This window comes from Papilio machaon, chromosome 13 (assembly GCF_912999745.1).
Source record: "Papilio machaon chromosome 13, ilPapMach1.1, whole genome shotgun sequence".
NCBI lineage: Eukaryota > Metazoa > Arthropoda > Insecta > Lepidoptera > Papilionidae > Papilio > Papilio machaon.
The window spans coordinates 6328804-6572867 of NC_059998.1; the positions used below are offsets into that span (position 1 = coordinate 6328804).

At 33.7% G+C, this 244064-nt stretch overlaps 7 protein-coding genes across 14 annotated transcripts; 6 read left to right on the forward strand and 1 right to left on the reverse strand.

The window, feature by feature from the left end:
* The first annotated feature begins 8159 nt into the window (after nt 1-8159).
* LOC106720967 (POU domain, class 6, transcription factor 2) lies at nt 8160-131965 on the forward strand. 8 transcript variants are annotated; one of them, XM_045680458.1, is made up of 14 exons: nt 8160-8475; nt 15292-15384; nt 21833-21919; nt 36947-37044; nt 97400-97526; nt 98065-98256; nt 100083-100226; nt 100528-101017; nt 112476-112645; nt 123367-123547; nt 125594-125647; nt 126533-126616; nt 130361-130497; nt 130671-131965. In XM_045680458.1, the coding sequence occupies exons 3-14, from the start codon at nt 21856-21858 to the stop codon at nt 130793-130795; spliced, it is 1866 nt and encodes a 621-aa protein (XP_045536414.1). In that variant the 5' UTR covers nt 8160-8475; nt 15292-15384; nt 21833-21855; the 3' UTR covers nt 130796-131965. The 8 variants fall into 8 exon arrangements, with proteins under 8 accessions (XP_045536414.1, XP_045536415.1, XP_045536416.1 ...); XM_045680459.1 differs by having other exon boundaries at nt 100086-100226; XM_045680460.1 differs by having other exon boundaries at nt 97403-97526.
* Nucleotides 131966-134735: 2770 nt separating this feature from the next.
* LOC106720956 (tyrosine-protein phosphatase non-receptor type 4) lies at nt 134736-149086 on the forward strand. The gene is made up of 15 exons (XM_045680792.1): nt 134736-135530; nt 136029-136157; nt 138504-138717; nt 139323-139531; nt 139989-140141; nt 140783-141015; nt 141679-141819; nt 142502-142760; nt 143077-143182; nt 143505-143747; nt 144505-144621; nt 145259-145482; nt 146366-146498; nt 147416-147630; nt 148800-149086. Exons 1-15 carry the CDS (start codon nt 135381-135383, stop codon nt 148878-148880), a joined length of 2607 nt encoding a protein of 868 aa, XP_045536748.1. The 5' UTR covers nt 134736-135380; the 3' UTR covers nt 148881-149086.
* A 10811-nt stretch (nt 149087-159897) lies between these two features.
* LOC106710488 (fibroblast growth factor receptor 3-like) lies at nt 159898-220093 on the forward strand. The gene is made up of 14 exons (XM_045680793.1): nt 159898-160151; nt 162953-163088; nt 166151-166245; nt 168176-168320; nt 169072-169249; nt 170741-171003; nt 171288-171325; nt 171421-171596; nt 215813-215879; nt 216275-216428; nt 216870-217118; nt 217411-217606; nt 219236-219447; nt 219528-220093. Exons 1-14 carry the CDS (start codon nt 159957-159959, stop codon nt 219776-219778), a joined length of 2355 nt encoding a protein of 784 aa, XP_045536749.1. The 5' UTR covers nt 159898-159956; the 3' UTR covers nt 219779-220093.
* Nucleotides 195303-196761, forward strand: LOC106710489 (glycine-rich cell wall structural protein). Its single transcript, XM_014502558.2, has 2 exons — nt 195303-195404; nt 195713-196761. Exons 1-2 carry the CDS (start codon nt 195390-195392, stop codon nt 196652-196654), a joined length of 957 nt encoding a protein of 318 aa, XP_014358044.1. The 5' UTR covers nt 195303-195389; the 3' UTR covers nt 196655-196761.
* A 533-nt stretch (nt 220094-220626) lies between the features above and the next one.
* LOC106710482 (putative uncharacterized protein DDB_G0290521) lies at nt 220627-221551 on the forward strand. The gene is made up of 2 exons (XM_014502547.2): nt 220627-220801; nt 220868-221551. Exons 1-2 carry the CDS (start codon nt 220789-220791, stop codon nt 221530-221532), a joined length of 678 nt encoding a protein of 225 aa, XP_014358033.2. The 5' UTR covers nt 220627-220788; the 3' UTR covers nt 221533-221551.
* Nucleotides 221552-222342: 791 nt separating this feature from the next.
* On the forward strand, nt 222343-223335 carry LOC106710461 (salivary glue protein Sgs-3). Its single transcript, XM_014502522.2, has 2 exons — nt 222343-222421; nt 222522-223335. Coding segments are annotated over exons 1-2 (780 nt in total). The 5' UTR covers nt 222343-222420; the 3' UTR covers nt 223301-223335.
* A 243-nt stretch (nt 223336-223578) lies between these two features.
* Nucleotides 223579-228966, reverse strand: LOC106710469. Its single transcript, XM_045680537.1, has 5 exons — nt 228787-228966; nt 227916-228119; nt 227114-227242; nt 224435-225067; nt 223579-223878 (listed from the first exon to the last, which is right to left on the reverse strand). Exons 1-4 carry the CDS (start codon nt 228821-228823, stop codon nt 224451-224453), a joined length of 987 nt encoding a protein of 328 aa, XP_045536493.1. The 5' UTR covers nt 228824-228966; the 3' UTR covers nt 223579-223878; nt 224435-224450.
* Between the last annotated feature and the right edge of the window lie 15098 nt (nt 228967-244064).

The window sequence follows — 244064 nt, forward strand, 5'->3', positions numbered from 1 at the left end:
ATTATTGTTCGGAAGGCAGTTTTGCTTCTATAATGAATTGTTCTCTTCCATCATTAATTAGTTTATTATAATAAGAAGCGGAACTGCCTGCGGAGATTAATCAAGTTTTATCTGATTGTCGTTGCTTTCGAATAATATATTCGGAACGCGAAAGTCACCTTCAAAATTCGTATTCAACACTTAATTATTATTTTTTTGTTTTAATAATAAAAATGCAAAGTAGGTCAGCACAAGTGTCAAAACAGTTGCTTTTTAATTAATAATTAATTAATTTATGAAATAATCGTAATTTCTTAAGAATCGTATCTTCGTAATAATCGTATATTCTTCACAAGAGAGTAATGTTTTTCGAAGTTGTGTTATGTTTATATCATTGTGACCCCATGTATACCAAACTGTTCTTACTTATTCTAAAGAACGTGGTGTCATTTGATTTGCATTACAGTGTCATAAACACAAGTCCAGTTTTTTTAAATATGTGCGAACGTAGCTAGTTACAAATTTTACCCAAATAAAATGAACTAAAGATTCTCAGAGTCATCTCTAGATACTATAACTGATAGATTATGTTTTTTAATAATTATCTCATTTAAAGAATCAAAATATGTAGTAATCAAGAAATGAAAGAAAAAAAAAACATTTTCGGAATATTCTTTGGACGTACTTATGTAACGACGTCAACAAATTGGGTGGTCATTTCTTTTTAATTTATCGATAAATGTTTGATGCATTCGCAAAAGTATGTAATTATATTCGACTTGTATCGTTTTGTATGTCGTATTGCTTTCTTATGAATACTTAAACAGTAATGTGTCGTGCCATAATCATTTAATTACAGAACAATGTTCTTATTAAGTGCTTTCGTGTGGTCTTTTTTAAGAAAATTTATGTTGATAATTGAGATATTTTTAAGATCTTGACATCGTGCAATGGGACTGATATTTCAATATAGTCAACTTTTTCGGTGACAGAGGCGCTGCTGTCGCAGTTAGTTCTGTCAGAAAACATGTAAAACCTACATAGGATACGAAAAATGGAGTAAAATAAAATAAAAAAAAACATTACATGACAGCTGCAATACGAAAAGGAGAGGAAGGATCTCTTGACACTTTTTTGACATTGACAGGGATGCAAGTGACTTGTAATAATTTAGTTTGACGTATTACCGGGTCAGATATACTTGTCTAAAATGAAACTGTCAATGTCAAATGTCAAGACTGAAGTGGTCTTATATTCTAGACATTTTTTTTTGTGGAAGTAAGTGAAATACTAGAAAGAGATCCAACCATTGTTATTGACCTCTACCTACTTATGAACATCTGCTAACAATCGAATTAATAGGAGAAGGGTTACCTGATTTTACTACGGACATAGGAAAAGAAATTGAGAAACGAAATTATGTCTAAACTTGAAATACATCTACTATACATATCATCATCAGACCACTATACATCACCACTGAGGGTCTCAGAGCCTACCCTAAGTTAGAAGTAACTAGGCCACAGTCAACCACATATATTCTCAGATATGTGCAGGTTGCACCACGATGTTTACACGATGTTGCACCTTTGCCGTATGCAAATCAACTTTGATGTAAATCGAAACTCGAAAAACACATTGGTACATGGCGGGATTCGAACCTAGGACCTGCAGATTGCAAGTCAAGTGATTAACCTAACGCTCAACGCTACGCTAACCAACGCTCTATACCGTATACTACACAAATACATGTTGTTAATTTGCGTCACTTCAAGTTCAAAGCATTGTTCAGAGCTTCGCTGTTAAATAATAATGATTCATCATCGAAAAATATGTTTAGCACAGAATCAACCAGTATGAAGTTAGAAAAAAAAAATCGTATTAAAAAACAGACTTGTTTGTCTCTGCTATAATAACTGCCAAGCAATAATTAAAATGAATATTTCAGAAAAAACTAACGATTTCTTCTAGCGGTGGGTAATGTTTCACACATTTTTAGTAATATTTAACAGTATACCATAGCTAATGGAATGCTGAGAACGGACGGGTATTATGCTTGATTATCGTGCATCGGTAACGTTAACCAATTTAAAGGTTATTAACTGATTCTATAAAAAAATGTACAATTATAAAATTGCCGCAAACTATCATTCTATCGATTATTTTTCATATTATTATTAGGCGTTTGTAATGTATAATTACATGCTTTTTTATATTATTAAACGAAGAGGTCGTTAACCTGTAACGATTTTATATATGAATTTTAAATCTGAAATGTTTCAAAGTTATTTCGATTAGTCAGTTGGTGAGCGTTAGTGTATTTTTATCAGACTAAACTTATACTAAGGGACGCTACTTAAAGACTATGAGTGAGGCACTAGGTTTTAATATACACCATGAGTTTTTACTGGATAAAAAATTTAAAAAAACAGGCTGTAGTCCAACTTTATTTTTGTGAAAAACAGATATGTTTTTTTTAACTAGATCAAAATTAAAACAAAATGATTTCTAATTCTATTTCAATTTGCATAAAGCTAATATGAGGGTTTATGTTAGTTTATAAATAAAACCTATTCTATTTCACTTGGCCTAGATAAATTTTTCGAAACGACCCAGACGCCTGATACAGACGATGTTCTAATACGATGCCCTATTACGTGTTGGGATAACAAGTAAATGCTTTAAAAATAGCATGTAGTTCCTTTGGTATATATTTTTATTGCACTTTTACTAATCCTGGAAAACAATTTTATATTGTTTTTATAAATCATAGTTCATTCACATTTGTGGAGAAAAGTTACTTCACTTATTTTATTCAATAACTTTATTTTATTTTTTAATAATAACTATTTTAAAGTAACAAATAAATAAATTAATACCACAAATGTTCTTGCTATTTCGAATAATCAAAAATAATAAACTTGATTTATAAGTGAAATCTAATACGATTGCAAATAGAAATAATAGAATAGGAATTTATATTCTTATTACGTATTGAGTCGATCATCAAATATTAACTGATTCAGAAACTTTCAGCCTCCGACTACAACTGAGCAGAATTAAAGTTGTGACGTCATTTAACTATTTAGATTAGGCACCGACATAGTTGTTACAAAACGCTACGGGTCGATAGCACTCACTGAATTCGTTTAATTGTATTGAACTGCTTGTACAACATAACAATTATCCTAAATAGGGTGAATGTTTTAGATCAATTTATTATCTAATATATAAAATTCTCGTCTTATATATAAAATTTCCACGTAACAATGTTAGTTACCGTACTCCTCCGAAACGGCTTGACTTGATTGTTACGAAATTTTATATTCATATTCAGTAGGTCTGAGAATCGGCTATTTTTCATACCGCTATTAATATTTTTTAAGTGCGTGCGGACGGAGTCGCGGGCGACAGCTAGTTTTATCTAAATAAGATATTAGCAGAAGTATTAGAATCTTTGTAGCGATCGATAGGTGGCCCTGAAGTTATCCCGAAGGGCGACTGGGTAGAAGAAGACCAAAGGTCCGGTGGATAGAGGGCGTAAATCGAGACGTGCAGAATGTTGGCATAATAAATTAGAAGGTCTTGGTCAGAGATAAACTGAATTGGAACAAGTTTAACAGTGGGACATGCCAGCAACAACATCTGTTGCACGAATGGGTCGGCTCGCTTGGTGAAATACCACGACCACACTGAAGACAGGCGTAAAGTGGTAGCAATTCCGCGTTTCGTCTGATGAGTGTGCGTTCCGGAGGCCTAATTTTAGTCCTCATTCCCTTCCCACTCTTTTTTTAAAAAGAAAGGATTGGAAGAGGAAGTGAATTTGATGGAGAAGGAGAATGCATTCCATCAGTGACTGGTAAATATTCTCTATCAGTGAGTCTCCTCCTCCATCGATTAAAGGTAGGTAAAGCATTCAGTTATGAATATCTATGGGCAGCGGTCACTTCGCCATTTCGGCCAATTTAGCAGACTGCTTGCTCGATTTTCACCTTATAATAGATAAAAAAGTTGCTGCACCAACCCAATGCCCACAAGGTTGTGGAACTAGAAGAACATAGATGAACTGTTTTCCTCACTCAATACAAATAAAACTTGGATAAGATAGTAGGTTCGTCTTTATGAGACCACCAAATCAGTTCATACTGTTCTGATTGAATTTAAAAAATATAGTAATAGTTCTAAATATGCTGAGCAAGAAAATATACCAGTGTTTTTACTAAAAATAAAAATATACTACTAATAAAAACTAAATTTGAATTTTAAGCTTATCTAACCGTAAGTTTCTACTAATGTAAAACTTGTTTAAAATAATGTTGTTATCTTAGTATTTTTAAAGGAAAATGTGATGGATAACGAATATATCGATGGGTCCTATATATAAGGGCCAAAGTAACAAATTGATGACTTTTACTTTTTTGTGTTAAAAGCTACCTCTTAGTTTAGTTAACAGCATGCACTAAACACAAATACACATTTACAGGTTTAAACGTGTTCCTGAAGTAAAAGGGGCCAATGCGGTACCTTTTCTTACATGGTTGAAACTTTGAGAGCCTCTTATGTAAAGTTGTCAATTTGCTCATTAGCCTTTATTCGTAGGAGCCATCGATATTGTTGTACGAATGTTTCTGTGGACCTTTTCGCAAGTAGCATTGGTAAGAAGCATGCGTCCGGTCGTAAAAAATGAAGCCAAATCTTTCTAAAGCCTTGTGCGTGCGTGGGGTCGCCACGTGAATGGGATAAGGCCAGGGTGATGAATGTTTCTGTAATGAAAACGCAAGGTTAGTATTTCTGGAACTGAGCAAATTAAAATATCCTTCGATTCTTGTAACACTCTTCAATGGTCATAGTTAATTGCAAATTGTCGATAAACCACGTGCCCGGTGAAGAAAATGTTGTTAGGAAACCTGCCTTATCCTTACATGTGTATATAAAAAGTTGAACAATTCAGAACATGTAGCAGCATTTAATTAAAGATATATTTTTTAATAAAGACATACATATGTGCTACGGAGAATTCTTTATCGATAACTAGCATTTGCACTCGATTTCAATCGCGCGCAATTAAAAAATTCCAGTGGGTAATAAATTTAGCTTATGTCACCTATTTACATTCTGCAGCTACTTTAGTTGACTTAGATCACAAAGTAACGAAAAAACTCAAATGTCAAGACAATGTCTGCTGTTAACTGTGAAATTCTACTGCCTTTGACGCGACAAACTATTGTTTCGTTCAAAGTTGTACGAGTAGAAAAATGAAAGGAATGATACTACGGGTGCAAGTGATTCAAGTTATTTTAGACAGTCGAAATTCCTAGTAATAACCTTTTTATATCAGAAGTTAGCAAACAAGCATGAGACCATCTGGTTCGCCTAAAAAGCGAAGAAATCCGCAATTGCATCTGCAATTGCGGATTTCTTCTGTGTTTCCTACTTTTAGGGACAGAAGAGAATATTTCCCCATCCTATGTATCCTCTCCTCAGCCAAATCCACTTCTCCTTCCCATTATTTCCTTATAATAAAAGGGTAGGAAGGGAAAATGGACTAATATAAGCATTACATTATTTATACAGAGACTGAGAATTGGCATCTTCGTTCTACTTGGAGTAATCTTGCATCTTACTAATATTATAAATGCGAATTTTTAGATGGATGTATGGATGTTTGTTTGAAGTTATCTCCGGAACGGCTCAACGGATGTTGATGAAATTTGGCACAGATGTAGAACATAGTCTGGAAGAACACATAGACTACTTATTACGTTTTTTTTAACTACTTATTACCGCGCAGGCGGAGTCGCGAGCGACAACTAGTTTCTTTATATATCCAAACCTCATAGACTTTTACGTATTGTTATTATACAAATAAACCATCAAAAAGATCTTTGTATATTTTAATTCTAGAAAGAATCCCGGAGCAAATCTATACAATATTTACTCGAAGCCCGCATTTTATGTAGAATTTTAGCTACAATTTTTCGCAGCTCTGTTCCTAACTCTAAACTCTGGTTTTTCTTTTCAATTTTTTTACTTTCCAACAAAAACAAAATCCATCGAAATCGGGCTCCGTAGTTTTCGTGCCAACTGGAATACACAGACAGAGGTAACTGTGTCGGAAAAATACAAAAGTTATTGAACAATTATTATAGAATTCATGAAAAAGTACCTACGTTTTTATATAATAAAGTAATAGTATATAATTTAAAAGTGCTAATCACCGATTAATAGAAATTTTTGTCAGTTTTATAATAGGACTACTTAACTACATAATGAAATTTACAATTGAACGAGACGAAAAATTTTTACTTGTTATTTCACGATAACTTAGGTACAATGGAAGTCAAATTCGTCAATTACTTAGAGGGTTTCTGAGATCTCTATATAAAATATATTGTCATGTGTTTTATCCTTAAAACTTTGGCCTCAGAAACTCATGGTTAGTCGAAAAACTTTGTTTATATCTTAGTTGTTAAATACTCCGATATTGTTGTTACTGGTTGTACTCTCATATAGGTTCTCGCGACTTTGTGACAGTAAAAAGTACAAGACTTGAACACAAGACTAATTATGTTGTCATTTTAATTGAAGATCTGCGTCAAGTGTGATCAAGCAAACAAACGTCGTACTAAAATAAGAAGTACCTACTTGTACCTAATTTTATTATAAAGCCCCTTCATTAAATGTGACCTTCAAAAAATATGTCCCTCAAATTATCCTGTAGCCTTAGTAAATCAATGAAGACTGAAATTTGATTCCTGCAACAACATGTACCTACGAGTGAAATTGTCTACCTCAAATATGTTACTAGTTCCATCATCTTAGAAGCGATCATTACTCAAATAAATAAAGGTAAGGAAATTATTTAAGGATTAAATGATTTGATTGTATCCATTCTTTTAATTTATTGGAGATTTTTGTGAATTTTTTTTTGTTACGTTTAAGAACATTTTGGAAAAGTTAATACGTTGGATCTTTTTTTGTTACTGTATGGCTAAGATATTGTGTGATCAACTTCGATGCCTGCTGTTATTTTCATAGATCGATGCCACAAAAAATAATACAACATTTTCGTCTTCTAAAGTTACCGAAGTCTTCAGAGGAGTCGTTTCAAGCTTCAGCTTTGTTATACCAAATGTTGAAGTTATGTCATCTATTTTATGTTTTCTTTATCGCGGTAGACTCGACATATTTCACGTGAATTTTGCTAGTTAGTTATACCAATGAAATAAAAATTTTGCTAAACTAAAGTTTCTACTTTACAGAAACTTTTTAGAATGGATTAAGTGTATTCAAAGGAGCAAACTTAATTATTAGTTTAGTACTTCTTTTAGTACAGCATAATGACTTTCAAAGTTTTTTAATTAAACAACTTTAAGCATTCGATCAATGTTTAACACACTTATAAGTTTTTCATTTGCTCTTAGTTAAATTCTTAAATCAATATAATTGGTCAAGGTGCGAGAATATAATCCAAATGCAGCATGAGGTGTGCGGGCCGCGGAGTGATGCGTCCGGATCGGCAATGCGGCCCGATAATGCATTGTCCAGTCCCGCACTCCCCAAAATACAGCACGCGAAAAAAGCCGGGCTCACTATCTCCCACCGGCGTTAATGTCCCTCCTCCCCCCGCTCGCACTAACAATCTTTTTTTTAATACATAACTTTTTTTCAAGATGCATTTTTACATGTTTCGGCCTAAAACTTTATACAGCCAACAGCGCGGGCCGAGCGCGGGCCCGCCTCTCGCGAGCGGGCGTCTCGCTCGGCCGCCGCGCCGCTGGCCGCGCGTGCGACACGACCCACCCGGCCCGAACACTCTGCGTCTTAAACTAAGATTAAGGCTCCATTTCGATTTTCCGAACTCGATCTCTTGACCGGATGCATCGCACCTTTGACTCGAGCGCGTTCACATCTTCGTCGAACATCGACTCATTTTAATAAATAATTAAAAAATATGAGGAAAAATTCTATTCGCCTGAAAGTCGTCTATGTGTCTCACTCTAGCGTCCAGTGCGAAGGCATTCGCGCCACGACAATTGAGTTGAGTTGAATTGAATCGAGTCGGTTAAACCGTAAAAATGGTACGGGCGGACTAGCCGCGCGAGAGCGAGACGGACGGAAGGCGGGTTGGCCGAGACCGCTGCCTTCTTCTCCTCGACTTGGCCGAGCGGCGGCGGCTAGTGAACGTCGGCGTTCTGGCGCGGTCGGCCGTGTTTGTGTTCGCTCGTGTCACGGCCACAGACTAAAAAAAAAACATTTCGCGCGTCTTTTGACAGCTAATTCGAAAGTTTCCGGTGCGTTCGGAAATCATAGCCGAGTCACAAGTGTCGTTCTTAGAACCGAATCGAAGGATATTGGAGAGGTAATTTGCAGTGTTAATTATCGGCTCGCGGTGGCCGTTTGAGACGCTATAGAGTGATGAATCAGCGAACGCCGGCTAATTAACAGCGCAGTTACGAAAACAAATCTTGACGCCTTCAACTGCCACTGTGTGTTGTAAGTAACTAGCTATCATAATTGTAACACGTTACATTACAAACTATTGTAGCAACTACATACATATGGGTGATATATTTTCTAATATAGTATGCAATCAAAGAAAAAATTATAAATAATTATACATTCACTTTTTGATAATAAATAATGTCGACAACAACTTTAATTTTAGATAACCACTAAAATTTGCTAAATTTATTTAATTCGCTTACGTCAATATAAACGTCATTCGATTTTCAAAAATCTATTAAGAACAAAACTTTTCTAACTTTGCGTACACAGTTGACAGTTGCCAACATTTTGACAAAACTTATGGCTGTTTCGCTGTAAATAAAAAAAGTTAGTTGAATTGAAAAAAAGTTTTGTTGTTTTTTTGTCGCGATAAAGTGTAAAAGGTGTCTACGGGGCGGGGCGTGCGCGGCACAAACAGCTGATTGGTTCGAACTCGTCATGTGTTCGGTTTTTCGTAGGTATAACACACGTATTTGTTTAAATATTACACGATCGAACATCCATAGTGTGTCTCGGAAACCACGTGCACTGAAATATCCTATCAAAAATCGTTTCATAAACATTATTTTTCATCCACGTTCTTTCACTTATCTCTTCAGATCAGGTAAGGAACAATGACATCACTATCTTATTAATTTTCTAATGTGGGTATAAAAGAAAATGGTATTATAAAAAATCAATGTGTGTCAATGGACACCCGGATGGAACGAAGTTCTTTTCGATTAATTAGTGAAGGAACCAATGTTTATTCTATGAATAAAAAAACTTAAGTCTTCACAAGAAGTACATTTTATTTCTATGAATTTTCGTTATATATTGTCACGTCGTTGCCATGGTGAAGTAGCTCATTCGTCGTTAACATACTTACTATAGCAAAAAGTGTCGTGACAACTTTTCGTAAGAATTTTTTCCGTCTAGCCCGCTTTCACAACGCGCGATAAGGAACTTCGTTCCAAAAGGAATAGTCGTTTATGGTACCATTATCTACGCCAAAATTGTTATTGAAACTTTTCAGTATAGTTAAGTGAGATCATCTTAAGAAGGTAAATTACTTTTACGTCACAACTTACTTTAACAATTTCAAAGTTGTAAGATCATGCAAACTTACCTATGGCATGCTTTGTTTGCTTGCTAATGGTTTTTAAGTGTTACTTAATAAGAAACACTCAATGTACTACTCCAAAAAAATACATTTAGACACAGTTTAGTTAAACACGTGTATTAACCCTTTGACCGCCGTTGATTAATAGTACCTACTAATGTCAATGTGCCCATAAAGAGTATTTTACCCTTTAATTAGTATCACCAAAACTGCTTCTTCTAAGTATACTTTGTTATTTATTAATCAAGATCGTATTTCGGAAGCTTACGCATAATTACATCGATGGCTCCTACGAATCCTAGACAACTTTAAAAAAGAGGCTCTCAATGTTTCAACCATATATGAAAATAGGTCGCATAGGTCCTTTTACTTTAACAAAAAAACATGTTTACACCTGTTAACTAAACTAAGAGGTAGCTTTTAACATAAAAGTAAAAATCGTCAATTTGTTACTTAGGCCCTTATACGTAGGATCCATCGATATTTCAATAATCATGATTTCTGATAATTTCTAATATCAGCGTGCGTTAAAAGGTTTGACATACCTACATAGATTTAAGCTAAAAAGAAATTGACACTATCTAAGTTTTTTTTGCTATAAATAATTATTATTCAAGAAATTAGATATTTATGTAGCTTGTTTTACAATTGGTGTCTGGCATTTATTAATAACATAGAAATTAAAAAAAAAATAACAAGAAACTAATGTAAGTTTAAATCAAGTATAAGAATTTATGTAAGTTTAAAAAAATAAGTAAAATTAATTAATTAAAATAATTAATTACGAATTTAAAAAGTCTAAATTGATAATAAAATAAAATTATTAAAACGAAGGAAAAATTATCTCACACAAAATTAAATCCGTGTGTGTAAATACACAAATTTTTAATTTAAATTATCTATCCTACATAAAATAGAAATATTCCTTAGACTGTCAAAGTGAAATAATAGTAAACATTGCGAAATCTGAGTTTTCACTGTCGAAGCACAAAACATATTGTCATCTCTATTTTTGTCAAGTATATGACAGGAACAAAAATATAGTTAAATCAACACTTCAAACTAATGGTAACATAGTTAAAAGTCATTGAAACAAATGAATTCTGGAAGAATCTAGTTTTACAATTCACTAACATTTATATCAGAAATAGACATTTTTAAACTACAAATTTTTATCCCACAGTCAAAATCATTTCATATCTTGTCACTAGCGACCCGCCCCGGCTTCGCACGGGTGCAATGCAAAATATACCTACTACAGAATAAATGCACAATTTATTTAAGGTACTTAAATGGATAAGGATTAATGCTGTATTGTTTAAAATCACTTCGTAAAAGAATAAAAATGGTTATGCTGGGTTATCCCTAAGAGATAGACATATACCATCGCGGACTTTTTTGTTGAACTTTTTAAGGTGAACAATACTGTAGTACATTATTTTGGTCTATCTCGTAGGGTTCAGCCAGCGTTTGCAATATAAGCGCAAAAAAACGTGCTTATTTACGACATCACATTAGAAAACTTTAAATTTATCAGTGTTTCTCTACTATATTATGCATTTATTATACATACAAACCTTCCTTAAGAATCACTCTATCTATTAAAAAAAACTGCGTCAAAATCCGTTGCGTAGTTTTAAAGATCTAAGCATACATACGGACATACAGCGAAAGCGACTTTGTTTTATACTATGTATTGATGATGATCTTTCTGTTTCCTTACGGAGAGTCAGCATAGTACCTACGTACTACTCTTCAATACATTTTAATTGACTCCCTTCTTACACATAGGTATCCTCATAGAATCGATTTATAGTTTCTTCTGTCTTCCTTTATTGTCATCTATATGCAATCTTAACCTTACAACTCTTATGTCATATCTTCCAGCCCCGCGAAAAATATATGGCATTAATACTAATCTAATATGGTTCCAAAAACAAAAAAAAATCATGTTACAAATCAAATAGTTCGTATATTTAATAATCAGTGAAAAATCTTACATACAATCTTACTAATATTATAAATGCGAATGTTTAGATAGATGAATGGATCTTTGTTAGAAGGTCTCTAAAGAACGGCTGCATTAATCTCGATGAAATTTAACATAGAGGTAGAGTAGAGCATAGTCTGGAACATATAAGGTATTCAGTTTTTTTTAAATTCCGACAGATAGTAATTTATATTTTCTTCAAATTTGTTGTAACTTTGTGAACATTGTGAGATGTTGTGGAATGTCTAATGAATTTGTTGATTATTGTTGACAATATTTAGGCTTTGGCTTAGTATAAGTCATAGAAATATTCTTATAAGAGTTTAATCGTTGTTAGAGCTTAAAAATAATTGATATCAAATTTCATACTAAGTGTTATTCTGTAAAATAGAATTAACAATAATGTTTTGTACCTAGGTACTAGTATTTCTGTCATGGAAATCCACTGTTCTATGCAATCTTGCTAATATTATAAATGCGAATGCTTATTTGGATGGATGTTTGTTTCAAAGTATCTCCGGAACGGCTCAACGGATCTAGATGAAATTTGACAAAGATGTAGCACATAGTCTGAAAGAAAACATAGGCTAATAATAAAGTGTTTTTTTTAATTCCGTGCGGACGGAGTCGCGGCCTACAGCTAGTATTCAAAAATGTCATAAAATATTAGAATTTTGTTAATAAATATCTGAATGGCACCTTTGACCGCAATATAAAAGATGTTAAATTAATTTTGTAGTTAAAATTAACGATCAATTAATATTTATCAATAATTGAATTACATTAATAATACATCATTTCTTATTATTTAACCAACAAAAACCGTTTTATTTTATGTAATAAGAATATTTATATATGATTGCACTCCATTCTTACACTAGTTGTCGGACTCCGTCTTCGCGAAATTAAAAACAACTTTAAGTGGCCTTTGTGTTCTTCCAGATTATGTTCTACATCTGTTGAGCCCTTCCGGAGATACCTTCAAACAAACATCCAACCATCCGTCCATCCAACCATCCGTCCATCCATCCATCTGACTATAAAATATAGTTATTTTTAATTTATTAACAGAAATGACAAATCTTTAGTATAAAAAAGACTATTAGGCACAAGCATTTGTTTAGTTGGGGATACCAATTTACATACATATTAAACACTGGAGTATACTGGGTTACTTATAGTCGTCAAATGTACTTTAATAAATTATATATGAAAAACAAATCCAAAGAACTTAATTTATAAATATTTTCCTTTGCCTTTATCTTATGTCATATCTTTAAAAAGTTCGCGCGTCATTGCCCGCAAACTTTATTAATCTGAATCATACACATGAATAAAATTTAGAAATCATATCGCGACCTAATTAGGCTCATAATTTGTCTTCGTTCTAAAGCACTGAATCCTCAATTGTTGTAAGAAGTATGCTGTCCATTCGTTTTTTAACATTAAGACGTTTCGAGTGGAAACATCGCGCCATTTTACGACACGGAATACCGTCTGACATCAACTTTTATAACCGTTTGAACAATTACGTCTAATCAGAGCCTCTTCCATCCCGCTCTTGACCCACACGATCGCCGCGTGTATGAGTGGGACGACCCGAGCCACTCAGCTACGCCCATCAATGTCTAATTGCTTTTATTATTTTAAGGCATCGTAATCATTATGGCCGCAATAAAAATTGTAATTACTTCTCATTAGTTCAATTAAGAATTTTCTAGACACGGTATAGTTGATATGATTGCGAAACGGTTCGATCTAGTGATGCATTGTTGAGAAAGCGGCATTTTATTACTCTTGCGCCGGTAACAAGGGAATTGTCTGTGGTCTCCGGGTGAAATTCGATGTCGATAATCGATATAAACTTTACGAGCGTCAGACACGTCTTATATCAATCAACATTAATGATCATTCGAAATATGGAACTAATCGAAGCATTTTAATTTTTAATATCCAAAAGTTAAAAAATGTTTTAGAACATTTTATAATTTCCGAACGCCGACACTATGGCAAAGTGATTCCTAGGTAATAAATTTAATTTGAGAATTATTAGGTTACATATTAAATCAATTACTAAAAGAAAAGGTATGCATTTTTTAAATGTCATGGGAATGTAAAATTATTAAGTAACGTCAAAACTTTGAATATTTAATTCAATTGCACTGTTTTTTTAACATGAAATTATCATTAAAACGGTACTAGCAATTCGCTATAACAATCAATAATTTAATTTTAATAGCATTTTAGTAACAAAAAGTGAATATTAAAAATCGATAACAATGCTATTCTAGCGGTCAATCCAAATTCATTTGCAAAAAAATAATGGTAATTTTTGAAGTCAAATATTTCAATTAACCTCCTTAATTCAAATATCCAAAAATAGAAACAACATTTAGCAACTGGCAACTCAATACCCAATGACAGATAATAAAAAAGTATAAAAAGTTTCCGAACGACGGCGGAGCGAGGGAAACTTGATGTAAAAAGTTTGAAGCACGTGACTAACACGTGGTCTTGAGTGAAAAATCCGCGCAGCCCCGCGTGTTCCTTGCGCCGCCCCCCTCCATCCCGCCCGCCCCGCTCGCAAGGACTTGAGGTTAGAACTCTGTGATGAGCGTTAGCGATTCGATAAAGCGGGAATTGTATATTTGAAATATTCTTTTACAATATTAGAAACATATTTATTCGTATAGATGTATATTTATTTTCCTACGGTACAGTCATAAGAAATTTAAAATATTCAGGTTTAAATTATTTGGAAAATGTGAGAAATCTTACTATCTTACCTACGAATATTATAAACTAGCTTTTACCCGCGACTCCGTCCGCGCGGAATAAAAAATAGAAAACGGGGTAAAAATTATCCTATGTCCTTTTCCTGGTTCTAAGCTACCTGCCCACCAATTTTCAGTCAAATCGATTCAGCCGTTCATGAGTTATAAATGGTGTAACTAACACAACTTTCTTTTATATATATAGATGGGAAAGTTTAGATGTTTAGATGGATATTTGTTATCTCCAGAACAGCTCGGCGGGTAATGCTGAAATTTAGCATAGATGTAGAACATAGTTTGAAAGACCACAAGCTACTTTATCATTTTTAATGCCGCGCAGATAGAGTCGCGGGCTGGATTAAAATAAACCCTAATCTATCCTAAATTTAATTATTTTTTTACATGAACTTTCTTTGCAATTGTACAGTAAATTAATTAGTTATAAGTACTTTACCTTTTCGCAATTTTCAATTAAGAATTACTTAAACTTTATCCGCCGAAGTTACTAAGTACCAGCGCTTAGATTTAAATCTGTCGCAATGTAAGCTGTAGGTTTTCCACGGAAGTACTTTCACTTGTTTTGTCGCAATTTTTTTTTAACTTTCATGTTATGAGAAAAACGAGTTTGCTCGACTTAAGTCAACGGAAAATTTTAGATGTTTTGCCGAAAAGTTACATTTAACTTTTTCATCAACTTATTTTACATCTTAATCTCATAGTTAATATGTTAAAAGTTTGTTATTTTTAGTAAGCAGTTAAACCTCATTATTTTATTTTTATATCTTAATAAGGATCAAGATATATCAGTCCTACTTGTTATACTTTATTAAACAAAGATGAGAGAACCCGACTAAGTATAAATTGAATTAGTGTGAAAGTATTTTAAATCAAAACAGAAATTTCAGAGTTCGAACTAAACATGTACATTTATTTGACAGTATCGTGAAAGGCAGCGGCCGGCAGCAAGCTGTTTTACCCTTACCTGAAGACGTCCTCCCTGCACAGGGACTTCCTGTTTGCCAGTGGCTCCGGTAAGTCATTCGTATTACATTCTAACAAGTGTCAGCAAGAGACTGCAGTCAGAGGGTTAAGGGAGGGAGTACCGCGGGCCGCCTAATATTGAGTGACGAACAGTTTTTTTTTTTATTGAGGGTTAATTTGTAACGACTCTTTTCGCTGAGGGTTATATTATACCTACACATTTTAAGCCAAATAAATTGCTATTTTGTTACAATTAATAACCAAGAGCTTGACCACGATCACACCTATTGTTAAATGGTGATGTGGTCGAATATAAAAGGCCATAAAATGCCAAAAAAATCTCTCGCTCATTTTTTTTCGCATTTTATGTTATAAAAGATCACATCTAAGGAAGCACTCAGAGCAAGCAAAGCAAGATTATGATTGATAAAAAAAGCTTCAAAAAAATCTTCGACAGCTATTTTATAGCTTATTTTAGAAACTGAAGTATGTAGTATGTCCAAGTAGCGCTATGACTGTTGCGATATGATGTAAATATTTAGGAGCTGATATGTTTTATCTAAAAGGCACGAGATAAAAATGCGATCAATGTCATTTTTGCTGGACGCAACCCCGAGGCCGCAACACGTTAAGACTCCAATATTAGACCAAGAAATAATATTGTTCATATTTTAGGATAGTGCCAACCCTAAACATGGGGTTGATTAAAAAAACAAATAAATAACACATAACAGTTACCGTTTAACACATCTGTAGAATATTTTATAATCCTACGCTCGATACCTTCGTAACGCTTATAAAACCGTCCATAAAAACTATTAACTATGAAATATGTGTGTTTGTTTACTCGTTTTAACGAGTGATTCTTATCTATATAAGATTATAATGCAGTATAAAGTAAGAATTACTGTTATAGAATAACTAAAATACGATTTTAAGGATCATGTAATGTTGTTTGTGGTAAAGATTATTTTTTTAAATGTGCGTAATAGATTTTAAAGCTGGTTGTAATCTGAATGAGTTTTTATCCAATGAATTAATAAAATTAAAGCGTCTGTGTTGAATTCAGAATTGAACATACTCCCAAAGAGGTGGCATACTGGCCATCGAAACCTTTGCCTTTTTGTTTTGGAAAAAGATAGGTGCAAAGACAGTAAGAGAATGGCGCGGGAAGTTAACAGCGAAATTGTAGTGAATAAAGTTTGATTGATATAATTATTGTAAATATGTTTGTAGTGTATAAAGAAGAATTTAACAACGGAATAAAAGCATTTTTGGCTGTCGTGCTGGTGTTTTCAATTTATACAGTCTGTACGTATACCTATATAAGAAAAATTGCATTTACGTACTTGATAACGAAATAGCAATGTTTAAAATTCTTGTCTGTCTGTCAGCAAGTTCGTATTTGTATCGGGTAATTTTTCAAACGATTGGACCAATTTGGACGGGACTTTTACTGAGTAACTTATGCTTTTTTTTTAACTCTGCGCTGACAATGTCGCGGGTAACCGCTAGTGTAAAATATAAGTAATATAGCACGATGTTATATTCTATTTAATATTTTGTTTCAGTGACAATTAAACTAAATTCCAGGTTTTGGTTTAATTTTCATAATATTCGAATTAGTGAAAATGTTCCTTAAAACTCTTGATTAAAGTTAATCCAAGACAAAGCATGTCAAATTCTCTAGTTAATACTTTCAATTCTAATGATTCCAGAGTTCACGTTTATAAGTGAAAATCGCATTTAATGTGTTAAATATTTTTAATGTCCGCAAACTTGTGTCGTTAGTCATGCAATAAAAGCTGGGATTTAAAGTGATAATTACCGACAGCATTGTTAAGATCACACCAAGCGATATAGACACGCCAGACAATATTATGTCTTGACTGCCAAAATTATAACGCCTCTGGTAACAACAATGTTGTTGGCTTATTCTTTAATGAAGAGATGACCAAATCATCAGTCGTAAAGTGATTGGGTCTTTAAATGTGGATCGTTAGTCATCATCATCACAATGTAGGGTCAATGTACTAGTTTTCGTCCTCCAAACAGACTTGTCTTCCGTCATCTTTTTCGTCACTCCATGCTTGACCAGTGTCACCTTTTATGCAATCTATCCATCACTTTCTACGCCTACCCCTACCGGTGATTGTGGGTTTTTTCTATAGAGTGGAAAATAATTATATTTTAGTTTTGTTACTTAATAGATCGTTCTTTGTTTTCATAATTTTATTTTAATTTAAACAAACAATACAGTAATAAAAATGTAAAAAGGAAGGAAGTTTCTATAAAAAGCTTATTTTAATATTTATATGTATTCGTAAATTATAATATTTTGTACAGATTTTCACTTCAGTTCATGTGAAATTTTCAAAACAAAGCCGTTGCAATACAAACACTGAATGATGAACATTGGTGAGCGTCTTTAAAGTTTAATTTTAGCCGGCGCTTCGACGCGGCGAGGTTCAGTCGGCGGTGCGATTAGATCGCCTCCGAGAACCGGTCATAAATTCAACCCTAAAACAACCGCTCTGTTTAGTTTGGAAGCACCATCCCAGTAATTATACAATAATTCATACTTTAATAAATACTAATAAATCGTTCCCTCAGCGCCGTCGCCGCATCGCATTATCGGCCATTATTACACGATGTAATTACACACGATAAATTACCAAATAATACATCAATCAGACGTGTTATAATTTCGTTATTATTTTTTTTCTACGCTTCGGTATTATTTTATCGAGCGGCGGGCAATTTTATTAAAATTATAATGCGGCCCGCGCGGCATAAATTGGGGTAGCTCCGGGCTAACCTGGTCTTTAATTATATATGTAATATTTAATGATATATTCTTATAATAAGCTACCTGATATTCATGGTGGGCATAAATCAAATATTTCATTAAATTTCTCGAATCGGCCGCAACCCTTCATTCGGATGCTGTTATTAGCCGGGTAGAGGATTGCTCGCGGAATCATCTTGGCTCAAAGCCGGTCTACTTTTTAGGGGGTAAAGCATTTCTGGTGACGTTGATGAATGGGACCAATTTGAAGCGTGCATAATTGTAGTTTTGCCAATTTTATATTGTTCACCTGAAGCCGGTTATTTACGTTATTAATACGTTTCGAACGATAGGGTAGACAATTTGATAATCGTTGATTAATTTTGGTGGCTTACTACAAGATAAAATTTAGACAAACATGATTCCAAAGAGTTTTTCTGAACCGTCATGAGTCTTTGTCGTGTTTTTCATATTATTTGATAAGGCAATGACTAAAAAAAATTGTAGTTTACTGAGACTTTATTTAGCCAACAAAAGTTAATGAATTCTGTCTGGAAAATTCTGTCCTAAGCAATGACGTATACTCATCGTAACTTTAACAATCATTAAATAGTTTTAAAACAACAGAAACATTTCGCAAATGATGTACGTTTTCATAAATTAATTGAAAGTTAAAGTTGGTTCGTTTGTTGTAATTTCGGAAACTGCAGAACTAATGGAAAACATTCTCGGTATCGGACTACCCTTTTTAACAAAGTCTAATTTTTTTGAAACTAAAAAACAAATGAAACTTTTCTATACAATAGGAAAAATCGCACACAAACCTATAGAAATATAAATATTATACATTGTCCGTCACAAATAAGTATGTGAACATAAATGATCTTTGAATCTATCTAAAATCTCTATAACAGGTACAGATTTTAACAAAAAAACATCTGCGTTAAAATTATTTTACCATCACGGGGAGAGCCTCGGAAAGTTCGGATCAATTTCTGCCGCTGAGTTCTGTCATCAGACGTCAAGACAGACTGCCAAGTACAAACCATACCAACTCGATGGATAGCAATCCTCAACCGTGCAGTTTACGCGCAACATACTGCCTAGTACTGCCGGGTCATGAAATGGTCTGTCCTCGACCGTATTTCCAAACCACTGCGACTTGGGGTACGTCAAGTAGCGATCGTCCCTGTCTCTTAAAGGCTGGCAACGCATCTGCTGTTCCTCTAGTGTTGTGAATGTCTGTAGGCGTCGGTGATTTTTTTTTTAGTAAGGGCCTCACTGCTCGGTTATACACTTCTCTTTTAAAAACAAGAACTGGAAGATTCATATCTTACTAATATTCTAAATACGAAAGTTTAGATGGACTGGTGTTTATTAGAAGATATCTCCGGAATGGCTCGACGAATCATGATGTAATTTGGCACAGATGTAGAACATAGTTTGTAATAGCACATAGGCATCTTATTAAGTTTTTTTTTTAATTCGTACAGTAATAGTTAATCATAAATGTTATTTCAAAATAGTCGTTCTACTGCACCTATCTATTTCTTTATAATTGAGCGTCGTCATTACTTTACAATATAGGATAGGGTTCTGTATGTATTTTTGGCATCCAATTTGTTGTATCAGGCAATGCTCATAGATGTACACGTAATTATATTAAATCATAGCAAGTACGATAGCAGAGTACCAATTAGTTAAATAAGTCGGAAGCAGATACTTGTTTGGTGCTGTCATTGTATTGTCAATTTAGGGAGCAAATTTTAACAATCGCTTTAAGCACTTATATCCTCCTATTGAAATAGTAAATAGAACGTAAGGGGAGCTTGATTAGACAAGGTTTTTAAATAGTAAAACATGATCAATATTATATAAGGCGTCTGTCTTCGCTTGTGCAGTTGCAGTTGTAGAAAGATTGCACCTTACTTCACAAAGAAGTTAAAATTCGACCCTTATCATACTCGTGCAATACCACGACCACACAGAAGACAGGCGTAAAGCGCAAGTTCTTCCACTGTTGGTCTGATAAGTGTGTGTGCTTGTGGCTAATTATAGTCCACTCCCCCTTCCAATATTTTTCTTAATCCTTAACAGTCTTTACCGGTAGCTAAAAGGAAACTATCCTTTTTCTGTAAATCCTTTCGCCTATCAATTGGGGAACGCATCTAAAACCTTTTAATTTCTTGCCGATGTCTATATTTACTTACAACTCACGCCTGTAACCTAAAGAGGTAAGCAGAGATCACGGAGCTCCATTTGGCGTGGTCACGTCCCCACCTTTTCCTCCCGGGAATTCACACATATCTTTGAAATTTCTTTTAGTGATGTGCAGGTTGCATCACGATGTTTCCTTCGCCGTATGAACGTCGGATAAATGTACATATGTAAATCGAAAATGGAAAAACACATTGGTACATAGCGGGATTCGAACCAAGGACCTGCAGATTATAAGTCAAGTGCTTAACCCCTAAGCCACCGACGCTCTATATTTACTTGTGTTGCTATAATATTATATATCCTGTTGCTAAGTTTTGTTATGTAAAACTATTGATGCAAAATTGTACGCGGATACGATTTACGCTCTAATAATTTTTTTAATATATTTATTTCACGATTTGTCTCATGAATAACCACAAGGTCAAAATACGAAACGTGATTTACCAAATTTAATATAATTAAGGAAATATGCGTCATTTAATGATATTAAAATTCAATAAATGTTATGTCAAATAGATGGATGTTTTAGCAGCGAACATAATCATTATTAAAATAAAATAAAAAAACCTTTCTGGCCAGTTTCCATTTTTAATACTTGAATATTTATTTGAATTAGGTATAAAGAGGATTATATATTTCATATTTTTCGACACTGAATTTAATTTAAATATAATATATAAAAACTAAAATATGTCATTAAAAGGTGTCCCTTTAGGCAAGGTTCCGAAGATACTGGCAGCGTTCCTCCTTTGGATGGCCAGACTAATTCTAAAGTATAAAGTACATTTGCCAAAGTTATAAATGATTGTTGGCATGTGAATTTTGTTGTATTTATTTGCCTCCTTAAAGTATGTATATCCATATTAATTAGTAATGACTACACATCCTTGCATAAAACTGAAAAATGTCGTAATTTGTTCGCAATAATCGATCGTTTCTAACTTGTTACTTTTAAATAACAAGTCGTGCCATTTGGTTCCCGTATATTGATAAAGATCGTCGGTGGCACAAGGGTTAAGCACTTAACTTGCAATCTGCAGGTCCTGGGTTCGAATCCCGCCATGTACCAATATGTTTTTCAATTTACATATATACATTTATCCGTCGTTCTTGCGATGAAGGAAAATATCGTGACGCAACCTGCACATATCTGAAAATAAATTCAACGATATGTGTGAAGTCAACCAACCCGCACTTGGCTAGCGTGGTTGACTATGGCCTAGTCAAACCTAACTTGGGGTAGACCGAGTCCTTCGGTGGGGACGTATAGTGAGCTGATGATGATGATGATGATACAAATGTCTATTGGAAGATTGTATATGTTTCACTTACATTTGAAATTATGTTCATGCCATGAAATGAAATAATCTGACTAAATGCGGGCGGGAATTTACTAGAAGTTATATAAAAAAATCACAAATTTCCTTTTTCTTACTAAAGAAGAATACGTTCAAAAACTCTTCCTACATCTTTTCTTTTTCTTCTTTCAGAGGCCATTGCAATCACAGCCTTTATGAAAAATGAAAATCCCTATGCGTGGGTATCGAACGGAGGGGACATTGAAACTAGGAGCTATCGTAAGAAAAACATTTTAATTTATTAAATCGATGTCATCGCTTTTAATACGCACAAATTAAGTTATACGTAAAAAGACTAAAAGAATAAATCGTACGGGTGCTGACAGTAACTTTAGGATTATACGAGCATTTATTAATAAATTGTATCGCTAGTGTTCTTGATCTGAACAAAACAGTTTATTTTTCTTTTGAGTTTATACGGTACTAGTAATCGCCTCCATAATTATTAAACAATTCGTTTCCCACTCAGAAACATAACTCAAAGAACGCAAGAAAGATATGCAGAAATAAATGGAAACTTCAGAAACTAAGCATTAGTTATTTTACCAATAATATGGTCATCATTCATGTATTCATATCAATTAACGCTACAGTAAACGATCCTTTCTTTTATGTAACCTATCCATCGTTGCTTCAGCTGACTATTCATTAATTTTTTTCCTAACCATATCTGTAATGTATCACTGAATATTTATAAATTCTCGTAATTCGATTACAATGGAATGTCACAAGTATACAGGTTCTTAAAACGTAATGACATGTTAACTTAGTTGTTTTTTCTCTTCGTTGTAGTTAATTAGTTTTGCATACGAAGATAACACAAGTTTAATTAACTTCGAATTAATAGCTCATTTGTGACGATGTTGACATTAAAATTATTAAATAATTAAAGAGACCGACGTTTCGTGTAACAGTTTCTTGCGGTAAATTACATTTTGATAATTAATTATTGATTATATAAATCGTATAAAGAAACGGTACAACGATTTCGTCAATAAATATAACAAGTTTTAACCCGCGACTCAGTCTGGGAGAGAATTAAAAAAAAAAAAATTAGTAGCTTATGTGTTCTTCCAGATTATGTTCTACATCTATGCAAGATTTCACTGTGATCCATTTAGTCGTTCTGGAGATACTTCCGAACAAACATACAACCATCAAACCATATTAAGTTTTGCATTTATAATATTAGTAAGATTAATAATGGTTAATCATGTTCGTAATGTTCATTTGAATGAATATTTAGAGTTATAATGACGACTTCAACAACAAATAACTAAATAGGAACGGATTAACCTCAAATGTATACACCTAAACTATAAACATGTTAACAATGTGTACCTATAGTATTACTTCGTGGTAATTCAAATCTCAAATTATTCAATTGACAACCTTAAAGTCCGCACACTGGACTAGGTGTTGACAGGAGATGGCATATTATAGATATCCTGGACAATTGGAGAATAACACGTACGTGTAATATGCTTGTGACATAGGGGAATAGATACAGATTATGTTCATGTTATATCAAAAGATGGCAAACGAACAAACGGCCACCTAAATTCACCGAAATAGCGAGGTGATCGTGGCACATAGACATCCAAATGCAGATGCTTTGCCTACCTTTAATTAACGGAGAAGGGGACACATAGAAAGAGGATATTTCATCTTCCTATGCGTCACCTCCACTCCCCTTTCCATCCTTTCCTTATAAGAAAAGGATGAAGTGGTCCCACAGTGATATTTCTATACCTCTTTTGCCCCAGCTAAAACAACTGCAATAGTATATTTTGAGATAGCGTAAGGTCCTTTGCACACAAGGCAACGCAAAACTTTGAAACTAATATCGTATCCTTACCTCGTAAAGATCGCGTAGCGCGCGTGTTGTACACGCAACGATGAATCGTCAAAGCGAGTTGTCAATTCGTTCAGTACAGGTATTGCAACTACGCGATAGACGCGTATTTACGATGTATTGGAAATGATAACGACTCGTACATATGTACGAACCTCTCACATTGTATTGCGTAAGTTGCTTAGCAACTAAAATGGACAAATTTCGAAAATTTATATGTTTACGAAGGACCTTTGTGTGGGATGAAATAATCCGATCCATCTTATGATCTAAAGGCAAAGGTCATTTTCTAAATCAAGTTCTTGATAGATATATTTTATTCACCACAGATCTTGCATTTAATATAGATCTCTATCGGATTAGTAGTGAGTGGAAACTAACGATTAAAAGAACAGTAAACTATGTTGATGTAAAGGTACCTATTAAAATGTTTTCTTGATATCGGTGTAGGAGCGCATCTCGTTATAAAAAAGGCCTCGTACAAAGCGCAAGAGAACGCCAACTTCTAATTAAAATGATTAACTTAATGGTCTTTGTCATTAGCGATTTTAATTTCAAATAGACTATATATATTTTTTTGTCCATCGCAAATTACAAGTCGACGCAGCGGCTTTACGATTGCGATCGCGATTTTTAACTTTTACGACCAATACAGAAATGCGTTGTGTTGTTTTAGGGATCACTGTTAAATGGAAATATAAACAATGTATGTTTTTTTTAATAGAAGTTGGTAAAAGAGCAAATGGAAAGTTTGTACTGGTAAAATTGCGTAGTTGAAGTTACATATAGACATTTGCGATAAGCTAAAGTGTTCAAAAGAAATTGCATACGTTTCAATATTCCCTTCCCATCCTAACCTTATTACAAAGGATTTGGCAGATAAGAAGTAAAACTTCCACCTTACGTACCTTACACCGTCTTCTCTGTTGTCGAGGTATTGCATCGGTACTAGAACCTGATCTAACTTCTAGAGATATGTGGTAGAAATATAAATTGTGGTTAACTTTTATTTAACTAATTTAATTAAGACCAAGTTTTCAAAGTTAATTCTTTATTGTAAGGCACCTTGTACACAAGGCAACGTAAATCTTAGATATTAATACTGTATCGCGTTGCACGCGCTCCATACACACAACGCCGAGTTGTATATTCGGTCAGTACACGTTAACACGTATTTATAAAATATCAACTGAACTTTGTTCCGCCATCTTGAAAACCACGGCGTCTTCTCACGACGATATTGACAAACAGGTGACATTGGCGTTGACAAATAGAAAAATGTCAACGACGCGTGCTTGTGACGAACCTCGATCAGCGACAAAAATCGCCAAGTTTTAAAATGTATATCGCATTGTGTACGAAGGTACTTATTAAAATGAACATTACTCTTCTTATATAAATCTTATCTTACTAATATTAAATGTTATAAATGCGAATGTTTAGATGGATGGATGGAAGGATATTTGTTGGAAGATATCTTCCGAACGGATCTTGATTAAATTTGGCACAGATGTAAAACATAATCTGGTAGAACACATATGCTACTTTTTTATTTTAATACCGCGCGGACGGAGTCGCGGGCGATAACTAGCATTTGTATAAAAACAAAATTTCAAAATTATTGTTGAGGCGATGAATAATTGACTTAATCAACAATTAAATTTTAAGTTGAATTCGCAAATAAAAAGGGATAGATAGCTACGAAATAACTGAATTAAATCCTTCATTTGGAGATCAGTCTAAGTCCGCGCAGAAGAGTGCCCGAAGAGCTTACTAAGTTATAGAGCGACCACAAAAATAATAAAAAAATTAGAATTTTTTAAGAAATCTTTTTTTTTGCAATTTTTTTTGTTTTCTATTTCATTGATTTATTTGAAAATGATCTGGTTTTTAAACTCATTAAAGACATTGATTTTTAATACTTAATAAATGTATTGTTATTTAGTAAAATTTGTACCATAATTTAAAAATTTTGTATTTCAAAAATCTTAAAAATTTATTTCCTGAGAAAAATACATATCACTAAATCATTAAATACTTTCTTTTAGGATATATAGAGAGAAAAATATAGAGATATAAAGAGACAAAATACTGAATTTGTATGTTCGTGGTCTAATTTTGACTTTTCATAACTCTATGCCTCAAAGAACCCAGACGGACGTCTGAATGGCGTCTCATTATCTTTAATTATATACTGATTTCTTCGAGAAACTCTCGCTTTTCTCATTGTAAAAGGTTAAATAAACCTTTACAAGTATTTAGTTATAATAAATTGTTGAATTCGTTAAAGTAAATTAATAAATACTAGATAATTCGTTTGTGTTCGCTTACGAAAATATTTAAAAACAAAAGACAATCAAAAAGTTTTTAAGTTAAATTACTTTAAAATAGTCTGTGATGATACCTGATTAACTGTACATGAATTTAGCCATTTTATAATTCTTACTAATAATATAAATACGAATGTTTAGATGGATGTATGGATAGATGTTTGTTAGAAGGTATCTCCGGAACGGCTAAACGGATTTCGGTAAAATTTGGCATAGATGTAGAACATAGTCTGCAAGAACACACAAGCTACTAAGTTTTTTTTAACGTACGGAGTCGCGGGCAACAGTTAGTAGTTTACAATCAATAATCAAAAGGTAATAAAGTTATTATTTAGACAAATCAAAATTCATCATTTTCTTTATTTAGATTATTCTCCCTTTCCAGAAAAATCTTTGTGTATCCTATTATTATAAAAAGGAAAGATTTGAATGTGCATTTGTTTGCATTAAATAGGCTCCGAAACTATCGCACCGATTTGAAAAATTCTTTCACTGTTGAGAAGCTACAATATCCCCGGGTAACACCTATCTATATATATTAAAGAAAGTCGTGTTAGTTACACTATTTATAACTCAAGATCGGTAGAACTAATTTAGCTGAAAATTGATGGAGAGGTAGCTCAGTACTAGGAGACGGACATAGGAACTTTTTTATCTTGTGTGCATTTTTTTATTCCGCGCGTATGAAGTCGCGGGTAAAAGCTAGTAGGATATATATGTTACTACATTTTTGTAAATTCTGCGCAGATGAAGTCGCGGAAAACTGCTATTCGTAATAAAACCATACATAAATATCAATCGTGGGCATTTTAATAATATTTAATGAGTATGTCTTTTAATAAAGATCACTTTTATAACAAGCCTTTATGTGTAATTATTATCAGATACTTACACTGTACAAAACACTAAAAAATACAATGCCACAATGACTCGAAATTGGGTATTTTAGGCCTTTACAAATAGACTTTCAGATGTTAAAAGGGGAAACGGGGGTAAAAAGTGTAATTATGTTGATTATTTAGGTCGTAATGCGCCGACTATCCCCCTCCCCCCTTTCGTCATTAATCGCCTCCGCCGACCTCCCCCCCGCGACCCTCATCGCTCCCTTTATTATTTCGTTTCAATTATTTTTGTGATTATCTTTTTATAGCGGGCGCGCATTAAAACTCAAAAAATAACAGGGACATTAAACATAATTAGAATCGAAATAACGAGACGTCTCAGCGAAGGCGGTTGTTTGCGCCTTTTTATGTTACCAACTTAATCACATTACTTGACAGTCCTTTACCACTGTTTGTCTACACTTTATTAACGATTTCTTAAGTCACTTTTAAATAATGAGAAAATTCGAAAAAAGTTAAAGAAAATGTTTTTTTTTTTAAATCATATGTGATTAATTTACTATGGCCATTCTAATCGTTTATATACTTCTTAATTATGTTTTTTGTTGTCAGGTTATCACCACACGGAACCAAGTGAGAATGTTTTTAATTTTCACCCATCTTACTGATATTATAAATGCGAATTTTTAGATGAATGGACGGATATTTCTTGTTAGGTATCTCCAGAACATCTAAAAGGATCTCGCTGAAATGTGGCATCGATGTAGGACATAGTGTGGAAGAACACATAGGCTATTAATTACCTTTTCTATCCTCGCGGACGGAGTCGCAGGCGACAGCTAGTACGACAATAAACACCTTTTTAGTCTCCTGTAATTTAGTGGAAATGAAATTTTAACGTTTTATGGATGGATTGTGTGAAAGAGGATATGCGTAAGAAGGGGGTAAATTCAGATATGACGGCTGATAGAGATGTATGGAGGAGTAGTAAATACTGTGCCGACCCTCCATAGGGATAAGGGCAGGTTGATGATGATGATGATGATGATGAAATTTTAACGTTTAATTAGTGATTTGATAGTATCATCTCTACATAAAAGTCATAATTTCATATCCAAAAGTATGATGGATCAAAAAAATTATGTCTCATTGTACATTGAATTTTAGTTGCCTTTTCTTTTCATTAAAACTTGATTTGAAAGCCAGTTGTGTTAAAGCTTGTAAAATTTATCATTCATTAGAATAATCTCAGGTAGTTTTAAGAATGTGGGGTACATTCGTCCATTCATCACGGAACGTTTTTATTCCTGTGCTAACAGAAATATAATACGTAATTATATTAAATACTAAGTCGACGCGTGACTATTAACAATAGAAGTTGGATTTGCCAACCCTTTCATTCAAATTACTAATGAATCGGCCATATTTCAAAGGAATTATAACTTTATAGCTTTGATAATAAAGTTGACATTCCTTTATAAGTTAGTCTGTTAATGCATATTATTATTATGGACGTTTATGGATGAGCAATTTTTATGATTGTACACGTATTGTGTTTAGTACAGATGTTAAGTTATCGTGAAATAAATCGTTAAAAATCTTTTTGATTGTACGCGGGAGCACGGACTGGAGTCATACCGGTACGTGCAGGGATATTAAATTTTTAATTATGCTATTGTTCTTACAAATATATTAAAGCTACTATTATGCGTGCAGTTTAGCTTACGTTTATAACTCGGCTAATTATTTACCTGTACATTTTAGTCACTTAATGGTCATATTTCATGTTGAATACACAACTAGAATAAGCTTGAAAGTTGTGATATACGAGTACAAACATCTATTTAATTCTAAAAAACTTTAAATCAAAGTGATAAACAAAGGAGGATCAGTTTGAAGAAAACATTCGTAGTTAGTAGAAAAGTTAAATCGTCTGTGGGTTCAAAAAAAAATCTCTAACGGTCCTAAGATTTTTCAGTTTAAAAAGCAGAAAAATTTAATCTATATGTATTTACGTAGGTACTAATAGAGAGTAGGTAGGTACGTAGGTACTAGTAGAGGTAGAGAATGATTCTGTTACATTATTAATTTGTGTTTGATACCAGAAGGTAACAACTGTGACATTGATCATCATATTATTTATATTAAAGTCGAAAAAACTTAACACATTTTAACCGTAATTAAAAAAAATGTTTAACAGATAAGTAAACACTTAAAGCGGTGTTGAATGTTGGTAGTTTTAATTTTTTGCGGCCACTAATTTTCATAAAATTTAAATAATGCAATCCGCGAGCACACGATTTAATTTCGGGCGAGTCGCTAGCGGGCCGGTGAATGATTAAAGCGCCTACGTAAGCAGCCCTGCAACAAATGTGCGGTGTACGCGGGGTCGTGGCCGCGCGCACAATCCGCGGCCCGCGTATCGCATCGATATCAACACTCAAACCACTACTATTTGATCTATTTTCACTGATAATCTTTCGATCGATCTGATAATTACTCACTCAGAGTAGTTAATTGGTAACTAAGGGTTATCCTTAGTGTAGTTTTCTCAAAATGTACAAAGAGCCACTTGTCGAATAGAGTGCGAAGTTTACTCTTATCTTAAAACGTACGGTACTTTTCAAGTGCACATTTTTTGATTTTAGTTAGGCAAGTAACGCAAAATAACATTTGATTGCAGAGTTCTTCTCTTTTCCATCTTTATTTGCATTTAAGTTTTTGATTCCATGATAAATTTAAGATTTGAGTAAGTAATGTTTATAACTAATTACCATTTTACGAAACAAACAGCAAGGAGCATAAGAAATGACATAATTTGAATGTTGGAACTCACTCGGTTCTCACTGCTGACTGTGGTTAGTTGCGGTGGTAGTGGCTCGTACGGAGCGCGCGCACGGAAAATTGAAAGTGACCGTAGGAAAACACGGTGGACAAGCATTGATGTATCTGTCCGTCTATTATTATATTTAGCCCGTGGGCCGGCCTCGGTGAAAGCGAAACCGATTTCAATTGTTATCCCACTCGGCCGTTAATTGACCGATATTTGTAAACGGGCGCTGGTTCATTTCGTTTTAATCATGTACTAGTTTACGCTTTTCGCGCCATTTCAACATCATTTTCGCACCGATTTTGTATTGCCTTAATGCGTTAATTCAGTTTGTTCTTGTTGGATATAAGCAAGGAGTAGTTTATCTGTTACGTGACGTGTGTTTTACTCAGTCCTTATAAGCCTACATATAATCAAGTGTTGTTTTTCTTATCCGTAAACAAATTACTCAGTGACTAAGTATAATGAAAATTTTGTTCCGTTTTTCCATCGGTTACCGAAAAGGGTTGTGGAAACAATCTTATCTTTTATGTCCGACTTACAGCTTCTTAAAACTTTTATGTTGATCTTACAGTTATACCTACTTTGGAACCTTATTGCCTCACTCACAATAGTTTTATAATTATTTAAGACTGCGAAGGGACTGCCCTTAGCGTACTCTCACGAAATCAACACTGATGTGCTTCGTTTTAACATTTAAACTATAAGTTTGGCTACATACGTACGATTTAAGCTCCTTCATAGACAGGGTTTAAAGTAAAAAAGTGAAGTGTTTTTTTTGTCACAAAATGTCCAAATTCGTGATACAGAGATTCGAATTATCGTTTGAAAAAGTTCTATCTATACTACAGGGTGTCATAAAAGTGCGACCAAGGACAATTCTTACATACGCTTTCACAACATTGCCACTTGTTTTTTTCTTTCATTTTATACAACAACTAAAGCATACTGTTCTTAATTTAAGTCGTTTATTGTACTTAAGTTTATTATGCACACAACGCATTGAGCGTTGACAGGTCTTTGAACTACTACAGTATTCACGTTGGGTAGTTTGAAGAAAATTTTATAGCTTTAACATCACACGGCAAGTCGTAATCGCGGAAATGCTTTTGCAAGTGTGAAATTCCTTCTAATGTGTGATTTAATGACGTCCAAGATGTAATATATATAACTATATTATGTGCTTCTTATGTAGATTTATGTTGTTTGTGAAATTAGTTTTCTATTTAAAAAAGCATATAATTCCTATTTGAAACTATAAAGGTTAATACTGCTATTTAAAAATATGATGTCTTATCTTACCACTATTATAAATGTGAATGTTTTGGATGGATGGATGTTTGTTTAAAAGTATCTCCAGAACACCATGGATCGCTGAAGTTTGGCATGGATAGAACATATCCTGGAAGAACAAATACTCGTAGGCTACATTTTTTTAATTCCACGCCAACGGAGTTTTGGGCTAAAGCTACTCATAAATAAACATTGCCACTTCTGCTACATGAATTTTGTCAATTGTTCTAATTCACAACACTGGACGAACTGTACATGCATTGCCTTTTAAGAAAGGAATACGCTTTCTCCTTTATTCGTAGTTTTATATATTACTAATGCAATGTACCATAATTAGATCACTTTCATGTTTAAGATGACACTGATCGAATAGTATCGATGTTCTATCGAGTTAATAATTCGATTGTTATTTTTTTTTTCTCTAAAAATATAAAAAACTCCGCGGAGACGGGTGCGGGCGCGTGCGTGAGTGCCCTCAGGGCGCACTCGTCGTACAAAAGCTCTCGTCGTTGCCCTTCCACGTACCGCGATCACTTATTATATCCGAACGCTATTGTTCTAAAATTACGTTCACGCGGGAAAGTCAATTGTGCGAACCCGCTTTATATTTTTAAAATACCGTCTCACTGTTCGTGAAATTTCTAATTTTTTTAATGTTAATTTTTTTATTGTGTAACTTGAAACCGAATTCTAAGTCTATTTAAGGTTGTTTAGTTTGATAATTCATTTGAAAATTCTCTAGAGATGTTGAGTAAAATCGGTTATGATTTTTTTCGATTTGCCTTATAATAAGTTTTTCCGTCAATTTTTCTTGAAAAAAAAACTATTCAAAACTAATTCTTACAATGAATTGTATAAAGAGCCCAATAATTTTTACCTTTAACACCGAGTCAAAATAAATAAAAGATTTATCAAAAAGATATGCGAATAAAAATTATATTCTCCGGCCGTCAGCATATAATCGACCCTAGAAAATTAGAAATCAGCTCGCCGCCATCGAAAAAAAAAATATAATTATAAAGCGCGCGTAATTCTAATTTCGAATTCAAATTAAAGCCGCCTAATGCGCGGGAGCGAGCCTGTGAAAAAAAAGAGTTGACGAGTCGCTCACGGAGGGTGGTAATTTTTCATTAATTTAAGTTCACCCTGTTTTGTTTGCTTTTAATCGCATTTCTAATTAATCCCGTCGAGAATAACGTGACAACTGTCGACTATGGCGGCGGCCATTTTATTTTTTTCGCGAGCATAGTATATATAGCGGCAGATGTCGGCCGATTTCCATTTGTTTCTGAGATTAATGATTCGTTGCGATTGTGAATTTTTCCGGCCTCGGCTTTTGTTGTTTTAGAAGCAATTTGTCCGCTTACTTTTGTCGAGAGGCATTCGTTAAAGCCTACACCGATCATGTTGGTGTTGGCCGAATAGAAATACAAAAGAGGAACGATCTCCGATCCCAAGCTAAAATAATCTCTTTTAAGTGCCCGTTTAGTATTCGTTTACTCAGTTCATTTCACTTTTAAACTTCTTCTGGGTTTAATGATCGACGTGTAAAACTACTCGCTAGCAGCATATCGTTTTATATAGGAAGAAAAAAATGCTATTGTATGCATGCACATGCACGGGTGTTTACGCCAATAAGTCTCCGAAAGGTCTGTGATTTAGTAATTTTGCAACAGGATGGATGGTTCTTCGTTCTTTGGTTGAAATCTTAAAGAAATGACTGTAGCAAATTATAATTTATATTTATTTTAATATAAATCAGTTAAATGTAGAAGAAGCGAGAAAGGTGTGTTAGGATCGCGGCAAAAGGAGGTCCGTGCTCTCTGCCTACTTCTCTGGGTTACGCGCATGATTATATTGTTGTAAAATCAGTTATAACTGTGATCAGTTTACATTCCAGTCTGGTAGAGAATAGGTTCTTGGAGACTAACGCAATCAACGCAACGCCGGGGATGAGATCCGAATGCATTCGTCTGCCGCATGGCGAGAGGTGTACGGGGTGCGGGGCGCGGAACGAACGTCTGACCCACGGCAACGTGCAAGTCAATGGACCCAATATTATGACACTATTTAGGCATAATTTAATTTTAAGCTACATGGGATGATAGAAAATTCGTCGATTATTCTTCTACGAAATGTGATATTTAATATGTGTGGCTGAAGAACCTACAACATGACGCATTAAGGTTTTAAGTTTTACAAATGTTTTAACATACCTAATAATGTAAATCAAAATCATGCGTCTCGTTGCATTATTTAAAAACAAGTTCAACTGTAAGGTACTCTATGGGTAGACTTCTATGTAACAGTAGTAAAAAAATTAGCTCAAAATTTACTATACACAAGATTAAGATAAGACGATACAGGCATTACAAAACATACTATATAACTAAACCAGTTTGTATATTGCCACATAAAAACATAGATTTATACACTATAGGCGAGGAAATTATTTAGTGCAAGGTATAAACACATGCCAAAACTATGTCGTCGGGCCGAGCCTTAAGGCTGCCTTACATATTACGTGTCCATAAAGCCAGTGCCTTTATCGTTTGCAGTACACTATAAGTGTCTGCCGCCTGTAAATTTTCGCAACGGCGATCTGCGGCCGGTCTTTGTACTATTAATTTGTAATGTCCACCTCTCCCCTCTCGCCCCCAGCCTCGCCTAGATGCATCGCCCGGCTATAGGAGGTGTAGTTACTAAGGATAAGTCTGACGCCGAACTGTGCGGTATACGATAAATGTAGTCCATTATTTGATAAAACATGTTGTATCTTACAAAGTAAATAATGAAGAAACTTACACGATAACTTATTAATAAATAATATAAAAAAAGAATAGATAAAAGTATTTAAAGATAGATAAATCATATAATATATTATGTTAAACATTTCCTGTTTTTATTTTTATCTACTCTTTCCCTGCGTTTGCTGCTCAGCTGATTTCTTATCTTACTTGTTTACATTCTACCATCTAATATATAAAATTCTCGTGTCACAGTTTTCGTCACCGTACTCCTCCGAAACGGCTTGACCGATTCTCATGAAATTTTGTGAGCATATTCAGTAGGTTTGAGAATCGGCCAACATCTATTTTTCATTTTTTTTTTTAACTGCGCGTGGACGGAGTCGCGGGCGACAGCTAGTTTTTAAATAAAATTAGGTCACTGTCAAGTACGATGCATTTGTAAAATAATCCTTTCCGTTATCTCGAGACATGTCTCACACATTAACGTCGCGTGGATCATTGCCGATCTTCAATGGGGGCCCGCGTTTCCGATAGGATTAAGCCAGACTTACTGCTCGGTCAGAACACGGCGCGACGCAGTAACGTCCCCCCTCAGCCCAGCCCCCTCTCAAACCTAACCTCCCCCCTCAACGCCGGCCGCATTAGGAGCAATCATATTCGACGGCTGCTACGTTTTGGCATCAGTTCGTGTTGCTTAGGCCGAGGCTATTTGCAGAACAATGATTGGTGGTGTCTTACTTTGTAAAGGTCGATAAGGTTCACTATCGCTTGCTTCGTATGCCGAGTTGATTGGAGTGGTAACGTCGAACGTATTTGTTTATGTTGAGATCTTCTTGCTATCTAAGTGTCGTTTCTAGGACACTCAAATTAAAATTCTCAGTTATGTTCGTCTTTTAATGAGTTGACTACCTTTAAAATGACCACTGACATGTGGACTTCCACCTCCCAAATAGGTAATTAAACTCATTGTAAACACTGCTTTTTTTCAAAGCGAATGAAAGGGGTGCCTATTAGTTTTTGGTACTGGAATCATTTTTATTTCACATTGTCGTTATCTTCTTGTATTTTAGATTAAACAATTCGAAACTATACTATAATAAGATACATTAAATCGGAAACATAATACAAAATGTTATCGAAGCACTTAAATACATCGTTATTAACCCGACGTATTGTTACGTCTCTGATACGATAGTGTGTAACCACCTTTATTTGTATTAAATAAATTCTTAGACAGCAATACAAAAGTATAACTGAACAGGAGTTTCCAATAAACCTAATGCCAGTTACACACCCTCAGATTAAAGTGTACTTAACTGAACAGTTGGACTGTTTTATATCTATAGGGAAAAAAGGAAAAATTGTAACTGTCGTTTAAACTGGTCAGAGGGGACTGGTATTCGTAATAACGAATATTTGTTATATGCATTTTAGTAAATATGTCTTTATTTGTATTAAATTTGACGTCATACTTTACGTGTTTAATCTAAACTTTGGCGATAATTATACGAAATATTTTCTCGCAAATTTTCATGCTAGGCCATCTATTTTCAGCTTACATACGTATATTTAACTGAAGGTGTGTAGCAAGCTTTATTAAACAGAGGCTTCCAATAAACCTAAGTATATCAGGCGAATGTTTGTTTACGTATAGATATTGAAACATTTAAGCGCAATTTCCACGAAACTATCAAGATGAGGTGAATATAATATTTGTAACGATTTCCATTGAAATTATCTCAGGAATATGTAGTGTTAGATTTGAAGATGTAGGATTAAATCCTCCGATTGAATCTTCTGTGAATAATCTATTTAGAATTGATTTAAACACTATTATTACAGATTATATTCTCATCTTTGCATCGTTCTTCAATGGCTCTGACTTCTGATAATAATTAAATACGCAGATACAGTCAATAATTCAATAACAAGATAATTTTAATGATAAAATGTCAAATTAAAATTTAGATGTACTTAATGAATACATTATAAAAGAATGTTAAATTTTGATTTTTAAGATAATATTAGCAAAAATAAAATTTTGTTGAATAATTGTAGTAAACTGGAAAATGTTTAGTTGAATTTAATTTTTATTGTACAAGACTCTGGTACCTACATATATATTGCTATGTCCTTACAGTGTGTTACATGTAAGTTCTTAAAATTACAATTGTAAACATCAATATAAGTACTGTATCACGCAATAAAGGAATGAATGACATATATCATATGCCTAAATATGACAAAGACCTTTTCTAATAATAGACAGGTTTTAAAAAGTCTTACCTAGATTTTTTCAACTTTATATTTTAAGCAATTCCTTTGCTTAATTATATATAAATTAAAATATATCCTTCATAATTCAATCCCCGCTTAAAAAAAGTACAAATGCTGTTACAAAATTCTCTTTAAAAGGCGGTTTCTTTAAAATTACTTAAAGTCTCTTAATGGCTAAAGCTGGCTAACTGTAGATTTTTCATCCATAATCTACATTAAGCAGTGCCCTTAGTGACCATTATAGCTTTGTGTGAGGCATAGTCGAGACGCTCTAGCGACACGCACCCTCTCGATACGGTGGCGGCGCAGGTAAATAACGCGCGGGGCTTTCCTTCTAAATTCCAGTAGACGCGATTCTTGACCTATTTGCGGCATCACGTTGAGGCAGGTCAGGTACGGCGGCCATTTCTTTCTCAGAGGTCGCTCTTCACACGTCATATGATTTACTTTCACACGTTTGAGAAAAATGTCTTGTACTTAATTAATATAAGTTATAAAATAGTTTGAATATTATAAAACTGACAAAATATTATAAAAAATAAGTATAAATTACGCACAAATTACGCTTTATTGTTACAAGTATAATTTAATGTATTGTTACAGCGGAAAAACACAAAAGAAATAATTAGAAAATGAACAAATTTCCTTTAGTTAAGTTATTCAAAACGCATTTTAAAAGGTTCATGTTTTAACAAACTGTAAAACTTTTCTTAAAAAAGACAATTACTTTGTATAAGACATTAATCAAAACAATGCATTTGCAATGTTGAAAAATCTCTAAAAATCTTATAAATGTGTACATAATTATAAATGTGTTAAACACTAAATAAATAAAACTCCCCATTAGGTTCTTATTTCGCAATGAAAAAGGACTTATGTTTATCATATTGTTCAAAAGAAACGTGATTCTTGCATATTAATGTTTGAGCTTCCGAGATTTCGGCACATTCCATGCCCCATGGTCATGGGCTGATTAGTGTTGTGCGGTGTTCTAAATTACGTTTCTCACAAATATTATGTTAGTAAAAACCACGACAGTCAAATTTTATATATGACTTGTTGTCTGCAGACGAATCGGGATGCGAGGCTGACATGCTGGAGGGCGCGGAGCTGGGCCGGCACTCGCCGCCCCGGCCGCAGCAGGAGCCCATCAATCTCAAGAATGAGGTAAGTTCATCACTATTTATAATCAATTTTCTAGTTCACCTCAACTTAGTTTTCCAAAAGTTTTTGCCTTTATCCTCAATGATTGAATTACTATTTAAAATATTACTATTCCTTGAAATTAAAGAAATTTCAATTTTTTTCTTTTCTTATTGTACTTTTTTTGTGATTTGAACTATTTGATACGAAAAAGGATACTGGTCGGTTGTAACAGTAGCTGGCCAGCAAGAATTATTATCTGGTGTCATTGTATTTTATTGATTTCTTACTTTTCCGCTCAGACGTCAAAGAGGCAAGATAATATTTAAATTATTTGTATTATTAAATGTCCATTTCGTGCAATTTTTTTTTAAACAATTACTGTGACAGGATACGAACCTGCAGTCTTCGGTTATATCTTCTTCGGATAGGATCGGATCTTCGGATAGATCTTTGCATATAAGAAGACCTTAATATTTTAATGTGAATTTAAGTATAATATTATTAAAAAGTTATTTAAGTTAGTCAAGTTTATTTAGAGCGTTTATAACACCGTCTAACTAGAGCGCTTCTTCTCGACACGAGAGGTCGCTGCTGTGCTGGGGGCTACTCGAGCGTCATCCGACTAATAATAACAAGTGACCCTTTACTTTATGTTACTTAAACTTAAAAGAATATCTAATAAGTTTAGACTACTTCATAACTTTTAAGTTAATTGTAAAGAGATAAATTTTCAGTGGAATTAAGTTATTGTAAAGTACAGTTTTAAAGTTTTCATTACTTTTTGAACCAAGGCTAAGACAATGTTTTTCTCTTACACGAGTACAGCAGAATTGTCTTTGAAATCGCTTCCAAATAATTATTATATTTAATACAAATTGTAACGCTTGTTAAATGAAAAAAAATCAATAAGATATTGATAATCAATAGATAAATTAATTATAGATAAATTTTGTTTTCAAATATCAATTGCTTACGATTTAAAACCTGATTAGATTATTACTTTTCAGGTTCTAAAAAATCACAATATACTTCTATCCTTAGACGTCGTAATTTATCCAAGTAAAATAGTTACATGCAGTCCTAAGAATTTACACTGAATTGCTCATTACCGTAGCGAAATAAAAACACGTGGTAGGTGTAAGCAAAGCAATAGAGTGTAGTCATTGTACGGCGATGCGGAGCACACGTCCACAGAAAATTAAAACATCGCAACAAGGACAAAGTGGGGTGCGAATAAGCACGCTTAATTCTCAAGTGTTGACCGTTGAGTTAGCTCAGGCAGGCACCGAGCGGCACGATTCGGCACGGAACCTGGGACTCAAAAGGTCCGCGATTGCGCCGAAAGACCGAACATCCACCGCTTCGTTAGAGGCCTCCGAAAAAAAAAGTCCGAAGCGATCCGCCGCCGACCAATCGGCGTAGTACCCGCGCAGCCTACTTGCCTCAGAATCTATAGTATCGATTAGTGAGCGCTTTTTTACCCGCACGCACTCACACACCGCCGCGGTGGGGGCATGCCTTTTTAACAATCTTTTTTTCGACCACCCCTCGGCCCCGAAACCGCCATGTCCATTGCGCGCATGCAAAGACCACCCCGCACCCCACCCCTCATATAGCAGCATTGAAAATGGAATTTCCATGAGTGATGGAGTGTCAAACGGGAAGCAAAAAGGAGTAAAAGAACATTATGTTAATTATTGAACGCATGCCCCCGCCGCGCCGCGTCGTCCGAGTTTAAATTGAATGTCATGTCATATTGTGTCGAGGTCCTCGGCTTGTGTCTCTTCTATTCCGCTCTTTGCTTCCAGTTCGTTAACATTTTTTTCGTACGTGCTTTTTTACTGATTAAACAAGTCCACTCTTGTAACTATGCCCTGCCTAAAAGCTGAGGGTATGGAAATGACATTAGGTACAATAAAAAAGGAACCCTTTTGTGATAAATTTAGAATTATTTTTGCCGTGTTATCTTATTATTGAATTATCGACTTGTGTACAAAACACTTTGACAGTAAAAATAAATAAGATGCATTGCATATTCCTTAAAAATCATCCAATACATGACATCTTAATAACTTTCACATTTTAAAGAAACGAGGAGTTTTTCGAATCCAAGTTTCAGTAAAACATTAAATATAAAATAATCATATTAAAGAAAGTAAAAACTTTAAGCGAAATCATTACTAAAATTTTCATCTCATACAAATTATTAATCGTATTCATTGCATTAGGTAAACGCTCCAAGCGTCGGCACTGAAAAGCAATCGCAACAAAAAAAGACCTCTTCCGCGCTCTCGAACGCCGTCCTTACTTCCTTTTTAACCCATTCCGCCATTTACCTTTCTTTCTTTTGCTTGTGAGATTTATAAGAGCCACGTGTTTTCATTGACAAGCTCGAAACTTTTTTTTTATAAAGTGCGAACACGTGTTTTTTATCAACTTTATCTATTCCCGTTTCTTTCGAAAATAAATACGTAATACGTAAATGTAACTGGCAGGCATTACACAGTCAACTACTTTTTAGAAGTCGAGCATTTCGAACGCTACATTGTCTTCTTTTTTTGAAAATTCGGGCGTGTAATAAGAACTCGTGTTCTTTTTTTAAAGAGTTCGAGGGGCGTGTGTGGCAGGCGCACGCTTCGACAACGCAGCCAACTATTCAGATAGACGCACTGCTAATGGAAACCCCCGAAAAATATCGTGGTGGAAAAAAGTTCCCAAAAAAAATCGCCAAGCACATTTGAATGAAAATTGAGTGGGGGTGCGCCGCTCGGACCGACGGCCGATCGGCTATTATTATTATTATTACCGGCATTATATCTGCAATTTTTTTCCCGCGCACACAGCCTCGCGTACGCCATTTTTATTTTTCTTAGTTTTTTTTCCCGCGCCCGCCCGCAGCCCGGCCCGCCCCGCAGCCGCGCACACGTACAGAGGCGGATGCGAGCGAACTATGCGATGTCTACAAGTGGACGAACATTTAAATTGGCTCTCATCAAATATTGACTACGTGTAGTTTTTTCATTAACCGGTCGGCTTTTTGTAACCCTGATACCGTTGCGGTTCGATTTCTATTGCTCTTCGCTTTTGATACCGAATGTAATACGGCGTACTAATTACTTCAAATTCAGACAGATCAGGAGTAGCCATTTCCTAACGAAATCTTTACAAACGAAGACTACACATATCAAATTACATGAAACTTTGATACACTTTCTTGTTCACATTTAAACCTTATGGTCAAGGTCTAAGTCTACGGATCTCGAACTAAAATAAATTATCTGTAATTAATTATACGTGTATCAATTTAAAATAACATAGACTTGTATAAATAAATTAAATTCGATAACATTTAGTAGATTCTTGCAAAATACGCGCTTGTCGTGGAGTTGCGGAAAACTGAGCCCCTACTACTAACTAACTAGTAGATTCTTTTTGATAGAATAAGTAATCATTTGAGAGGTTTCTTATGATAAAATTATTAAAGTCCAAAAAAAATTTTTTTTTTTCAACAATTACGAAAAACAAAATTAACGCGGCAATTGTTACATAAATGACAAATATTATGTTAACTTTCACTCTGAATAAACTTCCGCAGTGGAAATAGAGTTTAAGGGTTTAACTTCTATTTGTCACACATTTATTGGTAGGTATATATAATAGCATAGATAATTCTCATATTCACCGAAAACCTAAACATCATTAAAAAAATGCAAAAAATCATAATTAAAGGGTTGGCGGTGTTGGATGCTTCCCATTTTTTATTTTAATTGGCTTGTAAATTACCAAAGTTGTAGTGAAATTGTTCCTGAGGTGGTTTGCATTTTATTTTTGTTCGTTCATAACACAGCGATTTATATTTTAACACCTAACGTTAAAGAGTAATCTTGTTCTTTTACATGTGTGAGTATTTTTGGGTTTTAAAATCACCGTTTCTATCATTGAATCACATTTTTATTCACTTTGAAACTGACTAACCTGTATAAACGAGAGTCCAAGAGACCTTTATATTTTTTAGCTCATTTCTTAACCGAGTTTGTCGCTTACGGAGCTTTTTTTCAGTACCGGACAATGACTCTCGCTTAAAGAAGTTCCTAGCTTATCCAGGCTAGACTATATGGAGAAAACATTTTTTTACAGCTTTTTAGGCAATAGGAAGTCACGGTAAAATTGCATATTTTGTTATATTTCTGATATGTTTTTAATATTAATCTATATACCTATATATAAAAGAAAGTCGTGTTAGTTACACTATTTATAACTCAAGAACGGCTGAATCGATTTGACTGAAAATTGGTGGGCAGGTAGTTTAGAACCAGGAAACGGACATAGGATAATTTTTACCCCGTTTTCTATTTTTTATTCCGCGCGGACGGAGTTGCGGGTAAAAGCTAGTTTATTATAAAGAAGCATTTCACAATAGCATAATTAAGTGCAAATAACATCCTAAACGACTAAAGTTATTTTAAATTTACAAACGCTTGAAGCGTTTCACAGTGATCAATTGTATAAAGATTTTTATTAAAACAGAATCAGATTTATCGAATTTTTATTAACAGGAATTTTAATTCATTTCACTCATTTATCCCACAATTTCCTTTCAAATGGTAACATTGAATCGAACTGGCAATCGTCTTTTTTTCCATTACTCAGGTTTCCCATGTCTCTGTGCATTTACTATGAGATTCGTCTCTGTTGATATAACCATGGCCCTACCGCTTTCGAAAATGTTGCCAGTATCAGTTTGATTGGTGCTCGAAATGGTGTGTTGATAGAAACAACTTCGTAAATATACGACTAGATAAATCAATTAGGGACTGAATGTAACTGAAGATATTGATAGAACTTTTATACTGTACAATAAGTTTCATGAATCAACGAATTAATGGATTACGAACCTAAGTGATTATTAAAATGTTTATGATGTCTCTAAATATAATAGTTTATGTCACGCTTAGATATTGGTGACAATATTGAAGTTAAATAGTTGTCTATTGAATGATTTTAAAGGTTAAAAACTGAAAAAATAGACTTCATTTTAAAATATAAAAATAAATACAAAACTCAAATGCTCAAAATAGACGGAATAATATTACAAGAATACCAAATATAATATTCATAAGACAAACACGTTCGAATCAGTTGACGCCTGCAGATGTAGGCCCAACTCACACCCGAATTTCGATACACTATGTAGGGGTATCAAGGAGAAAAAGTGATTAAGTCGAAGGTCATAAAGACGAATATCGCTTGTAAGTAGTCGACAACGTCTCTTGAGGCAGGGTTGGCGCAAATAAATCTCGTGGCCGGCCGCGGCGGCGCTGGCCGCGGAGGACGGACGTGATTGATCAAAGTCGTTTGTCAGGCTCGCGTGGCGGCGGCAGCCCTGCGCAATTAGCACATGATTCTGGCCGCTCTAATGTGCGCATTTAGTTTTCATTAGAACTGTGAGAGAACGAACTAGAGGTAACGCTACTTACCTTTTGAGGTAACGCACAAAGCTTGAGGTAACGCAGTTTTAATGTAAATAAAAGATTTTACTAAGAGACTTGAGCTTTTTTCCTTTAAAAAAAATCTCTACGAACTTATTTAAAGCGAATTTAGACCATTTATGTTTACAAGTTTAAAATTATACATTTGCTTTCAAGAAATAATGTAACGTAAAGTGACAAAAGCGAGTTCGTCTCGCAGCGCCGCCTAACGGATCTCGAATGAATCACTAAGCATCCGATGTCAGGGTGACGTTTTTGATCAATGGATGTGCAATTGTTCCGCCTGCTGCCTCACTGAAGATGATAGCTTCGAAATAATCAAATACTTGCGTCTATTTCTACATTTGATATTCAGTTCTATATAATTTTGAATATGTAATCTCCAACTTATTTTTTTTTAAACGACAACTAATATAAAGGAAACTGCCAAAGTCATGTTTTGTTAAGTTTTATTAAAAAAAAAAATAATGAAATTGGAATTTCTGTATTTAATATTGAAAAAAAATCATATTTCGTACACACGATGCGTTGAACGAAAAACCAATTTTTATAATTTTTGTCTGTCTGTATGTCGGTCCTCAAGACCGAGTTTGTTCTGGGTAATTATAAAAGTTATGGTTTAGAAAGGTAAAAAGATCATTTAAAGTTTTTAGCACGGCTCATACATATAAATCCTGGAATAATTAAGCATACCATGGGAGTGTTGGTGCGTAATATAGTACAAAAACTTCAAAACAACGCAATGAAGCGCTCGTGCGTTTACGAGCGTAAGAAAATAACTGAGAACCAATTACTAACCGATGAATATTCAGATCCGTTTACGACATAAAAGGGGGCACCGTAGCAAGCGATTAAACGATCTCTTGAATGATAGAGAGGACAGGAAGATCTCTGTATAACACGTAGACTTAAATTACAAGATTTCACAGATTAGAAGTTGTTTAAATTTTTTTTTTTAATATCATCTATCGGAGGTTGGCCATCTTTTCGATGTTAAAAAAATACTGGCTGTTAAAACAATATTGTAATGTTCGTATGAAAAAATAATTGATAGTACTACAAATTTTACGTGTCTTAAAGCTTGCTTCGCTGTTCAACTGAACTTATGCAAGCGCGCGTTTGTGATCACCTAATGATGTGACTCGAGAGAGAGAGAAAAAAAGCGAAACGCAATAAACATTTAAAAAGGGAGATGTCCACATTACGAATGAATTAAAATGCGCCATCACGAACATTAGACCCCAATTCCACTAAGAGACTAGCCGCGCAACTCGGCTTGCGAATGCTATTTGTATAAGAATCATAACAGCTACAGTAGAAATCATAGATATTTAAAGAAATACCAGTTGCGTTCTAGTCTTTCTGCTAGTCGCGCTAGTGGAAATGGGGCTTACCGCTGGTTCGTCATTCAGTTCTCTCTGACATAGTTCAATATACTTTGGGCCTGCGACGGCTTCGAGTACTGTTTCATTTTTAAATTAATTTCAATAGTCTTTGATTACTATTCTGTTAGCAAATGACTTGTTTTAAAAAAATAACTTTGCATTAAATCTGCTGTTGTTGAAAATTCAATTATTACAAAAGATGTAATCTGTAACTAACTAGGCAACTTTTTAATATTGATTTGTTTTATACTTTGTCTTAGAAATTCCCTTGCTTTAGGTTAATACTCGCGTATTTATTTTTTATATAGCTTAATATTTCCAAAAAATAAAAATTTGACGATCGCGGACGCAAAATAGAGTCGTGCAATTTCAATATTTTTTTCCGAAAAATAGCACTTATTTTATCTTTTATTTAACAGCATTATTCATTTGTTTATTTTAGAATTATCGAATATATCTGTAATCTAATTTTATAAACAAAAACGTACGTAAGAACAATTTCAAATGAACACAAATTAAAGACAAAATATTTATCTATACGTAACTAAAAGTATTATAAATATTTTAAATTTAGTTCTAATATTACAAGTGCTAAAACTCGACGCGGATTTTAATCGACGATTCCTAATATTGGATATTGAAGTTGAAATTTAAATACTCGTTTTCGATCATTCGCTCGAAATGAACGCCGCGTTAACTCGACGGACGTTATTACGTATTGAAAAAAATAAACAATGTTCAATTCCTATCAGGATTTAAAACAAAGAGGCGATGTTGAGTGAAGGTTGAGTCCCCGGATGAATGTAATATTGTTGCACCTATCGTAGCACCTAACAAAGGAGCTATTATCACGAGTAATGTCTAACTTAGATTGATATAACAACCCCTTTGGGGCTGCGTTGTCGCGTACAGCAATGTTGTCTTTGTTTTCCTTTTGATCTGTTATTGCCTTCGATTCGTGTTTAATCAGTCTTGTTTTATCGCTTGTTTTCGAACAATTAAATATGCTGAGTGTACTTTGCAATAATATAATAGTAGGGTTTTACTGAACAAGTCAGAGAACTCATATGTCTCTGTTATAAACAAATAATATAATTTTGTTTATGGGATTGCGAGGGTTTTATGTCATCATCATCAACCTGCCCTCATCCCTATGGAGGGTCGGCACAGTATGTACTACTCCTCCATGCATCTCTATCAGCCGTCATATCTGAATTTACCCCCTTCTTACGCATATCCTCTTTCGCACAATCCATCCATACTTTCTTTGGTCTTCCTTATGGTTTTATGTGATATATAAATATATTGTGGTTAGCTGAATAATGGCAACGTGGAATTGAAATATATTTGTTCTACGTCGTATTAAAGATTTGTTGAAACAAACACCGGTTAACGTAGACTTGACAAGTGCTATTTCTTAACAAGAATTTTAAAAAGTTTTCTACATGTGGCGTAAGTTGCAACACACAGCCTGACCAATTTAGCGAATGCGTTCTTCTTCTGTCGCTCCTTATCGAGATAATACATGGAAAAATCAAAAAGAAGTAAGTATTAACTTGCACTTCAATGTATTTTTGCCAAATTTAAAGCGTTATAAAAACGCGTCGTGCCAACCGCTCGTGTGTCGCCCGTATATGTCGCACTCTGCCCATCCTCTGAAAATGGAACGACCGATAAAAAAAGGTAACGAATTATAAAAAAAGAGCGCTCGCACACAATCGCGAGCGCGGACGTGTGGGCGGCGGGCGAAATGAAATGAAATAATGAAAAAAATGGGCAAAAAGCAGCACAAACATGCATTGTCCTCGCCCGCCACCCTTAATGAGTGGGGGTGGCCGCGCGCCCCAAGTGCCTGATTACCACCTGATACCATCAGCGCATGCGGTGCCCGTGAGCTGTAATCTGACAACGCGAAGCTTCTTTACACCGTGTACGACGAATTAGTCGATTAGAGCGACAATCGATGTGTGAACATATCTCATAATATTAGCCTATTTACGTAGAAGTAGGTATATTAAGCAATGTCTGGTTTAGATAAAATTATTGATAGTAAACTCAAAATTCTAAGATGCATTTAAAATATTAATATCCACACATCGTTGTATCTATAATCCTATTTTTTAAGTTACATTTTTTAAATATCGAATAAAACTTCGCGGCGACGAGTTCGTTAATCGATTCATAATCGAAATGGGTCCGATATTAGCCATCAAGAGCAGCGGCCGAAATTAATTTGTTTATACGAAACAAAGGTGGGCACTGGCTGCATGCATCCATGCCTCGCCTACCTCCCGAAAAAAAGCGAAAAAAAAAACCGCCGAAAAAAGTGAGGGGGCAGGGGTTCCCACACCCCTCCCGCGCGATCGGCATCGGACTTCTTTTTTTAATCGCGTCGCATTCAGCATGCTCGTTTTTGGTAAGCACACACTGCGCGTTGCCTATTTTCCAATTTAGATTGCTTTGTATTACCGTCTGAGCGATGCGCAATAGTTTTTGAGGCTCGTGACGTGTCACAGGCGGAAATTAAATTCTCTGTAAAAATTAAAAAAAAAACGTAGCTTCGCCTATATTATAAAAAGGTTTTACGCAAATTGGACTATTTTTGTCGTAATATTTTAATCCGATTTGATTTAAATCTTCTTATCTTTTATTTTATTAAGTGTAATTCACCTTTAGAGTAAGTTTCCTTTATTCTCGTTTATAATAAAATAGAGTTTTCTCTGTTTTATTCCAAGAAACTGAGAGGGATACTAACATTTTTGTACATGTGTTTCGGCATTAGATATATGCAATATGAGATTAAATAAAGTTTCTTTAAACGTATAATTTCCCAAACAAATAACTCAGTTATTAAGATTCTCCAATAATTAGCAAGTAGATGCTATAAATTTCACGGAGGTGATTATTATGCGGCGACCGCTAATCACAAGCACGTCTAGTTCGACTACAAACACTAGAGACTTAGAAAAATTTACAGCTCCTACTTATATAATCGTATACAACAATATAGGCATGTTTATTTAATTATAAAATTTAAATTATATATTTTTCTCATTGTCTGTTATATGTTATTTTTTATTAATATTATAAATGCGAAAGTTTAGATGGATGCTTGTTAGAAGGTATCTCCAGAACAGCTCGACGGATCTTGATGAAATTTGGCACAGATGTGACATACTCTGGAAGAACACAGGTTTATAGGGAACGGAATCGCGGGCGACAGCTAGTATTTAATATATTAATAAATTTAAATGCCTATAACCTTATAATCATATTAAGTAAAAAAAAGAAAAACAGAATTAAAAATAAAATAATGTGCCTATTTCCAAACGACAGTATTTCTAGTATGAATAATATATTCAATAAATGAATCGTATAAAAAAGGCATTTGTCTACTAAGAGTTACAAACGGCATAGAAGTGCCGCGAGCTATGTCGGCATTTCTGCACCCTTCTATGTAATTAAAATGCACACTTACCGAGCGTAATTAAAGAGGCGCGCACAAAAGAAATCATTCCGAAAGGAAACAGATTACATCACTTAGTGATCGCCACAAACGAAGTATAAGTGTTGAATTACATAATTACTGCTACCGTACAGTTATCATGTGAAAATTTAGATATTAACCTAAGTTATAGTTAGAGCATCGGTGGCTCAGTAATCTGCACGTCCTGGGTTCGAATCCCGCTATGTAACAATATGTTTTTCGATTAACATATGTACATTTATCTGACGTTCTTACGGTGAAGGAAAATATAGTGCAACCTGTACGTGTCGAAACTAACTATACAAAGATTTAAATTCATCAGCCAAATAAATCCAACTTATCTTATCATATCATTTTAAACTATAGTTATAAATACTTAAGGTTTAAATTCGTATTCCGTTTTAAAATCATTGGAAGCTGCTGAACGGGCAGTCGTATCAAATGGCCTTGAGACCGCCTCCCCGGACAGAGAGTGTACACTTACCATGATATAAATGTGCCTCATTAATCAAAGTAATTAGATCATTACCCGGATAGAGTTACGCGCCACCCGGCCGTCCACTATCGCTTGAGAATTGTTTTTTTTTTTATCTTTTTTTAAGCACAAGATACTTCCGTAAGTGGCCAGTTACGAACATCTGTAACGTTTTAGACAACCATTAATGGCAATGGACTCTATAATAACAATGTTTTTTACAAGAATATTTTATTTTTAATATTGCGGTATTTCCAAACCAAGCAGAAAGTGAGCCCGTCGAGATGCAAGCGTATCTCATTCTTAAAGGCCGGCAATGCATCCACAAACCCTTTGGCATTGCGGATGTCCATGGACGTTGATAGTCGCTTATTTGCCCAGTCTCTCATAAAAAGGAGAATGAATGGATTGCATCACATAATTACAATAATATTGGAAGACGAAATCCAGAGTAGAATAACTTCAGGGAGACAATGAACAATTAAAAAAATCGTTAAGTGAAATTACTCGTACGTGGTTAGAAATAAAAGCCTACTTTATCTTAAACAAGCTGTCGTCCGCGACTTAGTCCGTCCGGAATTGAAAAAAAAAACCTTTATAAGTAGAATATGTGGTCTTCCAGACTATGTTCTATCATCCAACACAAACATCCATCCATCATCCATCATTGTTATCTCTGTTTTGTCAGAGATCATAGGGATGAAGATATTTTTTATACAGATAGTATGATCTCAAAAATCAACGGTAAATAGCGTAGAATCAAATAGTCTATCACGACTAATTAAATTAAATAAAAACAAACTAGTTGTTAAGTAAAAGGGCACTTTTGTTGCGTTTTAACTTTAATAGTTGTGATTGTAAAGCGTCGTGACTGGAGGAAAGTGCCGGATGTAAATTTGTACGCTAAATAGAAATCGTGGCGGTTTCACTCTCGATCTGAGCTGTTTCATTTTATACTTACACAATTTATCTAAGACACGAATCGAACTTGTACTTATTAATTTAACATTCGTGTTCTAAAGAATTTTTTTTTAATATACAGGATGTCCAGAAGAGATACAAAAATGGAATTTACAATTATACAATTCGCAAATTCTCAAGCCTTCATTTAAAATAATTCAAAAAGGTTTAATTTGTTTGAGATTGTATACTGAGAAGTTATGTTTGGCGTTTAAAAATCTGTAAAGAAATAAATTAAGGATATGCGTCTTATCTTGGGTTTCTGAAACCAAAATCCGTGTATAGAATAAATCATCATCCCTATCTTTAACAAAACAGGGATAAAAAAATATTTTAACGATCATCTTTTTTTTTCTCTTTTTTTATAGGTACTTTGGTTCTTATGAACATGTCAGTCCCATAAAACGGTAATCTTAGTCTCAGAAACTCACGATTAATATTTTTATATTAAAAATTACCCAACCTTTTAATGTTGAATGCATTAAGGATAAAAGCAAGGTTTTTACTTAAAATCATTAATGGATTTTAAATATAGTTTTCAATCGACATTACAAAGTTTCTCGTCGTACGTCTGTTGGACATCAAATTAATTGGTCCCGCTATGATTTATTAACGGTTAATTTTATGATAATTAGACTATGAATAAATTGCGTACGCATAGTTATGATACTTTGTTTTAATAGCTGTATAATCGAAGTAGAAAAACAGGATTAAAATATCAAGTATCAAGAAGATAGCAACGTTACAACTTTGGTCATTGTTAATATTTAATCGTTACGAAGACTAAAGTTTGAATAAATCACTGCTTTTCTTGTTTGTATTATACGAAAATAAAAAAGAGATACAATAGCAAGAACATTTATAGTATGTTCCGTACGTCTTAAGTCTTTTTTAATTTATGTAACGCAATTAAAGTAAAATCGTCGGCAGTGACTAGTGACGCACGCATTCTTGTTGCTCTTAATAAAATCACCACTCGCTTCGTTCGATACGCTTTTACGTTGCTTTCTATTACTTTATAAAAAATCCTTTTGTGATAAATAAAAAGTTCGTGCACTTTTCTATATTGCTAACAAAATGTCATGTTGATAATGATAAACGGTAATGGAATTAAGAGCGTATGTTTGGTGTACTGATAAAGATGTATAAAAACATTATAAGATTATAGTCATTCCCTTTAGAAAAACAGACGTAACAATAAGCTTCTGTACAAGTGTACGCAGTAGAAAACATAAATGTCCTCACCTATTAAATTTAGAACATAATTTTGAAGTCTTCGATTTAATCTTTATTCTTATAAACTAGCGGTCGCCTGCGACTTCGTTAGCATCGAAAAAGTATCCTATAATATGCCCGCGTGCATCAGCTACCTTCCCGTCAGAGTCCCGTCGAAATCGGACCAGCCGTTCTGGAGATTACCCAGTACAAACACGGCCTTCTGGATAGACGTACTGAGAGATTTTAAAAATTGTTTTTTCGTTACAATAATTACGCTACGCTAATATAATTATGTGTACGAAACATGATATTTTTCGACATTACATAAAAACACTCCAATTTTATTAATATGGATAGATTATCTTATATTAAATTAATCATAGTTCAAGACAATAAAACGCCATCTTATTTTCATAAACTTTGCATAGATCAAAGTAAGTTAATAGACATTCCGTCGAAAACAACCGTATCTAATCATGTAGTAAATTCCTAATTATTCTTTAACTGAAAATTAAATCTATTTGGATAAAAAAACTCACTAGATTTAACCCTATATTAAAACATTACGTCAAATTAAGAAACTCCAGTAAAACATGCAATATTCATTCCTAATTAAAATAGATCCGGTCTATAATTGCATACACGATTTTGAGACTCGATGTAATTGGACAGTTTTATTTACAATTTTAAATCATATCACACATAGATATAGTGTTGAGTTTTGAATGATAGTAGTTAAATTAAGTTCACATCTTTCTCGTATCAAATAAGTATAAATTATTGCAAAAATAGTCCGTGCTGTTATAAAATATTCACGTAAGTGTCTTGGGACAATAATACGATTGCAGCTTCAATAAACAATCGTGGGTTAATTTTCAAGTAATACTTATTTAATTAACCATTTAAACATACGGTTGTTTTTAAGTAACGGTGCAATACTTAAATACGAACGTGCGATCTTTGTTTTTTCCTAAGAAAATGATAAGGATCTCTATATTGTTGTTAAGACAGTGTAAACTCATTTATACAAATGGAGAAGCAGTTAATTACATTTTAAATGTCTCCTAACAACATTTCTAAAGTTTAACAATTTTTCAAACTAATGTGATATACCGACGCATCTGAAGAAAAAAGTTATATCTCTTAAAACAACCTAATAATAGATTTAATTATTTTCGACGGACGAGTACATCAAAAAGAAAGCGTATAACGTAATCGTAATACCTCATTCTTTTCCCAGTTTCTTGTTCCTAAGTTTTGTATCGTACGTACAAAGTAGAAAAAACCAAACAAGCAATTCCGCGTTTCGTGGGATCAGTGTGCGTGGCGGAGGCCTAATTTCAGTCCCCCTTCCACTTCCCCCTCTTTTCTTATAAGGAAAGTATGTGCAGGGAAGGTGGATTTGACGGAGGGAAGAAAATTTCCTTTTTAATGCGTATCTACTCCAACGATTGAAGGTAGATAACGCATTTATTTATTTATGTCTAATCTTACTAATATTATAAATGCCAAAGTTTAGATGAATGAATGGATGGTTGTTTGTTTAAAGGTATCTCCGAAACGGCTAAGCGGATCTTCATGAAATTAGCCTTAAATGTAGAACATAGTCAACTAGAACACATAGGCTACTTATTAAGTTTTGTTTTTAATTCCGCGCGGACGCAGTTGCGAGCGATAGCTAGTTGGTTACTCGTACAACTAGGACAAATCAATTATACAAATCAGTACATTAGATCACGTCATTATACATGTTAATGATTTCTAATAAGAACTGAGGAAAAACGTGCATTAGTTAAGGCATGATACGTCAGCCAAGTAATTATAAAGCGATTAACTTGTTATGCAAATATTAATGCGGCAACAAGGGAATGTTAAAAGCTAATTTTATGTATTTCGTCTGAACTTATCAAGCTAAGCTCCTACTAATAAGTAGCCTAGTTAGAACCGTACAAGCGAATACCATCATTAAACTAATAGTCATAGAGTTCTAATTAACTTGGAACCGGTTATGATATCCTCAGTCCTATACTATAATCGTCGTCCTACAACACGAGGTTTCCTGTCACTAAATGAGATTAAACGTATCCACAGCGAATGTTTCGCAATAACATAAGAACGCTTAATGAAGTCTGTGGCCCACTTTCCTTTATTATAATTTGCAATAAACCATTAACCATATTAACGAACGTTTATAATTATTTAATACTCGACGTCGCGTCGGTCCAATCATTAACTAACTTTATTGTCGCGATTGTACCGAGAAATATGCAATATTAATGCACTTGTTTCCATTAGAATATTGTGTTAGAAAATATTTGAATGTGCATTTTATTTACACTTCTATTCAAGTCGTCTTATTAGAGACTTTACACGTGGACACATTAGAAAGATGCGATTTAAACTTAAGTAACTGATAGTCGAACTAGAGCGTCTGTGACTCAGAGGTTAAGCACTTGACTTGCAATCTGCAGGTTCTGTGTTCGAATCCCGCCATATACCAATGTGTTTTTTGTTTTCGATTTACATATGTACAAAAATTCGAAGTTCTTACGGTGAAGGAAAATCGTGAAGCACCTGCACATATCTGAGAAGAAATTCAATATGTGTGAAGTCAACCAACACGCACTGGGCCAATGTGGTTGACTATGGTCTAGTCACTCCTTACTTGGGGTAGGCTGCGAGCCCCTTGGTGGGGACGTATAGTGAGTTAATGAAGATGGACTGATAGTCATTTTAGTAATGAATATACTCAAAGTATCAGAGGTGACATGCTATTATATTGTTTGTATTTATCTATTTGCGGACATTTGAAATGTTGTATAACCATTGCGCAAATGTATCCGGATCGCCGATTCTAATCAATATGCAAAGTGTTTCGATCTCGAATCGCGTGAGTCCGCGAAATGCCCGCATTTTATTTAATTAACTCCACGTCGACGACTTTCATTATATTTATTGGTCGACTTCTCGAGACTGAAACAGTGAAATTATCTGCAGATAATGAGATTTATTGCGCCACTAAGTTAAACCGTAATTGCCGCATACGGTATTAGTTTCTCGGATACCGATGATATTCGAATAATTAATTAAAGTTTACATACACACATGTCGATAAATGTGTTTAAATGCCTTATCACAAAAAAAATTGACAGTATTTCAAATAGATTTTAGCTTAAACATACATTAACCCTTTTATACCGTGACTCTAGCGCCCGGCGGCGATTTTTCGAGTTGATTCGAGTTGATTCGATTCAAGTCATTTTTATTGAAACATTATTATGCGTAGGCTTGTGAAATGCGTTCTTTAACAATAAATAATGAAGTACTTATACCGAAAGTATTGTTGTGATACATATTTATGGTGAAACATATAACCACGTTAAGGTCATTGATATCAATCAGCGCCAGTCAAAGAGTTAAAACACGTGTTTAACTAAACAGTGATTTTGGACAAATACAGGAAATGTTTAATAACAATTATGTAATAAACACACTTTGGAATATTTTCCAATATACAATGGAAAATTTATACTTTTAATACTTATTAAACTACGCAACTACAATAGAAATCGCTTAAATATCTTACTAATATATTATAAATGCGAATGTTTAGATGGATGTTTGTTTGAAGATATGTCCAGAACGGGTCAACGGATCTTAATGAAATTTGTCACAGATGTAGTACATAGTCTGGAAGGACATATAGGCTACTTATTACGTTTTTTTTAATTCCGCGCGGGCGAAGTCGCGGGCGACAGCTATAATACTTAAAATTGTATGTTTCATATTTAATATCCAACCGGTAGTTGAAAAAAACGATTAAAATACAGTAATGACTTAATGGTCTTTCTCTGTATGTTTTTAATTAAGAAATCCTTTTTAGGAATGATAAGGAACACGGTTTTTCTCTTTTAATTTCATTTCTTTTATAATAATTTCATTTCATCAAGTTATTAAAAAAAAGTCAGGATTTTTTTAAACGATAACAGAATTGTTTTTGGTGACTTCAAGCTAGGTTTTGTGGTGAAACAAAGACAGCAATGAAAGACATTTGTCGATGTATTATTACTTAAAAAATACGCTTCAAATTACAAGTTTTAAAATTCAATTAATATGTTATAGAACCTCTATATTATCAACTATAAATCAAATAAAATTGGAGGGTCTGTATTTGATATCGAAAATAATGTCATATTTCGTACACATCTTGTAAATGTGTTTTCTGTCTGTCTGCCTGTATGTCTGTCCGGAAGTCCGCGTTTGTTACGAACGTACGATTAAGTTGAAATGGTTAGACTGATTTTGACGGGATTTTGACTGGAAGGTAGCTGATGCACGTAGGCATATTATAGCATACTTTTTTAATCTTGCACTGACAAAGTTGCGGTCACCTATCGATAGTAGTAATAAGACGCTTTCAATATTTTATGAGTTCACCAATTATGATTAGAAATCTTAAATATACAAAGTAAACAGAAAGCACAGATAACACATCCCTCTCAATTACAGATGCACAAAAGATTAATGATTAACAAGAAAAACCAAACACGAACTGCCAATAAAAGGAATAAACCCAATCAAGCTACCAAAGAGTTCCATTCTTTTTGCCGCCTCCGTTCCTTATCAACTCTGTACTTATTAATGCAATTTAGTTAATTAATTTGGCAACGCACTTATCTTCGTATGATGCGAGGAAGCAAGACGTTAGGCAAGTGGAGAGAGATTCGCGATAATCGTAAAACGTTTCGAGGAATTTAACTGTTTACCTTTTAATGTATTTATTATGAATTAATTTATTTATCTTGAAGCATTCAGATGTTGCTTGTTTTTTCTTCATATGTCAAATTAAAAACACATGATGCTTTTTACTTCTTTCGTTCTTATCTATATCAGATATATGATATTATTTTAATTGAAATACATAACCTCTAATAAATAAATATGTTTGTTATCGCAAATTACGGCTAAAATCCGTGAAAACATTTTGAATTTATGAGAGCCAAAACGTAAGGTTGATTGTTGAACACTCGTTTATTGCTGAAAATTAGGTTCAAGATTTAGGATATCACAGTTCTAATTATAGAAATAGTTATTGTGAAATGATTGTATTATAAATGTGACACTACAAGCTTTGACCTTTCATCGCACAACTTTGCGAAGGTTCGCTCGACCTTTGTTTACGATTGTTGTGCGCAAGTCGTCTTCCCAATTAAAACTTACATGATTAATACTCTTAAAGTTGCTTAAAATACTTTTTAAATGAATGTAAAATCACGTAACGTCCTAAAAGGGGTTGAGAAAAAAGTAGTAGGTGTATTTAGAAATATAAAAAAATAATTAACAAACGCTTCAAAATTATTTAATGATACGAAATAGAAACTTTAAATCATTTCAGTTTGCCTTAGTGTAAACGATAGCCAACTCGAATGACTTTAGAAGTTCTTACGATTTCTAAACCTATACATATAATAAAATTGGATTGTCTGTGTGTAATATCGAAAAAAGAAAGTCTTAGCGAAAATTCTCGAACATGTTGTATTTGCATTTCTCAAAAGAATCCAATTGTTATTTTTATGTCTATCCGCAAGTCCGCGTTTGTTCCGGGTAATCTCCGAAACGGTTGGACCGATTTTGACGGGACTTGGACTGGAACTTAGGTGATGTACGAAGCAGTAACTTAAGCTACTTTTTAATTCTACACTGATAAAGTCGCGGGCGACCACTGGTTAAAAATATTACGTACTCAAAATTATTAAAAAAATACTGACAGTTATAAAATAAAACTAATTAAAAATAAAATCCAACCGACAAGAATTCCAGCGGTTCGAAATTCGAATATAAAATGTAAGGAGCGTTCCGAAATTAGCGTAGCGTCTTACCGCAATTAACACGTACCTCCTCAACGTTGCTCAGTATTAACACAACTTATTAATTTGTGACCGGGGGCGCCGGTAGCGGTTGTATATCTCCGATACTTTAGAGGTCCGGTCCGCCCAGCGCGCGTACCATTCAGACCTTAATGTCGGCCCCGCAACAAATGGTCAGCTTGATTGAACTCATGTACTAATCTCTACTCGCTATATCGATTTCTTATTGTAATCCTGTTGATTTAGAGATGCAATGATCCGATAGTAGAATTGCAAATTACGCTGACACGTCTCGTTTGTGAATATGGATTGTACTAGTTTAATAGAATACAGTATACTTCGGACGTATTTACGACTTCACTTTGAAAATCTTATCTTTTAAAATGATTTTATTTCTCGTTTCTTCCGCGTTGTTCGATTTTAATGAAATATTGTATGTTATTTATAATCATCTTATGATAATTATGACGATTTCATTTTTTTTAACTGGCTTGCGTTAGTAAAAAGTATTATAGTAACGAAGGAGTATTAACTTTAAATTAATTTTAAGAAAGAATAAGTATATTTTAATACATTCGTCAAATGTTAAAGTTCACTGTTATTTTTTGTGCGTATCAAATAATGTATGTCTTTTATTTGCAGGTAAACATTCCCGACTTTCTGTAAACGTAAGTTGAATCTAAACAGAAATACGAATGCGTAGTTATGTGAACTCAAACTATTATAACGAATAACACGTTCGCACACAAACACGCCTTCAATCAGGGTAAGTCGAATTTCCAAAGCGAATTATCAGTGGTGGGGTGCAAAGGGTGTGGGGGGGGGATAATTAAAATCCGTTGATTAATATGTAAATGTAATAAGATTACTCTCTCCTGAATAATTTAGCTGAGGGGCCGGGATGAGTTATGTTCGCTGGCCTCTCATTATTACTTGTATCGACCACTGTAATGTATCGTGCGGTGTCCACGTGCTGGCTCTAAGAATGGACATTCCACGCACAATTTTCATAGACCTAAGATTTAGCTATAGTTTCATATTAATCCTCTTAAATTGTTAATTTAATAAGACCAATTATATTAAATTCGAATGGCTCCTACGAACATGATCGTCAGTTTATATTCGACATTTTAAAGTCCTTCTATCTTTTGAGATATAAAATGAAATCTAAAATTCAATTTCATTATTTTTTACTTTTCATATTTTTTAACTATGTAATGGTTTTAAACTGTATTGTGTACCTATTAAAATAAATAAATAAATAAATATTAACAAAGATATTTAAATAGTTTTTATCAAGTTAATTTGAAAAACCAACTAACATTGTGAAAATAACGGGATATAATTAGTTACGTAGGATCCATCCAAAAAACAAAACACCAAATTATAAGTTACTTTTCAAAAACAATAATAACATAACTTACGCCCGCAACCTGAAGGTGTAGAGATCAGTTTTCAAAAACGTCTCCTAAACATGTTATCGTTGAAATAATTGTTCTCGATCGACTATTATAGTTAACCGTTATCTACTGATTAAATAATAAACGAACAATCATCGTGATGTTTTTCCCGCTCAAAAACCGCGCGTAATGTCCGTCGGTCATTTAAAACAATATGGCGACCCTGTCAAAGTGTGCGGCGACGTGTGAATTGATCTATGCCGCGTCGGCAACTTGCCCCGCAGTACGCCTCCGTGCTGCATTGTACCAACATATTTAATAATACCCTCTAAAGTAGGTAACATTGATATGTCTCCTTCAGACGATTACTACAATTATTCTCTTTTACTTTTATAGTCTTCAGTTAGGAACATGTTTCTAATCGCAGAAAGTAATGTAACATTAAAATAAAGTTCTCAAGTCCAAATGCAAATTTTAACGAAAAGAAATGTTATTTTTTTTACATTTAAGATTGTTACAAACTCGTCATAGGTACTAGAGTAATCTATGTAAAAAATAATAACGATGAACAAATCTATGTTTTTCATTCAAAAAAAAAAAACTTTAATTGATAATTAAATCAGGGATTATTAAGTTAAGATCGGTAACTACTAAATCGTCAAACAGTCATACCTAAGACAAGTCAGTTTGGTGAAATACGCAATCTGAAATCTTTGTTCATTTCGCCTAAAGATTCTCTCGTCAAAGACGGGTAATTCACATAGAGCTTACGGCGGACCGGCTGACTTGATCAAAATTGATGTTACATTCGGCCTCTACTACATTTTCCTTGCAAATTTCTACCGCCAAAACGGCCATGTTGTTTCCGCCATCTTTATTAAGAACGCATGGCCTCCCGCCTCCTGGCGTTGGTCAACAGCCAGCAAGGCGTTAAAGGCATCAGCTACAGTCTCCACCGCTTCGGATAGACCTGCTCCCCCTCCACCTCGCGGGGAAATTTGCAAGTAACGCGGGGCTGGTTTTAGAAGATCCACGGCTCAAGTTATGCTGGGCGGAGGTGTTTGGCTCACTTGTCTAATGGCTTTGATTAAACTGCCAGTTTATTTGACGGTACGATGCGTGCGTGCGGCCATGAATGAATTTATGCTTAGGCGACGGCAACGGCTAGTGCGGAATTATGATCGAAGGTATCACATCGCATTGTTTTGAATAAATTTTTGCCATATTACATTATAATAGCATTAAAATTATCACTATTTAACATTTGTAAATACTACATCTTTAATTTAATTAAAAATTCATTAAATTATTAAGGCTTTAGTACATGAGAAACAATGTACGCAGCGTCAAGAGCCATATGATTTAGAGCGCTGTGAAATTAGATGTTATGAGTTCTAATCAGCCCAAATACTATCCTGAGCATATCAGGAGAAGCTTATTAAGTAATTATTGTAACCAATAGTAATTCTGCTTTTGGTGGAAAAGACTAATTTCTTTTCTTTCAATGAAATTAAAACAGACTTCATAAAATATTAAGAACTGGCGGTCGTCCAAGTCTTTGTCATGTATATGAAAAACGTAGCCTATAATATGGCCTTCAAAATCGGTCCATTCGTTCCGGAGATTACTCGGAACATACGCGGCCTTGCGAACAGACATCCAGACAGATAAACAAAATTTTAAAAACTGGTTTTCATCAACCCAAATACATCATGTGTACGACTTTTTTTTACAGTAAATACAAACACTATAATTCTATTAATATTTATAGATTAATATTTAAAAGATTAGTAATCAATAGTTCTGAACGAACGGCAAGACTATGAGATGTGTATAGTACAACTCTATGAATATCTGCTGCGATATGTTATTAATAAATTCTACCGAAATAGTAGTAGGTAATACGTGTATGGAATCAAACTGGGAATCAGAATAATCTAGAGTAGAGCACAATAATATTCCCTTTCGTAAACAATAGATTTCCGAGACTTGGTGCTGGCCTCTCAATAATTAGGATAGTGCATCTCCGAGCCGAATAAAGCCTAGCCTTTGTACAAATGATGGAAGACTGTGTGAGCTACCCTTTATATACGAATCAAGATTCTCTGTATATTTTGTATGTGTTCTATTTGCCTAGGGTTGTCACTATCAAGTTTTACGATCTGGAAACATATTCCAAAGTTAAAATTATCTCTGATAACCCTACGTCTTATAAAAAATATAGCTATGGATATATATTGTTAATTTTGTTTCAAACATAAAATATAAGTTATAATATACCTAAGTTAATTTTTTCATTGAAAATTCTTAGAAAAATTCAATTTAGAAATGATCGAAAATTTCCATTCGTTATAAAACTTTGATACGCATTTATAAAAACTTACGTAAACCTTTCCGTTCCAACTTGAACACGCAGCGTGTTTCAGCTTCGGGTCATTGTGCTAAGTAAACTCGAAAGACGTCAATGTTAGCTTATTTCAAATCAATTCGATGAAAATTTATGTAATTTTCTCATTAAAGTACATTATTAATAACTTTTCCTGTCTTTGCATTTGTTTAATAGCTATTTTAAATTAATTCTTTTTTTCAATTCGTGTAATAAAAGAGTTAAATTTTTGTAAATGAGATTTAAGATTGAATTTTTGAAAAAATCGAAAAGTTGTTATTGTAAATAATTGAAAGTTTAAAAATAAAATATGAACAAAAGACAATCGATTTAAATAATTTGACTACTGGTTCGTTCATTCCAATTTTCATCTAAAATCGTGTATCAAAACCTCTCTATTGTTACGGAAGATATCAAAAGAACCTGTATGAATACAGATTGCTTAAATTTCGATAAATATCGTGCAGGTTTCGACCGCATGCCGTAAACTAATAATCGCTCGGACACTACTTCGAGTTATTGGACAATGTAAATGAACGGTATCTCCTATAATGCCTGCCTTATTTCCCCTCCCCTCCCCCAGGCTAGGCCAGTGCCCGCAGCGCCGTGGGATGGGGACGCCCCCACAGCCGACCGATGTCTCATCAGTAAGGATTGAACCCTTTAATGTATTCACCGTAACTTCGGGATGAGACTTGTATTAGTGTTATAATGAGACGTGGCCCTTAGGAATTATGGCTCCCCGTATCTCTCCGGTTCGGATTATCTCTAACCTAGTTTCGATTTCTTCGTATCGGACGTTGCCGGGACAACGGCCTTCGATTTATCCTAATTTAATATTATTACAATACTTTAAAATACCATTTTAGTTATAAAAAATAAGGTTTCGAAAACGAGTTAGGTAGTTCTATTGAAATGCAAATAAATGTTTTTTTTTTTTAAGAAATAAAGAAGAAAAAATATATCCCTAGCTCTATTCCATTCTATGTTAGTTACCTTGCGTCTTTAAAGAAAGAATTTCATTGTGTTAATGACAAACTAACGTAACTTAACAATCACAATAAAAATAATTTAACATACAGAAAAGATTTGGGTGTCAATCTTTAGGTCAAAGATACTTGCTTTATTCTTTTTAAATTTTGTATTAAAGTTGCGGATGTAATTAAAGGACGATTGTTTAAGTGAAAACTACGGCTTTGTAATAAAAATGTTATTTACCCCGTACAATTCTCGCCTTGAGTCGCCAACGGATCAATAATGCTACCAATTAGTCGGTACCAATTTTCCAATAAAACTTCAAACTGTTTTCCATTCCATTATCTCTCACCACCCTTTATTGCTGGCAAAGTTAAGCCACGACTCCTCTCCACTCCGCTCCTAAATTATTACAATAATAATATTATGATATTAATAATTGTATTGATAAGGAGACTCTCGTAATAAGGGTAAACCGTCCCCTTTCTGCCAGCCATCTTCAATACGAGAATTTATGTAACTAATGAAATAAGCGAAGTGCCGCCCCCCGCGCCCCCTCGCGCCCCCTGACCGGCGCCACCCCCGCCTTCATTATCGGAAAGTTTGAAATATAATTTGAAATTATGCTCAATGTTATATTGAAGATAAGAGAAACACAAATTCCTTTAATTGGACTTGTTAAAGTGACTCAAATTAACTTAACACGAAGTTGATGGTATTACTTTTGAAGTCGGGGAGTTATGACGGACTGTGGGCCGGACTCGCTGAGCAACTGTTATCGCCGGCCCTGGGCCCTGTGCGCTGAGCCCAGAGCCGCCAATCTTATTTAATGGCCCGACGTTTATGGGAACCTATGGTATTGTTTTATGAACTTCTAACGAAGTAGAATTAGCCGCCTTATCGACTACCTATTCCGTTTATAATTATTGCTCATTTTTGATGTCTATGTTTTCCACACTAAGCAGCTTGTTTATGGCGCGAGGAATATGAACTTGCATTACTTGAGAATTTACGATTGTAAGCATTATATGATACATCCGATGTTCTTCTACGTATTTTAAAAAGATAATATCTTTTTTATTACTTGTAAAATACCAATGGATGAAGAAATTAATTTATTAATTACATATGTAGATTTTCCTTACTTTGAATGTATGTAGATATTTAACTACATGTGTAACCATAGGTTTCTTTGTCGTTTTTTGGTTTATTTAATCGAGCAAAGTTGGGGCGGGTTTCTAGTATGTTATAAACAGATCCGTATGTGAAAATTCTCAAGTCTCCGTACGTCAGGTCATCTATCGATTTATCCAGGGCAGCCGCAAGCCCGGCCCGCATCCAGGGGCCCGTAACCTGCGGCCCGCAACCTGAGACTATCACAATTAGGCCTCCGCCTACACATAATTATATTTCTGATTGGAGCGTCCACCTCACAAGGCCTGCAAAGTTTTGGCTTTGCGGTTAAATTTCTAATGTCAAAAGCACTAGCCAAATATTTGTTTAATTATATTTGAAATTTTGTTATTTCTTAGTCATAGTACTCAACAGTCAACTTGTAGTTAACTGATTGTATATTGTTAGGTTTAGTTTCTGAACTCACTTTGAAAAAAAATTTTATATCAACTTTGATTAAATTTCTTTTATCAATGAAAATGCATTATTCAAGTTCTATTTGTCATTATTTTAATGAGAATTTAATGAAAAATAGTAGAGAACATTTTGAGAGAATTCTAACAAAGCAATTAAATTACAATTTGATTTAAAATCATTTGATTATTTTTATAAACCAACTCTTATTACTTACTTGTAATATGACAACAATATTTCAAGCTTATAAAAGAAAGTTTTATAAAGACGACAGCTTCAAGAAATCATCAAATTCAATTGAAGATCGTCTAGAAATAAAGTGCGGCAGTAGCAATTAGATTTAGTTCGAGATCTAATTATACGGCTAGGAGTCCATGGCCGGCGCAGTATTCTGATCGTCGACAAGCGATTTCGGAAATTACTAAGGCGTTGAGTCTCCCGACCCCACTTCTCCTCGCCTTTCTGTTAGGCGGTCAATCACTGAGCGCTCACCCTAAACATTTTAATACGGACACAAATCACTTTAACATGTTTTACTTATTAAATTGCTGTATATTGTTTGTTGTTACATTTTGTTTACATAAATTTGTGACTTCTAGGGTAAAAAATTACAAAACACAATCAATAACGCATACGTTTAAACTGAAAAATTTATTGGTATGTAACTTATGATCCAAATAGCATTAGAATTCATCTAGCTGGCAGTTTCGCAAGGCAAAAATCCCCAGAGCTCATTAACATAACAATTAAATTAATCAAACCACCACAGAGGATATAATAACTCGGTTTACTATTGTTCTCTGTTTACTTAACAACTTGCGTTTCGCTTTGAATGACGTCACATCTTGGCAATCCAACCTTGGCAAGCTAGTTATGTTATTCAAATATAAAAATTAGGTACTTTTTAATTTGACCAGAATTGTACACTTCAAGGAAACATTAAAAACCCGTATCAGATGCGTATATCACAAAACTGAAGGGTGCCGTGCAAAATATGTAATAGATATTGTTATTTCTTTTTTTCATAGGGAGTAAGAGGGATAACAATATGTTTTTGTACATGTGTTTGGCATGAAAACCCACGGTAAAGAATGCAAAGTATGCACGACATAATTAACTTTTACAAAGCCGAGAACAGCTGAATAGCGATAAAAAAGTGAATTAAAAGACACCATGCATGTTGATCGCATAATCGCAGCATGTTAACCGCGCCGTTTCCTAGCGTCTCGCACTCTCCCTAAAGACCGTCCCCCCTCGCTCCACAACACTACACCCCCCACCCCTAACTGTACATCACCTCATTTGAATTTCTAACTAGGAAACCTCCATGCAATTATTGGATTAATGTAAATTACGCAGTCTACAGCTCCACGGTGCACTATCAGAGACAGGGTTTAATTAGAATCCGGTTAAGTCCAATAATAGTGAGGTACTGACGTGCAAACAAGTGTGAAAAAATGTGGCTTAAGAGGTACTATCGTGCTCGACAGGATATGCGAAATTCGTATGGTTATATTCAATTTCCAATTTCTTTATTTTCGAACAACACAAATCCATATTTGATTAGTAATTTGCAAACCCAGAAACTTAAAAAAACTCTAGCTTCCTTCTTAGATGCCTTGCCTAGAAATGCCTTCTTTTATGTAGTAACCACTATTTTAGAACATTTCTGAACGAACTTCAGATGTGATGTGCAAAGGAAAATTTATTCTTCAAATACTTTTTAAGGACTTCTTTTGATAACTTCGTAAACGTAAAGCTATTAGCTTTCAATTTAATACAAGAACATTACGACTGTAATGTTCTTGTATTAAATTACATAACCTGATATTTTTTTCTAGAGCCAAAACTGTAACTTGACTTTTTTATATCATCCACTAACCACTTCATTACTGCAATTGTTGTTATCTTTTTTCTTGCAATGCATAAATAATTGACATTTCTATTCATTTTTTATGCAAATTTTTGATTTCGTTTAATTAAAAAGGTATTTTTGCAAAAAGGTCGATAGCACGTATGCATAAACTGATCAATTCGTTCACATATTTAAAAGCATTGCGAATTTTCATAATTAAAAGTTTCAAATGACTAATCGTTGGTTTCTGAGACCAAACTCCCTACATAAAATATATCGTTATTTCTGTTTTGTCAAAGATAATGACAGGGATGACGATTCGGGATGGTGATTTCTTAGTTTGGGATTATATCTACAGCATAAAAGATCGAATGCTATCTCTTCCAATTTTCACATAAAAGATCGACTATCTTACAATCTTACAGTTATCAGTTTTATTTCTTAATACTATCTAAGAATTTCTAAAAAATAAATCTAATATGCATGAGCAATCGTGCCATTGTACAAAATTAAGATGCATCCCTTACATGGATGATGTCGACGAACTCCAAATAAGTAACCCGCAAGAGGTCGCTTCGAGCCCTAAACAAAGTTGTGGCGGGCGAGGAGCAACAAAACCTCGGAATAGCCCGCCGTGACCTCGAAAACGCACGTAGGTGAAAGCCCTCGGCTTCAGCGTAGGGGAACAAAAAATCCGTTGTGCCCCCCCAAGGAGACGGGGGCGCGCCCGAGCCATGAATGAGCGAAGGAGGCGAGCGTCCTTGGAGCAAAAAAGTCACGTGACCCCGCAACAGGTGGCGCCGTCGTCCTTACGCTGGCGTAGAAAAAAACAACATGCGTTCCACATTTGAATTCTTCGCTTTTACGTTCGTCGAGTTCGTATGTTTTTCTACTTCTCTCTTTTCTGTCTACGTGTGAAGATGAAACTGATGTACTTTAATTTATAATTTCAATAACCTCTATGTGTGTAAGCAGTGTAATAAATAAAACAAATCTAACAATTATTTTATTTATTTATTTATTTATTCTTTAGCACTTTTATAAGTACAAGGAGGACTTAATGCCTAAAGACATTCTCTACTAGTCATCCGGTATATGAGAGGAAAGTATAATTATGTGCAGGGCAGATATGAATCGAAGATACAATTATCTCGCAGATTTCGTTTCATCAGAAATTTTGTCGTCGTTTCGATGGCCAAAAACCATGATAAAAACTGTATTTTTTGATCTGCAAGACAAATCAACTTACATTACAACTTACATACAAATCCGTTACATTACAAATTTGTCAATAAATAGAATATCATTACAATACAAAAAAGCACCAATAATAGATCTCAAGAATCACAGCAAACAGTCCAACAACGCACAAAGCGAACTGGCTAACAATAAAGCGTTCATTCGTCCTGACAACGTGGAAACTTAGTAAAGTACCGACAATAAGGCGACCGCTACGAAAAGCTCGCGCATCCGACAGTCGAGCAAGCTTCCAGCCGCCTCCGCCGCGCCACGTCGCCCGCGCCGTGGCCTTTATGAATGGCGCGATCCCACAGCCCCGCTTAACACAAATGTCACGACGCCCCGACACCCCGACGAGCCGGAAAACTCTCTTTTCTTCCTGAATTCCAACTCCAATGTAAAACATACCTTATCTGTAATAAAATAAAGCTCAATTCGTTTAATTCTTTTAGTGGAAATTCAAGGAATTTTCTACACAAACTCTACATTCCATTTTCAAGCTTGTGTAAATGTTTTAAAGTTGTTTGTCAATTGAATCAACTTACAATCCGTGACACGAAATCTTCCAGTCTCCTGCGGCAAATTGTTTCCTCGCGCGGCGTGTTTGTATTTTATTATACATTTTTATTTCTCGATAACATTAGCTTAACCGACTTTTCATTGCCTGTGCTAGGGCTGCCGCGTGTTTAGCTGCATTTAATTCGAATAAACTCGATTTTATGTGCGTTTTATTTACCGCATTCGTAGCAGCGGGCGTTGGCACACCGAGTGCCATTGTTATTGTTTTATTGCCTTATTTGAGTCGACATTTTGTTTATAGAGTTTAACTTTATTATAGTTACTTTTTATCAAATTCAGTTCGATTTTGTTCAGGATAGTCAAAACCAAGTATGATGACATCGAAGGGAACGGCATTATTCAGTTGATATCTTACTAATATTATAAATTCGAAAGTTTAGATGGATGTTTTTAGAAGGTATTTCTTGAACGGCTCAAAATAAAAAATTGGCACAATAAACATGAAATAATTATCTTTTATTTCATATTAATAAATATTAAAATAAAAAAAACAATAAAATAAAAATAAAATATCAAAATCTTCTAGTACTCCGAGCATAAGCTCTTACTTATAGAGTTATTATCTATAAAGACAAGCAATTAAATAGCGACAGCCCTAAGAAAAGGTTCGACGACAAAAACGTCGGGTGCGAACAAATATGTGCTCTGCGGGCCGGGCCCACCGCCATCTAATCGAGACTGATTAAACTCCGGTTACCAAGTTTACAACTTGTTTTCTTTCTACATTGTTGTGTTCAACTATCAACCTATATTCGTTTATTGCTACTTTAATTTGCAACTTGCGAGATTAAACTGATTGTGTATATCATCTAACAATATGACTATTTAAGAATTTTGAATTAATTTAAACGAATGCTTAACTTTAAAATGTAGATTTTAAGCTATCGCTGATGACACTTTTTTGTTTTGTATACAAGATACAAGAAATTCAAGTGATAACATTTCAAAAATAACTCTTTAACTATCAAATTTAGGATGTCATATTGCAAAAATGCGTACAGCAGACAAGGCAAAAGCATTAAGACTATGCAGCCAATAAACGTTTCAGTTAACATCCTTAAAGGTCAAAAGATGGATTGAACACAGGTTTACGCGTTGCTGTGGTTATTAGTCTTGCTGACAAAATTTGTACAACTTTTCTATTAAGTACAGCAAACATTTTTTTTTTAGAAACTTCGGTAAAAATCTATAATGTCGTAAGGCCATAAATGCTTTTTTTTATAAGCATGTGGCAACAATCGTTTTAATGTTATTTTTTTATTTAAATTAGTTTTTTTAATTTGTATAAAGTTTTTAATCAGAGATGGCTTGATATCCCTGTTTCGCTCTCCGAACCCTTCCTTTTGCATTCCCACTCCACACTTTCCAAGCGAGATTCTTTTTTATTTTTAATTTACTTTCGGCGCGAATGTTAGACGCCTGTGGCGCCACTTGAGCGCAATTTTCTTTATTTTGGCGCGAATTCTCATGCTTGGTGTTTTCCTGTTTTCGCATTCCCACCCTTTAGGGGTTGCACAAAGGAGTATGGTTTTAGAATTGAGTTTATATTCTACTTGATTTACTTTTAATAAAAGTGATATTATAGAAGTTTTAAATGTGCTTGCATTATAAAAGAACTTTTATTTAGTACAATTGAAATATCTTTTTTGTTTCTAAGTAGTTGAGTTGTAAATCAAAGACTAAGACGAGTAATGTTTAACGCAAAAGGTTATCTGGAATTGATATTAAGCCTTGCATGTCTCTAGTCCAGTTCCTCATCCAAAATCGATAGCGAGCCCCCGGGGGGGCCCCCTGTTGTTATAGAGGAGGTCGGCCGCTCCTAATTCGTGCCCCCACGTATGCCGATCTTTGTCGTCTGCAACTACCAGACTGGCAGGTGTTGAACAAGGAAAACGAGGATAAGGCATTTTAAATGCAATGTACGATTGACAATGCATTTGTTATTTTTGCTTTTTTCACTGAAATAATTACTGGCCAGTTGGGTAATTCTTACTTTTTAATTAACGAATACTTACTGTTTTTAAACGTATAAGTGGCCAGTTACAACCACTTTTTTCTTAAATATTATTGCTGGGAGTGTAACCGGCCAGTTGTAAACATTTTATCTTTTGTTTGTATTTCACTATCGTATTTTATTATATTAAAAGGGAATGTTATTCCACAATAGTCCTCTTCAAATAAAAGAAGGTAATCTGTCTACCACCTTTTCATTTAAAAGCTATAAAATTACGTTCATTTGAATTACGATAGAGTTTATTTCAATACGTCGCCTATATCACGTTACACTCGACACTCATAGAAATACCTAGTTTAATACGTTATGCAATTTCCTATGATATAATGGATTATTTGTTTGTAGAGATTATATTAGAGGCGGCTTAATAACCGGACGGGGACGGGGGCCGATGCATCGTTCTGAGTATCCATTCTAAGCGATGGAAATGCTTTTTCGTTTTTTAGTTACATTTCGTGTAAAGACAAGATAAAGACAATTAGATAAACTTGACAAGGGATGCCAAAATCAAAAGCAAAACTAAAACCAGAAACGAAAGGTTTCGTTAAACAAAGTCATCTTTGACGTCATAAGAATACCGTATCAAAATTTCATAGTAAACTGTCCAGTTGTTTAGGAACGCAGAGACACAGACATTATTTTTTTATAAAACAAATGTCAGTTAAAATGCAAACATTTAAAGGGTTGAAGTGCAAAAAACTTTATGTTCGTATCCATTCATTTATCGTCGTAAATCGTCAAACGCTTCGGCTTGAACGGAGCGGGTTAACACGAATGTTTGTAATTACACAAACATTATAGCCGTGTTGGTAATTGCTTAGAGATAGCTCAGTGGTTGGTCATTTAAAATAAATTGGTCTCGAATTCGATTCATTAAGTTGTTTAGTGAAAATTTAATGAAATTTAATGTCGGCCCAAATTATAATCCTGTAATTTTTAGGTTTGTGTTTTAAATTAATTGTTTTACGCACTTAGGTATTTTCTTAAGACAAACTATTATCCACCAAGTATAATTTACCAGCCTTATACAGTATTGCTTTTTTATCACAACCAATAAAACAAGACACGTATATGTCTAAGACATATTTTTTATATTCACATCTACTTTTCTTTACAGATTGCATTTGAACATATAAATTTTAAATACAAAGAAGTATTGTACGAAATAAACTGTAAAATGAAGATAAATTCGCTTCAAAGCGTACATAATACCATTTCGTACTCGTACATCTGCAATATAATAACATCGCCTTCACAATATTAACGGGCGGCTTGCCCGGGTCGGCCAGTCGAAACTACGACCTCAAAAACTTATTACAATCCACCCTACCCATCTCATTATCTCTAACTATAGTTGGGAATCGATACTAACACGCACACAGGGGCATTAGCACTACAGCAAACGCACACTAGCGCACCGCAAAAGTCTACGCTTACTCCTAACCGGCGCGTCAACTTAAAACTTAATTATAATTAATTAATTCCAATTGGTCGCCATTCCTTTCACACTAATCGTTTCTTGTATATAACCGTCTCCGTCTAACACGGAGGGTAGGAACGCGGTATTGTGTTTTCGAAGACCTTTTATCGCGAGGCATTTCACGAAGTGGAACGTTCGCCGGTTCGATTCCTTTCCAATTTTATTAGCACTTGGATTTTAATTGGAGCTCTATTGAGTGAGGTTTTTCTCTATTTATTGTACACATTTATATCGAGCACGTGTTTGGCTTCAAAAATTTTGACAGAACGCAAATTATTGTATTGCAAATGTTTGATTAGTAAAACCGTTATGTCCATAGACCTTACAAGCAATCAGAGTGGTCTTAGCTCAATATGTGTTCAGGAATAGAACAAAATAAAGAGTTGTTATAATACTTAACTTACAGAATTACAGACTACTACTACTACTTATTATAGAGTGAGCTTATGTATTATGTAAAAAACTTAATGATTTTCATATTCCTGAAGCTCCTGAACTTAAATCAAAACAAAATGGCTTTCGAAGCGTTTGATAATTTAATTGTGAACATCACTAGATCGAACGGTGACAAGTATCAATGAGGATGCGACTGAGGCACTTCTCCCCCTGCCGACACCTCCTCCGCAAATTCCACCCCCTCAAGAAGGGGTTACAACCACCCCTCATTACCATATTTCATTTACTCAACGAAATTATGCTAATTAGTTATATTGCTTTGTGTAAAAAGGAAATTTATAAGGATTAAACTTACACTCCCCAGCCGACGCGGCCGGTTCGAGCCGGACTAAACTAGTTCGAGTCAGTTCGCAGAATGAATTATTTAGGAGATGAGCGTCGTAAGAATCGAGCGAGAGCTCCCGACATCCGCGGACCTCTCGATTATAATCGCACGCAATTAAAATTCAAATTGGGGAATTTTTAATTTCGTTATTGATGACCCTATGCCGCGGTCCGATTGAATCGGTACTTGTTAAAAAGTTCTTGGCGTCTCGGCCCCGCCGATTGCCGAACGTAAATCGCTTATTTATAATTACCGAGTTCTTAACTGAAATCGTTCGATTACACTGGTCTGCAACGAAATCCTCCTTTGAATAAAAGTATGATCCGTTTAAAGAGTTTACCATCCTCAATCTATATCTGCTTTTCGTTTTATGCTATCACGTCTAATTTTTTTTTAATGTTGATTTTAGATTTTTAGAAATTATGGGATTTTTTGCTATACTAATATTACTATACTATGTTATTCTCCCGTTAAAGCAACTTTAATTGGTTGAGATTGTATTTGCACACAAATAAACGGTGTGCAGTGATAGAAAGAGAGAAAAAAATATTATATGTGACGCTTTTTTAAGCGAATATGAAAGAAAATTATATGGGAATATGATGTTATTACTGCAAGAAATCAAAAATTCACAATACGCATAGAACATTTGTGTTGATCTAAAAGTTTTAGCAATTTTAACTGGACTGCAATGAGGACATCCTCATTGCAGGCCAGTTAAAATCACCAAATGGTAAATACCAAATTTTGTGTTTTTTTATGTGAGTGGGACAGTCGCGCATAAGACAAACACTACCAGGAAATCAAACAAGAACTTCTCATTTCCTACAAGGCTCAAAAAAGTAACATGTTTCTTAAAATTCATTTTTTGCACTCTCACTTAAAATTTTTCGCACCAAATCTCAGAACAGTATCTGATGAAGACTGTGAGAGGTTTCATTACGATATTGTGCACATAGAGAGGACACAACGGGAAATGGTCCGAAGCAATACTTGCAGATTTTTGCTGGTCGATTTATCAGGAAACTCCATTATGAAATGTGAAAAAGAAAAAAAATGACTAAGTAAAATGGGATTGACAACTAGTAATGATATTGTCATATGCGTTTTAAAGGTTGTGTAATAGTGTACATCCAACATTATTTAAGTAATTATATGAATAATAAAAATTTCATATTAAAAAATTGTTTTTCTTAAAAATTCCATCCCAAAGAATATAGACGTGCTAGAAAACTTTGAATTATATATTTATGTTCAGTATTGTTGTATTAGACAAGATAACTGCATAACATTTGAAGGAGAGAAAAAAAAATTTTTTTTGCAGACCAGTGTTATTTCTCAAGATATCTCTTAACGATGTTTAATTTTCGACAACTTTTATTTTGATATTCGCTACCATCGAAAAGATAACGTGATTAATAAATACAAAACAGACGAGATTGCTTTAGCGTTATTGAATCCTTTAAATATGCGAATTAAATCTTTTCCACGAATCTATACAAGAAAAAAATTGTATTATTACAAGTTATTGTATAAAATGTTTGTAATTATCGGATATAAAGTCATAGGTCACCTATCGAAATTAGTAAGAGGAACCACTCTTTTTACCTAGATTCAGTCCACTACCACCCTCCTAGACTTTACTGTATTACTCCAAAACATACTGTTAGACATTGTTTAACACGTGTTTAAACCCTTTGACCGCCGCTGATTGACATTATTGACGTAAACGTGGTTACATGTTCCACCATAAATATGTATCACCACAATGCTTTCGGTATAAGAACTTCATTATTTACTAGTTAAGATCGCATCTTGCAAGTCTACGCATAATAATGATGACCATGCTTTGTCAATAATCCGCGCCGGGCGCTAGAGCCACGGTATAAAAGGGTTGATGTATGTTTAAGCTAACATGTAACAATATAATGGTAAGGTCCCTACAATTCTAATCCGGTTTAGTAAAGAACGTAATATAACTTTACCAACCTTGATAAAACATTACAAATTAAAGAACAATAGACGATCGACAAAGCAAGAAAAATTCTCGCAAAATTAATTATGATGTGTCAGCATATTATTATTATCTTACCGGGGAAAATATAGCGTTGGAATTGAATTATAGTAATGAAATACCGCGTTGCTTTGGGCGAAGAGAGTGCCCCCGGCCGCTAGTTTCACAACTTATCCCGGCTAAGGCGAGTCCTTATTTAAATGTAAATTAGGTTCATTTCACGAAATTAATGTCGTCGAGTCCCTCCCTCTTGTAAGGTGACCATCATTCGAGTCCGGCCCGTTTTGTTGTATAAACTGCGTACATGTCAATGTAGTTGTTTATAGCCTTTTAACGTGTTTAGTGTTTTTTATTTTTATTTTGTAGAATAACACCTAATAATCTTTCCGAGTGGTAATTTAATTATTTTGTGTGTATCTTTGAAATAATTCTAAATATCTTACTGGATCTTAATGGATGGATGGATGCATGGATGTTTGTTTGAAGGTATATCTTGTAAACTATAGTCTGGAAGAACATGGGCTACTTATTATGATTTTTTAAATTCCACACGGACGTAGTCGTTGGCTAAATCTAGTAAATATATATGTATATATAAAAGTACACAAGATGCAACATAACATGTATTTATCTTAAACTCTTTTTAATATCTAATTCAAATCTTTAATCGTTTATATTATCTACAAATACAAATATCATTAAAGAACTGTTCCTAATACAAGTTGTCTAACAACCTACTTTATGATAACCAGTTTTCATTACATTGTAAAACATTGCTCAACTCTATTTGCTATTAATTACTCATGTGTTTAAACATTGTATTAATTAAATTGTTTTGTTTTTAAATAAAAAATAATACTGTAAATTAACTTTATACTTTGTTGAGTGATGACATAAGGGACAAGAGACTATTTTTTTTAAATTTTCGTGTGACTTACAGAAGTCTGTTATTCCGTTCGATTACGACTGTAACACTGAACGACTTATCTATTTACGAAGTGTATGATTTATATTATTCCAAGAAGTCTTAACATAATCCGTTTGTATTTTTTATATTTCGAATTAACCCTTTGCCTACTGTCCCACTCTAAAATGTGTCACCCTAACAGACAAAGTAATGGCTGCTCTATGATTATATGGACAGACGAGTCATTACTCCTGTGTAAGTGTTGTTGCGAATTGCTAATGTCGCTCCGAGAGTTTTACATTGCGGAATTAATTGTTAGTTGTTACCTTGTGAGGGATAAATTCAGAATACTTGCGTCCAAAAGGGAAAGTTTGTTGATGTTTTGTCAGGACTGTAAAAAGGAATATTAAAAATATGTATATGTTGTATACGACAGTAACATATCAGTCCAGAGTCACTCGGCTAAATAAACAAATGAAAGCTAAAATATTATTAAAGCTTCTTTTTTAGTTCAACAACACTAGTTGTGTACATTGACAGTATTAAATCATATACATAGTAGTCAGGAAAAAAGGTACGGTAGTTTACTGAATTCTTGTTTAATTTTAGTTAATTCTTAAGCTTTTATTTTAAGACAATAATTTGGCCGTGAATTCGTCTGCGAGGAATAAAAAAATCTAGTAATATAGTCCTATGTCACCCGAGGATACTGTAGCATCCCAACAGTGAAAGAATTTTTCAAATCGGTTTAGTACTTTCGGAGTCTATTCAATGCCAACAAATAAACAATAAAATCTATGCTCTTTATAATATTAGTAGAGATAACCCGTTGTTATGTTGGTATACATTGTGATGATATTTGTCAGTGTTAACATTTGTCAGGTCGTGTTTTGTTCGACAGCAACTTGTTGCCGCTGCACTACCGCGGATGAAATCGGTGAAATTTTGCGTAAGCGTGCACGGGTGATCGCGGGGCTGTGCGGGACAGGGTGCGGTAATGCGGTGCCCGTGTTTGTGTAATTTCAATGAGTTTGCCTTTTCCCGATCACCGACGATCACAATAACTCGATACCGCTTTGTATGAAGCGTTGTTACTCTGTGTGCGGATATGGGATTTATTTTTGCTTACAAGTAAGTAATAGTTTATGTATTCGGTATTAAATTAAGCAGTTTGTCGTACATACTAGACAAGATTAGTTTACGTAAGAACTGCTATTGACTGCTACATTCAGTCATTAAGTATGACTAACCGTGGGTTTCTGGGACCAAAATGTCTTAACCCTGTTATTATCTTTGACAGAAAAGAGGTAACAATATGGTTTAACGGGGATTTTGGTCTTTGAATTTAATAAAAATATAATTGCTGTATTGATCTTGTGCATAAAAATGTTCTCCACTAAATTCCTCTCTCTCTCTCTCCCTAGCTCGTATCCCACATGGTGGTGGGTTCGACTATCCTAATCAGTTTCCTCCACTTCGCTCTGTCTTTGAATTCTTTATCTGAGACACGGTACTCACTCATGTCTTATAGCACTATATCTTTCTATCTAGTTTTGGGTTTGCCTCTGGATCTGCCACCGGGAAGGGAAAAATGTAGTGCTAAATTACCGACGTAGTCCGGCGGCCTCCTCCTTATATGACCATAACATCGTAGCCTACTCTCCTGCTCTCCACTAAATCTATGTATTAAAATATTATCGAAACTCTTATACATTTGTCGTAAAAAAATATAATAAAACAATCGTTCCGGTAAATCCCGAGAACGGAAAATATAATCATTAATCGAAAAATTACGAACGCGATCGTTCGCAGGTCGCGCGATACCAACAAAGCAAAGGGTTAGCCCCCTACCCTGTCTACGCACACATACATATATTAACACAGAGATACAAGGCGACTACTTAGCATTTTCAAATTAAATACACTAATCACTCGTATAAACGCAACGTGTACGAATAGAGCGCTGGGATCGATATTATCTATGTGTGGGTGGTGATTATAATGAAGGGTAGAAGGGTGAAATTAAGTGGCTCTATTCGTGCACCCCTCCGATACTTGCTGTGTTGCCTTTCACTTCATAGGTTAGAACCAATAATTTCGCTGCCTATTCACATCGCGGGTGACGACCGTAAGAAAAGCGAGAAAAATATTCACACAACACTAAGTGCACTCCATAGGGTTAGGTTAAGTTATTTTTCACTGCCTTACATTTGTGGGCCTAGAACTAATATTTGTGACAATCGCCAACGTAGCGTCATCGACAATATTTATATTAAAATTTGTTTTAAAGTACACCAAAAATCTTATACTAATTTTGGCATAATTGACGATTATACTGAGAAACAAATGAATGACGATTCTATTTTATAGTTCAAAAAAGTATCCTAAGCCATACACTCACATTTTTCACGACTTTAAGCTACATGGATGGATATTTCTTTGAATGTATCTCTGAAAGGATATTGACGAAATTTGGCACAGATTTAGAACATAGTATGGAAGAACATATAGACTACTTATAATGTTTTATTTAAATTCCGCGCGAACGGAATCGTTGGCGATAGCTAGTCATTAAATAAGTAAAGCATACTTCTAAAGTACCCATTACGTTTTAATTACATGAAGTAATAACGATTTAGTGATCATGTAAAGGTCAAGCCATCTTTCATTTAATTCTAAGTAAAAGGTGATAAACAGCATGTGTGAACAAAATACAAAAAAATGCATACATTAACTGTATTGATAATTTCATTCAATATTTCCCAGTAGCATTAGGTTTTTTATTGACAGCTGAATTTATACGATATAATACAAAGTAATCTATCATTCCTTAAGTTAGTCACAATAAGTAATTATTGTGTATACTGTTAATATTAAGGCGATGTATTCTTATGGAATTATTTCATTTCCATTTATTCAGTGACATTAATACTGTTTTAATTAAATGTAACAGTTATGGTAAATGTAAATCGTCCATGTTTTACATTACATATTACAATCGATTGTCACATGTAATTTTGTTTTGTAACATGATGACAATTGAATTTGTTTACTGCATATGAATGTTTTTCTTTTACTTGTGGATAATAAAAATTTGTTCTCTTTAAATGACATTGACTATTAATAATGTGAACAGATGTATAAACGTGTATTTTTTTTGTTGACCGTATGTAGAAGTGACTTGTATACTTCGCACCAAAAAAAGTGGAGTATCAAATTAACATTTTTTTAATCCTATTATCACCTTCATCTATTTGACTTAATGAATGCATTAAAGAAACATTTTATTCATTGAAATGTGTTAAAATCGTATAAAGTCTTTGCCAGCATATAAAGGTATTTTCTGTTATTACACTACTTGGGAAAATTTCATGGAATCTAATTACCAATCTAATTTTGTTAGTACTTAAACTACAATATACAAGTTGATTCATATTTTATAAATAAAATGACAGATATTATTAGTGAGGAAGTTACGAAAATCATGAAAAAAAAAAAAATATGGGGTAAAATATAAGGCACCAGTTCATTTGCCTATTATTTTTACAGTTAATATATTTATCACTTCAATAATAATTTTAATAATTCGTAAAATTTAAAAACATGAAATATGTCGTTAAACAACTTTAATTACGATTGACATTTAAATATTAAAAATAAACATTAAGAATCCATAAAAGTAAACACAGTGTTACACTATTTATGTATAACTTTATTTATTCTTCACCTAATTGCATGCTTGCGTTTTTATTAAACATACTGGTGTACGGCAATGTACACAACAGTACGGCAATATGCACTACTTTACGGCAATGTACATGGCTGTACGGCAATGTACGTATAAAAAGTATTGACGCTGGTTCGCGCCAATCGATTAATTAGTGTTATTACATACTGTACTGCGATCCATCTGTCGTAATTAGCCCGCGATCCCTTCCCGGCAAAAAATAATGACGCACCCTAAAACACTTTCAACTTTTTTTTTTCACTTTTAATCCAATTTGCTGAGGATTATGTTGGTAATTATATTTTTCCAATTGCCGCTCGTGGCTGTGGAAATTCGTTCGCTTGATTGCGAACCGAAAAATCCGTATACCGTTGATTAGGCTTTTTAAATATGATTGTGTGAGTGTTGTTAATGCGGCGTACGACGTGCGAGTTGTGTATGTGTGGGTGGATTCGGTATTCAAATGCTCATACTCGTACATAATGCTGGTGCGAAGGAGCATTTTAAAATTGCGCGTTTTTTTAAATATGGAATTCTGGCGTGAATTTAGTGAAATGTGTTTGTTATACCTAATATTATCAGTGAATACCAAAAAGAATGTGTTTAGAAATACAAGAATACTTTTTATTTATTTATCGCGCTATAGTTTGGTGTCAAATTATATAATAAACTAATTTCCGATAAACTGTAAGATACTCTGAAACTGATTTTGAATTTCATGAGCCTAAAGTATTATTAAAAAAACATGCTTAATGCCCAATGAAATCATCTAGATATGAAGTTCTCATTAGTTCTTACTTTAATAATAATAAATTTTATTAATCGACTAAGCAAACACTATAAAAATCTACTAATTAAATAGGACAACTTCGTAAAAGAGATTTTAATTCAAGGCAATTAGTGCGATAGAGTATGTGGATGTGTTAATACTTCATACATTCCAGGTATAACTCGTCGTTTCGTAAAAGCCGGTTACTATGAAGGAGCTTGGAGGCAGATGGTGTGTAATCTCGCGCGGTCGGTTAGTCTTTGATAATAGCGAGTTATTGTCATTAATGCCGCTAGCGGGCGACGGCCACCTCCGAATTAAAGCGTGTGCCCAATGTCACACGGCAAACAAGTTACGTCATTCACATTGACAACACTTAACTTCTATTCTAAACACTATTTCCCTATTATGCTTGCATAAGTAGTGAATTAGAAAAAAAAAATACTAAATAAATATGTACAGTTAGTAAATCAAAAATAAAACTCCATATTTTAGTCTTAAGTTTTCTCGATTACGTGGTATTTTCTTATGAAAACATAAAATTATTTAGAACACATTAAATATTTATTAGTTAACAAAATCAAAAATAGTTTTTGTTTAAAAAATGTATGCAAAAATTAACGTACCGCATGTGACAATGGAGATGGGCAATAGCACGCGGCAAACTGGCCGCATGCTTAGCACCATTAAGCATTCGCCTAATGAGGCTCTGTGACGTCACAGGTGCTCATGATACTATCGGACATACTACATATAAAATGTCGATACAAAAATGACCTTCAGTATATTACTTTGAATTCGAAACTTTCTTCATCCGATCCTTTATTGGACATTAATGGCAAATAATAGCAATAGATTTCATTCATCATCAGCTCACTATACGTACCCTTTGAGGGGCTCGGAGCATACCCTTGGGGGTGACTAGGCCACAGTCAACTACGCTGGCCAAGTGCGGGTTGACTTCACAACATATCTTTGAATTTCTTCTCGATATGTGCAGGTTGCATCATATTGTAATGACATCGGAAAGATGTAAATCGAAAAACACATTGGTACAAGGCGGGATTTGAACCCATGATTACAGGTCAAGTGCTTAACCCCTTAGCCACCTACGCTTGTTAGTAATATTTTTAAGTTCTAGAACTTAACAAAAAATTTAATCCGAGTAAAGGTTTGCTTATTCAACAACACATAAATTTAAGCTAAAAGTGTAGTATACTTAGAAATTAGACTCTTTAAAGTTATATACAAGAATAATGATTATGTCTTTGTAACCAACTTTAAATGATTTTGGTAGGATTTCAATTTTATACTGTACGTATATTATGTCAAACGCAACATAATGACTACTTAAATAATTCAACAAGCAATATAAACCAAAGGTTTCCGGTCAGCAAATGATTGTTTACCATTTCCATAAAAAAAAATATACAATAATTTTCTGACCGAATACGAACGGCATTCATTAAATTGTTATCATTATGGTCGTACCGATCGAACTACACCCATTGCAGACATTGAAAAATAACCTTTATGAGTTTATTTTTCCGTTTTCCCCGTTCCAAAAGCAAATAACTTACAGTCACACACACTACGGCGCTAATGCATCTTTGTGGCACACACGTGCGGGTCCAACACTGCGTAACGTTAGTGTGGGTGCGCCCTAATTGCTTTTGTCATTAATAGACGCGAATACTTCTTAGTCGGTGTATTGTACAATTAGTAATAATGATGTATAATTAGAGTCGTGCGGTAATGTTTGTAATGTATCGCTGTAGTTTGTCAATGTGTGCGCAACTATATACAGCATGTTTCAAAATTTTATTGTACTTCGCATTTAAAAATTTATTTATCGAAGTGGTCATTTTTTAACTATTAAATGAAATGCTATTCTTTACAAATTATTTTAACTTATCTTTCCATATACGTGTATTATAACAAGAAGTTAAATTATTTTTATCTTGAAACAGCGAATGAACCTTGGTTAAAACAAATTTTAATTAAAAAAACGGTTATTTCTTGCCATTTTCGTAAACCCAGTAAAAATTATCGATTCCATGGTAACATAAATCTATAAGCACAATATACGATTCAAAAGGGAGCAAGGGGTCGACATAAAGGCGGTCGCACACCGCACGGAACAATACGGCCGCGCTATGAAATATGCAGCGACGCGCCGCGATCATAATCGAGACGTAATTAGCTGGTAATGCATGCGGCGCGACGCTCAAGTCGATATAGCGACCTCATTGCTTATAGCTAAAACTGTGTGCTTATGTTTATTCCAATACGATTACAATAATATTGCATTTGATTTTTATTTATTAAATATGACAGTGTTTATTAAAAAACATTGGTGAATGTAATCTGAATGCTTAGTCAGATATTATAAATTGCATGGCTTAAACATAACTTCTATAAAACTACGCACAAACAATTGAATATCGACGCCTATTCCATAATTGAAAGGATAATCTGTTTTAAATATGACGTAAACTAGGCAGATTACAAATGGGCAACATACATGCCACGGGAAGAAGAAGGAAAAAAAGGGCGACATTCAGTATCGGCTGGTGACATTTTAAACCGATATAGCGTGTTCTGGTTATGATTACCCATTGTTTAATTTGGTAATAGTGAATAATGATATGTATTTTTATATTTAAGACGTTAACAAATATCAAATAACAATGTATAGCTAAGCCGAGCTGGCAAATGAATTATTAGCGCGGCCGAAGGTCGTCAATAAATTATACGCGGATTTCTAATTTACAGGTCGATTAGAAAATTATTTATAGCATACTCATTATAATTTTATTATATTTAATTATGTTTTTTAAGAATTCATTACAAAACTTTAATATGAACGGACATTTACAGTTGTTTAAATACTACATATCAAGGTTATGTTTAGGAAACAAACAAGAAATAATCAATATTACAAAAATAAAGCACAGAACATAAAGAAAATGAGATTAGGTTTCAAATATATCGGATGTATGTATGGATAACCGAATACAGTATGTGTAAAAATGCTATCTTGTGTATCATTTCAATATATCGCAACACGCTGTATAATAGACTAGTATTCGACCTACAGATGTTTCATTTTTCATCTCTTATTTATTTATTTGTTTTCATAAAACATATGAAATCTGATTCCAGTTTATTTATTAATCTCAAGTTGACCTGCATTCACTATTTTAAATAAGATTAATAGATTCAAAGTCGTGAAACAAGATACAATTAATAAATATATTACATTTATTAAAGATAATAATTTATTACATTGTAAATGAAATTTACATTTATATTTAATTCATTTATTATTAAGGAATAACTTAAAACTTAGAAGATAATTAAGTATACAAACTGCATTCAGGGTCGTTTTAATGTCACCGAAAGGTTCTCTAACTGTGGATTTCTGAGATCGAAATCTCTGTATAAAACATTTCTTCATATATGTCATTATCATTAACAAAACAGAGATAACAATATGTTTTAAACAAAGATTTTTGGTCTCAGAAACAGGTAAAACTCATTCCGAAACAATTCTGGTAAAGAAATATTTAACACTATAACATTAGAACCCTAATTTTACACATTACATCATTTTAAGACACAATTTTCAACAAAAAAAAGTCAAACATCTTAATGGAATATCATCTTAATATGGAATTTTACGTGTATCTGTTTACTTAATTTAGGCTCTTAATCGAAATGAATTATAGGTTATTGCTTAAGTAACTATTCATTTACTCTTAGTGTAACAGTTAATGTCTCATTAGTGTTCAAAAAATTTACTTTTAATGTTAAGACGTAATCAACTATGATGTAATCAATTTGCACAATTGATAAGTTAATAGAAATGAATACAGGAGATTTCAAGAACATTTCGTTTGTAACATACTACGTATGTTTAACACGCATTTTAATTATACTTATTAACAATTAAAGGCAACACGCGAATGTGGGTCAAGTGGTTGAAAGGAATAAATCAAGAGTGCCAGCTATGATCTCATACGCGCCAGTTTAATGGATCCTTGCCAAAACTTTTAACCTATAGTATTATAGTCAATAATCGCTTGACAGCCGTATCAAGGTACAATGGTTGTTTGCAAAGGCCATCGGAGTCATTACATTAGTTTAAGATCATTAAATTGCGACTGTAAGTATGAGTGATTGATAATATTGCATGTAGAAAACCGGTATTATCGTACCCGGGGTTCGAACACGCTTATGTATTACATTCTTAATTTAACCTTTCTGAAGTAACTACAATAAGTGCCTTTTTTAATAAGACAATAAGATTACATAGATAACATAGGATTTTCCCGCCAAACCATTCCACGTGAAACCTTTTTACAACATCTGTTTCACTGTGTCTTAGCATGGTAAAGTTGTGGAAGAAATTTAATAACTGGTATCGAAATTAATTAATTAAGAAACGGCTTAACTCACGTTTGATCGTCCGGTGACGGCACCGACTAGTTTCGAACCCATCGGGGGTCCATCTTCGCAGTGCGAGACGCGACGCGACCGCGAAGTCTTCGGATTAAACACTCGCCCTGAAGATGGACCCCCGATGGGTTCGAAACTAGTCGGTGCCGTCACCGGACGATCAAACGTGAGTTAAGCCGTTTCTTAATTAATTAATTATGATGTCTCACGAAAGTTTAAAAAATTTAACTGGTATCGAGTGAAATTCAAGGTCACGACACGTTAGCGCATATCGTTACATGAATGAGAAAGAAAATATTATCTAACGTAGTGTAAGAGAGGGAGAGAGTTATAGTAATTTGAAGGAAGAACTATCCAGTATAACTAACTATCCATTATACAAATAAAGGTATTCTATGTTACCAACATTATTTGAAGTACGAAAATCCTCGAATTCAACTCTTATTGCATTAAATAAGACTGTGTCCATATGATGGACAAAACACATGTTACGTCCTCGCCCACCCCGCCTCACACACCCCGCACTGACCCGTACTAAATTTGCTTCCGATTCAATCAAAGGCTCTAAGGTAAATTCCAAAATGCACAAGCCCGTGAGATCGTATCCGTAAGGCAAATTCTGAAAATTCAGGTTCTCAGTTGCGTTGTTGAGACGCTAGGCTTCAAAATTACGACGTGACACACACGCCTTGTCTGACATATTGTCGGTAGGCCCGCATAATATTTGAAGGCCTTAATCAATTTTCGTGCACTTTGTAATCAAAAACAACCCATTTTAACGCACTATGCTACGTATAAACTACAGTATTAAGGAAGGAAATTTTGTATTTTTTATTTTTGTAGTGAATAAAATCAAAAACTAATGGATTCTTTTCGAACATTTTTTTGTCGTTAAAATGCTAAATTATACCTGAGTAAAATAGGTTATATTTCGGTTTGGTTTGTTCAATAAAATAAAGTACTAACTTTTCTTTTGAGCAGATATATATTGTTACTTTAATATATGTGTGGGAAATATGAAGAAAAGGCAACGAATTAAAATATACCTCATATTGCCGTGTTTAATTTGTAGTTAGATAATTCAAATTAAAATTAATTTGAAACTATTAAACTTTGGATATTAATTAATGAACAAAGGAAATTATTAAAGCGAAAACTTTCTTTTCCTTTGTACGAACGTTGATTATAATACGGAAAGACATTAAAAGTGTTTAACTCAAGTCGAAACAAATTTATAATTGGTGAAATCAAGTGAACAACATGTTAACAATCAATTACAACAAGCTATTAAGTAGAAAACGAATCGGTCGGCAATAAAGAGCCCGATAATATTACAAAAGAAATCTATAAAATAATTAAAATTTCTAATCGGACCAATTAGTGAGTGGATTTATGGTTTCGCTTATTAAAGTGTTATGCCGGTCGAGTACAAGATGTGCGTCACGAATTATACCAATTCAAAAACACACCGAGCTATAAATAGCCTAAAGAAAAACGAAACATACTGTACTTGGGTAATGTTTCTGTAAGCAATATCTACGAGTAAGTATCTACATACAAAAAAAAATTGTTTGTTCCGAGTAGAGTCAAAAACTGTAAACAATATCATTTGCAAATAACTTAGACTCTATTTAACACGAGCAAACCAAGAATAAGGTGCTAGTATGGAATGTATTATGAAGAAAAATGCAAACCGAAATATGTCCATTTCAGATATTACAGATATGTTAACTACTGCAAATAAAGCAATTCGTAACGAAGAACACTACATTACGCTTCTTCTTAAACTGAATCACTTTTTTATATCATAAAGTGGCAGTGTTGGTCATCGAAATCCGCAATTGCAGATGCGTTACCTATCTTTCATTGACGGAGGAGGGGACGCACAGAATAAAGATGTATTAATCTCCACTTAAACTAATTCATCTTCTCCACTTAAATTAAATATCATACATCCTTTCCTTATAAGGAAAGGGTGAGAAGGGATGGGACACTAAAATTACATCTTCGGCAGACACACTCATCAGACGAAACACGGAATAACTTCCGTGATCGTGGTATTGCACCAGCAATTTAGCAAATTAGAGCAACAGATATTTGCTGGCGTATACCACTGCATCTTTTCTTTATAAATCATCTTTTTTATACGCTATCTGTTATAAATACTTCGCGATACGTTCACAATATCATTTTTACAAACTACATTGTATACTTTGTTACAAAACTATAGATGGTATAACATTGTCGTAGAACAATTAACAAAATGAAATAAAAAAGTATGAATTTATGCAAAGTTAACGCATCGCGACCTTTCGTTTAGTTAGTTATCAGAAGCCATTAGTTCGTTAACAATGAAGTGACAATTATGTTAATACGATTATGTTGACATTGGGTGGTAACAATTATGGCACGAACGATCACCTGTCTACGTAGTTGCAACTTTTGTCTGACCATGTAGCAACGAATTTAATTACTACTAGTAATTAATTTATGTAACAGGCTGACTGTATCTCAACATACTAGATATTAACTAAAAATAAAGCAAACTAGAATAACTATACCTATATCGAATACGTCCCCTAATTCACAATGGAATCCAACATGTATGGACAGCGAAAAACATTACTAACAGATCGAAAACTGTTAATATAAAAATAAAAATAACTTTATTTTAATTGTAAAAATCGCAATATAATTAAGATACAATTAAAAATTGTAAAATAAAAGTACAATACGAACCATTCGTTATTATAATAAGAGATTGAAAAAGGCGTTCGTAGCAATAGCAACAATAATTAACACGGCTGTAATGAAGCACATCATAAAAACTAATTGGACCCGCTGCTTTCGCCCCCGCCCCGCAACTTGCCCCCGCCCTCGTCCTCGCGGGTTAAGGGTTCTTTCGTTATCGGATTAAATGACGATAACTGATTAATATTATCTAATTTTTTAATTACCACGAAGTATCTATAGCAGTCTTGTCTTGTGTAGAATTTTTTCTACTCTCTTGCATTTCTACAAATCCTGGCAGTCGTAGAATGCCGATTGCAAAAGTCACAGATATAATTTAGAAAACTATAAGAATGAAATTTTATACAAAACTGAGATTACTGATACCCCAAATGAGACTGTACCCCAGTTCTTATCGACTATACATAAATTTGACGGCTAATTTTAATATAACAAATCCTGTTTACTATTAACTCTTATACAACGGGGAAAAACAATAATTTTATAATCAAACGATGAATACATAAAGTTAAATTAAACTAGTAAATGACCGAAACTTCGTAGGTACACGCGGAATTAAAAAAGAATCTAGTTGTATAATCTTAGTGGGTAGCATAGGTTCCTAAAAGTAAAAGAATTTTTCAATTCGGATCAATAGTTTCGGTGCCTTATAAAAAATGCAAAATAATAAAAAAAACAGTAAAGTCTTTCTTCTTTATAATATAAAATCTTATGTTAATCAACAAATAGTTTTAGTCTATACTCTTATCTTACAGAAATAGGGCAGGGGTGGAAGTTGTTCAACGAACACTAATATAGTAAACAGCCGACTGGCATTTTAAAACGAAAAGCCGGCGCGATGCCGTCTATCAGTTAGTTGGAACGGGAAATCAGTCAATAATGCACTAATTTCCCCTTCTTAATGGCCCACCGGCCCTCTACTCAGACACTATTACGCCACTGCAACTTGTCAATATAATCACCTAACAACGTGAATACAACGACGGTTATGTCAACTTGGATTTTTTAAAATAAACTTGGTACGGGGAGTTTAATTTTGTTACTATTTGAAGGGGGAAGCATAATAGAACTATTTTCTCTTCAAGTTATCGCAATCATTGGAGTATTTTTATTTGAATTTTTTAGGTTTTTTTAGAAACAATTCAAAAGTTTTTATGATGTGTTATTATTAAGTTTTTTAAAAAATAACTAACTATAAAGTATTTCTATGGTTACAGGTGCTGATGTAACAAAACTTAAGCTTTATTGGAAAGTTGTCACGACACTTTGCTATAGTAACCATGGCAACGACGTGACAATATATAACGAAAATTCATAGGAACTTCGTTCCATCCGGGCGTCCTTTGACACCTCTCAAGTATTTTAATATTATAAATGCGAATGTTTAGATGGATGGACGTTTGAATGTATCTCCGAAACAGCTCAACTGATCTTGATTAAATTTGGAACAGATGTGGAACATTGTCTGGAATAACACATAGGCTACTTATCACGTTTTCTTTTTTAATTTCGCGCGGACCGATTCGTGAGCGACAGCTAGTAACATTATAAAGAGGAATGAATTCAAACACATAAACTCCAAAACTACTAGACCTATTTTCACTAAGAAATATGAGATATATATTTTTTACTAACATTATAAATGTGAAAGTAACTCTGTCTGTATTTTTTTTTTATTCCGCACAGAGAAGTCGCCGATAAAAGCAAGTATTTATTAAGGTTAGTTTATTCAAAACCATTAGAAGCATTGTAAACCAAGTATTACCGCTGTTTACTTTCACGATATTTTTAATGTAACTTGGGGCCAATTATTATGCGATTAGAACTATATAATACCTTTACTATTTGGATTATTAAAACAAATTATTCCTATTTCGTTGCCCGCTGGTGGAATAATTAACATGCCTATACAATTACGAATAGTTTATCGTGGAAATGGAATTTTTCCAACAGCTTTAACGTTAGACGTTCTTAAGAACTTTTAAACAGTTGTAGAGGCTAGCAACAACATCAGTTGTATGAATTGGTCGGCGACACAAAACACGCGTCAATTGGAAGCAATCCCGTGTTTCGACTGATGAGTGTGGTGCCATAGGCCTAATTATAATCCTCTTTCCTTTTCCATTCATTCCCGGGAAGGAAGGGAAAATATTGTCTTTCTGTACGTCGCCTCCTCCGTCGATTAAAGGTAGGTAACGCATCTGCAATCGCAGATATCTAAGGGCAGCGGTTGCTTCGCGAATTCGACAAAACTTAAAGATGTTCACAAAAAAAATTACCAACTGAATTACTCGCATTCGAATCAAATACGTAAATATTACGGAATAAAACAGCAAACAAATCCAATGACAAAAGGAACCCTAGTGGGGCGCTATTCTGAAACAGTCAGAATACATAATGAGCTTTCATTAACATCAAGCTAAACCCAAACGCTATTACCTTTCATTATGGTGCATTAACTTTTTTTTTGATTAGCCATAATTAGGCCGCGACTGTTGGCTACCAAAACATAGAATTTATTCCCGCCTAATTGTCTCATAGGTGTGACGGCCATTATTTTAATTGCAAAACGTTGCCTTTAATTGTGGCTTATGTTTCTTTCTATATGGCTGTAATGACCCACTATGATGTATTATATAATAGCCTCCCTTATTTGCTACAACTTGCTACTAGAGACTATTTATTTGTCGCGTATTTACTATTCAATAAATGCTAGTCCCAAGAATTTACCTTACACCGTATTAAGTGTCTACAATTTACGTAGGCGGTTTTTTTATAACGATCGTATGGGAAATTTGTGTCTGTTTAGATATTTTTGCTTAATTATACGTTGCATATTGATATATCTTACTATTATCATAAATGCGAATGTTTGGATGGATGGATGGATGTTTGTTTATAGGTATCTCCGGAACAACTCAACGGATCTCGATTAAATTTGACATAGATGTAGAACATAGTCTAAAAGAATACATAGTCTAGCTACTACGAGTACTACACTAGTTAACGCCCGCGACTCCGTCCGCGCGAAATAATGTAATAAGTAGCCTATGGGTTCTTCCAGACATCTACATCTATGCCAAATTTCGAGATCCGTTGATCTGTTTTAGATATACCTTCAAACAAACATCCATCAATCCAAACAATCGCATTAATAATATTAGTAAGATAGGATATTCGGGATTTCCCCTTATTTTAATTTCTTTTTTTACTAAAAGACGTAACAAACACACAAATCTTTGAAGTTAATTACTGTATTAGAGTACCTAGACAAAAAGTTATTTAAAATCATCTGAGTAAAGATAACTTACTTGATAATTAATTCAGTAATTAATAAAAATCTTATAACAAACTCTAATATTTATTTGAAACATTATTTTATTAAATTCAGCAAAGGTTCTTATACTCAAAGAAACTAATACTCTCAAAATTACCACTCATTAGATACTTTGAAATTGATAGCCCAATTGATGACGTCATAGTGACGTAACAAATTAGCCGGCAGCGGTCCACACATCCACTTAATACCTACGGGCCTATTTTTCATTGCTTCCTCGTTTCTTTTTTTTCACCGGCCATTTTCCATGGTCCCGGCGGACGACCGGTCGGCTTTCTTTTTTTTTAAATCAGTAAATTGCATATTTGAAAAACTACTGCAGGCTTCGAGGTATGTCGATTGGGCAGTGGGGTGAGGCGGGGGTTGGTCGAGCACTTTACCCCTACCGATATTTACATTAAAGCTCCAAATATTTTATTCTGCCTTCATAGTTTCACTTAGAATGTTGTTTATAAGAAAATACTTGTCGTACTAAAATCATTTTTTAATGTTTCAAAACATTTTTATTCTTTCTAGAAGCTTCCTATTCCTTCCCCTTTTCTATTAGTTGGAGTCGGATTTTTCCATATTCTATATCAAGACAGTCAGTCCGAAGTCGTATTTTCAGGCAAATATATTCTTTTTCTTTTCCTCTAAAATATTTTTAGTGCAATTTATGAATCTTTAATTACTAAAATCATAAAAAAAATCCATTATCGAATCTCGCATTCCTTATTAGGTAGAAGTGAACTAAGATGATCGATAACTCTAACATATATTAGTTCTACGTAAGTATAAAAAAATACTAATAGCGTTAGTTGTGTTCTAAGAAACTGAACCTCTACGTCGTCAATAACAACCTCTACGTTGAATAAAGGTCTATGTTATAATGCGCCATAATTTCACAACACTTTCCCGCCAAGTCATGAATATCAAATAACTATTCTACTTTACATACAAACGACCTAAAGAATTATTATTTTTAAAATTAATTATGACGTAAAAATATAAAACAAACAAGTTTTATTAACAAAGAAACCACATTATAACTTGCGGTTAAATAAACTTATTTTTAATGTTTAATAAAGTGCATATCAAAATTATAATTAAAAATTAATCATTAATTTATAATTTAATTTTAATTTATAATATCTTGAATTGATAAGAATATGTGATTTAAAAACAATTAGGGCCTTACCATAAAAAAACGTAGACAGTCTTTCAAATAAATTTTAACTTAAACATACGAGTACGTCAACCCTTTTATACCGTGTCTAGCACCTGGCGCGATTTTTGACAGATCATGGCTATTGAAACATTAATATGCGTAGGCCTACGAAATGCAATCTTTACCAATAAATAATGAAGTACTTATACCGAAAGCATTGTGGTCATACATATTTACGGTGAAATATATAACCACGTTAACGTCAATAATGTCAATCAGCGGCAGTCAAAGGGTTAAACAGTGTCTTACAGTATTTTTTTGGAGTAATACAGTGCATATTTTAATGTCGGAACAATGGTATCGATTTCCAATGAACTTACAAAATGCGAAAGTTTGGATGCAAGTATAGTCGAATTCAATTGAAATAAGACATTATAACAAACATATGTAAACAATTTTACCTTTACAAGGCTGAATCACTGTAAGTTTCCAAAATTAATCCATAGACAAAAAAATCATTTAATTAGTCTACAATCGAACCTCTATTAGCGAGACTAAATGTGCCCGACAAGACGACCCCCATAAGCGAGAAAGTCGGGTTAGAGAGACTCCTCTATAAGTAAGAAAATTATCTCAACTCCACGATCATACGAATTATCAACGTGTAAAATTCTAGAAAGCGCTATAGGTCGATTTTTTATAGTTAAAGATCTATTATTTATCATTCTCTTCACTCAACAGACTAAAAAAATTGAATTGAATGGTTATAAAGTGGCCACGCACTGAGAACCCTCGAAATATTAAATGGTAAAAGAACTTGTTCTAGAGTATGTTCAGTAAAAATTACTTATTTAATTTAATTATAATGCGATTTCTATGCTCGCGCTTAGAATTTTCGCTCATTTTTTTTAATAGAATAAACAGGTCTTAAATTGAATCCTACCTCGTAAGAGTAAGGATTGAAGATACAAACATTAACATGAGTTTTCACTGCCTATAAACTTGTCAAAACATATTGTCATCCTCACCATTCTGTTTAGATAACAATGTTTTATAAAGAAAGTTGTTTTGGAGTGTAAAACCTTACAACCCGATCCTTGAACTGTTTACATCATAACAGCTATCAATCGAGTTAGTTGCAATATTCTAAAACAATATTTTAAAACAACAAGTATATAGGATGTTGCAATTTCAATTAACAAACATTGGGGGTCTATCCTATTGATAGACAAAAAACACTATAACGCACTCATCACAAACGTAATCTCGCTACAGACCGATAAATGAAAGGTAATTGGAAGGAAATTACGCAATAAATGGGAGGTTATTATTGAATTTAATGTTAAATTAATCGCGGGCCCCCTCCTAACCATCTGTCGTGTGTCGATCGAGGCCGGGATAGCCCCCCGCGGACGTTTATTGAGATGTGCTCTTGAGGTAACAATGAATTTCATTATTATTTCGTTATTACGTTATTTGTTGTACAAGGCAAGTGCTTTTGTTAACGACTTTCAAATCGAATTTTATTTCGTTTGATCGTTGTTGCTTTGTTTCGAATGAACCGCTCTAACAATCTAGATAATTTGAGTACACTTTATTTTAGGTGAATGTAGAATGATGCAGATTTTCTTGTTGGTTGATCGCTCACGTTCACGTTATTTTTGTTTTGATGTATAAATTGTTAGGAAAGTAAAGGATTTCTAAATATAATTCTTTTCTATTCGTGATTGGTGAAAATCATAAGAAAAAGATTGTTTTCATTTGAAAGATAAAAGAACCCTTCGAATATCCTTGGCACAACATGACAAGTATATTTAAAAAGTTTTCTTTACTTCTTAGTTTATTACTATAACTATACTAATTCACATTTCCACATTCAACTTTATTAATTTAGAATATAACAAGCAAAAATATACATATGTATAAGGAAAACCATTCGGAAACTGTTTAGCCAAAAAAAATGATTATCCGTATATCTCGTAAATACGAGTGGTACGTCTGTTCAATTAATATTTTGTCGGACGCTTTGCGCCGCAGCACGGGTCCGGAGCCGCGGCGAGTCGCGCGACACCCGCGCGGCGCGTCTGCATAATACATCGCTGTACACCGGTACTGTACGTCGGACTTTAATTATATATCTGCTACAATTTCGCCTTTTTTCGAGTATTTTTCACAATTCCGCCCCCACAGCCACCCCACCCGGCTGCCTCCACACGGCCACAGCAAAAAAAACTCCGTGCGTGTGTGTATCGAACGGCCGAGTGGCCCCGATGATCGTGGCGGAGGAGACAAAGCGCCGCGTCTTTGCAACGGTCTTACTTGACGACAGACGGGCCGGCATCGCGGAGCGCCGTACCGATCGCCCTACAAATGTATACTTAGACATTTTAATGCAATTAACCCCGGCCGGAATAGAACGGAGGGGGTCCCCGATAAGCCCCGCTCAACTTTTCCTGTAACAGGCTGTTATTTCACGATTTAAAATCGGTTCTCAACCCGTTAATGACGCGAGTACAAGTGCAGATCGGCGGCTCCGTTCGGCCGCGGACCAATCTATTTAATAACCCCCGCCGGTGACACCCCGCCCCCGCCCGGCGGCCATCGCCAATTCAACCCCCCTCCGCGCCCCACGGGCCCGGCACCCGCCCTGAAAAAAATCCGGAGCGTTTTAAAATTAATGAGTAAAAATCTACACACACATCTGCGCTGACAACGCGACGCGTGTGTGGACTGCGCCCGATAATGCCCACTTACGGCGCGGGTAATGAGGTGCCCCGCGACCGTGGCCGGCCGGCGGGCGCGGCGGTACGACTTAGGCCGACGCTCTAGTCCGATCTATCTCCTAGCCTTTTCTATCAGGAACTATTCGAGGAAAAAATGGAGTACAAATTGAAATTGGAGGATCGGAGCGCGCTAATTCTGAGCAGGGCAGCGGCGCGATCCGAACGCAGTTAGATAACATTTGTAGAGCCGAGTCGGGGGTCCGGGGGGTGTCGCCCCTACGCAACGCAGTTTTTATTTTGGCCGGCCTTTGCCCCCATACCCCGTCGTTCGTCCAACTTCATCTGAATAATTACTGATTTTTTCGTGTACCGCTGATTATTTCGAATGTTATTTGCCGGTGATAATTTTTCTACTCGTTCGTTATTCATTGTTGCCCCTTCTCGCCTTTCCCATTTCGCTCGAGTACTTTTTATTGAAACCAAATTCTAACTCATGAAATTAAATACTCTTACACCAAAATGTTTACCCAATATGTAATAAAAATAATATTATGTGAGAAAGATAAATATTGTTTTAAAAGCATGTTTTTTTATCGAATACACACATAATAACTTGATCCTTTGACCTGAGCGGATAGTTGACAACATTTAAGTTACATGTTACTGCTTAAACTTACCTAGATCTTGGTTCGCAAATACAAAGATTTACATTAAATTATGATACATTTTGACACAACATTTTGATACATATTTCTTTAAACATATTCTATATACAATATTCTAAAATTTTCAACAACTGATTTTTATGAACCTTCAAATTGAAACAAATGGTATCTAAGAAAAAAATAACAAACGAAGTGTTGAAAGAGAGACCTCTGGTATTGCGTTCCGTGGGCGTCGGATCAATTATTAGGCGGTACGCAGCTCGGTTGCCCTCTTATCCTTTATAACAAAAAGAAACAAAACAAAATCAGTATGATCAACAAATTGTCAATAGATTACGTAAAGTGCTGGTTACGATTCAAAAACCACAAAAAACCATTGCATCGAAAATTGACTTCAAATTGTTAGTTCGCTTTTGTCGTTCGTATTTCATTATCGAATTTAAATGGAATTATAAGTGTAAAATTTAGTTTACATTTACATATTTAAAAAGTTTCCACTGAGGAAACACCAACTAAAACATGTTATAAAATTCACACATGTGTTGTACAAAATTAAAAATAAAATAAATAATTTTAATTTCGAAGGTTTCATTTTGAAAAAAATACGTAAAGTTGTCTTGATCTTAAAAGTCATGGCCAAAAACATTTGCGATGCCGGATATTAAAAAGGAAAATGAAAGTTTTTACTTGTTTATTTCAATAAAATAGTAATAATTAAATAGGCAATCAAATAATGTAGTTTAATTGTTGGTTTCTCTCTGTTGTGTTGAACATAATGATAAGATATTTATTCAAGGATTTTGGTCTCAGAAACGTACGATAAGTCCCTCTTAGGACGGTTAAGTGCCCACTCAGGGAGACACTTAGTGTAGATTTAATTTGAGAAATCTACACTGATCGCCTGTAAGTGCGGAAGTTAAACTCCAACTGAAATACTCTATACTCTAAAGGTTGTAGTATATATTTCAGTTGTGCGACTTTCCATTTTGGTAAGTAAAAAATCATAAAACGAGAGTAAATATGACGATTTATAATTAAAACGCTAATCTACAAATCTAATTATTATACTCATTCGACAAGTGACAAGTGGCGGCGATCGCTTTGGCAAGGATTTCGGTGGGTGGTCCCCTGCACCCCCACCCCGCAGGGGCCGCGTTTTTTTCCGGACCCACCACCGAAGGGGTTGATTTTTTAAACTGATGACGCGCTTTCATTCCGCGCCGTGCAACTTGGCGCGCGGCTGTATGTGTGCCGCTTGTTGATAAATAAATGAAAAAAAACGAAATTAAAAAAAAAATCGCGAACGCTTTGTCGATAGTGCTCGTTTCCCTTTTGCGTATCTCCAGTGCGGTTCCGTTTTGTAGCGAACAACTTTTGACGAACACTAGAACTTTTGACGCGTGTGGAAGAAACACTTTGGAAAAAAAAAAGATTCGTGATATCTGTGTTTAATAACTATCGATTAGATAATTTTAATTACTTACGATTAAAATATAATTAACTCTTTTTGTAAAAAAAAGTAACTTTTCTTATCTTGTGAATTACGGTAAAATTTCGGACGGTTTGCTCGTCAGTTAGATTTGAGGAAAGTTCAGCGTAGTTTAAAAAGTTCCGACGTCCCGACGTGTTCGCGAAAGAATTCTTCAAGTTATGACAACAGGACTGTAAGATACGATATTTTATCGACTAAAGTGAATATTTCAAAAGCCGTGAAGAGAATGACATTGTCCTTTGTAAGTATTAAAGTGTGTCCTTCATTAATTTAAACAGTATAGATGTTTTATTAAAAAATAAGTTTTTTTTTATTAATAGTACGTAGTACTGTTTTTTATTTATTAATTTTAAATATAACGATATAAACATTATTTTTTTTTTGTCACCTAAAATTTAACAAAATATAACCCAACGCGTTTATGTCTATTCCTTTACAATATTTTGCAACGAATCGATTTTTTTTCACAGAATAATCTTACATCATTTATATAATTAAAATTTAATGAATATTATCAAATAAATTTAAATAAAAGAATTATAGCCTTTTGTTATATACATATTAGCATACATAATTGTATAATACGTAATTAATAATCATAAATCAAAAGGAAAATTTTATAGAAAAATAAAACCTTATTTAATTACAATAAATTAGATAATTTGCAATTATTAATCGTAAATTTTTAAATTATTCTATTATTAATCAAAGATTTATCTTTAATAAAAGAATGGAATTATAAATTTATATTAACTTTTAATATAACGTAATTTGCTTCATCTCATCGGTTGGCGATTAAGAAATAATTACGTATTTAATTCATCAATGTTCACTCAAGGCCGACTCATAAACGTTTAAAATAATTTAAATACATTAATTTTACATAGTATACGTATATAATAGATGTAATTTTATTAATTAACATATTATAACAACATTTCCTTAAAGTTGTTTTATAAACTTTATTTAATAGCTGTAATAATTAAATGTGAACCGGAATGACCTTCATTATATACATGTTTCAATATATATTGTACTTATATAAATGTTATATAATTGAATTACGTAATAATATATTTAAAAATTATTTAAACCGGAACATTTTTACGCTAACAAGATATATAACAATAGGAGATACTGTTTTCCTCAAAGTTCTCGTCTTATCTATTAAACCTCTTTGCTTATTATAAAGTAATTAGTTATGATTGTTTCATTTTCATAAATAGATTATTTTTTAGTATTGTAATAGGCATCTTTAAGAGGACATATAATTTTCTTTAAAAACAATATTTTAAGCATTGTTTCAACAAAAACGTTATACCTTTTACATTTTCTATGTGAACATTATTTTTCCGTCGGCAAATGTAGAATATATTTGACAAGTTTAAAAATATAAACAAATGACAAATGATTATAAATCTCATTGACTTTATGATATTCATAATTTCGTTAACTAATTGAGGTGTGCAATTGTTGAACTGAATAGTTCAAAATTCGAATTGTTTTCAACTTCAATTTACTGTGGGTTTCTGAGATAAAACCTCCGTTTAAAACTTATTATTATGTGTTTTGTCAAAGACAATGACAGGGATGACGACATATTTAATTCAGAGATTTTGGTGTCAGAAACAAACCGTTTAACCAGATTACAAACTAAGACACCTAAATTGAAGATAAATTAGATAAAATCTTTAACAATAGCGTAAATAGAAACCCGCATGTTGTATGTTTACTTAGTATTTTGACTTGTATCTAAACTAGAGGCCAAATTTAAAATATTCCCATTTAAAAAAACTAGCTTTTGCTTGTGTCTTCGTCCGCCCGAAATGAAAATTAAAATCTTAGAAGTAGTCTATATGTTCTTCCAAACTATGTTCTACATCTGTGCCTAATTTAATAGAGATTTGTTGAGCATTTTTGGAGATACCTTCTAACAAAAATCCATTCATCCATCTAAATTTTCATATTTATTATATTAGTAAGATTAAAACAAATCAAAGTGTAAATAATAAAAATCAATAACACATAGATCTTTTATGTTGAGTGTCAAGAGTAAATGTAAAATAAAAAGGGGTTGTTCACATCCACCCTAACGCTTGCAAAGCATGGCTTTGATGCAAATTTTCCCGCTAAACCCCGACACTTGCTCTCGGTGTAAAATACACACTTCTAAGTCACATACGGTGCATGTTTAACTCATGTTGTTACAATAATATTTATTTTATCTGTTATTAAGATTTAAAATTGTAAATATAGAGTATTTTTTATTTTATTTAAACTACTGGCCAGTTAGATTTGTTGCCGAAAGCTAAATTTTCCACATGCATAAATTAATAAAATATTGAACTATATTTTCTACGTGACATTGTGAGCTTCACTTGTTAACTTGCTCACTTTTTTTATAAGAGAAGTGGGCAAACGAGCAGAATTATCTAATAAATAAAACGTGATTAAATTTATTGAAACTATATATGTCTTTAAACACTGGACTTAGAGGATAACCATGGGTATCGATGATTACCTCTTTGTTCCTGTTGCTCGTTTGCCCTCTTATATTAAAAAAATCATTATTAGATAATTATTTATTGGTCATTATGAAATAGTAATTGGCTATCTGAGATGTTATTGTCATTTTATTTGAACGTCTTATTTCATGCATGGTATAAATTCTTTTGTCGGTGCACTTGGTTAAGGCGCCATTCTGAGTTGTTACAAATTTTTTTTATTCATGATCAGCATAAATATTATGAAATTGTGTAACAATAAGGTCATTGATGTATAAGTTACAAGAATACAGGGTATATGTACTATTTAGTATTCTCAGTTTTACACAGGTTTCCAACTGAAACAATAAATATCTCAAAGCATCCTATCAAACAACTCATTCTCTTTGCAAAAACGGAGATAAACATATCATTTTAAAGGGTTTTCCTTTGCTTCTTATATATTATACATACATTCAGAAGTACGAATAGTCTTCTAGCAGCACTTATTTTAACGCAACTGTAACAAATATTTTTAATGATATAACAGACTCGAAGGACCAAGCAAGTTGTGTCGTTAACCTTCCTTACTTATTAGCTGTCTACAACGAACAAATATATGCTATATACTAGGTATTCTTATGGCGAGTCGGTTCACTTTTGCTCGTCTGTTGATGAGGAGTCTTCTAACTATTAAGAAATAAAAGTATTGTTGTTTGTCAGCAGGCGGAGTCGGACCGTGAGAGCGGCGCGAGCTCGCCGGAGGGCGGCGGCCGATTGCAGGCTGAGGCGCGCTCGCCGTCGCCGCGCGCGCGCTCACCCCACCACAACACACACTTGAATGGCTCCAGTGAGTTCGTACAACAACTTATTCATTACTCGATGTTGTGTCTTCTTAGCAAGACGTCTTGACAGATGTTTGTGCGGGTAGAAATAACTGTTCTTTATGACTGTACTACTTTCGATTAATGCAAACCGACGTATGCATTATATAAACAATTACTAAAAGTTACAAAACTAAATTATTGTCAAAATGTATTTTAAATGTAAACTTCAGCACAAAAGTTTGCCAAGACTCTAGACTTAATCAATATTCCGCTTTACTTAGCCTTTTTTAATATATGAGTTCTTCATGTAAAATAAAATAAAATCACATCATACTATAGGCATAAGCATATTAGCCTTAACATATTCCTGATGACCAAATCTTCAAGAACCTTAAAAACTTAGTCAGTGCCAAGCGATGATTTACATTCAACATTCGACGATTACTTGAAGTATACATTCAAAGAAGTCAACTGAAGTAGTACTAAAGTTATCAATATAATTATCCAGTAAACTTAAGATTACATTAAGCGTGTACACTGACCATTACGATTGTCCCACAGTGGCGTCGATGTTCCAAAACCTCCAGAACTTGGCGAGCATGCAGCAGAACATGGCGCCGATGTCGCAACAGCAGATGTCCCAACAGATGTCCCAGCAGATGTCCCAGCTAGCCGCCAACCTGCAGGGCCTCACCTCCATGCCTTCCAACCCTGTCATCAACTCGCCCTTGAATCTCAGCGTTAGCGCCCCAGGTAGGAAGTACTGGTTAAAATAGAAACATCTGTAATTAATAAACTAAATTGTGTTTTCTCATATCAGATTCATTATCATTCTAAGCCCTTTTTACTATTCATCCACATTTTCTTCGGTCGTCTTCTACCTTAGTAACCTTCCACATTTAATCTTGTTACATTTGCGAGCTCACTTATGCAACTGTTTGACATCTTTATTATAATTAGAAACCCCGACCGAGATCGTAAAGTACAATCATAGAGATGAAATTGTAATCTACATGTCCTTAAAGAATTGCGTATCTTACCGATCAATAATTCAGCATGCAACTCATTTAATTGTATTTAGGTTGTATGATGTATAATGATGTATTAATGCAAAGAAATGTAACATTATCGAGTGACAATTGACTTGAAATCAAAGTTTAAGTAGAAATTTACGTTGATCAATTGCTGTCTAATTACTCATATAGTATACATATATTCTATTTGGCATTAAGTGGCATTTATTAATCAATCATTAACAAAAAAATGCCGTAACTTTTACTCTCTAAGTGCTAAGTAAAGACTATCGATATTTCTGTTTTTTTAACTCCATTAGTTTAGTCAGCTAATGAAAACCTCCCCAAGTCGATGTCCACTTCGTTTTCCAGTTTTTCGCCACATTACCATTTCAAGCGGGATTCGAGTCTGCGGAGGGTAGGCCACTAATTAGATCGAATTAAACAGATTGGGATAATCAGCGAGACACGATTTGTGCATTAAAACTCTTGGCTAAGGGCATCACGTGACTCGTAATTAGACGATTACCGAAACCAATCGATTTAATGAAAGTGAGATAGCGGCCCGCTAGTCCGCCCATTAAACCTATGCCCTGATGAATAAAAAAAACCTATTTAAATAATGAGTATAATTATATATTTTTTTTTCACGATGCCACGGATGTTACGTGTGTTGCGGTATCATTAAGAATTTTATTGTCTTAATAAAGCTAATTATATATTTTTTTCGGCACTTAATTGATACGGCGCAGGAAAGAGCATTTATTACGAAATTTGAAATGTCATGGTTTATATTAATACGTTATGTTAATGCCGACTTTAACGGGCGTGTAAGACGCATTGATAATGTTTTAGATTTTTGTGGGGCCGTTTTGTTCGCGGGAAATTAGTCTTGCTCGGTTGCCGATGGATTTTTGTCTAATTCACTATCATTGTTTTATTACGTTCGGCGTCTTTTGTAATTAACTATATTATTTTATTGTTACTATTAATAATTTTCGTTGTAGAAAGTCATGTTTCGGATATACAGAGAATGTTTCGCCGTGACCGATCCGTTTATATAATAAATTTTAATTTGTGAGTTAAATACGTATACATTGTCCGATTAGGGACGCGGTCATTATTGATGTTTCGTTATACGAACAGACAACAGAACATCGATTTTATAGCTACGATTAACGGTTGTGGTCGTGTACAATTATTTTTCAAAATTACTTGTATAAGACAAATGCAACATTGAGCAATTTAAGAGGTATTTAAAAAAAATTAATAGCGATGGTTAGCACATTTAGTAAATCTATTGACATAAGCTTAATGTCTGTTTCGATACGACCGAAGCCACAATGGCTTGAACTGCTTGATTATTTTAAAGTACGTCTATTACCGACTACACATTACATAATGTTTTTTCTCTCTGTGTCTCTGGTTTTGTATCTGTGTCCGTTTTAATATGACCACCTGTAGTTTGAACTGCTTGATGATTTTCAAATGACGATCGTACTCTTGTCAAACGAATTCTCCGTCAGTCGAATTCTTTTGTTTTCTTACCAGTATTTTGCTTGTTAGCAGGCATGGGGTCACCGACGCCTGTTGGCAATAGCAGCATGTTACCGCCTGCGTTGCCCTCGCCCATGCCGCAGCTGATCCTCGCCTCCGGTCAACTGGTGCAGGGAATACAGGGCGCGCAACTCCTTATACCCACCTCGCAGGGTAGGTTATTACTAATCTTCAAAAAAGGGTCAACACTATAGTATTGCAATCGTTAATGGTTTCATTGTTAAATCTATTAATCGATTATTGTGTGATAAAAATTTATTGATCCACCAGACATTGTTAAAATATTCAATATAGCAAATATGTTTTACGATTTAATAAAAGTTAAAGCTTTTTACCGCGTATTTATCGATGTACAATCAAACTATTGCAATGAAAAAGTAAATTAACGATCTCGTAACGTTTGGCAACATATTTCATCAAATTAACTAAGAATAATTCAGTTATTCTTCAACAGGAATAGCGACACAAACCATCCTCACGATACCCGTCAATCACGTGAACTCAAACGATCAAATGGTCAACTTGGCGCTGAACAACGGCCAAGTGGTATCAACATCGTTGGCCAACCTCCAAGCGATGGCCCAACCTCACCAGCTACTCAACTCCAACCCACAGCAGCCGGCCAACATCCGACCTAACATGCTAAACCCGACGCTATCGAACGCACTACTGAACCCGGGTCTGCCAAACTTCTTGACCAACGGAGCGACTAATGCTCAAGAGCTATTACAAGCACTTCAGCAACAGCCGCAAGGGAATCACAACCTTCTGCAGACGGTGCAACAGAACAATTTGCCGCAACAGATGCAGGGCAGGCGGTCGTCTTCGCCACGATCCGACAGGCATTACAAAGAGAGGGAGAACTTCGATAGATTTGGTGGAGGTCCCAGAGAGAGGAACGAAAGGGACAATGTTGGAGCAGCTGCTTTAAACAGTATTAACAGGTGAGTGATGAAAATTCCCTTGATTTAGATTTTTCAAATGTTTGTCGACAACTACACGAAACACACCAAAATGTTGAATATATTTCACAATGAGGTAAAGTAAATCTTACAGTGCGGCATCTTTTTATGACATCCGATGCAATCTAATGTTATCACAACAAATACTTAATCCCGCCATCGAGAATTATCGCCGACAATTATCAAGGAACGTTTAAAAGTCGTCAATTTGTCAGAATAGCGACCTTACGACTTTGAGAATTGGGCCGTAATGGTGTACAGATAAGGCTGGGTCGGAGCGTGGGTGCGATGACAAATGTTGCTTGTAATTAAGTGACAATGAGTGTAATTACACTCGGCCGACGCCGCTACACAAGCACGTGTGCGCATTGTGTTTGCATGTGTGCGCGCGTGTGCATATGTGTGTTACTAATCAACGGCTGTTGTGAGACAAGTAGGGTAAGCATACCTAACTGATTTCATAGTGACAATTTATACATGTTAATAAGAGAAATTAAGACTTTAGAGAAATTAAGGATTAGATACATCACTTAATGTGAATTAACTAGGAGATAAAAAGATATTGACGTTTGTTTTTACTCTTTGACTCTTTGACTGGACCTTTTGGCATAACTAACCATAGATTTCTGAGACTTTCTGAGATTATAATCTTCGTTTAAAACATATTGTTATCTCTGTTTTGACAAGGATAATGACGATATGTTTTATACAAAGATTTTGATCTCAGAAACCAATAGTAACAGTGTAGTTAGTGGCTTTTCTATATTTGACCCTTATATGTGTTTTTTTTTTCGATATCCAAAAGCTATACATTTTCGTCTCACTCCTCCGTAATTTATCAAGCGTTTCATTAAATTTATAGCTGTTTCCATCACCAAAGAAACCATTCTTAAAATTATGTATATTGTATATTAAATTATTATCTAAACAAAAGTAAAAACTAAATAAACTAAAAAAGTAAAATACCTTTGTAGGTAATTATTGTAAAAAAAATTATAAAGTAGAATACAAAAGGACTAATTAAAAATGAATGACTAATGCGGCGCATGCAAAAACATTATTACCATTTCAATTCATTTCGAATAGAAAGAGTCGATCGTATCGCGCGGGGTAATGTCCCTTTGCTCATTAACTCTAATTATTTGGTTCTCGTAATTCTTTATTACTAAAAAAAAAAAGTAATTTATCAAACCTACTGTTTTATCTTTAATGACTGTTTTGAATTAGGAATGTGTTTTGTTTTGGAATAGCAGCAAATTCTTTTTCTTTGACTTTGACATTTAATTATAAATGTTGAACATTTTTATAGTTAACGCCTGCTTTTTATTATTTTCTTTTTAAGAAAACTTGTTTATGACATAAAACTAGTAGTTTAAGACGAATTTATATTTTCTGATATCTTGTAATAAACTGGTATCTTCATTTAAACGCACTCCCAAACGTGTAATACAATTTAAACTTGATTTTTCAACCAAGGGGATCATCAGATTGTTTAAGATCAAGAAAAGTGCCATCTAGTTACAAATTAATAGAACAAAATAATGAACTAGGGTTTGTATATTTTTCCAATTTACAATATTGACATGTTTTATATTAAATTTTCTTTTTTTTTTAAATAATAACAACTTATAAAATATAAATCGATACAAGAATATCATTTTTTTTAAATAATCTTATTTGCCATATTAATATTATAAATGCGAAAGCTTAGATGGATGGATGGACGGATGGATGGTTTGTTTGAAGGTATCTCTGGAACTATGTAACTACCTAATAATATCTAACTAAGTTTTATTTTTGTTAATTCAGCGCGTACGGAGTCGCGAGCGACAGCCAGTTATATATAAATCACATTGTAAATATGTGATTAGTTATTTATCATAGCGCCATGTGCTAGTGAGGTGCGAAAAAAACATTCAATGTCGCTGAGAAACGAGCTTGAAGCGAAAAAATGAAGCGTTGTAAAAACAAATTCTAAAGGCAAAAACTTTTCGAAATCGGTCCAGTAGTTTTTGATTTTATAAATTACATACTAAAAAAAAACTTTCCTCTTTGTAATAGTAATAAATATAGAAATAGTTTGAAAGTGGTAGATCCTCCAACAACAATTTTTGTTGGGTTCATGAATGGGCCAGGTCTACTAGTGAAATACTACGAATACACAGAAGACAAGCGTGAATTGGAACTCTACGTTTCGTCTGATGAAAGCGTGTGCCGCAGGCTTTATTTTATATCATGTTCCCTTCCTACCTTTTCTTACAAGGAAATGATGGGGAGTGGATTTGACGGAGGAGTGGACAAAAATACCAATTGTCATATTTAGAATGTTGATTCAGTAAACACTTAAATGTTTTGATGCTAAAATGTATCAGTTAATGTACGATGTAAGAAAGTCAAGCCACGCAAACGATAAGGTCAACATAATTATTTTTCTTTTTATTTTGACATCGCGATCAAATGTACTTGTTTACATGTTAATGCCCATATTAGTGTTTTACTATATTAAGAAATAGGACAATTTGTATGTTAACTATAGTAATTGTAACATATTTAGAAGAATTGCAAACGTTGTCAGTAATATGTACTTTATATGTTTTTATTTGATAAATACATGAATATTTATGTGATTAGTACGATAGGTTTTATTTTTATGCAAACGATATCGATTCTTGTACTAAGAATCGATAATCGTAAATTGTACGTCACAATAATAATGCGATCGTTTTTTGTTAACTATTACAATTGCAATAACTGCTGCCATCTGTTGCAAATTAAACGTAACTTAAAGTGTTTATTAGTATACAGTTTTGTTTAGGTATACATCCTGTCTGTTAACAATCTTACTAATATTATAAATGAGGTATCTCCATACAGCTCAACGGATCTCGATGAAATTTGGCATTGTTGTGTGCAGACGGAGTCGCGGGTGACAAATAAGTTATCCGCTAATAGAAAAGTTGTTACGATTTTATTTTCAAACGAGCAAACGAGCAAACGGCCAACGTCCCCTCTTCCGCCAAATCCACTTCCCCTTCCCATCCTTTCCTATTAAGAAAAGGATGGGAAGGGAAAAAGGACTAAAATTAAGCCTCCGATCTGGTTTTAATTTCGCGCAAATGAATTTACGGCTGCTATCTGTCTATAATATTATAACAATAGTTTCTGTTAGTACATTTATAGCCGACCTATATTCATAGTGTAGTTACAACACAATCTGCATATCGCTACACAAACATAATAAGGAAAAACAAGGCGCCCATTCTACTATTATCTACTTTAATGAGGTATTTTATGTTAATTACAGACAGGATGTAATGTAACTTGGTGCCGTTGATATAATTACATAAATAATGCTGCATTCACGCATTATAAACAATTTTCTGGTGTTGGCCGTGCGGAAAACGTACGTAAAGACGACAATAACTGTCTCATGTACCCTACTACGCGAATTGTACTGCAACCGATAACATATTGTTAACTCTTTCATTCTGTTAAAAAAGAACAGAGAAAACAATATGTTCTTGTATTTATATTGGAGCAGTGGCTCACCTTTATATCTAACTGTAAATTTTATAACGCATCGTTATAAAGAAAATTACATAATTTAAGTGTTTTACGACACTTAATTTAATAGGATTTTTTTATTTTACATTTAATTTTATATTAAGTAGGTTATACTAAATAATATTAATCGTTTATATAAGTTTTATTTATACTAAAACGTATGAAAATAGACAAAGAATTATGCAGAACAGAACATGATTTTCTGATTAATATTGAGAGAAGCTTTGAAATCTTACTTCTGTCTAATATTATAAATGCAAATGTTTAGATGGATGTTTGTTTGAAGTTATTTCCAGAACGGCTTAACGGATCTCGAAGAAATTTGACATCAATATAGAACATAGTCTGGATGAAGACATGGGCTACTTATTGACTTTTTTTTTAAATTCCGCAACATGAACTCGTAGACAAAAACTATTATAGTATAATGTAATTTCACTTAAATATCTTGATTGAGCTCTCTAGTTCCAAAACCTTTATAAATTAACTTTCAGAGTTTTTTTAAATGTATTTTTTAAATGATTCTCAATCACCTAATTGCAGTACCGACTGAATATTTATTGATTTCATTATTTAATAGTACAAACGTATAAACCACGGATTTAATTTAATGTCACGCGATAATAAAATAAAATAAGTGGTTATAAAAACCGCTTATTATTCACTAATAACATATCGACGTTGTAATGAATGTTGAATAAAAAAACAATCGTATAATAGAATTAATATGACGACGTTAATGTTAATGAATGTTGCAACAAAATTGATTATGTGGTGAAATCTTTGATAGCTTTTATTTACAACTAACTATCGCCCGTGTATCCATCTGCGCGTTTTAAAAAACGTCATAATCCTAGGTGTTTTTCCAGACTATGTTCTACATCTTTGTCAAATTTCATCAAGATCCTTTGAGTCGTTCCGGAGATACCTTCAAACAAAAATCCATTTATCCATCTATCTAAAATTCGCATTTATAATATCTACTAATTTTTAATATAAATTATAAATTTTGTATAAAAAACGAACAAGGAAAAACCTTCAAAACGAATACATATCAAATATATCTTAATTTTTAAAAATGTTTCGTAAAAGTCCAAAAAGGCGCGACGCAACCCTGAGTCCGAAACACACGCATTTTCGCCGGTGATTTAAATTTATGCTAGAGCTTTGTATTAGATATTAAAATTATTTACCCCTTAATACCTAAAATTAGTCAGAAATGAGTGTAGTTCCGACTAGTTGCGTCAAGAGACTATTCTTTAAAACTTTCACACTTATATATATTACTAAGTATTAACATAGAATCTGTTGTTCGTCTGTAAATAGAGCAGTTAAATAAATTATACGCATAAGTACAATAAGTGCAAATATCTATAAGCGATAATATATTCAAACACAATACTCAGCATGGGATATATTTATCACCGTTACTTGTAGGATTAACCGTCACGGTAGCTAAGGTAATTATCCGAACACTTAATGCCACGACTGTACCTAATTATAAGTAACCGATCAACGTATACGTGAAAGCGATAAACTTTAAAAAAGTGACCTTTGATAATGTAAGTCTTTTTGCAACAAAATAAAGTGCGATAATTCAATGTTTAAACAACTAGCTAAATGCTGAATCACACGTACACAAAATTATTCTAAATGTCATTATCTTTGAAAAATCTGAGATAATTTTTTTTTTTACAAGAATATCGCTAGTGAAAACCTAATATATAATTAAATACATATTAATAAAATTAAAGTGTATGTAATATCGAAAAATAATATTTAGTACATATACACGTATTTAGTATATATTTGCGTTGCTGATGATGCAAAACCAATTTATAACATTTTTGTCTATCTGCCTGTGTTTCTATTAGTCCACGTTTGTACCGGGTGATCTCCGAAATGGCTGGGCCGATTTTGACGAGATTTAACATAAAGATAGCTGATGAAAGTGGACGTATTGTAGACTTTTTTCTTTATTTACCTTTTTAATTCTGCGCTGACGAAGTCGCGGACGACCGCTAGTTAACTATAACAGTGAACGTATTATTAAATGGAAAACAATGTCAATAACTGATCTAAATTATTCTTTAAATTAATGAAGGTATTTTTATTGGTCCTTGTGTGTTTTCACGTACACGTTTAAATGAACACTTAACATACTAAGTGATGACATTACAAGTGTAAACTAGTTTAGTAACAATACGAGTATTGCAATGAGACATTTGTTAAAGTATTATAAAAATTAAACAAGTTCGTGCACATAATTTAATAGAATACACTAACAAAGACATATTAATAATGTAAGAATTGCTGGTGATACATTCTTATCTAGTCCAAGGATATCTCAAATCTAATTACTGCAGACGAAAACCTTGTCTAGACCGGCCTATTGAATCGAATGCTTATTTTATCACACGCACGCCTGTTATGTTATGGTACAGCGAACCAATTATTAAATGTACCAAACGGAGAAAGATTACATTCGCGCTAAAAACAACTATATAACGGTTGCGATTAAAGGGCATTTTAGCGCCCTCGATGTAACAGGTACAAGCGAATGAATAATGTTTTAGTTACATAAATTATTTTATGTCAATTAATTTTTAAAAACAAATAATCAACTCTTGTAACATTAATCATCACAATTTACATAATTATTTGGAGAATCTAAGTTTAAATAAAAGATTTCACATTAACATTTTTACTGTGATATATAAGATATAAGGACTTTCAATAAATGAGTGTACTCTCACCGTTATAACACCGGAATTACGATGTCTATGGCGCTCGGATCAACTAAGGCTATCCGCTCATTTGCCCCATATTTCTATTACTAAAAATACAAATGTCACATAACAATTTTCGATGACGATTGTACCCGGCATCCATTATACTGAATTTATATGTGTGCGCGTAAGTACTTCAAAGACATTAAGTTAATGTGACCTCATAATTACTGGTTGGAAGCATTAATTCTCGCATCCATAATTAAGTTTAATACCTCATTTCTGCTGGCCTACAATCTAGATAAATATTGTATGTCATTTGACGTCTATTAAAGTTGCATTAAAATGTTTAAATCATTGTGAAACGTACCGTTAGCAAAAAGTTTCGAAGAAACCGCTTTTTGAGTTCATTGTATGTGCACAAGGACAGCCATTAATATTGACATATTCATTTAGAAATAATATTGTCTTAATGTTAAATATGTCTTTATATTCAAATTATTAGATTTTTAATATGACAAAAACTTCAGCGAACTTTTTTATTGTTATGTTGATTACATGGCTAATAAAATGTTATGTCTCTTCTATGTTATTTATCTTCCAGCAGCTGATAGTTTTATAATAACATAAATAAGACTTTATGCTAATAACATAAGGATATATTTTCAACTTAATTGCATAAATTAATTGTGTTTCAATTCACTTGGAAACATTTGGATAGATGGCGCTATTTTACATTTTAAAATAATTCAACCAGTCTCAGTCATACTATATGCCACACACAGTTTATGAAGATCTCTCGAAAGTACAGTATAGGAATTAAATTCACTTCCCACTTATGGTATAGAAACTGTGACAGTAAGAGATACAATTTAGCATTTATGTGTATGTTACCATACCAAGTTTTCGACCTATAGCCCGACAAGGCTATCTGAATAACGCCGCCCTGTCAATGTCAAAAATATCATAAAATCCTCTTTATACTGTAGGTATCATGTCATTATACTTAAATTATACTTCATATACGTCATATACTTTAAATTTGATTTTCTATGTCTAAGTAGGTTTTATATTTAATCTCACCTCCAACCGCGATAGCAGCGCCTTTCTCACCAGTTCAGATATCCTTGTTTGACCATTATATTGCATTATATTGCATTATACCATTAAATAATATTTCAACGAAATGGGTAGGAAATAAACGTCCTCGACTGTATACCCTTGTAACATAACTCAAGATTCTAGAAGTAGTTTAAGGGCGCAGAAGTTGAAGTATCTTCTGGTTAAGCTAATACTAATGACGTCGCGTTCTATTATTCCCTAATTACGCACAATTACACTTCCCTCGCAAACCCATTGTCGTTAATTAGACTCGTTGAAACTTACCGTAATCAGTTAATTACGTGCATCGTACACGGTGCTACACGGTGTTTTACAAGTTTTTCATTTGAAGACACGATTCACGTATTTCACTATAATATACTTCTATTGTAGAAATAGGCATTTAAATCTTACTAATATTGTAAATATAAAAGATAAAGAGCATCGGTGGCTCAGGGGTTAAACTCTTGATTTGTAATCTGCACTTCCTGGGTCCGAATCCTGCCATGTACCAATGTGTTTTTCGATTTACATGTGTACATTTATCCGACTTTCTTACGATGATGGAAAACATCGTGATGCTGCACATATCTGAGAAGAAATTCAATGATATGTGTTAAGTCAACCAACCCGCACTGGGCCATCCCTAATTTGGGGTAGGCTCCGAGCCCCTCAGTGGGGACGTATATAGAGCTGATGATGATGATGATGATGATGATGAAAAGATATATAGATGGATGTATGTCAGCAAGTAAATTTTAAAAAATAAACTAAACTTTGTCTAAATAGCACATAGACTACTTTTTTTTTCAATTCGACGCGGTCGCAGTCGCTGGCAGAATCGCTTTTACGAAGTTACAATTTTTTTAACTAGTACATTCCACGCTTCCTAATAAAATCAATATTTGGGCTTTCGTTATTTTATTACCCCATTTAAATAAAATCAAACTTCATTTTTCGATTCAAGCATAATTTCTCAATTTATTTTTAATTTTATTTGGCGCATAATTTTTTTCCATAATCAACTTTATAAGTTTTCTAAAATGTGAAATATACACGGAAAAATAATTTAAAAAGCAATTAAAACCCACATTTTTCAAATATTCAATAACTATACTGCAAAAATAATGACAGAGCCATCTAACAGTAGGATTTTACTGCCAAAATAAATACGAGAACATAGAATTATCTTAATTTTTTTTTCGAATAATAGGCAAAAAACAAATTTGCACATAGATTTATAACCTACTAGCTGTCGCACGTGACCCCATCCGCGCGGAATAAAAAAATAAAATAAGTAGCCTTTGTGTTCTTCCAGACTATGTTCTACATTTATGCCAAATTTCATCAAGATCTTTTCAGCCGTTCCGGAGATACTTTCAAACAAACATCCATACATTCATCTGAACTTTCGCATTTATATTAGTATGATGATGATACAAAAGTGAAGCAAAAATATGACCTTTTGTTCGGGAACTAAATACCTTCAGTGTAGTTACTTACAATACAAATGACATTTCGAAAATCGGCCCTCGATTTGTTTTCCAGCTTGTATGAAACATTCCATCTATGTTTTTGCATCATAAATGTAATCTCACATAAAAATTGTATACAACATCCCTATGTTATATCTACAGTTATAGCCTTTTAATAATAAATAAATAAATAATTAAGGCAATAATTACAAATATACGAAAGTTTTGTCGCTAAATATCCAATTACAGATGACGGCTGCGCAATTAGTACTGCGTCGTTTGTAATGCGATCTTATCGGCTGAGATTTGAAACCGGACTGTTTAAATAAATTTTTGAACTCTTGTATACTATATAAAATACTGAGTCAGTGAAGAATGCTATAAATAAAAAGGAATATTTAATCATCACCAATTGATGTAGTATATAATTATATGCAATTAAGTGAATTTTCTCGAAACAGTCTGACAAGATGATTTCTCCATGTTCTTTTATGAGTTTGCTTTAAGTTTATTAAATGGCAATTATTGACTTTAATAAAAGAAGGTATTTTAAACGTTGCTTCGAGGTACGTAAGTTTCAAAAGTTATTTACAACGATGAGTTCGCATTGCCGAAATACTTGTAAAGAAACATGTCGGCAGTTCTAATCAATAATCACACATTTGTTTTTATAAAAAGCTAGCTGTCGCCCGCGACTCCGTCCGCGCGCAGTTAAAAAAAAAATGGGGGGGGTTATGAAAAATAGATGTTGGCCGAATCTCAGACCTACTGAATATGCTCACAAAATTTCATGAATCGGTCAAGCCGTTTCGGAGGAGTACGGTGACGAAAACTGTGACACGAGAATTTTATATATGTATTAGATTAACATAAACAATAGTATTAACTTTTAATTACGTTAAAAAGCTCGAAAGTTACGTTTAGAAACGACATTGTTACCTTACTAATTTACGTTAGATTCTTGACCAATGTTAGCTGGTATAGGCAAAAAAAGATACGAAAACATCTTTTGTAAACATATGCGTGCTTCGGTAGCTCTTACATAAATACAAAGGTCACACGATGTATGACAAGAAAATAAGTTCGTAATTAAATTCGCCACCGAACCGTTATTATTTTCAAAATAATTATCTCGAAAAGGCGTAGTTCCGACGTCGAGTGCCCTACGTGTTGATAAATTGAAGGAACAATTAATGTTATCTGCACTAGTGTGCGTGCATTCGCTCGTACGTACGAACTTCGCCCGTAAGCGTGTGTGTTTTTATTCTATGCGAGTGTGTGTGAGTGGTTGCGTTCGCTAAATAAGCCTGCAACGCATTTTACGTTTAACAATTTAATTAAATAGATACATGTAATGCGAAATAATCTGATGGTTTAACTACCGATCGTTCGCGACTTCGTTACTAAAGTACTCCCGAAATTATAAACTACCTTCCAGTAAAAGTCCCGTCAAAATAAGTCCAGCCGTTACGGAGATTAAACAGAACAAACGCTGATGATACAGACAATTTTTTTTAAATCATGTGAAATAAAACAGAATTAACTTTACTTTTCTGCAAAAGTTGTTTACGGAGTTTACTAGAAACTTCACACACGAGTAAATTAACTTGTTTCATTTCGTAAAGGTATCCCCTAGTAATAAAAAAAACACATTTGCAACATTGGCTAGCGTGTGAAGTTTAAGGAACCGTTGTGTGCGGCTATATGCGCAACGGATGAGGCCCTAATTAGCCCGCAATTACCTCTAATGCAACGCGCACTTAATGATGCGCACCTCATTTGTACGACGCGCACTCGCCGACGCGACTGTACCATTGTTGCCCAGAGATACGCTGAGATCCGCTCTTCCTGAATTCCCCCGCTGTTCCAGGGTCCGCTCGCAGTTCCCGAGTTCCCGTGACAACGCATCTCTGTGTTGTCAACTTGTGTCACAAGAGGCTCACTCGTGTTAAATGCAGCACTGCCTAATTAGGTTACAATTATCCTAGTCGGTGTGCATTTTCATATTATTTTCATGAGATAGAATTGTTTTACGTGTTTGCACGTGCGCCAGGTTATAAACGAGTTGTAAATATTTTGGTATTGTTGTTGGTGACTGTACATTTAGTGCCAACTGAAAGTACAGGTGTGTGCTAAATTGTTATGTGATTATCTGATGTTCTATAGTTATCATCTTAAACTTCGTTTATTTCAACAATCAATATGCTATTGCTATACTCTAACTAAATTTTAACTATAATGTACATTCTCATTTCAATTAAAAAGTGTCAATTTGGCATACTCTGGAACGGGATACCAATTCGGTTTATCTTTAAAGGCCATTTCCAAGGATATTAAAACATTAACAAAACCAAATAAATTTATTTTTGAGAACGCCTTAAAAGGCATACAAGCTGATAATAATGTAATAAATACAAAAGTTTTAACTTATTTTATACTAATTTATACAGGTTATTCAAAAGAACTTTCTCTCATAATAACAGCCAATACCAACAACTTTTCAAAATAATTCACACACATACGCACCCACACACAGGCGCAGAAATAATTGCTATGTATGTTACGGTGCAGGCTCGCTGCGTCGAACGGGGAGATCACGATCACGACATCGCACGCGAGCGGCGCTCCTTGCAGCTCGACGAGCTGCTCGAATTCATCGCCGCACGCGCCTGTCAAGCTCTCGCCGGGATCCATCAAGTCGCCGCCCCAGGAAGATGCGGACTTGCTAGCAGATTCGCCAAGTGAGTGTTGTTTCTAGCCCCCCCCCCTCCCCCCTTGAAATGGCATACTCGTCTGCCTTGCAAAAAGGCGCATAACGCAAGCCATTTTATAAGTGTGTTTTTTTTTCTTTTCCTTTATAAAATACTGCCTTACCTTGTCACCCCGCGTAAAAATGAAAATATTAATACATATGAAAATATTAATACATATGAAAATATTAATACATATGCATATTTGTGATAAAGTTATTCGAGCTAGAAGAAAACCTCAATATTATAATATACATTACTTTAAATATAACTAGTATGACATGTTTTAATATTTCATAATTTAATATTATTCAATTTGTTGGGATTCCTAAAAAATTTAATTTTAAAAGCCATAATAAAGAGCCGTTGCAATGCTATTTCTAACTCTTAACACAATTGTACTTATCTATAAAAGTTGTACAGTCTAAGCACAGGAGCGATCCATTAACTCTTGCGAAGTCCAACAATGTCGTACAGTTATTTAGCGTAATACTATAAAGAGCTGGAGACTCGGACGGTGTTCTAAAGTTGCGAGTGCATTCGGTAACTGTCCGCAAAGTTGATTAGCGCAAAGTAGGCTTTCATTCGACGTAGGTGAGTGGGACCTGCGCTGATCTTTTCAAACTTAATTGCGAACTTTGTTTAATTCGCGGCCATAATAAGCCCGGCCTGTCCACCTTTAACTGCTGCATTTATTTCAATGAAACTTTAGATACTTTTGCTTTTAATTACATTAAACAAGTTTTTTTGTAAACCACTTTGAGACGGATTTCAGTTGAATTATTAATTATGAATAATTTGAGCGTAACCAACTTCATGACTGTTTTCTCCCAGACTACTGGATTCACTAAACTGTACAAAAATTATCGTAACTCTTATTATCTATATATATAAAAGAAAGTCGTGTTAGTTACACTATTTATAACTCAAGAACGACTCAATCGATTTGACTGAAAATTGGTGGGCAGGTAGCTTAGAACCAGGAAAAGGACATAGGATAATTTTTACCCCGTTTTCTATTTTTTATTCCGCGCGGACGGAGTCGCGGGTAAAAGCTAGTATTTGATAACACCGGACATATGTTTGCTTGTGAAAAATTACGGTCATACCTATTTCATACTGTGTTGATGATGGAGACATAAAATTATATTTCTAGTTAAAGTTCACTTATCGGCAATATAAATAAACAAACAGTTTCTAATTAAGAAATGAACCAGGGTAGAGAAGTTAGTCTAAATGCAACTAAATGCATTAAAACTTATTTATCCTTCCTTCTTCATTATTGTAAATACACGGAATGAACTGACACTAATCGTATTAACCAATCCACGCTTGCAGCAACCGGACCAATATAAATACATCTGAATTAAATATTAACTTACTCTAAGGCGACATTATACTAATATATTCGGAAACGGATTCCAGATAATTTGTCTATTTTAAAGTACAAAATACATTAAAAATTAAAGATTTTGACAGTAATAGATCTCGCACCAACAATGTTGAATGTACGATTTAGACGTGTCTACCATTAAAATACCACGTCCATACAGAAGACAAGCGTGAAGTGAAAAATTCCGTGTTCCTTCCGATTAGTGTGCGTGGCGGAGGCCTAATTTTAGTCCATGTGTCCTTCCCACCCATTATAAGAAAATGGAAGGAAGGGAAGTGGATTTTGTGGAGTAGGGAAAATATCCGCACAGAAAGGTGCGTCCTCTTCTACGTTGAGGCAACGGATTTGCAATTTCAGATGTCCATTGGCAGTGGTCGCCTTGCTATTTCGATGAATTCACGTTCACCACCATAGTATATAAATAAATATTAAAAAGTGACTTTCAAGTCAAGATATTGTAGAAACCAAAACTGCACGATATCTCTTTGAAACATGTTTTATATTTTATTTATTATTTTTATACAGTTTCGTAGTTATTTATATATTTACTACTTGAATATAGAGAAAGGAAAATTACCTGACGTTACAAAATTATTGTCATTTATAATTAGATCGTATTTATTGCTAACTTATAAATAAAAAAATTCCATGAACATATAATATAATAACTTATTAGTTATTAACTATAATTTAATATTAAAACTAATAAGAATTAGTCAGTAAATATAATGATTGTTTCATTTATAAAAAGCCTACATCGATCATTTCGTTTTTTTTATCTTATTAACTGACAAATGAGCAAGCGGCCACCTGAATTCTCCGAAATGGCGAAGAGACCGCTGCCCATAGACATCTGCGATTGCAGATGCATTGCTTACCTTTAATCGATCACATAGAAGTCCAACGTGAAGTGCAAGTCATTTCGTCTGTTTAGTGTGGTGCCGGAGGCCTAATTTTAGTCTTCTTTCCTTTCCCACCCTTAGGATGGGAAGGAGAAGTGGATTTGAAATATTGTCTTTCTGTGCGTCTCCTCAACCGTCGATTAAAGGCTCTGTCTTTGATATTCATCAATTGTTATGTAAAATATTTTTTTCTTTTCTTAACAATAGAAAGCACTGTTATTGTAACGTTACTTTGCATACGGCGTGCATTTGCTTATAGACGCGAACACCGCGACCTACTCAACTAATTGTCTGTAATGAGCACATCGATTTCGTACTATTTCCGGCGTTCAACAGCCTAGCTTAGCCAGTCCAAGTTGATCACTCCTTACAAACAACTGTTATACGATATTTAGTAGATGCCTATAAATTCTAGTAGAGTTGTCAAATTAAGCACTACAAGAAAATACAGTTAGACACTGAATTTTTTTTTTAATATCTATAAAACTTGCTTCACAATCGCGGATTAGAAAAATATATTCTTCCAGACTGTGTTCTACATTTATGGCTATTTTCAGCGACATACATTCAGCAATCTGGAGATACCATCTAACAAACATCCATCCATACAAACATTCGCATTTATAATATTAGTTAGAGTTTTACCATAATTATGTATTAATCATAATATAAAATATACTCTGATAAATAAAAATACTTGTTCAAATATTAACTACAAGCAAAAAATACATAAAATGTATTATTTATATTAGTACTGATTGCAAAACACGCTTTCTAATCGTATCTAATTTAATACTTATAACTGTTTAAAGGAAAGACTGGTTTTCTAATTTAGAGACGTAGTAGCGATGGTGGTTTATTCTGTAATAGTGTTACTTGCTTTTAAATATCGTACTCGTTAATCTAATTTCGCTGCTGACTGTACCATTTAAAACAATAGCATCTGGAATCCGTTACATTCTATTTATACTCCACGATAAACTATTCGCTTTAGGTAATACTATATTTAATTTACTTATTTATAATTGTATTGCGGTAATTAAAAAATAGGTTTAAACATAACTATTCATTGCTCGAATATAAATTAGAAATAATTTATCTCAAACCTAAATCGTAGTTATGTTACTGGGAATAATAAGACATACACAAAAGCACGTTAAGATAAAATTTCGGCTATAGAAACTTAAATAGAACAAAACATCATTATTATTTTAGTGTGATGAATTAAGCAAAAGGTTTATCTTAGTATGTTAGTTCAAACTGTTAACATGTTTGTTTATTGTCAATCAATCGTGTCGTACCCGTATCGTTGCGTGTTAAGGGCGCCGTCCATGCCTGGGGCCCGGTTCTATTGATTACTATTTAATTCATTGTTAGTGGATACAATTACTAAATTACTCAGTTCCTCTCTTTACTGTCTGCGATAATTCGTCCGAATTAAATCGATAGGAAACATTTGGATAGAGGCCGCGCCTGGGGTATATCCCTTCTGATCTCTTGTATAATAGAAAGGCGTTCTTATACGAATTATTTTTTCAAATACTTTTTAAAGATGTACTTTTATCCGATAGTAATTGTGACATGTGTAACATGGCCTCCTGCAAATGTTCATTGATTAGAATGTTGTTAGGTTACTTGGTAAATAATATGTTATTTTGTGCAATTATAGTATACTAGCTGTCGACCGCGACTCCGTCCGCGCGCAGTTAAAAAAAAACTTAATAGCGATATGAAAAATAGATAGTAGCCGATTCTCAGACCTACTGAATCCTTACTAATATTATAAATGCGAAAGTAACTCTGTCTGTCTGTCTGTCTGTCTGTCTGTCTGTCTGTCTGTCTCGCTTTCACGCCAAAACTACTGAACCGATTTAAATGAAATTTGGTACACAGATAGTCTAGAGCCTGAGAAAGGACATAGGCTATATTTTAACGCGAAAAAGGGGTTGTAAGGGGTTGAAAGGGGGGGTGAAAGTTTGTATGGAATTATCGTCATTTTTGCAGTTAGAAGCTTGAAACTTATTCTTAAGGCAGCTAATTTGATATGAATAAATATGAAATAATTTTTTTGTAAAAATTTTACCCCCAAGGGTGCTAAATAACAATAGGGGGTGAAATTTTTTATGGCAATATGTGAGGTTTTGGTGATTGTTTTGTTTAATATGTTTTGCTACCACTCTTACCAATTTTTAGTCTAGAGCCTGAGGAAGGACATAGGGCACATTTTAACGCGAAAAAGGGTTTGTAAGGGGTTGAATGTGGGGGTGAAAGTTTATATGGAATTATCGTCATTTTTACAGTTACAAGCTTGAAACTTATTTTAAGGCTGCTAATTTGATATAAATGAATATGAAATTATATTTTTGTAAAAATTGTACCCCCAAGGGTGCTAAATAACAATAGGGGATGAAATTTTGTTTAGTGATATATGAGGTTTTGGTGAATGTTTTGTTTAATATGTTTTGCTGTTGCCCTTACCAATATTTAGTCTAGAGCCTGAGGGAGGACATAGGGCACATTTTAACGCGAAAAAGGGTTTGTAAGGGGTTGAAAGTGGGGGTGGAAATTTTTATGGAAGTATCGTCATTTTTACAGTTACAAGTTTAAAATTTATTTTTGAGGCTGCTAATTTGATATAAATAAATATGAAATTCAATGTTTGAAAACATTTTACCCTCATGGGTGCTAAATAACAATAGGGGATGAAATTTTGTTTGGGAATGTTTTAGATTTTGGTGAATGTTTTGTTTAATATGTTTTGCTGTTACTCTTACTTATATTTAGTCTTGAGCCTCAGAAAGAACATAGTTTATTTTTTAGCGCGAAAAATGAGTTGCAAGGGGTTGAAAGTGGGGGTGGTAATTTGTTTGTAAGTATCGTTATTTTTACATTTAGAAGCTTGAAACTTCTTTCTAAGGCTGCGTATTTGATATAAAAAAATTTGAAATTCATTTTTTATAGAAATGTAACCATTAAGGGTGCAAAATAACAATAAGGGATGAAATTTTGTTTGGGAATATGTGAGGTTTTGGTGAATGTTTTGTTTAATGTATTTTGCTGTTACCCTTACTTACATTTAGTTTACACCCCGAGAAAGGACAAAGACTACTTTTCCACGCGAAAATGGGTTTGTAAGGGGTTAAAAGTGGGGGTGGAAATTTGTATAGAATTATCGTCATTTTTACAGTTAGCAGCTTGAAACTTATTTTTAAGGCTGCTAATTTGAAATAAATAAATATGACATTTAAAGTTTGCAAAAATTTTACCTCAACGGTGCAATATTACAAAAGGGAATAAGGAATGAAAGTTTATATATGAGAATATATTATATTTATGTGAATGTTTTGTAAGTTTAATATGTTGCTGTAATTTTTATAAGTTTAAGTCAAAAACTACCACAACAACAAAAATCACGCCTGTAACCCAGAGGGGTAGGCAGAGACTAATGAACACCTGACACACCTCTCTCTATGATTTTCTTCATCCATACATCAATGAATAGTACGTCGGTTAGGTAAAATAATAAGCCAAAAAAAAAATACTGCTCGAAAACAGTATTTCACGCGGACGAAGTCGCGGGCACAGCTAGTATGAATATAAAATTTCGGAGGAGTACGGTAACTAATATTGTGACATAGAAATTTTATATATAAGATTATGTCGAATGCAAGTTTTCACAGCTTGTTTATTTATGTATATGTTTACTTCATTTCGATTTTATCAGCGTATTTATATGTATCCGTTAACCTTTTGCAAGTATTTATAATATACGTTCAAGAATATATCACTAACGAAGAATTAAAAAGAAATAAATAAAATATTAATCATTAAAATTCAATATCTAATCATTTGATAATCTTATACAAAACCTAATTACGGTGCTAACAAATTTCATGATATATAAAAACGTAGAAATCGATCGCTTTGCCATCAAAGACGCCGACCAAGGGGCGTAGGCAGCGGCCGTCGGACTAAATCAATGAATTAACTAATTAAAACCCATTACAAATAATTAACGCTGCCGATAAAATTGAGAGCAATCGATAAGAGAAACAAAGAGTTGGACCGACTAGTCGCCAAGCAACTGCCATTTGAATTTGAGCTGTACAAAAGAACACGAGTTATTTGTCCTTTTTTTTAATTTAATTTTGATTTGGGATTTGGCGAGGTGAACAACTTTACGTGGCTTTATGAAACAAGTGAATGTTTTAATTAATCAGAACTCATTGCCGAGTTTACACTGCGGAAACACCTATACAAAAAGAGAGGGGTAACAATGTTTTTGTAAATATGTCGCAACAGTAGAATCTCACAGTGATAATGTATTTATACATATCTTACTTATATTGTAAATGCGAATGTTTCGATGTATAGATGGATGTTTGTCACAAGGTAACTCCAGAACGGTTGCATGGACCTAAATGAAATTTGGTATAGATGTAGAACACAGTCTGGAACACACATAATCTCAGAAAAGTGTACGGTTCCGGTAGGATCACTTGATTCACATATTTACTCGATAACTCCGCAACTCAACATATTGAAATTAGTCACAGAGATAGAACATACTTCTGAAGCCAGCTAACTGTAATAAAGGTTGTTAATTTTGACCAAAAGCCTTATAACCTAATTCCATGACTAAACAAAAGACTTCCAGTGACTTGTTTCACACCAGCCACTCTAACCAGAAGATACGTTACGCTCTTATCTCAAATATGCACCAAGCAAATTCAAACACGTTTCAAGCAAATTCAAGCAGCCCTAATTGTAATTATATTCATAATAAAAAAACCTTGGTTTAAAAAGCGGCATTTCCTCGAGTGTTTTATGAGTCAATATACAGGTGGTGCAAAACTGGCTCATATTTTTTTTTAGTACAACTTGATAAATAAGTAAAATTTGTGATTCATTATGCTGTTTGCTTTTTTTTTATTATTTATCATCAATCGATTAGTCGATATAAATATTTATTTGATATATTTATATATGTAAAATACTTATTAACATGTCTCGTATTAATTGGAAAAAAATAACCGTTAATTTCTAAAATTACAAAGTTTTTAGTTCGTTCCCAATATCAGTATTCCAGAAAAATGGCTTTTTAATTATCGAGTGAAAAGTTCTTGTCGTTTGTTACCGAAGAAGTTTTACCTAACGTTTAAATTCTTCAAGAAAACTTATTCCGAAAGTACTTACAATGGTTACTTTAATGACAGTTAATTATAATCGATATTAAAACGGATAGGAATCGATTTACGCAATCGAGAATCGAGACGATTCGGTGCGTATTGTAGATATTGGAACAAATGTATAATTATTTATAAAAAAAAAATTCCTTACTAATAATAAAATTTTGGTATATTGAAAATTAAGTTTCTTGACCTGTTCTTTTTTTATGTTGTTTTAAAATGATTCAAACTAATAATTTAGATATGTTTAATTAACTATAATTAAAGCTTTGATTGTAATGGCGGTCCGATTTCGTTTATAATAAACTTTGTTGTTATTCACCGTGAAATTTCACTGTCGTGACACATGTTTTAAAAACATACTGTTTGTTGTCTTTATTGTTATACTAGCTGTCGCCCGCGACTCCGTCTGCGCGCAATTAAAAAAAATTTAATAGGGGTATGAAAAATAGATGTTGGCCGATTCTCAGACCTACTCTATATGCTCACAAAATTTCATGAGAATCGGTCAAGCCGTTTCGGAGGAGTACGGGAACGAACATTGTGACACGAGAATTTTATATATGTTTTTTATACAAATTGAAACTCAAACTTATGGCATTTGATTGCGGTATTACAATTCGACAAACGCAAAACTGATATTAAGCTGATTCAGAATAGGAAACAATTTCGAACGTTAGTGATTAGAGTAAATATAAGGAAAGGGTTTACAAATGAGCTCTGGGTAATGTCTTCCGTTGAAATAAACAATGAAATGAAATACCTTTCAAGTTCTTAATGTAATCAATACCGTTTCATAAGAATTACTTTCCCGAGGGTTACTGATTTATCAAGTAGGTAAATACTTTGTATTACATTAAATAGATTTTTGGCTAAAATTCATGTGACAGAGATTATTTTTTATTGCTAGTTGAGTCCTATTTGTATGTTCAATAAGTTGTCGCCCGCGACTCCGTTCGTGAAAATTGGATTAGTAACCTGTGTTCTTCCAGACTATGTTCTACATATATACTAAATTTAATCGAGATCCGTTTAGCCGTTTTGGAAGTACCTTCAAACAAACATCCGTCCATCTAAAAAGATTCGCATTTATAATATTAGTATGATATATGAAGATGTCAATCAATTGAATCAACTTATTAAAACTTTCGTGAAACATCATATAAGAGTCGTGTTGAACCGGGCACTTAGATTTTATCCCGTTTATCTACTCAACCTGAAGAAGAAAGGACATCCGACAGGTCTGAAATTAGTGAAGCCGGGATTTTTATTTAGTTTATCTAATTTAAAGCAATGTAAGAAAAAGCTAAAAAATAAAATACATAGTGTTCAATAAAAAAAATACCAAAAAAACTCTAAGGTAGTAATTGCTAAAAGGACACCACTTAAAAACAATCGAACAACGAAGTAACGTAACAGCCGAAAATACTCAATTGGCATTACATATTTAAAATGGCTCGCTTACACGTAACACGGGTCAATAAACGAAGTACAGTCGCGCACGCAAGTTCTAATTGTGTCTAATTAATTTATAACATGTATTAAACAATTAAGAATACGGTATCTCGATGCATTAGTTATTGTTGAATTCGGTACGCCGTACACTCGAGCAATTGACTTATCTTCGTAATTTAATTAATGGGTGCGCCTCATCACGCGATGGTCCGTAATTGGACAAGATAAACTCTTACCTAACACTTTTCATTTTTCGCCTTTTAATATACGTAATTGTTTTATGTTCATGTGGACTATAAATTTTCATGTCAATTCTAACCATCTGTCAGGCAACAAATGACTATTAGTGGATAATAAACGTATATATTAGAAATAGATTCGGGGGCTAAACCTAAAGTTCTTTGTTATCTACCACTCGTACTAGTTTAATACCTTCAATTGAAACTATGCTATACTCACTATACTAGACTTTAATTTATATTAATGAAGATATTTTGTCACAAAACTTATCAAGATTTGCTTTTATAGACTAAGTCAATAAGGCAACCGTATCCATTTTTAATCCGGGAAACCCATACATTTCATATACATCGGAAAATGAGGTAGCAACATTATAATTTTTAGATTTAATTTCAAAGAATTCTTTATACCAACGTCATTTATTTTGGAAGCATTTCGAAAACAAATAAAGTTCATTTCTTTTCTTAGTAAAGATATATTTGATTCGAATCATAAAATATTCAAAGAAAAATAACAAATTGTTCAATTCAACGTGTTTGATATAAAATGCCATAACACAAGCGGTGTGCGTGTTCTTTTTCAGATATTGCTTTCTGGAGCACTTTTGATACTATCTCGACGAACGATGAGTGAGATGAGGCCGCCCTATTTATACTTTGTAATTCTTTCAAATCAGTAACACGTGAACATATTTTAACTTGTTGCTTGCGTGAATTAGTTCACGTGATCTTTTTGCTGTTGTAGTTGTACTACTGTCTGTAAAGTGAAAATTGAAGAAAGTATTTTACAAAATTTTACATAATTTGTAAAGATACGTAAAAGTTCGAAAAAAATCTGTAAAGGATATGAAAGTTTGAGTTCCTATTGAAAGTCATTCGTGGCATAATCAAGTTATACTCTAATCAAAGACCCTAAACAGTTAAAGTTATTACATGAGATGAAGATGGAAACGAATGAACACAATAACAATTCATCGGTACATAACAAATGATATTAGCAATCGTCTGAGTTTGGAACACCGGTAAATGGGGGTGCGATTGCCAATTTACCAACCCCACCTTGTCTTAATTGGTGCCGACTACTGGTTAAACTAGCGCGGGTAGGTAGCAAAAGTAATTTGTCATCGGTTAGCTAAGCAGGGAGTGGGACAGTCGCGGGCCGACCGCCGCCGCGGCAGCACGTCTCCACGCTAATGACATCCCGCATAATTAGGAAATGCCACCATCAACTGATTACATTAATTGCCTAATAAACCTGGCTATAATTACACCGCCGCTACGATTGGGATGCCCTAATCGTTTCGTTAAGTAAACGTCGTTTGATTTAGAACACTCTGGCATAGTATAAAATTGAACGATACTAAAGAAAGAAGTTATGCTTGATTTTACTTAATAACATACAGACACAGACTTAAAAATACCGTCCTACAAATATGTGTTTACTAATTCCTTAAGACACATACCTTCTAGCTTTCATCAGAATCAAATGTTTGGTTTTGACAAATCACATGTAACTTGATCAACTTTTTAACAGACCAGCCCACAATCAGCCAGTCTTCTGGTAACGTAGTGGACGGCATCAACCTCGAGGACATCAAAGAGTTTGCGAAGGCGTTCAAGCTACGACGGCTCGGGCTGGGGCTGACACAGACGCAAGTGGGGCAGGCGCTATCCGTCACCGAAGGACCAGCGTATAGCCAAAGCGCAATTTGCAGGTGAGAACAATACTAAAAACTTTATTATTTATAATTTTTTTAATTTAAAACAGTTGTTATAATTGATGCTTATTTGTTAATAAGAGTTAAAGTCGCACGCTTGTCTAGACGAGTATACACTTTGCTTCAAAAGAGTACCAAAATACCCTCTTCTTTAAGTCTGCGATAAAAATTTACAATCTGTATTTTTATTATCTTTAAACATTGTAATGTCAACACGTTAACAATTTAATCAACACATCATAGTAATAAAGCGTGGGCAAATAGAGCTCGCCTGTCAAAGTAATTCGCGTCAGTCCCCCGGGGCAGGCGAAAACCTTTTTTTTTTTCTGTATTAAGCAACGTCGTCACGCAGCCAAGAACAGTTATCACACCAACTTTTTAATATTGTTAATTGAAGTGATTTGTAAAACAGCATGACTCCTTTCATTGCTTACAATTCTTTTAATTAATTACGATTCGGACGGCTTCCGTTTCGGTCGGCTGTCTCGGGGCTTAAACCATTTTTTATTAGAGGCGAGCGCGTGCGTACTTATTATGTACTGTTTATTACATACATATATTTATTATGTATATTTTTTACTCATCGTACTCAATTCTATCGCTGAATAAATTTACATATATTTGGTTATTAATCAACTCTATTAATGCGAGTTTATTATCAATTGTTATTAAAATGCGTCATCTCTTTTAATTTCACAAATAATTATAAGCTTTAACAATATTACGAACATGATATTTTTTGGATACATTTTAAACTCATTCACATAGTAAGTTACTTAATTTTAAGTAATGTAAAACTTAATTTTTTTTTCTTAATAATACAAAAAAATCAATTAACTCCATGACATAAAAAAGAATTTTTAAAGTATTCAAGAAGAATCAATGGTAACGATAAAGCTTTATTTTGATTTGAAGCCTCGACAATGTACAATTTGGCCGTAAAAGAGTTTAATTAAATGTAATGAAAATGATTCGGTACGGCTTTTTTTTCACCATCAAATTGTAAATAGTACCTACGCTGGTCGAACCGGTCGAAGAAAATTTCAATCGGCCAACCCCGCCGACCTCCTTTCGTATAATAAAATCATTAATCGTTACTTCTGTTCCAGTTAATTAATTATCTTGCCTTAATTACTTTTTTCGTGTAATTAAAAGAGTAGAATTCCCCTGTCTTTGTCCGTGTCGTGATTTCATTTTCCATTAATTTTTCTTTTGACTCCCTCCAATTTTATATCGTTAGGTTGATTCCTTGCTAGGTATACAACGTCTACCCCTTTTATTATGTCCAAATCAACTTGAATTACTATTAAATGGATTACTTATTAATAACAGTTTCTTGATTGCCTATTATTTCTTTATTTCTAGAAATTACATTTCAATTTTTTAATAAGAGGCTTGTTAAATATTTGTCGTATCGTCACAGTATAAGCCATAATATTTTTGTATCAGTTGAATTTAGATCACGTTGGCTTACGATTTACAAATGTAATATGATCGATGCTCTCATGGTCATTGCCACTAACGAGAACGTCGACAAATATTGAATTAGGCATGTCCATCCCGCAACGAGATTACAATTTTATGAGACTCACCTCTTGTCCAATATAACTTTTAAATGAATCATGCACATAATTGCAACAAACCTTTGAATATATAAAATATAATAGACTTTGAACTCAATACAAGTATAGATTTGATCCAAAAAAAATTATCAATTTTATCTGATGGAAGTTACAAAACTACGGTGTGGTAAAAGATCCTTTCATAGTATCTAATATCTAAACAATTTAGTGTCTCATGATTAGAATTATAAAATACAATAATAGATACGTATTAGGATTAACTGTGAACAAATAAACCTTTTCTCTGTCTTAACTTTATGTTGTTTCAATGAAAAATAATATTTAAATAAATAGGATATATAATGGAGTTAAGTGTGCGGCTTTTTCTCTTCTAATAATACAGCTATACCGCCCTCCAGATCGGGGGTTGGCCATTGTACACTGGATCATTGAATTTAATATAATCTGTTACCGTTCCCAGTGCCCTGGCTTCGCAGATGCTAGCAGCTCAGCTGTCATCACAGCAACAAAACATGTATGTGTTTTGTTTTTATATTCCCTAACACGCAGTGTCTACCAAATTATCTTAATTAAAGCCAACTTTATCATTTATATTCAATTGACATTTTGTAAATAAGCTAAGTTATGCTAAAAGTGTTGATAAGTTGGAAGACACGCGACTGCAACTTGCATTAAGCACACGCTTTAAGTTACACCGTGCGCAGGCGCAGCCTGTCTTTAAATCAAAATGTTTCAACGCTATTAATAATCTTATCTCTATCATACAGTGGGGATGTATGTATACAATTATAAATAATTACCATCTTTCTGGTGTTCTTTATTTCGCTTTCACACGTATACGATATTTACATACGGGTAATTACAGTAAGAACGTCGTGGATCAGTACCGATGTTACATTTTGATGTTAAGACAAAGGTGTTACATTGACGCATCATGAATTAACGCCGTGAGACTTTTATCTGATTTGTTATTGTGTCTATACATTTCTAACTTTCCATCTAATCTGGCATGATGTATTATTTCATTACTCTTCTTTATTATTTTTTTCTTTCATTTAGTATTATTCGTTTTGCGCAATTTAAAGCCAGGGCATTGGCATACGTTACCTTTCGCCTCTAATTGAATTCATTTTATTGTTACCGCGTTCAGTATTAATCAAACTGATTACTCCGCCGGCCTAAATTGCCTATTGTTTTTTTTTTATTCTCCGTCGCTATTATCGTTAACGCCATGTCAATGTCCTGTGTTTCGGCTACGTTAATTTGTATCAGGGATGAGAGATCGTCCGTTCCGTCCCTCTCAAATTTTTCGATCGCTTATTTAGTTACCGTGCGTTCGGCGTTCTTGCAAAGAAATTTTTACGTTTACTTCTAACGATACAATTTGTGTTCGATACAGATTTGAGAAATTGGATATAACACCAAAAAGTGCGCAGAAAATCAAACCGGTGCTCGAACGTTGGATGAAGGAAGCCGAAGAGAGGTAACTATCATTGTTTGAGTGAACTTGTGCGTGGTACTGTACCGTGTCGTGACACATTTGGCCCTTGATGCTTAGCAACGATGTAAACATTTCTCAAATCTGGACTAACAGAGCTTCTGTCGGCTAGGTTTTCCTTCTTACGTCCATTAATGCTTCTCCCCATTACTAACATGTTGTCGTGTTTGGTTTTTCTTTGTGTTTCTATCATTTGACTATATCGTATGCCACGGCGTTGCTTACAGCAACTTTTCTGTTCATTACATATTTTTTATTATTGACGTGTGTTTGAGCATGGCTTGTATTGTTACTCTTATTAACTGCATGATTGTATAGTTTAATGTTCTAGTTTTAGTAGAGACTGTAGTCAAATTAAATGGAAATGAGAAATAATGTCATTTATCGTTTATTGTTTTGTTTTAAAAAGTTTCCATATTTCAATTGATGATACAAACATGTCTGTTTTAAATAAACTTGTGAGTATAGCCTTGTAAAAATAAAATTGTTTAGATAGGTTTGTTACAATTTCTCATTTCCATTTAATTTGACTACAGTTACTAACGAAATATCGGTAAATTTTTGTCCTAACAAGTAATATTAGTTACATAATCAATTGCCGCTGAATTTTTCATTAACTTCATGTAAAAATACTACAAAAAGCATAATAATTACGATATTAAAAATGAATTCTAAAAATAGAACGTATGATGTACCGTTAGGTTTGCGACGCATGAAATCACCATTCGGAATGGGCCAGGTGTCGTTTAAATCTCCGACGGCACCTTAATATTGTGTGAGGAACGGACCAATGCGATGATCTATCGATTTAACATTTTGCATCATTAAAATGCATTATCTGGATGCAACGGTAAGACTTTAACATTGCAAATGGTGCGTTGAATTCGCAATGCCCTGTCCTCCGTGGTAATTTTTAACGAGCACCTCTGCTACGATAGCCCTTGAATTAATACCGATAGCTCGTGCCTACTCTCTTTATAAACGGAATAACTAGCAAATCAGCTTTTTTAATTCCATTTAACCGTTTTTAATTTGTCGAGTTGACAAAAACTCTCGAGCTAACGTTTTTATATTTTTGGCTTCAACATTTTTTTTTTTCTCAATAAATTTTCGTAAATTCCGTGCTCATAATGCAATGCTAATAAAATTTCAAGCGCCTGTCGACTATTTCAATAACTTTTGAAGCTGAATAAAAATTTCGATACAAAATTTGTTAAGTTTAGCCCGAAATTCGAGGTAGGAAAAAACAAATTATGCGAAAAAAAACCGTAATGGTCGTGATCTCTTAAGATTTCCGCTAAGGGCAATATCTATAATATTTTTTTTAATCTACTTTTTTTGATAAATAATTTCGTTTAAACTATGTATATGCAAAATTACAAAACAGAAAATGTAATAAAGAACAATATTCATATAAATGAATGGTATTAAATATTACTTCATTAATTTTAATGGAATTTTAAGATTAATTGATTTATTAATACTAAGAACGACAGGATATTAATAAGTCGAATATCTCATTAAATATCTAAGCTAGGCAATTAACATTTAAACAGTCGCGCCAAGTTTTACAACTTGAATGACCTTCCAGGTTAAGTAGGATTTTATTACCTCCTACGCAGACAACACGTAACTTAACGGACCTTTCCTTTTCACTTATTTGGGTTTGTTATCAGCTTGACGAAATCCGCGTTCGTGTTTGAATCATTGGCAATACTGCTTTTTCTGATTTGACATATATGTATTATAAAAATTATTTTTTTATTTATATGTTTTCTTAAACCGCAGCTATTTCGACAAACATTCGCCAAATACTGAGTACAACTCCTAAAGTGGTACCTCCACCTCTTTACCGCTCTTCTGATGCTTTAACTTGTCTTGAGCCGATCGTTCGATTGGGTTTTATACTCGACCAATTTGTGCTGATACTAACCAAAAAATACATTTATTTGTTTTTGAATATCATAGAATACGGCTAAATGAACCCATTGTATGAACATAATAATTGGAAAAAGGCTTAAAAGCCCACCCCTCATAGAAGCCATCGTTGTGTAGTTTTGTTCGTTACGTAATTTTTCTTCTGATGCTGAATTAAAAAATACAAATAATCTTGTTAATTTTGTTTGTAAATTTTAATACTTAACTTTTAATGTTGTTAAATAAAAAAATAAAAAATCCTGCGTACGTTGCGCTATGTGTTTTATAGGCGTGTTAAGATTATTGATTTATTTCTTGATATGTATCTTTTATAAGATGAATGGTAAAAATACATAATACGATCAGTTACATATATTAACTATGGGACTAAGTAAAAACTGGACTATCGCTAAGAATCCGTTCACACGGACCGGGGTGGAGAGCAAATAATATTGAGGTTTAAACGATTGTAACAAGGTTTAATATTTCTATTCACGTCTTGTTTACGCTTGCTCTTTAAGCAATATAAAATTAAATCTTGTTGCGATGCAAAATCTGCTCTGTTATTCGCCTCGTTCTGTGTGAATGGACCCTAACTGTCACGACTCAGGGCAATATCCCTGACATAGGCAATACATAAGTAAACGCGAACAGACTGAACATGGTCACATCAAATGAAAATTCATTTATGTAAGAGTATTCAAATAAATATTGTATTATGAAAACAGAGCGAGGTTCATTGTTTCCATGTGACGTTCGTATTGTAATCGATTCGGTTTGTATAAACTTGACATGTTTTTGTCATAAACTTATATCGCTAGACGGAGCGTCCGAAGCACAAAAGTGAGGCGTTTTAGAAGACCTTCCAAGGCCTTTTTTGTGGTAAATTTCCACACTGTTATCATTCTTCTTATAGTGCTATCTTCTCGCGTAGATCGGTGATCAACAAGTCATCAGCATTCTGGAAACCGCGGCTCTATATAACGAACGGGTGCTTTTTCCGAACCATTGGTGTAGGTTTTTTAGCCAAGACATTCTTCTTCGTCCAACACTTCGTCTTCCCTGAATCTTCCCTTGAAAGATGAGCTGCAGCAGTTCATATTTTCTGTTTCTCATTATGTGACCAAAATATTCCAGCTTTATTTTCTTTACTATATATATTCTATAGTCTTTTCTTCATACGCTGTAGTACGGTCACAGTACTTTTTCTCTCCAGGATATCCTTAGCATTCCTGTAGGTACACCCACATTTCGATAGCGTCATTAAAATTACAATATTTACAAGGCTATATTTCTGCAACTTAATGAATAGCGCGGATTTGTGTGACAAAGTTGTATTGTTATATAAATAATATAAGTTTAAATGTCGGGGAATACTGAACGGTAATACACATTGGATATACTTGTTAGTAAGTAGCGCAGTGTGGTTAGATTTTCAAGATGGACCCGCAACCTTGCCTGGATTACATATCCAGGCAAGGTTGCGGGTGACCAAAGGGCTAAAGGAAATCTATTATTGTAACTCTCTTTATCCCTAAAGTCTTTACTTTTTGTATTATTCCAAACTTCATGATTGAGATGATCGAATTAAGTTTTTAATTATTAACTTGAATTTCATTGCATTTATATTTACATTTTATACACTACATAGAGTCGAGAAAATTTGTCTGCGTACTTAAGCTTACAGGCATGTGCTTTATGTAGTTTTGGTGCATGGCAACAAGAGTAACTAACAAGATTTTTGTTCTACATTTAAGAAACTATTGTCTAAGAATAAACTATCAATTTAATGTTTTTCTTTGTTTTTTCCAGGTACGCTTCCGGACAGAACCATTTGACGGACTTCATTGGTATGGAGCCGAGTAAAAAGCGCAAACGACGGACATCTTTCACGCCTCAAGCCCTCGAACTTCTCAACGCACATTTTGAAAGGAACACCCATCCTTCAGGTAGAAAATTATTAGTTTTATATTCTCTTTGTATATTCTGTACATATCTTGTTCGTTTCTATAGGATCACTCTATAACAATACCATCAAATCTAGCCAAAAATTAAACACGAGTACAAAACTATATTTTAACTTGGTTATTATTTTTTCTTATATTATATCGTAATTTTCCAGGCACAGAGATCACCGGGCTCGCGCACCAGCTAGGATACGAGCGGGAAGTCATCAGAATATGGTTCTGCAACAAGCGCCAAGCGCTCAAGAACACAGTTCGCATGATGTCCAAGGGAATAGTCTAAAACGTACAACAAAATCTAGCAAATTAATTCCGTTACACGACTACAAGAATGAATCCGGCAAATAGTGATGGGCAGTTTGATATATCGATAGTTTCGCTTCAGAAAGCACGTAGAAGTTTTCAACGTGACACATTTTGTTTTGCTAAATTCTAAATAATCGATATTCCCTTCTGATGTATTGTTTTAATCAACATTTGGCCTTAACACGAATCTGAAACGATTCCAGCCAACATTATAAAGTAAGTTATGTTTTTTTTAATAAAATGTAATTGTTAAAATACAATTTTCGACTGATATATTCGTCTCGTAGATACTTTTACAATGATATGAGTGGTATTCGTAGTTTATAAAGATAGGTGTTTAGTACAAAAGACAAAGTACGACTGTCGCATTGTAATGCACTTATGTAACCAAAATTAATTTCAAACTGTTTCAATTTTACGACTATAACGATTAAATTATTCATACTTTCATGAAAAATTATTATTAAGTAATATATAAACGGCTAAAGTACTCACGTATATTTGTCCGATGTCGGCACCGACAAGTTTAATAATGAGCGACGTGCCGCATCCACGAAATAATGTCAGTCTCACTCACTCTAATGAAGGGCTTACGATGGGCACGTAACCAGTCGGTGCCGACACCGATAGCGATACGTGAATGTTTTAGCCTTTTATATATTAGTTAACTATGACGATGTTTAGGAGTGGAATCTTATTTACGGCATTTAGCCTCGAATTCTTATTATATAAAGCATAAGGTCTAAATTCCTCAAAATTGTGCACACACTTATATTTTATTTTATAATATTATTTGTAATATAATTGCATTTTGTAAATAAGTACAATAAACCGAAGTCTCGGCGTCAAAGCGAAGTAGATAATAGATATTAACTTATTTGGAATACTCTTGATTTGATTTCGTTGTTCTTAGTGAATGTCGCACTATAGTTATATGTACTATGGATATTATGAAGTAGTCAATATGTCTTGTCTTAGTGGCCTACTGAGAGTTCTTTCAAATGTTAGTTTCTGTTAATAGATAGGCGTGAAGCGATACTAAGTGTAGATTTAATTACTTGTATGGTGTCGTAAATTGTAAATATTGTTCACGTATTTTTAGTTTATTGAAACGTATTATTAATTTTACGTACCTATAATAGGTAAGTCCTAGCTTTTTAAGATATTTAGTAAATATTCAAGTTGGGTTTCTGTTGCTAATAATAATAATTTTTAAGCGATTAAAAGTTTGCCTTAATTTAAAAAAATGCAAATTGTTTGTTTGTATTATAAGACATTTTCTAATACGAAATACATATAACAGGAGGTCTTTACACGTTATAATATAAAACATTGAGTGTGCAAATTTTTTGAGAAGATACAAATAAAAAAAACTATTAAAATTACCTCGCATTTGGAAAGTAGATTTTGAAATATTATATACAAATAGAGTTTTGGAAAAAAATTAAATTATATATTTACGTTTTAAATCCTCAAAAAATGTGCACACTGTACTTATGAAGTTCTGGAAACTTTTTTATTTTTCCAAAAAAAAATTAACATTTAACGCAATAGCAATACAAATAATTAAAATAACGAACGACATTAGATGTGACAGGATCATTTTTGTGTTAACTTATTAAGTTTTTCTTTACAATATGTAAGCCATCATTCGTACGGGCGCTTTTTAATGCCGCGTCTGCGGTTACAGTGTTTTAAAATCACTCTTGTTCCGTTCGACCAGCGCTCAATGCAACACTGCGCAATAAAAAAGCGTTGCCTTACGAACAGATAAAAGGAAATACATTTGTTCAATTTGAACGCTTTTTTAACGCGCGGTAAATAAGCGTCCGTTTGAATGAGGGCTAATTTGTATAAATATTTAAGTTGTAAAGCTAGTGTAGGACCTGCTGTTAAGTGCATTGCGATAGTGATAAGGCTGTAAATTAATGTATTTTAATGACCAATGAAAACCAACTTGTGATCATTAATATTTGTACTGTTACCTACTACTGTAACAAGAGTCGTTAAAAAATAATATTATAAAAAAAATTGAACATATTTTTCGGCTGTTGAAAAATTGTAAATACAATATTAAGGATAATGAAAAAACTATTTGGATTAATATTTAGGAAACAAAGGTGAATAAAAAAATATTAACGAAATTTATATTTTCAAAAATTATTACAAATGCAAAAAAATGTGTATTTAATGATGATAAAGAAAAAAAATCGAGGAATGTTCGGCCATAATCTAAATTAATGTAATAAGAAAACGGGATTTTTTATCGACTACAACACACATCACTACAACCACAAGAAGCAGTAAGGTAAACAGACAATCGACAAGTGTGACGCGATATTGCTTTAATATAAATATGTACTTATATTTATGGAATCAGGTTTTTTTTAAATAATTTTCTGGCGTCTAAAATTTTCACCAAAACCTATTCTATATGAATGCAGAAGTAAAAGGTGCCGAATGGAAATCCATTATCTTTGCTTACCCCGCTGGATTACGGGTGTGTATGTTATGTTTAACTATCTTATGACTGCAGTTGATAGTAAAAAATATGCAAAAAAAACTAAAAAAACCGCAGCCGTTTGTAAACTTTTCATATAATATAATCGCGGTGTCCGTAACTTATGCCCCAAATACTAGATTTTACTTGTCATAATTAGTATTTCATGTATTATACGCAATCAGTAGTGGATAATGCTTAAAGCGTTTGTTCCTCCAATTTCATTAAAAGATGAGTAATTATATAGTTTTTGTCATACAATATGTTAGGACGTTACTCTTGTTAGTACCGGTAAATAAAAAAAGAAACCTGATTCCCCACAAACATTAGCGTAATAGAACGAAGCATAGAATGCTAAGTACAAATAATAATTTTAACGATAAAACTGCTAGTCCCGTTGTAATAAAGCTATTTTTAAATAAATAAAACGGCAAAATCGCGTCACATCACTGGTTTTCATTATCCGCATGTATACTCTATAATAAAATAGTTTAAATACAATTATAAAGGTCTACTACACATAACTTCATCTGTAACACATATTCAAACCAAACTGTAACGTTATGTAATAGTGTATTCATTTTTCTTCCTGTAACGGTACCGAATGAAAGACTATGGCTGCTGGTTTATGAAGAGGGGCGGATTAAAGGCAGATAACTGTTTGACTGATTGTTTTATTACTTAAACCTAAATAACAAAATTAAAACCTCTCCATCATCAAATTAAACAAAAAGGTTTTTGTAACCTTATAATTTATAACGAATCCTAAAGGGATTTTTTGTGAGAACCTGAATGTTAAGTGGAGATCAAAAGCACACGCAACATTGAACATGCATTATAATCGAACGAATTTTAGAAGTTCAAATTGTGGATCGAGTAATTGACAAGAATGCAATTACCAAAAAATTATGCATGAAAAGTTGGTACTAATAATCATGAACAACATAAACAATAGAAAAGTACCTATCTTAAAAATTTCATTAAACATTTCCTACCAATGGTTATAATTAGGTGCTCAGGTGAAGCACATATTTGTATTTTGTAACGTAATTACATATTGAATTTTTCGGAACACAACAGTTACAGGGGTGAGTTGCTGGAAAATACGCATAATGAAGCAATTATCGTTACTCGCTCCTTGATATTATACTTGTTGCTCAGAAATATTTGGTGATACCCTTGTCTCAAACCTGATCAAATACATACGCCTCACATCTACTACTCTAGAGGGTACAGAGATTACAAGGTTTTTAATATAATAACGAAAAGAAGGTTAAAACCTAACTTTTATTTAACTTTCCCGCCATCATGACATTTGACAATATGACACAGATGACAGTTGTGTCATATGTCAAATGAATGAACATGAACGTTTCGTTTTTCACTTTTTGATCTTTATATTGTTGTAGCAGTTTAAGTAAATTTGTATTTTATTTCAATGCCAGCAAAATCTTTTTCTCTAATGATTAACCATTTAAGCGAAAATGTTTAGAACTAAATCTTTAATGGAAGCAACTATATCGAAGTAGACTTAAACCGAAACATTAAATGGCAGGAAGGATGAGTATGAAATTAAATGAATCAAACAAATCCAATATGGCGTTGATTCATAACAGCGAGTGTATTGGAGTGTATAGTGTAATATTTAATTAAAATATTTACCAACAAGCATGTGACAGTGAATTAAAAATAAAGGAAAATTGAAAAAATTATTTCGTCATTCAATATTGTTGGTAAATACACTTGTCTCACGCTATTTATCATAAGTATATTAAAAACAACAGATTCATATCATCTGACAATAATAAAGAGCGACAAAATGCAAGAGGAGAAAAGTAATTACTGTATGGGACAGAGCATTACGTCATTAGCAGCCAGGAAAACTTCACTGTGATGCTACGAGGACAATTGTTTTATGGCCAGGTCATATGAATCACAAGGTTAGAGGTTCATTAGCTAAGAGAATGCGTTCTGAGTAGTGTCGGCGAGTGCGCGCCGTTTCGATAACGGAGGAGTTTTGTTGACTTGTCTGATAGGAATCCGGTAGTGAGTAATCGATGAAATGATTGAGAGTGTATCGCGTCGCGCGTTCAGTAGTTCAAGTGGTACATACAACGTGCGCGCATCAGAACTGGCGCGAGAGCGTAAGCTGAACATATTTAATGTCACCGTACAATTTTTGGACGAAACCCAGCAGTCGTTTCAAATCGAGGTGAGTTCACATATCTTTACATCCACTGAAGTTTAACCTGAGGACTTAGGAAATTATGAATGTTTACCAGTTAGAAAACTGCAGTCTGTACCTTATTAATAATGGCAGAAGGATAAAATTACTGCAATTTAATTATAATTTGTTTCCATCTTATCCAGTTTCCAGTGAACTTTGTCAACACATTACATATATACAAGAAATCTATAAAATAATATAGAATTACAGAATTAGGCTCTGAAATTGTTCTAAGTATTCAATATTATTTCCAAATGAAGTTATAGAAGATGGTCCTATGTTATCCCTTGTTCAAATCATAGGCTAAATTTTGAAAACAATATTTTCATCACAAATATGCCATTACTTGTATGTCTGAAAATATTTCTAGAAAATAATTTTTTATCCTGTTTCAATACATTAGCCATCCATATTATACAATATTAACAGAATAAACACATATTCAAAGGTTTTTTTTTTTAATCGGGAATATCTTTCTTCCAGAAAAAAGCAAAAGGCAGTGTCCTACTAGAATTAGTTTTTCAACATTTAGAATTAGTTGAAAAAGATTACTTTGGTCTGCAGTTTACGGAAAATGGATCACCACCAAGTGCCACAAATAGTGAAATAACGGTAACTTATTTAATACTTATCTCAAAGCTAGTGCTTCACTGATTTTTCACCTTTCATCATTAGTTTTGAATCATAACATTATCAAAAAACATATAATTTAATTTCAATCTTCCAAAACTAAGTAGCAAATCAACTCACCAACAAAACGAGTTTCATCTCCGAGTGGGTTTTAGATGGGATGGATTCTCAGTGAGTAATACTATAATATAATAGCACATTAGCAGCACCCTGTCAATGTCAAACAATGTCACAATATTTATGTCTCACTGTTGAGATTGACAAGGATATCTGAGCCTGTGAGAGAGGCGCTGTTATGGTGGTTAGTTTTGTCAGAAAACATCTAAATCAAAAATGGTGTAAGAGCAAAAACATGACATGACAGTAATAGACCAAAGAAGATTTTGTGACACTAATATGTCAAACTAAATTATGACATTTTACTAGCACCACCCCAATAAATGTCATAAAGTTTCAGAAGATTTTTGTTGTACTATAGTTATGTTATATTTTGCTTTTATAGCATTATCTATACCTAAGTAGGTTTTATATGTTCTGTGACAGGACTAGAGACCAGATAACTAAGTTTGTCTATAGCAGTCTTGTTATGTTTTTGGAATGAAGTTCCTTATCGCGCATTGTGAAAGGGGGCTAGACGGAAAAAATTCTTACGAAAAGTTGTCACGACACTTTTTGCTATAGTAAGTATGTTAACGACGAATGAGCGCTACTTCACCATGGCAACGACGTGACAATATATAACGAAAATTCATAGAAATAAAATGTACTTCTTGTGAAGACTTAAGTTTTTTATTGATAAAATAAACATTGGTTCCTTCACTAATTAATCGAAAGGAATTACGTTCCACCCGGGTGTCCCTTGACACCTCTCAAGTTTTTTTATCTTATATTCTTCTAAGTAGGTTTTACATATTTTCTGACTTAAATAATGGCTCCTCTCTCACCGGACTTATACTAACCCAATTCCTTGAGTAATTTATAAACAATTCAATTGTGTTTATTTATTGTGTTATTGTTAATTGTTAACAATAACAATTGCAAACATAAATAATGTAATTTGTCATACATGCATTATGTTTTATTAAAATCCATTCCACATACATTAAAAAAATAATTAGTAAATTGCTCATTGCATTCTACATATTTGAACTAACCTGAATAGTTTAGATGTTATAAAATTTATATGGATACACTATCGATAGGCGAATCGGGCGATAGGCCAAATAATCCATAGAATTAATCAGTCCAATGAAAAATAAAAACACGCATAAATATGTTTTTTAGTGTTAGACAGTTAGGTTTACTCCTTTTGTAAATTAACTTTAATTCAACCACAGAAGGGTGCTTAAAGGGCCACTATTATGTATCAAATAAGACCGATTAAGGTCTGTTTAAAATAATTTTTTTGATGAAGAAATAATTTTGAAAAATTACTCGTTCACATCTGCTTAAAGTTTTAAAGACTGATTGCAGATGCAGCTTGAGAAAAAATAAAAATAAACTTTAATTCATTGCGATAATTGTTTTATTTGTGCATTATCTTTATAAAATTAGAGTCATTGCATTTTTATCAAACAATTAAAACTTTAACTACGTGTTACAGACTGACATAGATTTATGACTCACCAGACAATGCCATTAAGTTGTAAGACAATGCTCTGAGCTTAATTGTCTTTTATTGTGTTATCTTGATGATTCACACCGAGTTTTAATTATTTTTGGGTTACATTTGCATTTATTGCTGGCAGGCGACTGACTGTAAAAAATTAAGCCAAAATATTAAGGTTTATAAAACCTTATGTACCGAAGTTTAAATTGATAATTTAAACTTTTCAATGAATTTATTATTACTTTGTACACTAGGAATACGAAAAAATATCTTATCTTATTAATATTATAAATTCGAAAGTTTTAATGGATTGATGTTTACTAGCTTAACTTAAAAACTTTTCTAATCTGGATGATATTTGGCACAGAGATAGATTGTCTTTAACACATTACACTACTTACTACATTTCTTTTAATTGTGAAGATATAAAAAATTGATGTTATCAGGGTTTTGCTTTATGATGACAAAAGATGTGTAAAATTTATTTAATTGGTAATTCCATTATTAATTTTTGTTTGTGGGGTTTTGACACGCGAAATGTTGAAGAAAAATGAAAATACAATATATATTATTTGGGTTTTATTAACATAAAGTTCGTAAAAAAACGGAATTCTTACTAAATTAAAACTTAATTTTTCTCAGTTTCGTAAAGAAATCTACAATATCCCTGCCTACACTTCTAGAAAACGAAGTTTTATAATATTTGTTGTAATTTTCAGCGTTGGCTCGACAGTGGTAAATCAGTGAAGAAGCAAGTTGGTGTTAATGCTCAGTTCTGGCTCGCTGTACGTTTCTATCCGCCTGAACCGAGCCGTTTGTCCGAAGAGTTTACAAGATACCTCCTTTGTCTACAACTACGTAAACTATTATTGGATGGTAGGATGACGGCGCCCAAGAATACAGCATTGTTACTAGCTTCATTCACTGTGCAAGGTAATCTATATATATAAAAGAAAGTTGTGTTAGTTACACTATTTATAACTCAAGAACGGCTGAATCGATTTGACTGAAAATTGGTGGGTAGGTAGCTTAGAACCAGGAAAAGGACAAAGGATAATTTTTACCCCGTTTTCTATTTTTTGTTCCGCGCGGACGGAGTCGCGGGTAAAAGCTAGTATTTTTATAAAAAAAATAGAAATGTCAACGAAAAATCATTTGTCACTCCAATAGCCTAATCGTTAAATGTACGGACTACCGATCTAGCTGTCGTAGATTCGAATCTACCTACTGTTGCCTACTAGCAGCCGGCTGCGACTCAGTCCGCGAGGAATAAAAAAGAAAACTTAATAAGTAGCATATGTGTTCTTCCAGACTATGCTCTATAATCTGCCAAATTTCATCAAGATCTGTTGAGCCGTTCCGTAGATACTTTCTAACAAATGGTGATGTAGTGGTTCTAAGTTAATTTTGGCTAGGTGTTCGTTACCCATGCTGGCATAGTGCGGTTTTGTTGACTTCATACAAATCTTTGTATTTTTATTCTGATATGTGCATTTTGCATAATCCATACATTTAGCATGGTTTGTATGTAATTTCAGCTGAATTAGGTGATTATAATGCGACTGAACATGGAAACGGGTATCTGTCATCACTTCGTTTACTGAACCGTCAATGTGCGGAGGATGAGAGACGTATACGAGAGTTACACAAATTGCACCGGGGACAATCACCTGCTGATGCTGAGGCTAACTTCCTAGAACATGCTAAGAGATTGGACTGCTACGGTGTGGAGTCACATCCCGCTAAGGTATTTCTTCTATTACGATTTTGTGTGGAAACGATGAATCAGAACAACAATTTCTTTTCTTTATTAAGTTTACAAGCTTATACAGTTTATATTTTTATGGTACACTTTTATAACTGTAGGTTTCTGAGACAAAATCTCTTAAAAAACATATTTTCATCCCTGACATTATCTTTAACAAAACAGAGATCACAACATGTTTTGAATGGAGATTTTGGTCTCAGAAACCCACGTTAAGATATTATTATTAACTTAGATTTGGACCTTGGTATAGTAACTTCGATTTATGTCTAAATGTGTCTAGACTTAATACAATTTCGTTGTATTTTAACGACATATGTTAGAAAATTATAAAACTAAGATAAGGTAGTACATATTTTAGTAATCCATTTTAAAAGTAAATACATTAAAATATGTATTTTTTTTTAAATGATTTGCTAATATTAAATGTAATTTGCAGGATTACAATGGAAAGGACATATTTATTGGTGTGACGTCAATTGGTATCGTCGTATTTCAAAACACAATCCGCGTCAACACTTTCTCTTGGAGCAAAATCGTCAAGATCTCATTCAAGAAGAAACAGTTCTTTATACAACTCAAACGGGAACCTGTAAGTTTATATTCATTCATTCATCAGTTTACATCATTCATCTAATTCAGTATTTCCCAATGTGGGCGATAACGCCCCCTTGGAGGCGTTTGAAACCTAGGAGGGGGCGATAAGAGGCCCAAAAAATGGGGGGCATTGAAATTAATTAAAGTAATGAAATTGTGATTTTTAAGTTTTAGGGCTGAATAAAAATTAGGGGCGCTCTGAAATATAATTGATTTTCAAAGGGGGCGGTGAAAGAAATAAGTTTGACAATCATTGATCTAATTGATAGGAAACATGTTGTGATATAAAATTATTTTAGGAAATACTCTCATTCAAAATTAGACTCTAATGACTCACTCAATAGGTGCATAATTAGTTAGAGAAATCCACAATAAGGGTCTACCCATAGATATAAAACCTATAGATACTTAATCCGGAGCACAAAAGTGACAGTAAAAATATATATAAAATGTCATTTCAAAAATCGACTCTCTATTAGATTTCAAATTTGTATGAAACACTCTTTCTTACTAGCTTTACTTTTATTGGATGGATGTATGTCTTTTGGTAATGGTAACTTAGACCTTAAGGTATCTTAATTATCTCTACCAATTAATGACTGTGAGTACGTTCAATATGCACTAATGTCATACCAGTCGGAGTCGTACGACACGGTGTTGGGCTTCAACATGCAATCGAGTCGTGCTGCCAAAGCTCTGTGGCGCTGCAGTGTGGAGAGACACGGCTTCTTCAGACTGAGGGCGCCGCGACGTCGCCCACTGCTGGGACTTACAGCACTGGGCCTGGCCGCGCCCACCCTCGCCCGCACTGAGACACAGGCTCTGGAGGATGCTAGGCGATCTAGATCTTCTAATAGAAGCTTCGTTAGGTAACAGACTAGTGCATATTTTATCAAATAAACCGGTAGATAAGTACTTGATGTAACTAAAATAGTCAGACCCTTAGCCCCATTAATCCTTTTAGACTAGGGATTCCCAAAGTGGTCGATATAGAATTTAAAGCATTGCTAATTCTCACTCTGTCTTCTATTGACCTAAGTCAGAATGAAAAATAATAATTGATCTTAAAAGTAGATAATTTGGCCATGTGAGGGTTTGAGGTAACAGTTCATTTTGAAAAAGGGGTCACTTGTCCAAAATAGTTTGGGATCCATGGTTTAGGCTTTCAATCACAGTGAAATGCGTACATATTTTCCTAAATCAATTAATCTAAATTAAATGTACTAGATAAATGTCTTAGTATCAGACTGCATGTTTTCTAGTATATTTTCTTAACAAAATGAATACATTGAGTAATTCACATATTTGTCGCCTATTAGCTACCTATAGCTTTTACCCGCGACTCCGTCCGCGCGGAATAAAAAATATAAAACGGGGTAAAAATTATCCTATATCCGTTTCCTGGTTCTAAGCTACCTGCCCACCAATTTTCAGTCAAATCGATTCAGCCGTTCTTGAATTATAAATAGTGTAACTAACACGACTTTCTTTTATATATATAGATATAAAAAAATAATGTAACATACACACAGACGTAGTAGTTCTCGTACCCGCGAGCGGTCTAACGGCGCGTGCGCTCCCTCGCCCGCACTGACAGGTCCGCGCGGCGCACGCGTCACACACCACGAGCCGCCGCCCAAACCCGCATGGGGAGAACAACCTGCTGATGAAGAGTGAGTCTTAACACCTTTGTATACGGTCTTATTTTCATTACCACTGTTCTTTCATTTAATTACAGGACCATAAGATTTCCAAGAATAAATATGTCAATACAACACAATAGCTTAGCACATTTTTTTTATTGTACTGAAACATATTTGCTGCTTTGGATATATGTTTTATTTTGACATTCAGTGAAAAAAAAATCGATTAAATAATAATTGAACAATCGATAACGATCTTTGTAGAAGGGAAATATATTTCCCTTGAGCGTGAAAAGATTAAAATGTCAATGTTTGTTCAATTTGTTATGGGTATTATGTGTATGATTTAACAACATTTTTTAATAGTTATGATTCTTCTGAGAAGCGTCGGTGGCTCAGGGGTTAAGCTTGTAATCCGCAGGTCGTGGGTTCGAATCCCGCTATGTACCAATGTGTTTTTCCATTTTCGATTTACATATATACATTTATCCGGCGTTCTTATAGTGAAGGAAAACATCGTGATGCTGCACATATCAGAGAAGAAATTCATTGATATGTGTGAAGTCAACCCGCACTAGGCCAGCGTAGTTGATTATGACCTAGTTACCCCTAACTTAGGGTAGGCTCCGAGCTCCTCAGTGGAGACGTACTTGAGCTGATGATGATGATTCCATTGAAATCGGAAGATCCTTCTAGAATATTTTTTTTTCAGAAGTGGCGGTGACATACTAGAGAGTGTGCTGCGTGTCCCCCTCTCATACGCGGATGAGTCGGAGTCTTCCTCATGTGGGGGAGGGGAGGGTGTGTGTGAGGGGGAGGGTGAGGGTGGTGCGGGGGGTGCGGTGTGTGTGCAGCTGGCGGCGGGTGCGGACGGTCGCTTCGGGTTCAACGTGCGTGGGGGAGGGGGCGCCCCCGTCCTCGTGTCTAGAGTCGCCCCCCGGACTAGAGCTATGCTGCAAGAGGGGGATCAGGTAATTTAACATGTTTAATGTTATTATCGTAGTTTTTTTTGTACAAGTTCGAAAATAAAATGGAATCTTAAATAGATAAAATAACGAAGTTTTCACTGACTCTAACAAAAAGGAGTTGAATTTTGGATTGAAAAAGAAATTAATTCACTAAGTGTAGATTATTTTTAGATTTTTTAGATTGCATAGATTTTTTTATCGTTTTTTCGAAAGTCAGCCTTTTTTTCAATTACCTTTTTTTTAATTTTATTGAATAAATTTGCATATACCTTTTCATCAATATTTCACGTGTTTGATTTGATGTAATCTTATATTCCAGGTGATGTCAATAAATGACAAAGATGTTGATGAAATGACGCACGACGAAGTTGTACAGATGATAAGAAATACCAAAGGAGTATTGACATTGATCGTTAAACCCAATGGTGAGTTTGTTGTCTTTAAAATATATTAAAATAATATACCTTTAGAGTTATAATTTCAATTATATATGTTAACTTTTCTATTGTTTTTTAACGGCGAAAAATTTTATAAAAAATTCTCATGCATTTTTTTTTCAGATGAGCCAATTGGCCCATTTTGGATTTATTTCTTTTCACCATGAATTCATAGAGAATCGAAACAATATTAAATAAATATATGAAGTACTTCGCAATACCTACAATTCTTATATATAAAACTCTAAAACTATTTGTCAGTTTTTTTCCATTCCCTAGGTAATAAGCCCTTGAATCTCCATTTTTACAGCGGTGTACTCAGCGGAAGAAACACTAGGTACAGAGGAACCAGAAGCATGTTTCGTACCGTTGGTGGGGGGCAGCATGGGGGGGAGGGCGGCGGAGCAGTCGCTGCTACTGCTGGGAGACGGTCTGGCTTCAGGAGCTGCGCTGCGTCAATACGAAGCTCTAGTACGTCGTCTGGACTACCCTGCCACTGCAGCAAAACGACAGTGTAACCTTGCTAAGAATAGATACAGGGATATTGCGCCTTGTAAGTTTTTTTTTTATTTTTTTTAAAGGTCTCGATAATATTTAAATTTTTTGTTGAGTGAAAAAGTATGTATTCGAACTCTTTGGTAGTCAAGGAGTTTTCATTCTGCCAAATAGGTGGCATAATGCTCACTATGACCTTTGCCTTTTTTGTATTAGAAAAAGATTGATGGAAAATTGCTATTAAAAAAAAACTAAAAGAACGAAATGTCGTGAATAGAGTTGGATAAAATTGAATTTATTTTATTATTATTGTATTTATTAATGAAGATATTTTAAATATATAAATAGTTTTCATAAATAATAATAAACGCCTTGCTTTGATTTATATTTACTAGATGTAATTTTTGTAATTAATATGCTGTTGGTTTTCTTGTTAAATAAATAAATAAAATATAAGTAATTTTAACAACGAATAACGCATTTTTTTTTTTGGCTGCCGTGTTAATGTTTTCAATTGATACAGTCTCTATTAAAATCTATATATATAAAAGAAAGTGGTGTTAGTTACACTTTTTATAACTCAAGATCGGTCGAACTGATTTAGCTGAAAATTGATGGGGAGGTAGCTTAGAACTAGGAGACGGACATAGGAACTTTTTTATTTTGTGTGCATTTTTTTATTCCGCGCGGACAGAGTCGCGGGTAAAAGCTAGTATTTAATAATGATGAGTGGCGTATGTAATATTCTAGCCTCTAATTAAAATGTTTTGTATTGTTTGACATTTGATAAGATTAAATTCTTTTTTTTTTGACAGATGATTCTACCCGTGTTGTGCTAAAGAACGGACCAACAGGCGATTACATTAATGCTTCATATATTAATATGGAAATACCTAATTCTGATGTTGTGTTGACATACATCGCTACACAAGGTAAATAATATATTTTACTAGTTGTCGAAATTTTAAAAAAAAAAAAACTTAATAAGTAGCCTATGTGTTAAATCAAGATCCGTTGAGCCGTTCTGGAGATACCTTTAAATATTCATCCATCCATCCATGTATGATTTCTCTAAGCGAAGTTTCTAGCTTATAGTGACAGTTTCATGTTGTGACCGGACCACAACTCTTGCTTATCCAGGTTTGACAATAGAGTGTCGGAGGCTCAGGGGTTAAGCACTTGACTTGCAATCTGCAGATCCTGGGTTCGAATCCCGCCATGTACCAATGTGTTTTTCGATTTACATATGTACATTTATCCGACTTTCTTACGATGAAGGAAAACATCGTGATGCTGCACATATCTGAGAAGAAATTCAATGACATGTGTGAAGTCAACCCACACTATGGCCTAGTCACCCCTAACTTAGGGTAGGCTTCGAGCCCCTCATAGGGGACGTATAGTGAGCTGATGATGATGTATTTTAGATAATTCAACCTCTGAACCGATACGAGATGAAAATTTGCATGACATTTTGAAATTTCCAAAATATTATATATTAAGAGCTAGACGAAGAATTTTAGACAAGTTTATTTTTCTCTATACATTTTATTGTATAAATAATTCCAGGTCCATTAGCATCAACAGTGGGAGATTTCTGGCAGATGGTGTGGGAGAGTGAGAGCAGTCTGATTGTGATGCTGACGGTACTGGCAGAGCGAGGTAGAGCCAAATGCCACCAGTACTGGCCCAAAGTTGGCACCGGACCACTCAGTGCTACAGACTCTCTCACAGTTCTCACTCATAGTGAACATAATCTGGGCTATTATGTGAGAAGAGAGATGACCATTAAGGTTGGTACTATGTCTTTGAAACATAAAATTTTTAGTGTCGGTTTCTGAGACTAAAATCTCTGAAACAGAAATTAAATGGAGATTTTTGTATCAGAAATCTACATTAAGTCATACAAAAATATTGGTAAATATTGTTAGAAATAATTGTAACAAATTTTTATGATTTTAGATATAGAATAATAGACAACAAACTCATCTGTATTTGCGGATGTCTATGGGCAACGGTCACTTCGCTATTTCAGCGAATGCAGGTGACCGTTTGCTCGATTGTCACCTTTTCATTAAAAAAAACTGCTCGAAGCAGACTCTTTTCATCCGTCATCTCAGTTTATATTACTGTGGACTATTTAGAAGTAGAGTTAAAATCGTTATTTCGCCGTTACATTTTTTTTTAAATACTCTTAGAATTTAATTTTTAAATGTATTAAATATAGCTTTTACCCGCGACTCCGTCCGCGCGCAGTAAAAAAAAAAGCTAAATGGGGGGGGGGGGGGTTATGAAAAATAGATATTGTCCGATTCTCAGACCTACTGAATATGCTCACAAAATTTCATGAGAATCGGTCAAGCCGTTTCGGAGGAGTACGGGAACGAAAACTGTGACACGAGAATTTTATATATTACATATAATAAGTTAATAAATGAATATAGATATTAAGATATATGTTTCGGTTTTGAACATTTCAACAGCATTTAATTATTTATTATTTTTATGGTCTATAGTCTTTAATACTATTTAATTAGGAATCATTAAATTTACAGTTAGTATTATTGATATTTATTAATTCTTTTATGTAGATTTAATATGAAAAATATGCTAGAAATATTTACGACTAAGTATTCATTAAGATTTGTGTAAGAGAATGTAATTAAATTGTTTTAGGATGCTGATGGTGCGTCTCGTAATGTGACACAGCTGCAGTATACCGCATGGCCGGACCACGGTGTGCCGGAGGATGCTGCAGCATTCATCTCCTTCACACAGCTCTGCTCAAAGCTACGCAACCATCGAGCTGGTAAATACTATGTGCCTTTTTATTTATAATATTACATATATTGAGAGGAAACATAATTTTAATGGGCATTTTACAAGGTTTTTCAAAGCAAGCGGCCACATGAATTCGCCGAAATGGCGAAGCGACCGCTGCCCATATACATTCGCCGAAATGGCGAAGCGTCCGCTGCCCGTACATTCGCCGAGATGGCGAAGCGATCGCTGTCTATAGACATTCGCCGAAATGGCGAAGTGACAGCTGCCCATAGACATTCTCAATTACACATGCATTGCCTACCCTCAATCAACGAAGGAGGAGACGCACAAAAAGAGAATATTTAACTTTCCTATGCATCTTCTTCATCAAATCCACCTCCCCTTCCCATCCTTTTTTTATAAGAAAAGGGGTGGAAAGGCAAAGAGGAATAAAATTAAGGCTACGGCACCAAATAATCAAATGTGACAAAGAAAACTTTAAAATTAATATAGAGGTGTATAACGATAGAGGTGGGCCTGGATTACGTGAAAGGTGATATGAAAAAGAAGGGACTTTAAATGACGGAAGATAGATTAATATAGAGGACGTAAACTTGTGCGTTTACCCTACGTAAGTGGGAGATGGTAACATAAGTATAACGGTTTTCAAATATCTTGGTGGCTCGGAACATCGTATAACACAATTTTAGACAAAGTGTGGCTTAACCTTGAACCGACAAGATATTTGAAATGATGTATAAAATAATTAATTTAATTATATATTTATTTTTAATATCCCACGCGACTCTATGCGAGAAAAAGACTTAAAAAGTAGCCTATGTGTTCTTTTAGACTATGCCAAATTTCATCAAGATCTGTTGAGCCATTCTGAAGTTACCTTCGAACATCCATCCATCCATCCATTTAAACATTCACATTTATATTAAGATTACTATGATACAGTGATGCCGAGTTCAGACGAGGAGATGTGCTCTGAGAGATCAGAGCGCGTGTTGGAGCCGCCGCTGGTGGTGCACTGCTCTGCTGGTGTAGGACGTACTGGTGCCCTGGTGCTGGCGGAGACAGCGCTGCAGCTGCTCCTCACACACCAGCCCCTGTACCCGCTGGACCTGGTGCGGGCGATGCGCGCTCAGCGACCTATGTGTATACAGAATGCTGTAAGTCACAACTTACATATGCTGTCTTCTTATTGATGTCTCTTACTATGTTTGATACTAAAGTCCAGTCGCGGAGCACGAAGAATTTCGTACAATGACCTCTTTACCTACTGACAGTGGTCACAAACATTTTTGTATTTAGTGCGGTTTACATGAATTATTTGAAGGAGAAAGAAAATTCACCAACTTATGAAATATAGTTATTACTATTATATAAATTATTTATTTAGATTTTATATTACAAATAAAGTCAAGGTGAAGAAAACCAAGGACTTTTTGTCGTGACTCAAGGCCAACCAAAACCACATTATGCAAACAAGAACAAACCTAGTAGTCGAAAGTAAAAGGTTTACGATCCCTGAGGACGGCGGCCATTGTATTTGTGCGAGCGAGACTCATTGTATTTACGCGGGAGTGACAGAGACAGATAATGACAGTTCATTGTACGAAATTCTTCGTGCTCCGCGACTGGACTATATAGTCAAAGTGATTCGGGTTAATTTTTTGTTTTCTATCTTACTTTTACGTACTGTTTTTAGGTAAACGCTATCTTTTTATGTCTTTCGTATTTCTATTACGAATGTAATCTTGAATTTGTTAAGTTATTTTTTGGGTTTTGTGTCATATTGTTTGGCATTTTGACTTAGAAAGCATTCAATTACAATCATGTTTTGTTGTACAATAATAGTTTAGGCAGGGATTCCCAAAGTGGTCGATATCGAATTTATTAAAGCTTTGCTAATTCTCACTCTGTCTTCTATTGACCTAAGTCAGAATGAATAATAATAATTGATCTTAAAAGTAGGTAATTTGACCATGTGGGGGTCTGAGGTAACAGTTCATTTTGGAAAAGGGGGTCACTTGTCCAAAATAGTTTGGGGATCCCTGATTTAGACTATTTAATTATAAATTTTTGACTTAAATATCAATTTTAATATTTTACAAGTGAATTTTTTTGGTTGCAAAGCAAATTGAATTCACCGAATAGTTAAGTGAACACCCGTTAACATCTACAATTAAAGATAAGTTGCTTTCCTTTAATCAACAGAGGAAGGGACAAACAAAAAGTGAATCCCTTCCTCAGTCAATTCCACTTTCCTTTCCATTCATTTCCTTATTTATAAAATTTGGATTCATTCTTTTATAATCTTTATACATTTTGTTCACAGAGTCAATATAAATTTGTATGCGAGAGTATACTCTCTGCGTACGCACAAGGTTTGACTAAACCTGAACAAGAGCAGGACTGATCCTCTGCCTTGCCAAGATTGTGTTGTCTAAACTTTTACCAGTTAGTGTAAAAAAGTGTGGTGTGATGTATAGTTTAGTGAAAATGTACTTTAAACGTAATCTTTTACAGTGTTTTTCCACTGCAGTGATATGTATTACATATATTGTTGTCTCTGTTTAGTCAAAGAGAAATGAAAAGGATAATTTATACAAATATCCGCAGTGAAGTAGGGTTTATATAATAAAGTCCATTTTTGTATGTATTTGTATGGACTATTTTTAGTAACTTGCCAGTCAATCTCATGTAATTATTAAGATTTTGTCTTGTATGTATGGAGTTTTAAAATGTATTAGAGTTTAATACGAACATATAACCTGTTATAATGTGTTGCAAAAAAAATGGTATTTCGTATTTTATTGCATAATTTTTGTAACAATTTTAATTACAATGTACAATGTATTTTTTTATATGGCAAACGAGCAAGCGGTCACATTTATTCGCCAAAATGGCGAAGCGACCGCAATTGCACATGCGTTGCCTTCTTTCAATTGACCAAGAAGGATACGCACAAAAAGAGAATATTTAACCTTCCTATGCAACTCCTCCTCAATCAAATCCACATCCCCTTCCCATCCTTTCCTTAAAAGAAAGGGAAGGGAAAGAGGACTAAGATTAAAATCTATTTTAAAAACTTTATTTTATGCCTGAAATTAGCTATCAAAAGTATTCCATGTTGATTTTTCTTCCTAAAATCCAATTTTTATAGCTGATGAAGTAAATCATATTCTGTCTCGATCTCGTATAAGTCTTTTTTTCCAGTAACATACATTTACCTAACTTCATACATACATTAGACAGATACAAGATTTGTGAGTGAATTTTTTAGATAGAATTTAATATCTTTTAATTTTTGTATACAGTAATATTGTAGGATAAAATAAGTTACGATCAAGGAATTTGCCATAAGAATTAAGTATATAAGAAAGTGTGTATATAAGTTAAGTTAAAAACCAAACGTAATAGGATCTTGTTTCTTTATACATATATATTTATTCTTAAAGTCTGTTTCCACTGATGAAACATCGGTATATAGTATTTTTGTCATCTCTCGGATTTTTATGAAAAAAACATGGATTTTTTTGGTACTAGTGTTTCAGTAGTGGAAGCCAACTTTTATTTTTTCAACCTTTTTTTTTTGTTGAGTTTATTTCGTTAAAAATGTTCTTCAATTTATAGTAAACTGTAACAAATGCTGTATAAATATTATCGTCAATTTGTCTTTTCTAGATTTTTTTTTATAATATTTTTTGTTCTGTACTCGCCCGGAAAATAGTTTGCATTATTTTTTTTTATTTGATTAACTCGTAGACATATTGGAAATTATCAATATCCGTGCATTATTGAAACTTAGGTTTTTTTTACATAATTTAAAAAAAATAACCTGTGAAATTTTGTATGAACTCAGAATTATGCAACACTGATCAAGTTTCCGACATTTTTTGTAAATGAATAAAAAATATATTTTTTTTTTCAATAAACCGACATATCAATTGTTAGAACCTTAGGTATTTATTTTTTATGCTGTTTTAATTTATTACTAGATTTAGTGTTTTGTAAAGAGTTTTATTCTGTGATTCATCACCAGTTTCTAGATCTAGTGGAAGGTGTTTGCCCTTCGACGACGAATTTAATAACTTAAAAAAAAAAACTAATATAATTTTTCTGTATTTTTGTATGGATTTAAATATTTTTTTTTGTTCGACTACCCGCATTAGTGTTGCGGATTTTTTTATTGTATTTATTTAAACAATACACGTTCTTTGTATATTATGTTTTTTTCTACCTCCCCCCCCTACTATTTCTATACTCACAATAATTCAAAATCAAAGTTATGTCAAATAATTTTTCTCTGATGAAAAATGATTTTGATTCTTTATTAATTCAAGGAAAAAAAACTTTATATGGTCGCTTAAAATTTTGACCGAAATCTTACGTTAAAATGTACATTTCTTCTTGTTTTTCGAGTACATTGATGAATACATGGTGTTCTAATTTCGTGACTCATCAATATAAAACATTTTATCTCTGTTGTTACATGATAAAAACTACATACTGTATATCTATATATATAAAAGAAAGTCGTGTTAGTTACACTATTTATAACTCAAGAACGGCTGAATCGATTTGACTGAAAATTGGTGGGCAGGTAGCTTAGAACCAGGAAACGGACATAGGATATTTTTTACCCCGTTTTCTATTTTTTATTCCGCGTGGATGGAGTCGCGGATAAAAGCTAGTGTAGGATAAACAGAAAGATGGATGGATACTAATAATGTAATTTTGTCTTTGTTAAATCAGCTGTGATCTTTTTAACGTTCCAATCAACTTTGTTTGAATTGGCAAGAGGTTGGTCGTTGTGAATGTGTTTTATGAGCCATTTCGCGGTTTCATCATTTCGCCATGTTGTCGAGTCTTTTATCTGACAGAATTAGTATCATATAGTGGCATTACCACGTCTTTGCTTAGAATACTGTGATGTATACAATGCCTATCTTACTAATATTATAAACTAGCTTTTACCCGCGACTCCGTCCGCTACAATAAAATAAAAAAATATCCCATCTATATATATATATATAGATAGATTGGATTGTTTGGACGGAAGTATGTAAGAAGATATTTACATACATAACCGCAGAAGGGATCATGCTGAAATTTGACATAGATGTAGAACGCAGTCTGGAAGAACAAATTGGCTACTTTTAAAAACTTTAAATTCATTTTTTTTTTTAAATTCCATGCGGACGGAGTCGCAGGGGATGGTTAGTTAGTCTAATAACATATCGTTTTGCTTCGGTTCCGATTTGCTATTTATAATGTTAAGGCATTAGAGAAATCAATCTCATAAGTTGGGGAAAAAACCATGATGTTATCAGGAATCGAAAAATAATATATACCTGCGTAAGATTATGCTTCCCTCTATTAATATTATCCTTAATTAATTCATACTGATTACTAATTTAATCAACTAGACGTATCATCTTAATTGAAAGGGAAAACCCAGATGTAATGTAACTTACATAAAAAAAATAAAACCTATAGATACTTTAGGTATCTAATACGGAGCACAAAAGTGAGGTAAAAAAAATGCCACCGGAGGCCTTTTAAAAATTACCTCAGTTTTGACAATAATAATACAAAATGACATTTAAAAAATCCACTCTCGATTAGACGTCACACTTGTATGTAACACTCCATCTTGTTTGGATGGATGAATGGATAGATGTTTGATGGTATCTCCGGAACAGCTCAACGGAACTTGATGAAATTTGGCACAAATATAGAACATAATCTGGAAGAACACATAGGCTATATTAAGTTTTGTTTTTAATTCCGTGCGGACGGAGTCGAGGTCAAAAGCTAGTAGATTAAATATTTATGGCTAAAAAATTTAATTAAAAATAAAAAAATTCCTTACTACGAGTATAAGTATGCTCAAAAACGTTGCCTTAAAAATATAACAATGTAAATGAAACCATAGATATTATCAATATAATTCAAATTATTCTTTCTGCTATATTTCAATATCGAATATCAGAAATACCTTAATAAAAGATATCGTCATAGCAACGTTAGAATGTGGGAGCACCCCTGGCTTCTTTCGTTGTAATAACCTCGTATAAAAATGTAAACTGTCTTTCAAAAGACGGCAAACATTACTGCGCGGAAGTAAAAAAATACTTGATTAGTAGCTTATGTGTTCTGTACTCTACCTCTGTGGTAAATTTCATCCAGATCCATGGAGTCTTTCTCGAAATAATTTTAAACAAACATCCATCCATCCATCTAAACATTCGCATTTATAATAAGAAGATTTATACACTCCTAGGTCTGCTTTCTTTTTTTTTTAATTAACGCAATTGCTCGAAATAAGTGGTCGCTCATTATTTGAAATTCGAACATAATTAATAATCAAAGATTTTTCTTTTAATAAAAAAGGGCTTTATGCACATTACATTAATCCCATATTAACTTTAAGTGTGTAATTACTTTAAAAAGGGGGTACAAAGTTCAAAGCAATTTTTTTCTCGCTTATGAAGGTCGTTCATCTGGACCGGACAATGTGTATCGTTTATCCCAATGTGTTTCCCAAAGGGGGCCCAAAAATGGGGGGCATTGAAATTAATTAAAGTAATGAAATTGTGGTTTTTAAGGTTTAGGGCTGAATAAAAATTAGGGGGCTCTGAAATATAATTGATTTTCAAAGGGGGCGATGAAAGAAAATAAGTTTGACAATCACTGGTTTATCCACTTCCCGTTTATCCAGGTTAGAGCATGTATTCTATCGTACGTAAAAGCTACCAATGTTTGATGACTACAACTAAACTACCAAAACACATTTACCAGGAGACTGCTCTTTTTTTTCAAACGAATTGAGAGGGATGGTATTGGACGATAAGATCTAATAAGTTCGGTAAATAATTGACGATTCGTTGGTTGTACAGTCAGCTTCATAAATATAGTGGCAGTCAAGATATCCAAATATATAGGAACACCTAAAGTGATCAATTATATAAGTACAACCAAAGTCATCAAATTAATTGAAGCATCCACTCTGCTCAAAAACACCGGAGCGTTCACATCGTCATATATATGAGTACATTCAAAGTGCCCATAATTATAGTAACAGACAGAGCGTCAATAGTAACGAAGCACCGAAAGTATGCAAAAATATCGTAACATTTGACAAAATTGAACTCTATCTCTATTTACTTAAGATACACTTTGAAATATACTACATCTGTTAAATTCATTTGACATTTTATATCAAAACATTTTTTTGCTATTTACTTCAAGTTTACGTCCCGCATGACAGATAGGTACTAGATAGATAAGCAATATCAAATTTTAATTTTGTCACCATATATGCCAGTTTGGCCTTACGGCTTAACTGCTCGCTGTAATACGCAGTTTTGGCGATTCGAATCCCAAACTTATTTTTACATTTTTAAGGTTTTTAATTTTATTATCAAAGCGTTATATAAAATTGAACTTTATCGCAACAATTATTGGTTACTATTCGACATCTTTAAAAATTAAGGAACCACAATATTCCTTGTCCCTTTTTTTAACCGAGACGTCATTAGCATGTTTTTTTATTGTTCACGTTTATTATTGTAAGTTTCGTCATTAAATTCTGACTGTCACTGGCGACATCGAATACGTGTAATAAATCAATGCTTGGAAAATACTGCAACCGGACTGAAGATACCTAACAGGAAGAGAAAAATATTTTGATACAAATTGTCAATTAATTTAACAGAAGTTGTATAGATGGCCGAACCTAATCGTTATTAATTTTATTTAAATATTTAATACCCCAAAAATAAAAATTTAAAATTGTTTTTGTTAAGTAAAAAACATATTCTAAGTAAATTACTAGATTTTTCCTTTTCATTAAAAATAAATCAAGCTCTATACATATATTGATAATATTGAAAAATAAAAACCTTGTAAGCCTGGGATTCGAACCATTAAACTTACGTACTGCGGCGAAAATAGTAAAACACTGAAACTAGCACATATTGTGACAGAATAAAATTTGATATTACTTACTAGCTTTTACCCGCGACTTCGTCCGCGCGGAATAAAAAAAATGCTCACAAGATAAAAAGTTCCTATGTCCGTCTCCTAGTTGTAAGCTACCTCCCCATCAATTTTCAGCTAAATCAGTTCGACCGAACTTGAGTTATAAACAGTGTAACTAACACGACTTTCTTTTATATATATAGATAGGTAGATTAGGTATCTGTCATGTATCGTCAATTTATAAATTTTAAACGTTATAATAATAAGAAGAAAAATGTTGGGTTGTCCGATAAGTTCGTGCCCATTTTTAATGGAAATTTTAAAGGCTCTTAAGTTTTGGCATACGTCTTTTAAATTATATTTTTTCGATTTTATAGCAAAACGTCTTATGTATTTCGGCAAAAATTAAGTGAATCAGTTTTTATAAAACTGATAGAAAAGAACGAATCGTGTCCTACCATTTGTCAAAATATGGCTGAAGTTAAGCTTTTCAGTATGTATGTGTTAAGTAAACATGTCATATGTTTTCAATAATTGTAATATATTCGGGTCTATTCTAAGATACCTATTGAAAATCGGAACGAACTTATTGGACAACCTATTATGTTGATACAAAGCGTCAAATGAATTTAACAGATGTAGTATATTTCAAAGTGTATCTTAAGTAAATAGAGATAGAGTTCAATTTTGTCAAATGTTACGATATTTTTGCATACTTTCGATGCTTCGTTACTATTGACGCTATGTCTGTTACTATAATTATGGGCACTTTGAATGTACTCATATATATGACGATGTGAACGCTCCGGTGTTTTTGAGCAGAGTGGATGCTTCAATTAATTTGATAACTTTGGTTGTACTTATATAATTGATCACTTTAGGTGTTCCTATATATTTGGATATCTTGACTGCCACTATATTTATGAAGCTGACTGTACATACGCCGACTCTATTGCATTTCGGACGTTTGCCCACAGATCTAATGTGACATATATTTCTTCTCGCGGATAAAAAAGACAAAGTTTCATAAAAGTATAAAATAATTAAAAGTAAATCAAAAGGTATAAATAGCGTACATTGTTTTATAATTTTAGTGTCTTTAATTTAATTTAAATACGATTCGCTTAACTTAAAAAATAATTGTCAATAATTGAAAAAATAACCAATCAACACATTTCTGTCTGTCACCTCAGGCTGAATATTTTAAGCTTCACAGTGGATTTAATTTAACCTAACACATTAAAAATAATAAGGTATATTTGTACTAACAAAGATGCAATTATTGAATTATAACAAAGATGAATATTGTGCCAGGAAACTCAATATTAAGAAGACATTAACTTCACACTTCAAGTAATGAAACACTAACAAAGAGTATAGTGAGTATAGAATTGTTAACGGTTAATATCATTCAATTACTCTTATATTTCCAACAAATAAAATAAATGTCGCCGCCATAAAATGACTCGTAAGGAATGTTTTATTATTTCCTACTAGCTTTTACCCGCGACTCCGTCCGCGCGGAATAAAAAAAAAATAGAAAACGGGGTAAAAATTATCCTATGTCCGTTTCCTGGTTCTAAGCTACCTGCCCACCAATTTTCAGTCAAATCGATTCAGCCGTTCTTGAGTTATAAATGGTGCAACTAACACAACTTTCTTTTATATATATATAGATTAGATGACACATAAATGAAAGGTAATAGATATAATAGAACCAGTCTATTCAATTTGTTATAAATAAATTATATACTAACATTGTTTATCACTAATATCGTTAAATGGACTGGCTATAAGACGCATTATTTTGTGCCTATTTGAATTTAGCCATTTTGGCGCCGATGGTAGCGGTTTATAGCGGTGATTTGAAGTAATAATATAGATAGAATTAGTCAAGAGGCGCGGTGCGGTTAAATTGAAACGAAGCAAAAGCTATAATTTCGAAGGACTGGAAGAACGCAAAGGCTACTTTTTATGTTTTTTTTATTCCGCGCAGACGGAGTCGCGGGCGACAGCTAGTTTTAAAAATAAATATAATAAATACTTTGTTTTATAAGATTTTGTCAATATGTCACATTCATATATTAATTATTATTCTTTAAAAATTCAAATTCAAGATATTATAATAGACTTAATGGCCGTCTTTTCGGCGAGCATTATAAATAAATCACTATTTTTCTTTTTTTATATGCAGAAAAAGACAAATTGGCGTTTCAGTTATTGGTCTCAGTATCGTACCGATACATTTCAAATGTTCTCACATAAAATAAGTAAAATAATATCATATAAGCATCTTTTGTTGTTAGAAATATTTTGATTGTTATTAAAATTAAACCAATTTCAAGTTCGGTTTATCGCAAAAAATCTTCGAGTTTATTTTTAATTTATTGAATCGTGCGAGTTGTATAGTAGGGGTCAGGAACGGCGTTGCTATCGGATTGGAGCCCGTCAGTTTCCCGGTGGCTCCCGAACGCACCGCATTTCCTGCCCCAAATTAATTTCAAATCGTGATATTATCCGTACGTGTAAAATTACGTCGCAAAATAATACTTGGTGGTTTTCAGTGAATTTCATTGTGAAATGTTTTCCTTTTATATAATTGTTAATAGTGTTAAATTTGATAAATTTACTTAGTGTTTACAAGTGTGTATATTAGCTTATTACGTGCTCAAATATAAGATAAATACGAAAAAAATGAAGTGTAATATAACCATACAATTATAAAATTTCTACATAAAACTCCTTATGTATTATTTTATTTTTAAATCGTAACACGAACGTAAACAAAAACATTAATTTATTAAATAGTTTATGTTACAAAATTAAGTCATATAATTTTCTAGAATACCGCCTTAAATAATGATTCAGCAATAAGTACAATGCTGAATAAAACATTCATTGTAACATTCTGTATTGTAAGATGTGTTATTTTTGTACACTTGCAAAGAAAAAGTGTTTAGAAAAGATTATTGATTATTTGGGTTAGTGTAACATCGGTCAGAGGTGTTATTTTGAATATATTTGTGAATGTTACACTAACAACAAATATGTCATATGGTGTTTTACGTAAAATCACGATACGCATTTTATTATAAAATATATAAATAAACTATGTTCAAATTTCATCCAATAAAAAATAAGATTAATACCTACTCCATCTTTTAGTGAAAGTGTAAGAATAATTAATAAATAGTGTAATTTACTGTAAATAACTTCATAAATTAATAACAAATTACAGGATGTAGGTACTAGGTGTTCATAAATTTGCGTAAATAATCCGCGAAGAATCTATAAAGATCTATTAGAAGAATGTTTTGTCTAACAGTGAGTTTTCACTGCACACAATTAAACGAAACATATGTTATCTCACCCATTTCCTTTGTAACAAACAAAGATAACAATATTTTACTGTATACACTTTTGGGCAGTGGAAACTTAAGGCAATATTATACTTCTGACATTTGTTCTTTCTTGAATTTTGTACCCAAAGTATATTTCTTTTAACTAAAATTTAAGCAGGTGTATATTTAGAGACAATAACGAAAGTGTGAATATCAAAATAATGTGAACCAAAGTCTAGTGAATTATAATGTGATCATAATGAAGTTATGGCAGTCGGAGATCTGCTACATCTTGATACTTTTAACAGTCAATAATAACATCGTCACATCACTCAAGTTTAAACTAAAAGAAACACCTACATTTAAAACAACTTCAAATTATAATGAAAGCACAAATACTACGTCAGATATAAACGCAACTGTTATCACACGTAATGATTTAAGGATTCAAAGAAAAATGTTGATACCTGCATATATGCGATTACAAACAAATAAACTTATACCTGAATCTAAGGAATTGAAATACGTTGCTACAAGCGAAACAAGTATTGAACAATATACTAGAATAATCAACAAGAATACGTCAGAAGTAATTTCAAACGATCACAATATCGTTACTACGCCTGTCTCCGTAATTACATCGGTGACAAAAATTGTAAGTTTTTAATTTTTAAGCTGTAAATATATAGGTATTTTTGCTGATGATGATGATGATGATAGTTGTAGCTGTCATTTATATGTTAGTATAGGATGTTCCAATAAAATGAACGATTTTCGCCGACACAATTTTGGATTCTACAAAGAAACGTAACTGTTATCTTGATGGAATTTGGCAATTATGTAGAACATTATCTGGAAGAACACATAGGCTACTTATTAAGTTTTTTTAATTACGTGCGACAGGAGTTACGGGCAACAGCTAGTTTGGTATAGAATTTGTTCAGCGCCTCCTATCGGGCGTTCACCGTACACCAAAAATCTCATACTAATTTTGACATCATTAACGATAACGATGCGATGGTCATTCACTCAAATATTCGTGATACTCACTGGTCGTTTACTATGTTTGTGTTGTCCCGTCATGTTTGCGAAGTCGTCGTATTACTAAACATACAGAGACGACAATTTAATAACTTAATGATGAGCATTCGACGGCTTCGGGTGTGACTTTCAAATTATTTTCACAATAACCCAATAATCCATTACTTTATTAATGCCAGACATGTTATATATTTATAATTTTACCTTTGTTATATATATGTTAATATTATTTGTATATATGTATGTTTGTTACAAGGTATCTTCAGTATAGCTCAACGGTTCTCGATGAAATTTGGCATAGATGTAGAACATAGTCCACAATAAGACATTGTGGCTACTAATTAAGTTTTTTTTAATAATTCCTCGCGGACGGAGTCGCGGGTGACAGCTAGTATTTAATAACTACAACACTTGCAGCAAGTGCCAACTAGTAAATTGTGTAATTCTTACGTAAGTTAAATCACACGTTTCATATTTGTGTTATTTACCTATTATCACGTCCCCGCTTTGATTTGGGATCTCTAAGCGTCGTTATCAATACCTATTCGATACTTGAGATCGATCCAAAAATTATTTATTGGGTTGTTTAGAAAGTTATTTCGTTTTTATTTCTATTTTCTACGTTTATTTCTATGTTTAATGCGTTTATCAGCTCTAACGGACCTTTCAGGACTTGGTGCGTCTTCTTTAAAAATACACGATTTCTAAGTTCAAAAAAAACGAAATGGGTTTCCGAATGACCGAATAATTTACTTTCTATGAAACGTAGAACATTTATTCGATTGCCCTTTAAACAATAGATAGTATTTTTCGTTTTGTTGGATCGATTTTGGATTCAAATACATTAAAAATATTTATTAAAAATACTGCATGTAAACGCCAATTGTAACGAAATCGATCATTGAGTTCGGCAACAACGACTGCAACATGTAATCGGTTAATATTTGAAAAATTGGATTATCGCTCAACGAACAAAGCTAATATCAGTTACGGCTGAAATCGTCACTGAAGCCCCTTATCATAATCACTTAACAATATCTTATAGATAGTCACAAACAATCAATGTCTTCCAACGCGGATGTTTAGTGCACAGTTTATGTTATTCATAGAAACATGTGACGCATATGTTTCGTGTAGTTCTATCATTTACTTATTTTGCAGGAGGTAACATTATGAATGTGCTAAGTGTTTTGCGTGTTCTGTTTGTGTTTCTATTTCTTTTACAATGCACTGGTGTTTGTTTAAGTTTCGGTTATGAACGCAAGGATAATAAATACGATGGATTACGTCACGGTCCAATCAGACCGCCTTCCTTTCATGTAAGTGATCTGAGGTTTTGTCTTACAGTCAATGACTACATACTCCTTATGTATTACTTAGTCAGTAATTATTATTTATTACATATATATTATTTACTAGTTGTACCCCGTGATATTACCTGTGGCGACCGTCTTACTTTGGGTTCTCCTTCTGTTTCATTACTAAGTTAGTTCTTCTTTTGTTTATGCCTGATACAAATAAATTCCTCAAAATACAATTACCATTGCAATTTGCCTCTTCATAAAAACTTTTGTTTGTCACATCTTATATATAGCAAAGAAAGTCGTGTTAGTTACACTATTTATAACTCAAGAACGGCTGAATCTCTCTCTCTCTCTCTGCCTAGCTCGAATCCCACATGGTGGTGGGGTCGGCTTTTCCAATCAGTTTCCTCCACCTCGCCCTGTCCTCGACATCTTCATCTGAGACTTGGCACTCACTCATGTCTTTTAGCACTACATCTTTCCATCTAGTTTTGGGCTGAATCTATTTGACTGAAAATTGGTGGACAGGTAGCTTAGAACCAGGAAACGGACATAGGATAATTTTTACCCTGTTTTCTATTTTTTATTCCGCGCGGACGGAGTCGCAGGTAAAAGCTAGTTTTTAAAATAAACGCAGTTATTCAAATTAGATAATATAAAATTTTATTCAGAACTAATCGTGACATAATCTGACAATAAATCCAGTGTCATTGTACTTATGTCTATTTAGGTGCGATTGAACTTGCACTAACAAATGCATTTAGTGAATTAAATAGATTATAACTAGCTTTCGCCCGCGACTCTGACCGCGCGGAATTAAAAAAAACTAAATTAATAGCCTATGTGTTCTTTCATTCAGTTAGTACTGGTATATTTATTTTATATAATTTTGTGGGACATAGTTCTATTTTAGGTTATCATTGTATTATAAATAAATAAATAAATAATATAATAGCGACTATAAGTCAGCTGTAAACATTTCAACTATAAGTCAACTGCAAACATGTTGGCTTTTTCCACGACAATCTTGACAAACAATTTGCGAGCGACTGATTTCGGCGACTAAAGGACAAAGGTCTCATAGCGACTATAATCGAGATTTACTAAGATTACCTTGTGTTACGAGCCTCGAACGATCGCTCGAGCGCTTGCTCGAGCTCGACTGGACTCCGCCTATTGTCGGTTGTTTGACGAACACAAATGGATTTGCATCGTGCTCACACTGAAAAAACTATGTTCGAGAAGAGAGATTGTTGTAATCTCGTTGTACAGCCGCACTTTACACCGCGCGTAGAGCAGCTCGGCTAGCACCCGGTTGGTCTAGCGTAAAACCCACCTGTAGTGTTTTTATCACACCTTTGAATGTGTATTAAATCAAGTCGATGTATTACTGTCGGAGGCGTGCAGCGCTTATTATGTTATCAACTATTCTATTTTTCGCACCAAACGTTATCGGATTAAATCGAATTGCGTTAGTTAATGTATAGATGATATATTGAAGAAAAAGATCACAATATTACAGTAAAGTATGGGTCGTTTAACAACCATTCAGCATAATCCCCAAGGTAAAAAATTCGTTGTGGTAAAAGTTTTTGCAATCGTAATATTAAAATAATGGATCGGACCGAGACCACATGACTACGGCAGCCGTTTAGGTATTTTTATTGTCTACATTAACACATAGATCCTAGAGATTTACCTAACACTTGTTCTTCTGTCAGCCTCTCTTTGTAAACTAGCCTTGTCTATCCTAAGCATTGGCTAGAATGTGCTAAGTGACCTGTTTCTCCAAGACCGACTTCATTTGTCTTTATCAAAATTAGAATTTAGAAAATCGATACCAGGATTTTCTAAACCTAGTTGTATGACTTATAACAATACTATAATAAGTAACTTAATTTTGGATTAAAACAAAACCAACTTACAAATAATTGATCATTGTTGTACAATAAATATCAGAAAATTTTAGGCGTAGGCGTAATTCTTGATCTTCAATGATCTCTCACTGGACAGTTCAGTCAGAGTTCACTGGTCATGCGTATTTCTACTGCTGATACACTTGAAAACATATTTTTTTATGACTGATAAGCAGTGGATACCTACTATTATTATACATAACATTCCCTGAATATTGCCAGCTGTAAGACATGTTGCGTCATCGTAGCTTTGAATATTTGACGTGGGATTTGTTTGCTTTGGATAGCGCTTTCGCTGATCACATATGGTAATCAAATCTTACTAATATTATAAATGCTAATGTTTAGATGGATGGATGGATGGATGGATGAATGTTTCTTTGAAGGTATCTTCGGAATACCTCAATGGATCTTGATGAAATTTAACACAAACGGAGAACATAGTCTGGAAGAACACATTTGCTACTTATTAAGTTTTTTTATTCCGCGCGGACGAAGTCGCGGGCGAGAGCTAGTCGTCTATAGATATAATTTTTCTCTTGTCTGAATATAATGAGAAATAGTTTTAGGAGAAGAATGTTTCATATTGATGCTTTCAGATTATTTGTTAATCATTTCATTGCATTAATTGAATTTAAATTCAAATTAGATTATCACAATTTGTTTTTTTTTTAAATCCAACAATAGAGACATTAGATGTTTTGATACAAAAATAAAACATACTTAAATAAAATCAAAAATATTGGAATTTGGTTGAACTATCGTAGTTTATTTTTGAATCTTTCGATTAGTGTGGTAAATTATATTTGATCAACAATCCTATCTTGGTGAAGATTATTCAAACTAATTTTGTATTAATGGTTTATTGCAAAAAATTTGTTATGTATATCTTAATTCTAGGAAAAATACTCGGGCATGACGGAACTGCATGCAGTACAGCACGCGGCGTTGCCGCTGGGCGTCGAGGTTCATCCTCTGCCTCTAGAAGGAGCCGATCATGAGCTCCAACTCAACGTCACCTGGCTGCCTAACGTTGGTAATATTAACTTCTATCCTATTCTGTATGTGTATCTTTCGTAGACTTTTTATATAAGGTGACAAAGGCTACAATTTTATCAAACAAACACACAACACTACTTACTCAGTTACTTGAACTGAATACAATTTATAAAATGTTGCATTGAAAACATTGTAATTTTAAACAATTAAATTGACTTGGGCCATTTCAATGTTTATATATAACTTTATTTATTTTTTATTATTTATTATTTATTTTTATTATTACTATTATTTTTTATAAAGGTGCCAGCTGAAAACCAGCGCAGGGACAGTTTAGTCTGTCCCTGCTTCGCTGAGCTGGCTCCCTTTTGCCACACTTTGTGCCTTTTATGTGTCTGTTTTTCTTTTTTTGATTTTATATATTTTTTTTTTTTTTGTGTGTGGCAATAAATGTTTTTTCTTTCTTTCTTTCTCTTTCTTTCAAATTTATTTTCATAATATCAACTGATATTCACTGGACGTAGGTCTTCTGTCTGATAATCCATTAGACCATCGTAACCTTGACGAGAACATTGCTCCAACTGGAACATTACAATATTATAAATATATATCTGTGTCTACGTGATAAAAGGCAGCTGTATACCCGCCGTCGGTCCAGTCTTTATTCGATTTACAATTATAGGTAATTCTAGTATAATGTTTATATAAAGTATTTTCGATTTTTCTCAGATAGATGGATTCCTAGCCTATCATAATTGATCAAATTGGTTACAATATTAAAAGAGTCGAATTTTAAGATGCTAATATTTAGTTAGAAAATTATAACTAAAAATTCTGTAGGCTATTTGATTTTCTTTTTCGTCTATAACAGTTTAAGCGTGTATATACATATATTTTTTTATTAACTTAAAGTGGCAAAAGAGCAATCGGCCGCCTGAATTCTTCGAAGCGACCGCCGCTCATAGGCATCAGCATATTGCAGGGGCGTTGTCTACCTTTAAACGTCAGAAGAGGGGACGCACAGAAAGAGAATATTCTTCCATCCCATGCGGTAGCTCCTCTGTCAAATCCACTTCTTTTATTCATCCTTTCCTTAAGAAATGGGTGGGAAGGGAAAGGACATTAAACTTATTCCTCCGACACGCACACTCATTAGATTGTACGCGGAATGACTTCCACCTGATGCCTGTCTTCGTGTGGTCGTGGTATTGCACCGAATCGTGCAACAGGTGTTGTTGCTTAAGAAATTAGTTTCAGGTTTATTTAGCGCTATGAATAATATCTGTATCCTGTAACTGTACTGTAATAAAATAATAATTAATTAAATAATAATAATAATAATCAAGTGTGAAGTGGGTGAAGGGCCAGGCACAGAAGGCGGTACTCCTGAGCACGGCACGTATTGTGAGGAGGTTTCTGTCTCTGGAGGCCTAACCGCCGGTAGCTTGGGCCCAAGGCTCCGCTGCCGACGTATCCAGATTTTTTATATTTTTTTTAATATTGTTTAAGATTTTATTAACAAAAATATATAAAATTAAACAAGAAATAAATATGTGGAAATAATAATAAAAAATGTATCTGACCGCGTTTTTGTATAGGAAGGAAAGTTAATTTAAAAAGGATATTATAAACACTACAAATCAACAGGAAATCCTTTCAATGATTAATGTACAGCTTTGATATGAAACTCTCATATCCGGTGATTCAACTTGCGAATGTAAACGTCATATTTTAATTGCGAAGAAGTCACCGTGAGTTTCCAGTGCTGAAAACCCTGTACAAAAACATATTCCTATCTGTGTTTTTCTAAAAGAATGAGAGGGACAACAATATGTACAATACCACTGCCACCGAGTAGTGGACGCATAGGAAGAGGAAATACAATATTTCTGTGCGTCCCCGTAGATCAAGGGAAGTGGTCGCCTTGCTTTTATAGCAGATTCAGGTGGCCCAACGATCGTTAGATAAATATTTCTGAAGTTGGATCTTATGATCGCACAGATTTAATCTCACACCCATCTTCTGTAAAGAAAGGTAGATACATAAATACATATATTGTATTTATTTTAAAAATCTACCACAAGTCTCGATTCATTCAAATCTATACACCCACGCGTTCATTCAATGTTTACGCTTCAAAATCGACATACAAGTTTTTTCACATGTTTGAGTGTTGGTTTATATTGAAAGTGAATAGCGTTTATGGCCCTGAAGTCTTTTACGGTATAGAATAGTGGATGTAGATTTTAAATTCGATGATTTAGCCTTCGGTTCAACAAAACCTTATAAAGAGGAAATATATATATTTTTGTATGTAACCAATAAACTCAAAAACTACTTGTCCGATTTCAAAAATTCTTTTGCCATTAAAAAGCTACATTATCACTGAGTAACATAGGCTATATTTATTAAAGTTAAAGTTTAGTAAACACGAATAAACAGAGTATTTCTGAAACCCTTAAAATGTGTCTTATATGGGATACGTAGGCTAATTTGTTATGTTAAAATGACATATCCAGAGAATTGTAGATCTTAGAAATCATCATCTCCCTGGCCTTTTCCCACTCACGTGGGGTCGACGTACAAGGTTTTCTAAACTTTAAAGTTTTGACTTAAGTCTTTACGACTGTCGCCAACCCTACTTGAGAGTTAGATCTCAGAAAGTGCTATAAAAAACGTAGCCTGTTGATTAAAATTTCCTTCTTAGACTATACTAACAAATCAAATAAATAGTTTAGAAAATATCACGTCCACAAACAATAAGCGTAAATGTTAAATCAGCTCGGTAGCGACCGCGCTTACTACACAATAAGCGGAACACCAGGGAAAAGTACTGATATGACAGAAAAGAGACTATCTATACAAATATTATAAAGGAAAAATTTGATTGTTTGTTTGCATTTAATAGGCTCCGAAACTACTGAACCGATTTGAAATATTCTTTCACATTAACGAAGCTACACTATCCCCGGGTGACTTTATGACTAGATTTATTTCTATGTTAAATTTGGAGAAAAAGTTTTAATTGTTTAAGTAACCTCTTCGTAACGCGATTTAATCTTTTATATTTGGTGATAGTCGTCTATTCTTTTGCGTCAGATCCGCCGGCATCAGATTATTCGTTGGAGGTTCGCAGCATGACAGATACTGTTGATTGCATGACGCCCATGTGCTACGAGTACAACATTCCAGGGGTAAGTAACAGTGTGTTATACATATATTGCTTTTAATTTCCTTCAGTACATGTTTTTTGCGCGTTTCTTGTTATAGAATAACCAACTAGGTCATAGCTCAGGTAGTTTATAAGAGGAAAAGGCATAGAATATTAAAAAAATAAATAACAAGCCACATCATTGTAAAGAAATTCCACTTGAAGAACTTCCATATGAAGTTTTCAGTTAATTAATCAATAAAAATCGTCATTTTATATGTATACATATAAATCTATATCGCAGTTTCCTTCCTACGCTAATTATAATTAAGTTGAATAAATTTAGAAGTCTTTTGAATAAAGTTAAATAAACTTAAATAATTTCAAGAAATTAATCAATTGCAAAAGTTATCATAACTTAGTGAAATTTTAAAAACATTTGCTTTACTTTAGATACAAATGTTCAGTTACAATATTAAGCGATGGATGATTTCTATGTAACTTCTATATTGAATTTTGAAATATAAGTTAACATAGAATAACATTAAATCATCTTACAAAAAAGTTTATTGTAGTACTGAACTTTTACTATTCAATTAGAAGAAAGGTTATAACCATCTGTAAAGTCTGTAGATGTTCTATTAAAAAAAAACGATGTACTCCCATACCCGGACCTCAGATCCTTGTCTCGTCGTGTCTTGTCCTTATTAAATGGAAGGTAATCGTTATTCTTCTGTCTTTTTAATAGTCACTCCGTTGTCAATTCCAAGTAGGTTCAATTGAAATTCGAATCATCAATTCAAAAACTTAGTGAAATGACGAAAACATCCAAGTCTCTTTTCACAATGGAAACTTCACGGTTATGTTGATTTGACTCTATTATTGACTTTACTTTCAAAGACGATGTCTCATTTATTTGAATCTTTATAGATAACTAGCTTTTACCCGCGACTTCGTCCGCGCGGATTAAAAGAAATGCACACAAGATAAAAAAGTTCCTATGTCCGTCTTCTAGTTCTAAGCTACCTACCCATCAATTTTCAGCTAAATCAGTTCGACCGATCTTGAGTTATAGTGTAACTAACACGACTTTCTTTTATATATTAAGATTACTTAATGGAAGTTATTGTTATAAATAGTGTTTTTGACGTTACTCTCATTCTTTTCCCAAAAGAATTCGGATAGTTTACGTCACGATGTAGTAAAATATTTAATAAAATTGTGAAGAAAACAACTGGATACTGATATTGATTTGGCGGAAAGCCAAAACAAATTATAAATATATAGAACCTAATTATGAAGTTCCCGATGTGAACCGGCTTCGATAAAACTTTACTTACTTCTCAGTTAACAAGATTTGATTGCTTTTGAACAACTTTGCATGCTATATATATTCTTACTAATAGTCGCCTGCGACTCCGTACGAGAGAAATTAAAAAATAACGTTATATGTGTATGTGTTCTTACAAACTATGTTCGACATATATGTGCCAAATTTCATCAAGATCTGTTCAGCCGTTCCGGAGATAACTTCAAACAAACATCCATTCATCCACCTAAACATTCCCATTTATAATATAACTATCTGTCGCCCGATTCCGTCCTCGCGGGATAAAAAAAAGTATCTTTTTCAGTAAAATGTTAATTTCAATGGCAAATTCTTTTAATTGACATAAAAATACTTTAAAAAACATCAACTTTTGCTTTTGGAGTGCAGTGCCAAAATTTGGATGTATGGCTGGATCTTTGTTGGAAGATATCTCGAAAACGGCACAACGGATCTCGCAGTCTGAAAGAAAATATAGCCCACTAACTAAGTTTTATTTTATTATCGCGGGGACACAGTCGCGGGCGACAGCTAGTTCATCTATAAGTCCCGCTCTTAGTATTAAAACGTTGGGCTTAATTAATTCAAAAAAGTTATTCCATCCAGTAATTCTTCATTCTAACTAGTGCATTTATAATTGACGTAGGAATCTAGATGGTGGCTGGTGCCCCCTCAGCCAAGCCCGGTGGCAGAGGGCTGCACGGTGCGGCCGGGCTGCGCGTACGCAGTTAAACTTATCGCCCACCCGTGGGATGGGCACACGTCAGCCAACATTAATGTGGAACTTGAAGGTATTGTAATATTCACACTTTATGTCGCCTAGAAGTATCGTCTTGTGGAATGCGCTCAACGCGGGTGGAAATACGCGCACAGTGGTGTAGAAAATCTGATGTGCACAACATCTAGTAAGAAATTTCGAGCCACCATAAAGCTTGAATAGAACTGTACATTCTATTCTTATTATAGCTTATTTCATTTTTTTGATAATTGTGTAAAACTTCAAAAAAAATTTCCTCGCACAAGTAAAGCAATTAACACAACGCAATTAAAACCAGAAACGTAGAAACATTACCAAGCTGTTAATGTTTCTACGTTTGTCTCGTACTATAATTCATTACAATTTACGTTAAATTTAACGCCGTATACGCCGCTAGATACCTAATACAATAAACACAGGCAAACAGTCTTCATAAAACAAGTAAAACAACATCTAACATTTAGAAAACATTTAGCTAACATTAAAAATCTATTTTAAAAACACGGATTACGAATGACTGTAAAGAATAGCTTTCATTCGTACGTCCAGTATTGTTTTTGTACCGTTTAAAAGGTTTATTTTTAGATAATAATTCATATTACGAAGAATGTTAATACATCACATTCAATCATTAAAATGGCTTTGTTTATAACTCAGTAACATAATAATCCCTGATTAAACAATCTCACCAAAGTTAAAGTTATTTATCCTGCTTTCTTTTCTTGAACTAAACGTGATAACATCGGCTCACTGGACCAGATAAGTCGCACTTACTTTTGTTGCAGAATGTGTGGCTGGTGTATGTTCTTGCGCACATTCTCCCCGGCTGCCGATACCTCATGTGTCAGCCAACACTGTCTCCATACATGGAGAAATCTACGTCAACGTCACATGGTCTCTTCCCCCACCTCCCTTCCCTTACAGACTACCACCTGAATTGAAGAAGATGTATTACTTTGTCAGGTATATATTACCTTTAGTTTTGCTAGAGAAATCTATATATATAAAAGAAAGTCGTGTTAGTTACACCATTTATAACTCAAGAACGGCTGAATCGATTTGACTGAAAATTGGTAGGCAGGTAGCTTAGAACAAGGAAACGGACATAGGATAATCTTTACCCCGTTTTTTTTTTTATTCCGCGCGGACGGAGTCGCGGGTAAAAGCTAGTATGTATATAAAATATTTTTGTCTAATTTTTTTTAAATAGAAAGAGTGGAACGACAATAAGTTTTTATACATGATGCAGTGAAAATTTATTAATGATCATAAATTTCTTTCAAATAAATTAATAAATTCGATCATATCTTTAATTAGAATTAGGCTAAGTTAATTTGATAGTGACCATAGGATACTTATATTTTAATGAATACATAAATACTAGTATAAACATAAACATTATATAAGTACATAGCTTCTGGATAGTGTAGTTTTCTTATAGTGAAATTAATAAACTGCTTGAGCAGTTTTAGGTCATAATTTACGCATTAAACACAGAATAAATTTTTCCCTTTTAGTATTGATATAGTGCATATAGACTTTCGACTGAAAACAAAAAATTGTACCAGTAACTGCAACTTTACATCCCTCTCATGTAATTTGAAAAAATAGAGACAATATGTTTTTATACAAATGTTTTGGCAGTGGAAGTTCAACGTTAAACATACGCGTGTTATCTTTGATTTATAAAGTTTACGTACATGAAAAGAATCAGACAACAATGTTATGTTGTTTTGTAAACAATTCAACGCATACAAATTGTATTCACAAATCATCCTCTCATGTTCATTTAAGAACTTGGTGTGATCTAAAATAGATTATATCGTGTTAACAACGAAGTATATTGACCATATTACTGAGAAAAAAATTTAGCAAAAATGCAATCTTTATTATTGACTAATAAAATATAGTCAGTTAACGTAATCAGTTCATTTCATTTCATTTGTTTTAATATTTTCTCACTGTGTCCACGATTTCTTTCGCATGAAACAAATCGTTCTGAATTATTTATCGCACCATTCATCTAAGTACATTATCATCACCTTAACTATATTACGTAACTATAAATATTAATGAACTAACAGACGTTCACTACTTATTAATTTTCGTCAAACTTATAAATGTGAAAATCATATTCGTACATTCTTATCTTAAAATAACAATAAGTAAAATCTATACATATTAAAGTCGAAGCAAGTAAAGTTTTAAGCAAATCTTTGATCAGGGCCGACGTAAGGGAAGAGCGTGGTTGAGCGACCGTCCAGAGCGAGGACATAAATGGGCGCCAATGTTTTGCTAATTACACAGTCTCACATAACCCTATAACAGCTAAAAAGTTACTGCCTCTAGTCATACTTAGATAAAAATATGAGATAAAAAATGTGTACCTATTAATCACAGTACCCGATTAGAAAGACGTGCCAACTTAACATAAAAAAAATTTCTTCATCACAGTATAGGCAAACAGATGGTGTCAGACGCACACCCATCTCCCTGGTTCGCACACGCGGTATCTCGTCGCGTGGATGTCGATTCCCCAGTAGCAGTTCCCGATGGCCCGCGATGGATGCTGCTACCTACTGTTGAGCGGAGCGACAAACGCAGCGGAGAGCGGAGTAATTCGCGCAATATCGTGCTTGATGTCAAACTGCTAGCAAGAGTTAATCTTATCGATGAACGTGGATGTGTTGGACCCGCGGGAAACGCTACCGCTTATGGTAAGATTATTTTAAATTTTAGGAAGATGAAGTTTTATTAAAATAGATACATCAATTGTCAAAAGATAAAAGTATTAAGTTTCCTTAATATCTCGCTAGAAAAGATGACTTGACAAGTAATCACCCCTAACTTTGGAGTAGGCTCCGAGCCCCTCAGTGGGGACGTAGAGTGAGCTGATGATGATGAGGAAAGATGACTTCAGAAATGAAATTATTGTGGCAATGACTATGTTAACCAACTAATGTTGTTGTTAAATCTTAATGTTAATTTAAGTCTTTTGCAGATCCGCTAGCAGCTAAAAAAATCACAAAGGCAACTTACGTAAGTATAATCTCTTAATATGATAAAAAATGTTATTTAATAAGTAGTAAGGGAAACTAATTTAAATCAGTATCCATGTATTTACTTGTCTATAGGCACTTTGGGCGATATTCGGTGGCACTTGCATGCTGGCCATGGTGATACTGTTCGCGTTGAGTGCGCGCTTGGTGAAGCGTGTGCTGAGCGAGTTCCGCTCCGCACCCGCGCCCGCGTCCGCTTCGCTCGAGCCACTACGCCACCACCCCACGTGGCTCCCGCTCGCTGTCGGCGCGTGAGTACATAGAATAAGATACAATGGATTGCAATAATTTAAGTAAGTGTTTATATTGCATTATTTTACTAAACCAAGAATATACGCACGCACATATAAATATTGATATTTTCAGGGTTTTTCTTTCATTTTTTCTTAAAAGTTATAGTATGTCGTTTTTAAGACATAGAAAATTGGTTTTTTATTATAAAAGTACGAGTACATAATAGTGTTTCCTTCATTTTTTTAACAGCAAATATACTAAAATGTAACTTTGCTACAAAAGTTACGTAGGCGCAAACTAGCACATTGTCTAAATATTTGATGGTAGAATAGTGATGGGACAGTTATGTAATTTTCCATTTAGATATTTCCTTTACCGATCACGTTATTTTTTACCAACATTGCCTTACTCTGTTATTCAGCCTAAAACACAAGCTTATCGAAACAGTGATTTATTAGACTTAAGATTGGTTTTGCATTCAAAGTGTTACACGGTAGCACTTAACTGTTTACGGAGATTTCCAAGAGACATCTTTCATAGTAAAACGTTCATTGAATACAAAGCATCGAATTACGAGATGATGTCAGAGTTCGCAGTGAAAGGAGGGAAAAAAACCTCCTTTCCCTGATAGTCTGAGCTCAAATGCAGATTGACTTTGACTTGAGAAGATCATTATCTTTTTAAACTTTCGATTTTGTTACACGCTGAGAATATTATTGAAGACGAAAAATTTATAAATGTTTTTGTGGACTTGTTTTTAGTTCAAGAGATAAGGATACGTAGTATATTTTTAAATTTGATAAAGTAAAAAAAAAAGCAAATTTGTTATTGTAATCAAAAATACATTTTGTGCAAGTTACAATTGATTAGGTGATTTTTTTTATTGTAACATAATGTAGTTAAATTATTAAAATCCACGCGCAGTCGTTTAATGGTTAATTAAATGTCCTTAAATGTACATCAAGCACTCTGTGAGACAGACAGCGATGTCGCGTTAATGTTCGCGTAACTTGAAGTTAATTAGTGTTTAAGAGCTATCAAATAGCGTTGGTTGTTGCAAATGCGTTACGCAACTTGCTAATGATGAAGAGATCGACGGAAGCGATCGGTCCATTGTCTCAGATCGATTCCCGGCCGATACCATCGCGTGCTCTTTCAATGTACTTTCTAACGTTTTCTCATACGAATTATTTTTTACATATATTGTTTACGTGCCTATCGAACATTTGTCAACATTAATTGGTAATATGTTATATGCTTTTTGTCCGTTAAAAATAATGAGAGTTTCTGTTCTAACGTAATACGCGTACATCCCGCGTCAGATAATTCACAGGATGACTTTAGCTGCGATTGTGAGAGTGTTCACAGGTTATGTACTTGGCTAAATTTAGCCGAAACTGCTGAAAACAAACACATTGTTAACTCTATATTTTCAAGTTTTTGTACAAGTTTTGCGGCAATGAAACTTACCGTAAGAAAAGTCTAAGGAAGGCAGACTTTTAAAGGAAGGAAAACTTTTAACAGTGTTAGAGCCTATAATAACATCTTCAGCACAAATTTACGTTTAAATAATAATTTACATTTAAGAGGAAGAATTTCCTCTGATGAGTGTGAGTGCCGCAGAACTAATATTAGTCCTCTTTTCTTATAAGGATAAGTCGGGAAGGGAAGGTGTATTTCGTTATAGAGGAGAATCATAGGAAAGGGAAATATTCTCTTTCTGTGTGGCCCCTTCTCTGTCGATTAAAGGTAGACAACGAATCTGCAAATACAGATGTCTATGAGCAATGGTCACTATCACTTTTGCTGAAGAAATAATATTTTAATGATTTTTTTTCTTTGAAATGTTTGCACTGATTTATAAATATTTAGCGAGCTGTTGAAATCATTTTCGCATTGATAGACACTGTGCGAGAAATTTTTTTACTTTCTAATTTAAAAATATAACAGTCTCCTTATTCGCGTATCCGTTATCCGCGGTTTTAAAATTCGGGGACTAAAAATTTGTGATTAATTCCCGAGTTCGCGGCAAAACATTTTGGTATAATTTCTGAATGTTTAGCGTTGTCCTTTTTTTCGAAAACTTGGAACGTAACCTCACAGTTTTATAAAAATTACTGTCCCAAATACGATTCCTCGATCGCGGCAAATTTTCGAAACGTTTCACCCGCGAATAGTGAGATCTCACTGTACATAAAATATTGTTTTAATTCTTACACCTGTACTAATATTATAAACTGAAGATTAATAATATAAAAAAACTACTAATGAACCAAACAAGTAACCGATTTTGAAAATTAATTTACCAATAGAAAACCTTTTTATCAACAAACGAGCTCCGGTTATTTTTATCAATATTATATCTAACCGAGTGAAGCCGGAACGTGTTACTAGTGGTCCGATTTTGATAAAAATTATTTTAATCGAAATGAAGTGCTTGCAGATGGGTCCCATTTTTTTTTTTAAATAACTAGAAGACTAGTAGATTTTGAATTTAGCTTCAAAATTTGTTGCGAAAATTAGGGACATTTTGCTTTCAGCGCTTATGTTAATTTATCGTATTTGTTATTGCGTGTACAATTATAAGAAAATTTAGCAATAAGTTAATGGGGCGTGAACATTCTGCTAGCATCAATTATATTCTCTCACAAAGATATTATGCAAGGTCGAAATCTCTGTGTGGCCACACACACAGCGTTTGCTTTAAAATATTTAGTTCAGAAAAAAAATTGTTAATTACTTTTCTAAAAATCTAAATATTTTCTATTTTAATACATTTAATATTAGTACCATTAATGGTCGTAAGATAATACTAGTGGCATTGCTATTCAATGTAGTTGAAATAACTTTCCCTTTTCTTAAACAAAAGCAAATATGTTTCAATATATTAACGTTATGTCCAAGATGTTTCCTATTTATGGCAAATGCTTGTAAAGAAAACGTTGTGGTTACAAAAGTAAAAACAATTTTACACAAAGTAAAATTACGTAAAACACAATACCAGGTTCGTATCTCGAATTTATGTCATATTCGTCCGCTCTATTCCTGGCCCTACATTAAAAGTCATTAATGCTTAGTCCAAATTTTGTGCCTTCCGTCTGTCTAGACAACGTAATGATCTCTTTTTATGAATAATACATTATGTATCAACTCTTCAATGTGACTTAATACATAATAGCCGTTATCTTCAGTCAAATTACTACGTGTTATAGTTCCACTCGTTAGACTAATATTAGAAAACAAACCTTAAGATTATGAGAGTTAAGTTGAATATCAAATAATTTATGACGTTTAACTTTTACCAAAGCTTTGTAACTAAAACAAATGATAGCTAATTTACTAGTTCAAAGTTCGAACAGTCATCCTCATCGTAAAACCTATTCAGTCAACTACTGGACATATAGGTCTTAGCTAATGCCTTCTACAGTTTCCAGTCTTTCGCGTATCGCACTCATGAATTTCGTATTGTAACAGACTCAGTGGGTCTAGTATGAATATTTGTGATAATCGCCATCGCATCGTTATCGACAAAATTTGAATTAAATCTTGTACAGCGCCCTCTTTTGAAATAATTGATGAAGATACGAAGGCTATTGTAACAAATATACTAGACGAGGCTAAAGGTTTTTCGCGTTTCTAACTTCCATTGCGATGGCCTGTAGCCTAAACGAATGAACTTATTTGGCGAGTGAGGTTGATATTGTTAGTTCAGTGATATTGTTTTCTTGAGTGAATACAGTCAGACGAGCTTTTTAATAAAAGAATACTGTTATGTATACTGCCCGCGCGGAATTAAAAAAACAAAATTAGTAGCCTATGTGTTCTTCCATACTATGATATACGCCTATGCCAAATTTCATCGAGATCCTTGAGTTGTTCTGGAGATACCTTCAAACAAACATCCATCCATCCATCCATCCATAATATTAGTAAGATTAATTTTATTATTGTATACACTCCGATTGTCTGTGTTACGGCTAAGGCGCGGAATGGATGAATCGGTGAAAGGTGCAGGGTCACTGTACGAAACATTCACCTTACAAACAGATTTGTGTACACATCGACTACGGAAATTATATGACAAGGTCTTTATAACACCAAAGGGGTAGGCAGAGATTACGGAATTCTATTTTATACTAAGATGTTAAAACAAATTCTTGGTTTGGTTTGCTCCTGATGTCTAGTATTTTTCGATTGAAAAGATTTCTTACTTTTAATTTACTTGATATTTTTCTAGTCTATTTTGTCTTCGTTTTTACAAAACTTAATTAAGAGGGAAAGAAATTAATAGAGCGATAAAATTGAAGTTTTATTAGGACGAAATTAGAATGAAGTAAACAAACTCTTTGGCGCTTTATTTAAATTTCGACATTTCTTTTTTTTCTGTTATTTTTCGTCCTTAACTTTCTAGTAAGTACAAAGTTTTTTTAATTATTTTATTAAAATATTTGAAATGTAACTGGATCGGCTTTAAGTTTGTTAATTAATAGAAGGATAGAAATAGGAGCAACGGGTTGAGATTGTTTGCGGATTCTGTTGGGCTTTAGCTTTGAAATTAATCAAAAATATACATATACAAAAAATTTAATCAATAACGTTGACTTAATATGACAGGGTCTTATCTTAGCCTTTCTGATGATGACTTTTAATATTAGAGAAAGTCTATGTCAACTTAATCGACGCCTTTCTCACAAACTTATCCACACTTCGGTAAAGCACATTGACGATTCACGCCTTTCACAAATACGACCCGACCTCGTAAAAATAAGTACAATGTATTTGATTACTTTTAGTACCAACATATTATGTATTATGTATTGAGTTTTTTACATATTTTGCAAATGTATAAGAGTTTTGTAACAATAGTGTAATGGCATTGACAAATAAATACTTATATCTTACTAATATTATAAATGCGAATGTTTAAATGGATGAATGGATTCGTTTGAAGGTATCTCCAGAACGACTCAACGGATCTGAAATAACACATGCCTACAATTCAAGTTTTTTTTACGATTCCGCGCGGTCTGAGTCGCGGGAGACAGCCAGTTTCTACATAAAGATATTATTCTACATACATAGCTAATAAAGTTTTTATTTGTCATGTTGGATATATATTTGACCATCAAAATATACTATTATTCGTTCTGCAAAAAGTACGTTTCAGTTAAGAAAAAGCTATCAAAAGTCAATAAAATAATAAATAAAAATGTCATTTTGTCAATTAATAGATTTAAAAATAATGAATTTGATAACTTTCTGATGCGAAGCTATAATAAATTCCCCATTGTACAAAAAAACTCTAAAAGTCTTTTCATATCACTTTACGCTTGCATACATAGGTTAAAAGCGAAATGCTACCGAATCGAATTTAAATTTGATATGATACTAGCGTAGATAATGATGGTTCTAGCAAATCTTATAGCAGCTATGTTAACCATGAATCTGCCATCTTGTATTTAAAACTTGTGAAGTTAAAAAAAAAACATACGTATGTTTTTTTTAATTTCTCATGGTGTTCCAAAGCATATGAAGCAATTTCTCAAGTACAATGTTACAACATCATTCAGTTACTATACGTGTTTATTTTGAACAATCTCCAAACTTGGAGCGTTGCCTAAACCTGTGCCAAATGTACTTTACGGAGGTCATAAAACAATAGGAATTTTCCGTACCAATTTTAAAGCCATGCGCTTTAATTTTTCTTAAAAAAAACTTTTACAAAAACATACCGTAATCTATGATTGTTGGTTATTTAGGAAAGTTCACATATTATATGTGAACTGTATGAGCGAGAGTCCGAGACACTGCAATATTTTTCTCGCTTTTAGAGGTTTCTCTCTAACCACAATTTCTCGCTTATGAAGGTTGTGATCGAATAAAAACTCTTCTTATTTGTGATTTAATTTTATATAATCTATTTTAAACACTAATTCCAATTAAAACGAAAAAATACACCGCACAAAAATCTTAAAAGTTCTTTTAGAATTTTTAATGTTACTTTCGTTTTTTTTTAAATTTTGTACGAAAAGAACATCAGTTCTGTTATAATAATACCAATTTAAATATGAATAAAATCATAAATATGCAAATATGAACATATTATAATTTTCCCAATCAACGATCGATTGAGAAATTGGTTGAAAGTATTGTAATCTAATCTAATATGACCTCGCCACTAATAGCATCCCGTTAACAGCGGATTATGTGACCACTCTCCTTCGTATTTTGAATGACCTCTTCTCCAAACATATTTGGTCTCCTTTATGATATAACAAGCTGTCAGATGCGGACTCCGGCCGCGAAGAATTAAAAAGAAATAAACTTAATTTGTAGTCTGTGTCCTTCCAGACTATGTTCTGTATCTGTGCCAAAATTCATCCGGTAAATTAATCCATTAGAATTCAAACGATGACGTTAATGCTTCGTTATACTTTGTCCTTTATTTGAGAAGAGAAAATCTTGTCTTTGTCTCGTCTATCCGGTTCTTATTTATAATTAGCGGTCATTCGCAACTTCGTTGGCACAGAAAAAACCTATCTTCTCGCCATAGTCCCGTCAAAATCCTTTTCGGAGATTACCCGGCACAAACGCGGTCTTGCGGACAGATAGACAAAAATTTTAAAAGTTATTTCCTCGTAATTAGCAACTCCTTTACATCATATGTATTTTATTATTATGTACTGATCCTACAGTTGTAAGTTTTGTCGCATACTAGTCATCAACAAGAAAGAATATTTGGGTATATAATTCCTTTCCTTTCCTTTCACATAATTCCTTTTTTTATCAATAAATATTAATTTAGTACATCCTAGTGATAAATAACTTGTTATATTATATGTAACAACGCCTGGAAAAGGCAAAAATGTATTATTAAATATTTCATACATACCCAGTGTTTATGTGAGTATGCGTGAATTTCCATATGTATTTGTGTGTACCTAATATATTTATAACAAAGTGTGAATCGTTAGTACGGAACGGATGAAGTGAACGCCGACCACAATATATCACATTACGAAACACGAACGCTCTATTTCTTTTTTCTCACAGTGCGAGATGTGCCAAGTGCGATAATCGTCTTCAGATGCAGTTGCACACTCTTGATTTCATTATGCCATTTAGGTTGGTTTCACACTGTAAACTTTTCACGCATAAACGCACTATAGTGACAAAATGAAATGTCGTTAACAGTCTAAGTTAATTCCAACTTTACCAATAAAAATTTGCGATTGCTTTGTCACTCGGAGAATGTTGGAAATGCTAGTGTGCACTTGACTTTAGAATTTAAGATGATGCAAAATAGAATGCAGTTATTCATTAAGCTTCCGCTGAATTACGAAACATTCTACGAATTTATATTGAAATTTTAACGTATAAAATATGTTAATCAACAATAAAAATCAAATTCGAATTCGAAATTTAAATTCAAACGCTTTATTACTGGCCACATGTAAAAAATAAATTAATTAAATACTACATTTGTAAAACATTTTAAAATGCTTTCTTTTGAATACACTAAATGAAAAGTATTTTAAAATTCGCTTAGAAAGTATTGGGAATAACAATACAATGAGATTATTTTCGATGTTTACAACTATAATTTTTAAGATTTCTTCGAAATAAATCAAGCCCGTAACACAGAGAGGTAGGCAGAGACCACAAACCTCAATTTGGGGCGGTCCTAACACACCTCTCTCGCTACTTCTACAATAATATATCTACGCATACAATAATTAATAATAAATTTTTATTACGAAATTGGTTTTTAGCTCGAGAAATGTTCTCATTAAAATACAATATGTTAATTAAAAAATCGAAAAAAAAAAGTTTCATCAAAGTCAAAACGTCAAATTTTACGTAATGAGGTTACTATATTAGAATTACTTTTATATCCTTTTATAAAATCATTAATTAAGGAAATTGAATGAATTGACCTGGTAACCGTATCTCAAGAGATTCGAACTCCGGTGACTATTAATTAGTGAGTTTGAATTTTCCTTATCTTATTAATATAAATGCGAAATTATATGGATGTATGTTTGAAAGTATCTCCGGAACGGTTTAATGGATCTCGATGAAATTTCGCATGGATGTAGAACATAGTCTGGAAGAAGACATAGAACATAGTTAAGTTTTCTTTTAAATCCGCACAGATAGAGTCGCGAGCGACAGCTAGTATTTAATACATAAGTAATCATTTTATCTTTATAGTTTTATTAAAACACTAGATAAAAAAACTTAATAAGTAGCTTATGTGTTCTTTTACACTATGTTCTACATCTGTGCTAAATTTCATTAAGATCCGTTGAGCCGTTCCGGGGATACCTTCAAACATCCATACCTCCATCCATCCACCTAAACTTTCGCATTTATAATATTAGTAAGATTTTCTTCAATCAGCAGTAGTAATTAGTGGATCAAAGGTTATAGAAAGGTAGGACAATTGAAATATTCGTCATCAATAACTTAAACGTACGTTAATTTGATTAGAATTCATCGGCTAATTCAATTAACTCTCAAAAAAGAATTGGCCATGAAAGCCTTCGCAATAGTTGAGAATGTTTTGCGAATGTAAGGACAAATTTAAACGGATTTTTTCCATTAAAAGTCAGTACATTTTAATTTCATTTTATATGTAATTTTTGGTACGTAAAGACTATAGATTGAAGATTCGTTATACCAGTCTGGGTCTTTTAAATATGAGTATGAGTATGCAAACGTTACCTTGTAAGAGCGCATACGCTTTGAACGGATGTGGCGGGGCGTTATAATTAACTACTGTTTAACAACATGCTGCTTTACGCTGAGTCTCCACTGTTGTAGCACCTGTGTTGCAACAATATTGCTGTTTCTCTCATTCTCTTCAAAACAAACAGGGTTACACAGTGTTTTTACACAGTTAAACGACCGCTGAATGTAGTTTTAATTTTGGTCAGTCAATCCCCGTTCTTCAATTGTTTTAACCGATGATTATTTAAATTTTATCTTACTTCTTACAAATAATATTATAAATGCGAATGCTTAGATGGATGGATGTTTGGTTGAAGGTATCTCCGGAACGGCTGAACAGATCTTGATGGAATTTGGCAAATATGTAGAACATAGTTTTTTTTATTCCGCGCGGACGGAATCCCTTTCAAAAGCAATTGGTGACGCAAAATTCCACGTCTCGCAAAACGTGCGCTTAACCTTTTAACCGATCATGTAACTAGAGAAAGGACGCATTGGGGTTAGTATCTATTAAATATTACTAGTAATTTTATAGGGTAATACGTAGGGAATCAATTCGCTAAGCTAAACGGAAAATTAAGACTTATTCACACTAAAACTACGTTAGCGTCGAAGTTTACATACAATACTTCCGTATTGAAGCGGCGAATTAAAACATATTGTCATCTGTGTTTCCCCGGGTTATGTAGGCTATATTTATTATTAGAATTTAAAAGTATTTACGTACGAAGTTTTATTTTTACAAAATAAAATTAATTTTCACACAAAATGTAACAAAAACATTTTCATCGTTAAATACAAACCCAACATCTTTATCAAAGTTGAAATAAACACGTCCCTCGGATTTATTCAAGTTGGAATAATAGAGCAGAGCGTCCTTCACAACACAAATAATTGCCACAGGCTAAAGTAAATAAGGGCCGGACATGAAACACTTCATGTTTATACTGTAAAAATAAAACCCGCTACAGACGTTCGTACGCCGCAGTTTTAACTTAGTACGCCTACACACGCTGTGTAAAGAAAGAGATGTTCGTACATTTGTACAAACATGTCTGAACTGCTACATTTGTATAAAATAAGAAATTAAAAACATCGTTTAAACACTTTCCCACTAAACGACCAGGTAACATTTCAATGACAGTCACTTATTTCCATTTATTTCGTCGTTTCTGTCTAATCGCTCAATGAAAATAGAATTTTAAGCCTATAATATAATTAATTAATTTATGAATAATAAACAATTTCGAAATGTCACAACCCTAATAACAGTAATGGATAACGAGAATAATTTATTTTCCTTGTACAAATGTTTTGACGTGAACGTATTATGACCACGATCAAGTACATTTTGTGACGTTAATCGCTGTTACATAGTGTATATTGATGTAAATTAAAACGTTATCCAAACCAATAGATGGCGTTAGTAGGCTATGTCAAGCCTAACTTGTGATTATCACCACTATTGATACTAGGTTTCGACCGCGACTCTGCCCGCCCGGAATTGAAAAAAATCCATCTAAACTTTCGCATTTATAATATTAGTAAGAGAATTATAAGAAATCATGATCCATAATCCAATAGTTCCTTAAACTTCATGATGTTAAAATTAATTTTGTAATATGTAATTGTTGAAGTAACAAGGTTAAGAATATTCAAATAGTCATAATTAAGATAAAACTTGACAAAAAAATGCCTTTAGTATGACTATTTACATTGACTGTAAGCTTCAATTAGATCGACCTTTGACAAACCACAAACTTTCAAATACGTCTGCCTATTAAACACAATTTCAAAACGTCTAGTCAATGTAAACTATTAACACAGTACATTTAATTTTCATATTTTGTCCTTGTATGAAATATCCACACAATAAAATGGTTAATAACATTTAATACTAGACTAGATTGTCACGCGGTTGTACATGTCGTATTATTCTGTATACACACTTTTTATAGCTAAACACCACATGCTATGCAATGCCGTAATGAAAACGACGTCAAAACGAAGCAAAATAATATCAAAATGTGTAATTTTTATTTTTAGATTTCACGGTCACTAAACTTGTTTGGCTTAGATATGCTACATTGGAATCTCGAATGTCAGAGAAAATGCAAAAAGATTCGACATAAAGTTTTCGATAAGAAATTCAAGATGAAAAATGTTTGATGCCGAATTCTTTGTTAAACATTTACTAATTTCGACTTATAGTCTGTTTTTAAAATACGATTTATCGAGTATAAATATGTACTAAAAAGCGCAGTTTTTTTTTAATTTAAAATGTCTAAATAATTCGGGATACCGAGCATTCGAGGGTTCAATGGTAGAGAACACAGAGCACAGAGATTCCACTCTGTTCAGAGATGGACTTAGCATGGGAACAAAAATACTGATTTTAACTTACAATTTACAACATATAGAGTTTATTTATAGAGAAGAGTATTTACATACAAACAAATAATGTAAGATTACCAAACTAAAAGCAATTTAGAAGTTGTTAACAAGATCATAACAAAGAGGAATCACTTGAAACCCACGGATGTAGGTCGAGTGTATGTACGATTAAAGTTGAGTAAATAATTCTCATATTTCTTTCCACTGGCGGATCCGAGAGTCCCAGTCCTTAAAGTGATTTTATTTTTATTACGTTTGTTTTTTTCACTTGAGTACGGGAATTATATTCTACCAGATAAAAAGCCCTTAATGAAAGATAATACTTTTACTTAAGTATTATGTATGTATAATATAGTAAAATAGATTGGTTATAAGTGACAAGGAATGGATAGAAAAGAAGCAGAGTTGTAGAATATTACCCATCGTAAAAAAATAGAGAATTATTATCATTCCATTTTTTTCTTATAATAAAAAAAAAAACATTTTATTCGGGCATTATTAATATGGTCCATGAATTTGGGTTTGGTTGAAAATGAACGACAATGCGTCCAACATTGGAACCAACATTGTAACCAACAAATGGATGAATTTTCAAGGCAATATTTTTCCGCTTTTCAACAATCATCTTGTTGGTATTCGAGATGACATAAACAAACATAAGCTGATACAAATTAATTGTACACACTTTTCTCGTCTTCACAGTTATAACACGGATTGTATAACATATAAGAATGGATCATGTCTTCGTAACAGTTAACGTAAATTTGAAATAACTTCGCGGATTCAACTTTCGTTTTGTGGTGTGTGAAAGAGAGAGACGTTTCCACTTTTGAATAAATACTGGTTCCTTATCTATTGTGTAATGTGTGAACGTCACGGTTCAACAAATCTCTATGATTTCTAAGTAAACGATTAACTTAGGCTGTGATTTTAACTAAACAGAATTACAAAACGAACTAATCAAACAAAATATCTAGATACTAACTGTCGCTCGTGACTCCGGCCGCGCGGAAATAAAAAAAAAATCTTAATTAGTAGCCTGTGTTCTACATCTATCTATGTTCTACATTTACGCCAAATTTCAGTGAGATTCCTGTAGCCGTCCTGGAGATACCTTCTAACAAACATCCATCTAAACATTCGCATTTAAAATATTACTAAGATTGTGTTATTGATGAATGAAGACAATCTTTAAGTAAGCAGTAGAAATTCGTGTTGCAAAATTATAGGAGAAACCGTACACTTAAATATAAGATAATTAAATTAAATACAAACATACTAGAAATCAAATGCATAGGTTTTACATAACACAAAAACACATATAAACCTTTATAATTATTTATAGTATACTAGTAAACCAGCTTGCTGAATGAATTTAAAAAAGTTCATTATCGAAAGCATAAATTAGATAGTTCTGCACATCTGGATAATCATCGCTAGTTATAAACACGTCATAGGTCAAAATAAAAGTATCAGATCTTGTTTAGAAAGGAAAGGCGGTTGTCTAGCGATGTGAATTGCATCGTAATGGGAGAGAATCGTAAAGGTGAACCGACCATCTAGCTTCCTTCATTCTCTCATCGGCCGATCACTGAAATTATAAACAGGGGACGTACTTAGACAACGAAGGTATACTAAACGACATTAATAAATTAAACTTACTTATTTTCAATTTATTTCTATGACCTTATGTAATCTATGTTGGATCAGAATAACAGAATTTCGTCTCAATTAAAAACCATTGTTATACATTTATTCAGCATTTTATTTAGTTTTGACTGATATAATAAATTACAATCTTTTGTTTCGATTGGTGTGATCTTATATATAAAATTCTCGTGTCACAATGTTCGTTCCCGTACTCCTCCGAAACGGCTTGACCGATTCTCATGAAATTTTGTGAGCATATTCAGTAGGTCTGAGAATCGGCCAACATCTATTTTTCATACCCCTATTAAGTTTTTTTTAACTGCTCGCAGATGGAGTCGCGAGCGACAGCTAGTATATACGTATATTTTTTCAGAGAATAGTTATAAGAGATAGATAAGACAGACAAAAGCAATCTCAAGATAGATATAATAAAATAATAAATAAATAAAATAAAAATGTATTTATTTCAAGTAAATCTTTACAATTAAGTTTATTTCTTAGATATAATTGTTGGAACAACATTTTATTTTCTTTCATATTGACTACTTCATTAATTACACAGTAGTACAGTACAATAGACAGCAGTCAATTAACTTTAAAATGAACGATAAATGTAAACAAATTATTGTAATGCAAAACACATGTACTTACAGCGTTACTTGTTTTTATTATGGTCCGTGTTTTCTTTACTCGTATGAGATCATCGGTTGAATGCGGACGTTTTGTAAGATGTCTGCATGCATTAACTCTTTCTTGGTCAACAGACGTCCGAGAAACTTTCTTGCCATCATTAAACAAGAGGCGGAGTCGTTTGCGATCGTTAGTTAGTCTATTCATTGCTTGTTCAATGTTATTCATGAAAGTGTAGACCAGAACTCTTCGTAATAGAAAGATATTACAATATTTTATTTGACATCTGATATCATTTACTTTGGCTTTACAAAGATTTCTCTTAATTAATTTTTTTTTTGGATTCTTCTTAGCTAAAGGTTTATAATCGATACCGAAACATATTAAATATTATGCCTATTTGGTTTCTTGGTTAAATTATGGCTTTTGATATCCCTCCCTCTAGAAAGAATTGTTAAGTATATCATAGATGTGCCGGAATCGCGACACAAATTTAATATTTTCACTGAAGTTATTTTTGAAAAAGGAATCAATAGCTTTAGCCTTACTTCTTATTAATATTATAAATGGGAATGTTTCGATGGAAGGATTTTGATGAAATTTGACACAGATGAAAGAAAAATAGTCTGGAAGAATACATAGGTTACTTATAAATTCTTTTAACTCCGCGCGGACGGAGTCTCGGGCGACAGCTAGTATGTACATAAATACATCCCTGTGTTGGAGACAGTCACGAATACCAACAAAGTTTTGTAATAATAGCTTTGACTTCATTTGATCGATAATTTAGTTTGGTAAGCTGCGTTCACATTTATATGCATCTGCTGACATCGATCCCAACATAATTATCTCATAATGCAATAAATGGAATTACGTTATTCGTACATTTATATATATGTATTTGCTTCTTATTTACTCATGTTAATATCGTAGCTAATTATAACAACAAACCAAGCATTAAAAGATTGTAAAGCATTCCTTCCAAGTAAGGTTGGCGAGAGGCAGGCGGTCGGCCGTAAAAACTTAAGCCAAAACTTTAAGGCTTACAAAACCTTGTGTGCCGACCCCACGTTAATGGAAAAAAGTCAGAGAGATGATGTAAATGTTCGAGACTCTTCTCATTCTCTTCTGATGTAGTGTAGGGATGAATAGAATAGTGTAAAATATACTTTGTACTTTTTATTTTACATGAAAGCTAAAGCATCTCTAACTCAATGGCTTCATGTGAGAATCTTCTGTTTGCTGTTGCTTGATATCTGTACCATTTGTCCACATGTACTATATATTATAGTAGTGTATAAAATGTAATAATTTCTCACGTTTTGTATTGCTTCAATACCTTACAGTTACGGACCCACGTAACTCCCCAAACGACCCGACTAGCGGTAGGCGGACAAGAATTACAATTCATTAGCATATAACACATTGTTCTACATATTTATGTTATTAAAATATGTAGAAAATCTCCTACAACTTCATTATAATCTCGCAATATATTTTGAAATACAAGTCCGTACGTACCGATGCATGTATATTGCGTTCCAAATCCGAATTATTTCAACCATAGGCAAATTAGTCATCCTTAAAACTCTTTAATGTCAAAATATTTCCTGTTAAACATACTTTCTCACATAGTTATACAACATTAGCTACCATTATTATACTATAACAAATTACTTTATGTCACAATTATCACAAAATAACGGAAAAAGTGAAAAAGAATAATGGCCGCCATGTATGAAGTTTGACGTTCTTCTATTTAGTACTTTATATAAGCTTTGTAGTACAAACAAAACTTGTTTTAGGCAATAATCATGTATAAACAAGTATCCCTTCTATACTTAACCAGTAATAATAGATTGAACTCGTAACATACAGTTTGGATTGCGTTAAACGTGAGTCATAGACAAATAAGACCGGCCGCGTGATCTGCGTTCACCGAGCATTTAAATCTAACTTGATATAGTACTACAATTATTTGTTACACTGACTCATGATAACAGAGTAGTTATGTAATAATATAATGAGCCATATATATACATATATGTAACATTTTATTGCTTAGTAGGTTTTACTGTAAAATTTAAAACTAGACTAAAAATATGACAATGCAAGCTTGTCAATGAGAGTTATGAACGGTCTTAAAGTTCGTTGCTTCATTTTAGCTTCAAAATATCAATCTTAGAACCCTTAATTTATATTTATAACATTCCGATCTATATGGCCCGGTGAGAGGTGAGAATATTTTAGTTTTTACCTCCCGGGCCAGATCAGTCTGTCGCACTGTAGCACAAACCTAGTTATTATGTTGTCGTATGACGCAAAGATATTTTTTTCATTAATCAACAAAGCTCTGTATATTACAGCTTTTGTACGGATATTGCAAAGAGATCGCTATTCATTTATCACCGAAGTTCTATCTGCGGGTAGTAAGTAATAGCCGGTTACAAAACGTATTGGATTTACGGCCGGTAGCCACAGTCTCACGCCGCCGCTGAACTGTGAACTGTTGCAATACTTAGTAGTGCGCCGACCACGCGCCATACTTCGTTACGCTTAAGTTATTATACTTACTTAGTACTTGGTAACTTGAGCTTACAGGAACTTTTATAATGTTGAAATATCACGCTTATATTAGAAGAGTTAGACCTCTCCATAAAAACAAAATGGCTAACTGCAGCATTCAATTGTTTATAGTTTCTAATATTCGCTTGGTGTAAACTAAAGTTCTTGATGACTTATTGCGGCTGTTAGTTTTTATATGATAATGTATAATTACTTGATACGTTAATTTTAAATAGACTTATTCATACTAACCTACATTGCCCGAAGAATTGTAAACCTTAAGTAACGATGGGCTAGCCACATTGCCCGCAGAACGGACGGCCGATGGGGCAGAAAAGTCCTAGAGTGGCGGACACGGACAGGTCGACGCAGCGTAGGTAGGTCCTCTTGCAAGATGGACCGATGATCTGGTCAAGGTTGCGGGAATGCACTGGATGCGGGCGGCACAGGACCGGGCATTGTGGCAATCGATGGGAAGGCCTACGTGCAGCAGTAGACGAACCCAGGCTGATTATAATGATGATGATTCACACTCATATTATAAAGAGATTTGTATTTTAGTAATGTGTATTTTAGTAATTAACGAATAAACTTAAAAACTACTAGACAGATTTCAAAAACTATTTGGCCATTAAAAGCTACATTAAGACTGGGTAACCGGTTGTATTTATTACTAGAATTTTTTATTAATTCCGCGCGTTCAAAAGCTAGTTTGATATATGTATGAATACTGATTTAAAATGTACTTGTCTAATTGTGAAGACTTTAGAATGTAATCTTAAGAACAATATATTGTGTAGTTATACAAAAACGAAGTAAATGCTCAATGTCTATTATTATACAGCGAAGTGTTACAAAAACCCACCGGTAAATCATGGGCCGTACTTATACATTGTTACTCAGTTACGCGTAACTAAGTCTAGATGTTACTTCGTGGTTTAGTAACGAGATTATAGTTCGGTTATCATATTTTCTATAATATATTAATAAAATTGTAATGTCTGTATGTAATATCAAGAAAAAAAAAACACATTTGGTAAAATTGATGTATTTCCGATTCTGATAACGAATATCCAATTTTTTAAATTATTGTCTGTCTGTCTGTCTGTCCGCAACGCTGTATTTGTACCTAATAATCTCTGGAACAACTGTACCGATTTTAACGGCGCTTTGAAGGGACGGAAGCTGATCCACACGGGCATATAGACTACTTTTTAATCTGTGCTCAGTCGCGGACGACCGCTAGTTGATTATAAATTCTATTAGTTTAGTATGCAAGTTCTAGGCAAGATAGATTAACAGAGTCTGCAGCAACATTTTTTACTACTACACGAATGGTGCTTAGGAGCGGTGCAATACCACGACCAGAAGACACTCCACTTATTCCATGGATGATATGTTTTGTATTGGGATTTTAGTCTCAGAAACCAAACATAAATCTTTTCTTAATAGCCTAATAGTACGTGTAGTAATTTAGCTCAATGTGCTCCGTTTAATGGATACCCTAAAACCATTAACCGTTGGTCTTAGACCGCGTGCGAACATTGAGACATTTTCTCTAGATACCTGCAAGTTAAACGTGCATTACATTTATAAGTGGATCTCGAAACATCTTGTCTAATTCAATTATGCTATTGACCTGTAAAACTCGCAATAAATAAATAGATCAAAAATAATATTTAAATCTTAGTAAGGAAAAGTAATTTTAATAGCCCAATTTTATTATATTAGCATATCATATATAGACAAAGGCATCAAAGATTTTTTTCAAATTCGTGTGTAATTAACCACCGTCTCAATAGTGTCGTAATATTACGGATGCAATCAATCGTGTATTAAGTCCAATTGTGGTTTTTATTGCAAAAAAAAATCACCTTGAACTACTTAGATCTGAGAGATGAGAGTGTAGACTCGCTTCGAGTTAGCGAATGCGGATAACACGCAAGCAACCGTGAAAATGCTGTCTTACCGTAACCTCATACTGCTAATAGCAACCGCACAGAACCGCAGCGCTGTGTGTAGCCGCGGCTTTCGAACGGTTACCGCAAGCCGTCGTAGTGAGATAGGTCAGGAGCGCCTACAGCCTAATAACAAACAACGCATCACGTTCATGGGTTCCAATTTTACATTTCTAGAACAAGACTAGAACTTAGAGTAATAACAAAGAAATATAATATGCTACTAATTTTAAGAATAAAAAATACTTCATTTGTTAATTTTTCAAAAAACAACAAAAAAAAATGTTTTGCCGACAGGCGGTCACAATGAAAATTACAGGCACATAAGCACGTGAATAACTTTGAGTCAAAATATGTATGAGCTTAAATAATACGCTCTTTATATAATCTATTCGGTAGTTCCTGGGATAAGTTACGCTAAACTAGTACAAGGAAGTAAAGCCAACACTTTCACTGTTCCCAATCTTATAGTCCTGCGTGTCCTCTTACGTCAGCCTTATCTTCTCACACGTTTCTGTCTTTATTCGTAACGTATACTGCGACACAAACGGTTTTATGTCATCGTGAATTTTAATGCCGTAACACTTATATTTATAAATATTGTTGTCTCTGTCTTATGAAAGAGATCGAGAGGGATGGTAATATAATTTTATAAAAGTTTCCTAACATTCGTAACCCACAGTTATCTTTGTATTAAATCAGAGACAGTTGTGGGAAGTTAATTCAATGACTTTATTATATATTTTTAAATTAAAATGATTTTAATCTAAATTAAATATTAATAATGAAAACTTAAGCTTTTTATAAATTTCACCGCATCTAAAAGCACTAAGTGCAAATCAAATTAAACAAAGTTATAAACACAAAAATTTAACTCCTTTATATTCGATTTAAAAGTAAAGAAATAATTTGATTCTATACTTTGAAAGCTTCTACTGTCAAATACAAATTTAAAATGTATAAATGTTGACGGAAAGACACCATATTATTATTCATAGTGAGTGGTATCCTAAAACAAACAAGCGTGAATCGTTTATTTCCTTACATAGTTTGGTCGATTTGAACACGATAACACGTATGACAGGATTGCGCTCGCGCATATGAAATCCGTTCGGATTTGCTGCGATCTAGTTACGTAACTAATATAAGGTGGATTCTCACTAGCAGCGATAATATATAAAACTTTAGTATAGTAAATTCATATCTTGGTGAGGTATGTAGCTATTAAAAAAATAAGTCCCTGATTTAACACACGAAACTTTCGCAGATTTTTTTTAATCTGTAAGGAGTCCTCTCAATTCAAATAACCTTAGAATCTATTATTTTTTGTATATTCATTTTGTTTATTACTTTTATTTCATTTCTAAAATCAATTTACAGAAAATAAAATTGTAATCATTTAAATGAGGCATTTATAAGAATTATTTAAATATAATTTTTTATATTTTAAAAAATCGCTTAAACACGCACCATATTTTAAAGTAGCGTACAATTTGTAATGCATTAACTAACAAAAGTTTACACTAGAATATGACATAATGCACTATGTATTGAGAAAAAGTGAATGGCTTTTAACATCTTAATAGTCTTACTAATCATAAATTTTATTCATAATGTTTAAATTATTTAAGTAATTTCATTGTAACATCGCTAATATACAAAGTGTTGCAAACAATTTATTGCAAAAAAATATGAAAAGTTTAGTCAGTAAATTTGGAATTTTTTATTAAACGTTAGAAATTGCTATTTTATTTTGTTAAAATGCTAATCTATGCAACTATTTTAAATACGTAATTTTATGTTAAAATTGCAAATTTTTGCATCAAAATATTACAAATTAACCTATATTTATTAATATTTCACTTCTATTCATAACAGAGAAAATAGAAATTTTTATATTTCAATGAATGTGTAAATAAATCTTTTTTATGAGAACAAACGTTATTATTATTTTTAATCTATGTCTTTTAGCGATTTTTGACAGATCAAGGTCATTGACCCGTACATTCTTGTTTGAAACGCATATGCTTAACGTAAAGATATGTTGAGAACGTTTAAAAAATGCTTGCGTAGTTAAGTTTTTATTAAAAAAAAACGCATAAGGTTAGATAAATTTCTGTAAGTGTAATTAATCATTGTGAAATAAAAAGAAGCGCTTGACACAGTTAGTTTTAAATACATCGGCAACTAATTAGAACTTTAAAAAAAAAATCAACCTTGTATTAAGGATGGCCCTCTATATACGGTAATGTCCACTTTTAAATGGTCACTTACTATATTTAGTCGATTAATATGTGGTAGATTACGTTTGAGAATTCAAGAAATGCAATTGGTGCGATCTTTAACGTCGAACCCTTTCATTATATTTATGCAAGTTCTTTTGATGACATAATTTATCTTTTGCAGTTACTTTAGGTAACTTTGTTAGTTGCCTGTTGCTACACTATTTATAAAAAAAAAATTGTAACTTTAAAAAAAATAAGATTGTGGCTGACCATAAATGGGTATATGTAAAAAATATTAAATACGGTTACTTCAATGTCACAGCTTTGAAGTTTTACATTTAAAAACTTTTGTCACTATTATGTGTCAAGGTCAAGTTTAGTACAAATGACTGTCCGTTGGTTTCTGAGATTAAAATCTCTGTATAAAACATATCGTCATACTTGTTATCTTTGACAAAACAGAGACAATAATATTGTTTTAATCGGGCATTTTGATCTCAGAAACAAACAGTGAGTAGTCACATTGAAGCGCCAATAAATGTTAAAAATGTGGATAGTGAAATAAGAACTCGCGGATTCGGATCCGTCAATTCAAAAAGATATCAATAATGTTTTCATTACAGACGTAACTTTTTAATTTAATTCAAATGTTGATTTAGTGATACCAAATACTTTCGTGATATCTATGACATAAAAAGATATGGAGATTATTTTTTCTAAAATTATTTATCGTCATTCAAAAAAGACATAACCTTATTCCTAATAACAAAATCGTAACACAAGGAAGTAAGTGAATTAAAATCAGTTTTGAAGTTAACAAGGCCATTATTTCTCTAGCACACGGTACATTTTCACCGAGCCTTATGACATAAGGTTCATGATTCATAGTGCGACACACAAATACATATGAGGAAAGCGTCTCTCGAAGAACACACAGAGAGAATTCTAAATACGTACAAACACATTTTGTACAAATCAATAAAAGAATAATGAAGCCCTGTTTGATACAAAGCTCGCAAGTATGTGTTGGAATATGGAAAACGATGAATATTACGACTTTAAATTCGACGACATGAGATTCTAAAGTCATGCAGACGAATTGTGAACCTCCATTTTAAGTCGGTTATAAATTCAATTGTTTATTGACGCTAAAATGCTACTTTAACGTACTTTAGTTCTACTAATAGTAAAGTTTCTCTGTTTTAATATTAATCTGACAGTCGTACACTCGCCTGAGGCGTCCCCTGCCAACACTGCCACTCACTTTTGACACTTTGCTTATATACAAAATATCTCTCTAACATTTCCGCGTGGATTTAACTATATTCATATTGTATTACGTCAGAAGATAGCCAACAATGTCTATCTAGATTGGCCTAAAAAAAGATAATTACATTAATCTGGACATCACATGTTAGACATTAGACACTAAAAAGCTTTCACATTAAGACATGCTGCAAAATACACATAAGTATTTTATTTAGAACAATACTAAGTAGTAAATAATTCTAGAATAATTATGTAACAGCTTTTTATGTAGAACATAATTTCAGTAACTGAACATAATAGTTACTTTATTACTACAGATTTTTCGACTCTCGTTTAAGGAATAATTATATTATGCAGAATAAAACTAGCTAACAAAAAAGTAATGAGATTGAATGTGGATGGCTATAAAGGTAGAGGAAGACCAAATAAAGTATGGATGGATTGTGTGAAAGAGGATATGCGTAAGAAGGGGGTAAATTCAGATATGACGGCTGATAGAGATGTATGGAGGAGTAGTACATACTGTGCCGACCCTCCATAGGGATAAGGGCAGGTTGATGATGATGAGAATAAAACTAGCTCTATGCCATTTTGAATGGAGTTTTACAATAGTTTATATATAATTCCAAGCTTCAATCTATCCTGTACCACATTTCAAACAAATCCATATATCCGTTTTGGCATTTGGTAATTACCGTAACAGTAAGATGTAAATAGCAAGGGATTTATTATGTCACAATTCGCGATAATTTGACGTTTCGCTCTACATCTGGTCGCACGAACCTTTGAGTGAGGTCTCGTGTCGTCGTCGTGGGAAGGCGGTTAACGACTTGCCGCTTTGTAATGTTCTATTAAACTTTAACTTTTAACGAAATAAGTGATTTTCTTTACGAAAGTTAACTAAAGTATTTTACCTTTTTAAGAGCACTAGCTGACGCCCTTTGGACGAAATTTACAAACAAAGATTTCTTCACTTCTCCACATTAACTTTGTTTTTTTTTAAAAAAAAGGATAAGAGCGATGATATATTTTAATACATACATTTTGATAATATTGAAAATAATACACCTTTTTTAATATCCATTAGTAAAATTTTTATTACTAAAAAAAGGGATTTCACTTGACGTTGGTAATATTATGTCATGCATACGTAACATATAGTCGTAAGTACAGGCAAAGGGCATCTGACCGATACTATATGCATATAATATATAAGTAATATCTTTTGCATTTCACCTCATCTTGCGGTAATGTCACCGTAAAATATATAATGTTGTCATTTTTCAGTCGTATTAGATTATAAACTGATGGTGAATGATTTGAGAAAATAATTGGCGATATTTAAAATTTTTAATTCCATTTAAAATTGTCAACAGATTATCGCTTGGTTTGTCGTAGAATTATATAAAACTAGCTTTTACCCGCGACTCCGTACGCGCGGAATAAAAAATAGAAAACGGGGTAAAAATTATCCTATGTCCGTTTCCTGGTTCTAAGCTACCTATCCACCAATTTTCAGTCAAATCGATTCAGCCGTTCTTGAGTTATAAATGGTGTAACTAACACGACTTTCTTTTATATATATAGATATATAGAAGATTAAGTTATCTTTAATAATTTTTGAAAGATCAAATGAAATATGTCAAAGTTTTGTTCAGGTTAAAATGCCCAGGCCATTTATAACTCGTTAGATTATAAGTTGACGATGTTTACAACGTGACGGTAAGAATAAAAAGTAACTTAACTAGAATGTAATAATGTTGAGATGTGCTTAAAACATCGAAATTAAGTATGAAAGTACTTGTAAGTAAAAAGTATTGATAAGTTATTACTTATTGTACTTTTAGCATTATGATTTCAAAAAGGATGTTTTTTAGTATATTGACTCGTATACCTAAAACACTCCTTTTACTTTTTTTTTATAAATTGTATTAGAAATATGTTCAATCTTTCATTAGAAAAGCATATGCTTGTAACGGTTTTATTTATAAAATAAAATGTTACTCCAATTTTTTATTGATACACTTTAATTATTTTAAATTTATCTAAATATAAAAAAAGCTTATTCTGAAATTAAATAATTTTTATCAGTCTTTATTCGACATAACTTAAACGTAATTTATGACTGCAAGAAAAATAGTTTTAAGGACATTGTAATTTTAATGATTTCCCTAAGGTCCGTACTGTGAAAGTGTCACTGATCAAGATCCATATTGTTTTCACCGGAGAAGAATCGGACGAGTGTCATTAAGATCATAATTCTCGCGGGGCCCGAAGGCCGAATGTTAGGAAGAGCCAGGGAGAGAGGCGTGCGCACCCGCCACTATAAAAGCCAACTGAAAGAGGCACATAGCATCATACAACCACGAGACCTCCGCAAGACAACATGAAAGCGTTCTTGGTAGGTAGCCGTGTAGTGAAAGTGATCCGTGACCCGTGTGTGACCCCCGCTTCCTCATACGTGACGCAGCGCCTTCAGCAAACCGATTGTTATGACCGACGATGGCAATCATCGGTCACAAATCGATTCTGGATTACTTCCTGTTTTTTCGTTTCCATCATAGTTAATCAGTTTTGTGTTTTAATTCTTTGATAATTTTTTAAATTCGAATTTTGATATTCCTTTTTGAACTTCAAGATCATGGAAGACAACTTTAAATTGGATTGCCAGCTATAAAAAACACCACTGACTGATGTATTCTCCCATAGGTTTTAGCAGCCGTTGCGGCTCTCGGCTCGGCTAGGCCCGAGGCAGGGTACAGCTACAACGCGCCCGGCGGAGGAGGTCTAGGAGGTCATGGTGGCGGCTTGGGAGGACACGGCGGTGGCCTCGGCGGCATCGGAGGAGGCATCGGCGGTGGACACGGCGGCTTCTCTTCAGGAGGCGGCTTCTCCTCTGGCGGCCTGAGCTCAAGCAGCTTCGGTATCGGTGGAGGAATCGGAGGAGGATTCTCGTCCGGCGGCGGCTCCGGCTTCGGAGGAGGTTCTGGCTTCGGCGGAGGCGCAGGATTCGGTGGAGGCGCTGGCTTCGGCGGCGGCGCCGGATTCGGTGGTGCCCCCATCGTCCAGAAGCACATCTACGTCCACGTTCCCCCACCAGAACCTGAAGAACAGCGCCCTCAGATCATCGGAGGAGGCGGTGTGCCCCAGAAACACTACAAGATCATCTTCATCAAGGCCCCAGCACCTCCCGCACCCGTCGCGCCCATCATCCCCGCCCAGGCCCAAAACGAAGAGAAGACCCTCGTATACGTGCTGGTCAAGAAGCCCGACGAGCAGCCCGACATCACCATCCCCACTGCCGCGCCCACACAGCCCTCAAAACCCGAAGTTTACTTCATCAAGTACAAGACCCAGAAGGAGGGTGGTGCCATCGGTGGTGGTGCTATTGGCGGCGGATCTATCGGCGGCGGTATTGGTGGTGGAATCGGCGGCGGCGTGCTGTCTGGCGGTAGCATCGGCGGTGGTATCGGCGGCGGTCTGCTGTCCGGCGGCGGCCTTGGCGGTGGTCACGGCGGTATCTCAAGCGGCATCTCCGGAGGCAGCATCGGCGGCGGCATCGGCGGTGGACACGGCGGCTCCGGTGGTCACGGATCCGGCTCGGGCGTCAGCAGCTCGTACGGCCCGCCCGGACAATCCGGACCGTACTAGAAGATGCACGTCGCGTGCTCACTTGTGATACCTGCTTCGCTGGCGACAAATTTAGTCTTAAGTAGATAAAAAATTACGGTGCCTAAATGTATTTATGTAAATAGTAATTTTAATATGTAATTTTAGTTGTATTATAAAAATTCTTTTTGCATAAAAATTAATGAAAAAAAACTTACAATTTTCATTATAACCTACACACCTTTTTTTTACATAAAACATATCATAAAAACAGTACAAGCTATAAACCATACAACATACTTTAACAACATATTTTAATTACGATCTGAAATATAACAACATAACTTTTCACTAACACTATCTTTTATATTATAATCTGAACATCTTTATAAAATTCTCACATTAAAATTTAAAACTGGCTGTACGCGAACAAACATTGTTCCATTCTTTAAAAAAAAAAAGTGAAAAGCATATATTCCGATTTCGAAATTGAAATCGGTCGGCGAGGTCTTTTATCGCGTCCTCACAATTCTATTAACATGATGCAGTGAAACAAGTGTACAGATTTGGTAGAAAGTTGTATATTCTGTGGCGATGGCGTGGGCGTCGCTTACGCAATGGTCGTGTGGTGACCCCGGTTACGTAATATGAAAGAAGCTCCGGCTTACAACATCCATAGAGAATAAGTAAGAGTCGCTAAATATTTATTACTCAATGATCTCTCTTTCAACAATACATTTGCGTAATTCATCAATATATTCCAAAGATTTCCTTTTTTAACTTCGTCATTTCTAAACGATTTTATAATTATGAAATATTTCGTAAATTTATTCTTTTTTCAACGGAATAATCTATCGACATAATAAAATATACGGTGAGATTTTTAGAGGTTATGTTATTGTTGATTTTTTATTATTTTCAAATAATTATACCAAAATGGGTAAATAATTTCTAATGACATTCGTGCAAGCTAAGGCAATCATCCTTCAATTAATGTGTTTTTGCTGGCAAATGTTCTATTAATATCTTTGCACTACAAAAAACCCAAATATACTTTACATCAAGCTGATTTCGTTTTTATTACCATGGTTTTCTAAGATCAAAATCGTCATCCCATTATCTTTAACAAAACAAAGATAACCATATGTTTCAAACGGAGATTTAATCTCAGAACCCCACGATTAGTCTGTAAAAATTACATTAAGTACGAAACGTGACTAAGGTCATTTCTCCTAGACTATACTAACGACCTTTTGTGTTCAAAACATTAAAGAACACATATTTTAAAACACTTTTCCTTTTGCATAAACAGTGAGCCTAGCATGAATATTTATGACAGGCGCCATTGTATCGTTTTCGAGAAAATTTGTATAATGTGCGCATTATATCGGGCGTAAATCCTTACAAAAATCTCATATTAATATTGACATAATTGACGGCGACGGTACGAAGGCTCTTGTCGCATATATTCGTGCTACGCCCACTGAGCAAAAACCGCTACGTAACATACAACGTAATAATAAATCTGCACAATTAAATATTTATAACATGTTGCATTGTCTTTCGAAACTTCCTTATTTGTCTGTGTTGGCTTCTTTTTAATTCACTTTAAATATTCTGATGTTTCTGTGTCATACAATGTTTTCAATGAGAAAGTGTATGGACCTCCGCTTTATTGTGACGTCATAGTTAATAAAAAAAATGGCTGAGTTTAGTTTATTTTCACAATATACTTAATACTTAATAATCAGACTTAATTATTGTGGTGATTTTTTGTAAAAAATGCATTAAAATACTAAATTCTAAAAGTGCTATTTACGAATCAAACTGTATTAAAAAAAATAACACTAATCAGTAAGTAAGCCTCGCTTAAAGCTCGGAGCTCGAAGCGTCGGTGGCTCAGGTCTTAAACACTTGAACTTGACAGACAGATTGTCTGAAAAGTCCTGGATTCGAATCCCGCCATGTATGCCAGTGTTTTACGATTTTCGATTTACATATGTACATTTATCCGACGTTCTTACAGTGAAGGAAAACTTCGTGATGAAAACTTGAAACATATGTGTGAAGTCAACCAACCCGCACTGGGCCAGCGTAGTTGACCATGTCCTGGTCACCCCTAACTTAGGGTAGGCTCCGAGACCCTCAGTGGGAATGTATAGTGAGCTCACTGAGTGTGTGAGTAGTGTGCTGATGATGATGAAACTTCCAGATTATATTCCATCTATGCCAAATTTCACCGAGATCCGATAAGCCGTTCTAGAGATACCTTCTAACCAACATCCATCCATTATTCCAAACGTTCACGTTTATAATATCAGTAAAATAAAACAAATTATTTGACAAAGCAATAAATTGGCAACCCTATCAACAACAATTACCGTACAAATAATGACATCTCATTCGTCAAAACGTCAGCGGCCAAAACTAAATAAAAACCCAACTTGTCAAACGTAACATTATTTACAGCAATGGTTTATTGGACTTATTAATGAATACAAATTAATTAATAATATTATTTGCTGAAATAACCTTCAACACTTTTTTCTTTTAACAACATATATTTTTAACGTTTAAATAATGATTCCTTGATATGAGTGTTGCAGTATTTGGAGTCTAAATGAAACATAAAAAATCAAATGTCGAACCTGAAAAAAAAAATGATAATAATTTGGAATTGGAATAAATTATATCACGTATTAAAAAAAAACTTCATGCAGTTTTTAAAATATGAAGCGGGTAACATTGTTACTTAAATTTGATAACAAGTTATACCAAAACCCGTTACGTAACGTTGAATATAATGTCACCAAGCTTATTTAGACTCTATTACCTGTGTTGTAAGGTTAAATTTGTTTTTACATTGTGTATTAAAATGTGTGCAAACAAGTTGTGGTGGAGAGTGAGAGTGGTTTGTACCAAACGCATGCTTTCGCTTCAATATGATGCACATCGAGCTTCAAAATTAATTTAAAATGCTTCTTAACTTATCTACAATATTATAGATATTTTAGATAAGTTAAGAACCTGAAGAACCCATTTGCTTTATATTTAATAAACCTATGTAGAAACGCAATAGTACACTAAAATACATTTAAATAGTTGCAAAGGTGATTTCATTTTGTTATCTTACTAATATTATAAATGCGAATGTTTCGATGGATGGATGTTTGTTTGAATGTATCTTCGGAACGGCTCGACCGATCTTGATGAAATTTGGTACAGATGTAGAACATAATCGAGAATACCATAGGCTAGTTTTAGTTTTTTTTAATGCCGCGCGGACAGAGTGGCGGGTGACAGCTAGTCTTTTATAAAAAGTATTCGAATATTCTTCGGATTGATCTTAAGGATCGATTATAAATTTTGCTAGTAAATAAAGTCGTGAGTTACGCATTATAAGTACGGAAGGCACGTTGCAACTTGCAACCGATATGGGCTGCTTTTGTAAACATCGTCTAATGAAATAAACGAACGACAACCGTATCAACTGCATGTCGGAAACTGCTTACTGAACCACTTTCTCTTGCACATTTGAATTCATTTTAATTTCAATTCATATCATCGTACAAAGCTTTTTCAACCTTTGGACGTCCGTCATAAGAACTTTTCTTCAGTTAAAAAGCTGAACGAGCTTCGCTCTTCGTTGACATTTCTTCGTAAGATTCTTGGAAATCACAATTAGCGACATTTTCTGAATAGTATTAAAAAAATACTAGCTGTCGCCCATTAGGTAAGAGCAGAATTTTAAAAAATAGCCTATGACATTTCGGAGTACTGCTACCTTCCCGTTAAAGTCCCGTCGAAATCTGTCAAACCGTTCCGGAGATTAGCTTGAACAAACGCGGCCATGCGGACAGAAGAAGAATTTTAAAAATTGTTTTTTTGTTTGATTTCGGCAATTCAATATAGCATACTCCTATTTTTTAAGGTTAAAGCTTAAGCAATTTTGACATTTGCTATGCCACCTTAAGTCAAATAATATCATAATGCGAAGTTTAAATGAAAATAAACTACTCCTTTATCAAAATAGTCACTTTGCGAAGTTATCAAAGTGTTTATCGATGTTTTAAATTGAATCATCATTACGTTTTCAACTTTAAAAATAAGCACCCAAAAATAAATCGAGTAAACAAACTTTAAAAAGATTAAACTGTAAATAAAAAGGTTGCATAACTTTTGCAAATGATTGTGAAGTATTGACCAAACTGGTTACAATGATCCACTTTCGATGAAAATAAAGAATACTTATACAGGATGCTGTTAATAAGCAAAAGGAAACCTGTTCCCAATATTACTAACTTGAAAATTTCCCAAACAATACACATATAATACAAGTAGTTGCCCGCGATTTCGTCCGTGCAGAATTGAAAATAATCTAGTAATAAATATAGCCTATGTCACCCGGGGATTGTGTAGCTTCGGAGCTACAATGCAAACAAACAATCAAATCTTTTCTCTTCATAATATCAATATAGATAAACTCGCCGTAGTTCCTATCTATCATTAAGACCACAATTACAAGAAATTTTGTGAATTAATAAAATAAAAAAAAGAACCGCTTTATAAGTGTACTGGTTTCACATATATAAAAAAGAAATAATGATTTCCGATTTCTTTTTAACGTATTTAACTTTTACACATCCCGCCATTATGTCAAATTACTCGTTGATGTTTATTCTTTTTTCACGAGCACCAAAGGTCCACCGACCAAACAGTTTGCATTGCAATTTGGAAGCGGCCAGTTATCTGAACGACGTAACTTCGATCCGACGTATAGTCCGACAAACGTCTCTGGCCCGGTGAGAGACGCTGTTATCTTGATTAGTTCTGTCAGAAAATATGAAAAACCTACATGGACATAGAAAATGACAAGACAACAGTACGACAAGGATCTTGTGACAATTTTTTACTTATATACCCAGCGGATCAAATAAATTTGTAGGACTATCTCGGTCCGACATATTATGCGAATTGACATGAGGCACTTTCACATCAATATTTAAGAGACTTTCGGTTTCACCTTACAACAACTTGTTCAAATATTTTATTAACCAAGTCTAGGATGTAATCTATATATATAAAAGAAAGTCGTGTTAGTTACACTATTTATAACTCGAGATCGGTCGAACTGATTTAGCTGAAAATTGATGGGGAGGTAGCTTAGACCTAGGAGACGGACATAGGATTTTTTTTTATCTTGTGTGCATTTTTTTTTATTCCGCGCGGACGGAGTCCAGAGAATTTAAAACATTATCAAACGGCTACAGGAGTTTGGTATGGATAGAATAAATTTATTCTAGGCTTATCATGCTGTCGGTCGGCCATGGAAATACGGTATGAAAAATGTGGTTTAAGTCTCTGTCCATTACGTTTATATCACAAAGTCTATTTAGGTATTATCCTATATTCAAGTACTCCTTGCAAAAATCTATAAGGGAATTCAATTTATCTCAACACACGTCTACGTGACTCATGTCTCACATGCGTAGGGTAACTGCAACAATAAAAGAACGCCTTCCGGAAAAGTTACCGCATCTGCATAAATTAGTCAGACATTTGAATGCGTGTGTGAATGTGAATCGATTGCGTCTTAGCTAAGTTTTTTCATCTTATTTCGACAAACATGTGTAAATAGATCACTTACATATGTTATCAAGTTCGCACGGAAGAGTTAATTAGAACCCTTTTTACCCGGCTTCTGTTGGCTTCTGATACCAAAATCTTTGTATAAAACATATCGTCGTCCCTTTCATTGCCTTTGACAAAACAGAAATAACAATATGTTTTAAACAGAAAATTTAGTTTCGGAAACCCACTGTAACTAGAATGTAATTCTTTAAGTTGTTCAGTTGTATTTTATACTAGCTGTCGCTTGTGACTCCGTCCGCGAGAAATTAAAAAAAATAATAAGTAGGCTTTATGTTCTTCCAGACTATGTTCTACATCCTTGTTTCATCAAGATCCGTTGAGCCGTTGGAGATACCTTCTAAGAAATATCCATCTATCCATCCATCTAAACTTTCGCATTTATAATATTAGTAAGATGTACACGTATGCTGTTGGTTTGTCGTAATAAATTAATAAATAAGTTTCACGCGTATGTTTATTTATATGTTTGTACAATATTGAACTTATTTCCATGAGTAAAGAATCATGTTTTCATAAATATGATTTCTGTTAAAATAAAGAAGCAGCTTGTATGTACAATTATCTAAGCATTGCGTTCGCACTATCTTTATGAATTTAATTTCTATTGTAAAAGACAATATGATCAGATGCGAGACCGTAGTGATAAAATGTTCGCGTGCCTGCATCTCTATTGTTGCCGGCAATTTCTTTTGAACAAGAACATTCCGCGATCCTCGCATTCTTGCCGCAAACATTTTATTCCTACATCATTGTTACATACGAATAAAACTTTAACTCCTTTATAAAAAACTAGCTTTTACCCGCGACTCCGTCCGCGCGGAATAAAAAATAGAAAACGGGGTACAAATTATCCCATGTTCGTTTCCTGGTTCTAAGCTACCTGTCCACCAATTTTCAGTCAAATCGATTCAGCCGTTCTTGAGTTATAAATAGTGTAACTAACACGACTTTCTTTTATATATATAGATATAGATAGTTTACAAAGAATATACATTTCTCTGATTGGTATTTTAAATACAATTGTAATAAATTTATTAAAACTATCTTGACAGATTAACGGCCGATGATCAATTTTAGGACATTGGTGTTTTTTTATTGACATTTTTAATTCATTTTCATCTAATTTATCGGTCAGAGGTTCTCAATAACACTTGTTAAACCTGATCTATCGTTTAGAGAACAATCGATACATTGTTTTACTAATTTCCATACAAGGTAATTAAAATCAGAAGATCGATTTTTGACTAAATAATAATACCGCTTGTATGGAGACGGACAACAGCATGTTCAAAAGCAGTCTTTATCTAAATATATCATAACTTAGGGGTTAGCAGTAGGCAGAGATTACAGCCTTCCATTTCCCTCGATCCTGGCATATCTTTCTCGATTTTCATGCACGTTTAATACGTTACTTACTAACATTATAAATGCGAGTGTTTGGATGGATGGCAATTTTTTAAAAGTTATCTCATAAACGGCTGCACGGATCTCTCTGAAATTTGGCATAGATATAGAACATAGCTTAAATGAACACATAAGTTATTTAATATTTTTATTCTGTTCGGACGGAGTTGCGGTCGACAACTAGTCTTAAAATAATTGTGTTAGCATCAACTCCAAATTAAACATATAATTATTTAGAAAACAAAAGCCAAACATTATTTCAAACAAATTAAATTAATTACTTTTAAATTAAATTATAATACACTACCTCTTCAATGTTATAAATAGAATTAATTAAAAATTTTCAATTGTTGCCCCTTGATTTTAACGAAGTAAAAAAGGTTAAGGGTCGAGGAAATTTTTAATTAAATTTGTATAATCCAACAAATTACATCGGAACTTATAACTTAATCCTTTATTAATTAACATTAATACAAGCCTAATTTTATTTCAAAAACAGTACAAAGAAAACAAAATTACATGTTAAATTGTAAAAGCTCCAAAAAATACCACATGTTTCATAAGAATAATGGTTCGATACGTATGTATGAAACCAAATGGAATCTAAAACAAAATTCAATTAAGAAAGCGAGTAACCTTTTTAATTTAGCTCTCTTGGTCAATAAAATGTTTAATTCCGCCGGCGAAAACGATCCATGTTTTATTAAGGGACGGTAACATTAACTACAGAACGAATGGACTACAAATTGTTCGTCAAACCATCTCTCATACAAATGTAATAAGATTTAGGTTATTTTTAGATATTTTCCTGATGTTTTTTTACTTACATATACAGTTTAATATATTAGTAATTCAAGAGAGCAAAAGCGTGACAGTTTGTTTCAACATAAATTCATATCTTAATAACTTAAGTATAAAGGGTAATGAAAATATAAAAATTTAAATATAAATAAAGCAGATTTATATAATTACTAGCTATCACCCGCGACTCCGTCCGCGCGCAGTTAAAAAAAAAACTTAATGGGGGGGGGGTATGAAAAATAGATGTTGGCCTATTCTCAGATCTACTCAATATGCTCACAAAATTTCATGACAATCGGTCAAGCCGTTTCGGAGGAGTTCAAGTTCGAAACCCGTGACACGAGAATTTTATAAATAAGAATTAGCTGTTGTCCGGAACTTCGTCAGCACGGAAAAAAAAGTTTTAAAGTATCTCCAGAACTGCTAAACGGATCTCACAGAAATTTTGCACAGATGTAGAACATAGTCTGGAAGAACACGGAGACTATTAAATAAGACTTTTTTTACGACGAATTCGCGTTCAACAGCTAGTTAAAACATAACAGCGTTTGCTTACCCCTCATAATGTGACATAAAAATAATAAATGTAAATGTCTTTTATTGACTTTTTCGTCTCACCATTGTTATAACATCACTACTTATTGCAAAATGTATTTATTACTTAGTTGGATAACCTTAATACATATGTATAAAAATTAATAAACTAGTCTTTGGCCTCAATTCCGAAACTAGCGACAAAGAGCCAAAAATAAAATACTTTTCCGGGTGTTTCCCGTTGGGCCTATCGACCTACCGATCAATCGGAATATATTTCACATTGGGCCGATTGAATCCATAGAAATGAATAAAAAAAATCTCATTGGCCAACTAGAAACACCCGCTTTTTCTCTCTTCTCTTATTGGCGTATCACAAAATTGTACAAAAATGCATACCATTGTTGGTATGCATTTTATTTTTTTTTATTTTATTTTATAATAGGTTGTCCTATTCACATAAAAAAAGAAAATAGTGTTCTTTTTTTAAAAAATTTACAAAATTACGTAACATCCATTGATTTATCAAATCAAATCACTTATAGTATTAGAATCGATTAAAGGAAGGCAACGCATTTGCAATTACGAATGTCTACGGACAAAGGTCACTTCACTATTTTGGTGAATTTAAATGTCCACTGGCTCATTGGCTACCTTAGTAATGGTTGCATTGATGAAAATTTTATCAATTTAACATCCAATTTAATACATAAACGTGACTAAGTTTTTTTTCTATTATCAAGAAAATAATAACATGTGATTTTTTATCACCAGTTCAAACTCATAGTTACGAATGTACATCGAAATGTTCAAGCATTTTGCGGTAGTGGGTCAAGCACGCGTCCTCAACTAGGCAATTATCGTACAAAACCACGTTACAAAATTATATTGGTCAACAATAGCATGCCGAGATTGCTACATCTCGATTGAATATAATACGAACATGTCAAAATTGTTAATGGCCAGTTGTATTCATCACAATCTATAGTAATGATCATTTGAATAAAAAAAAATCATTAGTGCTTTAGTCCGCGTTTCCACGGTTCGTGATTCTGCAGACGACTATCGAACTGTACAAACGAGGCTTAACATGTAGAAAATATAATAAAATATCACTGATATTATTTATAGAAGTTGTCGAAAAATATGTTGTTAAACCAGACGAACTGTCCAGTTAAAACTAAATGTGTGTTGACGACATTATATTTTTATAGATAGTAATAGTTAAAGGTCAACGTATGTCACCTTGATTTATCATAACTACGGAATAAAATACACCAAAGTAAATAACTAGAACATTTCCTCTGTCACTTGTCTGATTAGAGTGAAAAGGTTCTCAAGAAATATAGTAACAATGTATTATTACTAAGCCCATTTAAACTCAAGTGTATTCGAGCGTACTCTAGTGTAGAAATGTTATATTTACCTCACAAATATTCACTTGCCAAAACATCTTTTTAATGAATAATTAGCTAAAGAGAGGTAGTTTATAAAAGCTTGTGTGCCGACCCTACGTGAGGCCAGGGTGATGATAAATTTGCTAACTAAAGTAAAATTAATTTCAAAACATTCAAATTAAATTATCAAAATAAATCACTGCTTTAGTGCAATCAAAACGTTACATTCAAACGGAAAAAATATTGCAAATACTTTCCTGAGAACATCCTTTATATTAAAAATATCATAAAAATATGGCGGTTTAGGAACTCATAGAGATTTACATAACATCGTTGATCCTATTATTTCAATAACAAATTGAGTAATAAAAGCGAAGCTTTGAGCAATACTCTTGTAACTATCCTGATAATGCATCTCACGAGTTACTGAAATTGAGTAACTCAGCCAACCCACTGAATACCACTTCCTGTTATAAGTTTAAATACCACATAGTAATGTTTATTATCGTTACGCTTAGTGTTTCTATTGCATCTGCAATATATCTTACTAGCTTTTACCCGCGACTCCGTCCGCGCGGAATAAAAATTAGAAAACGGGGTAAAAATTATCCCATGTCCGTTTCCTGGTTCTAAGCTACCTGCCCACCAATTTTCAGTCAAATCTATTCAGCCGTTCTTGAGTTATAAATAGTGTAACTAACACGACTTTCTTTTATATATATAGATTACAAAAATGCAGCAAATACAATGCATTTGCAAGATTTATGTTTTTTCTAACGGATTTTGCTAACAGTATATAAATATTCGTATGACTTTTATTATCAGTATCTTACTGATGGAACGTGACGAGACAAAATCTATACATTTTCATACCGCAAACGTTAGTCCTTGTATGACGTCTTAGACCCTTCGTACAGCACGATGTTAATCTAAACCTGATGATTTTTGTTGCTAAGCGATTTATCATAGAGGTTCGTACACATGCACACGTCGTCGACTTTTCTAACCGTCACCGCCAGAGTCCGGCTCGCAACCTCTTTCTCAAGATCGTCGTGGGAGAAGTCGCTGCGATTTGAAGATGTCGGAGCAAATCTATACAGTTGATATTTTATAAATATGCGTCAGTGTTTACTGATCAAATAAATAACTCTCGTCGACGATTCATCGTTGTGTGTACGGAGCGCGCGCTACGCGATACTTGCGACACAAAGATACATTAGTTTTACGTTTCTTGTGTACGAAGGGTTTTACATACATTATCTACCCGTAAATCCTAACGTGTGTGATTGCACAGCTATGCGTACTATGAAACTCCGTTACGCTTTTAAGATTACAAACGTAATGCAAAACCTAACTTGTTGATCTACATCATAGGGGGAAGTAGTACTTATCTGGCTATTCCCAATTACCCGCCGTTTTCAATTCCCCTACTCTCCCCTACTATTTTATTACTTTTTTAAAATTAGCAGTAAACAGGCAATTGCCACATTCAGGTCATCCTTGTTTGGTGATGTTTTAATTCGTATCCAACGCTTCGGTATTTAATAACCATTGGACCGTAACTAAAACCTCAAGTCTTAAGAGATTCAACAAACAGATGTTATTATTTTATATATACGTAATGAAAGACGTATAATCATCTAGATTTAAATTACGTTGTCTAACCTACTTTTCCTTAAATGGAAGTATGATTCACCCTGTATATTGCTGCAAATAATTTGTTCGCGCCGTTTCACACGATTTCTTGTTTTAAAAAATTTCACAAAACCACTTATAAATTAAAAAATAATTGTACAACTAAGTTACAAAACTGTTTTCCTGGTACTGTGTTCATATTTCGTCTAGAAAAAAATTACACCAACGCAATTAAGAGCACTAAGATTACATAGAGACTTAAGCCAACTTACGAATGTGGTGACCGGCTTTTCAAAGTGCCTTAACAATTTTAAAAGAATTCTTGAAGAAAAATCTCTTTTAAATCGCGACATTTTACGTCCTGTAATTCTTCCTCAGATGTTATTCGAAATTAAACTAAAGAAAATTTATTAAACTTGTGGTCAGTTTGTAACTTAAACCTTTTCGCATATCGATGGAGTTAAAGTTCGAGTGAAAGGCGATACGAATGTTCACATTTAGCCGGACTAGAAGTATCGGCGGTGACCATCGAATTATTGTTGAGAACTGGGTCAAGAAGAAAAAACACATTTGAAACATCAAATTACAAGTTGATTGTATTCACATGCTACAATAAGGTCCTTAACTTAAAAAAAGAACTGATAATATTAATAGCATTTAAGTTACGTCAGTTTTTTTTTTTGCTAAAATTTTGCTTACTGAAACTAACTACTAAAGTCGAATGAAGGGATTCGAACCCATGACTGCAAAAAATTGGACTTCATGGTCGTCCCCAAGGGGTATGTGGCAGCTACGCTCCCAGAACCCCTCTCTAGAGACTCGAAAAATGTAAAAATATCGAAACTACTTCGAAAAATTAAAGTGACTACAATCCAACATAGGTCTAAAAAGTTTCACATCGGAATAAAAAAAAATTATTACTAACCCCCTTGATCATCGGCTGGTGACCTTCTTGATATAACATCAAGTCTAAATGAATTGGATTTTCGAAACTTGATGAATAACTCAATCAATTATCTACAGCAATCTTCTACCTTTTATCACCTAAGTTATTTAAATCACTCATCTTGCATTTATTACGATAAGCAATAACTTAATTAAGTTATCATCATAACAACGTCATCGTTATATAACAAATCTTTCTAATATTATAATATTATATCCATCCATCCATCTCAACATTCGCATTTATAAATGCGAATGTTGAGATGGATGGATGTTTGTTTGAAGGTATCTTCGGAACGGCTGAACAGATCTCGACAAAATTTGGCAAACATGTAGAACATAGTCTGGAAGAACACATAAGCTACTTATTAAGTTTTTTTAAGCCGCGCGTATAAGTCATTCATATACATTGTATTTTGTATGTAAATTTTTTTTTACAACCAAATGTCTGTTTTTATTTCAAATATTTTTTAAAGACACATGAATGTAAACAAATGAATAACATCTACTGATGCATTTTACGTTCACTTTTCTACGGTAACATAGAATTGGTCAGAAGTCATTGTATGTCACTGATCAATTGTGAAAATCGTTAGTTTATAAATTCACTAAACAAGTTATAAATTGTAGACATCAAGAAGGCTGTTTTTAATTTTCTATGTTAAGAAAGAAGTTTATAAAATAAAAACAGGTTTACTGCTTTTAAAACTAGATTATGTCTACGATATGTCGGAAAATGACTAAAAATAAGTCGTAACATGATTTATCATCCACTATTACCTTTCTACGGTAATACGCAATACTTCGGAAATGATGCATATTCACAGTAACGTCGTACATCTGAAAGTATTATACTATTCAAAATTAATGGAAGCTCGGGATTATCTGCGAACGCATTTCATCACAGATGGGACCAGACCGCGTGCAGAAAACTCTTAACGCCATCTACTGGCTTATGCCAGTAATACACTAATTTTCATTTGTAAGAGATGCCTCTGCGTTTCGGTAGTTTACGAGCCGCAATAAAGTTACGATTGCATTATAGTTAAGGAATGATTAATGACCGGCTGCGAAACGTTACAGATTCGAATCCGATACATTAGTGCAGTTAACGATCCTGAAAGTGTAGGTGTGATTTGACATAATTACTGTAGGCATTGATATGCATTTTGCTTTTCTACAAAAACAAAAAATTGTTATTATATAAGTTTTGTTAATTAACTAGTTGTCGTCCGCGGCTCTGTCCGTGCTTTGACTACGGTTTAACTCTGTGTATATTACAAAAAAAACTTCATATGCCTATGTGTTCTTCCAGACGTTCTACATATAAATTTTGAGTCTGTCTGGTCTTATCTGTTGAGCCGTTCTGGAGATACCTTCTAACAAACATCCATACATCTAAATTCTAAACTTTTGCATTTAAAATATTAGTAAGATAACCAAGAATATTATTGTTACACTAAAATAAGATGCGACAGTTATTAGAAATAATGTCAAATGCGTTCTAAAAATATCGATGATGTTAACCAATAATCGACATCTGATTCTCAACTTTCCTAACTCATTCTAATAATTCACATGTTCTAATGAACTTTAGCACCCTGAGTTAAGGTTTACAATTACATGATGATTATATTAACATTGAAATTATAATCGGTTTGTGCTTGTAGCTGATTGGTACGGTTAGCATAAACGTTACATCACTAATCGCGCAAGTTTTGACCCTTGACATGTGACGTAGTGATGGCATCCAATCACAATAGCAATATCTTACCACGTGCGTTTCTACATCTTTGTAAATACATACTGTTGTCATAGTTTTTTTTTTATAGAAAACTAGCTTATGCGTGTGAGTTTGTCCCCGCGGAATTAAAAAGAAATCTAGTTATAAATATGGCCTATGTTACTGAGTGATAATGTAGCTTTCTAATGGCAAGAATATTTTTTATATATGTCCAGTAGTTTTTTAGTTTATTCGTAATATACAAAAATAAATTTTTTTCTTATTTATGAAATTATAGCTTTTGCCCGAGACTTATATGTTCCATATCTGTGCAAAATTTTAATAAGATGCGTCGAAGGAGAACCGTACTAATTTCTTGGATATTTGGTAGCCTACGTGTTCTTCCATACTGTGTTCTATATCTATACCAAATCTTATCGAGATCCATACAGCTGTTCTAGAGATACCTTCTAACAAACATACATCCATCCATCTATACATTCGTATTTATAATATTAGGTCCTTACATATGAAATTGGCGTTTTGTATGGGAGGAACAAAAAGTCGAATATTTTTTAATATAATATATTTAATTAATCAAAGTATGAACCATTATTTTCTATGCACTTTTGCCATCTCATAGGTAGTTCATTGATCCCTTTACTAAAAAAACCAGTTGGACGGGAATCAATAAAATCTTTGAAGGCGATTTGGACTGCCCCATCGGAGTTGAATTTTTTCCCTTGCAAGAAGTTATCCAAATTTCGAAAAAAATGGTAATCTGTTGGAGCAAGGTCCGGGGAGTACGGAGGATGTCTTAGACTTTCCAATTGAAGCTCTTCTAATTTAGTAGCCGTCTGTTGCGCAGTGTGTGGTCTAGCGTTGTCGTGAAGCAGCAGTGGCGTGGAGCGATTGACCAGCCTAGGTTGTTTATCCGCTAGCTTTTCCATCATGGTTTGCAATTGCTGACAATAGACATCAGCCGTAATAGTCTGGCCAGATTTGAGAAAACTGTAATGAACAATACCGGCACTAGTCCACCAAACGCTTACAAGTAACTTTTTTGGGGTTAATTTTCGCTTGGGGCAAGATTTGGCTGGCTGGCCAGGATCCAACCATTGCGCTGAGCGCTTCCGATTATCGTAAAGAACCCATTTTTCATCACAGGTAATGATTCGGTTTAAAATACCTTCATTATTGTGCCGGTTTAGTAATGTAACGCAACAGTCGACGCGCGTTTTCCGGTTTGCTTCAGTCAATTCGTGAGGTACCCACCTTTCAAGCTTTTTAATCTTCCCAATTTGCTTCAAGTGAATTAAAACAGTTTTATCACTAACATCGCAGCCTGCAGCTAACTCGGACGTGGTTTGCGATGGATCCGCTTCCACAATAGCCTTCAACTCTTCATTATCAACTTGAGTCTCAGGCCGTCCACGGGGCTTGTTCTGCAGATCGAAATTTCCAGAACGAAAACGTTGGAACCAAAAACGAACTGTGTTTTCTTTTGCAACACGACCGCCATACACATCATTCACCCTTCGAGTCGTTTCCGCAGCACTAGTGCCACGGCGGAACTCGTACTCGTAAATAATGCGATATTTTAAGTTTTCCATTTTGTAAAATGAGTGACGCAAACAGAAAAAAACAGAAGAAAAAAAACAAATGAATGACGGTCATCGAACCACAAATACATGAGTCTATAGCTGTACAAATTTGAATTTGGAATTCCTTACCAAAGAGGAGAAATTCGTGATTAAAGTGGCCAGTACGAAAAACGCCAATTTCATATGTAAGGACCTAATATTAGTAAGAACATAAGTTTTGCACAAATAGATGAGAAAGACGTCAAAATACTTTTGTTTCATTGATTATAAAATAAATCATCTCCTTGACTAGTGATGCAACGGATGTCTGTTTCCGTTTCCGCAAGTGCGGAAGTTCCGCGTGCTTTTCAACATCCGTTTCTGCTTCTGTTTCCGCAACTTTTATAACGGAGATAAAACGGAACTTTACGACGGCTGAGAGATCCAAATGCGCGGCGCGAGACGCGCAGTCCGTGCGCGGCCTTCCGGCACTTGTCGCATTTGTTTGTTAACGTACTTTTTCGTGAATTTAAGCGCGTAATATTTTCTGCTGCTGTTTGAAACAATCAGTTTCTCTTGCTGGAGTAAACTGTCTAGTTGTTGTCCATATAAAATTTGACAACTGGCAAAATGTGACTATTTCATACTTACGAGTTATTAAATGTACTTTTGAATAAGTGATAACCATGTAATATATCATCATCATTATTATCATCAGCTCACTATACATCCCTACTGAAGGGCTCTAAGCCTACCCCAAATTAGGGGTGACTAGGCCATAGTCAACCACGCTGGCCCAGAGAGGGTTGACTTCACACATATCATTAAATTTTTCTCAGATATGTGCAGGCAGCATCACTATGTTTTCCTTCACGTCGGATAAATGTACATATCTAAATCGAAAAACACATTGGTACATAACGGGATTCTAACCCAGGCCCTGCAGATTGCAAGTCAAGTGCCTAATAATTATATCTTTTTCTAATCTAGATTTGGTGTTTTTGATACTTAACACATTCACTGTTTACAAAATAAAAAAAGGTAACAGCTGGGAGCCAAAACTTTTTATGGTGAATTTTTATTTAGTATATCTGGGAGTGTTAAATTAATAATGTTTTTTGCATTTGCGCTAGGGATCATCATTTTGAGTGTTAGGGATGGCAATGGTTTCACTAATATGTAGATATTTGTTCCACGATTGCATTTCTGTGTACTAACATGTTACAAGATTTTGACAAAGTCAAGTTTTTCATCAAATTCCAGAATATTGAGTAAAACATGTAAGGATACTAATCAAAACCAGCTTTTATCTTCTCGGTTCAAGATCTTGTAACATTTCAAACACACCCACACATACACACACACATAAACATAAACGCATACAGACACACGTACACACACATACAACATGGACTCGCTTCAAACGCCGGCGGCTTACTGGCTACTACATAGTGAACGGGCCCCTCGCTCGTATCCGAGGGGGAGGCGCCGCTACTAATAGCTCTGCCCACTCGGATCCGAGTGGTCAGCAGTGAATGTATTAATAAAGAAATATATTCGTCGTTTGTCAACACGAGTGGTTTGGCGAACATTAATTTGTAAATAGTGTAATTTTGTTCCCTGAAAATAAATTTAAAAAAATACGTATTTTAACTTATTGCAGCACAGCAAAAATACATATATTGAAGGCTAAAGGACACCGATATCCAATGCCTTAATAAATTAAAAACGAATACAAACGGTTTTTACCAAAAAAAAATTTGTAAATATGTATTTTTTTTTATTATTTACACTTCTGTTTCCGCATCCGTTTCCGTTTCTGCTAAAATTTATTTTTGACATCTGTTTCCGTTTCTGGTTCCGGTAAGACACTTCCGTTGCATCACTATCCTTGACCTTGTCCCACCTACGTAGGGTGCACCAGGTTTCCGTCCTCCAAATGAATCTGTCTGTCATCTCCATTGTCACCCCCTTCTTGATTATGTCATCTTTCACGCAATCCATCCATCTCTTACTAGGCCTACCTCTAGTATAAGTATAGAGGGATACCTCCACACTTATACTTAACGTTCTCAAAAATAAATTATAAAATAAATCATGGACATTAATTTCATAATTAAATTATATATTACGTGAATAAACAACCTAAAAACTATATTATAGAACAATTTATCAACGACTTAAATAATAATTTCTTAGTTAATTAGACGACTAAAGAAAGATAATTAATTAAACATTGTTTCATTTCCTTACTCATTGTACGTACTGCTCTGTGTACAAGTTACATCGTTTTTGTTCTCATAATACGATCTCTTTCCAAGCGTGCAATGATTTGCACGTGAATAAGAACATTTTTTCAAATATTTTGTATCAAATTAAAAAAATATGTATCATCGAGATTTAGTAGTAACGATTAAGTATATTTATCTGTGGATGTGTGGTGTGACAAGAAAAGATAAAGTTAAGAATGTGCATATCAGAGGAAGTTTGAAAGTAGCGCCAGTTATCGAGAAATTGAGGAGCAGAAGGTTAGCGTGGTTTGGACATGTTATGCGGAGGGATGATAATCATATAAACAAAAAAGTAATGAGATTGAATGTGGATGGCTATAAAGGTAGAGGAAGACCAAAGAAAGTATGGATGGATTGTGTGAAAGAGGATATGCGTAAGAAGGGGGTAAATTCAGATATGACGGCTGATAGAGATGTATGGAGGAGTAGTACATACTGTGCCGACCCTCCATAGGGATAAGGGCAGGTTGATGATGATGATGATGATTAAGTATATTTATCAATACGCCAATAACCAAGTGGTAAAGTTTAAGGACATCCGATCACGTGGTTATGACTTCGAATTCGAACATTCGACTATTGTGGTGAATTATTTCTTAGAAATATCTAAAGCTTGGAAGAATCTGTTAATATTTTTAATAACTGAACAAAAAGCTTTCATTTGGAAGAGAGGATAAGATCTTTGTATGTAAAATAACCCTTTTGACTTATTTTCGTAGCCCGAACGTTGAATAAGTCAGCCTCATCAATTGAACCTTCGCCAGTACCATATTACAAGAAATCGTTTCAATAAATTCCGAATTACGTTGATAATTTGCGCTGGAATTTCTCAAATTGGTGTCGTGTTCGAGATTTGATTTTTATTAACAAATTTATTGAACATGTCATCGAATATTTTTACGTTTGATGTTATTAGGAATTGCTTAACTTAATTTAAGGAACCTACGGCTGTATCTTTTGGTTGTTTTGCCTTACAAGTTTGAATTTATTCACAGCTTTAAAGGGCAGTAGACCTGAGTATTTAATAAAAATTCAAGTTTTCTCCACGCGTTCTTGATAAAAAGGCTCTCGACAGACAGACGAACGGACAACAAAGTAATCCTATAAGGGTTCCGTTTTTTCCTTTCGAGGTACGGAACCCTAAAAATAGGAAAGAAAAATGGACATTGTGTTGATGAACTTTATTTTCACTCGTATGTACGTGACCTCAATAACATTATGTATCTTTTCTTCAGGACTAACGAGGTACAATCAAGAGGACAAATGGAAAACAGTCCTCTCTACGTCCACAAATATTTTGAGGTTAGACCAAATTTTTTTTAATAAGAAAAATGTTTTTTTAACTGAAGCGTTTTATTAGAAAGAAATGAGAATAAACAAACACAAAGAACAAAGCTATTACAATAAGTACGATCAAGCGTAGGAATTATTTAACGAAGCGTATAATAACAACTCAAAATCATGCAAGGATTCGCATTCGGCAAGGATTTAATGCTTTGTCCCAATTTGCCTATTCATCGCTTAATCGTGCATTAAAATGTTCCAGATTATCATTAATTACTAATAACAGACTACTCTTCCGCAAATCCATGATTTGGGGAATTATAACTGTTTTGTATATTATGTCAGAATTATTCCAAAGAATCCTATTTACGAACTAACCTCCGGTCTATTTACTAATTGAGTGTTAACTTCAGACAACAGGGGAAGACACAGACAAGTGGGAGGTGGCGCGGACACGTGTCCACCTCGGCGCGCTGATCGGCAGCGGTGCTTTCGGGCATGTGCACCTCGCAGAGCTCGACATGCCCGGCGGAGAGACAACTACGGTTGCTGCTAAAATGCTATCAGGTAACATTGACTTACTTTTACCAGAAGACAAAAATGCAGTGGTGCTCGGTACTATAACTAATAGCACACCCTAGTAACACTAGTCATCATCAGCTCACTATACGTCCCTACTGAGGGGCTCGAAACCTACCCTAAGTTAGGGGTGACTAGGCTATAGTAAACCACGCTAGCCCAGTGCGGGTTAATTCACACACATATCTTTGAATTTCCTCGCAAATATGTGCAGGTTGCATCACGATGTGCCCGTTTACTGTAAAAACGTCAGATAAATGTACAAATGTTAATCGAAAAACACATTGGTACAAGACGGGATTCGATCCCAGGACCTACAGATTACAAGTCAAATGCTTAACCGACATACAAAACCTAATGACGTGTGATAATTTTCACTTTAGCTGTTCGTTTCTTCCCCTAATACAATAAACACATTAAATTCAACAGATAATGCAAATGAGGAAGAAATGCAAGACTTTCTCAGAGAGATACTGATGTTAAAGCATGTCGGTTACCACCGGAACGTGATCAGATTAGTCGGCTGTTGCACTACCAAAGCACCGCTTATTGCTTTGCTGGAGCACGCGCCGAGAGGCGACCTGCTGTCTCTTCTGAGAGCGGCCAGAGGAAGGCGCAAACTGGACATACAAAGATCCAAGAGGAATGGCGATACTGATAGGCGTCTTGAAGGAATTTGTAAGTTGTTATTTAGAAAGCAGAAATTTAAGCCCCTGTTTTTTCATCACAGCAATAGTTCATTTAAAAGATTTTAATTTAGGTATTTTGTTAGGAGCTTAAACAAAAAATTAGATTGTCCATTATTTTTTTCCTATTTTCCATATTAAATTAAAATTATATTGAAGTCGACGTAGTTTCTACGTAGTGTCATAACAATCAATTAAAGTTTTTCAGATTTAATTACGTTAACGTGATTTTCGGTAGATCCAGCATTTACTCAGTCTCTTATAAAGCCTTCCATACGTTACAGCGGAATACACAAACCTTAGCGACTCAGACCCGGCTTCATGCGGTGACAAATTATATAGAGACGACGTGAACCCTAGAGTACGAGATCATTACGTGGCGGAGCCTGCTTTGCACCTCGACAGTAGCACCATGCGAGAGTACGCGTTACAAGTAGCTCTCGGTATGAGACATCTTGAAGAGAGGGGGATTACACATCGGTGAGTATATTTCAAACAGTACATTTTCAATTGTTTATAACATTATGAAGAGGTTATGATTTACTTAAGTTAAATGTTTAAACCCAACCTTAACTTAGTAGACTAATTAGGCTAGGAAAACATAAGTTTAATTCAGCTCTATTGTTGAAAACATTTATTTAATTTACTTAACTGTCTTACCAGCGTTAGCTGTAATCCAAATAAACCAACATCAAAACTCAAACAAGAGCGTATAAATACAAGCCAATTGTGGCATGTTTTTCTTATTGAACAAACTTTAGCCCCGAAGGCTTCGAGGTCGAGGTACCGGGAATTTTGTAACATATTCCGCGAACAACCGCCGGGGCGCCCTTGCCACCCCTTGTCAGACATCCCCCACCTCCTGGACCCTTGGCAACTCCTGACCGAGCCCCGGTAAAATTTAATTCCGTAACAATCATGTCTTCGCAAACCGTCTTATACACTGAATGATATTTTCAAGATTGTTATGATTCGATCATTCTAAATTTGAATAAGATTTACGTTCTTTGAAGCTTATACAATTACAACGCTTTTCTGACTTCACGTTCTTTGAGAAATGGAGATTAGATAAGGTAGCGCCTTACGCTAAAATAAAGCAAAGTATAAATACAATTTTTTTACTACGTCTTAATAAATTATGTATGTCTTCCGTTCTATTTGCATGAATTATCCTTATAGCATCAAATGTGATTCAAAAAATTTCCAAATTTACATAATAACATCAATGTTTGGATCAAATAAGCTTACACGCGCCGCGTATCGATAGCGACGTCGAGGCTTTGGATTTGTTTTTATCTATTCAGTGTGCTTCTAACGAGGTAAATCGAACACAGATCAATATTGTTGTTACAGATTTTATAATAATCTAATGTTATGTAAATTATCTTTCAAAGTAACAAAGTAAAACCAGTCCCAGAAATTTAAAGATGAGATTAGAAATTCGGAAATGTCAATGTAAAAGTCCAAATTATAAAGTTTCAGTTATTAAACTCCATGTGTATGACACCAAGTTTCTAGAAATCTTTAAATAAAGTGATATTTACTGAAATTATTGTTAGAAATAATCAAAGATATAATAGAGAATAAGTATGACTAACATTTAATGAAAATATCAGAACGCCTGTACAAATTTTTGAGCAATTTCTTATTTTTATCACACACAACTTTCGGATGTTTAAATGAAGTAAAAGCGATGAGTACTGTAAAATCATCGAAATAATATTATACAGCTTTGGGTATTACCGTCAAATGGAAAAAGGTATTTGACCATGCGTCGCCTAGCAACAGTTGTCAGGGCTAGCAGCCTTATTCCGCAAAGAAAACATTTTTGCGGAGAACATTTTTTTATAGAGAATATTCTTTATTACGTTATCAGATACTGTTCGTAGTCGCGATCGATTTTACTAATATAAATATCTCAGCCTGTTAAAGTTTAATTATGATTTATTCAAATAAGACCGCTTTCCAGTAGAAAAGAAGCCTCGCGAGACCTCTATTTTAATGTCAGTCGCGATAGTGGAAAATAGCAAACACGACACGATTGCGATTAACAACGTAGCTCAGTCTGTAGACTGTTATGATTAAAACATGATTTTTTCCTTCTTTCAGTGATCTAGCGGCTCGAAATATTCTAGTGGACAGTGCTGGTACTCTGAAAGTGGCCGACTTCGGTCTGTCACGGTCGGGCGTGTACGTGCATACGCGGGCGAGGCCCGTGCCACTGCGCTGGCTGGCCCCGGAGGCCATCTTCCACGCGCACTACTGCAGCGCCAGTGACGTCTGGGCATTTGCTGTGTTACTCTGGGAGATCGCCACGTTAGGTATGACGTTGACATAGTGTAATAGACCAAGGAGATTAATAACAAGAAGACATCAATATAATTTTATCTACTCATTCCAGGAGGTTTCCCATACGCAGAACTGAGCAATCATCAGGTTCCAACATATTTAACGGGAGGTGGACGATTACCTCGGCCTGCGCGCGCATCCACCCGGCTGTACGAGCTGATGACGGACTGCTGGGCCGACAATCCCACCGACCGTCCCACCTTTGCTGTCATCGTTGACAAGCTCACTGGCCAGAAGCAACTATACGTAGACTTAGACTCTTTCCCAACATCTGAAAGCCATCTCACATCGCTCAGTGATTGATTGAATGAGTGATCGAACAACTATCGGTTCATATCACTCATCAGTGTCTGTGTGACTAGGTGACTCGAGTGTCGTTCTACCTCACAATTCTAATTGATTGACTGGAACACTCTCAGACTGTCACCAACCGAGCGAATGAGCGAATAAGTGACTGAGCAACTCTCTAAGGTCCTTGTACACAAGGCAACATAAGTCTTCGAAACTCGACGCTTCTCATTGCCTTGTGTACGAAGGTCCTAAATGACGAAGTAGCTAAACAGTGGACTACGATGACCAAACTAAAGACTGATTCTCTGTTGTTTTTATTTATTAACCCATCGCATTAAATGTATTTACAATTTTTTTGTGTTTCATTAACCTTACTAATATTATAAATGCGAATGTTTAGATGGATGGATGTTTGTTTGAAGGTATCTGCGGAACGGCTCAATCTCGATGAAATTTGGCACAGATGTAGAACATAGTCTGGAAGAATATATAGGCTACATATTACGTTTTTTTAATTCTGAGGAGACGGAATTGCGGGCGACAGCTAGTCTAAAATAAGTAAAAACTGACGACCGTTATTTTCTGGGTTAGGCAAATATTATGGATTTCTATTTGTCATTAAATGACCACTTTTCCGCGCTTTCTACTGACATATTCAGTCATCTGTTGCCCTTTATTTTGCATTTCGTTATAATAATAACTAGGTATATGTCTAATCTGATCAAAATAAATTTGTCACGGACAAACTCAATACCACTGCGACTTGCTTTTGCAAAATTAATTTGATTTCAAAATCATTTAAAACCATATACAAGAGAAAGGCAATTATGTTAATATTATTAATGAGTTGCGTTCATTATTCATTTCGTACAGTTTCATTTGTAGAAAGCCTCGCTTAATTTACATTGGTTGATTTATTTAACCGATATCAGTGAACAGAACGATTTTCCGCTTGCCCGTTGACTCACGTGTTGCAAAATGAAGACGATGAAAAGCTATTACCGTGACTTTGAAACGTTTAAATGAGAGGAAAAAGTAAGACCACAACATCTTAAATTAAATAATAAAATAAACAATATTTAAATGGCTATTCCTTTCCAGTGAATTTAATAGCATACTTCAGAGTATTGGTGGTTATTATATCCGCTATTAATCCCAAGATTATAAATGCATACAACCCTGACAATGACCCACTTATGTTCATTGCTAATCCCGTAGAAGCTAACATGCCGGGACATTGGATTCCTTTGAGCATACTCAAAGTTATACTTGAAGGCACAACGAGGCAGGTCACACAAAAGGAAAAATTGTCAGACTATGTAACTGAACCTCCTCGCCAGACTAAAAAAATCGAAGTAGTTACCACAGAAAAAGCAACAAGTGAGATTACGACTGCATCCACAGATCCTCCTTCTGAAGCTGGAACTGAAGCTACTGCAGCCCCTGAAGTATCCACTGAAGCGCCTACTGTAGCGCCAACGGAAGCACCAACTGAAGTGCCTACTGCAGCGGCGCCTGAAGCACCCACAGAAGCGCCAACCGAAGCACCTACTGAAGCGCCCACTGAAGCTCCTACTGAAGCTCCTACTGAAACACTTACTGAACCACCTACTGAAGCACCTACTGAAGCACCTACTGAAGCACCTACTGAAGCACCTACTGAAGCACCTACTGAAGCGCCCACTGAAGCTCCAACTGAAGCACCGACGAAGCGTCAGAAGCCAGTTCGTAAAAAACCTAAAGATAATCACGAAAATCTATCATAAAAAAACGAATTAATTATTTGCATGGTTAAAAATAAAGTTACTTCTTTTGTCCTCCTTTATTGCTATTTAGTACATTTTGGCACGATTTTAACTGCCATTAATTTGTTCCTTTAATGTAATGTGATAGAGCCTAATAAAATATTATAATTATATCATAACCTGGCTTAAAAATTATCTTACTGATATTATAAATGCGAATGTTTAGATAGATGGATGGATGTTTATTAAAAGGTATCTACAGAACGGCTGAATGGATCTTGATAAAATTTGGCACAGATGTAGAACATAGTTTGCAAGATCACATAAGCTACGTATTAAAAAATTTTAATACCGCGCGGACGGAGTCGCGGGCGACAGCTAGTTTGAAATAATATTAGAATTCAAAAAAAGAGTTAAAAATGTTAAGTGTAAAATCAGTGAGCTTAAAAATTTAACAATAATGTTTCTGGCGTTAAATTTTATTAAATAAGTCAGGCGGCCTGCCACAAAAATTAAGCCAAAACATTAAGGTTTATAAAACCTTTTGCGCTGACCCTACGTGAATAATAATAATAATAATAACTGCTTTATTTTATTCATATCGGTCTATCTACCGGATATTAAAAAAGACAAAAGCAATTTGCTCTACAGCGTCTACAATAAAAATGATTAAAAAAAGAGAAGCCAATTTTACATTAACTATAAATCATTTCAATTAAAATTTGAACTTCTCCAATCTTTTAATTTAGCCATAGAAAAGCCACGGCCAATTTAATACAATAATAGGTTTTATATAAACTTTGCGCAATGTAAATACATACATATAGAATACGTTATGCAAGTGAATATAACATTGATATAGAAACATGAACAAGATAAAATTTTATACGTTACTACAAAACAAAGCAAAGTGAGTTTGTAACTTGATTTGTTAATTCTAGAACAATACTTGTAATGTAATTTTTTATGCTTTAAGTTGGCTTTTACATTAACTAAGCTCTTTGTTCTAGTGTTGCCTAATGTAATCATCAGAGCAATAACCGTCTTAACATGCGGACTTACATCCCATATTTCAATGTCACCGTCCTCTCTCGAGGACCCGCTGGTGTTTATAGCGAACCCCGTGGAGGCAATGATGCCCGGGCACTGGATACCCGCAAGCGTTATCAAGGCAATACTGGGAGGGGTCAAGACCACAAGGACTATTGTGCAATTACGAAAAACTGTCACTCGTAAACTAACAACAACAACTACGCCTGAGCCTACTACTACAGAAGCAACAACACTACCGCCAACTACGACCACAACTACTACAACTATCCCGCCGCCCACTGACGCACCTACAACAACAACTCCGGAAACAACAACTTTGCCGTCTACAACGACTACACCTACGACAACGACAACTCCAACAACTACCACACCAACAACAACCACGCCAACAACAACCACACCAACAACAACCACGCCAAAAACAACCACACCAACAACAACCACACCAACAACAACCACACCAACAACTACTACACCAACAACTACTACACCAACAACAACCACACCAACAACTACTACACCAACGACTACTACGACGCCGACGACTACCACCCCAACGACTACTACGACGCCGACGACTACCACCCCAACGACGACTACGCCGACCACAACTACCACCCCAACAACTACCACAACAACGACTACAACAACGACTACAACAACAACAACAACTCCTAAACCGAGACCCAATCGTAAACCAAAACGATTCACCGATGGTCATGATAATTTAACATAAATTAAAATTATAACATTGTAATATTTAGTAAGTTAAATATTTAACGAATAATAAAAACGATACTTTTTAAGTTAGTGGTACTTCTAAATGAAATTAAAATAAACGTGATAGATATTTGATGCACAATACTAATTTGTATAATTTAGTTTTTGTACAACCCATAACTGAATGTCCATTTATCTATTTATGTCGCCATACATGAATTAAAAATGTTCAAATTAAGTTTAATTGTCGGTAAAGTTTAAATTAAATGAAAAGGGCAAAATTATATTCTCTCATTAAGTTTAATTCTTGTAACTTCACTTAGCGCTTACTTATCAGTCATACAAAATATACACAAATTAACAACGATCACAGAGTTACAATTTTTTATATAATTAATAACAAAATTAACATGTATTTTAAAGTTCCCGTTGCCAGATAAGACCAGCGTTACTCAACATGTAACAGGAATAGACTTGCTCGTGGCATGCAGTGGCATGGCTCAATACACGACAAATTGATCGAAAAATGTAACCAATACAGAACTTTTTAAACTAATTACGGTATTTCTTCTAGTATTTTACGATGAAAATTGACTGAAAAAGAAATCGATATCTTATTAATGTGTGGCGAAAAGCAACAAGTTAAGAAAGAGGTGGAAGAGTTTAATTTAAGATTGATTGTAAAATTAAATATGGGACTGATCAATTGTAACATATAATGCACAAGTAATTATATTCAATTCAAGTAATAGTGTGTATTCTTTGACCACTAAAACCCATAAATGTTTAGATAGATGGATGTTGATACATGTATCTCTACAACAGTAGTTGTAGATTTAAAACACAGTCTGGAAGAATATATAGACTACCTATTCACAGAAATCTATACGTTTCAGGTGGGATACGTTTGATTTATATATTTACTCGATAACTCTACAACGGTTCGACATAACTTATTGAAATTTGGCACAGATATAGAACATAGTCTCAAATGACGCGTAGTCCATTATTCATCCTGTTGTTTCTTATTCCGCGAGGATGAAGTCGGGGACAAAAGGGCGAAATCATATGAATTTTCTAACTTAAGATTCGTTAACTGAGCAAGGAGTTATTAAAAAACTGACTAAGAAATTATTTTTACGAAGCTCACCATTATCCTGTGACCTTCACCATTCTTCTAGGCGAGTTATCTGCGAGGATGACGCATTTGAAGTACTTGGTATGTGTTCCGATTTTAGTGTTAGCGTAAGAGTAGATGAGTTGGGAGGTTCGGTTAGTATATTATCCATTAAATCTATAACTTGTCGTTTGAATATTCTTACTTGTGTTGGTGTCATACAGTTTAAATCTGGCAGCAAACTTAACAAAAACATCTTGTTCGCATTATTAATTGTCGGCTTCTCGTCATCATCCTTCTTGGTATTTTTTGATTTCATAAATTCGTTTAATAGTTCGTCAGTTTCACTTATTTTTTTCTTTTTTCTTCTATAATTTTGGTTGGAAAAGTCAGATGAACTACGCCGAGTTGAGTCTGATAACGGAGTTGAACTACGTGATGGTGATGATGCAGGGGACAGCGGGTCTTGTGGTTCATTATATTCATCACCTTGTTCGTCTGGATCAGGTAAACTTGATGGAGTTCCAGCTATTTTAATGTATGGTTTAACAAATTGCATTGCATCTGTTAAATAGTATTTCTTCTTTTTTGATCCCTTTGGCTGAGGTTTTAAGTTTCTTACGAAAACTGAACGCAGGTTTTTCCATTTCTCTTTCGCTTGCAATGCTGAAAGTAAAAGAAATAAAATGTTTACAACTTTCATTTTCAAAGACTATCATCCAACTGGCGAAATATTCATATCGATTTATTTCGAGACGACAATATGATATCATAAATAGTTGCGATAACAACTGCCTCTGCCATAACAGATGCCTTGAAAGATCTCTATACTATATGCCAACATCGGATAAGAGATGGGAAAGAGTAGCACAACGTTTTGCTTTTCAATTAAATTTGCCAATATATATATATATGGCTAACAATTTCTATCAAATTTTTAATCAAATCTATATATATTTTTAAGCTTTTACCCGCGACTCCGTCCGCACGGAATAAAAAATAGAAAACGGGGTAAAAGAAACGGTCGTCCGCGACTTCGTCAGCTCAGAATTTAAAATATTTTTATTTATTTATTTAAAATAAATACATAGTAGTCTATAATATCTCCGCGCACATCTTTTACCTTCCCGTCCAAGTTCCGTAAAAATCGGCCCATCAGTTCCGGAGATCACCCGGAACAAACGCGGCCTCGCGGACAGACATACAAAACTTTACAAATTGGTTTTTTTATATTAATTTTTTTACCTCTATAACATACAAAAACTTAATTTTATTAACTTGTAGAGATTGTTATAAATGTTTAAAGAAGTATAGGTTAATCATAAAAGTTCATTAAATCAGACATTTACCCATTTTCATCGGGAAATAATAAGAAACGAATACAAACAACTCCCTAAAAACAAATAAAACTTAACCAAACAACAATGAATTAATTATGAGGGTTACAAATGCGTGTCGGCTGGGTTTACTGACTGTACTACGCAGCGAGCGAGCCACGAGCCTCGGTCAGGACGCTGTCGTTGGTAAACGGAGGTGGAGTTATCCTCAAACCCGCTGCCCACCATAGATTATACCTTATATTTGAAATAGATGTGCAATTCTACTTTCATAAATTACCAATAACTACAAATGTGAACAGAAGATGACGCTGATTAAAATTCAAATATAGGTAGCGCTGTACTCGTTTATTAGTTATTTATAATTTTACTCAAAAGCAAATGACAAAATGTTTAATTTTAAATACTTTTAGTAACTTACACTGGATACAGTGCTCACAAAAATTTTAAGAAATATAATTAATATGGTATTAAACCAGTATCTCTTAATTTTTGCAATGAAAAGATAAAACCTTATTAAAATTATTCTTAAAATATAGACTGGAAAGGTTCGATGATAAAGAAAACGCAATTTGTTGTATTATTTCTTTTTATTTTTAAGAATAGGTGTCTTATAATATTTTTCCGCCTGGAGTTTAATGTTGTCCTCTCTGTTGAAATTTGTGCTTTTGCCATTTAGAATCCTGTTTACAGTAAGTAGTGCACCAACTGCTTAATGTTATATTTAGAGCTAAATTGCAACAAAATTTTACTAACTTATCTTTATCTGTCAACCATGTTAGAAAGGAAAAGTCATATAGGATGCCTATTAATAATTTAATATGAGCTTTAATATTTTTTCTTTCTGGCTCAGAGGACAAAATTTTATTTGTTATTTTAAAAATTTCTGTTAGACATTTGTGAAATTTATCTGAAGGGCAGTTGAGGGATAAATGTTACTAGTCATAAGATTAAGTTTGCAAACAGTGACAAAAAGCAAATGTGTGTGCATTGAAATTCAAAGAAATCCAGAATTATTACTTTATTCAACTTAGACTTGTTTTAATCTTTTATAAAAAAAAATTTAAATCTACAATCAGTTCAATAATTTACATCTGTTCAGAGAGGACTCAACAAGATTTCTTTTCGGAATCTTTTTGGAATATAAGGAGGTCCTTGCCATGTGCTCAAGCTTTCTTATTAACAAAAAGTTGGTAGTTCAGCCGTCAAAACGTAACAAAGTTTCGCTTTTATAATAGAATATCTCTGATATTTTTTATTATTATTAAAAAATTACAAAAAAAACGGTATTTTTTGCAAGAGCAATAACATCTTACTTATTATTCAATATACATACGGCCTTGTACACTGAAAATATGTAAAATATTTAATTTACCTTTCTTTGCAAATACTTTTTTTGTTCCACGTGAGAATGAAGAAGTGTCCTTCTGTATTTGTACAGAAATAACATCAGGAACAGTTTGATGTTCCAGGCCAGTAACAGGTATACTCCCATCATTAACAACTAAAATATAAAAGTATTCAATTAAAGAGATAAATGCCATTAATGTCCTTATACTAGAATAAAAACAATGTACTTGTGGCCGAATTGGCAGCCAAATAAAAAAAAGATCAATACATAAAAGATTATAGTGCACAAGAACATGTGACCTAAGTGCACTCACTCTTCCTTTACTGTTATAGCTCAATGTGGATAATGGACATACAACACAACCAGATAACGATCAGGCACAGAGACTGTTAATTACATTAAAATTGCCTCATAGTATTGCATTGATTGAATGATAAAAAATTCCATGTAAAGATTATCTCGGAGTTAATCTAGAAATTCAAGAAATGAATTTCCTTTACTCAAAGGCAGCATAGCAAGCAACTCATAAGCACATCTGCTGCCATTTTATTAACTGACAAATAAAACTTGTCCAATATTACCACCATATTAACCTTTGTCTCACATCTATATATATAAAAGAAAGTCGTGTTAGTTACACTATTTATAACTCAAGAACGGCTGAATCGATTTGACTGAAAATTGGTGGGCAGGTAGCTTAGAACCAGGAAACAGACATAGGATAATTTTTACCCCGTTTTCTATTTTTTATTCCGCGCGGACGGAGTCGCGGGTAAAAGCTAGTAATTTTATACTTTAATATACACTGAAATACAGAACTACTTACATAAATTTAAAGTAGGAAAGCTATTGGCTGTAAGTCTATTACCAGAAGTATGGAATTGTCCTTCAAAATGCCTTCTACAAAGACGAACATTCTTATGTATATAATTGTTGTCCTTATTTTTCAGATCTTCACCAAGGACAGATTTCCATTTATTGAACCTATCCTCGTGAGGGTAACTTGGTGCTGGAAATGAGTGCAGTGGTCCTAAAATAAAAATTCATAGCAATAATTATTGAAATAAGAATTAAAGGTGTTAGAGCAATAACATCTTCGTTGCTGCACACATTGGCCATCTTGGCAAAGAAGGTATCAGAGTTAATCACAAAACAAGTGAGAAGTAAAAGTTGTACTTTTGTGTTTTGCCTAGTGTGTTATGTAGCCAAGGGCCATCTTTAAAAGATTGCAGTAACGCAATTGCAACCCTTCGGTTTGCGGTTGATCATGCGCAGCAGTTATCATTTAACACCATCTAAAAGAGCCCAACAAAAAATCGTTTTAAGTCTGAGATTATGCTTGAAGTTTTTCGATAGCCAATATAGTAAGTGTAAGTGTGAGGAGCAGAAGGTTAGCGTGGTTTGGACATGTTATGCGGAGGGATGATAATCATATAAACAAAAAAGTAATGAGATTGAATGTGGATGGCTATAAAGGTAGAGGAAGACCAAAGAAAGTATGGATGGATTGTGTGAAAGAGGATATGCGTAAGAAGGGGGTAAATTCAGATATGACGGCTGATAGAGATGTATGGAGGAGTAGTACATACTGTGCCGACCCTCCATAGGGATAACGGCAGGTTGATGATGATGAATATAGTAAGTGTAACAAATAGAAGATAAGTAGGCTAAGTAGGATATACAAACTTAGAACTTACCATTAAATTCACAAGCAAAATAACACTTTCTTTGCATGTTTGATGCTGTTAGTCACCTTTTGGCCCGGGAGCCAGGTGCATTTTCAGTCAATTATTTCCTCTCGAGCGAAACTTCGTAAAATGCATAAGGGACTTATACTATGAATACTCGCGACCGTCAGCTGCGACTACGTTGGTGGGGTGGGCAGTGGCAACATGGAGAAAAAAAATTTTTTTCAGTCATTTCCTCTCATTTGAAAATTTATCAGAGTATAGTTTATGTTGTATTTTGAAAGAAAAACATAGTCAGCTGACCATAACACGGTGGATTATACGTCAGCTGGCTCCTTAACATGATATTTTTTTTTTTCAGTGATTTCCTCTCAACTAAAAATTTACCTGGTGATCGTTTATATGGTACTATGAATGAAAATTAATGTCAGCTTGCTGTATCTCGGTGGAAAGTTTGTCAGCTGGTACCTTGAAAGGTGTAACGCAACAGCATCTATGACCTACTGAAACTTATCAGATGACGACTTTTCCCTTGACTTACAGCTAGCTGATTTTTTTTACTATTTACTAGAGTATTTTAACAATTCTCTGATAAATTTTCATCCGGGACGAAATAACGTTTCTTAAGTATATTGTATATACAAGCGCGGATATTGTGACGACACACTTTACATTACACTAGCACGGACACTTTGGCGATACACGACACATTTTTACATATTAATTTCACTACATTACGCATAATATAATTTCTTAAAAACATCTGGTCCCGCGGTTCTTGCAAATTGCAAGCCGTTGTAAACAACAGTGCCATAGACAGTAGACATTAAATCTTTTATGGTTTCCGCGGCGCGGTGAAGAAAGCCGGCAATAAAATAGATAATCTGTAACTCTTTGTTTAGGGAATGTTGCCTTCACTTTTGCCTTTAAAATATAATTGTTAACTTATAACTAATCAATTTTAAACTTTTAATTATTCAGTTTTAAACTAATATATATACTTATTTATACCTGTTCAATTACAACATTGTCAAGAAATTATTTTTTCATAATAATCGTATTTATTTATTAGTAACAACGGTGATTTAATCTATAATTTCTTTGATTTTTTTATTATGGCAATACTTTCGTTGTCACTGGCCTAACTGTCTCCATCTATCTCAAATTATGTAACAATTACTAATTTGCTTCGTAAATGTGACCTATTAGATGGCCCTACTTTCCATACATTAACTTTTGTTCATACTTTTGTATTGAAGTTTCACCCCCCTGCTGCCCACGACTAGTTAACCTCCGTGAAGTTGGCCCCCTCACTTTAATTTTTTTAACTTTTTTTTTAGCAAATCGTTTGAGAATCGTTTGAGAGGGTTTGAGAGAAAAGAAATATCGTTTGAGAGTTCCTACTTTCTCCGTAAAAACAATTTCAAATTCTAGTGTTAAGTTGGCCCCCTCACTTTACTTTTTTTTATTTTTTTCAATGCGAATCGTTAGAGAGTCGTTTGAGAGACATTAAGAGAAAAGAAATATCGTTTGAGAGTTTTTACTTTTTCTGTAATAAATATTTTAATTCTGGGCATCGAAAGTTACAAATCGATTTTCTTTTTTTTCCGAATTAAATATGGCAATCATGCACTTGGACGTTTCAAATTTATTGTGTAGGTAGAGAATGGTAAGAGAGTGATTGAGAGAAAAGAGAAATCGTTTGAGAGTTAATACTTTTTCTGAAATATATATTTCATTATCGGAATCGAAAGTTACAAGTCGATTTTCCTTTTATTTCGAATTAAATATGGCAATCATGCACTAAGACGATTCAAATTTATGGTGTAGGTAGAGAATGGTAATAGAGTGATTGAGGGAAAACAGAAATCGTTTGAGAGTTAATACTTTTTTTGAAATAAATATTTCATTATCGGAATCGAAAGTTACAAGTCGATTTTCCTTTTATTTCGAATTAAATATGGCAATCATGCACTAAGACGATTCAAATTTATGGTGTATGTAGAGAATGGTAATAGAGTGATTGAGAGAAAACAGAAATCGTTTGAGAGTTAATACTTTTTTTGAAATAAATATTTCATTATCGGAATCGAAAGTTACAAGTCGATTTTCCTTTTATTTCGAATTAAATATGGCAATCATGCACTAAGACGTTTCAAATTTATTGTGTAGGTAGAGAATGCTTAGAGAGTGATTGAGAGAAAAGAGAAATCGTTTGAGAGTTAATACTTTTCCTGAAATAAATATTTCAATTTCTGAATCGAAAGTAATAAATCGATTTTCCTTTTTTCCGAATTAAATATGGCAATCATGCACTTAGACGATTCAAATTTATGGTGTAGGTAGAGAATGGTAATAGAGTGATTGAGAGAAAACAGAAATCGTTTGAGAGTTAATACTTTTTTTGAAATAAATATTTCAATGTCGGAATCGAAAGTTACAGATCGGTTTTCCTTTACTCCGAAATAAATATGGCAATCATGTACTTAGACCTTTCAAATTTACTGTGTAGGTAGAGAATGGTAAGAGAGTGATTAAGTGAAAAGAGAAATCGTTTGAGAGTTGATACTTTTCCTGAAATAAATATTTCACTGTCGGAATCGAAAGTTACAAATCGATTTTCCTTTTTTTCGAATTAAATATGGGAATCATGAGGATAAACGATTCAAATTTACTGTGTAGGTAGAGAATGGTTATAGATTGATTTAAACAAAAGAGAAATCGTTTGAGAGTTAATACTTTTTCTGAAATAAATATTTCAATTTTTGAGATTTGTAAGTTTTTGAAAATCGATTTGTTACTTTCGATTCCGACATTGAAACATTTATTTCAAAAAAAGTATTAACTCTCAAACGATTTCTGTTTTCTCTCAATCACTCTATTACCATTCTCTACCTACACCATAAATTTGAATCGTCTAAGTGCATGATTGCCATATTTAATTCGGAAAAAAGGAAAATCGATTTATTACTTTCGATTCAGAAATTGAAATATTTATTTCAGGAAAAGTATTAACTCTCAAACGATTTCTCTTTTCTCTCAATCACTCTCTAAGCATTCTCTACCTACACAATAAATTTGAAACGTCTTAGTGCATGATTGCCATATTTAATTCGTAATAAAAGAAAAATCGATTTGTAACTTTCGATTCCGACATTGAAATATATACTTCAGAAAAAGTATTAACTCTCAAACGATTTCTCTTTTCTCTCAAACACTCTATTACCATTCTCTACCTACACCATAAGTTTGAATCGTGTAAATGCATGATTGCCATATTTAATTCGGAAAAAAGGAAAATCGATTTGTTACTTTCGATTCAGAAATTGAAATATTTATTCCAGGAAAAGTATTAACTCTCAAACGATTTCTCTTTTCTCTCAATCACTCTCTAATCATTCTCTACCTACACAATAAATTTGAAACGTCTTAGTGCATGATTGCCATATTTATTTCGGAGTAAAGGAAAACCGATCTGTAACTTTCGATTCCGACATTGAAATATTTATTTCAAAAAAAGTATTAACTCTCAAACGATTTCTGTTTTCTCTCAATCACTCTATTACCATTCTCTACCTACACCATAAATTTGAATCGTCTAAGTGCATGATTGCCATATTTAATTCGGAAAAAAGGAAAATCGATTTATTACTTTCGATTCAGAAATTGAAATATTTATTTCAGGAAAAGTATTAACTCTCAAACGATTTCTCTTTTCTCTCAATCACTCTCTAAGCATTCTCTACCTACACAATAAATTTGAAACGTCTTAGTGCATGATTGCCATATTTAATTCGAAATAAAAGGAAAATCGATTTGTAACTTTCGATTCCGATATTGAAATATTTATTTCAAAAAAAGTATTAACTCTCAAACGATTTCTGTTTTCTCTCAATCACTCTTTTACCATTCTCTACCTACACCATAAATTTGTATCGTCTAAGTGCATGATTGCTATATTTAATTCGGAAAAAAAGAAAATCGATTGGTAACTTTCGATTCCGACATTGAAATATATATTTCAGAAAAAGTATTAACTCTCAAACTATTTCTCTTTTCTCTCAATCACTCTCTAAGCATTCTCTACCTACACAATAAATTTGAAACGTCTTAGTGCATAATTGCCATATTTAATTCGAAATAAAAATAAATCGATTTGTAACTTTCGATTCCGACATTGAAATATATATTTCAGAAAAAGTATTAACTCTCAAACGATTTCTCTTTTCTCTCAATCACTCTATTACCATTCCCTACCTACACCATAAATTTGAATCGTCTAAGTGCATGATTGCTATATTTAATTCGGAAAAAAGGAAAATCGATTTGTTACTTTCGATTCCGACATTGAAATATATATTTCAGAAAAAGTATTAACTCTCAAACGATTTCTCTTTTCTCTCAATCACTCTCTTGCCATTCTCTACCTACACAATAAATTTGAAACGTCCAAGTGCATGATTGCCATATTTAATTCGGAAAAAAAGGAAAATCGATTTGTAACTTTCGATGCCCAGAATTAAAATATTTATTACAGAAAAAGTAAAAACTCTCAAACAATATTTCTTTTCTCTTAATGTCTCTCAAACGACTCTCTAACGATTCGCATTGAAAAAAATAAAAAAAAGTAAAGTGAGGGGGCCAACTTCACACTAGAATTTGAAATTGTTTTTCGGAGAAAGTAGGAACTCTCAAACGATATTTCTTTTCTCTCAAATCCTCTCAAACGATTCTCAAACGATTTGCGTAAAAAAAAGTTAAAAAAATTAAAGTGAGGGGGCCAACTTCACGGAGGTGACTAGTTAAGTGTACTAAAATGTCATCTTCACCGCGTCATATTTTGACCAATGAGGTAGCTTCATAGGAAGATGTTGCCATTTCTATTTTTCTAAATTTCCAGAAAATTGTTTTAAAAAAAATTGTTAATGTAACATTTGGATTAAGGGTATATTGATGCTAACATGCGGCTACGACTACTTATTTTAATGCTGAACGAAAACATGAAAATGTTTCCTTTGTTTCTTTGAATAATCCAAGAGCAATATCAATTTGAAAAGTAAGCAATTACTACGAGCACTCAAGTTATAAGTTTCAAACCATTTGCTGTTCAAAATGAAAGAATTTAGGATTATTTTGTTTTCTGGTAACCCTATAAATCGTAGGGCCTGTCATTAAAAAATTGTTATTTTCATTATTATATTTATCACAAAAAAAATTTAACCCAAAATATTATTAACAACCACAATATTCTGTTTGTTTTTTGTAATAAAATCACTATTCTATGTTTTAAAAATGTTCACAACTATAAACTAAATTAATCTATATTAAACTTTACTTAAATCTAATAATAAACAAAACATAAGATAAAGGGTTGTACGCGGTTTACTTTTTAAGTAGATTACGTAATGTAAGTAACAACACTGGGGAAATTAACCACAAAAAGCCTCCGGAGGTCATTCAACATGCCTTACTTCTGAGCTCCGGATTAAATATAGATAGGTATACATCTATGCATACAACCTATATAGAGATTCAGATGGACTGTTTCAAACAAGTTTGACGTCTAATCAAAAGTCGATTTTAGAAATGTCAGTTTAAATTGTAAATGACAACACTGAGGAAATGTAACCAAACAACAAAAATTATTTTACTGAACTACACAATGTTGTATCAAAATCAGTAGTTACGTATCAGAAAGTTAATAATTACAATATTACTATGTCATTACTTACCAGAAGTTTATTTAATATATAAAACAATTAAATTAATACTAACCTGTTAAATTAACAACTTTTCCTACTGCTTCCCATGCTTTTTCTGTTATATCTTTTTTCGAATATTCTTTAAGAGTATAATTATATAAACAGGGATATTTCTGAACCTCACTAACAAAATCTATGTTCAACAATTGCTCCGACATCTTGAAAATCACGACAACATTTTTGGCGACGATCTTAACAAACAGGTAGCGAGCGACTGGCGTGGCGTGGCATGGCGTCAGCGACGAAAAAACAAAATGTCGGCGACGCGCACTGATCTCTATGCATGGAACGGCTATAAACCGTAGCTTTTGTGCCTATTTGATCTTGTCCATTTTGGGGCTGACGGTTGCGGTTGGCAGCAGTGGTGCGGAATCGAATTAATAAAATACATAAATTTACTGTTAGGAACTTCAACATGGGCGTTTAAGTTGGAACGACGCAAAATATGTCATTTTTAAGCAATCGCCTATCCATTCATAGAGATCATTCACGACGCATACCAGTGTGGCAAAGAGTGGGATGGCAATAAAATTATACGACAAATTTAAAAAGCAGTGAACATGGCGGACAACTTTAAGTTTAAAATTATTCCGTGACTTAGTCGATTAATAAGTAATACTGCTTATTGAAGAAATAACTTTAAACACTATTTCTATTGTTTTAGCAACATGAGCGTCACATAATATTAACTTAAACACGTTTCTACTTCTCACTTTGTGTGTTCACATTTGACATTCATACATATTTAATAAATGTTACTGTAAAGACCCGAACACCGGTGAATTTTAAGATTTGCCGATAACACCTAAGATTATCAACTAGAAGTTGTAAAAGTACAATAAGTTATTTGATTTTTGATTGTTTCCAGCATTAGCATTCACTTTGTGAACCATAAAATTGTTAAGTATGGATGGATTGTGTGAAAGAGGATATGCTTAAGAAGGGGATAAAGTATGACGGCATGTTGCCGATACAAACGGACCTCTTTATAAATATGTTTGATTAAAAATGTTATATTTTTAAATTTAGAACATTTTCATATTTTTATTCCTTTTTTATAAAAAAAATTGTATTAGTGTTAAATATATTCTCTTCCAAGTGCGTGCTAATCGTTTCTTCTCTTTTATTCAATTATTTTCATTTTCATTTTTTATTATTCTCTAAATTATTCTAAATTACCGCTCGTGTCTTTCCTTCCTCTACACGGCTGATAGAAATGTATCGAGGAGTTGTACATACTGTGCCGACCCTCCATAGGGATAAGGGCAGGTTGATGATGATGAAGATTGTTTTCAAACATACGGTAAATGTCAACAAAGGCGAATAATATTAGGTTTTTGAAGAAGATAATTTAATATTTTCTAAACGTTACGTAACTTAAATGTATTTAATTGGTAAAAAAAATATTTTATATGTTCGGTTTTATCGGTAAATCTTAGGAATGACCGAAGTTCGTGCTTCCAGTAACATTTATAGCGATTAAATAGTCTTTGGCAATAGTCGGTTTTGCCTTTTTCCAAAAGATTTGGTCAAGATACAAGCTGAAATTCTTATAAAAGCAAAAGATATGTACAGCCATTTTACTTAAAGAATATCTTCTTTCTATGTTTAGTTTCCTTATTTTAGTACGTTTATATTTTTTACTTTATTCTAATATGTTTTTACAATATTACTACGTAATTAATTAAAAAAATCGATAGTAAAAAGCTTATATAATCACTGTATGTTATCACGACATTAACATTTTCATTTTTTTAAATCGAAAAAAAATTAGGGATGTTAACATTGAGTTAAAAATCGATTTTTCGAAAATCGATTTTTACAGTTGATGATAAAAATCGATTTGTCGATTAATCGATTTTTAAATAAAAAATAATCGATTTTAGTCGATTTTTATAAAAAAAATTAAAATACAGGGAAAATATAGAAATACAATATATTATTTCCTTGGCAATTATTGCAATAAAACATTTTATAAAATAAAATAAAAATTAAGTAAATGTAGTAAAACAAAACAACAAACTTATGATTTTAAAAACGAAAATATGAAACAAATAATTTCTTAAACATTCATTTAAACACTAAAAAAATATTAATAATCACAAATAAGATAAACTAGCTGTGCTAATGACTTCTTCCGCGTGAAATACTTTTTTCGGGTAGCATTTTAATTATTTAGGCTAATTATTTTACTTAACATTATAAAAATTACATCAAAACATATTAAACATACAAAACATTCTCATAAACCTTATATTTTTCCATACAAACTTTCAAGTCCTATTCCCTATTGTTATGTTGCTCCCTAGAGGGTAACTTTTACAAATTTAAAATGTCATATTTATTTATATCAAATTAACAGACTAAAAATAAGTTTCAAGCTTCTAACTATAAAATTGATCATACTTCCATATCCCCCTCTTTCAATCACATGAAAATCCTTTTTTTATTATTTCATTGAATTCTATTCTATTTCTATTTAATAAGTAGCCCATGTCCTTTCTTCAGGCTCTAGATCTAGACTATCTTTGTACCAAATTTAATTTAAATCGGTTCAGTAGTTTTAGCATAAAAGCGAGACAGACAGAGTTGTTTTCTTATTTAATTTAATATTAGAAGGCATAAGTATTAGAATATAAAAATATATTAAACTGACTCGTTCATTTACAACAATTTGCAATGAACTTGTTTATCGTATCATATGTCGCAGGGTGTGAAATATCTCATCGATAGCGCTTTTAGAAAAATCGAATAAATTATATAATCGATTTTTAAAAAATCGATTTTTGAAAAAAAAATAATCGTTCCATAAAAATCGTAAAAAATCTTATAATAATCGATTTTTTCATAATCGATTATTATTTTCACATCCCTAAAAAAAATCATTTGACAGATGACAGCATGCAAACCATGACAGTTCCTGCTAAAAGATAGATGACAATATGTATGAATATAACCTAAAAATATATCAATAAAAGGGCAGTTATACAAATTAAGCTTGTTAAACACCAATATTTGAAAGCCATAATACATATCACCAACTAAATGCAAATACTTTTATAAGTAAAAAGGCAAATTATCTAAGTTCAGAATATGTTAATGACTTGTAAGTTTTATTGAATTCTAAGCATTGTTTTAAGAATGAAATAGCCTTTCAAATAACTATTCATTTACATTTTGAGCTAGGAATCTGTTGTATTAGTGTTTTAAAAACTTACATAACTTTTTTTTTTGGAATTTGAAATGGCGAAGAGACCGCTGCCCATAGACATTTGCAGATGCGTTGCCTACCCACAATAGACGAAGGAGGAGACGCACAAAAAGAGAATATTTAACCTTCGTATGCATCTCCTCCATCAAATCCACATCCCCTTCCCATCCTTTCCTTATAAGAAAAGGGTGGGAAGGGAAAGAGGACTAAAATTAGGCCTCCAACACCACACTCATCAGACCAAAAAGCGGAATTACTTCCACTTCACGCCTGTCTTCTGTGTGGTCGTAGTATTTCACCGGGCGAACCGGCCAATTCATGCAACTGGTGTTGTTGGGTTAAAAACTAAACATTTCAAAACTAATATTTGATCTCCCACCATATAACAAAACGGAGGCTAAGCCAATAGAGCTGGGCCAAATTAAAATTCCTTTTCTGTGCCTGGAAGATTTTAAAACATAACCATGAAGACTATAAGAAATACATTTTACTTTTATTATAGAACTAGCTGTTGCTGGCCACTTGGTCCACATGAAATTATAAAAAAAAAAAACAATAAATAGTCTATGTGAACTGCCAGACTATATTCTACATATATGAAAAATATCATCAAGGTCTGTTGAGCTACTTCAGAGATACCTTCAAATAAAGATTTCCATCCATCCATCTAAACATTCACATTTATAATATTACTAAGTTGTACTGGACAATCCAATGTCAAAATTCATTCAAAGGCATATAAATTAAATCTATATTATTTTTGCTCACAAAGTTATAATAATTTATATTATCAAAACAAGTGACAATAGATTTTTTTCATATTATTTATGCAATATCATTATTGATTTTAAAGAAGTTTACAGTGCAAGTGATGATGACTTAGTACCTATGACAGAAAAACATTTAATACTCCCGAGTAAAACTTTATTAATTGTAGTTTTTGTTTGCACTGTACAAAGTATTGTGTTTTCTTGGTTTCTAAATAAGTGAATAAAAATAGAAGAATCTTTGAAAAAGTATTGTACAATATTTTTGATCTGCAAAAAAAAAGGAAGCAAGCAAAAAGGATTACTAATTTCCAAAATCTGGATGGATGGATTAATTTAGAATGTAAACAGAAGAGATTGTGATGAGTAATCAGACATGATGAATTAACAGTAAACTTTTTTTTTGTACATATTGTTTGTTTTGGTATAAGTTTTATGTTTTATAATTTGAGATCTGATGATTCCGTGAAAAATTAAAATGATTTAAAAGCAATATGTCTCGCTCAGACCAATTCTCACATAAGTAATCATCTGTACTTATTTCTAATGTCACATTATATCTTAATAATATATGTACGAATGTTTAGATGGATGTATGAATGGATGTTTGTTTGAAGGTATATCTGGAACAGCTCAATGGATCTTGATGGAATTTGGCATAGATGTAGAACATAGTCTGGTAGAACACATAGACTACTTATTTTTTTTCATGCCGCGCGGACAGAGTCGCGAGTGACAGTTAGTAAAGGTTTGGTTGTATGCATTGAATAGGCTCAGAAACTACTGAACTGATATGAAAAATACTTTTACTATTGGTAAGCTACACTATCTTGGGTGACATAGGCTATATTTATAATTAGATTTAATTCCGTCCGTATGAAGTCCCAGGCATCTGCTAGTTAAATAATAAATGTTAATGAATTTGTTTAAATCAAAGGAATTGAAAATTTATTTGAATATACATTCAACCGTACTATAAAAAGCTATATAACATCTTAGGTTCTTACAAGTGGAACAAATAAATAATTGATGCTACGGGAGAAAGTATTGTGGACAGAAACAGCTAAGTGAATGATACAAAGTAAAGTTCTTATGAATATTAAAAAACTAGCTGACACCAGTGACTCCATCTTAAATAAAATTAATTATCTTAATAAATAAAAGCTTTATAAGTCTATATGTTCTATAAGTCTATAAGTTTGTATATAGCGGTTTCGTTTTTTTACATATTTCTCACCACATACTCCCTATATATAATTCTATCTTAATGCTAAGAGTCTAAAATCGCCGGGATTCAAAGCCTTAATCTACAATACAGTCGAGACTGTAATTATGGAGACGGCGTCGTTGTTATCTAGAGACAATAAGAGGTCGGCAGTTGGCAGTCGACAGCAATGCACCGGCCACCGACAAATCCCTAAAAGCATTGTTTGTTTAGCGGCTTTTTTTACACGTTATCTGGCTCTTAGATCCACGATAACAAACCTGTTGAGTCAGGCGCCGTCGGCGTTCAGTCCATGAAACTAGCGTTATATATTTTTTTTAAATATTAAAATTTTTGCTCCTAAAACGTTGATGTATCTCATATGTCTAGAGTTAAGTAGCCACTAAGGGAGTGCCTTATTGGAAATTTAGTGTTAAATCTAAACTAAGGCATTGATTAAATAGGTCTGGAATACTGATATACGTGAATCAAGAATGTACTTGTGAGCCTAGACTATACTATATTATATTACAATATTATAAAGAGGAAAGATTTGATTGTTTGTTTGCTTCCATTAAAAGGCTCCGAAACTACAGAACCGATTTGAAAAATTCTTTCACTGTTGGGAAGACACTATGCCTGGGCGACATAGGCTATATTTATTACTATAATAGATTTTAAAATTCCACGCGGATGAAGTCGAGGACAACTACTAGTCGTAAATAGAATTGGTAACGGTTAACGCGTTTGAAACTCGCTAGTTTCCTGGCCCCGCTCAAAAAATCCCCTTCCTTCTCGGAATTTCTCCCGTATAATTAACTTTACAATGAGAAATTTTAAAAATTCCTTTGTTTTCGTCTTGAATATTGTCTTCAAGTTGAAGTAGTTGATAAAATGCCGTCTGATTGTTTTTACTCCATTCTTTTAGCGTTTGTTCTCTTGCAGGTAAATTATTGCAAGTTTGATTTATTTTTATTGCTTTATGACTTACTTTATATTCGAAATTCTACTTAATATAAATACGGGAATAAAAAAAAACTTCGAAAGTTATGTTTAGGTTAGGAAAATCTATGTAATCTTTATCAACGCACTTGTTTCAAAACTTAAAAAAAAAGTTCTTCGTGAAAAAACAAAACTATAAGGTAAACATTTATATTTGTCATCTGAAAAATACATACGAATCAATAACCTCATCTTTTATAAAGCGAGTTAAAAAGCTCCTGCTATCTGCTAGATGTCCCCACATGTCAGATATTCTCTTCAAAGTAATTTCTACAACAAACACATCGCTGTATTTGTAAGGTTAGCAACCGAGCAAAATGGAGAGTCATTATAGGTTATTAATATACAAGGGCCGGTTGGGACGAGGGCCGGCCCTCGGATTGAACGCATTCCGGCCCTAACAAAGGGCCTCGTTGCACGCTGCCGTATACTCTCTTTGTTTTTTACAAAGCCCTGTCAGCGTTAGGCTAGTACCGCACTAGCGACTAAAAATATCGAAAATATTTATCATTACTTTGAGCTTATGCCATATCATTTTCTAAGTCAATTTCAAAGCTAATTAAAATCTATTTGTAGGGAGTTAGGTAAATTTTTAAACTTAAATTGCATCTAAAACACTGAACTACAACAATAAAATAAAAGCAAGAAATTCTGTACTTACTTAAAATGCGATAAGCACTTGTATTTTATCTAAATAAAGTATCAAATCAGTACTTATATTTTTAAGGTCTAACTAAAGATAATTTCTATTTTTATAGTTGAAATGTGAAATTATGTTTTGTTTACACATTTCACTGGTTGTCAATGTCATGATGTATTGTCTATGATTTTCTTTAGAAATTATTAGTGTTAAAATGAATGATACAAATACGTCTTTCTTTATAAAGTCTTTGTTTACAGCCTTATAAAAAAGAAACGTCTGTTTTTCATTTTCATTGAATTCTACTATAATCGATAGTGCACCCGTAGCCTATACTAAGTAGCGATTGAAACGAATGCGCTGTTCGATTTTTAAATGAGAGCCTTTCGTCATATCTTTCGTTTTATTTCCTTTTCTCTCGTTCACAAATAAAACATTTCTCTATTCCCGCGGTACATGTGGTCTTAAATGTACTTGTACGTTGAAATGTTTATAACTTCGTGTTGATATTATTTTATATATATCAAAATTGTTGTGATTAGTTAATCTATGAACATTTTCATATTCTGTGAGATCTGGCACCAAAAATACACAATTATATTAGGTCCTTACATATGAAATTGGCGTTTTTCGTACTGGCCACTTTAATCACGAATTTCTCCTCTTTGGTAAGGAATTCCAAATTCAAATTTGTACAGCTATAGACTCATGTATTTGTGGTTCGATGACCGTCATTCATTTGTTTTTTTTCTTCTGTTTTTTTCTGTTTGCGTCACTCATTTTACAAAATGGAAAACTTAAAATATCGCATTATTTACGAGTACGAGTTCCGCCGTGGCACTAGTGCTGCGGAAACGACTCGAAGGGTGAATGATGTGTATGGCGGTCGTGTTGCAAAAGAAAACACAGTTCGTTTTTGGTTCCAACGTTTTCGTTCTGGAAATTTCGATCTGCAGAACAAGCCCCGTGGACGGCCTGAGACTCAATTTGATAATGAAGAGTTGAAGGCTATTGTGGAAGCGGATCCATTGCAAACCACGTCCGAGTTAGCTGCAGGCTGCGATGTTAGTGATAAAACTGTTTTAATTCACTTGAAGCAAATTGGGAAGTTTAAAAAGCTTGAAAGGTGGGTACCTCACGAATTGACTGAAGCAAACCGGCAAACGCGCGTCGACTGTTGCGTTACATTACTAAACCGGCACAATAATGAAGGTATTTTAAACCGAATCATTACCTGTGATGAAAAATGGGTTCTTTACGATAATCGGAAGCGCTCAGCGCAATGGTTGGATCCTGGCCAGCCAGCCAAATCCTGCCCCAAGCGAAAATTAACCCCAAAAAAGTTACTTGTAAGCGTTTGGTGGACTAGTGCCGGTATTGTTCATTACAGTTTTCTCAAATCTGGCCAGACTATTACGGCAGATGTCTATTGTCAGCAATTGCAAACCATGATGGAAAAGCTAGCGGCTAAACAACCTAGGCTGGTCAATCGCTCCACGCCACTGCTGCTTCACGTCAACGCTAGACCATACACTGCGCAACAGACGGCTACTAAATTAGAAGAGCTTCAATTGGAAAGTCTAAGACATCCTCCGTACTCCCCGGACCTTGCTCCAACAGATTACCATTTTTTTCGAAATTTGGATAACTTCTTGCAAGGGAAAAAATTCAACTCCGATGGGGCAGTCCAAATCGCCTTCAAAGATTTTATTGATTCCCGTCCGACTGGTTTTTTTAGTAAAGCGATCAATGAACTACCTATGAGATGGCAAAAGTGCATAGAAAATAATGGTTCATACTTTGATTAATTAAATATATTATATTAAAAAATATTCGACTTTTTGTTCCTCCCATACAAAACGCCAATTTCATATGTAAGGACCTAATATTTACACATTATTAATATAAATGTGAAAGTTTGGAAGGATGCATCGACCTACGCAATTTGTTGCAATGTAACTCCACAACGGTTTAACAAATCGGGATGAAAATTAATATATTCCGAAATACAAAATAGGGGTTATTAACCCAGTTTACTTTTTATTCCACTCGGATTAAGGCGGCGACACCTATTTCATGAGTATATATTTTTTTACTTATTATTTTACATTGGGCACTTCAAAATAATAAAGAATGTCAATAGTTCTTTGAATATAACAAAACAATTGTCACAATACATTTGAAAAACGCAGAAAGTAGTTATCTTTTCATCTATTCAGGTAGACGGTATCCAAACATGTAGATACTTGAAACTTGAAAGCAACAATTAGCCATCCCCGTGCTGGCGCCCGCACTAAAATAGTTAAACGCCACCTCGAAGAAAGTTGCGGTAAAACTATCATAAAAAACAATAGAGAAGCGCGCTAAAATAATTTCCAAATGGTATTAAAATGTTGAATTACGTTGCTTGCAAAATTTATTCTAAATTGTGACTTAAGTCTATGCACTAAAATATTATTTATCTTGTTTACATTCTTTCGATAATTTCCAATGTTTCCTATCATAGTGATGTTCTACGATTTGTCAAATATTTTAATAAGTTGAAAAGAAAATTGAATTGATTGTACTGAACATTGACAAATAAATAAAAATCAATACCAACTGCCTAGTTTGAAACCGCCGCCCGTTACCGCCATGCAAATTTAAATTAGAATTAATAACGCTGAAAATAATTTATAACATATTTTTGTATCAATAAATC

Bases quoted from the DNA above. Each gene is read 5' to 3' on its own strand.
- LOC106720967 (XM_045680458.1), top strand. From the start codon at position 21,856: ATGAAAAATGAAAATCCCTATGCGTGGGTATCGAACGGAGGGGACATT. The intron at 37,045-97,399 runs GTAAGTTCATCA...GTTGTTTGTCAG, and splicing joins CCATCAATCTCAAGAATGAG to CAGGCGGAGTCGGACCGTGA. The intron at 98,257-100,082 runs GTAGGAAGTACT...TTTGCTTGTTAG, and splicing joins TCTCAGCGTTAGCGCCCCAG to CAGGCATGGGGTCACCGACG.
- LOC106720956 (XM_045680792.1), top strand. From the start codon at position 135,381: ATGATTGAGAGTGTATCGCGTCGCGCGTTCAGTAGTTCAAGTGGTACA. The intron at 145,483-146,365 runs GTTGGTACTATG...AAATTGTTTTAG, and splicing joins GAAGAGAGATGACCATTAAG to GATGCTGATGGTGCGTCTCG. The intron at 146,499-147,415 runs GTAAATACTATG...ACTATGATACAG, and splicing joins GCTACGCAACCATCGAGCTG to TGATGCCGAGTTCAGACGAG.
- LOC106710488 (XM_045680793.1), top strand. From the start codon at position 159,957: ATGTTTCGTGTAGTTCTATCATTTACTTATTTTGCAGGAGGTAACATT. The intron at 163,089-166,150 runs GTAATATTAACT...CTTTTGCGTCAG, and splicing joins CACCTGGCTGCCTAACGTTG to ATCCGCCGGCATCAGATTAT. The intron at 171,326-171,420 runs GTAAGTATAATC...ACTTGTCTATAG, and splicing joins AAATCACAAAGGCAACTTAC to GCACTTTGGGCGATATTCGG.
- LOC106710469 (XM_045680537.1), bottom strand. From the start codon at position 228,823: ATGCAAAGAAAGTGTTATTTTGCTTGTGAATTTAATG. The intron at 227,243-227,915 runs GTAAGTAGTTCT...TTTATATTTTAG, and splicing joins CTTTCCTACTTTAAATTTAT to TTGTTAATGATGGGAGTATA. The intron at 225,068-227,113 runs GTAAATTAAATA...TTTTACTTTCAG, and splicing joins AAAAGTATTTGCAAAGAAAG to CATTGCAAGCGAAAGAGAAA.